The sequence below is a fragment of the Strix uralensis genome, chromosome 27, assembly GCF_047716275.1.
Source record: "Strix uralensis isolate ZFMK-TIS-50842 chromosome 27, bStrUra1, whole genome shotgun sequence".
In the NCBI taxonomy this organism is placed as follows: domain Eukaryota; kingdom Metazoa; phylum Chordata; class Aves; order Strigiformes; family Strigidae; genus Strix; species Strix uralensis.
Window position 1 is genome coordinate 4,969,963 of NC_133998.1, and position 226,540 is coordinate 5,196,502.

Here is a 226,540-nt window from a genome sequence, read left to right on the forward strand (position 1 = left end):
GAGATACAAACCGGCATTTTAAGATGTTTTGGAGTTGCCTCTTCTGGCACAGGCTCATTCTCTGGGGATCCTAAAATGTAAAATTAATCAAAGCCACAAACTTGAACTTGCTGTCACGGGAGGTTTGCTGCCTGCTGGGCTCTCTGGGATGCTGCGGAGAGGCTGCGGAGGCTCGGTGCCGTTATCCCTCATCGCTCTCCCAGGCAGCCTGCGCGGCTCCGCTTCGGTGACCCCCAAACCGTGTCAGACACTGGGCAGGAGGAGCAGTTCTCATCCTCATTCAGGCTGGGGACAACTCACCATCCCATCAGCTGGAGCAGCTGCCTGGTATTTAGGAGCAGCCCTGATCTCTGATACTAATCAAGCTCTTGTGGACTTCAGAGAAATTAAACCTTAATTCCTCTTTGCTCTTGTGGTTTCCTGGAGCACGGGGTAATTGCTATTCCAAGTGCTGCCAAAGCTGCGGTCTCTGAGTAATTGGAGTGTGAGCGGATCTTGTTCCGATTAGGGCTTGGCTGGGGCTGGCGTGTGCTCAGGGCAGTGGGATGAGGAGCCTGCGCTGGGGCTTGTTGGGAAGGAGCAAACGGCTGTGCTGAAAAACCTGAGCCCGGGCCGTGCCGGGGGCTCTGCCTGCGAGGGCGGGGCAGGGGCATCACCCCGCTCACCTGCACGGATGACTGTGGCCAGCACAGGCAGTTCTGTGCTTTGCTATCGCTTCACCCCGTGTACGGCTGAGACCTGCTGGGCTTTGGAGGCCTCTGCTGCTGCCCAAGGTCAACCCACGGCAGCAAAGACAAAGGACTCGTTAGCAGGAGCCCTGTGCGAGGCCTCGCTGCCCCTGGCAGGAGGCTGATGGCCGATGGTGCAACGAGCCCGCGGGCTCAGCCCGTGTGTGCCAGGCTCTCACAGCACACACCGAGCGGTTTTTCTCTGAACGGAACAGGAAGCAGTTTGCGGCAGTTGCTGTCCTTGCAGCCATCGCTGGTTCAGTGGCTCTCCGGGCCCCTGCACCGGGCACTTCGGGGTGCAAACCCCGCCCTGGGCGATTCTGCTGGAGCATCCCAGAGCCCCAACCCCCCCCAGGGTGGGAACAAGCGTTGGGGCAGCACCGGGGCCGCTGTCGAAGGAACTGCAGCATGGGAGAGGCAGGTTTGTTTGTGCCATCGGAAAGGGGAAGCGGTGAGATGGTTGAGCCAGAGGCCCCCGTGAGCAAATCAGCCGCACGGCTGCTGCTTCCCCGATGAGTCTCCGCTTCTTGCTTTGCTCCAGCAGCTGGAGAAGCAGCCGGGGCTGTCAGGTGCGAGCGTGCACGGGGAACCCGCCAGAGATGCCTCCAGCCCTCAGGGTAAGTCGCTCTCCACACAAGCTCCATCCGGTGACAACGGGGTTGTCGCTCATCTTCCTCAGGGCCTTGTGAGGAAGCAGCTTGTCTTGAAGCCAAAAGTCCAAGTACTGGGTTTCGTTCAGCCTCCCCCCTGCACGCGCTTGAAGGCAACACGTGGGCTGGGGACCCTCAGCCCACACGGAGCTTCGCTCTGCTGTGAGTGAAGAGGAGGAGATGAGGTCCCCGTGGCTGGCTCCGGGGCAGTGCTGGGGTGGCTGAACACCCTCCGGGCGCTGCCTCTGGCTCCTGCTGCTGCTGCGCCACAGCTGAAGGTTTGCAAGGACACCTTGGCACTGCCCACAGCTGGCTTGGTCCCCCAAATCCCCCCCCAAAGTGCCCACTTCAGGGCTGGGCACCCATGTTATCAGGGAGATCGCAGCAGAGGGGATGTGGGGAGGGTTGTGTTGGGCCAGATGATGCTTTGGGGTTTGCGGCCAGGCGAGGGAAATGTTCTTTGCCATCTGCTGTTGCATAACACCAGCCCAGTGTGGGCTCCATGCCGTGGAGATGCCTGTGGCCATGCCCAAACTGGCTGGGCTCTGCTCAGCGAGGCCGCAAGTGTGAGCTGAACAGCGGGGACAAGGTTCAGTCTGGCTCAGGAGCCCAGCGGCTGCACAGGGGTAAAACTCAGCTTCTTCAGCCTAATCGAGGGGTTGGGAGCAAAGCGTGGAGCCAGTCTGGTCTGCGGGGCTGGTGCCAGTCAGGAGCAGCGGGCTTGGAGACCTCAGGGTGGGGAGTTTGGTCTCCTGGGGCAGGCTGGAGACAGCTGAGACAGCTCCCACCTGCCTCCCTGCGTGGGAGAGCTGAGAAGGGCTTGGAGAAAGGTCCTTGCTGGGGGATGAGACCTGCTGCGAGCTGCACGATGATGCTGATGTTGCAGACAGGGTGTCGCGCCTTCCCTTGCGGAGGCTCTGCCACGGCACTTGAAAACGGTGCCAAAGGTGCAAATAACAAGCCTGTGGTCTTAGCTCTTACCCAGGTGACTCTTACCCAGGTGAAGGTTCTGCCCCTGCAGAACTGCCTTGAAGGTGGCGGTTGTCAGGCTGACAGCTGATAGTCATGAATGGAGCAGGGAGGCTTTGGCAGGGAGGGGAAGGGGGTTATGATGTGTTGCTTTCTGTTTCTATCTGCAAGCCTCCAGCAGCGTTCAGGGGCTGTGTGTGCTGCGGGGCCACTAATCCCTGGGCCCTGCTGTAGGAAGTCACTGACCCGTCACACAGGTGGGAACGCCAGAGACCAGGAATTTCTCTCTGGCTACAACTTCCATCAGCTGATACTTCTGACAAAACACTTGGCTTCTCCACTCCCCCCTTGGCAGCCCCTGGGCTGCAGCCTGCAGTGCTGCCTTAGAGCGCGCTGAGCTCTGCTGTGCTCCAGGCTGTCTCCTGCTTGGGGTTGTACCTCGCACGGGGCTCGCAGAGCTCCCCAATGTCAGACTCGCTGCTCAACCACTCCTGGCCATCATTTTCGAAGCGCTGGAAGAAGAGATGGTCCTTTAAGCGAGGTAACGAACGGCCTCGCGTGTGGGGTGAGCGGCCGGACCGTGTGTGGGGAGCTGGGCTGCTGCGGGGCGGTCGGGAGAGCCCGTCCCGGACGAGCAGGTAGCGAAGAACATTGGGGTCCCCGGGCAGGGCTTGGTGTTGGGTGCACCCCACTCCTCTCTGCAGGGAAAACAGCCTAAGTGTTGGTTAACGCTTTTCCTTCTGTTTCGTCTTCTTTGCAAGGCACATAAATGCTTTTCAGAGCTGGGTAATGGGTTAAATATCAGCCTTCTGGTTTTGTAATAAATTTGTTTCATTGCTGGCAGTGAGCTGGAGGTCCCGGTGTTTGCAGACAGCTGTCTCTGCGCGGCTGCCCGCCGAGGGCTGAGCCTTATGTCGAGAGTTTGGTGTTTGAGCAGATGCTGGGGAAAAGATTCCTCCAGTCTTTCAGAGAGGGCTGACGAGCAGAGCCCCCATGTTCAGAGCACAGTCGGAGCCGTGGCGGTTTGTGTGGCACCGTCTGGGCTTCACAGTGTCCAGCACCAGGGATGGAAAATGCCAGCAGTTGTGTGAACTGGCCTCATTCCTGCAGGCAGTGCCGTGACTTGGAAGGAGGGAAGTGAGAGCCCTGGGAAGCAGGACATTTGCTTCCCGGAGGAGCCAGACACTGCTGTCCTTGCCTGCAAACACTCTTCAGGCTGTTGCTTTTGGGTACCTTTATCTGTGGCATTAGAGCTCTTGATACTTTTTCTCCCTCATTAATCCCTCACCCACCCAGTTCTCTTGTGATGTGGATGTGCAGGAGACCAAGATCCGAACTGAACGGTCAAAGGAAGGTTAATTCAGAGCAGGAGGCAGGGTCACACAGGCTCTGATCTGTGGTGAGCCCCAAGCAGCTTCCCCGAGCCCCAGCTAGGACACTCCACTCCAGCCTCCCCAGTGCCATGCCTGCCGGGGTGGTTATGGGCTCACTGGGAAGGCTCAGGTGGGCTAATTTCTCTAATAAATCAATCAGCCTCACAGTGCTCACAAGCACTGACTGCCTTGGAGAGTGTCTCAATGCAGCCCTCTGCCCCCAGCACGTGCTTGCACAGCAGTTTGTCCCGCTGGGGCTTGTGCTGTGGGCACAAAACATTCGGGTCTCGCTCAGCTCCTCTCCTGGCACCGGCTTCCTGCACCGTGGCACTCGCTGGCCCGCGTGGGACCTTCCCTCGGCGCCCGGCAGTCGCCGGGGGAAGCTGCACAGTGGCTCCTTCTTGTGACTGGGAGAGTATCAGAGGGCTGCAAATCCCTCTCCGCCCCACCGAGACCCCTCAGCTGAGGGCGAGCTGCGGAGTGTGCTGGCTCCCTACTCCTCTGGCTCTTCATGCCCAAAACCCAGGCCCCAAACGCAGCGATAAGACAGCAGCTCGCTGTACAGTACGTTACAGTGTTGGACAGCTTATCTTCTCCCCTCCTCCAGCCTGAGCCAATCCCCACCGCTGCCAGCGGCCGACGATGTGGGGCCCAGACCAGGCGAAGGACTGCGCTTCATCCGATTTTAGCACAGCGAGTTTAGCACTTGCTTTACAGAGGTTTTACCCTATAGCTCTGGCCATCCCGCCCGGCGGTACGTAAAGGGCAGCTGGTGCAGAGCCAGGAGGAGATAGAATAATTTTTGTTTCTTGTCCGTGCTGCTCTCTGTGGTTTCCCAACAGTCTCTACCCGTGATTGCTGGGAAATGCCCAGGCACTCTGGTCTTTCCTTCCTCCTGGGATTGTTTCACTTTGCAGAACTGACCGGTGCCTTTGTCCCACCGCACTTGCTGTGGCCTTTCCCCGGTGGAAATGCAGAGAGTGTTTCGATGCTTGGAGGATGTGATCTGCATGGCGAGAGCTCGCAGCTCTCTGAGGTTTCCCCCGCCAGCACCAGCCCGGTTCCAGGGTCACTCGGGGACCTGCAGCGTCCTGCGCCGAGCAGCGGGGCAGGCTGGCAGAGCTCGCTCCAGCGTTGGCTGCGCGCGTGTTCTCTCCCGCTGGGACACTTGCGGGTGCGTCTCCAGTGACCGGCCCGTCCGAGGGGAATCAGCAAAGGCAGTTGCAGGAGGGAAGTTTTGACTGTAGGCCTGATTTGGAAGTATTAAAATCTTTGTTGGGCTCCCAGCAGCCTTGCCCACAGTTACAGCAGCACGGAGTTTTCTTTCTTGAGACAAACCGGCTCCGCTGGCTGATCCCACTGTCCCCATGGCATCAAAACCCCTGAGACTGTCCCAGACTGTCACATGCACTGGACGCCTGTCACTACTTCCTTCCTCCCCACACAGAAGCCTGGAGTCGTCGTGTTTTGCCTGCCAGGAAGCTCTGGCAAAGTGCAGCAGAGCCCCGCTCGTGTGCAGGGACCTGCCCAGCCCAGCCAGCGATGCTTCCTCACCAGCTCTGCCCTGGGAATTCCTCTGATGAGGCTGCTCCCCTCAGCAGTAACCTTTTATGGTTCCCGGCCAGAGGCAAATTAAGCAACTGCACGACCTAATCTGCTTAATGTTCTCCTAAAGCAAACAGCGTATGTTCTTGAAAGTGTCATTTTGTCATCCCATTTCCAGCTCCAGCCGAGTAAAGGTGAACGCTGCTGTCTGCCAGCGCCTGGGGATCCAAGATGCCCCATCCCCTTACACCACGCCGCAGCTAGACGGAGCACGGGTCCTTCCAAACAGGCTCAAGCCCAGAGTCCAGGAGCCTCGAGGGGCTCCAGAGTCGGCCGTGTTTGCTGATATCTGGGTGACTACCTCAATTGTGGATATAGGGATGTTCACAGCCCCCCAGAACAGTCTCCCTCCTGTGCATGCTCCCCACTGGTCCTTCCTTGCTCACCACACCAGAATGTGGTGCCTGAAAGCGTTTTTCCCCCCGTAAGCCCCTCCAGCAGCCCCCCCTTGCCCAAGTTATCTGCACAGCTCGGCTCTGTACGTGGTGCCAGCCCAGCATCAGCCGACGGAGGCGTTCGATGCGGGGAGCCCTGAATTGTCGTGCCCAGTGCTCACACATTGCCTAAAATGGTCTCCCCGTCGCCGCAGCCCCTCGTGCGCCATGTGCTGCCACCGAGTTCACCAGAGGCTGGCTGCAAACCTGATTTATCGCGTGTTGAACAGCAGCGTCTGAAGTCTCCGAGGAGGATATAAGTCGTTTGGGTGGGCCTGGAGAGGGTCTGTTGACTGCAGCCTATGTCTTGGCCAAATCCTGAGCCCTGCATGGCACAGGCAGAGCACAGGGAATATTTTCCAGGCCTCCAAGGAGCTGACTCTGTTCCAGGGATCCACTTCAGAGCTGCAGCCTGGAGCCTGGTGCAGGCCCAGAGTAGCCTTGGCAGGACGGCCAGACCCTGCTTGGGAGGAAAAAACCTCTTTGTTTTAGCTAAACCTGCCGGCCAGGGTTCAGTCTCCATCAGGCCACAGCGTCATCAGCTCCTGCAGCCACATCCCTGCTGCCTCTCAGGGCTTTGCCGCTTTCCCCGAGGGCAGTTCACTGCTGCAAGAGATGGCAAGAGCAGGGAATCTCCTTTTTTCTTCCTTCCTTGGACTTCTATGAGGGGAAGAACCATTTGTCCTGGTCCCCCATGGCCCTTCCCCACAACCTGATTGCTCCCCTTGGGTCTGTTCTACCTTAGCCTTCATCCCAGCCTGTTTTGGAGGTTTAATGGCTTTTACTGCCCACTGACATCTTTGGTTGCTGTTTCTTACAAACTCACACCAAAACCTGCACTGGTTCAAATGCGTTTTCACTTCAAAAGGCTGATTTTGGATTACAAGCTGAATAGAGGCACTCCAGGTGCATCTGAGGAAAGCAAAAGGTGATGTTCAAGAGCTCACTAAACCTCTGCCAGTTTTACAGGTAGAGCATTATAGATGTGGCTCAAGGACATCCTGGGCAGGAATTTGTCTATTAATTAAAAATATCTTGTGAAGTAAATTCTACAACTTCGCTAGAAAGCCTGTTTCAAATTTTCCCTGCTCTTATAGTTAGAAAACCCTTAATTAAAATAGTGCCTTCACAGAATGCTTTCTTTCTATATTATTTGTAGACCGCCATTTGAAATTACCACACACATTTAAACACACCAAACACTCCTTAAAACAGAAAATCTGGCATTTGCAGTGTGCAGCGGGATCCAAGGAACAAACCTCCAAACTCTCCCTCCCATTCGCTGCCTTTTTCTAGTCGGCATCCCGCAATTTCTGGCTGCATCATGTAGCATTAAAACTCACAGCAGGATGCGAGGTCTCCAAGAGTGTGTTTTTGAACAATATCTTCCTCATATGAATGTTTTTATACTTGGCTCTCCTGGAGTAGGATGGGTTTCTAGCAGTTTCTTGCCATTTTTTCCCATTGGATAGATACGGCCGCTTAGAGTCTCTTGCTATTGTTCTCTTCAGAGATCTTCAGAGATCCACCATGGTGTTTCGGCCAACAGCCTGGCTTTTTTCCATTCTCCTCAGCTGTATGTATCTCAAAGGAATAAAAGACCTCCGTGAGTCATGCGATGGTTTAGAGATCATGGCTAACGTTTACAGTGTGTCTCGTTACATAGGAATGTGCTTCAGTCAGCTGGACGATCTGTTGTACCGTGAAGCTCGTCCAGACTGTGTTTTTGTTTCTCAGTGAGTTATTGGATGGTGTACACACACTCAGGTTCACACTCACTTAGCACTTCTGCGTGGGGAAAATCCACACGAGACACCTGGCACCGGGAGAATTACGTGCTCCCGCTATTGCTCTGCATATTCAGTGTTGTCTGGAGTCACTAACATGCCTCCAATTTGGCCTCCCAGTGGCATCCTTTATTCCCTACGGATGAAAATAAAATCACTGTCAGTATTTTTATTCATGGATTTTTGCTTTAAAGGTCCATAATGTCAATAACAGCCATCAAAATGTGTTTAACTCTTCTGCTTTACTGTGGAAACAGCCTCTGCAGCATAGGGCATCCTACGAGGGTCTGGCTGGGACGGGGCAAGCCTGGTCTCTGCCCTTGCACATGCTGTGGCTCGAGGGATGAGGTTTCTGCTGTTAGGGAATCCCTGCAGCAGGTTCCCACAGGATCAAGGCTGCCGAGGTCCCAAGACTGCCTGGCAGTGCTTGTCTGCAAGGGGTGAGGGAGCAGAGGGCCCCGTGGAGCATTTTGGTGCTGCCTAATGTCACCTGTCTGTGTGTGGCGGATTTTCCATCCCTCCTGGCCATCTGGTTACCTGCTGTGACCTTCTCTGTCTTGCAGGCTCCGACTGCAAGCCCTGCTTACGGGAATTCACTGACCACAGCACCCCTGCTTTGGAGTACCCCGACCCCAAAAGCTTCCTCCCATCCCTGATCGCTGAGGATGACACCTTCTGCACCAGCATGGCTGAAGAAAAGGCAAGTGTCCTCTTTCCTTCTGCTACCACCGTGTGAGGCAGCAGCCAGCATCAGCAAACCGGGTGGTCAGCACCATGTTCAGAGGGTTCTGTGGTGGAATAAGAATGGGGAAAGGGGTACCAATCCAGATTATCAAGGAATACAAGGTTATATTGCTTCTGCTGCTGGGAAAAATCACACCTATGTGTTTGTATTGTTGTTAGGGGGAATAAGGCACGGGGAGGTCTCAGGGACTGGAGACAACCTCCACGGGCCCCTTAGCAAGCCAAGCTTTGGGGCTGGGGCTGGTCTGGCCCCTTAGCAAGCCGAGCTTTGGGGCTGGGGCTCGTCTGGCCCCTTAGCAAGCCGAGCTTTGGGGCTGGGGCTGGTCTGGCCCCTTAGCAAGCCGAGCTTTGGGGCTGGGGCTGGTCTGGCCCCTTACCAAGCCGAGCTTTGGGGCTGGGGCCGGTCTGGCTGCGAGGTGCAGTAAGAGAGCACGACTATTAGAAAGTCTGGTTTGAGAAACCCAGCTGCAGACCTGGTCCTGCTGGATGCAGGTGGGCTGTTTGCCATGAGAAGGGAAAGAACAGCAGCTCCGGCTCTGCACGGGAGGTGTCCCCTTCGCAGGATGGGTGCAAAGCCCTTGGACAGGATTTGTGCGCTCAGGCTAAGCTGTCGCTGCTGTTGCAGGAGGACTCATCTTCCACAGAGCTGGATGTCCCCGCGGCGGACTCGCACAGCAGCACGGAGGATCTCCTCTCAGACTCTGCTCTCCACGGCACGGAGTATTACAGGGATCTGGGACTCCTGAGCCCGCCAATTACCAAAGCAGCACCAGAGACGGCAGCGCAGCCAGAACAAGCAACCCAGGCTGTGTCTGCCATTTGCTTATTGGAAGAGAGACCGGGGGCTCTGAGCAAAATGTCTGTGGATGTTGCTTTTTCCAATCCTGTTTCCTGCTCGGTACGTTACGGCAAGGCCGACTGCTGTTTTCTGAACAAAGGCCCCATTTGCTCCTGTGCAGCAGTGCCAGAAGGTGGTACCAGCACTTCTGAGTGTCCTGCAGAGGCAGACAAAGAGCTGGACCTGCAGGAAGCCAAGGAGTCCTTCCCCACACTGGTGAGATCTATGTCCACCTCTCGGAGGCACAGCTGGGAGAGCCCTTTATCACCCGTGGACTGCAAGCGCAGGTACAGCAGGACTGTGAGCAATATTTGATATATTCAGTGCAATGATGGTGAGGCCGGAGTGATCACGCTGCCCTGAGCTCTAGCTGCTGCTGGGTGGTCTCCCTCCCGCGTCAGCATCTGCCAAAGCAGCTGGACACCCACTGCTCATGTTGGGTGGGATGTGGAGGAACAGATGCTAGGACAGCAAGAGGCTTTAATGTCTCCTTGGCAGTAGGAAGACCCTCTTCTCCCAATCTTGGAGCCAGGAAGAGGAGCTCTCATCCAGGGAGAGCTCGTTTCTGTCTAGAGGAAACCTTGAAACGTATCAGCTGCCCTAATGGCCTCCACACTCTGGCTCAAAGGGAACTTTGCCCACCCCAGAGGGATTGAGAGAGCTCTGTCAAATCCTTTTTCTTCTTGCCTAAGAGTCGGCTTGGTAGGGCCTGTGTCCTCCAGCCCTCTGTCCTCCCCGTGGCTGCGGAGAGCGTATTTTCTAGCACGATGCTGAGCTCTGGCTGGGAGGGGTTTCCAGGCCTGGAATTCCTGTCCTCCTGTGCTCCTGCCACATGGATGCCTTGGGCTCCAGGTTCCTACACGCATGCTTTCCCTGCTGACAAATGTATTGATCTCCCGGATGACGGGGAGTGAGATGTAAGCCAGCAAGGACTATTTTTATCTCTCCTCCTTATAAGGTACCCTAAAATTATCTCAGCCTGAAATCTTGGCAGTTCTTTATCAAGCCCAGACTTTGGTTCTCAGACCTATTGTTGTTCCACGGGCCGGGGATCATTCACAGTTTATGCTGTGTAACAGGCACATGAGCAGCAGCGGCGCAGAGCGGCTGTCAGTGGCAGGGGCTCGATCAGTCCCTCGCTGGGTGATTAAACATGTGCGAGCGCGGGGCCAGGGAAGGGGAATACGCCCCGCTGTCCCCTAAGCAAATGCTTCCTGAAGCCTGTCTCTGGCAGCAGGAATGAAGTGACAGTGATCTGTAGACAGAACCCATGCAGAGAGTAAGATTTTCCACTGAGCCCTATCCATCATTTTGCTCCTATGTTGTTGGCACTGCAACAGTACTTGGTGTTCAGGAAACTCTGGGGCACTGGGGGAGCTGGTCAGCACTGGGAGAGCTGGTCCATCCCTCAGTTCTCAGAAGAGGATTTCTTTTTCCTTCCTCGAAGCTGGGGCCCAGTGGGAGCAGGATTTATGACATGATGCCACAGTGATGATTCGATAAATGACAACAACTGCCATTTCTAAATGCCCAGAGGGACCTTCCTGGCACTGCAGCTAACAGGGCAGCAGCTCTCACGCCGGCGAGGCAGGCTGCTGTCTGGGTGGCTGCTCAGTCTCAGGGGTTGCTAAAAGACCAGTGAGAGCCATCTGGCACTAAACACCCCGGGTGACCAAGGAGCTCGTGAACTCGCTGATGGCAGCCAGAGAAGCTGTTTTTAACAAGCTCAGGACTTGGTGTCCAGGCTGATGTTTCCTGGCATTTCCTTTTCCATGTGCCTGCTGTGGTCACCCTCCTTGTCCCAGTTGCATGAGCTCTTTAGGACTGTCCGCCCAAGGCCAGGACATTGCAGGGGCTGTGCCGTGCCTGGCACAATGGGACGGGTCTGCTAAACCAAACCAGCTTGTTCCTCTTCCTTGAATTAGGTTCAGCCTGGATGCCACAGAGATGGGCAGCGACCCAGAGCAGGAGGATGTGGAGAAGGGGAGCCAGGCCTGCCCGCAGCCTCGCGTGGCCCTTCAGCTGCCCAAAGGGGAACTGGAAACCTGGAGCGGCGGTGGGGGTGGCATGGTGATCAAAGTGGAGATAGAGCCGTTGTGCCCGAGCCTCACAGTCAGCCCTGGCTTGGAGGAGGCGGTGAGTGTGCGAGGGCTGCGTGCATATGGGCAGCAGGGCAAGCAGGGGCGCGGGAGGCAGCACTCGTGGTGTCAGCTGCAGGCTGGGCTCCTTCGAGGCCAGCGTTGAACCAGTGTCACGTCCCAGTTTCTCGGGACAATGACTCAGATTCGCCGATTCCCAGGTCAGGATTAAGCTGAAACAACACTAAGGATTCTCCAATTCGCACAACTCAATTTTTATTTGCTCACAACAGATAATTGGCATGAAACTTTGTCAGTAATCTTTGCATCCTCTGCAACAGGCATTAAATTTACACTGACTAGTGGCAGATCGTATACCATACCCCAACAAGCCTTAAACAGGCCCAAACAAGCCTTAAACAGGCCCAAAAAAGCCTTGCCTTATATGCGGGCATACAGAATAAGAATGGGAGAGAAAAGGGGAGAGAAGAAAAGAGAGAAAGACAGACAAAAATGAAGATTTCACCAGTCCTGGTTCCATCGTTCGTCCAGCCAGCCCAGGGGTCCAGTTCCACAGAAGCGCAGCCACCCCGGGCTTTGACTTGTGTCCTTTTATAATTCCTTGCCCCTCTTCCGGGTGGACACTTGGACTCGTTAGGCTAATTAGGCATCACACGCGGTTTATGCTTCTACAATTCTCCTTGCTTTTGGTACATGCGCAGTTTGTACCTTCAGATTCTTCTGGAAAATGAGTCGGTGGGCGCGGGGTCGGTGGGGATTTACTCCCTCCTCCCTGCAGGTGTGACCATTGTTTGACCTTTTATGAAAACACCTTCGCTATGGGCTCTTCACAGAGTCACTCAAGATAGGGAAGTTCAGCCTCCAAAAAGTGTGGTCCCACCTCCGCAGGACCCCCTCCTCTTGCCGCACCTCCCTGCCATTACCCGCACAGCCCTGGTGTTCCCGTAAAAACCATTTCCTTTGCCAAAGCTCTTTACCGGATGGTTGAGACATTAACTGTGGTTTCATCAGACCATTGCAACCAGGTACACCAGGAGGTCTGCAGGGATCTCAGCAAGGATGGGCTTTTTCTGCTCCAGGACATGCAGGATAAAGGCCCTGGGAGCTGGCTGATGCACAACCCTCTTTTCCCATACATCTAGCTGGAATTTCCCTTGCTGCAACCTGTGCCTGTTGCCTCTTCTCTTGTCACTGTGCACCTCTGAGAAGAGTCTGGCTCCATCTTCTCTCTACTCCTCTGTCAGGTGGTTGAAGACAGCAGCATCACCCCCCCTTTCACAGTGCTTTCCTTTGGGGAATATCTTTGGATTCAATTAATATTAAAAGAACAATTCCATCACAGTGCTATGCATCCCATAAAAGTGAGAAGTGCCTAAGAAGGTTTCAGCCACAAGTGTCATTTGCTCCCAGCTCCCTGGAGCCTACACCTGAAGCCAACAAACAGCTGGGCCTTATGGTGTCCTGTCATCATAACCCTGACAAAACAAGAGAGGGAAAGGGTGAGGAGTCAGCCTGTTCCCAGTGATATCTTGGGTCTTGATCTAATCCTGTGGTCCAAAATACCACAGGTATCAAACCACGCAGCAAGGGAATGTGCCCTGGGGCTCCCAGGGTGGGCACGCAGGGTAGGTGGCTGCGGGAAGGCAGGGGTGATCACTGGCACTAAAGTGGAAATTCCCTGCCTTACACCTTGCCAGCCACGCTGTGCCCCGACGGAGGCTCCCCTCGGGCACAAAGGACCAAAGATGTCCACGACTTTTTACTTCTCCAGGAATGTGGCAGCAACGGGAAGAGACTGAGGTCAAAGTCTGTCCCATCAGCCTGTGAGACGGTTGCCTCCTCTCAGATACCTTTCAGTTTCGACACTTCTCTTCCAGCCATGGAAGGTTGGTATAGACTATATATGGCACTAAACGAGTTCAAGGTCTTTGTGATTAAGAAGAAAAAAAGCTGGAGATGTAGCCTCTGCAAGTCTAGACATCCTCTGCCCTTCCCTTCTACATGGTCCCAGGAGCTCCTAAAATGAAGTCAAGCTGACTTTGAGTCTGATCCTGGCTAACAGTGTAGTCTAAGCTCAGCCATGCCCATCCCCAGTGACACATTGCCATAGAACCTCTCTGTGACTGTTGCACTAGTCAGTCCCTACTCACAAAAAACAAAGGTGGTTTCACAGGAACAAAGGGCACTGCTTCATCTGACTGGGCAAAAATGTGTCCCTTCTCCTGCACCCCAAAGAATGGGGCAAATATGTGCCTGTGGGCAGGCCCCTTCTGACAGCAATGCCTGTAATAAACCCACCGTGCATACCGGTAAGAGAGCAGGCTCCAGGACAAGGCTATCACGTTCTGGTTTCTGCACTGAAAGCCAAAAAACCTTATAAAAACAGAAGCACCCTAGCTCCTGTAAACTTAATTTTGGCCTTCACTGTGCTGCTGGAATCCATTAACCTCTCTCACCTGTGAGGACAGCCCCAGAGCAAACTGTAGAGACTTCTTAAGAGCACAGCCTAGGAAGCCAAGAAGAAGCTGGCTGTCATGGGAAGGGTCTCTGGGTTGGTATCAGCTCCTACCCTCTAGCTGCAAGCAGGATCTTCAGAAGTTAATGTAATGCAGACTGGGGAATGGAGGGGTAACACAGAAAAGCGATGGAGCGTCCGCCTCCATCACAGAAATGCAATGCAGCCTTTCCCTCCCTAACTGCTCCCAGCACTTCTCCCTCCCCACTAAAGTCAGAGTGGGGGCCCAGCAAGATTAATGGGGTCCAGTTGTGTAGTTTGCAAATGGTGCTCTGCAAAGGCAAACCAGGATCCCTGCTGAGAGTGTCTTGTGTTGCAGATGTTGAACCCCCTGCTCTGGAGATGCTGGAGAAGGACCACGTGTCCCCAGACCACGTGTAAGTATTGTCAGTCCTGGATGGTTTGAGATGCTGGAGATTCTTGAGTGTATCTGAGCTACTAGAGATGCAATAGTAAAGGACATCCCACTCCATGTTGGGGCACAGCTGAGTAGCTGGTCGTAAACCAGCGCCAGATGTTTTGTGGGGTGCAGAATGTCTTTGCAAGGACATTTTCTAATCTCTCACTTTTCTTTTGCCCCATCCCTGGTAGGCTAATTGTCCAGCAGGTACTTCATGAGCTGAAACACTATCATGGGTAAGTGTGTCTGGGAGAGGGATGTGGGTGGGGAGGTCATGGCTCTGCCTAGGACCCACGTGGCAAATGACACTTGGTCCCTGAGGGTCAAAGCCCCAGGCTACCAGAACCACAGTATTCTTCCAGTGAAACTCAGGTAGAATTGCAAGAAGTAGCATTTCATATGCCTCTTCTGTAACCCGAAACCTGTTCCTGCCCTGTCTCCAAAGATGAGCCTTTCTGCTGGCCCAAAAGTTCTGCTCCTGTGTTCTTTGCTGTGTGTCTGATGTCTTCTCCCTGTGCAGGGCAAAGCAGAGAGCTTGTGTGCAAGAAGGCGACGATTCCTCCCAGCAAAACCTCACCTGGTTTGAGTTCCTGTCTAATACGTAAGTGAGACAGAGACTAACCCACACACTTTGTGTTCCCAGAGCAGATTGATTTCAAGCCCTGCTCCATCTAAGCTGGACACTGGTATCTGCAGTGGTTCAGCCAGGATCGGGGCCTCGTTGTGCATGGAACTGAACAAAACCAGAGACAGTCAGAACTCACACAAATAATTTGAAAATTCAGCCCCTTATTTTGCAAATGTCCCATTAATGAATTACATGACTGATGCTGAGCCAGATCCTCGAGGAGATGGAAAGCTCAGAGATGGGGTTGTAAAGAGCTTCAGAGGAACTTCATCAGTGATCTCCCTGAACTGTGCTTGGCCAGTTAACTTCCCCTTAGTTAAGATGGTTTTGGTCTTGTTTCAGAAATGAGGACAGTGGAAAAAGCGATAAAGCAGAGAAAGGCACAAAAGTGATGCGACGTCTGAGTTCCCTGCGGAGCCGTGTCACCGGGTCCTGGCAGAAGGATAAGGTGAGGGAGAGATGCTGAATTTTGGAAGGAATTGTTGAATTCTTCAAGAAGAAAAGGGGATCTGACCCCAGTTAGTTGGATTGCTTTTGGGTGGCTGGGGCCTCTATATCGATCAGCAGATGCACTGTGACCTCTAATAGCATGCACTGGGCAGTGACCCCAACTTTCAGCCTGCCTTCAGAATCACAGAATCACAGAATCATCTCGGCTGGAAGCTCCTCCAGTCCAACCATGAACCTCACACTGACCATTCCCAACTCCCTGCCCTGGGCAGCCCATTCCAACGCCCAACAACCCCTTCTGGACAGAAATCCTTCCTAAGAGCCAGTCTGACCCTGCCCTGGCGCAGCTTGAGGCCATTCCCTCTTGTCCTGGCGCTGGGTCCTTGGCTCAAGAGACTCATCCCCCCTCTCTGCACCCTCCTTTCAGGGAGTTGCAGAGGGCCATGAGGTCTCCCCTCAGCCTCCTCTTCTCCAGACTAAACCCCCCCAGTTCCCTCAGCCGCTCCCCATCAGACCTGTGCTCCAGACCCTGCACCAGCTCCGTTGCCCTTCTCTGGACACGCTCGAGTCATTCAACGGCCTTTTTGGAGTGAGGGGCCCAAAACTGAACCCACTCATCGAGGGGCGGCCTCAGCAGTGCCGAGCCCAGCGGTAGGATCCCTTCCCTGTCCCTGCTGGCCACGCTATTTCTGAGCCTTGCTCCAGGGCACGTTCTGGCTGCTCTCATGCTCTCTTGACATGAGTTATGCATGCCCAGAGAGAAGTGCTTTGCCTGGGTGACTGCCTGGATCACCCACAGTGGCACGGAGAGCCGGCAGAGGCACAGACACGTGCTGCAGCGTGGTGTCCTGCCCTTCATCACACACAGACCTAGCCCAGAGGGACTGGGCCAAGCCTTAGGAAGGCATTTGGGAAAAGCCCTACCATCCCAAAGGTTCGGGCACAAAGGTGCCTGCTGGACTTGCTGCGCACCAGCTTTCCACATGCTCGTTTTTACCAGCGGGGAAAGGAATGTGTGGGCAGTGCGAGGCCTGTAACAGAGCTGCGTTTTTCTCTCCTTCCAGGGTAAGAACAAAGAGCAGCCAAAAGAGAAAGAGAAGGAGAAAGAGACAAAGGAGCCAAAAGAGAGGTGGAAAGAGATCAATGGGCACCAGCTTGTGCCAGGGGCTTTCTCCAGTTGCACCAGCTGCTCACTGTGTGCCAAGCCTCTTGGAAATAAAAGTGGTCTGCAGTGCCTGAGTGAGTATGGCTGTCGCTGCCTGGCCCTGACCCAGCCTGGCTGCAACCCGCTCCCCAGCCTCCTCTCCGGCCCCGGAGGCTGTTCCCCTGCTTAAATCAGCCTCATGGATTGCTTCACTTCTCTGCCTGGCTTGACTGTACCCCACTGCCCTGCTTGGCCTGGCTTGGCTGTTTCTCCAGAGAGTCTAAATGATCCCTAAATCCTGCCTGGCAATAGTTCATCCTCATTTTCTTTGGCCACTTGGCCATTTCCTGCCCCTTTCCCTCAAGGAGGGTTCTAGGTCAACTCTTCCTTTAATATTTTTTTTTCTTCACAAAGTTCTGCTTTGCCCAAGCAAATATCCCTGCTGCCTGAGTGAAGCTGGATCTTTTAGGCTGTTTTTCACAGCTGCAGTGATGTATCAGCCCAGAATCTGCCCTATGCCTGCGCACAGGGATTTCTAGAGCATCCAAAACTTTATTAACTAACACAAATGGTGCCTCCCAGGACCTGCATGGGTGAGATTGTTGCTTTTCAGATGTAAGTAGTGCACAGGAATGGCAAACAGCACGCGTGGGACTCTGTCCTTCTACTGCATTCCCTGTGGCACTGCTGCATGGCTTTGGCTGATGGACAACCCTGTCCCTCCTCTTTGGGGCAGGTACTCAGGGCACTGAAGAACACTTTAATTCCCAAGGGACTGTCTGTGGGCAGAGAAAATCTTCTGGAAATGAGAGAATTGCTCTCTTTCTCTACCCTGTATCCTCAAGCAATGCTCGCTCTCCGGTAAGGGTCTCTCAGAGGCTCTTAAGGTCAGTAAAACCTTCCTGGGGCATAAACAAACTGGCTGCCCTTGGATATGTGCTGTGAGAAGCGTATTTTCCCTTCAGGGCAGCTGAAGGGAAATTGAAAAGGACCACAGGCCCGGCTATTAGTGAACATATTTCAGGTGTCACAGCAAAAAATAGGAAGCAGGGAGCTGAGTAAGAGCAAGTGCTTTGTGGGTATTTAGAGAGAACCCAAATGTTACGGGAGGAGGCAGAGTTATGCCTTGTCATTCCTGTCTGAGGAGCCTTCTAGCAGAGGCTCTGTTTGCAGTCCTGCACTCTGCTTTACAAAAAATATCTGAACCTGAGAGGATACAGACAGTCCTTGATCCCCAGTGCACCAAGAGCTTGGAGCCATGCTCTGTAAGGTCTTGGGGACTCTGAGGTCATTGCTGGTGTGAGTGATTCTTCTCCAGACAACGGCTACGGAGATCTGTGATCTGGAGTGCAAGGAGTTGGAGCTAGCTGTTGACATGGGAGTATGTATCGGCCATCATAAACGCGCAGGGATTGGACATGAGTTATAGTAACTTTTACCTTGTTTCTCAGCCCTTTGGTGAGGAATTTGTGTTCCTGAGTCTTGCTAACATTCAGGAGAAAAACTCTGAGGTGGCTGAGGAACTGGTTTGTGTTTGGGACTCTGTGGTTTTCTGGGTTTCTCAGGGATACACTGCCCAGGCTAACGTGCTCATATCTGCGTGTTCTCTTTGCGGTGGCTTGCACTGAGGCTGAACAATCGGGCAGGGTTCTGAGATGTTCACTAAAATTAATGGCCTGTCTGTGGTCAGATCTGGATTGGGACTTGTTTTGTGACAGCTGTTAGTCTGAGAGTGCCTATATTTGGATTATGCTGGGCTGAAACCTTTGCAAACTGCTTCTGGGCGGCAGAGTTGATAGTTGATATCACTAATTCCTGTTATTGCAGCTAGGAGCAGTGTGTGGTCTCCTGACAAGTCACTGATAGGGCTCTTGAAAAGCAAGCTTCGGGCCACGGTGTAGCCAGAGTGGCAAGCCTGCTTTTCAGAAGCGCGAGCTGCTCTGTCAGGGCTCAGTCTGAGCTGTAGCTGCTGCCAGGATCTGAGGATATTTGGCTGCTCCTCTTGTTTTCTCATCATGAACTCACACTTCACCATCTATACGCTTGGCCCTCGGCCAGCTCTCAGTCCATCTCATGGTCAGGTGCTGCTGTTTGTGTTCTCGCCGTGGTATTTTTAACGGCAGCACCACCACGTGGTAGGAGACAAAACAGGCTCAGAGAAAGAAAAGACAAGAAAAGATGGTGGTTAAAGAAAAGGGTGAGCTGAAGCCGGGGAGAGGAAGGATGGGGAAATGATTAGACAGCCTGATGTCTTTTCACTGTCCAGTAGACACGAAGTCTGGTGGCTTCCATGGCTGTGATGAAATAGAGGAGTGAGAGCTCTTCTTATTAAAGAAAGTAACAGCAGGAGGAATTCTGCTTTTAATTCAGAACAAGGAATCATCATTCTGCTAGAAACATGCACGTGAAGAGCGTAGGCAGCCCGGCTGGCCCTGCAGATGGTAACTTGTTTCCCTCTCCCGCCTGGTTCCTCCCATCTATCCTGGCACCACGCGGCACAAAGTCTCCCGGGGAAGGAGGCTGTGGTGTGTGTCAGGAGTTACAGATGCAGGAGAGTTGCTGCAGCTCCAGTTTCAGAGTCCCACAGATGTGATGTTAGAAGCCTGGCAGGGATGAAAAACAAAGAGGAACGGTTGCAGTCGCTGGGATCTCAACAACAGTGGCCACCCAAACTTCACTGTTACATAAACTTGGAGCTGTGAGTCTCTAGGTTTATTGTTCACCTGGAAATGGAGAAAGCTCCTTTTGAGCCTGTGCTGTCAAGGGTGGAGAAGGTTCTGTGCCTAAATTAATCCTCTCTTATAAACATGCTTCCAGAGTTTATGCAATAAGAGTTAGATGAGTCCCAGGAAAGCCCTGACAGGAGGAGAGCTCTCCAAGCAGGCTGTGCCATGGAGGCGAGCCAAGGATATGCCGTGGAATACGGATGGCAGGAGGACTGCTTCCCTCCTAGCGACTGAGCTTGAGCACTGGGGTAGAGGTGGGTCTTCTACATCTTCTTTAGTTGAGAGTTACATCCCTACTACTTCACGGAAGAGACAGAGCCCTGGCCCCCATAGGCAGGTCAGATCCACCATCCTCTTTGGAAGGAAAAGCTGCAACCAAAGGTTTGGTAGGCTTCAGGCAAAATCCCCTTCTTTAAGAGAAGGTGCTCAGTTGAATGAATCTTCCTGAATAACACAGGCTGTGCTGGACTCCAGACTGCCCACTTGTCCTAGGCTGCTGTAACATGACGACAATGATAAATGGACTGGGAGTCCCACTTGGAGTAAATGATTACTGACAGGAGTCCAAATAAAACAGGCGAAACCAGAGCGACTGCGATAGGCTGTGGGTTAATGTGGTTATAAACCAATGAAGCAGGATCTAAAGCAAATGTGAAAGTGGTCTGCAGTGCTGGTTTCAGAGGAAACACTGACTGAGCTATGAGTCTGCTGACATAGAGCTGGCTCAGCCAAACTCTAGAGGTTTTAGAAAAGGAAGCTGAAGAATATACTATTCTCAGTGCTTCTCCCTTTCACTTTCTTTTTACGTCTAGGCAATATTGCCTTCATCTGGAACATCTCCAGGGTGCTGCTCCTTGCATTCCCCGATAAGACCTCAGGATCTTGTACACTTGGCCTGACAAGTGCATGACAGTAATCTACCTGCAACTCATTCAATAAGAAATCTTTTGTTATTATAGAATTACACAGGATTAGAAAGTTGGTGCTATTCTCTTCTTCGCAATCCAAACCTTAGCTCTAAGCTACAGAGTCTTTCAGCTGGTTGCTGTGCCAGATTTTGCAGATTTTGTGGAGATGCCCTGAGGCCAGCCGCACAAGCACAGCTCGTTCTCTCCGTGACAGCTGTAGTTGGGCAATCTGCAATGCTTTACTTTTATATTAGAGCAAAGCACAAAGTTTTAAATGTCTAAGGATTAATCTGTCACCAAGTGACAACCAGCTGTTTACCCCCAAACCGCTTTATTTAATGATTATTTCCCTGTAGTGCTGAGAGGCCCCAATAAACAATTGGGACCTTATTGTACTTAGTCTTGTACAGAGGCAGCACAAAAGGGAACATTTCTGAAAAGCTTACAACTATAAGATGAAGAGAAAAATAAAATCGATTAAACAGGTTGCAGTGTGGAAACCAGAGACAATATTGGTCCCGTGGTAGTCTAGAATTTCAGCACATTTCCAGCCCAAACGGTGGCAGGTTCTTTCAAAGCAGCGTGGGAAAGCTGCGGGGTGGATTTTGAGAGGGAAGTTTGTTTTGTAATTGCGTTATGTTGCATTTTCGAGTTCAGCAGGCGACTTGCATATGCATGATTTAAAGTATGACAAAAACTTGCGACAGAGATCACTATTGTAAATCCTTAAGTGTGAATCATAGATCAGGAGGTAAGGTTAGGTCATGAGCTCTTCTAAGTCTCCCTCCCTGCAGAGTACTTCAGCAGCCCAGTGCTAGTACTAAGTCTGGTACTTACTGATGTCAGGGAAAAGGTGGATTTTCCAGCAGTTTAGTTCTACCAGTCAGTGAAGGTAATTCCCCTTTGCTTTCGCTGTGTATGTGCACAGGGGTCATTGCAAAGGCCTGGGCAGGCGCTTGCAGTCCCGGGGCGGGTAAGGAAGCGTCACCCCAGCCTGGCCTTGTCAGGAGCGGCCACAAACACTTCAGCACCTTTTGAACGGCAAACCCCGCCAGGCTTTTAATAACGAATTATATATTTATAGCAAGTCCTGGGCGCTGCGCAAACACACGACCTAGCACGTTAAAGCTGTCACTCGGGATGTTACATCCCATCCGTTAAGGGCCTGTTTGGTCTTTGTTCCCGCCGCAGCCAGGCGCTGATGGAAGGCAGGTCCCCGGCAGCTCCGCGGCGGGGCGGGGGGTTCACATCCGCCGGCTGGGGCTGGGGAGAGGCCGCGGCGGTTCGCAGGGTCGGGGCGGGCGGCCGGGGACCCTCGGCAGAGAGAGGCCTGGTGGCTCTCGGCTCCGGCCGCCTCCCCCGACCGAGAGCGGGCTGAGGGGAAAGAGCGGCCGGGGAGGGTGATCGCGGCCTCCCTGAGGGGAGAACGCGGGCGGGAAAGTGATCGCGGCCTCCCTGAGGGGACAGCGCGGGCCGGGGGGGTGATCGCGGCCTCCCTGAGGGGACAGCGCGGGCCGGGGGCGGCCGTGCCCTCCCTGCGAGTCTCGGACCCTCCCCTCGGCCGGGCCATGGCGCGCAGGCGCGTCCCTTCGTCTCCCTTTTGCTTCCGGGACATGGGGGCGTTTCCTGTTGCTGTGGCGGCGGCTCCCGGGACCGAGAGTGCAACCGGCGGTTCCCCGGGGAGTCCGGTAAGAGACCGGGGTGTCAGCGCGCCCCCCGGCGCCCCGAGCCTCGGCCCCCGGCTCCCCGCCGCGCCATCCCCTCCCGGCCTTAGCGAGGCCTCCCGGCCCCGGGACCCCCCCTCCCCAGGGCAGCGGGAGGCCGCGGCCCGGTGACCGGCCGCCCCCGGCCCCTGTGGCGGGGCAGCGCGGCGCTGCTGCCGGGGCCTCGCAGTGCGGGCGCTGAGGGGGCTTCAGCGGGGAGCCGGGGGGGAACCTGCCCGCCGGCCGCTGCCGCCCAGCAACGTCCCGCAGCGGGCAGTTACACAAGGCCGGCCTGCGGCACCGCGGAGAGAGCCAGAGTTTGACCGGGGCAGCGGGTTTATTTTCTTTTTCTTGACAAATCCTGCAGCGTTTATAGCCGTCCCGGCGTTAGCAGCTCAAGGCTTAATCTGCGGGGCCGAATGTAGCTTGTGAAGATCCAGTCTTTATCGTTTAGAGGCTAAAAAAGGAGCTGAAATATTTCTGTGTGCGTTAGGGAGGTGAGCTGATGTAGCCGGTGTGAAACTGGTTCAGTTTATGCCACAGCTTGAGTCTGAGCATCCTTATGATAATGAAATCCCGCGCCTCATCTTCTTGGTTGCTTACACACATAGTACTGGTGCTGCAGCAGTGAGAAAAGCCTGGGATGTAGCTAAAAAGACCTTAAATGTGCTAGGGGAAAAAAAAAAAAAAAAAGGTGAAAACTTCTTGTCCGCGCTTGTGATGACTGACCCATTTTAAATATACCACAGTCCTGGCGTATTACGGAGAAGAGCAGGAGATAACATCGGTTTGTAGGCTTAGCTTGTATGTGCTGGAAGGGAAACCTGGGTAGGAGCTAGGAGCAGTGATGGATTTTGGAGGAGGTGGAGGGAAACAGGGAGTGATTCAAACAAATAACTTCCTGAATGTTTCTGGTACTGTATTTGGTTTTGCTGCTCTAATAAATAAGCAAAACTTCTGAATACTGTTTGAAGATTTTGTGCTGTGGCTTCGTTACTGTAGTATCTGTGTCTTCCGTGTAAAAGCAAGAGAAGAAATGACTGCTTCTCTGTTCCTTCTCACTCCCCTCTGAAGAGAGTTTTGTAGGTGGCTTTTTTATTTGGCACTTTTTTAAAAATTTTAAGTTACAAGGCTATAGTTTCTCTCTGGTGTGGTTAAAAAAAATAAACCCATGAAATATGGCTGTCAGACAGGAGCCATCAGACATTGTGTGTTGTAGTTCCACCTAATGTTTACCTATGAAATATTTTAAATACCTTTTATGATTGTCATAGTTGCTGCTTTGGTTCCCGTAGAATGGGGGAAGGGTTCGGCGTCAGAGAATTGAAATGGTACTCATATTTCTTTTAGGATAATATGCTAATTTTACTTTGCACTGTTTAAAAACCAGACGCATCAGTTGTTCGTTTGTTCGGTTTGGGTTTCTGCGCTTAAAGAAAACCCTGAGGCCACCAGAACTTGTAGTGCTGGGAATGACATAACCCCACCCCTCCATCTGTCTATCTGATATTTTGGCAATAAAACCAGATACAGTGAGAAAGTAATTATAGGTTGGTTTTGGAGACAAAGAGGAATGCTTTAACAGGGAAGCTGAAACTTGATAATTTAGCATTGGTGCTGTCTCGTGTGGACTGTCTCTCTTTCAGAATGTGAAGTATCTCATCGTGTTTTTGGTTTCTGCCTCTGCGTAATTAGGCAAGTTAGAAAAACAAGTAAACACCTGTCACCAAAGCCACTAGGACAAAGTTAAATCTGCCCTGAGTTCCTGAGGATACCTGACCTGGATTTACCCAATACAGAAACTTCTTCATGTTCCACTGAAACTCCTCCTCTTTCCTGAGGAGATTTATCACAAAGTCACTCTGCTTTTTCTGGAATGCTGTAGTTGCTTTAAATGCTTCTCAGCTGTTGTGTTTTGTGTATCTATGTATAAATTCAGATTTTATATGCTGTATTAATCACTTATATGCAAGTTGTTTCCTTTGTGAGTTCAAGAGAGAGGAATTACCTTGTATGGTGTAAGGGGGAAGAGATTCTCTTTGATCCTTGAAGCATTGGACATTTGTAAACAAAAGTTACTAATTTCCCAAGAAAACTATTCTGTCCACGGCTGTCTTCTGCTGGTTGGATTTAAGAGGTGGTGAATATATCCCTAGCATTAAAATAGTGCTTGAACTCCTTGATCATTAGAATCACTGTTAAAAGGTGTCCCTGCCTGAACTTAGCTGTTTTTTTTTTTTAATCTGTCATTTAAAAAACACCAAAAAACCATATGCTTAAGGAAAAAAAAGGCAGTAGTTCAATTTTAGATTAATCACAGCATGTTAGTTGTAGTTGTTTGCAAATGGCCTTTTAAGAGTTATTTTATTGGGCAGTACCGTTCCAGACCAAAGGTCAGGGTCATAATACTCATAATATCTGGTGAGTCATAGATTTGTTCTGGAATCCAATTCTGGAAGACATTTATAGGACACTGTCAGTGTCTGATCCACTGGAAGGTACTCCAGCTGGGGAGAAGGGGTGTTCACCTGCCCTTTTTCAGCTGGTTTCATTGCCCTCTTGCACACTGTGAATCAGTGTTAGGCTTTTGGGCATTGTAATGTGTTTACCAATAAAATGCTCTTAAATTGTAAATTGGTTTCTGTGCCTTTGGGAAAGCATCTCATTAATAAGGGAAGGTGTTTTTTTTTATTGTACCAGATGCAATTTCATTACCCTCAGTCGTGAACACGATCTTTTATGATGTTAATGAGCTCTTAAATATTTCTTTGCTGGACGTGGCCCCTGTTTCAGTTAATCAATGAGCAATAGGGCATCGCTGGCACTAGCCCACGCAAAATGCTTCAGCGGCAGTGACAGTCCCTGTAGTAAGCAGATGTAGGATAATGTGATGCGCCCAAAATTCTCAGTCTTAATTCCAAAACTGTTGATTTAAGCCCAGAAACAATCATGGTGGGTTTGCTTATTTCTATGCTGTGTGTGGCATCAATTGCTGTTGTACCTTTAGCTCTAGTGGTGGTGGTCCTGTCCCCCTCCAGTCACGGGGACCCAGATCCTTGGACCTTCTAGGTGTGTTGGCAGTTTAACTGGTGTTCTGAGCACCAGCCAGAGCTACGGCCCTTCTGCGTAGTCAGCGTTGAAATGAAATCCTCTGGAGGATCTGTTTTGCCCTGCCAAATCTTCTTGCAGTTCCAGTGAGTGATTGAGGGAGAAGATGGGGAAGAGGAAGGGAAGAGCCTGGGTGGCAGTCCTCTGAGTTTTTAGCTCTGTCTTTCTCAGGAATACCTTCTGTGCCTCTCCAGTTTGAGAAGAGCCAACATAACTGTCCATTTTGGTTTTGTAGCTTCTCAAATTCTTGATCTGAGTAAGACCACATGCTACCAGTTATTGATGGTACATGCAAAAATACTTCTCTCTCAGTTTTGAGTTTACCAGTGCTCCTTTTCTTTGGCTGGCTGTTTTTTCTAAGGTTAGATTCTATATTACTTCTGTACACCTATAACAACCCTTCATGTGTATCTCTGCTCTTCAATATCAGTCTCAATGTGTGCAGGTTCCTACCACGTCTTCACTGTCCTCTGTCCCTCTTGCTTCTCTTTGCTGTTTTCTTGACCCCTGCAGTTCTCTCTTACCCTATTCTGAGAGGCTGTGCAGAATAATAAAGGCGGCAAACAGATCTTACATGCAGAAAAAGGAAATCGAATTTACTAGTATTCAAATGTTTTGTTCTCGTCCTTAATTGGGGTGTACTTGGTTCAGCACTGTCTGAGCCAAGTTCAGACAGATCTTTCCCTATTGAATAGGGAAAGCTGGAGCATATTTTATAAAGTGAAGTACGCTTATAAACCAGTCTGATTCCTCTGCCAGTTTTCAAAATTCTCTTATGTGGGCAAAAATAATGCCCCTTGGAAATCACTAAGTTAATTGCATTTCAGATAGTCTCCTAGAGAGTCAAATCCTTGGATCCAACTGCAGTTTTCTGAGGCTTTTCTGTAGCATTTTCCTGTTTTCTAGTATGTTCTCTCCTGTTGTATAAAGAATCTTTCAGCAGCATAGGAAACTAATAGACAGCACTACTAGATGTGTCAGCTGATTAAGTGAAAAATACCTACTGAGAGTGATATCAGCTGTTATCTTTAACAGAGCAAGTGCATGATTTCAAAATTGAAATACATTTTTAAGTTAATATCCCTTTTACAGTTAGCTTAACAAGGTACCGAGGCTTTTGAAGTAGAATTGATCCTAATAATTAATAGGAAAATAATTATCGAACGTAATCACTGAAGATGCATAAATGTCAGGGAATATGAATGTCTAGTTAAAGTTTAACAAAATGTTTATAGATGACTACATTACACAATTCTAGATGAATGAAGTGGATTTCAAGAGCAGATGGCGCAGGGCCGTGTGGGAGGGCAGTGGCTGCATGAACACATCCCTCCACCAGTGTCCCTGAAGGGAACCTGTCTGGAGGCTAAACTTGAATCCAACCCAGCTTGACATCATGGAGAATTTGTTCTATTTCCTTTGGGGGGGATTTTTGTCCTACAGTTTGCTCCATTGTCTCAGGAGGAAAGGGGTTTCCATTGTCAACTCATTGTTTGTTGTTTTGGCATGTCTTGTTAAAATAAGCTCTTCATTTTCTGATGATAGGTGGACCCTTATCAATGCTGAAATAGCTAATGGTATTGTTATTCTCTACGTAGTTTTAGCAAGAATAATTTTGATACATTTTTATCATACATTCGCAGAGGTACATTTGAAACTAGATACAGGGCCTTTTGTTCTGTTGCATGGGGTGCAGTATTAGTAGAAATAATATCACAAATAAGAGAGAAGTTATGAGAGGTGATTATGGATTTATTTTTTTTTTCTGTGGCAGGCACTCAAATATGATTGTTTTTGTGGATTTTTTTTTTGTGTGTGTGTGGCAGGCACTCACAGTGCAGTATTCTGCTCTTCCCCACACTTGTGGAAGTTGCATAACATGTAAGCATCTTTTGGGTCTGTGCACTCAGTCTTTCTCTCAGTCTTGTTTTTACATCTTTATTAATTTAATTGTGTTTAAGGCCAAGTAAACATTTTGCTCCTGTTCTCAGAGTTTTACTGTAATTATGGAAAACATTTATAAGTGAGCATTTCTCTACGCTAGCCAGGAACCTTAAAGCAGATCACCAGTCTTGGCGCCAGGCGCGGGTGATAGTTCTGTTTGGGTGAAGAGACCTTAAATAGTTTGTCCTCTGAGCTTTGAACATAAACAGGCTTTTCCCTAGCAGATACAGTGTTCATCTTCCCAGTGTTGTTCTATTTGTCTCTTAACAGGCATGCCTGAAATACATGGGAAGAAACAAACCCTGGTTTCCTTTACTGAGTTGCTGGTGTCCTGCTTCTGCTTTTGATAAAGGAACTTATTTTGTAGATGGGCAGAAAGCCTGTAGAAAATATTTGACACTGCCAGTTGTCATCCTGTTTTCTCAAGCAGTAATTATTATAAGGAAAAAAAGAGATTGGATTTTACTATGCTATTAATTTTTATTTTATGCCTTTTGGGTGAGAGAGGGCTGCTGCAGATCCTTTATCTGGAAACAGTTCCTTTGTGAAGGTAGAAAAGTGGTCATGCTCTGCTGGTGGTAACACTCTGATGCTTCTGTGGTGCGATTTGAACTTTCTGTAGTTCCTTCAGCCCCTTCTGATACTCTGTGCAGAAAGGCAGCTGTTCCTCTGGAGCCAATAAATTGCTGCCGCCTTGAATGGTATCAATGTTGAATTGTGAGGCATGGAAATAACCTTTGCAGATATGAGGAAAGCAGCGCTGTGGTTGAGCGGGGATGAGGCAGAACACTGTTAGTGCATTCAGTAGTGTCTGTGTGAATTGCATTATCAGTGATTCTGAGTCTTGTTCAAAACACTTGAGTATTTGGTGTAAAATCAAGAACAGAACATGCACAAGAATGCTCGCTGAAACACCTGAGCTTACTCGGCATCTCTTCCAAAATTAATGTGTCACTCTTTCTTTCCCTAGATATTCCCAAGAATAATTTAACATTTTTTGGTGTGTGTTTCAGATTGTGCAGTGAATGTCCATAAGAACTGTAAGAGTTTACTGGCTGAATGCAGCAGCATCAGACCCAAGGTGGGTTTTAAAATTTGTTCTTCTTCTATAACAACAGTGCTTGACATAGTAAGTTTAATTTAGTGTGAGTATTTTAATTTACATCAGTACAGAATCTTGCCCTACGTCTTCAAGACATCGAATAGTTATTAACTTGTTGTTATAGTAATTTATGACAATATATGTAGGGAAAATAAAGTGAAATGTTTTATTGCTGTACTGAAATTACCACTGCTTGTGTCTGTCAGAACTGTGACTAACCCTTATAAGAATGCTCAAACCTGACACTTTTTTTGGGAACGTAATTGAATTATATGGTACCTCTGAATTTTATGCCCCTGTATTTTAATAGGTTGTGCCATCTTAAAGCTGATGGAAGTGTGAGAGAGCTGGAGGGGAATTTGGTTATAACAGTTGCATGTTATTTATAAGCTGAGCAATGCAGAATAAATTCTTTCATTTTTGAACTGTGATGAACTTTATATCTTGCTAAGCTATTCATTTTTTATCTGTGTCATCATGGTGCCTGCAATTTCATGTAAGGTCACAGGTTGGTTTCAGATAGCTGTCTATCTGTCGTTTTTTTCTTCTGGTATTGGTTTTGGAAATCATTTCCTCCTCCTTATAACTAATTATACTTGAGGGAGTTTTAGTTTGTTTTAACCTGCACGTGTTGATGATTTCAGAGACTGATAGCAGGTTAGGGAGTACTGTGAGGGGGAAAAGAGAGCAGAACAGCTCAAAGCTGGGCAATTAGAGGTTAGAGGAAGTGCTTTCAGCCATTGGTGATTTAAAATGTAACTCTTTTGAGGGCAGAAATGTTCTTGTGGGGTTTTTGATATATACTTTCAAACTTCTCCTTTTAAACCAAAACATTCACTTGCTGTGATGCTTTCATTTCTATTCTTTACCATCTCCCAAACTTTCGTGGTTGAATCAGCCCTGACAAACCTCTCCTGCGGAGAGAAAAGAGGGAGCGATGGCACAAAATAGTATGAGGAGTGAAGTCAGAAATGAGATCCTCAAAGTGAAGCAAGACTCCGAAAAAGCCATTTGTTACAGACTATATTACTTATTTAATTTCTTTGCACCTTCGATAAAGTCTATCTCAATGAATTGTAATATCCTAGCGTTGTAAGAACGCAAAAGTTGTACAGGTTACCAAAGATGCAATTTTAAATAGGCAGTCTAATTTTTTGTTAGCTGGCTGGGTTAGTTTATTATTTATTATCATAGCTTTAATTCAGCTGTAACTTCTGTTCTGGTTCTATTTCAGTCTGATTTATACTTGATAGGATTTTTATACAGAGTGTTGATGTCGATATGCCATTCTGGAATGTGAAAAAATCAAAATTGTTACTATGTGAAATCTTTTATATTTTCAGTGTACAGCTTCACTTACAGTTAGTGCTGTATGATAGGAGAAACATGATTCATTTTGAACTGAAAGTTTGGTCTGTGTGTGTAAGAATATTGTATTTTTTCCTATAGCAGAAAGATTTGCAGCACAGACCTTCTGGATCTCCACAAAGTTCGCCCCAGTGCATTTCCCCAGGTTTGTACTAAAGAATGATTTCTGTGCTCAAGGCTTATCTGTTCGATTGTATTTTTTTCTTTAATATGTTTTAAAGGCTATACACAGTGTGTTATTGAAGTATAGAAAAGGTCTCTTTTAATAAGATGGCTTCATTTTTTTTTCTATTGGGAATGGCTTAGAGGCTCCTAGCAATCTCCTGTGTGTTTTTATCTTTTTATCTTTTTATTTTTCTTTATACCTTCTTGCTGTGTAACCTCAAAATATCATGGTGAAAAGGGATCAATAAGCTAGTTTTTCATTGATTGTCTATTCTCTGGCCTCTGAAAAGACTAGAACTGTGAACTTTGTTTTACATCAGATTTTCATAATTGTCTATTTAAAACTTGCCTGCAGCTAGTGGTTGCTAGAAATCTCTAAGACAAGCTAGCACTAATGGTCTGAACATAAATCTTTTTTGCAACAAAGTGGGAAAAGGGATCTGGGAGGAAAAAAAAAAAACCAAGAAGAAAGAAGAGCTCTATTGCAGCATAGGGTTTGAAATAGCCTTTTGCTGCTGGAAAAGACCATCACGGCCACAGGTGTGTAATTTAAATGGCATTTTAATTTGTAGATGTTACAAGGTCTGCATTAACAGAACAGGCTTCTTGGCTCTCAGGTGGCTGATGGTAACTAGAGCAGAATTATCTTCTGCCTTGCAGTTGCTTTGGCTGTAAGAAACACAGCTGACAGGAATGTCCAAGTATTCTGTGTGTATTTCCTATGTTCTTGTATTGTTTGACTTGCATTGCAAGGTGTATTTATTTATGAAACAGTTCTTACCAAGAGGTAATGCAAAAGGAATAATTGTTTTAAGAAGATAAGTGGCTGTTTGTGTTATCGAGAATGGTTTTGTGCATTTAGGGGAAAGTGCAGAGGCTAAAATAGGAAACAATAAGGGATAATGAAAATAGGAAAAGTTGGCTGTAGGGCTTGTCGTTGAAACAGCTCTGTGGTACACAGTCTGGTCTGGTGTGATAGGTTAACAACGATCGATAGGGACTCTCAGCAGTGTGCAGGCAGTGCTAATTGAACTCAGAAAATGGCTTTTTGTTGGTGCAGACTCTGCTAGGCAGCCAGTACTTATTTTCCATAGTCAAAAGCAGAAGCTGGAAGTTAAAGGAACAGCTAATAGCATGGGCACTGGTTGTCTTTACCCACAGTATGGCACTGCAGGCTGCAGTGCCCAGCAAAAAAAGCCAAGGGTATTGTATCAATGTAAGAGAAATACCTTTTAAGAAAGGTATAAATAGTGGTGTTTGCGTCCCCTCCATCCCTCTCCCCGTGTTTTGCCTCTGGAGATTTTTAGATTTGGCCTAACGTTGTGAACCAGAACTTTATGTTCTTGACTTGTGGAGTACAGAAGAACTTCATGGCAGATGATTTCAATACTTCTCCAAATGGAAATGGGAGGACATTTATTATTAAACCTTTGTTTAAGAAATCCACCTTTACAAATCTTGCTAATACCTAATTAGTCTCCTCCTTCAGACCAGTGGGCTTGGAGCTCATCACTTGGAGATGATGGAAGAGGACTCAGTTTACCCAGTTTATTGTAGACTGAGAATGTGTTCCCTGTGTAGCCAGCAGATTTCAAACCCAAACAGGTTTTGGGAAAGGTATTTCCAGCAGGAAAAGATGTGGTGATATAATTTCTGTTAAATGTCATTGATGAAACCTCCCCTGCAGCCCTAATGTGATTCTAGTCAACTGTTTCAAGGAAGATGAAACGAGAGACAAGCAGATGTCTAGAGTATGGGATATTGAGAAATGTGGAAAAACCTGTTTCATAAGAAGAAACATGAATACCTTGATTTAGCTGTTTGGTTGAGAAAGGCAGAAGTGGAGGGAGAGATAATTGTTAGTGGAGGTACGGACTAAGAAAGGGGAACTTTTGGGGATGGGTAGACACCAGTGGTTTTACAAGAAAAGTTGTAAATTAGCAATGCATAAACCTTGGCTGGGAACTGGAGACCCTCTTGAACTGCTGCAACAGCGTGGTCCTGAAGCAGCCTCCCAGACACAGTGCTGGAAGAGGAGTTCGGTCTGGGTGGAAGACAAAGCTTGCGTGCAGTGGAGGGTCCTGGGTTCAAGGATCCATGAGATCTCGTCCACTCCCATGTCCTTAAAAGCACTTTGAAAAAAGGGCAGCTGCAGACCTTGTCAGTGATAAGTTTTAAAGATCGTATGGCTGATTCTTCATCTTTGACTTCCCCCAAGTTCCTTTTTTAAAAGGAATTATTTTGTCTCCTGTTCCTTATCATTCATTACAGACATTAGTGCTAAATAATTGTATCCATTTTTTATAAGTCTATTACAGGCTTCCATGTATTGTGTAATAGCGATTAAAGTTTTAAATATCTTTCCAGTTCACAGTCTGTCTAGATTTAAAAAGCATTTAAAAGCTGCTGTATTAAAATTAAATTTAGCTCTGGTATCTATTATGTTCAGTGTGTGTGCATGCAGATATAAATCACTGTGTAGCAATAAGCATTGCAAAGAACTTGTGGTTTTTATGTGATCTCAGATTTTTCTTGTTTGCCATGAAATGTTCTGTGCCCTTATACGGTAGGGTGTGAATAATTGTGTGTAGGTTCTGGTGTTTTACTAAAGGAGAAGATACTTTGCAATTTCCACACTAAATGGGCACAGTAGGGACCAATTTCCTGCACTTCAGACCTGCTGATTTAGCCAATACAGTAAGTTAAGTGGCAGCTTTACATTTCTAGAAGGATCACAGGTAGTATAAAAACAGTGCATCTCTGGGGCCACTTTACTGTGCCAAGTCTGAGGGCAGCCAGTAGTGAGCATGGGGAATACAAATTCAAAAAGCAGCGGCAGAAGCAACACAATTCCAGCTCATCCTGAGCTGTCTTTTTGTGGTTCCTTTTCAAGAAAATGGAATGAGAATGTTTTTTTGGACAATGAGCTCTTGACATCCAAGATCCTGTCTGTTCTCCGTCCGCATTCAGAGAGAGGTTTGAGAGCAGGCGATCTGCAGTGTACGCCTCATTTTCTGAGTACCAATTCAATTTTTGCCTCTCTAGCCGCTTCTTTGAAGGAGCAGCCCCAAAGTCTTCTCCTGGGACCGGATGGCACCCCAGTACTATCACGGAATCTCGGTATGACTATCGCCCAAAGAGGAAAATCTCAGTCTTCATTGAATACTCCTGGAGCTGTTAATAAATTTGGGTAAGCAAATTGCTTCTCTTCTAATTCACTAGCTTCTGCTGCCACCCCCCCCCCCCCCCTCCACCCCTCCAGTGTGAAAAGAAAAACAATTACAGAACTAAAGCAAGAAATCACATGGGTTTTCAAGCTCAAAAGAGATTTATTGAGCTTTTAACGCTGAAATTCATTTCCCTGAACAGTAAGCTTTTTTTTTTTGTTTAAATCACCTTGTCTTTAGTCCCTCTATACTATGTCACAAAAGATATCCTATGAAATAGGGCAGTACTGGAGTATCTCTGTCTAGGTTGTGCTTTTCGTGGGTATATTTGTCTTCAGACTTGTTGAAATTCAGTAATCTCTTCTGAGTTCAGCTATTCTAGGTTGTGCTAGTTCTGACTAGTGTAGGAGGCAGCAGTGTTTTAAATTGCAGGATACCTTGATTAAAATAGTAGACAAATTCAAAGCTCTCTGCTGTTTGAAGTAGTTGTTTACTTTTTATGTGCTACAGTTATGCTTCCTTCTCGGTGAAAGTGCCCTTTGTACTCTGAACCGGCTGTGGCTTGTCACCAGGCGATGTCTTTTTAAAATGTCATACCAGAAGTTGCATACTTACTCATGCTGCTCTAATTAAAACTGTAATATTTCAGTGATGGAGTTGCTAAATTGGTTTGACGGTTTTAAAGTTGGAGTGCAAGGACAGCTTTTATATATTTATTTTAAGTTAATTGCACTAGAGTTTAGGAAAGATGCTTGTTAAAGTAGTTGGATTTTTATTTTTTTTTTGTCAAGCAACTCAAAAAATGTTAATGTTCTGGTTTGGTCCCTTGGTCTAATTTCTTTGACCATTTAGACTAATTTCAGGAGACATGGATGAAGGGGATTCAGGCTTTATAAAATTTAAGCAGACTTCAGATGACGTTGTCGTGCTTGCGCCTTCAACAGCAGACTCCATTTTTCTGGAAGGTATGGAATTTCTATGCTTTTCAGGATTTTTATGCAATTTCTTACAGTCTTAAAGCAGCACTGAGATGATTTTACTGTTGTTGTTGTTCATTATGGTAATGAGGGATATGGTGGGAAACAATTTAACAATAATTGAAATTGAATGTGCTTTTGGTCTAGATGCATATTATGTATCCCTCCGAAGTGAAATAGAAACAGATGCTCATGAGTTTGAGGCAGAGTCTTGGAGTGTTGCAGTGGAACAGTCTTATGCAAAAAGACAAAAGAAAGATGTTATAAAAAGGCAAGATGTCATTTATGGTAAGAATATTTTTTGTTCTTCTATTTCAGTGTCACTGTTTTGAAACAAAGCAGAAATTTTTTTTGGCTCCCATTTTGACTCGTGCTTGAAAACTAAAATTGGGTGATGATTTTCAAGTCTGTTACCTGTCTTAGTGTGCCTAAGTCCTCCTATTAATGATTTTAAGCAACCTGTAGTTTTCAGTATGCCTGTGTTAGCAGCAAAGCCCAGCTATACAATTAGGGAATAGCTCCACTGCAACTGGGAGCTGTCATTAAATAAGCAGGGTCAGTCACTGTTTGGTTGAGAGATAAACAGGGCAGATTTAGGAGCTTCACATCAGTGATGCTAAGATTGTGGTGAAGAAGGTGGTGGCTTTCGGAGCCTGCTCTTTTATATCTCACTAGTCATATAAATTACTTTTGATTTATATCTCACTAGCATATAAATGACTTTTGATTTATTTTTTCATTTCCCTTTGCCCAGAACTAATGCAGACTGAAATGCACCATGTTAGGACACTGAAAATAATGCTGAAGGTATACTCCAAAGCCATGAGAGAGGAACTGCAGTTCCCAAATGCAGTCATCAACAAGCTTTTCCCCTGTGTGGATGAGCTGCTGGTGGTGCACGGGCAATTTCTGCTCCAATTAAAGGAGCGACGAAAGGAATCCTTGGAAGAAGGCAGTGACCGAAATTACATAATCCAGAACATTGGAGACCTCTTGGTAAAACAGGTGTGAATTAAACTCTACCAATATTGTTGACACTGTTAAATTTCTAAAAAGCTAACTGTAAGGTTAAAGTTATGTTACGTAAAGATTGATTTAGTACTGGGTTTAAGATTATCTTTCCAGTGTGATGTGTGAGCATGACTCCCAGGAACATATCTGGTCACGAATAATATGAAATGTTCATTGAATGTTCTTTGGGCATGTGTGTACGTATGTTGTGGGATATGCCACTGCAGATGGTTTGGTTCTGTTTTTCCTCTGTTCCAGAAGTAACATATTCCTGGTGTCCATCCCAAATAAAGCTCTCCTGCATTTAATGCTGAGCTTCTTGGTTCTGACCTTTTAAAAATGCAGTAAAGAGCCTTTGAACTCATTACAGCTTTAGCACCAGTATTGGTATGGAGTGGATGCAACGATTGCTTTCATACATCGTGACCATTTTTTGCCCTTCACCTTTTACAAGTCCTCACTCTTTTTAAGTGCAGAGGCCCAGAGATCCTTTAAAAAATTCTCGTAATGATAACCATCACTTAATATTTGGTTATCTTGTGGTATTCCAGATGTCACACTGTGTGAATCTCTCATTTGTGGTACAGAAGAAAATGAAATATTGAAGAAATGTCTCAAAAATCAGTTACCATAAAACCATGTTAAACCTGGGTCTTGCAGTGGAGATAGGTTTACTCTTAATGATTCATGTCTTTCATTCTTGTATTTCCAATTAGTTTTCAGGTGAAAATGGAGAGAGAATGAAAGAAAAATACGGTGTGTTCTGCTGTGGACACAATGAAGCTGTTACTCACTATAAAGACCTGCTCCAAAGCAATAAGAAGTTCCAAAACTTAGTAAAGGTAAACAACAACCAGAAGCCTCCCATTCTGACTGTGCAAAATATACTTAACTGCTTTAGGTTTTGTTTTGTACTTGAAGATCTCTTAAATTTGAATGAGCAGGGTCAAAGCCATATTCTCGTTATTTGACAGACTGTTAGCTTCTTGCATTTTAGATGTTTTGATCATTTGGACACGGAGCCACAATTAGCAGGGGTTAAATTTGAGGCAAGATCTTGAGAGCACATAGGACTGGGGAATAGAGTATTTGTTTTATTCATAGCTCTGTCACTGACTGCCCTGCTGTGTCACCATCTCTGTAAATTGGCTTGATAATAAATTAAATCAATGATAAATGCTGTTGATGAACCACTATAGGAAAGGCAGGTACTCTTAGTCAAGTTTTGTCCACTACATCATCTTTCCAAAACTAGAAGATTGGCTCCAGGGTGGTTTGTTTATCTGCTGTACACTCTGATGTGCAATTAATAGGAAGGGCTGAAGGGACACGGCCAGAGTGGAAGCCTGTAACCTGAATCTCCGATGGCATTGCACAGTCCTAAGTATTCTCATTTTCCAGTCATCAGTAAGTGATACTGTGTGAACTTTCCAGCATAGCTCTATACTTACAGCTCTTCTCAGCAAAGTGTCTTTAAAAGTGAGAACCTTTTACTTTCAAGGAACTAAATAAGTGACCAGAGTTTGAAAATATATAACCCCAGTCCTTGTAAAGAAGGATCTTGGTGCTGTATTCTGGTGCCAGGATTGTGCTGTACCTGCAGTCAGACTAACCAGTGGGATTCTCATGCCTTACAGTCTTCCCTTCCTAAACAGAAATGTGTTTCTGTAGATGGGCTTACTGGTGAACATAGAGTGGTAAAATAAACACTTAGTTTATTTGTTATTGACCCAATTTGTCTGTTAGGTGGTTGAGTCTGGTTTTATAAATACAGTACTTTTCTATGTATTTAAGGACTGGTCCTATTATAAAAGGCAATCAGTTAGCAAATAAGCAGACAAACAGTTCAGATTTGGAACTTTCTCTGCTTGGCTCCAGATTTAGTTAGCAGTAGTTGAAAGTAATACCTAAAATATTTTCCAGTAATAAAAGCAATTTTTTCAATGTTACCAGGAGTTTTGCTTTTTACTAGAAGAGTGCAACTAATTTAGTGGGGCTGTCCCTAACTGTAGAAAAATGTTTTGAGACAGAAAATGTGTGAATGGAGAGGCGAGGGAGTTGAAGAGCACTATGTACAATGGATGCGATGGGTCTGTCTTGTTTTCTAGAAAATCGGCAGCTGTTCCATTGTGAGGAGACTTGGTGTTCAGGAGTGTATCCTCCTAGTCACGCAGCGCATCACCAAATACCCAGTCTTGGTGGAACGCATAACTCAGAATACAGAAGGTGGGTTGTTTACCCTTTCCTAGAGGCCTCACAGTTGTCTGATCCTTTTTCTCCTGTGTTTTGCATGTTCTTTCTTCAGACAAGGAGGGACAGGCTGGTACTGCCTTACACCTGCTTTCTCGCTTCTTCATTAGCTGAAGATGCCGTTTTAGATGCAGATCCAGATCAGTCTCACCTCATCAGAGGGTCAGGAGCAGCCTTCAGTTTCATGTCTGCAACCACAAAGCCATAGTAGTTAAGCATGTCAGCTCATGAGAGATTTAGAGCTTTAGGATATTTTATTTTATTTTAAAAATTAAGCTCTTGAGAAATACTGTTAGATGTTCAGTATTGAACCTTCACATCATGTTTGGATGGCTCATATCTTCTAATCCAGAGTTGAAAATGTGTCTGACTGCTACTCTTTTTCTCTTAGCCGGAACTAGAGATTATGAAGAGCTGACCCAGGCCCTTAGTTTAATTAAGGACACCATCACTCATGTAGATGCCATGGTAAATGAGTATGAGAAGGGACAGCGCCTTAAAGAGATTATGCATAAAATGGAGCTAAAATCATCTGGGAAATGCAAAAATGGGCTTTTCTTCCGGAAGGATGACATGGGACAGAGGCGGCTTCTACTGGATGGGATGCTGTACTGGAAAGCTGCATCAGGGCGACTCAAAGGTAAAAGTACAACTAGGAACAAGATTTATTTTTTTTTTAGTAACTGTTTATTACTGATCGATTGAGTATAAAATAAGATGACAATAACCTGCTTGTTTAATAGGATATTGGAGGAAATAGCACTTGTTCTATTCTTGGCTTGTCCAATAAGCATCTCTGTAATGGTGCATGATAAGTTCCTTATGCTGCTTGCTTATTATCTGTCTGATCTGCTTTCCAATTCAAGAGGGAGGTCTTTAGATAGATGACAAAGCTTTGAGTCATACTGACTTAGTCTCCTGTGGAAAGGCATTATCTTGTGCGAGGTCGGGTTCACACTTTAAAAGATCGTGTCGTGTTAACCCCATGACACCTTCATTCTGCATAATGTCTGTTTTGCCAGAAAATCAAAAGTGTCCATTAGTGAATATTTCAACAGCTTCATTGCTCAAGTGTTCAGAGAAGCTTCAGTGGCCCATAAAATGCAGCCAAGAGTAGGTGGTACTGTGAACAGCTGCAGTTCCAGAAGAATCTGCTGTTGAGGGAGACATGTTCCCTCATGATGTCGATGTGTAGGATGCCTGTGGAGGAGTTTTCAAGTTTTAAATCAGCTCTGTTTGTATTGTGCTGGTTCTGCACGACTCCAAGCTGTCTGTGGACAACCCAAGTAAAGGCAGTAGCAGACCCAATACTGCAAATGTTGACGTGCTATTCCCTGACCCGCAGGAAATTTAAGTCAAGTGATTTTTTTTTCAGTCTGTACCAGTCTTTCTGCTTTAAATTTTTTTTTTTTTCTTGTCTGTTGTTACTGTAGATATTCTGGCAGTCCTGTTAACTGATGTGCTGTTGCTCTTACAAGAAAAGGACCAAAAATACACATTTGCATCAGTGGTAGGTATTTTTCTCCTTTTTTAATATGTTCACTTAGAGTATTTCTGAAAGTGACAGTAACAACAGAAGAAATACACTTAGAGATGTTAGATACTTGTTATGGTAGGTTCAGAAGGAAAATGAAGTTAATAAACCTATAATAGCTAATAAGCTATTAGAGAGTCACTTTTTCTGAAGCAGTTCTGGTACTTGTTGAATGCCTCCCACTGTCTCTAAGTGCAGAATAGTGTTGCCGTGCCTCAGCCAGTTGAGCTGCCACATCTGTGGTTTTCTGACGCCTTGACTTTGTTCTGACATTCACTATTTCTTTTCTTGTGCTGTGACTTTCCCTTTCACTGAACTTTGTTAGGCTGCTGTTTTATACAAGTCGTAGATGTTAAACATGCTAGAACTGTGCTTGGAAAGACACTCACAGGTAAGGTCTGCGGCTGTCTGTTAATGGACAGGGAAAGAATCTTCCATTTCGGTTAGGGATGTGGTAATCGGGTTCATAGTAGTCTTTACTGGGGGCAGAGAACTTTCCTGAAGTAAATGTAATAAGCCCTAAATGCAAATGTAATTACTGCAGCACTCTAGAACACTCAGTGGGTTTGCTTGCTTTTCTAGGGCATTTCCACAGGTGTCCTCAGAGCGGTTAATTGTGTACATTTTGTCCTGATCTAGTTCAGTTATGGCTGTAAGAGAACCCGTAACAGAGAAACTATTTTATGTAATTATTTTCTTGGGTGTATTTTTTTCAAGACATTAACATTAGAGCTGAATTCTAATGGCAAAAGCTATTTTGGTGACCTCAGGGCTGTAAAAGCAACTGCTTTTCAAATTACCCTTCCTCTAATGCACAGAATGGGGATACTTTCACAAATCAGGATGGTTGGAAGTTGTTTCCTCTTGAACAGCATTAGGTGAATCTTTGAACATTAATTTATTTTATGACATTGACTCTGATAGACTAATTCTGCCCTGTTTTCCAAAAATGCATCTGAGCTATGAGCAGAAGAGCAAATTCACAGAGGGGAAGAACATACTGTGTGTGTACGGTGTCTAGGCTGTTGTGACAGTTTTCCGTATGACTGCCGTTGCTTTGAGAGAAATGTGAGTAGCTCACATCGAGGCTAAAACATTGTTCCCAAGAAATAAGAGCATGCACGTGTGTTCTTAGTCAGTATAGCTGTTCCACTGCAAGGTGGAACGTATAAGCCCTGGTTTGTATGTCCCCTAGTAACTTTTCTGTGAGCACATACCATACAGTTGCTTATGACAGTCCCTAAAAGCTGATCTGGTTTTTTTTTCCCCTCCAGTAAAATGCTCTACAGTTGTAGATTTAGCAATTTTTTGCATCTTTGTATGTATACAGTTTATTTGAAATGTAGATATCACTCTCCATACATAAATCAAGCAATAGGAGCAGATGGATCTTCTCGGTGATTCTGTTTTTCCAGTGACCTCTGTCGATGGCTTAAATTGCAGTACAGTGGCTCAGAGCAGTTGGCATAACCTGGTGTTCCTGATGTTTGTTTCACAGCTTGGTCTTCTTATCATCACTAGATTATGCTGTGAAGGTTCAGCAGTTAAAAAGAGCTTTTTTTTTTTTTTTCTGGGGAGGATCTTTCTAGGTCGCATATATTGGACCTATGCTATGTGAAGCATAGATAGGTTTTTAGTAACTAATATCCCTCCTGTAAATTTATTTTCATTGCAAAGACTGACAGCTAATCCAGTTAATCCTTAGTTAGACAATACTATCTGTCACCTTGTTTTATTATTCACAGGGCCTGATGGCACACTGTAACACCCCTCTGTCAAGTTTTTGTTTCTACTTAGAACTTCTAACACTTCCTTCTGTTCTTTTCTTTCACTTGTGTCATTGAGGTTTTTGTTTTCTTTTTCAAATTTTGGTTTTGAGCCTGTTCTTGACTTCTGGGACCTAGTGGGAATCCTCAGGTCCTTAAATTGATAGATGCTTTAATATTCAATCAGGTACTGAGACCTCTTGTTTTTGAAACGTACCTTCTTCATTCCATGTTTTAGCTGTGGTTGATGATGACAGTGTCAAAAGTGTCATGTGAAGAGGCCACAGCAATAAAGTTACAGTGTCGTGATGTTATGGCTCATGGTGGCCTTGTATAAGTAGGAGGACGGGGAGCTAGGGAGCACAAACCCTAAAGAATGTGTATAACGTAGTGCAATAAATTCTATTTTGTTTTACAGGACTCTAAACCACCAGTTATCTCATTGCAAAAGTTGATTGTAAGAGAAGTAGCTAATGAGGAAAAGGCAATGTTCTTAATTAGCGCTTCCTTAAAAGGACCAGAAATGTATGAAATTCACACAAGTTCAAAAGAGGAGAGGAATTCCTGGATGACACATATCCGCAGAGCTGTAGAAAGGTAAATGATGAGTGAACGCGGGAGGGTTTGATTTCTTGCTCATCTGTGTCTCTTCGTAAGACTCATAGGTGTAAATTTATTGTAAAAGTCCATTTGACTATCCCTAAACTTTCTTCATAAGACCAAAGTGTGTGATTCTGTGTTCGTTGGGAAGAAGCCACTCATAAAGATGCAAAAAAAAAAAAAAAAAGGCAGCCAAAGACTTTATTCTGCTTTATTTTTAAAAATAAACAAAAAAATTGATTCACTGATGTCAAATGCCATAGGGCTTTGGATAAGGGAGGAAGATTGACACACAAGATAAACCACATCCTAGGCAAAAGCTTCAGGTTGAATCCTGAGATGGTTTTAAGTTCTCTAATGTGCAAATCAAACCTGTATCTGTCTCCCACTTTGCACAGCTGTCCTGATGAAGAAGGAGGAACATTTAATGAACCTGAAGCAGAGAAGAGGCTGGCTGAAGCAAGAGCTGCTAAGTTGAAAGATTTTCAGGGTAATGACTTAGTTATATATTCCCTGAACTGCTCCTCAGCATCATTTGTGATTTATGCCTGTCTTATTCTTTTATCACACGATCAAGTTTCTCCTTCATAAGTCTTTCAAGGTAGTGCAAGATTATAATGCAATAGTTAAGTTAAATAAGTCTAATAAGCTTTGTATGCTCCATGAGTTTTCCCCTTAACTGTTAATTATATCTTTGCATTTGATGCTCTGAAATGAATAATAATCTTCCAAATTGAACATTACACTCTGACAGTGATTAGGAAGGCAGAACTGAGTTTGTTTCTTCCTTTAGAGCGTTTGAACATGAAAGACGACCTGATTATGCAAAGTCTAACTGAGAAGCAACAGATTTATCTAGAAATGTCTGAAATGAATGGGTTTGAAGACCATTCCCAAGGCTCTCGATCTAAGCTACTTCTTCGGGGGGATATCTCAGAAAATCTGCAAGGAGAGGTGATCTTGAAGTCCGCAGTGACAGAAGGTAAATGCACTGTGGGAATGCGTTCCCTCAGGTGCAGGGGTGGGGATAAGCACGTAGGATCTAAGTACAGGTCCTGAAAACCATCCTGTAGTAACATAATACTTTTATGTAACACTGTTCAGACTTCCTTATTTTCAGAACCAATCTGCAAGATAGGTAAAGTGCACCGGTGTTTTTAGGTAGAGGACCTTCTCACCTTGGATTTTTATATTTTTAAGGACCAACCGGTGGAGTCTTAGGACGAGTCTATTCAGAGGAGTAACTGAGTGCTCTAATAATACACCAGTCCTGAAATATAATATTGTATGAGGGTTATATATTAAAATAGCCTATCTAAAGATAGTATATTTTAAAAGAAAATAAGCACAAACATAGTTTTTATTTTGGAAAAAAACCCTAAACACTCAAGGCTCAATAATCTAACTTGCAATCAAGGAAGAGGTCATCTTTATATGTGCAGTACGCAGAGCCTGTCGTAAAGAGCTAGTCATGAAGGGAAATTCATCTGTACTGCAGGAAACCTCTCAAATTGTCCGATCTTTCAATGTACTTGATGGTTGAATTTTTTTTTTTAACTTGTTTGCATGATGCACTTGGCTCACTGCACAGACATGGCTGTTTACATGACATGTTCTGCTCTTTTCTAGCTGAAAATCTCCAGAACCTTATCTTCACTCACTTAGGCAGTGGATCCTGTCAGCCTGAGGATTGCTCTGGGTTGGGACTCCCCAGGAGAGCAGAGACCTTTGGAGGATATGACAGCAGTCCCTCAATTTCAAATAAATGTAAGAAAGGGAAGATTCGGCATTTTTCTGAGCTGCTTAGCTCTTCACTGTGTTTCAGAGAATGAGATAAGAACAATGAATTAAGTGAGGCTCTGGTGTAAGGAAGCTTCACCAGGCTCTGAAAGGAGGACAAGAGCATATTTCTAGTGTGTATTAGCCTGTTGTATCTTTTGCTTCTGATACCAACACTAGAGAGCAGAGTAGGGCTCTCAGTGTTATGCTAAGAGCATTACATTAACCCATACTTCCTAATTATCACAATTCCACACAGAATTTTAATTTTGTTGAAAAAAATAAGCTTGACCTAAAAACCTAGGAAACTTAAATTCAGCTGCCTGCTTTTATTATTGAATCTTGAAACTTTTTTCCACTTTCTTTTGAATCTGCACAGTCACTAAAGGGTTGCTGAATCCTTAGATAATATAAATTGTCCTTTTGGCACAGATGATTTATCAGTTAATTAATGAAGTGAGTGGAAATACTAGATACTATTTATCTCCATTTTCGCTTTATGCATTTATTGAGAAATGGTCTTTATTTCACTGGTTGTTAATCTCTAGAATACCTTCTGTTGTCTCTGAAAGGCTATATGTCTGTCATACTACAGGCGTGTCATGCGGTATGGTTTCCATCTCTACCTCCTTCCACACTTACAGTGGTGCTGCTTTGAATAGAATTTTTCTACTGACAAGTATTCCATATTACAAGCTTGCAATTCTGGTAGCCACAGACGATCGTTTTCATGCACACACTGTGGTTGCTTCACTTAAAAATAGTATAACGTAATTTGAACTTACTCTCCCTGTTTATCTTAACCCACTCTCCTCAAGTTTTTATACTTTTTTGAGCAGTGCTACTCGTCAGTGTTGTCTGCTCTTCCACTTGGAATCAGCATGGAGAAGCCATGCAGTTGCATATTGGTTCTAACTTCAAAGTCGCAATTTTTTTCTGTTTGCTCTGTTAATACAATGAGTTTTCACAGGCCTGGTGCCGGTGTGAGCTACTCATACTTCACTCCTCTTTCAGCTGGTAGCTTTAGGAAGAACAGTGGTGGTGACCAGAGACAGTGGGACTGGAGAGGCCCTGCAGTAAGTTCAGATATGCAACTCCACGACCTCCCTTCTGATGCAGAAGAAGGATCTCAAACCGTATGTTTGCCTTATGCGTGATATAAATGCATTTCCTCATGTTCCTCTTCATACTAATGTTGACAGAACAAATCTCACAAAGTTAAAGTCATAATAGCTGGTAGGGCTAGGCTGTAACAGAGGTCTGTCAAATTACTCCACTCAGCTGAGGATGTTTTATGGGGCAAGCTGATAGCTTAGCACTTGAGATGCATGATAATTTGGTTTTATATCTGTTCATTTGCTGCTGTACCATTAACACTAGCTTTATCACCATGCATCTGTATCAGCCTGGCCTCTGATTTAACTATTTTTGATACGTGTCCTTCAGTGTATGGGAGCAATCTCTGCTCCAGCCGTAAACGCTGTTCCCTGATGAGATGAACCTTCCCACCTTGTTCTGGCAGCACTTCCAATGCCCAACAAGTGTCTCTAGCGCAGGTGTTGGTTTTGTCTTTTTTAGTGTGATGTGACAAGGTCGGATGACAGCAGTGGTCTTCAGCTCACCATAGAGTCTCAGGTATGTTATTTCTGCTGGTAGGAAATCTAATGGCAAATAGCTATATTATAATAATAACATGCAAAACCAAAACGAACAAACCCACCGAAAAGCTCAGTATTTTTGTCTGTGGAACCACAAGCACATTAACAGCCTGTACCTTATGACTCAAACACATTACGAATGCAGAGATAAAAGTGCCATTAGAAAACAAAGATGGGTTCTGGGTATGTAGATACACGTGTCAAAGCTGGTTGACTGCTTCTCCTGCGTCTTTGGAGGGATCGTGTGGTCTCAGCTCACTGACAGAACCGGCCTCTGAATCTTCCGTGAGTGCTGTACCTGTGTAGTGGTTCAGTGCTGGAGCATGGGAAGAAGTGATCATGTGAAGAAAACATGATGAAGATTTGCTCCCTGGCATCCCACTGAGATTTGCTGGGCGCTGATTTACATCACTGCAAGGACTAATATACCAAAATTCATCATGCCAGCCTATTGCTTTATTGGCTGTTACTGTGTTAGAGTACTCTTGTAGCCGTGCTTCTGTTGTGTGTGTTTTTGTATAGATACCATTGATTATGTTCACTGTTTAAAAAGAAAAAAAAAGTCTTAATGCATCAAAACAGAGCTCTGTTCAAGTGTCTAATGTCTTTTTTCTCTCTCTCTGCCTCCCCTCCTCTTCAGCTTGTCCAAAGGATACAAACGCTGTTACAGTTGCTCTCCAGTCTTCAGGTAAACCACTATTTACATCCAAGCGGTTTGTTAGGCATTAAATGTAATAAAATTTATGCAAGTGTGGAGATGAGCTACCTTGAAAATATCCCCTAAAGCTAGAGTGAAGTACAGAATTTAAGACCTGAGACTCCAGGAAACAAACACTGTGTCTGGTATTTTGAAGGAAGTGTTAGATCTCTTGTCTTAAGTAATTGTTTCCTTTTTCCTGCTCACTTAAATGCAATTCTTCTGCTACTTTGAGCTCTGTCTGCTCTCCATGCTCACTTCCTCTTAAAACTGTTGTTGATATACACGTGTGTGTATGTATTACTTGTTTTTACTGTAACCTTGCAATTGGCAATATTTGGACTGATTGGATTCAGAGTAATAATTCTAGGTGCAAGAAATGTTAATTTTGCCATATGGAAGCATAATTTATTTGCTCAGCCATCTTCAGTATCGTGTCGGTCGTGATGGGCGGTACAAGCTGGCAGTTAGATCTACTCTTGAAGGTAGAAGTCTCTGCGATTTAATCTGGTAGATGCTGTTGTCTTTTGTTTAACTGTGCATGTTTTTTGAACCCATGTGTTTCATGCTGAAATTCTTACCTCCCCTCCAGGCAGTGATATCTCAGCAGGACAGCTACATCGAGATGCAACGAGCCACCATGGTAGACCGGGAGAAGCAATACCGGCTGCAGTCTACCCGAGGCAATCTGCTGCTAGAGCAGGAGAAACAGCGGAACTTCGAAAAACAGAGAGAAGAACTGATGAATGTACAGAAACTCCAGAGCCAGCTGAAGCTGGAGCAGCAACACCTGGAACGGGAGAGGAGTCGGCAGCAGAGGGAATTTGAAAGCACGGAAGCTCAACTGCAGGAACGTGAAGAGGAGACTCGGCAGCTGAGAGAGAAGTTGAATCAGGAGAGGGAAGAGCTCGAGAGGCAGCGAGAGGCCTATCAGCATGACCTAGAGAGGCTGCGGGAAGCTCAGAGAGCAGTTGAGAAAGAGAAGGAGCGTCTAGATCAGCTCAGGAAGCTGAAGAAGCAGAACACAGTGTCAGGCACATTCTCCCCGGAAATGGGACAGGTGAGGAATTCATTTTCTTGGAGTTTTATTTCTGTTAACCTGCTTGCCCCTTTCTGCAGCACTAACCCATGTTTGCTTTTCACTGGGCTCCTTGAACTGTCATCTGAAATAGCTGGTGACGGCTACTGTCAGAGCCCAGAGCTTGGCAGTTCCCCGCTCTCTGTGAAATTCCACCCAGACGTTTGGTAATGAGAAATTTTTTTAGAAAGATAGCAACAGAGAATAAGTTATTTTTGAACGTGACTGGCTGAGGATTTTTTTAAGTACAGGAACTGCCCTATGGCAGGCAGGTGATTGCAGGGGTGCTGCCTTGATAGAATTTTGTACAGTTGATTCTAAAAACGTTTCTTGTGTTTTAAAATGTGAAGGTTGGGGTCTGAATAAACGGGCTCATTTGTTACTGTCTTAAAGTCCTGCTTTCTGTCTGTCCTTCCATCACCTAATGCAGTGTGCTTCTGCGTTCCTTTGCTGGGTGCAATATTAAGCAGTCTGGAGCTGCTGAGGCTCTTTTCAGTGTTCAAGGGCTTGTAATCTTGCTCTTCCATTTGCCAGCACGCTTTGGGCTTCGTCTGACCTGTTGCATTTTCCACTAGAAAGTGCTTTATGTTTTCAGACCCGAGGGTGGTCTCTCCTCATTTTATCCAAGAGAGTAAAAATACCCGTTTGACTTAGAATGCCTTTTTCCTCACGTAGAACCAGATGCTAAGTCATTCTGTTAGCTTCAATGGAGAAGGGGTGGAACCATCTGTACCCGTCCTGAAAGCCTCTGTGCGAGTGAGCGTCTCCGGGATGGATTACCTGGAACGGCCGGACTTGGTTCGCAGGGACAGCACCACCCTGGAGAATCGCCCCGTTCTTGCGCTGAAGAATGAAGTGCCAATACATCTCCTGAGTGCAACTAATCAAATACAGAAGCCAGCTGCAGTTCAGCAGCAGATTCCTACTAAATTGGCCACTTTTACAAAAGGAAGCAAAGAGAAAGGTGGGAAGAACAAAGCATCTCATAGGACAGACAGTTCAGGTAAGTGCATTTAAATGCATTTCTGATCTCTGCCAGCATCACAGGGAGGCAGAACACTGCAGCTTAAACCTCTGGCTACCCACGTGGAACCCAGAAATGAATATGCTCCAAATTGTTAGTGTGCTTACTGCAGTTAGTAGGCTCTTAAAATCCTAAGTTAGGAGTTACATGTGTCTACTATTTAACTTGAAAATACAGCCCAAAGGCATAATGTTGAAAATGGAGTTCTGTAATCCAGCGGGACAGAATGATGGTGAGAGGTTGTAAACCTGGATGTAAAATCTTCTCACCTAAGTGTAGTGTTAAGGGAAAATAGAGGAAAAAAAAAAAGGCTTGTTCTGCATGGGTGAAATGTTTTGAGGCTGGCTTAACCTTTTCTCACTCTCTGTCCAGAGTTATAACGACATTGAATGCTCTATCTTTCTTAGCACGAGTCAGTCATTAAATACAGATTTCCTGGCCAGAATTGAGATGCTGTGTGTGTTGTAGAATTGAAAGGGCCTAATTTTGTCAGAAATAGAAGCAAGCAAAAATAAAGTCACCCTGTCATAGTGTAATTTCTGCTGCTAACTGCTGAGTACTAAAGTAGTGATGTTTGCCAATGACAGACACAGGAAAAACCACTTTTTCTCTACTGCTTAAAATAGCCTTACTGCCAGCTTAGGAGAATGACCTATAATTTTAAGTTACAAAATTATCTTTTTTAGCTTTGTGTAGGATTCAGACTTGGCAAGCTTACCCATCACTTGGGCCTGTGCTACTATAGTGGACTCGGGGCCAAACCTGTCTAGGGAGGGGAAGGGGAAGGTCTTTTGCTCACTGTAGAAAAGTCTGTCTCTGTTGTGTCTAAAGTTTAGTACAATTGCAAACTTGCTTATGTTTTTGCACATAAATGAAGCCTAATATCCTCTTACCCTGAATACCAAATGCTGGTAAATGGGAAAATAAAGCTCTAATACCACATCTCCCCAGGTTTCTTTTTAATAGCTCTTACATAATGCTCTCTGCCGTGGAAATGTACTTAATGGTGTTTTATACCTTTCATATAAATTCCAGAAAAAACACAAATATATTGGTCTCTATTCTCTCATGAGCATTAGTGGGATGCATGCTTGTTATGCCCACATGTAGATCTTGGAATAAAATGGAACAAGACTTTCTGTACCAGAGGCAAAATACTGTGTATTGAATTTGGGTTTTGTGACGTGTAAGGAATGTGCACTGAGAGTAGTTCTTTGGATCCAGAGTAACAGTTTCATGAATTGCTTTTATTGTTGAAATTAAGCAACTGACGGGCTGTAACACCAGAATCAATGGACTCTGCTGCTGAGCAGCTGCGAGACAGATGGAGAGCAGAGACAAAAGTTCATCACGGTTCTGCGTGTTAAAAGTAGCACAAATAGCCATTGCTATTTGAATGCAAAGGACAAAGATTTTTTTCTTCTCTGCTGGGCTGTATAATACTAGATTTTAAGTCTGTGGTTGTCAGGGGCTGCTAGTAACCGAATTAAAGCCCTCAAGGAAGAGGAGAGAGAAAGTATTCGTGGTCTAAACAGCTGAAGAGAAGATTTAAGTAACTTGCGACAGAAGCACCGGCTCTTTGTGGTACAGCAGCTTCCTTGGATGGGCAAAGGTGTCAGTACTGGGGGCCCAGCGTGAAACAGTGAAATCTGTGAAGCACTGCTAGCCTCAAATACTAATTTGTAAAATATTTTCTTTAGCATCTGTTGATCAGAAGCAGCTGCTACCCCCCAGGCTTGTTGGACGAGAGGAGGGTGTCCTGAGGGGCAGACGATCAGCAAGTCCAGTCCTTCCCAGCAGCCAGACCGCTGTGTTCCAGCCAGGTATGTCTTCACCAACTTGCATGTCCATGGAAATGCATCAGGCTCTCTGTGCTGTGTCATGAATATGTTGTCTTCCATTTTTTTCTGTAGAATTGTATGGCCCTACAGATGCTCAGCCGGAAGCACTTTCCTCTGCCTCAGTGAACCTATTCAAGCCCAATAATGGTCACGTTCAGACCCCGGTGACCTCTCAGCCGAGTCTGCTAAATGTGCAAGATGATACCAGCAAAGAAGATGTCATTTTCTTCTAATTGTTTCCATTTAAAGATTAATCTTCTAACATACTGTTTTAAGAACTCAGGCTTCAGTATTCAACGTGACAGAAACATGACATGGATGTCTCTTCATCTCCACCCCATTCCTACTAGCAAGTACCAGACCAGGATTACTGTTCTACTTTGTTGGCTTCTCTGCCAGCAGCTCAGAATGAGGGCGTAGTAGTAATATTTTGCTTTTAAATTCTCCAAACATGGAAATGTATTGACATATGGCATAGATACATAAATTCAGAGCATATTAAAATGTTGCCATTTGTTGTAATGTGTTCTTTTTGGAGAATGTACACTCTTTGTGGGCACCATCTTGTAAATTGTTATGGTTGATGTTGAACCGCCTGGATTTTTATGTAAAAAGTTTTAGTAGTGTGCCTCAAAATGGCTGCGAATTTTTAAATCCTTTTTCACAGGTACATGGTCAGGAATGGATTATGCTAACAGTGTGTTGATAACTAGTTGACTAGGAAGCCGGTCTCCTTACAGCCAGGTGTGACAGACATTGTGATACCCGCTCAGAGGAGCCAGAGCAGCGTCTCTGTTTTAGTGAATTCAGTGGAGCACGTGCTCAGTGCCAGGTACGGTGGAAGAGAAGGTAAGCTGCTTAAGGGAGTCTTCAGGGGGTCAGGAGCTCCACCTGCTTGGGCATGAGAAGGGTTGGACATGTCAGGATGTACAATGGTAACGAAGAGCTGGACTAAATGCACATTTCACTGGCCGTCAGCTTGCAGCGGGATACCTGTCTCCTTGGACACGTTGGGTAGCTCTCCATGCTAGTGAGAGCAGCGCAGGTTCCTGAGCAAAACTCATGAGTTGGTTCAGAATGAACTTAGAGACTTGGATTTTGTTCTTTGCTGAAGACGTGTATAAGAAGCGTTTGAATGCAGTAATTTATTGTCTTGTTTAATCCTAAATTTTCTGCATCTTTTGTTTGTCTGTTAACTTGTTGGGACTTTACTCCAAGTACCAGAAGATATCAAAGCTGCTGTTACTGCAGAGGCTTCTCTGCAGCACTGTGTCAGGAATGAAGGGAATAAGAACTGTTTGGTTTTAAAATAAAAAAAAAAAATTAGCTAAACCTGTGTTGGTTAGCTGCTTACAGCTAAACCAGCTTTGATACCTCTTGTTAAATGGGTCAGTTCTTAATCATGAAATGGTGGTGACATATTAAGTGTTCTGCTCAAAAGGCATTATTTCCCTTTGTAGTAATTTGCACAGTCATTTTGTTGTATTGTATTACTTCACTCTGTGTCTCTGTTCTTCGTTACACACATCCCCTACGGATGTGTATTCCAGTGTATGCTGAATGTGAGCAGTCAGATATATTGTGCAGCAGAGAGATTGTTTAGAGGGTATTACAGAATTAAAGAAATCAGTATCTCAGAGCTTAAAAACTTGGGTTAATACCTTTCAGAACATGAATGATAATAGTTTTTTCATACGTTTAACTCTGGCTTAAAGTGATTTTTAGCACCAGTGGATGGAATGCCTGGTCAGTTCTCCATCCAGCCGTCTGGCAACGGCATCGAATGGCAATTTCTCAGTCTCCTCAAGTCCTGCTGTCTCAGTGGTTAGGCCCTATGCGATGTTAGTAATGTTCTCTAAGACTGTAACTTCGCTTTGCTTGAAAGTTCTAAAATTATTTCAGTAGTTACAGTGCAAGCAACGTTATAAATTTTCAGCAGAAGATACAGTGATGATAATCTGGGTTATTGTCTTCAGACAAGAAACTGAAAAATCCAAATTTACTGGTCAGTGTGAGAGGGGAAAGATACGCTACAAAATACTGAATTGGTCTTAGGGAGCAAGCACTCCTTGCTGCAATGCTTCTTGGATTTAAGGGTCTTTTCTTTGCTAAATGATAGTGGTATAAACCTGAAGCAATGGCACTGAGTTCGGTGAGAGGAAACGCCAAACCGTCTGGCTTGTTACCAGACTGGCGATGCTCCCCCAGCCCCAAGAGATTATTACTGTGAAATTGGACACACTTCACTAATACCAAAGGGCTGCTTGGTAAATCATCAGCATTGCAGAACTGACAGAGATTATCAGTGGTGAGATTGGCAGAAAACAGAATGGGGAACATAGTGATTTTTGCATTGTTGTGATACAATGTTGATGGTTAGAACCTAGTTCTACATTATACTCATTTTGTGCATTCCTAAAAGCTAGGTTGGAATGGAGGAGAATTCTTCTTAAAATCAATGTAACTTCTGATCAAGCCAGCGTGTGAGATCCAGCAGCTCTTTAGGACGGATTTTTCAGTCGGCTGATGCGGAGACTCCAGTCATCTCTGATGGCCGTGTAATTTCTCCTGTAAACATACAGTGAAGCAGCAAGAATGCACAGTATGGTCACTCCTTCGTGCTGTGCTTTGGGCCACTCCTAGTGAAAACTCTATGCCCCCATTGCCTTAAAGTACCAGGTTTTTAGGAGTTTTAGCCTAAAGTGAGGTTACATCAGTGGAATAAACCACCTCACACCCCTCTTTGGTTGTCTGGGTATTTGAAAACAACTTCTGGAAACATTTATTTGGTTTAATTGTGTGCCTGCCCTAAAGTACAGGACAGAGTGTTCTATGGACTGAAGGTGTTCATTTGACTACTTTCTTCTGTGCAATGAAGGAACTCAGATATAGAACAGTGACAGCTAGAAAATAAAGTCTGCAGTGAGGTCTCATTTCTTTGAATGTCTTAACTTAAACATACCTGTTTTCATACTCGTTGCCAGCAGTGCTTTGGATAAGTTCTGGCTGTTAGCAAATGGACCCAGGACTGTTACAAGCTAGGCTGTTGGTTCAGCACCCCAGAAGCTCTGTGGAATATGGGTCTTCAATCTGTAACTGAGAAATTACCTTAAAAGTCATTATCTGTCCTCAGTACACGTGTCTAGCTGCAGCTAGCTTTATGAAAACTGTTTTCGCCCTGAATAGGGACTGCAGCTCCTTTCCCTTGGGTCAGAATTTAAGTGCCATACCAGGTATTCATGTGGCTTCCTGTTAGTTCCGTACCCAGCTTGGAGAAGGTTTCAGAATTAGCAAATGCTTGATCGTGTCCTTGCTAGTGCAGAGTTTACCGTACCAGAGTATGATAAAATTATCTGTAGAAGGCTGAGGGAAGCAAGTGAAAGATTTCCTTTAAATGGATAATGGGTCATCCTTTCACTTCCGCAAAACTGAATCTGTGAAATTGTTATCAAATCACTCCAGTTGAGTGAACTAGTTTTGGACTCTTTACTCAAGTCTCGTTCCTAGAAAAGTAACTTTTCTGGGCAAATTAGATTGCAAAATACTGCTGTGTCCTGGGCTAAGTAACCTGCTGTTGATTCTGAGTAATATCCTTTCCATTTGACTTTTTGATTACTTCAGATAAATGTTTCCTTTTAAGTGGTATCTGAGGACTAGACAGTTCAAAATTCTGTGCCTCCCAGGTGCCTTTTGGCTTCTTTCTGAGCTGGGGTGTGGAGGAAATTACAGCACGAGCTTTGAACTGCCTTCTTTGCTCTGTGTCTCAGCCTTAAAATGATTGTCATGTTTGTCCTTTAATATTGTGATGTTGCAATGTAGAGGCTGTTTCTATGGTTCTGATTTTCAATTTTAACTCTGGTGTACAGGATGCTTCCTCTTTCCCTTCCCATCTGGAATACGGTCGTTTTGTGTTCCAGACTGAGGATCCCTCCACGTTCACTAGCGCTGAGCACATCTGCCCTGTGTGTGCTGTAAATGCTTTCCTAGTTTTGAGCTGTGCTGTCTGTGGATTGTAGTTGTGGCATGTCCCACAAATTGAGATCGCTAATCATTTCTCAATGTGAGGCAGAAGAATTGGTATTTCTAGAGATGCTTGCTCATCAAGGTAATAGCATTCCTGCAAAGGTAGGAGTAATTCTAAATAATTTGCGGACAGCTTTGTCTTTCTGAGTAATAGTCAGATGATCCTGCATACATGGAACTTGGTGTTTGTCATTTGCATTTCCAATGGAAGTTGAAACTTAAACTAGGAAAGGGTTAAAAATACATATTTCGTTTCACTTCTACGTTCAACTCTGCAGAATAGGAGCTGAGGCTCCGCGGTGCTGCTCGGTGGAGTCCCTGTGTGTTGTGCCCCTGTGCAAGGGAATAGGGAGCGTTTTGTTGTCTTCCCCAGCAGTTCTCGCATTTACAAGAAGAAAAAAGTCTTCTTAACGCCAGGTTACGCATGTGCTATCCTTGCCTGACCCTCTTGCTGAATAGGTAAAAGAAAACCCTTTTCCCCTGCTCTCTTTCGAGGCCAGACCCAACATCTTTGTAACCACTGGCGGCTCTTTATCATTTACCATCTGCATGTTATTCATCAGATACCATTTGTGTGAGCTCTGGTTCATACCATTTGTGCCATGTTTATAAATCAGTTTTTTATATTTTTGTACTGAAAGAAATTGGAGCACTTTAGAAAAGTTTATTTCAAATTCCATTTCTGTTTGTACCTTGGAAGGAAATCTCTCATGAAAGTAGATCCTGTTGGCATAACTGCGTGCATCTCACTCAGAGCTGTGAACTCTCTTGATGCTCTTTAGTCTTAGGTCTGGTTTCTAGGCCCACCTTGCACTGTAAAGATTTAATAAATAATCATGGTCCATGGTTAAATTGACCATTTTGTTGGGGAAGCATTTGGTTTTGTTTTTTGTTAGGCTGTAAACATTGTAAATAATTCCTTTACTGTTGATACTGCAGTAGCAGCATCTTTGTAGTCTATTTTATTTGTAAAGTTGATGGTTAAATGTTAATATTCTGTTGAATTGTGCACTCTTGATTAATTGTAAACTTGATCTTAGCACACCAAATGATTTTTACAATGATTGCAATGTTTCTCCACTGAAGGATTTCAGAGCTGCAATAGGACTGAAACCGACTTCTAGCAATAAAAAAAAACATTTAAAAACTGACTGCCTTTATATATATATATAATTATTTATTATTTTCTATTTGAACTGAAGATCAAAGCAGCAGCCACTTCCCACGTGCTTCTCATTTTCTACCCTGGACAGAAATAACGTGCCGTAGGAACAAAACTCTGCCCGTTTTCCAGAGGAGGGATCGGAGCGCAGGAGGTGTTGGGTGGAGGACACCAGTAGCTGCAGACCTTGCCCGTGAGGTGAGCGCCCGAGGAACAAACCAGCGGGTCTCAAAATGTCTGAACTCAGCACACTACTGAGAGAGGGAGCTTAAAGTTGCTTCTGTTAGCCTGTAGGTACTTTGCACGGTGCCAGTGTGAGACATGCCTGGCTCTGTCCCAGACAGTATCGGTTCCCATTTGGAACAAGTATAACAAAAATAGAAACTTTCTCCCTAGTGCTTGTGCCAATTTGGCAGCCCTTGCTCCCAGCACCATCCCATAGCCTCTGGCTGGTGCAGTGCTTCCCAGCTCCGCAGTCAGCAACTTGTGTTTCCTGGTGAAATCCCCACTTGTGGCACACTGGCAAGCTAGCCCAAAAGCTGTAGCCTCGAATAATTTCTAGAGATTAGAACAGATGCAAAACTGGGGGGAGAGTGGGAGAACTGGGACTTGGATCAGTGCTCTCGGAGGAAGACGTATGATTTTTATCATCGGAATCCTGCGCTGTAGCCAGCGTTGAGGAAAACCCTCGGCCAGTTCTGGGTGTGACAGCACCAGTGGCGCGGTCTGGGAATCGCTTTGCGCCGCGCTACGTCTTTGTGTCCATCAAAGCACCTCTGGAGGACCCAGGCTCTTTCTGTCCAGGAGTTGGTAGAATGCAGTCTGCGTTTTTCAGTCTCTGAAGTGCGGTTGACATCTGGGTTGCGGCACAAACTGGAACTCAATTGGAAAAACACAAGTTTTTCTACTTTTTTCCAACATATGTAAATAATCAAAAACCTCTACGCACACCAGTGTTTAAAATACTTGATCTTTATGGGAAGTTACGAACTGACGTGTTAGCAGATGAAGTTTTAAAGTGTGTGTGTGTGTATAAGCTTTTGCTTGTACTTCCTTTAAGAGAGTATTTCTTGCATCTGCTTCTGCTCTGCTCAGCTCCCAGGGAGCGGAGCCGCAGTGGCCGCTGGAGGTCACTGCCTCTGTGCGCTTTCCAACCTCACCGGCTTTGTCACAGGGCGAGTAACTTCACGTCCATTTCTAAATACTTCTCAGCAGCAAGAGGTGGAATCAAAGTGATTTCATGGGGGACAACTGAGAGGGACAGTCTAGGACCGAAGTTACAAGGAGCTGCTTCCACAGCAGTGGGTGTAATTTTTATTTTCTAATTGCACTGTACTTTCCTGCAGCCGTAACATGTGTCAGACCCGTAGGAATTGTTTCTACAGGGACAGAAGAGCCAGGATCAGGGAGATCCCAGGTTAACGTGGCCAAGAGGGATTCCTGCAGCACAGATTCCCACCGGCTGCAGCAGCCCAGAGCTCAGCGGGGGCAAGTTTAAATCTTGGGCAGAATTTGCATCTGTTGGAAGTTGGGTGCTGCTGCTGCCATCGGTGTTCAAAGGAGTGGGGGTGTTTCTGTGTTACACTCCGGTTCTTGCCGCAGCAGCAGGGCAGACGTTCCTTCGGTGATGGCAAACACCTTGACTGACAGCGTCACTGATAACGCTGTGGCTCCTCTGTGAGACGCGTTCTCCTCCCTTCACAAGAAGGGTGTGATTTCAGGAGAGGGTGTGATTTCAGGACGGGTGGCGGTGCCTTCAGAGCTGTTAACTTGCTCATACCAGTATTCCAGCAGCTCCGCCCTGCCTTGTCTCTCTTTAAAATCTGTAGCTAATTAACCCGAAACCCAAACTACATTCTTTCTATTTGGATGAATCACTCGGAGGCCATAGGCAATGACCAGCTTTATGCTAAACCTTCCTCTTTCATGTGGGTGAGACAGGACTGATGGTTCCCATACATGCATCTGAGATTCATCGGCAAACCAGATGCTTGAGGACAAACATGCACAAAGGATATTGGCTCCGCAGCGTGCTCCAACAGTGGGAATGTGCTGGTTTCTGCCTCTCCCTTTCCTCACCCCTGTGACTCGAATCCGGTTTAATTTCTCATCCCAGCGATGGGGCCAGCCCAAGGCTCCACAGACAGGGGCTGTGGGGCCTGGCCTTGTTTGCTGCTTCTGGGCCCGTGGGATCTGGCAGAGGATAAAAGCCAAACCCTCTCGGAGCTGGCAGTGCTGCAGTGTGCGACGCACGGTCCCTGGCTCTGGGACGGTGTCGCACGCACAGGAGAGGCTCAAACAGGGCCGGGATCGCTTCGTTACGGAGCTCCAGTACACGGGGAGCACGAGAAATCCTCACTGCAACGTGACTGTGCCTCGCCCATGGCAGAGCAGCAGTCGGTGCCTTTTTCACTGTATGGGGCACAGCGTTGCCAGACCTGAAGCCATCCCAGAGGACTGATTAATTGTTATAAGATAGTTACTAATTTAATCAGGAAGGACAGTTTGCGCCATTTCAGCGAAGCAGCCATATCTTGGAAGGTACTTAAGAAAACTCTCAGAACTAGATGAGTAATCAAGAACTGTAACACACAGAACTAACGACCGCCAAAGACCCCATGGAAGCCCATTGGAGACCCAAGTGTAATGACTGTGTAGATATGATAATTAGTTCTGGGAAATTTAATGCATACGTATGTTAACAGAGTGATCCAAGCTTTGGCTGAGGCAACAGACGGTGGACAGGTTAGGTGGAACAATTCCCTCATGTCCCTGGCTGAATAAAGTAATGCCTGCTCGTTACTGCGAAACCCAGCGTTGAGGAGTTTTATTCCCGATTTCAGTGACACAATATGCAGCTCTTTCAGGGGATTTCAGACAGCTGGATGTGTAATGTCCTTTTTTCCCTTCTAGAACACCTGAAGTCACGGACAAAAATCACACCGTGTGTCGTTAGTGCTTTGTTTTTCCTGGGCTGCCATGTAACGGCAGCGTGGACTCCAGTTCCTCGCTAGATGTGTGCTGGGGGCACTGCAGAACATTTGAATGGTCAGTATCGATCTCAGCCAGAAAAGGGAATTTCTCAGTTAATGCTGTGCTGTTTTTTTGTGATTGACAATCACTGGCCATCCACAGGGGCTGCTGAGCACCTACGAACGCGAGAAGCGGTATCGCTCACTTAAAATCAACGCTGGCTGGCTGTCCTGTGGCCAGGGGGGAGGGGGGGTCAGGCTGAGGTTGTATTTCTCTGGCTGTGGTGGTTTGTGGGCTTTGTGTGAGAAGAGGAGCATCGCCTGGGAGAGCGACGGCACACAGATTGTTTTGGCTTTGAGCCTAACGATGCCCGTATGTGGTGCCTCTTCCAGCTGTGGGCTGGGGTCCAGCTCCTGCAGCTGGAGGGGTGCAGCCACAAAGTGGGGTTCTGGGCTAGGAGGAGAGGCCTAGGTTTGAGCTGGGTCAAGATTCTAAGTGAATTCTATTAATTCAGGAGGATTTCTCTCCTGGTAACCAAATTAACACCTAAAGCAACTTCACCTGCAGCCCAGTTGGACTAAATCTTCTGGCCCGGGTGCTGAAGCAGCGAGTGGATCGATGCGTGGAAATGTCAAACTGGGAAAACAGGTCTGTTGGGACGAAGTCAAGCACGCAAGAGTAAAAGGTGTCTAACTTTGCCCAGGGGTGCTCCCCGCTGTGCCGGGAGCTGGTTCCTGCCAGGAGGAGGTGGAGCTGGAGGGACAGCACGGGGCTTTCTGCCAGATGAAGGAGGATGAAGGCGATGAAATGCAGCTCTGGCTGTCTTTGTTGCCAGCAGTGGGGAGCCACCGTGGAGCAGCCAAGCCCAGGTGTGCTTGAAGTGCTGGTTTTCCCTGAGAGCTCTAAGCGGAGTTTGAAATGAGGAAACAATTCACAGACGCTCACAAAGGCTTCAGCAGCAGGGCTGCTCGCTCCCCGGGCTGAAAAGGCCGTGAGCGTGGCTCAGATAACATCCCAGCGCCGGGAGCAGGGGGCAGACAGAGACCCACGTTGCTAGAAGCAACTTTGTCCCTGGTGCAAAAGGCGGATGTGGCTGGGAGCCAACCTCGATTGCTTGGCAGCATAAATAAAACAGCTGCTGCTCAAACGGCCATGAATGAAACCTCCGCTCCTCGGACTTGCTGAGCAAAGCTGGACTTTGTCCGACCCTCGGGAATAGCTGTAGCTATGATAAAGGTGAAGCAGCTCCGTGCTCGCTGTCGGGGAGGGAGATGCTTCCTGCTGGCTTCTAGTCCCGGCTGTGTCCTGTGCTGTGACTTTCCCCTGGGCTGCAGACTCACCTGCCTGCCTGCACTCGCGTGTGCGAGTGTGGCCAACCTGGGAGCTGACCCACGCTCCAGATGCTGCTGCCCATGGTGCTCCGGGCCGGCTTTGCAGGGCCCTGTGGTGCTCCAGTCCGGCTTTGCAGAGCCCTGTGGTGCTCCGGGTTGGATTTGGGCTCGTGTCCCTGCACCCTGGTGCACAAGCCTCCCCTTGGGCTCAGCAAGCGATGGAGAGTCAGCACAAGGGTAAATGAAAAAAGGCCCAGCCTGGGGGCTGAAAATGGCAAAGGATCAGAAAACAGGATGGAAATGAAGTCAGTTTATCTGCTTCAGCCACCAGCAGCAGGGCAGCTTGCTTCCTTCCAGTCTTGCCAGTTCTTGCCTATACTAGCAGCTAGGAAGGGTTGTGACATTGATTTATTTAATTCTGAAATTGAATAATGGATCACACCCAAACCATGCTTCTGTGGTGAGACAGTTGGTTGCACCTTCGATGCCTGTTTCCTCTGACCATGCCGATTCCTGTCTCGCACCTCCCACCCCCAACACCTTTTCCTTCCCAACCGCTGCCCCCACCACCACCTGCAGCAGGGCCCGGAGCACACAGCCCTCGGGGAGAGATGTGGCAGCACTTTCCTCCATTCTTTTCTGCAGTGAGGAAACCCAGCTCTGCAAAAATGACCAGGGTAAGGGCAGAGAATAGCTTAATTTTTGAGTTTTAAATAGATTTGCGTGTCCTTCAAAGCTGGAAGGCAGTACAGGACCTGAGCTTTCCTAAGTCCCGTGTTACAAAGCTATGGGAAGATCTGAGCCCTCTCCAGCTGATGAAGGTTTGGACTCATAAAATTGCTCTTTGCTGTTTTGCTAAATATTAGTCCAGGTGTGGGCTGGGAAAACTTGCAGCTTAAGCACACAGAACAGGCAAGGGACACGGTGGATTTTATTCAGATTTATTGAAGCAGCTCCAGGCTGAGTAATAAACACACACAACTCCTGTATTAAAAAAAAAAAAAATAATAATATACAGAACCAGCCCATGGGCAAAGTACTGTCACGTGTTAAGGCATTTCAGGCAACTGCCTCTGGTGCTGCCGGCATTCCAAGTCACAGCAGACAGCAGCACAGTCCAGAGCCTGCTGCTGGTTACTTAGGAGCTTCCTTTGTCCTTTCTAGTAAATATCACTTAAAACAAAATATTCAATCAAAGAAGTAAAAAATATTCCTCTGGTTCCTGCTCTGAGATCACACGAGTTAGGAGAAAACATGGAAACCTTTTACCATCTCAAGGGACAGCACAAGCTGCCAGCCCAAGGAGGTCCCTCCACGCCCGTCCCCGCCCTGGTCTGAACGAAGGGGATTTACAGAAGCAGTTTGAAGCCAAAGCCGTGGTGCCGTGGGCCCTGCTGATGCTAACGAGCACCAGGGCTGGCACCCAGTTCACAGGCTCCCGCGGTGGGAGGAGGCTCTCCTTCTGCCCGTGTCTTCGGTCGGGGTCCTCAGTGAGGTGAGACACTGACAAGATCAGGTGTGCAGCCTGTAATGCAGAAGGAGGTACTGTGAGATCAGGGCTCAGCAAACCCGAGAACACTCCCCAGGCCTCGAAACCCCCAACGCTCTTATCATGGAGTGACTGCTGCGTGTTTTCCCCTACAGCAGGAATTTTCTATAGGTATTGCAGGATATTTTATTACATTAAACAAGCCCATTTGGGTAGTGTATCTCTTGTAAGGGGAAAAGAAAAAACCTGCAGGGATCTGTAATTCAGTGGCATCTTTTCTGCCAAAAGCCTTTAAAAAGGTTTCATTCCAGCTGCAAATTTTTAAAAAGTTAATTGCTGTGTAGCAGGAAAGAAATGGCATGAAAGGGACACCAGAGAATAGTTAGAAGCGGAGAAACCCTGTGTTTATATGTAGACAGGGCTTGTCTTACAAATGCAATTACCAACCATTCTAGGACTAAATCCCAGCTGTAATCCTGTCCTGGCACCAGCTCACATCCCTCACATCCCACAAGACATTTGGGTGCCACAAGCAGATTAGTGGTGGCACCAGGAGGAGGCGGCTGCGCTAAAAGCAGCAGCCAGTCCCCCATGGCACGGCGGGGTCTCCCCCAGCTCCTGCAGCCAGTCTCCCTCTTAACATAATGACCGACTCCACGCTCTTTCTGTACCAGGGACGACACCCAATCCCCCTCGCAGAAAGCATTCCCCAAAATCTTTGCATAGGCCAAGGCTCCGTGGAGGGGCTCGGATGCCACGTTAAGTGTCTCGTTATTTATACTAATCTTCTCCCCGCAGCATTTCAGCACCTAAGGAGACGATCCCTCTCTCCTGCAGGGTTTTAGCTCCCAAACTACCAGCCTGGAAGCACATTTCTGGACCTGGTGCTCACTAGGACAACTCCAGATCCACGCGCCCCTCGGGGTTTAACCCTTGTGCAGCGCAAAGTTACGTAGAGGAGCTCTGGGTTGATCCGCAACTATTTACCTTCCAGTTTCTTCGCCACACCGTGACTCAGGCAGAGAGGTACTTCCAGGTGCTGACGAAGGCGGTGGGGATGAGGGAATAAGGCACCGTCGTGACGCTGCTCCAGGTGTCGGATGATGGGTCGTAACAGTCCAGCGTTTTGCAGCGCTGAGCCCCGCAGTAGCCCCCCACCACGTACAGTCTGTTACCCGACGTAACAGCGCGGCAGCTGATGCGCTTCGCGGTGACGTCCCCAAATTTGGACCACTGGAAGGTGTCACTGTGGAAGCGGTAAGCGGAGCTGGCGGAGAACTCCGTGTCCCCGCCGATGACAATGATGTGGCTGCCCACCACGGCGGCGGCCGTGTATCGCCAGGGCTGGGGGCAGCTGGCGGGCACCGTCCAGCGGTTCTGGCAGGGGTCGAAGCACTGCACCTTGGGCAGCTTCTCCTGGTTGGCGCTGGTGCCACCGAAAACAAAGAGCTTCATCTTGGCTCCCACCACGGCGGCGTTGCTTACGCCTTCTCGGAGAGGAGCCACCAAGGACCATTTGTCCAGCTGCGGGTCGTAGTGTTCGACTTGCTTCAGAGAGACGGAGGGAGAGGCCGGGAAGGCGCCGCTCACGGCGGTGTGACCCCCCACCACGTACAGACAGTGGTCCAGCTCAGCGGAGCCGTGGCCAAACCGTGCCACCAGCATGGGAGCAGCTTTCGCCCACTCGTCGTGGAGGGTGTCGTAAACCCAGACGTCTTTGGAAGCGCCGTTCTCGGAGCCTTTGCCGCCGGTGATGTACACTTTGCACCCGATGGCGCAGGCGCTGCACTCTTTACGAGGGCTCGGGATGTCGGCACGAGGGATGATCTCGCTGGTTTTGTGATCCAGCATGTAAATCTTGTCACACATGAAGGTCTGGCCACCGAGCAGCAGCAGGGCCTGGCTGACCTTGCGGGGTCGGGCACAGCACCCCGTCACCAGGCCATCGTTTTGCAGGATCTTCATTTTGCATCGTACGGCGTCGGCCACGATCTCCTCCCCCAGCTTGTGGCTGGTCACCAGCTTCTCGCAGGCCACTTGCTTCCGCAGGTAGGACTCGGGCAGAAGGGCCAGGCGGACGGAGCGCAGCAGCTCGGGCAGAACTTCGTGGCGTCGGGGCAAATCGTACCGGATCCAACCTATAACAGCTTCGTAGACCAACGTCTCATCCTCTACCTCCAGCTCTTCGCTCTCCACCAGCTCCAGCAGCTTGTCTTTGGGCAGGCGGAGGAAATCTTCGGTCTTGCAGAGCGAAGTGAAGTTGGCCAACGCCATCCTCCAGGACAGCTCCAGCAGCCGCTCGCAGCAGTGGGCATCGGACAGCAGCAGCATGTTCAAACAATTCCCAGGGTAGAGATTCTTCTCCAGAAAGTCGGCCGAAGCATCCCGAATGTCCTGAAACTGCAGCATGTCCCCAGCCTCCAGCAAAGACTCCGCGTTCTCCTCGTTAATCAGCACCCGGGCCGAGTAGGCGTAATCCAGCAGCAGCTCCAGCACCTCGGGGTGGAGGGAGTCGTGGAAGTTGACTTCGGCGTCTCTGCTCTCCTTCAGGCCCCCGCTGAACATGGCGTCGAAGTACCGGCTGCAGGAGGCCAGGACGGCGCGGTGGCAGTGGAAGGTCTGGTTCCCCGCCCGCAGCACGGCGTCGGTGAAGAGGTGCCGCTTGCGGAGCAGGTTGAGGTGGGTGAGGAGGCTGTCGGCGTGGCCCGGTTTGTGAAAAAGGTGGATGTTCATGGAGCCGGAGCTCGAGCGAGATTTCCGGTTCTCGTGGCTGCTGACCGACATGGTGCTGAGCCTGCTCGCCAAGGGAAAAGCGGAAAGGCAGCACGGAGAGCCCGGCAGCGCGCTCACCGGGGACCGGGACGGGCGGGGGTGCGCTGGGAGCACGGTGCCCGACCGACGGCGAAGGGAAGCTCGGAGGGGGCGTCCCGCAGCGGCGGGGCTCGCCCAGCGAACACCGAAACGGGGCTGCGGGCGGTCCCGGCCCAAACGCCGGTGCGAGGGCAGGGCGCGGCCCCGCCGGGCCCCGGTCAGGACCGGGGGAAGGGTGCGGGGGGGTCGCTGTGCGCTGCCGGCGCTGCCCGCGCTGCCCCGCTCCGCCGCCGCGCCCCGCCGCGTGGCCCCTGCGCCGCCGGCCCCGCCCCCCCGCGGCCGAGCAGCCAATCAGCGCGCTCCTCCCGGCTTTGTGAATGGGAGCCGCGGCCTGGCAGCGCGCGTGCGCCGCCGCTTAACCCCTTCCTGCCCGGCGGCAGCGGGGCCCTGTCCCCCCCCCTCCCCTCCCTGAGGCAGCTCCCGGGGCTGGAACCGCGTTCCCTCCCGCAGCGAGGCCTCGGCAGCCGAAAAGAGGACGGCAAAGTCATAAAGCCCGGCTGGAGCTTTGGCCGTGGAGCCGCCCCGCCATAAAGGGGCCGTAAAAGCAGGAACGGGGGGTCTGGGCTGGAATCAGCAGCTCAGCTGATCCCGGCTTGCTGACAAAGGGAGGTCACGGCCCCAACAAACCATCCCTGCTCAGCAAATGTTTCCTGCGTGGGGTAAAGCAGGAGCTGAGTTAGCCTGATGGCCGCAGCAGAAAAGAGAAAAAAAAAACCAACAACAACAACCAAAAAAAAGGAGGTTTTGGGAGGATGGGGTCTGCCTGCGCAGGGTGTTGCGCTAAAAAAGAGCGAGTGCTGCCCTGGAGGGTCAGCAGCCACCGTCGGTGTGTCAGCAGGGACCAAAACGACTCCACAGAAAAATTTCGGAAATTCTGAATTACCAGATTTTGCTTTATCTTTGTGCGTCTCAGTTTGTGCTGAGCTTCGCTGGCTGTGATTTAAATTAAATCGCTCGATGAGGAAAGGCAGGAAGCGGACGCGCTTAGATCAGTTTACAGCGTCCTTTCTCTACGTTAAAAGTGTGGGTTAGAGTTTTAATAATTTGGCAGCAGAGCTGCGTGTATTTGCTTTTTAAAATATATATATATTTTTTTAAATATATATAGTTACACCTTGTCCCACGCTGTGCAGGAGAGAGTGATCTGAAGGAATGGTTTAACGAGGTTAAGAATACAAAGAGATAAATCCGATTTCTTCTTAAAAACCACTAAATTGCAGTGATAGGGCTGGGCAGTGGCGACAGTTCAGGCACAAGACCTGCAGCAGGAGGAAAAACAAGAGCCTCTTCCAGATAACACCTGCCTACGCTCCGAGTTGTACCAAAACCTGTAAATCTGACACCAAATTCTGAGCGCAGTCAGGGAGGCGTCTTCTGGGGCCCTTTGCGGGGTGAAGGTCCAGATAAACAGCAAGGACAGGGCGAAGGATAAAGAGTATCAAGACCTCGCGCTGCTCTTTGACCACAGGCAGGAGATAGTTTCCCCTGTCAGCGCCAAAAACAACAACAAAAAAAAAAGGTCAAACCTCCCGGAAAGGCGGTGTGCGGCGTACTGCGCTGCAGGGAGCACGAGCACCGCGCAGACTAAGCAGAACCGTTTTCAAAAGAAGCATTTCCATGACAGTTAGTCAGGTGCTCTGAATTATTTCAGGAGAAGGAAGGCTGGTAACAGATGGGGAGCTGCAGCTAACGCAGCACAAAGGTTTTCTGTCGCCTCTGCGCTGTTTGGAGCTTTCTGGAAGCAGATAAAGAACATTTGCCCAGTGATCAGAAGGAATGATTGCTCAAGGCCACCTTTGAAGCATTCACCTCGTTTATTCTTGGCACTGCCTAGAAATACAACCATAAAACTCATCATGGCATTGGTTTGATTGCTCCTTTGAAAAGTGATTAATAAATTTGCTTTTTAAAAAAAAAAAAAAAAAAAAAAAGTGCGTTGGCTGCTGCCAGAGCCTGGTGGAAGAGCTCCACCCGGTGGCTTTCTGTAAAGGCACAGCTGGAGGGTCAGTGCTGCTTCTCATTTACCCGGGAAGTCTCAAATTTCGAGTATTTCTCCTTAAAACGAGCAACACAGACTAGAAGAGAGCCTCGCGAGGCACTGCTGACAGTTGCTATTTCCTCCCCCTCTCGCCTCCAAAAGAAACACAACCATCACAAACAAAATAACCGTTTGCTCCTCTTTGCACTTGGGTATCTGCTCCGGGCTCAAACACCAAAATATCTGATGGAGAAGTTTCCACGATACCGGTCACCTCCCTGGTTCAGGTGAGGCACGAAGAGTGGAGCCCGGAGCTCAGAGTCACAGGATCCATCCCTCGGGAGTTTTGTGTGACAGAACTGTGGCCGTTTCTCCACCTAATGCTGACTTTGTGCTCTTTTAAGTGACAGTGAACACCGGAGGATTGCGTTTGTCTTTTGGGACAGCAGAAGGAAGGATGGAAGTGACTTTTTTCCCCTCTATTTTACCAATCCTAGAAGATTTCTTGATTTTCAGAGGATTCGCCTGAAAGATTTCTCTGATGAAGAGTGATAAAAATTGTTAACTCAAACAATCCTCTCTGTAATAGACATCTTGACTACAGTCCCAATTACAGGATGCGTGAAATTACAACCATCGACACCCAGGAAAGTTAAAATACACCCTGCCTCACTAAAGGTATTTTTGCCATGTAAAAATTTGGCTCTTGAAGCTTAATTATGTTTTATACAGCTTCAGAATTTCCTCTTCTAGATGCTTGGTAGATACCAATCAGGGAAGATATGGTCCCCAGGAGACCTACTAACCATGGAGGAAAGCGGCCAGCCCAAAGAAATCCCGGAGGCAGCCAGTGGATTGCGTTGGCGAGATCTGCCGCGTCTGTGAGGACGCTCAAGACTTCAGCCTTCACTTGGGCTTTCATTTCCTGTTGACTCTGAGGAGATGATGTACTGTTGGAAGCAAAAGTAACATTAGCAATAGCCCATAATGGAATAATAATCAGCAATAGCTCACAAATGAGAACAGATATATTTGGGTTAAATTAGCTGTATAGCCAAGGAGGGAAGTCACAGAATCATTCAGGTTGGAAAAGACCCTTGGGATCATCGAGTCCAACCATCAGCCCGACTCTACAAAGTTCTCCCCTACACCACATCCCCCAGTCATACCGCTTGTGCTGCCTCAGCTTTCTTCTTAACTGGAACAAGATTCTCAGGGATCTGAAAACAAGACAACAGAGTTATTTCTCCTGTAGCATCAAGGGGGAGGTTTTTTATGTCTAGCATTAACTGCATCCATGAGGAAAAGCACCCTTCTGCAGCTGAGAGGATCCTTCATTTTAGCCCGATTACAGGGAATTCCTTCCCTGCCCATCTCCTTCCCACCGCAGATTGCGGCACCCCAGCCAGCCTTACCGCAGGATGCCCAGGAGCAGGGACACGGCCCAGAGCGCCGTGCTCAGAGTCCACCACTTCCGAGAGCCGACAGGGATGATGCCGGCGTCAGCCGCCCACGCAACGTGCTCACAGGGGTAGTAGAGCTGGCTGGCCAGGTTGCAGAGCACCGACAGCCCCCGCACCAGGCTGTCCTCATCCTGCGGGGAGCACGGGGGACACGCCTTGGCGCCTGCGGCGTGGCCGGGGAGGCTGCCGGTGCTCCCCGTGCCCCACGCTCACCTTGGGGCCCAGCCCGTAGCCGCAGCTGTAGCTGAGCATGGCGAAGTCGTCGAAGAGCCGCAGGGCCGTGCGGCAGGCGCTCAGCTGGGCCGACACAGCCAGGAGGCTCCCGGGCAGCCCGGATGGCGGGGCCTGCGGCCCGGCCAGCGCCCCGCCCGCCAGCTGACAGCCATAGCAGAGCGCACGGACCTGCGGAGGCACAGCCCGGTGAGGGCCCGGCCGTACTGGCAGGACAGGGCCCCGCCGGGCCGCTCCCGCCACTCACCACCCGGTCGCGGCCGCGGTAGGTCTCCAGCACCGCGACCAGGCCGCTGAGGGCGCCCGCCGCCATGGCAACGCTTCCCGGATGTGACGTCAGGTGGAGGGGAGGGGCTCGCGGCTCGCCTGGAGCGGGCGCGGGGCTCGCCGGGAAGGTGGCGGAGCCGTCGCCATGGCGACGCGGCCCGGTGGCTGCCGAAGCCCGGCCGCGGCCTCCCGCCGCCTCGGCGATGGCGACCAGCGCGGTGCCGGCGATCCCGGCCCCCCTGACGGGCCTTCCCTTCCTAAAGGCCTCCCACTTCCAGCTGGCGGCTGCGCGCCGGGAAGCGCCCGTCAGCCATTTTCTCACACCCAGTTCTCCCCTTTCTGGGGGGTTTACAGGTCGGCGCCGGCCCCGCCACGGGCAGGGGCTGGGCTCGGCTGGGGGTGATGGTGGGGACACCTCCTCGGAAACTCGCCTGGCGTTTCCAGAGAGGCCTCTGCAACCGGTGGCCCCAGTTGTTCCCCCAGAGTCGCATGTCCACGTGTGCACAGACCCCTGCATCCGTGTCCTCAGCGACGCGGGAGAGCTTCCCCTGTCCCCACACCCCCCTTCAGAGACCCCCCTGCCCACAGCCAAGAAGTGGAAGGATAACATTCCATGTGGCGACAGAGAGAAAATAAGGCTCCCTCCATCCATCTACACCTTCTTGTACCCGACACGGGAGACCCAGCCTGCTACCAGACCACGGCACTCGCACAGGGGTGAGCTGTTTTACAGACCCGCCCGTCCCCAACAGACCTTCCCCACAGTCCAGGGGGTTCAGTGGCTTGGCTCAGAGTCATGATGCGAGCAATTAAAGCTGTTAGAACTATTTGGATATTTTGCTTTCCCTTTTTATAGCTGAGTCAATCAATCTGATGCTCACAGAACAGGTTAATAGCACTAAGAAGAGCCACTCGCTAGCCAAGCTTTTGCTGCGCACCCTTTCCAGCTGCCTTTACACTCTCTGTATCCCCAGATGCTGCCGTTTTCACGCTTCTGATGCACCTCATCCGTGTTCTGCAGTGTTGCAGCTCACCTTATCGCAATCTGGTGTAAACTGCTTTGCCATTTCATTACATGAAATGTATCAGAACATACATGTATCAGCCATAGCGTGGCCAGCAGGGACAGGGAAGGGATCTTACCCCTGTGCTCGGCACTGGTGACCTGCCCCTCGATGAGTGGGTTCAGTTTTGGGCCCCTCACTCCAAAAAGGTCATTGAATGACTCGAGCGTGTCCAGAGAAGGGCAACGGAGCTGGTGCAGGGTCTGGAGCACAGGTCTGATGGGGAGCGGCTGAGGGAACTGGGGGGGTTTAGTCTGGAGAAGAGGAGGCTGAGGGGAGACCTCATGGCCCTCTACAACTCCCTGACAGGAGGGTGCAGAGAGGGGGGAGGAGTCTCTTGAGCCAAGTAATAAGTGATAGGACAAGAGGGAATGGCCTCAAGCTGCGCCAGGGAAGGTTTAGACTGGCTCTTAGGAAGTATTTCTTTGCAGAAGGGATTGTTGGGCATTGGAATGGGCTGCCCAGGGAGGTGGTGAGTCCCCATCCCTGGAGGTGTTCAAGAGGCGGGCTGACATAGCACTGAGGGATCTGGTGTAGTTGGGATCTGTCAGTGCTGGGTTAACGGTTGGACTAGATGATCTTCAAGGTCCCTTCCTACCTAGATGATTCTGTGATTCTATGAAATAGATTCAGTAGTACTAAAATGCTAAAAGAGCAGCTGCCTCAAGATTGCAGCTTCAATATCATTAATATTTCCTTTCAAGGGTAAATAGAGCGTATTTAGAAATAACACCATTCACTTCCCCTTCTGGCTGTTTGGCAGGATGTCTTCCTACTATTAAAGGGGATGGACAGTCCTATTACCACACTTCTTATCAAGCGCAGTTTAAGGGTGAACGGAGTGCACCCGCAAAGCCAAGTGAAAAGGTAACAGCATGATTTTGGGGAGGACCAAGACACAGTTAAAGGGCAGCACGTTCTCATGTTGAATTCTGTCCTGAAAAGGGCGGGATCTGTGCCAGTGAAAACCAGATGGATGGAAAGACACAGAGGGGAAACAAAGGGATTATGCTTTAAGTGGCTGTTCTGTAGCTCTCCTGGCTTCCCTTCAGCACACGTCTCCTATTAAATTTGGGGATCCTAGAAGCAGTGGATCTTTGTGCGAGCAGAAACGTGCCTACAGTGCGCCAGGACACCAGGTATCAGCAGGAGACCCTGATGGGCATCCCCAGGAACTGCTCTTTCTGAGGAACACTGCTAGTTCAGCAGCTCCTACCTGGTATCTTGCAGAGTCTATGACAAGGAACGTGCTGCCTCCCAGATCCACCGAACGAACATGCAGCTGGGGGATGGTTGCACCAGATTCTCCACCTCGACATCAGAGCTCTTCCCAGGGCACGATCTGGGTAGGGGAAGTCTGTGACACAGAGGCAACGTGTACACACCACTACTGAGGTTTATAACAAGCTGAGCAGTAGGTTTTATCACTTGGTTTTAGTGATGTAATTATAGATAAAGATATAACGCATTCATATGATATGTATATAATTTTATATTTTGAATGTTTTATAGTTTTTACATACTCAGCATCAGTGTCATCACCGTGAGGCCCAGTTTCATCCTCGCTCCCCTTCCCTGGCAGGATAAATCGCTGTATTCATTCCTGTGCTCTACTGCAGGAGGAGAAGCTGCTGTAGCTATAGGTTGTTCAGAGACCGGAGTGCTCTGACATCCTTCACTTTTGCTTTCACCAGAGCCTGTAACTATTGTTCATCCCAACAAATATGCCTCATCCATGCCCAGAGGCGATGAAGACCCTGAGAGAAATCAAGCGTTGGTAAGAACCACGACTACACAGCTCTCCTACCCAGAGGTCTGTTCCCAGCTTTGCTGTGCGGATGTTTCTCTGGTGGGGACCCTCTTTTCTTTTACTTATGCTGCTCTGGCACCTACAGCCGATGTCGTTGTCCCTTCTCCCCTCCCCACAGCATGTGGCAGTGCTGGACTCGGGGCTGTGCAGGCTGTGATGTGCAGTAGGGCGCCTTTCCCAGCTACCGCCTGTTTCTGTTACACCAGCTCTCCTGTTCTCCAGACTGACAGGTGGAACCTCACACCGAAGCCTGACTTGCTACTTCAGAAACATCAAAGCAACGTCTGCCTGGGAGATGAGTGTTCAGGCTCCCATTTCTTCAGCGCAACACAGCAGGCAGCCTATCAGCCGCCCTGCCAGAGCCAGAGGGTGATGGCAGACAGCAGGAGCCACCGCGAGAGCCACATCCCCTTCCACTACCACAGTAAGGCCGCGTTGCTCAGGCCCTTGGGGTGCCCGCCGAGGTTCTCCTGGCTCTGGGTGAGGGGCAGCAGTGCCCAGGGCTCTGGGAAAGGAGGCAGCGCAGACATCGCAGTTTGGAGATGGCAGGAAGGCACCGGCGCAGCATCAGGTCTCCAGTAAATGGTGACTGTTACCCCAAAACCAGGCAGGACAGCTGTGCTCAGCCCCATGCCTGCTGCTGCTGGTTCCCACAGCGGCTCCTAATCTCAGGAGAGATTTCACCTCCCCAAATGCCATCTCACCAGCCACATCGATGCCTGTGCCAGCCATAGACACTCACTGCCATCACGCAGCAATGTTCAGCATGTTCAGGCGACATGAAAGATTTCTGGGATGTGAACCAGTGGCTCAATCTTCCTCCCTTGCTACATTTGTTTTTAGAAGTTGTTTTGCATTTGTATTTGGGAGGAAGGAGAGGATTTCGATCAAAAGCTGTGCTTATGCAACCTCAGGAAGGGATGTGGTTAGAGCTGGTCATGGAAGGCATTAAGAAAATCCTCCTCTGACGTTGTCTCCTGTTTCTGATGGCCAGTACTCTGCAGCTCAGAGAGAGGTCCCTTCATGCCATGTATCTGTTTCTAAGCCATTTGTTTTACTAAATGTGGAACAGATCATAGCTGAATCGATCCTTTCCTTGGCCCCAAACTTCTGGACCAGCTCCAGAACTAGCATATGGAGTGATATTCCTGTAACTGCCATGTGAGTTTCTTCATTTGCCTCCTCACCCTGAGAATTGTTTTCTGTCTGGGCAAAGGTTTTCAGCAAAGTGCTGATGGCAAAGCCTGTCTTTTCCTCTCGTTAATGGAAATGCATGCAGCTCTGTGACTGCAAGTCAAACTGCAAAGCTTTTCTGATGTTGCCTCCTAATTTGCTGACTTGAATTTAATTTTTATTTCAATTCCACCTGTCAGCAGATGAAAGTTCTGTCACAACCACGCAGGCCATGCTGGTCCCACACAGACAGCAGAAACAACTACTCTCCGAAGACATGCTACAGCAGGTGCAGCCTTAATAGGCTTGGATTTACCATGGGGCGGCTTGGGGAAGCAGGATTATACCAAGCGAAGCTGTAGCCTCCCCATTAACATCATCGGTTTTAGTGTGTGCTCTTGAGCTACTTGAGACAAGACAGCCATGTGTCAGATCCTGTCTGCCTCCAGTCTCAAGTAAATGCTCTGTGGGGAGCAGAGTCGTAGCTGAGAAAAATCTTTGAAGGGAGAGGAAGGACAGGGAACCAAATCCCTAAGCCAAGGAACATTGCAGGGAGCGGGAAGGTGATTCTGGTCCCTCACAGAGGGTCAAAGAGGAAGACTGGCGTGCCTAGAGGTGTCCAGCCAGGGTAAACATCTCTTTGCACCACCAGCGGAGAAGGCTGCGCATCTGCCAGAGAGAGAGAGGATGCAGGCTGGCACAGACTGCACCTGCCCGGGGGGGTGACCCCTCAGATGTAGGGGCTGCCAGGTTCCACATTACCACCTGCCTCTTCCCTGGCTCCATGTGCTGAAAGCTTTTCTCTGTCCTCAGATCAAATGCTCACACCTGGGGCTACCCTGGAGGGCGCAGAACCTCTTCAGGACCCAGCAGAAAGAGGAGTTCACGCCCAAGTCCAGAGGCCCAGCGGAAATCCAAACGGCAAACTCCCCAGTGAGCCGTATCCCCCTGGGGACCCTGAAAAGATACTGTCCCCAGAGGAAGGTGAGAAAAGATACTGTCCCCAGAGGAAGGTGACCTTCACACCGTGATGTTCTCCCTTCTTTGGTGACCGCCCAGACCTTGCTACCCAACCTACGCCTCGTGTTACCTGTTAGCAGTCCTGGTGCCCTGCTCTTGGCCCAACTGTGTGTTATTACAGGGAATGTTTCTTTCTCAGATTGAATGAGGACACAAGAAGGTGTTGTGACAGCAAGAATAAACACTGGGAGATTAGCCTGGAGATGTGGGTGACACATCTCTCCGGATTGCGAGACCCACTGAGTGCTTCTAGGCAGGCGCTGGGGCAGGAGGAAGCAGATGGGGTAGGGGGAAGCTCAGAGAAAGGGCAAGAGATCAGAAGCAAAGTGAGAGGCACTGTCAGGGCTGTGTGTGGGCTGGCATATTCCCTTATTATCTGTTTGGATTTTGGTGTCAAGGCCTGAAAGCAAAGGTCAGTGAACAGTAGGGCAGAGAGGTAGCTCTCCCCAGCTTATGATGAGTGGGCTGTTTTCCTAGAGGTGAGCTGTGTATTTTTGTTGAGTTGATAACACATGTGGGTTTCCAGAATGCTGAGCTTGCACTATCTCTGTTTGGGAAGTAGGTATTTTAAAGAGGGATCAGTGCGGGCTGGGCTGCCCCGTCGCCTTGGGAGGCCGAGTGAGCAGGGTCAGCTGCCGCCTTGTCACAGCTGCCACTTCACAAGCTCTTCTCAGCCTTTCGATGCAGATGGGCTTGATTCACATGTGCCCTGAGCCAGCACCAGAGCGTCTGAGCACAGGTTACTAAACCATTTCCAATTGCCGCAGTTTGTGTGTGAGCTGGGCCCACGAGCCCTCGTGCTCTCTTCTTGGGATTGGACTCTATGTCTCTTGGGAAAGGGACAGTCTTCGCTCCAGCCACGTACTCACGTCTTGCAAATGCGGTATCTTCCGCCGGCGCGTTGCAAACACCTCGATTCAAACACCTAGATTGCATCATTTGGTGTAGTAACAGGGTCTTGCATCTGCTACAAGTCTGTCCCATCACTTTGACATGACCCTGAGGTGGCATTGCCACCTGTGTGACCGCAGAAACAGCCACGGTTCACTGGGGATAAGTGATGGACGTCACCCTTTTGGTGGAACCAGCTGGTTGGGGAGCTGTCGCTGGGAGGACCCTGTGGTTATTCACTTTCTTTTTCATGTGGATTTTGGTGCAACTTCAGACACAGAAAGTAAACTGGCTTCTGAAAGCAAGGGTCTTTGCTTTCTAAACTCGTCTCCCACCCCTTCCAGCAATGCCCCAGGAATGCCTGAACTGGGAAGGCCAAACAACCTTTCTTCGTTCCCCCAGCTTTGTGAAATCTGCCAGCACGGTTGGTGGTGTGTGACACCCCTCCCTGCCGACGGAGCCACCAGCACGTACCAGTTGCACGTCGACAGTGTCTGTGACTCAGAGATAAGATGAAGTCACGTTATTTCTCGATTGGTTTAAAAACACGTCGCTTGTCTCTGCGGCCCCAGCCTTGGCACAGCATCAACCTCACGCACGTGAGGTCAACGCCAAAACATCGCTGCAAAACAGGGTCTCAGTCCAACCCTGGGGAAGATTAAGTCTGCAGGGTTGGGCCAGTTAGGGGCAGGGATAAATTAGGGGCTTTCGGTGTAGCCTTTGCTCTTTCCTCCCCTCCCTGGAGGGCTGCGCAGCCGCCTGTCCCGCTCACCTCAGCCCAGGCAGCGACCAGCCTCCTGGAGCTGCCGGAGCGCCGGGGCCACCAGCGATGCAGCCCCCGGGGCGCGTGCGGAGCTTGGCGGTGGAGCTGGAGGGTGGGCAAGTGTGCGGCGCCTACGGCAGCGGGGAGCTGCTACACGGCCGGGTGCGGCTGGAGCTACGCGGGGCGCTGCGCCTGCGGGCGCTGGAGGTCTACGCTCGCGGACGCGCCCTCGCGCACTGGCTGGAGAACCACAGCGTGGGGCTCAACGTCGTCTACCATGACTACACGGCCTCCCAGACCTTCCTGAACCGCCGCTGCCAGCTCATCCCTGGTAAGGCTGGGGCATGGGGCTGGTTCTCTGCTCCAGGGCGTGGGGTTGGGACCCCCCTTAGGCTGCAGGTACCCCCACGTGGGTGCTTGTCAACCCAAGCAGGGTTGTCCCTCTTGGACACCCTCTTCTCACCTTTGGTTTCTCTGCTGCTGGTTTCTAGGAGGCTGCCTGCAAACTCGGGCCGGGTGAGCATGAAAGTTGTGGCTTTTGGTCTGTTTGTGCAGGGAAGTGCAAATAGAAGTGTCTGTTCGCAAGTGTGGAAAGAGCACTTAGTAGTTCAGTAAATATTTATTTTCAGTTTCCTGATGCTGGGACTGCATGCCCAGCTGGCACATTGCTTAGATCTAGTGCAAGAGGACATGTCACTCGAATTCTTTGTGTAGTTGGGGTGAAATGATCCAGAGCCAAGGGGTATGGGACATCTCAGCTGTCCATCCTCTCACTAACTCTGTCTTTTCTTAGGAAAGTGCATGTCTTTTATCCTCCCCTCCAGTGATAGCGTTACAGTCATGGCTCTGTGGCTTTTTTCCCCCCTTTCCCTGCTTCTGATGGCCTTAGTGTTGCCTGGGACACAGTGCTATGTGCTGCCCAGCCCTGGAGATGGCCGTAGGACTTCTGACTCCTGCTGAGGGCATTTAATTGTGTCAGTGGCCAAGTGCAACAGAAAATGGTGCCAGCCCTAGCTGGCAAATGTGGAGGTTGCAGGAAGAAACTGGATTGATGGAAAGAGGATGTGAGCTGCCTTCCTGGAGGTGTTCTTGTCCCTGGACCGCAGTGGGAGGTCATACTCTCTATTTCTGGATGTCTGTCCCTTGCCATCTGCTCCAAACACCTGCATTACTCCGGAGTTTCTGTCTTTTGGCAGTGTCTCTGCCGTGCTGCGCCTAAAGATGGCCCCTCTGCAGCTGCAACTGTGCTAAGTGCCCCGATTACAATTAAGGACATGGGAGAAGCCCTTGCCCTGAACTCCAGCAGAGAAGGAGCTGAGCACTTGGTCGCCGCAGTGTTTGGATGGTGGCCGCGTTAGCTGTGAGGTTACAGGATGAGTTTTATTCCCCGTGATCCCCGCAGTGAATGTCTGTAGGGAAGCCACGAGCTGCTGCGAGCATGTTTGGATTTTTCTGCTGGGATTGTGTACAATAGAAGCCCCTGGAGCCACCTGGAGAAGGGCTCTTGGCCAGGGGCTGGAGGAATTGCACGAGCTGCTCGGCCTCGCCAGCACCCTGCACTCCTGTAGCTCAGAGCTGATGGTTTCTGGCCCTCGCCTGCTGCACGGGGAGAGTTGAACTGGGCTCCTTGGGGAGCAGAGAGCCTCGCCAGAACTTGTGGGCTGGGATTTTATTGTCTCTGTCTATATGCAGATTCCTTTCTGCTTTGTGAGAGGGACACGGGCATGTGATCACACGAGGTGGAAGCTGCGGGCTGGGGAGAAGTGCTGTTCTGCAGCCAAAATCGCTTCCTTTGGATCCTGCTGGGTCCTGCTCTGTCCCACTGTCCCCAACGGCAGCGTCAGGACCTTCCTGATGTCAGCTGGCGAGAAGCTGCTGAAAACGTGCCATCATCTGAAGGTCCCTGTGACTGCTCCCTTCTTGTTGCTTCTTGGTGAGATCAACTGTGTCTGCGTGGTGTTTAAAAAATGCAGGTTTTGTCATGGTAACAAGGCAGTGCAGAGGAGGGAAGCTAGGCAGAGATAAGAGCCCTCCCTTCTGCTCTCTCCTGAGGTGTGAGTTTATCTGCAGTTTCCTGGCAGGGTGGTGAGCGCTGGCACTGGGGTGCTGTGCTTTGAGACAAGAAAAAGGGTGAAAGAAGGATGTTCAGACTGTGTGGCAGGGCCATTAAATGTATATTGTGTGATCCATTTAGATCAGGAGCAGGAAGAGAGGAAAAGATAGGGGTTTAATGGGCAAAGACAAGGCAAGGAAGGCCCTGGACTCTTCTGCATGAGGTGATGTGAGAGCCCTAGGAAACAGAACTGCTTTTTGTGCAGTGATCCCTTCTGTCCGAGGGTCCCGCAGCACTTCCCAGAGGTGTAGGTCCTGCCCTGGCGAGAGGCAAACATCTAGAAGCCATTTTATTTTCATGGAGACATCCAGGAGAGTTATGGCACATGGGTTCAGAGCACGTCAGGCTCCTGTTCCATTGTGGGGTGGCCCTCGATCAGCACCTGAATCCTCGTACATACGCAACACTCGCAAATCCGGCAGGGACGGAGCTTATTCCTCAAGCCGGGAGCATGCGCTTGTGCAAGGCCCCGTGTTGTCCCATCTTGTCCCCATATTAGGTCGGGGTAGAGCTGCTGACTCGATTTTTTTACCTGCTGCATCCCCCTCTCTCTGGCTTTCCAGGGACCCTTGTGCTGCTCCAGGGTCAGTGGGAGAAGCCACCAGGTCCCAGCAGCGGGTCAGGGAAGGAGAAGCCCCTTCTGAGCTGGGCAAGGTGTCAGCTCCTGTTGGGACCAGCTTAAGCCTGGCCAGACTCTAGGTGGGGCTGAAGGGTTGGAGATCTCTCCTGCACCGAGCCTGGCCTGGGTTTCAGTTGGGTTTGGGCGCCCAGGAGCATTCTTGAGTGGAAAGCCCTTGGCTGTGGCCACACAGCCCCTGCACCTGGAAACCCAGGAGAGAGGAGAGACCCTCTCCCAGCGCTGGGGTCCCAAAGAGGTCAGAGAGGGGCTTCCCACCCCCCGTGGAGGCACCGAGGGGTAGCTGTGGACATCTCGTGCAGCTGACATGGGAGGGAGGTTTGCAGAGATTCTCATCCCGTGGGTGAAGGCTGAGTCACGGGCTGAGGGGTGTGTGCTGACAGGCGGGAGGAGGGAGATGCCAAGCGCAGGATGAAGCTGCCTCAGCCCAGCTGAGGCTCCGGCCCCTCTCGAGAGCCCCACCACCTCTAATGTCACCGTGCATGGCCACGGGGACACCAGGCACCTTCCCAGAGCTGGCGTCACCCGTTAACTCGTGCTGTGACATGCCTCCTTTCCTTCTTTCCCTCTCCCATTGCTGCTGAGCTCCCTTTACAGCCTTTGCTATGATTCATGTTTGCTTGTGGCAGCAAATGGTCGTGCCCATAAAATAAAACACGGTCCCCTTCCCTTGGGGAGGGAGAGAGACAATTCCAGTTAGCCTTTGGAGACAGCTAAAGCTTTGCAAGGCTTCAGCCCAGCTCATTTTCGGTGGCTGAGATCAACCCAATTCAGCACAGCAGGTCCTGCCCAGCACAGCTGGGAGCAACTCAAAAATCCTCAAAACTTTGGTGGCCAAGTGCTGAGTAACATTTTTAAGGCCTGTTTTGTCTTATCCCCAGCCCGTACCCAGGGTGGAGAGCTCTGGTGCTCTGCAAATGTGACAATTGTGATTAGAGTGGAAATTTCTAAAGCTGTGTTAACCCTTTTGGGGGGGGCGTAGACCCCTCTCTCCTCCCTTTTACAACATTTCGGGGTGCTGCTAATGGTGATGTCTGCCCTGAGAATCACCAATTCCCAGTTTTCATGCTTTTACCCCAACTGGGCACCGGCAGCAGCAGATGCTGCCGACAGAGCGAGTCCCCACGCCGTGCCTGCCCACGCAGGTGTCATTTATCGCTGGGTTTTGAAGCAGCACCCCGCAAACCCCACCACGAGCTGGTAGCAAAGCAGCGCTCGCCTGGTTAAAAAGCGCAGGGAGGATGTATTGCTCCCGCTGTAATTGCACAAGCTGAACGGGAGCCAGTTCTTGATTTCTTAGAAATAAGTGAAGCGATGTCCCAGACCAGTTTTCCCTTCGTCGCCAGCTGGCCCGGCCGCTCCGCGTGAGGAGCCCAAATCCAGTCGCAGCCTGTTCCGACCCCTGGGAATGGCTCTTGGGAAAGGCGGGATGTGGATCCGCACGCGGCCTTCGGCCTGCGGGAGCTGGAAGGGGAAGGGGCTGCTGCTCCCAGGGACAAGTCGGCCGCTGGCGGGGACCCTGGGAACGCAGATTTTGGCCGGTGCCGAGTCCAGGCCGTTGATGGGACGGGACCGCGGGGTGGGAGCCGGAGACGGGTTTTGGGGGGCACTGAGCAACACCGTAACAGAGCGGGGGTTACCCACGGTGGGGCTGGCAGCACACAGCCCCGGGAACCGACCCACTCCCGGCCACGTTCCCGTGGGCCGCCACGGTCCAGACACCCATCGGGATGTCGCGGGGCTGCCCGAGGAGCTGGGGAGCCACGGGCCGATCCCCCCCAACCCCACGGAGCCGGGAAGAGGAGGGGGGGGGGGGGGGGGGGGGCCGGCCTGCACATGCTCGCTGCCTTGTTTTGCAGCGCCCGGCGGGGCCGCCCCGTCCCGTCCCGTCCCGCCCCACCGGGGCCGCCCCCGGGCGCGCCGGGCACTTAAAGCGCGGCGGGCGGCAGCGGGGCCGGGCTGCGCCGCGCGCCGCGCTCTCGCCATGATCTTCGATCGCCTCAAACGGTTCTTGATCGTGCTGGAAGGGACGGAGCGGGACTCCCCGGCCGCCTTCAGCCCCGGGCAGGCGGTGTCGGGCCGGGTGGTGCTGGAGCTGGCGGCGGCGGCGCGGCTCGGAGCCCTGAGGCTGCGGGCGATGGGCGCTGCCCGCGTTCACTGGACCGAGTCCCGCAGCGCCGGCTCCAGCACCGCCTACACGCAGAGCTACAGCGACCAGGTGGAGTTTCTCAGCCACCGCGACACGCTGTTGGCACCCCCAGGTAGGGCACCCCAATACCCGCCCCCCCCCCCAACACCCCCCCACCCCAGTGCAGCATCCCCGAGGTGCTCTGAGAGTGGGGGTGAGGGTGTCCTGGGAGACCCCAGGGGCCCAAATAGTGCATGTGTGGGGCAGCCAGGGGCACCCCGGCTGCTAGGTGTGTGACACCCCAACCACCTGAAATCTGGGTGCATGGGGCAGCCTGGGACACCCCGGCTGCTGGGTGCTCCAGACCCCCCAACCAGCTGGAATCTGGGTGCTTGGGATACCCCCGCTGCTGGGTGCATGACACCCCAACTGGCTGGAATCTGGGTGCATGGGGGATTCCCTGGCTGCTGGGTGCATGACACTCCAACTGGCTAAAATCTGGGTGCATGAGGTGCCTTAAGGTCTGGGGACTGGGTGCACAGGCCCCCCTCGACACCTCAAATGCTTGAGTGCACCCTGAGGGTCCTGGGGTGTGCAGCTGGACTCTGCTGCTGTGCAGGACACCCTGGTTGGGGACTGGTCACACACAAGGCTCCCCTTTTGCTGTGGGTGCTCCCTGGCATGGACGGAGTGCTGGAAAACTCCTGCGGAGGTTCAGGAGCTTTTTTTGAACAGGGGGGTTGGACCAGATGATCCCCAGATGTCCCCTCCAACTCCAGCCACTCTGTGTAATGCGGGCAGGATGGGGGTGCACACCCAGGGGGAACTTGGCTGGCCTCCTTCCCAGAGCTGCTTCGGGCTTGGCCGGGCATCTCCAAGCTCCTTCTCCCGAGCCACAGTGCAGGGTGGCTGCAGGAGGAAGCAGAGCCCCCCCCCGCCGGGGAAGCTGCCCCCGGGTCCTGCGTGCCTGGAGACATGTGGAAAGCAGAAAGTGCCCATCGCCCACGGGACTTGTCTTGTCACAGCTGTGTGATGGCTGCTGCAGTTTAACCCTGGCAAAAATATTCCCCCTGCCATCGTGCTGCTCTTTTGCCATCTATTGTACATCTCCGCCACCAGTTTGCCCAGAGAGGAAGTTCTGCAGGAGAGAGATAATAGTCTTAAATCTGTTTTGCCCGCAGACAATGGTGAGGTCACCGTCCTGCAGGCAGGAAGGCACGAGTTCCCCTTCACCTTCCAGCTCCCCGAGTAAGTTGACGTTTTTTTGTTGGCTTAATGCAAAGTGGGAGAGGAGCCGCTTGGTGTGTGACATAGGTCCTGGGAGGGGGGACAGGGCACCTCGAAAATGAGATTCTTCCAGCAAATCCTTTCTAAACTGCTCGTTGCTTATACACAGGACTCTGGCTACCTCCTTCGAGGGAAAGCACGGCAGCGTGCGCTACTGGGTGAAGGCCAAACTGCACAGACCCTGGTCGACAGTGAAGAAAGTGAAGAAGGAGTTCACAGTGATTGAACCCATCGACATCAACACGCCTGCGCTGCTGGTGAGCTGCCCCCTGCTCCGCCTTGGGGAAGCGGCACCCAAAACTTCCCCGGGAAGCCCCTGGGGAAGGTCTCTGCCTCCCCTCTGGCATTACAAAGCAGGCCTGATTTCCAGAGGGAATATTTGTCCCGTCCCCCCCCCCCCCCCCCCCGTAACTTGTGCCCTCCAGCGTTACCTGGACCGGGCAGAGGTCATCTGTGCCTGTTTAGTTTTTGAAAACTTTAACACATTGCGACAGCATCTTGCATCAGGTACCTAAGAAGTTGCTGATGCTACCTGACAGGCTCTCAGTGCCAGGGAGGTGCTTGCTTTGAGTTTGATCCTTTCTTTACTAAACAGCTTAAATATTTCCCTTTCTCCAGGCTCCCCAGGCAGGTGCTAAGGAGAAACTTGCTCGTGCCTGGTACTGCAATCGTGGCCAGGTTTCTGTGACTGCCAAGATTGACCGAAAAGGTTACACCCCAGGTGAGACAACGTGCTGGTGCCCTTGAACCTCTGCGGGCCCTGGGGTAGACCCCAACGGGAGGGGATTTGGGGTCACTGGGAGCTGGGCTCTTGATTTCTGTCAGGAAATCAGTCAGAGAGCTTTAGTGAGTGCACCTGATGTGTGCAGACTCTTCAGGACGAGTTTAAACCTTGTGTCTGCAGTGCCAGACAGCCTGAGCAACCCTCGGTGATCCTATGCAGAATTTCTTGAGGCAGGACCGGGCTCCATCTCCCTTCCTCTGACATGTGCGTCTGTTTTGGTAGGTGAGGTCATCCCTATCTTTGCTGAGATCGACAACTGCACAACCCGAGCAGTGGTGCCCAAGGCGGCCATCATCCAGACTCAGACCTTCATCGCTCGGGGCACTAAGAAGCAGAAGAAGTCGGTAGTGACCAGCATCGTCGGTGACTCCATCGCAGCGGGGAAGCGGGAAGTGTGGCACGGGCGGGCGCTGAAGATCCCACCAGTGGGTCCGTCCATCCTCCAGTGCCGCATCATCCAGGTGGAATACTCCCTGAAGGTGAGGGACCCCCCAGGTGGCCCAGCTTGGTGCTGAGTGTTCTCCTTCTCACCAGAGCTGTGCTCATCGTGCTTTGGGCTAGTGCAGAGATTTTTGGGGGCTGGTGATTTGTATGAGGCCTTGGGTTCTCCCTGTTGCCCCTCATGCACAGCACAAGGGCTCGTGCAGGAATGTTCTCATCCCCCTTTGCACCCCGCTGCAAGAATTCCCTCCTGGCCAGCTTGAGCCAGTGCTCTGGGGAGATATCTGCCCCTCTGGACTGGGAAAACGCCAACAGCTGAGCTTCCCTGCTGTCTCCTGTCTCTGAAGGTTTGTGTGGATATTCCTGGGACGTCCAAGCTGCTCCTTGAACTGCCGCTTGTCATCGGAACCATCCCGCTGCATCCCTTCGGGAGCCGCACGTCCAGCGTCAGCAGCCAGTACAGCGTCAACCTGGACTGGCTGAGCAGCATCCCGGAGCAGCCGGAGGGTGAGCGTCTCCCTGGGGCCTGTCTGGGTGCTGCAAAACCCCCTGCTCAACCCGCTCTGGATAGCGAGGCTCAGAGCAAGTTCTTAACTGTGCCTTTTACTCCAGGACCAGCTTTTGGTGCTTTACTTAATTTTTTTAATTTTTTTTTTTCTGGTTATGGTGTTGCATCTCCTGAGTTCCTTCCCCAGGGAACTGGGAGGGTTTGGGAAATAGTGGCTTTGAAGCCCTTTTACCTGCGTGTCTCCTGTTAATGGAGAGTGTTTCCTATTCCTTGATGAATCTCTTCTTCTCTTCAGCTCCCCCTGAATACTCAGCGGTTGTGTCCAGCCCAGAGGCCGAGCAGAGCCTGGCTCCGCCGTGCCGCAGCGAACTCGGCGGCATCCTGGAAGGTCCCTTCTTCGCCTACATCCAGGAGTTTCGCTTCCGACCACCTCCGCTCTACTCGGAGGTAACAAATCCCCCTGGGCTGGGAGGGCTGGTGGAGATGGCCGCGCTGTACCCACTGCTGAGGTTTTTGACTCTAAACTTGACTTTGCAGATTGATCCGAACCCCCCTTCAGACAACATCCGTCCACGCTGCATGACCTGTTGAGAGAAGCGCATCGGACGCGGTTGGCAGCGTGGCAATCCCTTGGGATGAAAGCTTGTACCCTCGCAGCACTGGGGTCTGGAAACGGAGACGTGGCGGCCGTGAGACCAGAGCTCCTGCAGCGCCGAGACCCCGGCTCCGCTCACTGCCCTCAACTACTCCTGTCGTGACTGTCCTACGGACCGACACCGAGCGCCGTGTCGCGGGCTCGCGCGTGGGAGGAGAACACGTGAGACCCTGCGCTGTGGAGCGGCTCCACGTGTGCTTGGGCAGGACGCCGAGGGTTAATAACTGCCCCAGGATTTTGGGGTTCAAAGTGGGGGGATATTTGCTCTCCCCTTGCCTGCAGTGGTCGTGCTCTGACAACTCCTGTTGTGGAAAACAGGAGCTTGGAGGTATTTCTCAGGATTACTAGAGAATATTTTATTGTTGCTGGGGTTTGAGTCCTATGGCGATGCAGGCACAGCCCTTCTCCTGCAGTAGCTCACCACAATTGCAGTTCCTGGTGAAAGTTAAAGGCCTTTTTTTGGCCGTATGAAGCAGAGACTTCATCCACTGCTGATAATCTTTGCCACAGCCTGGTGATGCCTGCAGGGAGAATGGTTTGAGCTAAATACTGAAGCTGGAAAAGCTTCCATGGGCTGTTACCAGGGCAGAGGACTCAGGGGCTGATTCTGTGATCTGTGGCAGTGTTTTGGTGCCCTTTACCAAGAACAGGAAAGCTGCTTCTTGTGTGTCAGAGCCAAACCTGCACCGTATGCTGATGCCTCCCCTGTGATGGGGCTGGAACCAACCCCCAAACTGCCGTACTGCCACGGGGGTGCTCGAGCCGTGGCTCTGGCATCTCCCGGGAGGCCGAGGAGAGGAGAAGGAAGCCCGGTCCAAGGCTGGTGACAGCCACAAATGCTGATGGAGTTGAAATGAGTCCCTCAGGGCCACGGGTCCTGCTCAGGATGGGCTCAATCCTGCACCCGTAGAGGGGTCGGTGGCCCCGGCGCGGTGAGGACGCAGCAGCGACCTGCGCTCGCCGGTGTGGGAACCGGAGAGCCGGGTGTTGTAGCGGGAACCGCTTGAGCGCACACGTCGGGGGCTGACCCCGCTCGCTCTGGCGTGACCTGAGCAGAGTTTGGGTGCTGAGGACCTTTGCATTCCCTCGCTGAGACAATCCTGCCCGCGGGGCTGCTCGCTTCCCCGCGCACAGCCAGGGCCGAGCGTGCCTCAGCCTCCGCGCTGCGGCCGCGCTCCGCTCGCTCGGGATTGCTCAGGCGACTTTTTGTATCTGTGAACACTTTTGTAATGACCACCCTTGTCTCTGTTCTTTTTGTACAACTTTTTGTTGGGGAATTTTTGTTTGAAATAAATTCTTTAAACCCAGATGTTGCCTGGATTTTATTTTTTTTCATTTTCTTTCTGCTTCCCATTGCCCCGAGCTGTGTAGTCACGTGGCTGTTGGGATTTGGGAGTGCTCCCTCCCCTCCCCTCATCACCCTACAGGCACCCAGCTCCACCCTGTACCCAATCCCACTCTGCACTGGGATTAACTGGGTCGCTCAGCCAGTGCTGCTCCCCAGCAGGATTGGCCCCCCTGTGCTCTGCTCCCCCCTGCTCTGCCTGGATGTCGGGCAGTGCTGAGCGCGATGCTCCGGGCCGTGCCCTCGGCTCCTCCACCTCAGTGCAGGTTTGACCCTTTTCCCATCACCAATTTAGCAGGGCCACGAGCCATCCTGGTGTATTTTTCCACACTCCCTACTTGTGTCCGGGCTGTTGGAGGACAGACACACGCTCTCAGCCTGGCAGGGAGCAGCAGGTCCAGCTGGGAGCTGGGACAGTGCCGTGGTGGCTCAGCCATTCCCGAGGAGGGTTGGGCTCAGCACCACGCTGTGCTGGCTGGGAATGGAGCAGGAAAGCTCCTTCACCTGCTTCCGTGGCCTGGGATTTGGTTTTTAACGGCATTTCAGTGCTCCACATCTCTGCTGAGCGCAGCAAATCTGGCAGGGCTTGAGTCGGGGCTTTAGTTATGTCTTCCATAGATTGTGCTAGTTAAAAATATTGCCGCTGGAATGTGATTATTTTTTTTTTTGGCCCCCCCTTTTTTTTTTTTCCCTGTTGTTTAATGAGTTGCTCAGGGTCGCGGCTGTGCTGGAGCACGTGCTCCCATGGTGGGCCAGGCCCTTGGCAGCAGCCCAGCGAGATGACTCGTCCCCATGTTTGCCTGCAAGAGCCTGGTGCTCATACAGCCTTTATTCAAATCTGATTTTTATTTGGCATCCCTGGCTACACCAAGTAACCTTCCTCGGAAGAGGATTAAGTTGCCTCGCAGTGAATTTGTTTGCGTCCTTGTTCGGGGAGGTGCGTGCCCAGATCTGCCGCTCGTGGTAGCAGCGACTGGTGCTGCGTGGCCTCGCGGTTTGGCCACGCTGGGGCTTTTTGGTGACATCAAAGAGGACACGAACCGCAGCGCTGCAACCCCCCCTGCTTAAAGATGCCTCTGAAGGAAACCCTGTGATCAGCCCCCCCCAGCCACCCCCTGCCACGCTGCGACAGGGCACAAGGGAGCCATTCTGTGCCGGCAAACGCCGCGTGGCAGAGATGGCCGGGGGCTGCGGATCAGACCCCGATCATCTGCCCCGGCCGCACAAGGGGATGCTTATTCCCACGGCCAGAGGCAGGGGAGAGCCGCTGAGCACCCCGTCCGTCTGACTGCACCTTTCTGGGAAAGCACGTCACACCATGACGGGGACAGCCACGGGGACAGGCCATGCCAGGCTGGGGAACCCAACGCCGGCGGGCACCGCTCCCGGTCCCCACGTGGGAGGGATCTTTCCAGCAGGAATTCTTGTAAATGCCTCCAGGTTTTTCTTGTAAAGCCAGACAGTAGCTCAGCAAGGCGGGGGGAGGCACGGCCGGGGGAGGCACGGCCGGTCTGGGTCTCTTGCCAGCAAAAGGCTGCGCTCCTGAGTCCCAGAGGGACTAAAAATACCTCGTCTGGATATTGGGAGCTGAGGCGAGGCACGGACCCCCCCAGGCAGCACTTTCACAACCGCTGGCAGTGCCGCCGGTGCTCCCTCCAACCTTCTGCTGTTTATCTTCCCCAGCTCCAAAGTCCTTATTGAGCAGCCCAGGGCTGTTCTCCTCTTTATTGGCATGGGGGGGGGGTTGGGACATGAGGGGGCTTCCTGGGGGTCTGCTGAGCCAGGACGGCCCCGTGGCCTGTGCAGCGCTGCTGGTTGCGGCACAGAGACCCGATGCTGGGCAGGAGGTGTGTTACACAATTACAGTGCCGGGAGTATTTATAGCTCTTGGCCCCGCGCGTTGGAAAATGCTTCCCAGACCACCCAGCAAAATCCGCTCCTCGCAAGGGGCACGGAAACTCACCCCCACCCCCACCCCGCCTCTGCTCCTCTCTCTTTTCCTTTTTGCCCTTCAGTCCCAAAAATGTGGGAGCCCTCTGCCCAAGGCACTGTGGGGCCAGGACCCCCCCACTGCACCTCACGGCTCTGCGGGGTGCTGGGACTCCCACTCTGCAGCTCAGGGCCCTGCAGCCCCTTTCTGCAGCGTGTCAGGGACTGCTCCTTCCCCCTGGCTCTCCCTGTCCCCGGAGGATGCTCAGTCCCCGCACAGTGGCCGTGGCCTTCACTTGAGGCTGTTGTCCTCTGGCAGACGGTCAGTGGCCGGGGCCCAGCACGGCCATGCTGTGGGGTGGGTGACATGCGAATCTCGCGGCCGTCCCGGTGCTGGCAGGGACAGAATGTGCCGGCGCCGGCGCAGCCTTGCGAGGGCCGGGGATTAGCTGCGCGGCTGCCGCCTCCCTGCCCGGGCACCCGTCCAGCTCCCAAAACAAGCGCTGCCTTCCCCCATCCCAGCTGGGCTGAGCCTCATGGGGTGCAGCTCACCCCAAAACACCCACCCCAGGGGCACCAGGGACTGGTCTGCTTGCAGGTGGGGGGTGGTCAGTGATGATAAATCTGAGTTTTGCCCGAATGGGTGTTCCCCATTCTGTCCCCGTGATGGGGACGGGGTCGATGCACTGCCCAAATTCAGCATCTTTGTGGCTGGTGGGACGCTGGGCTCATCCCCCAGGGAGCAGCGAGTCGGCGCTGATGGGTGCTCAGGAGCACGGGGACCTGCTCATCCCTGGATTATGGGATGTGCTGTGCTAGCGAGTCCCTGAGCACCCTGGGGACACACACACGGTCCCCAGCAGCCCTGGGCCTTGCTTTGGTTTTGCTCCAACCCCCAGTGCTGCGAACAGCACAGCCTGGCCGCGGCAGCATCTCCGGGGGACCCCCTTTGCACAGCGCTGGCAGAGCTCTCCCGGGGTGCCGGGAAGCAGCCGTGCACCCCGACATGTCGGGGCGGCATCGCGGCCGTCCTCCGCTCGCTGACTCAGCCGCCTCTTTGCAGGAGCCGCTCCCACCCACGAAAACCACAGGCAAAGTCCCCGCATCCTGCGCTGGGGCTTTCCCCGCCAGCTCGACAGGAATCGCAGCTTTTTTTCCTGGAGCAGCGGCTGGGCCGGTGCAGGCAGCAAACGCCTCTGGGCGCAGGGGAAAAATCTGGAGAAAGCGGGGTTGGTTTATGCCAAAAACCGGGGTCTGAAGATGTTGCACGTGCCACATGTCCCATCCCCTCGGAGCATCGTGCCAGTGCTCACCAAGACACCCCACAAGCCCCGATGGTGGCGGGTGCTACCGGTGCTGGGTTTGCCGCAGGCTGCCGGGAGCAAACCGCTGCCTTTATTCACTATATCAAACCCAACCCCTTGTTTTTCTGGGGCCAAACCCCCCCATTTGGGGTCCCTTGCTGTGCGGCTGCCCGGCTCCTCACGTGGTCACTGCTCCCTCCCTTGGGCAATGGAAAATTTTTATGACTTTTTGACTTTTATTCTGTTGTTTGGGAGCGAGGAAGGGGCTGGGCACCGCGCACAAACATGTCTATGTATAAACAGAGGGGACTGTGCGGGGGGATGGAGCCGCCGGCACCAGGTGCCAGCGAGGACCATCCCCACCGAGCCGGGTGTCCCCTCTCCCGCCGGGATCCCAGTGCAGCATCCCAGGCTCAGCAACCCAGAGCTGTCCCCACGGGGACGCAAATATTTTGGCTTTGTTCAAAAAAACAACAACACTAAAAAAAACCTCCCCCCCTCCCGAGCCGTCCGACGGCAGCGCATGATGTGTTGGCACACAAACAGGGCGCGTGGGGCCGGCGCTCGCCCAGCCGGGGCCGTGGCACGGCTCCCACGCCGTGGGATCTGCGGTGACACGGCCGTGCCCCGTGCCAGGGACGTGGCACGATGGGACTTTGCTCCTCACCCCGGCCATGTTTGCCATCACTCCCGGCTGCTGCTTCACAAGTTGTGCCAAAACCCTCGTCCGGAACGGGGTGCTCGTCCTGTGCCACATTTCGGGTGACGTGGCACGGTGGCATCTCCCTGACCACTGCATCTCCCCGCAGCTAAAACCTTGCTCGCGCAGGACGTTCGGCACCGGGGAGGACGTGAGCGGCACCGCTGGCCTTGCCGGTGGGGACGCAGCCGTCCCCAGCTGAGAGGCGAGGAGTGGGGGGCTGTCACCCCTGCTGCTCCCTGTCCCCTGCCATCTCGGCCCCGCTCCCAGGGCAGCTCCTGCGACGGGTCACCCTTGGCAAACCCCACGGGTCCAATCCCTCCTCTCACTCCCCAATCTCAAACTCTCAAAACCAGGGTTGTGCACCATTTTTTCTTCCCCTTTCCCTCCCACCTATCTGTCAAGAAGCAGCAATTTTGAGCTGGTTTCAGCAAAAAACCTTGGGCCAAGCCCAGTTTGGGGAAGAAAAATGATCTGAGCCAACTTGCAGGGATGCTCCTGCATCACCAAGGCGCTTGCAATTAACCCCCCCTCCCCGGGCCAGGGATGCTGCACCCTCCTCCCCATTTACTGACCTCATTAGCAAGCCTGCACCCAATTACTTTTAAATGCAAGGGTTTATGTGGAGCAGGGAGAGGGCTTTTCATGCTGAGCAGCTGTGTAAATGCCACCATATCCCGGCCCAGCGATGCCGGCAGCGATAGCCGGGGGGGCCCAGCTGGTTGGAGGTGGCTGTGTCGGGCAGCGCCGGCGGGGAGGGCGGCTGCGACACGGTCGGACAGTCCCGGGGGGCCCCGAGCCGGTTTGCTCCGCTTTCCCCATGGTTTTGTGTGTGAAAAAATGAGGGAGAGTCAATCTGCTTGCAAGGGGCTGGTAAACACTGGGAGAGCAGATCCGGGGAGGGGGGGGTTTGCTCTTGGTCCTGTATTTATTGCTGCAAAGCTCAGCTGGTTGTTTGCTCCAGGATCAGCCCTTTCCCTGCATGCACGGATGGGGTTTTGCTGCAAAAATGAACTTTTGGGGGGGTTCTCTGGTTCCTCCCCAGCCGGCTATCCTTAGCTCAACCCCAGCCGCCCACTGGAGCAAAATATGTTTACGCCGCAAACCTCCGGACGGCTCCGCTGCCAAGCGGGCAGGGGAATGTGTGTGCCGATAAGGGCGCCGCGTCCTTTCCTTCCAGATCACCCGATAGCCGGGGAAGCACATGGAGGCAGCCGCCTGGCTCTCAGTGTCCTTGTTTTATGATTTCTTTTATTATTATTATAAAGTTTCGGTTGAAAAAAAAAAATATTCAATAGCTGTGGCTTTGACCCACCAGGCTGCTGCCAAAGCCTGGAAAGCTTCAGCTGTGCCAGAGGCTGAGCTGCCCCGGGGCTGCTGGCCCTGAGAGCAGCCATCTGAAAACATTAAAACTGCAGAAAGAAAATATTTCCTGCCATCGCCCGGGCGTTTCTCACGTGGCAGAGGGAGAAGATGGTTTCTAACCGCTTCTCCCAGCTCGCATGCTGGGGCACGCAGCATCCCGGTGGGATTTTACATCCAGTGCAGCCCCGCAGGGGATGGGGCAGCTCCGAGCCGCTCTCAGTGGAGAAAAAAACGTTAAATATTCAGTTTTGCTGCTGCTTCAAGTCATTTTCCATTCTCGGGTTTGGAAATAACTCTCGCCCTGGTGAAGCTGTTGCAGCAGGCGAGCTCAGCCTGACGTGAGCAGGAAAGAGCCGGGGGTGCTGGGCGGCCACGGGCCCTGTTTGCAAAGTAAAACTGCAGTTGTTGTTGTTGTTGTGATACTGTACGGTTGCGAAACGCCGGCACTGAAATACCCGTGACTTTCAAAACAAGCTGAGCCCAGCTGTGGCCGGCGTCCCTCTGTCCAGCTGTGGCCGTCTGTCCAGCTGTGGCCCCTGCAGCCCCTTTCCCACTGCATGGGCATAGCTGGGATGCCTGTGCCAGCAATGCCTGGGGGGTTTTTTGGGGGGGAAAGAAGCCCAAAAGCTTTTCCCAGGGAGGAAAAGCAAAAATTCCTCACTTGCAGAGGTTTTTTTACCCCGAAGATCTGTTGTTTGCAGTGCCAGCGGGGGTGGTGGATGAGCCATCTGCCCCTGGGTAAGATGCAGCCCTTGAATTCTGCTTAAAGACTAATAAAAAAAAAAATCCTAGGGATCAGTTTGTTTGCTTAGAGATTAAGTCAAAGCAGCTCCTGAATGGTCACCTAATCCCCCCGGGAGCGGGTGGCATTGTGTAGGTGGTGGCAGCGGTGGCTTTTTGCCCGGCAAATAATCCACCTCCCCGCCACGGCTCGTGGTCAGGCTGGGCTCGAGAACCTCGCTGGCGTTGGCTTTTCTCTGGGCTGGGGCTCAGGGAGGGAGAAAGGGTGCTGGGGGAGGGAGAAAGGGTGCTGGGTGCAAGGAAAGGGCTGGGGGGGGGACAGACGGACAAGGGGCTGCAAGAAGGGCAGACGAGGGAAGGGCTTGTAGGGTCGCAGCCTTCGCTGCCGCCCAGTCTGAAACCAGGCTGGTGCTCCCCAAGGCTGGGAAACAGGTTAAACTCCTCAATCTGGGAGCAAAATCCCAGCCCAGACCCTGTGGGATGGGCCTCGCCTTCCCCAGGGCCTCAGAGGACCCCCCAGGAGCTGATGTTTGTGGGGCCGTAGCAAACCCCTCCAGTTATTTCATGGTTTTCCTCTGGTGCCAGCCTGAGCTTGCCCCCCCCCAAAATCAGGGACCCCAAAGCGAACCCCCAGGCTCCCAACATCTTCCCGCAGCTCCACCGGCTGCACCAGGATGCGGCGCTGAATTTTTCCGCTGAGCAGGAGCAGCGGAGGCGGCGCGGGCTCAATCCACCCCTGCGTGGCCCCGGTGCCATTTTGGGGACACATCGCTGGGACCCTGTGGGAATAGGGAGGGAAGAGGGGGAGGTTTTTCCCCCTTCAGGACAGGGATGCTCAGCCCTGGCAAACGGCACCTTCACCCCCGGCGTTCGGGCAGCGCTGGCGCCGGCGGGTGTAAACAGCCGTACAGAAATAGTCGGCATATCAGGCAATATCAAACGGCATCACAGGACATAATCAGATGTTCTCCTCTAAAAATAAAAGGCAGCGTGGTCTTAAATTAGCAGCTTGTAAAGGTGTCGGGGTATGGGTGTGCAAATGTCTGGGGCTGCCCTGGGAAGACCCCAAAGTCAGAGGGACCCCACGGCTCGGGGGTCAATGCCGATCCGGCCGCGCTCCCGCCATCCCCCTGCGCTGGGCCGAGCGTTTTTCCCCCCCCGCCGCCATTGCGATGGCATTTTGCTGCTTACCCCTGAGCTGTCCTAGAAGGAGTCCCCCCGGTCAGTGTAACGAGTTGTCTGTTCTCAGGCTGCGGCTCTCACCGGGCGTCACCGATGCCCTGAGGCGCGTCCGGGTCCCGCGCGGGGTCGGGTGCGGCCGGAGGAGCGGGAAGGTCACGTCCTGGCTGCAGAAACCGGCCCGGCGGCCGTCCCCAGGTCGCTGCGCTCAGAGCGGCTCCGGGAGACTCATTTGGAAAAGAGTCCTGTGAAATTTAAACTAATTAGAAAGTCCTGAGCTGCTCGCTCGCACTAATTGGCACGGCCGGATTAATTAGTTTTCCCCGGCACGTTGCCCGTGGGCTCTGTGTTCCCAGCAGAGCACCAGCCAACTCGGGACACGTGTGGAAAAGGATGCGTGGGGCTGTTGGTGGGGACAACGGGACTGTCCTCGAAGTCATCGGGGGGGGACACGAGTGGCATCGCAGGTGGGATGGATCCCGGGAGGGTGACCCCGCGGGGGCGATGGGGGGGTCTCCCGTCCCCCCTCTCTCCCCAGAGTGTTTTTTAATGTATCACTAAGGACTGACTGTCCCGGCACGAACTTGTTCCGTGAACAGGAATGATTAACCGGCCGCGGCGCTGGCCCCGCGCCGGGCAGTGTGTTTACCAGCGCCGCCCAACCGTGCCGAGCCGTGACCCCAGCGCCGCTTCCTCCGCCGCTCCGGCCCCAAAAACGGGCTGTAAACAGGGGCCGGGGCTGAAACCCGAGTGCGCGCTCGCGCCCCGCTGGTAACCGAATACTTCCTCCACACGTGGCTGGCCCAGTGTGCTCCGGCGAGCCCAGCATTGCCCAAATCCCAATAAAATCCCTAAATCTGATCTCTCTGGCTGGGTTTCTGGGGCCGGGAGGATGCCAGATCCCCGGCCTCCAGCCGATCCGCAGGGATTTGGGGTGCTGGGGAGGCAGGGGGGAGGCTGTCTGCCACGCAGGGGCCTGCGGGGTGATGCGTGGCGGGGAGGGAAGGATGGATTTGTTCTGCTGGGAGGTGGGGAAGCACCGCGGGGACGCGGGGCTGGTGCCACCTCGTGGCTTCGCCGGCAGCGGAGACGCCCTGGATGTGCGGTGCCGGACACGGGTGGGCACGGTGGCCGTTGGGCACGGCGGTGGGGGGGGGGGTCCAGCATCCAGCCAGGCAGCCGGGACCCCCCGCCATGGGAATGACGCCATCGCCGCCATCCCCATCCCCGGCGCACTGGGAAGAGCCATAAATCCCGACCCACCCCCGGCTGGTGGAGGTCACGCCGGGGAGGGGGACAAGGGGACACGGGCCGAAACGCAGCCACGTGCTCCCCAGGGCGTTATCTCCGGTCGGCATCCGCGCGGTTTCCGCCCGCGCGTGCCGGTGCTGCGAGTGTATTTTTGGTGAAATCCCTCGCAAAACACAACTGGGGCTAAAAGCAGCAGCGAGGAGGCCGAGCCGTACGCCGGCAACTGTAGCAGAGGCACCGCGGCTGTGCTGGCGCTGCCTTTCCCTGGACTTCCCCGTGCTACTAACCCCATTTTTTTTTTCCTTTTTATTTTTCGCACTCTCAGCAAGTAAACGCTGACTCCTCTGGCCCCTGTGCGCAGGGCAGACGAAACCACAAACCGCTCTTCATCTTCAGCAGCATCTCCAGTTCTGCCCCAGATAAGGCCCGAGGCGGTGGCACGGCCCCATGTGGGGGTGCTGGGGGGGGGGGACTCTGCCTGCCCTGGGTCACCCCCAGTCCAGGCCTCGCTGCCTGGCTGCGTCCTCCGCAGCGCCAGGGATTGCCCTCGGCTCTAAATCCTTGCTGCTGTCTGCCCACATCAGGCAGGGGAAGCCATCTCAGCCCTGCTGCTTCGTGCATTTATTTTAATTTTTTTAAATTTTTTTAAATTTTTGCATTTCTGTATTTTTGCACTTTTTTATTTTTTGCGTATTTTTAAATTTTGGCGCTTTTTAAATTTTTTTCATATTTTTTTATTTGTTGCCAGTAGCCAGTGTTTGGGGCTGGGGCTGTTTGTGCCCCCATCCCGCCGGGGCGATGCCAGCAGGAGGGCAGGAGGCAGCCGGCCGGGGTGAAGCGCTGCCTCTCCCCCTGATCTGGCCAAGGAAACACCCTCAGCCCCAGCCAGACTCTGCCACCACCTTCCCTTGTTATTTATCACCCACGAAAAGTTGAGGCTGGGAAGTGCGTGGCCCAATCCTGGCCCCGTGCAACGCTGCATCTGGAGGCATCTCCTTCTGTCTCCTGGAAACCAGAAAACCCCCTGAAAGTGCTGATGTGGCCATGGACCCATGGGTGGGTGCTCAGCATCCCGCGTGGGTGCTCAGCATCCCATGGGACCCCCTGCCTTGTCCATCCCCGCTGCCCCAGCCTGGTGATGGCTACAGCACCAACTTCTCCGGCGATGGGTCCCATCCTTCCTCATCCCTGATGATGACAGGTTTGTCGGAGATGAGCAGGGGAATGGGGACCAGCGGCTGGCACAGCCCCTGCCGTCCCCCCTCTTTGTCTTCCTCTTTTTCCTCCTCCTTCTCCTCCTCCTCCTCCTCGCCAGGCAGTGGAAATCCCACCGGGCTCAGCACGTCCTGCCTGCGGTAGGTGAACGGCAGCTCCTTCTCGCAGCCCGGCGGGCACATCACCACCGGTTCTTTGGCCACGGGGCCGGGCTGCGGCGTGCCGGGCCATGTGCCAGCCTCGGTCATCTCCTTGCTGGGATTCGGCTCCAGCAGCAGCAGCTCAGCCAGGCTGAACCTCTCTGAGGGCTCCAGGAATCCTGGCCAGGGCTGGCCCTGAGGGTCAGATGTGTTTGGGGTGGGAGCATCCCATGGCACGGCCATGAGCAGGACCCTGCTGGGGTGCAGGATCTGGCCCCTCCTGCACTTTGCATCTCACCTGGGTCATTTCGCCGGTGGAGAACTGGATGGCTTTGCTGCCCACGGGCCTGGGCAGGGGTGGGAAGAGGAGGCGGCGAGCCCTGGGGAAGGGGGTGCCTGGTGAGGGGGTGGGTAATGAAGGGGAGGTGAGGGGGAAGGTGCCATTGTCACCTCTTTTTGCTCATCTGGTAGATGGCGGCCACAGCAGGGAGAGCGAGCGAGATGCCCAAGTACTTCAGGTTGGATTTCCACGCTGCTCCCTGGGGACCTGGGGACAGGCACAGCTGGGTGGTGGCATTTCTGCCCCCAGAACCCCGCGTGGGACACGGGAGCCGTTTCAGGGTGAGGGTGAGCACCCCACGGAGAGCACCCCACAGGAACTGGGGAGGGGACAGTCTCCAGCCATTACCCAGCGCCTTGGTCTGGAAATGCCACGAAGTGCCACAGGTCCCCCTGCTCTCTGCTGTCACCTCCCAAATGCCCACCCTGTAGGCTGTGCCAGGCCGTAGGTTCTGGAGGGTGTAGTGCGATGCCGCAGCATCCACTTCAGCGTCTGGGCAAACGATAACGAGCAGGCGGTAGCCTGGCAGTTGCCCTCCTCCTGCCCCATGGGGATGGGGGGGGGGGGCCACTCACAAGTCATGTTGTCCCCCTCGGCCACGTGGCAGATGAGATACTTGCTCAGCACCCCTGGACAGGCGGCACGGGGGGACGGGCTCCACCAGAGGACAACGGCAGCATCCCCGACGCTGGCGTTGGTGTGGATGGGCACGGCCAGCGAGGCTGCATGTGTTGGTGATGGGGCGCAAAAAAAATGGGGGAGCGTTTCAGGAGCCCCCTCTTTTTGTGGATAAAGTGGGCACGGATGCTCTGTGTTCCCACACGTACCGTTGCTGGCGTAGTGGTGCCGCAGGGCGAAGGTGGACCAGCCCCGCGCCGGGGCCCAGCCGTGCACGGCGAGGCGGTAACACGCCGGCGCTTCCAGTGCTCCTGGGGAAGGAACCGGGGATGCTGGTTAAACCCCTGCCAGGATCCGGGGACAGGCGGGGGGCTCGGGGCGCTCCCTTGCCTCTCTCCACATGGATGCTCTTGGCAGGGAAATCACGTCGGATGCAAATGCCCCGTTTCGGGGCTCCTGGCAGCGGCTGCTGCTCGAAGCAGTAAACAAAGCCAGGGCTCGGTGCTTCCCACCGCGCCGTCACGGTGCCACCGGCCACGCTGACGTCTTTGAAGCCAAAATCTGGGATGAAACAGGGGGTGCGAGGGATGGCTGGGAAAATAACTCCCTCGAGGCTGCCTGGGAGCTCGGGCCTTCCATGGGGCAGGTACCTGCGCGCTGCTCTGCTGGCACACGGAGCTGCTGTGCCGGCCCCGTCCCGGCGGTGTTGGCCGCCGTCAGCAGGATTTCGTACTCAGCCCCAGAAAGGGTGAGGTTGTGCCCTGTCACCTCCCTCCCCAGCACCACCGTGTCCTCCTCGGCCGGCTCGGCACAGCGGCACGCTGGCATGTGGGCGCGCAGCATGTAGGTGACGTCCCCTTGCTCCTCGGGGGCTCGCTGCGGGAGGGAGAGGGGGATGAAATGGGGGGAACACACACACCCAGGAGGGTCCCGGGGATGCCGCCGTACCTGCCAGCCCAGCCTCAGCACCCGCTGCCCGTCTCGCCCCAGTTTTCCCAGGTGGTAGCTCAGCGCCGGGCTCACCAGGATTTCTGCAAGAGGAACGAGCCCGGCTGGGCTGTCAGTGTTTTTGGGAGCCATTAGGATCCCACCTGCCTCCTCTCCTCTTCCTCACCCTCGGGAACGAAGATGGAGCTGCTCCAGTCGCTCCAGTAGCTGCTCCAGTGGGGGGGCTTGTGCCGGAGCTGGACCTCGAAGGCGCCGTGTCCCCCCAGGGCACAGGTCACTAGAGGAGGGTGGCAGGGTCAGGCGAGAGGTGACTCCCCCTTTTTCCCCAGCTTTTTGGCCATCACAGGGTGCTGGGGGGCCAGGGGGGAGCACAGGGCAGAGCCCCCTGCAGGGACCTGGGGGCACCCCTGGGAGATGTTTGTCCCCCACGTCCCCGCAGGCTAAACCGACCTGAGTCATCCTCATCTGTCACCGTCTCGCACATCACCTGCAGAGACAATCAGGAACGGAGGCACCCGCCCAGTAAAACCAGTTTGTTACTGGGACATGAAAGAAGATGCTGCCCTGTGTCCCCTGAACATCCCAGGGGCTGGGACAACCAAACGGGGTGCAGGGGATGTGGTGGCCAGGAGGGTCCCCTCGGCCCTGGGACCCCTCGGCAGCAATCGAGAGGGGTGGGGTGTCCCTGGCTGCGGGGGTTTCGCTGGGGACAAGCATCTGGATTTCATCCGTCATCATCATTAGTATAATCCGGGGTTTTGCCTGTGTAATCCCTGCAAATCGTGGCCTGATCCTGTTACGGACGGCAGCGGGATCCTGTGGGCGGGAGGACGGGGCAGAGCCGATAACGCCAGAAACCAGGTGGGACATGGATGGGTTTGGGGGGGACAGTGGCGTCGTCGAGCCCCCACACTCCCCGGGCTGCCTGGGCTGCCACGATGCTACTGACTGTCCCATCGGTCACCGCCAGCCCAGAAAAATGACATTTTTACCTGCGTCCAGCCGTGGTTGCCCGTCCTCCGGAAGCGAGCCTCCCGCTGCGGTGGCTGGCCCCCACGGTGGCACGGTAGCCATGGCATCTGCAGCTGCAGCCGGCCACCGCTCTTGGTGAAGGGCATCCCAGCAGGGGGTGGATCCGGCTTGACTGTAAAGATGGGGTGGTCTCGGGGTTACCGGCACCAATGCTGGTGCCCAGCCCGGCCCCGCCGGCGCTTACCGGCCTCGTTGAGGTAGAGCGTGAGGTTGGCGGTCCTGTGGACGTGGTCCCCCCATCGTGCCTCCACCCAGGCCGTGGTGTTGGTGAGGACGTAGACGTGGTGATGCTTCAGGGTGTACGTGGTCCTGGCGCCCGCCTCGAACCGCCGGCACAGCCGGGGTGTCGTGTAGCTGCGGGGGGAGCGGGCACGAGGTCGGATCCGGATGGGGCGACGCTCGCCCTCCGGGTGGGTTTGGGATGCAGCAGGCACACGTCCCCCTGTGCCCCCGCGTGTCCCCGTGTGTCCCGACTCACCAGAGCGTCAGGAGGTAGGAGGTGTTGCCAGGGGGGCCGCGGGGTGGCCAGGAGCAGAGGAACCAGCGGGACCCGCAGTGTTTCCAGCACGAGAGGCCGGGCGCCGCGGCGGTGCCTGCGGGAGAGGGCAGCGGCTGGGGGGTTCCCGCACCCCAAACCCCAGCATGTCGGGCGAGGCCGGCACGTGGCGGAGCAGCGGCGGAGCTGGAGTCACCATGTTGCTCAGCCGGGGGATTGGAGCAGCTGCACTGGTGATTCTCACCCAAAAAAACACCATTTCCCCCCTCCCTGGCTAGATGCCGCTCGCCGGCGGGGATTCACCCAATTTTTCTCTGTCCCTGTGGTTTCAGGCGAGCGTCTCCATCGCGGCGACAGCTCCCCGGGCCTTATCGCCCCCAAATCGTTCATTGAAAGTTTTCTGAAGTTATCTCTCATCTCCCGGCGCCGCAGGAGCACTTACCACCCCGCGCCAGCGCCGCCAGCGCCGCCAGCAGCCACCCCACCACCATCAGCCACCCGGGATGTCCCACGCCGGATCCGTGACTCCGCTGCCCTTCCTGGCTGCCCAATCCCCCAGCACCCAGTGGGTGCCCCCCCTCCCCAGCTCGGCGGCAGCCCCGGCGCTTGGCGCAGCTCCCCGCACCCGGTGTTTCCTCTTCTGCTAAAAATTTGCCGAAGGGCGGACGGTCCCAGGCAGGGCAGAGCATGCGGCGTGATTGCATGCCTCACTTTTGGTAAAAACAAAAGAGAAAGCAACCAAAATATCCCCCTTTTTGTGCCGGTGCGCCTGGTGGGACTCGGCCAAACCCTGCCCCGGCTGCGCCGCGTGCTCGGGCCCGACGAGAAGCGCAAGGTAAGCAAAAGCGGTGTCTTGGGGTTTTTGGGGTTTGGGGCTTTTTTTCTTTTTTTTTTTTTTTCGCAAACATCACAGTGTGTTTTTGAGCCCATAGCCGGGTGAATCTCAAGCGGCTGCTCCAAGGTTTGAGGGGGGGGGTGTGGGGGGTGTACACACGCGTGTGAGCGCGGCCGTCCCCAAAACCGGGCTCCTTGTGCCCACCCCCGGCACGACTTGTCCCCCGACGGCGGCGAACAAAGCCCCAGTGAGGCGGGAGAGCGCGGTGGCACCGGGACACGCCGGCAGCCGCGTGATGTGGTGGGGGGGTGACCCCGGGATGGCGGAGCCGGGTGGCACCCAGGGCCGTGCACAGAGTCCCCTTGTTCCCGCAGAAAGTGTCCCCTTGTGTGGCTTTTCCTCAGGGCCAGAGGGCAGCGGTGGCGGCAGCGTCCCTGTGCCAGGACGGTGCTGCCGGGACCCCTCCATCCCGCTGCTGTGGGCATGGCCGGGGTCGGGGCACTGAGGGTCCCCTGGCACCTCCTGCCTCCCTGTGTGCCCCCTCCTGCCCGCCCGGGTCAGGGTACACACCAAGTTGTGCTGGGCCAGGCCAAACTGGGCCATGCTGGGCTCCCACAGCAGAACTGGGCTGGACTGGGCTGTGCCATGCTGTGCTAAACCAAGCCAGGCCATGCTGGACCGTGCCACGCCAGGCTGGGCCGTGCCGTGCCATGCTGGGCTGTACTGGGCAGTGCTGGGCTGTGCCAGGCTATGTGGACTGGGTTGTGCCGGGCTGTGCCGTGCCAGCTGTGGGACAGACCCGGGCTGGATCACAGTGAACTGGGGGGGCTGTTCCCACCCTGTGTCCTGCCGTGCCAGCCCCAGGCCGTGCTGTGCTGGGCTGTACCGAGCCAGGCAGACTGTGCCTATCCTGGGCTGTCCCGTTCTGTGCTGTGCCAGCCCCATGTCGTGCCATCCTGTGCTTGTGCCATGCTGTGCCGTGCCACGCTGTGCTGTGCCGTGCCAGACCCTGCAATGCTGGGCTGTGCCGAGCCAGGCAGATCGTGCCAGCCCTGCGCCAGCCCCGTGCCATGCCGTGCTGTGCCAGCCCCGTGCTGTGCCGTGCCGTGCCAGACCCTGCCATGCTGGGCTGTTCCAAGACAGGCAGATCGTGCCATCCCCATGACATGCTGTGTCGTGCCAGCTCCATGCCATGCCATGCCGTGCTGTGCCAGACTCTGCCTCGCAGGGCTATTTCGAGCCAGGCAGATTGTGCCAGCCCCATGCCAGCTCCGTGCCATGCCATGCCGTGCCATGCCATGCCATGCTGAGCCAGCCCCGTGCCAGCCCCATGCCGTGCCATGCCGTGCTGTGCCAGCCCCATGCCAGCCCCATGCTGTGCCGTGCCGTGCTGTGCCAGCTCCGTGCCGTGCCGTGCCAGACCCTGCCACGCAGGGCTATTTCGAGCCAGGTAGATTGTGCCAGCCCCATGCCAGCTCCATGCCGTGCCATGCCGTGCTGTGCCAGCCCCATGCCAGCCCCATGCTGTGCCGTGCCGTGTCAGCCCCTGCCGTGCTGGGCTGTTCCAAGCCAGGCAGCCTGTGCCATCCCCGTGCCATGCCGTGCCGTGCTATGCCATGCCATGCCGTGCCAGCCCCGTGCCAGCCCCGTGCCGTGCCGTGCCAGCCCCGGGCTCGGTGCTGATGCGCGTCCGGTGACGCGGCGGGGCCGCTGGGCGGCGCACCGGGCGCACCGGGCGGCGGCGGCGGGGCGGACCGGGCGCACCGGGCGGAGCGGGCGCAGCGGGAGGCGGCGGCGGGCGCGGCGGGATGGACGAGCCCAGCATCCTGCGGCGCCGGGGCCTCCAGGTGAGCACCGGGCACCGGGGCAGCGGCGGGAGGGAGCCGGGGGGGCAACCCAGCCATGGTGAACCGGGAGTGAGGTGGGTGCTGTGGGTGCTGCGGGGGTGGGGAGGGTGCTGGGAGTGAGAGGTGGGTGCTCTGGGTGCGTGTAGGGTGCTGGGAGTGAGAGGTGGGTGCTCTGGGTGCGTGTGAGCTGGGTGCTGCGTGTGCAAGAGGTGGGTGCAGTGGGTGAGAAGTGGGTGCTCCGAGTGCGTGTGCGAGAAGTGGGTGCTGCATGTAGGAGTTGGGTGCTCTGGGTGGGTGTGTGCAAGAGGTGGGTGCTGCGGGCGAGAGGTGGGTGCTCAGGGTGGGTGCTCTGGGCGAGAGGGGGGTGCTGCATGTGCAAGAGGTGGGTGCTGCAGGTGAGAGGTGGGTGCTCTGTGTGTGTGTGTGTGTGTGTGTGCGCGCGCGCAAGAAGTGGGTGCTGCATCTGAGGTGGGTGCTCTGGGCGCGTGTGTGCATGGGAGGTGGGTGCTGTGTGTGAGAGGTGTGTGCTGCGTGTGCAAGAGGTGGGGGCTGCGTGTGAGCAGCATGTGATGGGGAAGGACAGGACCTGAGCACCCAGTGCCCGGAGCAGGGCAGGGTACAAGTCCCAGCCATGCTGTGGGGTGCTGTGGAGGGGGGCACCCACCTCTGCAGGGACTGGGGGCTCCCGTGGGGGCACCGTGGTCCCCCCAGCCCAGCTCTGTGCCAAACCGCTGTGCCAGCACCGATTTGCCCCCCCCGAGCAGCCACCCCCTCCATCACCCCGTGTTCCTGCTCCGGCCAGGCCGAGGGGCACCCATCCTCCCCACAGGACCCCCAGCACCCACAGCTGTGCTTGGAGGGGTGCTGACCACAGCCCCTGGGGCGCAGAGCTGAGCGCTGAACCCCATTTTCCGGGTGACTTCACGCCTCCGTCCCCACCCGCAGAACGGAGCCGCAGTAACCGGGGGGCCCAGAGCTGTCTGGGCGGGTGGAGGGTGGCACGGTGCTGCCTTCATCTGAGCTGGCAGCTCCGCGGGGCCCAGCACCCCCACCCGGGAAGGAGCCCTGCGTGGGAGCCGCCTCCCCATGGATGCGGGCGAACAGAGCCACGGCCGTGGGCTTCGGAGCTTGTGGCCGTGGGTGTCATTCCTGGCAATCCCTGGGGAGAGCAGAGCCCCGGGGCCCTGGCTGTGTGCCCACATCCCCGCGGCAGGAGGGGTGGGAGGGGGCTCCCGCCATGGAGCTGATCCCAAAGCGCTGGGTGGCGATGACATCCCCAATATTGTCCCCAAAGCCATCCCCAACGCCGTCCCCGCAGGGATCAGCTGATGGTTAATCCTGACTCCCACCAGCACCTGCTGATGGGAGACACACTGTGCTGGATGGGCACATCGAGCACCCCGTGGGTGCTGGCCCTGTGGAGTTGCCCCACGCGGGTCCCCAGGGCCCTTGGGGGATGCTCTGGCTGTCCCCAGCGGTGTTCTGGATGTCCTGGGGGTGCTCTGGCTGTCCCCAAGGGATGCTCTGGCTGTCCCTGGGGATGCAGCGTGGCCAGAGAGCCCCCGGCAATGAGGGGTGTTGGGTGCCACAGGACCACTCTGCACCCTTGCACCCACAGGTGGGTGGGGAGGCTGTGCTGTGGGGTGGGGGTGTGGGGGACAACGGTCTCTGTCCTCTGTCCCACTGTCACTTGGCTGAGCCCTAAAACCCTCGGTGTGACCCTCTCTCGTCGTCTGCTCAGGGCTGGTGGCCGGCGGCACGGCCCCGGCTGTGGGTGCGGATCCGGGCTGGGTGATGGCAGGGCTGGGTGAGGGTGCTGGGGGGCTCCTGCTCCACGCAGGGACCCTGCACCCCCTTCCCCAGCCCAGGCCTGGGGTCACCCAGTGCTGCTGGGTGCGCTGGGACACCCACACCCACCCCGATCACCCACCTCCTGCACCCACACCCGCCCCCCCAGCACCCACGCTACCCTGGGGGCAGACACACACCCGTGGGCCCCGGGGCTGCCGAGTCCCTGTGCGCCCAGGCATGATGTCACCCGTTGCCATGGCAATGCTGCTGCATCACTGCGTTGCAGCGCACCCCAAACTCGGGGATTTCCGCAGGGGCTGCGTGGCGTGGGCAGCGGGACGGGGCGTGGGCACCCCGGGGGGGGGTGTGGGGTGCCATGGGTGCTGCCGTCTGTCCCCGCAGGGGTGGCAGCAGCCCCCACCCGTGGGGAGCTCCCTGCCCGTGTCAGGATTGTGGTTAAGCTGCTTAGGGGTACGGGGCCAGCGCGCACCAGCGGTGGGCACATGGTAGCCAGCATCTCACAGCATGCCAGGGCACGCACTGGCCCGGTCACACCGTGCCCCTTGCAGTGTGCCACCAGGACCTGTGTCACCCCCCGTGGCATGCCCGGTGACACTGGGCCCGTGCTGGAGCCAGCCCGGTGCCTGCCACAGCGGGAGGATGGCGTGGGCCAGCGTTCCTGCCTGCACAGTTGCCCTTTGCCCTGTTGCACCACCTGCGAGCAAACAGCTCTTGCAAGAAATATTCCCAGCGGCTGGAAAAATAAACACTGCGGGGGCTGCCAGCTGCTGCCCGCGCCCGGGGTCAGGGGGACGGGGTAGGGGACAGGGCGCAGCCACCACCCCGGGGCCACGCTCCGGCCGGGTGTCTGGGTGCTGCTCCCGCTCCGCCACCCTCATGGCCTCGCTCCCAGGGCCTGGCCACGGGGCCACCAGCCCTGGGGACTTTGGGAGGGGATGTCCCCTTGCGCTGCCCCTGGGCGGGTGATTTGGCACCCTCACCCCGCGTGGCAGAGCCGGGGCACCCTGGGCACGGTGAGTGGGGGGCCCAATCCTGCGGTGACAGCCCCGCTGCTGGGGTGCAGCTGGGGGCAGTGGGGATGCTGCCGGGTGCGTGGCCGTGGCTGGCAGGAGGTGGGGGGCCGGCGGGTGGGCACCCCACAATTCCCGGGCACCCCACAACACTCTGACCCTGATTCTCACTTTTCTCGTTGCAGAAGGAGCTGAGCCTGCCGCGCAGAGGGAGAGCGTAAGTCCCCGAGCTGGGCCACCCCAGGGCGCGGGACAGGGTGTCACCGGGAGGGACAAGTGGGGGGACATGGGTGCTGGCACCGTGGGGGCAGCGGGGATGGGTGTTAGATGGCGCCGGGGCTTGTTGGGCCCAAATCCGGGGTGACATCGCTATGTCCTCCGATACTGGAGGGACCTGACTGAGCGTGTGTTGGGGTGTACTGGGATATACTGGGGTGTGCTGTGTCCTGCTGCAGGTGTACTGGGGTGTGTTGGGATGCGTTGGGGTGTTCTAAGCAGTATTGGGGTGTACTGGGATGTACTGGGGTGTGCTGTGTCCTGCTGCAGGTGTACTGGGGTGTGTTGGGGTGTTCTAAGCAGTATTGGGGTATACTGGGATGTACTGGGGTGCGCTGTGCTCTGCTGCAGGTGTACTGGGGTGTGTTGGGATGTGTTGGGGTGTTCTAAGCGGTATTGAGGTGTACTGGGATGTGGTAGGAGGCTGTTGCGAAGCTGCACTGGTTTGCGTTCTGGGGTGTGTTGGGGTGTACTGGGGCTGTTCTGGGGTGTTCTGGGGTGTCGCAGAGGTGATGACACAGGGGGTCTTGGTGCTGGGCTGGGGCTGTCAGGGGGTCACGGGGCTGTACTGGGGGGACACCGGAGGGATGCTGGGGCCGTGCTGGAGCTGTGTTAGAGATGCACTGGGGGGGCACTGGGGCTGTGTTTGGGATGTGCTGGGGCTGTACTGGGGCTGTGCTGGGGCTGTGCTGGGGCTGTACTGGGGCTGTGCTGGGGCTGTGCTGGGTGTCTTAACATCCGGGGAACGGTACGGATCGGGGCTGCCGCTGGACCGGGCCGGGCTGAGTCGGGTGCGCCGGGGGCTCTGTGCCGAGCCGAGCCGAGCCGAGCCCAGCCGAGCCCAGCCGAGCCCAGCCGAGCCTAGCCCAGCCGTGCCGCAGGGGCGGGCCCGGGCCCGGCGGGCCGAGCAGGGAGCCCCGGCGGGGCCGCCGCTGCCGCCCGCCCGCGGGAGCCGCCCAGCGCGGGGGCAGCCGGTGCGGCGGCGGCGGGCAGCGGGCAGCGGCATGAAGTCGCGGCGGGACCGGCTGAAGATCCCCTCGCTGACCTTGGAGTGAGTCGGGACCGGGGCGGGGCGCACCGGTACCGGCCCCGGGGGCGGGCGGGCGGCGGGGCCCTGGGGCATCCCCGTCCCGGAGCATCCCCGTCCCCGCTCTATCCCCACCCCCGGACCGCAGGTCCCAGCCCTTCCTCCTACATCCACACCCCCGGTGACCCCCCCGGTGACTCCCCCCCACCTTCCCCGGCAGCACCAGCCCACCCGGTGTTTTCCCCCCCCGCAGCCCTAGACCCCGCTGCTCCCCCTCCAGCTCTTCCCTCCCTCCGTGTCTGACCCCCCCCAAGCTCTTGGCCCCTGCCCCCCCCCGGACCCCCCAGCACCCACCGACACCTCTTGCCTTGCAGTTTGTCTCCGAGCAGCCAGAGCCCGACGCTGCTGAGCCCCTGCAGCCCCTGCAGCCCCTGCAGCCCCTTACTAACCCTGCACCCCTGGAGGTAAGACCCCCCCAAACCCCTCCCCGGGGCACCGCAGCCACCAGCTCCGCAGAAGCAGAGGGGGAAGAAATAGAGATGGGGGCTGCAAGGTGGGTCCCCCCCACCAGGGATGCCCGGGGGGGACCCTGAAAGCTCTGGCTTCTGCAGGGCACGTGGGGTGACATGGCTGGGGCCACCCCCAGCCCCATGCACCCCAAAAGCGGCCTGGCCATCCCAGTGGGCTCCATCTCTGCTACGGACTGGTCCGTTTTGGGGAGCCCGGATGGAAACACCATCATTGGTGGGTCAAGCTCAGGCTCCGAGAATCCTTTTTTTGAGGGGAGGGGTCACCTCAAAATCAGACCAGGGCAGGGTGCCACGATGGGTGCAGGGTGGGAGTGGGGATGGCGCCTTCACCCCACCCAGGAAACCTCCCTCGCCACCTTTTCTGCTCCGCCGTGGGGGAAAGGGAGCGGGGGCTGCTCTGGGGGGATGGGTGCCCCCCCACCCAAAATGCCACAAACCCCTTGCGGTGCCCCGCCGGGTGCTGCCATCGCGGAGGCGGGTGGCCAGATCCTGTGGCATATGCCGGCTGTGCTCTGCCCCCGGGGACAAGGTGCAGCGGGTGACGTCCCGGCCATGTGGCACCCACAGGGCAGAGCTGTGGCCTGCCCAGCACCCATGGGTGACACCGGGTGCCTCCATCCGTCTGCCAGGGAGAGCGGCTGGCACCAGGCGAGAGGGAACCGGCGGGGAGCTCTGCTGCTGCTCAGCAACAGGCAGAGCCATTTGTTGCAGGCAGGAGCCAGGGTGCTGCCTGCGCTCTGCCTGCACGCGGGGGTCCCTGCCTGCTGCGCTAGCCCTGGCTGGCCACCCCTTGCCCGCAATGACTGCGGCATGGGGAAAAACAAGCACGGCTCTGCCGTTGCTCAGCCGAGGCCTTGGGGAGGGTGTTTTTTGGGATGCTCACGGTGGGGATGGGGATGAGCAGTCTGGCAGCACCCTTGGGTGCCTCCACACGCTGGTGTCTCGCGGCTGCTGGGCAGGAGGCGAGGGGAAGCCGGTGCTGCCAGGCTCGGTGCTGCCAGGCTCGGTGTTGCCCTTCCACCATGCCGAAATCCTGCCCAAAACCCACCGGCGTTGGGATTTGTGGCCGTGGCACTGGCTGGTTGCCACCGGGCAAGTGTGGCGATGCCACCCCACGCAGCTCAGGAGGCTGCCCCGGCCCCGGCGTGTCGCCGCATGGGGTTTGGTCACCGGCACGGAGGAGGGTGGGTGTCACTGGGGCTTTGCTCGGGATTAACCGTGAAATCCGGCGTGGGAGGGAGGCTGTGGGGTGGCGGGGTGCTTGCCGGGCGAGTCCCCTCCAAGCACGTTGTCCCCCCGAGGGAGACTCAGGCTTTGGGGCGGCCCCTGCTGACTTGAGGGAGGGGATTTGTGCCCCTCAAATGCATCAGCAGTGGATGCTGCATCTCCATGGTAACCCTGACCCCATTTTGGGGTGCTGCCCCGTCTCTATGGCAATCTTGAACCCCATTTTGGGGTGCTGCCCTGTCTCTATGGTAACTCCAAGCCTCCATTTTGGGGTGATGTCCCATCTTTATAGTAACCCTGACCCCATTTTGGGGTGCTGCCCCATCTCTGCAGCAACCTTGACCCCATTTTGGGGTGATGCCCCATCTCTATGGCAACCCTGAACCCCTTTTGGGGTGATGCCCTGTCTCTATGTTAACCCTGACCCCATTTTGGGGCGCTGCCTCGTCTCTATGGTAACCCCAAGCCCCCATTTTGGGGTGATGCCCCATCTCTATGGTAACCCTCCCCCAATTCTGGGGTGATGCCCCCTCTCTAGTTAACCCAGACCCCGGTTTTGGGGTGCTGCCCCATGTCGATGGTAACCCCGACCCCATATCGGGGCGCTGCCACGTTTCTATGGTAACACACCCCCCTATTTCCCCCCCTCCGTCCCCTCCTTTTTGGGGGTGCTCCCCCCCCCCCCCCCGTCTCCATGGAAACCCCGACCCCGTTTCGGGGCGCTGCCCGTCTCCATGGTAACCCCGCCGCCGCCGGGCGGGAAGGGGCGGGCGGCGGGAGCCCGGCCCGGCCCCGGTCCCAGCCCCCGCCGCGGTCCCGGCGCCGCGCGCCCCCGGTGGCGCCGCTCGGCCGTACCGGTGGATGCGGCCGGGCCCCGGGGGCACCGAACCGCCCGCCATGTCGGACCCCAGCTGCTGGGGAGCCGCCCCCCCCGGTTACCGGGGCCAGCGGGCCGCCGGCGCCCTGCTCCAGCGCTCCAAGAGGTACCGGGCGGCGGGGGGGGGGGGGGCAGGCGGGGGAGGGGCCCAACCGAGGTGTATGAGCTGGGGGGCTTTGCACCGAGGTGCGTTGTTTTGGGGGGGGTCTATGCACCGGAATGCGGGGGGGGGGGGTGTGGATACGACAATGTGTGTCATGGTTTGGGAGGGGGGGTGTGCACCAGGGGGGCACATGGGGGTTTGGGGGGGTCTTTGCACCAAGGGGTGCACCCTGAGGTGAATGGTTTGGGGGGGGGGTCTGGGCACTGGGGGGGTGCACACCGAGGTGTGTGGTTTGAGGGGGGCCTGTGCACCGTAGGTGCATCTTTTTGGGGGGTGCTGTGAACTGAGGGTGCATCCTCAGAGCCCCGAGGTTGCCGGGGTGGGGGGGACTGTGCATCGGGGGGTGCCTTGTTGGGACCCCAGTGCCATGGGGGGGGGTGTTCAGTGTTTAGGATCCCGGGGCATTAGGGGATGCACGTTTTGGGGTGCTGTGCGCCAATCCTGGGGGGGATGGGGGCTCTTTGCAGCAGGGTGCATGTGTGGGGGGGGGTCCTTGCATGCACAAAGGAGGAAATTACCCCTGTGAGCCCCCGCGCCGAGGTGGGCACCGCGCTGATGGGACGTGTCCCATGCGGTGACATGTCCTGAGCCACGGTGGGGGTCCCCAGGGTGCCGGGGGGGGGGGCTGGGAAGAGGCCAGTCCCTTGGAGCCATCCATGGGCAGGGCTGCAGGGGCGCAAAGCGGGGGGCAAAGAGCTCACACACCCTTCAGCAGTGGGGCTGGGGCAGCGCTGGGGGCTGCTGCATAAACGGGGTGCAAGGGGGGGGCTACCCCAGGTCTCCAGCTGCAACGCCAGGCTTGACCCAGGCAGGTAGGTGGGACATGTCCCCAAAGAGGGGGACAAGCAGCGCTGCCAGCCCCGGGAGAGGTGCAGTGAGCACCCACTGAGCCCCCCCAGGTGTGGGTGGTGGAGGCTGGCACCTCCATCCAGCAGATTTGGGGTGCTGTAGCCATCCCAGGCATCAAACCCTTCCACAGCTTTGTATAAAAAAGGTGGTTAAGACAGTGCGGAGGCAGAGGGGAGATATTCCCATTGTGAATGTCTTTTAATGTTACTGTGGGCTGGCACAAAGCAACACGGTTGCTTAGCAAATGAATCCATCCAGCACCGATCCCATCCCGGGAAGGCGCCCGCTTCACCTGGGCGGCGGAATTACTGCGGCCGGCGCGTGAGGACGGGCAAGGGGGACCCTTAATAAATAAGAAAAGGCGTTGGATGGGATTTTCCAACCTGGAGTGGCCGAACTGGGGGGGCCCTGGGAGAGATGTGTAATTGGAGAGATGATCTAGGCAGTGATCCGTTTCCAGCTGAGCATGATGAGGCTGTAATTCTCATGAAGGGCAGAGGATTTGCTCCTCTCATTGGTATTCCTAGAATCCACGTCGAGAACCGGCCTGGCCTATTTTGCAGTGGGCAGAAAGCATATGACGTTATTTAGCGGGATTAAGAGGGCTGAGGGATCCTCATTTCCTGCGGGGGGATGCTGAGATGGTCAGCGCGGGGCAGGACAGCCGGTGGTTCGATGGCTGACGGGGCTCTTCTTCTCCGTGGATGCTGCCCGTGGCTGTTCACACCTCGCACACTGCAGAAAAACGTGCCAGCAGACGTAACAGGTACCATTTCCTACCCACTGACGGGAAACTGCAGCACAGGGATGTGCAGGGATGCGTCCCAGGGTGCGGGGCAGTTTCTTTAGGTTGTTTTCTTGCAGTGCGAAGAAATAAATAAGTCTGTACCAACTCGTTACCCCGCGATTCCCTGCGAGGGTTTGGGATTTGGCTCTTGGGAGGTGCCCGGCGCGTTGCTCTGGGGTGGGTTAATAAGAGCATCCGCAGCGCCAGGCTTTTGGCTGGGGTGGGGCGAGGGGCCAGAGCGGCTCCCCAGAGCGATGCCGGGTGTCTGGTGGGGTTGTGAAGATGTGCTGGGGTTGTGCATGGCCTGGGCCAGGCAGCGTGTTGCGTTTTACCATCCAAACCCCCGTCCCCAGGCTTCCCCAGCCCAGGCTCCCCCAGCCCAGCCTCCATCCCCGGAGGCAGCCGAGTTCAGCGCCGTCACAACTCACGGAGGAGAAATGTCATGGAGAAACTCGGGATGTGGCTGCTTGGTTTGGCAGGTTTTGACATTAAACACAAACTTATCCCACTGGAAACTGATTTTTCCAGGATGTGGTGATCCACGGCACTTCCCCGAATCTCTCCTTCTGGGGAATATGGAGGAAAAATATTCTCTGCAGCCATGCAAAGAAGGGAGCCGGGAGCACTGACCCGTGTTCTTCATCACGCAGCCGAGAGCGGAGCCGCCCGCTTGCCCTTTGAGACGGCGCCCGCTGCCTTATCCCTTGGAAGGGTTATCAAGCCTGGAACAGGCTGCCCGGGGAAGGGGTTGAGTCACCCTCACAGCAGGGATTTAAAAGACGTGTAGACGTGGCGCTTAGGGACACAGTTTAGTGGTGAACTTGGCAGCGTGAGGTTTACAGTTGGACTCGGTCTTAAAGGTCTTTTCCAAGCTACATGATTCTGTGATTATCAGCCTGCCCCTGCCCTCGCACCCTGCACCTGCTTTGCCCCAAACCACCGGCTTTCTGCGTCGTGTTCACCCGCCGGCGGTGCCCAGCGCCGGGCTGGCATCTGACACGCGATGTTCTACCACCCCGGGAAGTTTTAGGGGTCGGATCCTGTGGGAGAGGATTGGGATGCTGCAGCCCCCTCCGTGTGTTTCCCGGTGGTGGCCCTGCCTACGCTCGGGTGGTTTAGCGTGGCTGGTGTGGCACGGTGCTGACTCCTTGCCACCTGATGCCGCTCGCCCAGATCCTGGCGGAGCCATTTCCCGATTAGAGACATCAGCGTTGTGCTGCGCAGCCAGATCCTGCCTTTCCCACAGCTCTGGGAAGCCGCCAGATTTTGCTGTCTCCTGCCTGCGGACACCCCGGCCACGCCGTGCCAAGGCTGGGTGCCGGTGTGGGTGCTGGCAGGCGGTGGGAGGTGCTGGTTCCTCCTCGCAAGCAGCCTCGGGGATGGGTGACACATTATTTTGCTCCAGGATTTGGGGTCACACCAGCTGTCACACACTTTCCACATCCTTTGAAATAAGTGCTGGATGGCAACGGCAGCGCCGAGGCCGCGGCTGCCTCAGCGTGAGCAGCACGGGAGATGCTGACGGCGATTTTCCACTCCATTTTTGGTACCAAATGTGCAATTAGGTGATGGCGGCAGAGAGGGAAACAAGCCCCAGCTCCTGCCTTCAGGGCTCGGTAGCTTGTCTGTACCCCGAGGCTGGTTTCTAGCCCGAGGTTTCCGTGCTGAGAAGGATGGGAACCAGCTGTCGATGATGCATCAGGAGAAGGGGGGTTAAAGTGGCGCAAGATGGTTGCGGAGCCGAGGGTGGAGCGCGCGGAAACAGGAAACGTCGGCCTCCCTCTGTGTCACCATTACTGGAACTTGCTACGTTAAAGGTTTGTTTTCACTTCCAAAATGAAGCCGAGCAAGCAGGGGCGAGCCCCTCGTCCCCGGGGATGTCCCCTCCTGCAAGACCCAGATGCCGTGCACCCCGCGGCGGGACCGAATGGCGAAGCAACGCCAAAGCTGGCTGCTCTCTGCAGCCCTCCTGGTTAATAAACCTCTGCGGGTGCCACTCCGGAGGGGCAGCGGGTTCGCTTGCAGGGCCTCGGTTTCCCATCCTGCGCGCGGAGCCGGCGGCAGCGAGAGGCTGCGGTTTGCTCTTGCTCCAGGGGTGGGTGCTGGGCTGTGAGTTTGCAGCTGTGGGTGCTGCAATTGGTGTTCCAGCCTGTGTTTAAGTAAGAGAAGCAAATGGAGGGGCTGGGCAGGGATGGGAGGGGGTGAATGGTTGACATGGCGGGGGGGAAGGTTTCTGCCTCCTCCGCCCCGGCCTGGGCATCACGGCTCAGCTCTGGCACTGAGCAGGAGGCTCCAAGCCCTCTGAAGCCACGGCAGCTCCGGGTGAGCTCAGGGTGGTCGGGGGTGAGTGTCCTGGGGGGCACCCAGGGACCCTCATCCTGGCTACAGGGAGGGTGCAGCCAGCAGAGAGGGTTTTGGGGGGGGCCCCAAAGCAGCCTCCCTGGTCGCTGTCTTGGCCGAGACCTTCAGTCTCGAGCAGAAGAGTTGGGGGTTCTGGTTTTAGGGTGGGAGCAGGAGGAGTTCCTTGGGGGGGAGATGCCAGCGGGAGGTGATGGGGTGCTGGACGTCACGTGTGGGGCTCTGACCACATGTCCAGGGCTCTGACCATGCATATGGAGCTCTGACCACGTGTCCAGGGCTCTGACCACATGTGCGGGGCTCTGACCACACGTGTGGAGCTCTGACCACGTGTCCAGGGCTCTCACCATGCATATGGAGCTCTGACCACGTGTCCAGGGCTCTGACCACATGTGCGGGGCTCTGACCACACGTGTGGAGCTCTGACCATGTGTCCAGGGCTCTGGCCACGCATGTGGAGCTCTGACTGCATGTCCAAGCGCTCTGACCACGTGTACGGGGCTCTGATCACGCATGTGGAGCTCTGACCACGTGTCCAGGGCTCTGGCCATGTGTCTGGCGCTCTGGCCATGCGTGCAGAGCTCTGGTCCCATATCCAGGACTCTGGCCACGTGTGCGGAGCTCTGACCCACTTGTGGAGCTCTGACCACACTTGTGGAGCTCTGACCACATGGCACCCGCGTTGGCTGTGCGTCGGTGTTGGGTACATCTGTCTGGAGGGACGGCATGTTGCAAAACGTCCTCCTTTGCACCCCGGATACCACATCTGCCGTTCACTTCTCATTTTGGGATCCGGGGAGAATCCCTTTGCTCCAGGCTCAGCCTCTTGATTTTGCAGGTGTATCTGGCCGCGGTGTGATGTTAAACAGTGTCGTTTAATTAGTGGCATCCATGTTGGTTCCCGTTCCCAGCCTGGCAAGGAAATTCAACGTCGCCTTTGCAGAATTTGCAGCCTGAGGAAGTGCAGACAGAGGAAGGGGAAGGTTGTCCTCGTGCTTGAACTTCTGCTCTGTGCTGTGGCTGTCTGCAGTTTCCTCTTGGCAGAGTGAAAGAGAACTTAGATGAGCTGATCATATTTTAAACAGGGTTGAAATGGGCTGCGTATGGTGGCAGTGGGGCTGCAGCATCCCTGCTGGGCCTGCTGTCGAGGCTGGGCCATACTTGCAAGGTAGCCTTGGGCTCGGGGCTTGGAGAAGGGCTGAAAGGAGAGGAAAAAGGAAATTCCTGCAAGAAGGATTGAAATCTTGTGAGTTGGGAGGGTGGAAATGGAGATGGTGATATGGAGACCTGACACTTGTGGACGTGGCCTTCCAGTTGTTTCAGAGAAGCTCTGCAGGATGCTGGGATGTGGCACCAGGATGGGAGTTTTGGGGTGTCTGGAGTGTCGAGGTGCCAGCACCGCCAGCATGGACCTGCGCGTGGTGCTGCTTTTCACCCGGCGCCAGCACACGTGGCTTCCCCCTGCTGCCCGCCGGGGCGCGGTCGAGCCGGGCCTCTGCCGCGACATCGCAAACGCCCAGCGGCGCCGCAAAGTCTCAGGGGGTCGGGGACCAACCGTCCTCCCCGCTTTTCAGTGGTGGAGTCCCCATCCCTGGAGGGGTTGAAGAGTCGGGTTGACCCAGCGCTGAGGGATCTGGTGGAGTTGGGAACGGTCAGGGTGAGGTTCATGGTTGGACTGGAGGAGCTTCAAGGGCTTTTCCGACCCAGATGATTCTGGGATTCTGTGACGTGGGGACCACCAAGTGTAGGGAGGTTTATAGGAACTGGGGGGGCATCTTCCACACGATGGAGCAGGTCAGGTTGTGGCCGCTTGGCATTTCCATCACTTCCTCCTTTTAGATCCCTTTTTCTGTTCCTGCCCTCAGCCCGTTGCCCAAGGGGCTGCCTGCCTCTGCCCTCCCTAGCGAGCCAAAACCAGGAGTGGGACCTCGATGAGACAGTTTGTTGTTAAAAATAACCCCGTCGGTACGTCTTCAGCAGTCTTGAACCGGGGACAGATCTTCCCTGTGGCAGGAGATCCATAATCGATGGGGTGACAGCACCCGTGTCCCCTGGCGCAGGGCATCATGCTCAAGCGGACCCATGTGTGCTCGAGCCCATCCAGCCCCGTCTCTCTTTCACTTCCCCAAATTAATTCCCTCTTTTTCTTCCCTAGTTGCCGAAGCAGCAATAGGAAGAGCTTAGTGGTGGGCACCCCCTCTCCAACCCTCTCACGACCTCTCTCCCCGCTCTCCGTGCCGACAGGTAAGGGATATCCCAGGGGATGGGTAGAGAATCTCCCAAAATTACCTGAATGTTTTGGAGGGGCAGTGGGGGACCCTTCTGCTTCTGCAGCACCTTGTTAGCAGCAGCAGGCTGGCTCCTGGCCACGGGTGCCTTTTCCAGGAGGGAATAGCTTGGGAAGCAATTTACCCCCTTTCCCCTGAAGGAACAGCCGGCGGCACCCTGGGGTGGGTACCGGCGTGACTTTTCCCCCTTTCTCCCCACAGCCGGGAGCAGCCCCTTGGACAGCCCACGCAACTTCTCCGCCAGCACCTCCATCAACTTCCCCTTCGCTCGCAGGTGAGCTCCCAGCCTCCCTCCCAGACCATTAATATTCATTAATAATTATAATTCACCACCTGGGACTGTTCTGTTGATCTCAAGTGATTTGTTTTGATTTTTTTTTTCCGGCTTTTTTTCTCCCTGATTTTTGGTCTGGTGTTGTCTGCTCTGCCATGACCGGTGCCTCCCACCACCCCAGCCATGCTCCTCGGACTGACAGGTGAGTAGGGGGACGGGCTGGGGCTGCGTTCCAGGGAGATGTCTGCTCCGCATCGGCACGGCCCTTCTTTGTGTGCATCCCTGGGCGGGAGATTTTGCTCTGGGACCGGGTTCCCTGCAGCTCCGGGAGCGCAAATATCCCTGTTCCCACCCCACCGTCCCCAGCCACAAGCTCAGCCCCAGCTCAGGCCCGCTCCAGGCGCTCCTGACGGATGCTCAGCAGATGTCTGGGGATGGATGCTCGGCTGAGTCCCCACGGAGACACACCTCGCTGCATCCCCTCCCCAGCCCGCACTGCTCAAGACGCAAAATCCTGTTTAACGAATTAATTAATTGCACACATGGGGGCGGACGGCTGATTTAAAACCATTGATCATCACATGGAAAAAAGCTGGAGGCTTTCGGATGGTTTTCACGCTTGTGACAGAATGAAAACCCAAACTGCGTGGCCGGGGCTTTGTGAGTCTGCCGGCAGCGAGGGCACGCGGCGGTGCTGGGTCCGGCACCCTGCCAGTTCCCACCGTCCTTGGCCCCGCACGGGAAACGGCGGCGGGAGGTGAAGGGCCTCATCTTGACGTGGACGTTGCCCCATCCATTAGAAACGTCTCCAAGAGGAAGCATTCGCCTACGTATGAGCAGTTGTCTTCCTGTTTATAACCGGGCTCTGCGCCGCGGCGCCTGTTGTCTCAGGATGGGTCTTTAAGAATCTCAATTTCTCACAGAACAAAGTCTCAGAAGGCTGAATTTTGCTCTAATCAGATTCTCACAGGGTTGGGTTTTTTTTCCCATCTGAAACGGATTCACCACCCAACCAAGCCCCAGCGCAGTCCCTTCGTGGGGACCCTGCTTGCTGTCACTGTGCCCTGCACACCAGGGTTGCAGAACAGCCCACCTCACCTGCAAATGCCTCTCATCTCACCCAATTTCAGTCCTCTCTGAAAAGAGGTTTCAGGGCTTTATTATTCAAGCCAAACCTGCGTCCTCTTCCCCATCCTTATCATTCTGACGTTATTTATTTGCATTTAGATGTTGGGTTTTTTTCCCGTATGTGATCGGCATGTTTGCACTCGCAGGGCTGATGGCAGAAGGTGGTCACTGGCTTCGCTACCCTCCTCTGGCTATGGGACCAACACGCCCAGCTCCACTGTTTCGGTAACGTTTGCTTTCTCATGGCAGCAGGCGAGGAGAACCCAAAACCCTTGATTTTTGGTGAAACGCCTCCTGAGCCCTGCGGCGTCAGTTCCTAGGGCCCCTCCATTCCCAGAGGACTGTATGCTTTAACTGCATCGTGCTTTCCAAATGTGCTTTTAAGAAAGCTGTAGAGCTCAGCTAATGGCTTACAGCATCCCCGGGCGTTACAGCATCCCCGAGCGTTACAGCATCCCCGAGCGTTACAGCATCCCTGGGCGTTACAGCATCCCTGAGCGTTACAGCATCCCCGGGCGTTACAGCATCCCCGAGCGTTACAGCATCCCCGAGCGTTACAGCATCCCCGGGCGTTACAGCATCCCCGAGCGTTACAGCATCCCTGAGCGTTACAGCATCCCTGGGCGTTACAGCATCCCCGAGCGTTACAGCATCCCTGGGCATTACAGCATCCCCGAGCGTTACAGCATCCCCGAGCGTTACAGCATCCCTGCGTGTCGCGGGCAGGAGCCACCCGGGATGCTGCGGGTACAAGGGAAGGGGCTCAGCAGAGCTGGATTGAGTGGGAGAGCAGGGGAGGGTTTGGGATGGGAATGGCCAGCGCAGCCCTCCCCGGGCTGGCCTTGCTGTCTGTATTTCATGTTTCTGAGTGCAGAGTGTGCTGCCCGTCGATGTTTTCAGCCTCCTAAGAGGCTCTGAGGAATATTTTCCTCATGGGCTTGCTGGTTTCCACCCCGGTGCCCAGAAGCATGGAGCCATCTCCTGATCCCCTGCGTCTCTCTTTTCTTTCCAGTCGTCTTCGTCCTCCCAGGAGCGCCTGCACCAGCTGCCGTACCAGCCCACCCCCGATGAGCTGCATTTCCTTTCTAAGCATTTCCGCAGTACGGAGAGCGTCACGGACGAGGAGGGGCGGCACTCGCCCTGCCTGCGCCCACGATCCAGGAGCCTCAGGTACGGCACCCGCTGTGGGGAGCACCCACAGCGTTGCCGGGATGATGCGCCGCGTGCTGGCACATCCAGCGCATCCTCTGCCCTCTCGTGAGCTGTTCCTGGGATGTTCTGGTCCTGCTGAGCCCATCCCGAGGTGTTGACCCCAATATGGGGACAACATGTAGGGGAGCAGAGAAGTTATGGCCTGAGGTTGTAGATGCCCCATCCCTGGAAACATTCAAGGTCAGGCTGGACGGGGCTCTCAGCAACCTGATCTAGAGGAAGATGTCCCTGCTCCTGGCAGGGGGGGTTGGACTAGATGACCTTTACAGGTCCCTTCCAACCCAAACCATTCCATGAGTCTAAGATTTGATGATCCTAAGCTCCATGATTTTGGACGTTAGGGTTGGTTCTCAGCATCTTCTCGGCTGTTGGGATGCGGCGTTGCTCTCCTGGCAGCAGATGACACCTGAGAGCGAGTTTTCCTGGGGCTGAAGCTGGAGAAAGTGGGATTTGTTCCAAAATAGTTGGTTTGCAGCTTCTTGCTCAATTGTCTCAAAGGTTTTGGTGGAGAGAAGGGGACCGCCAAGCAGAAGTCCAAGTAGTGGCCGTCCTTGCAGGGCACAGCTGGGAGGCCACTGGCCTGACCTGCCATTAAAAGGTTAAAAATCACATTTCTGTGCTTGGATTGGGAAATATCACCTGTGTTTGCTGGGACTGAGCATCAGCCTGGCCTTTGCTTCTGCAAAAAATAAGGAGTGCACGTGGACGGGCATTTGTGGGCTGGAGAAAGGAAAAATTGGAGACAGCATCAAGCCGGTGGCCGTAGCATCGTGTAAGCTGACCCTACGGACCTGCTGAGCTCCACGTTGCTGCTCCAAGACCATGTCCTGCTCAAGGAGCTGGTCACGTTTCTGCTTGTCCAGCACCAGGAGCTTGTGCTTTTTACAGGGGATGTTTTGGTTAAATCCTCTTTTCCTACTGAAAAAGGTCCCGACCCTCTTTGCACCGGAGGCAGAGCCATAGCGCTGCATGTTGCCAGCTGAAATTTCATTAAAGTCAGATTAATTATCTGGTAGGGTTTTGTAGGTGGCAAACTCTTCACCAAGGAGATGCCATCTCTGCGGTCGGCACGGCAAAGGCTGAGCTGGGGCTGGGCTGGGGCTGGCAGCGAGCGGCTTGGATCTGGTTTTAATCACCTCATTTATTATACAGTGGTTAATGAGTTGCTGGCTGCTCCTGTGACTTGCTTTGCATAATGGGATCACCAGACAGGGGCCCGAGAGAGGCAATGTTGGGTGAGGGTAAGAGAGAAGCCTTGTTTAATGATGGTCCCTGCATCCACCACGGGGTTGGGTTGAGTTATTTTTGCTGGCGAGCTGCAAAAAGGGCAACGATGGTGAGAAACTGTGGGATGCAGAGGAACGAAAGGGTGAGCTCGCTCCTCAAAGCCAGGTTGACCGATGCACCAAACTCTTAGCTCTGGATTTTCAAGTGACTTGAGTTTGGCGGACTCAAGTTGAGGACCCAGGGACCTCCAGATCCACGCATGGTGGAGAGTTGCTGCTGGAAGTGCTGGCCCAAGGCTGATGGCTCCACTTGGATGGGCTTTAACCGCTTGGGATAGGGAGTTAGGAGGAGTGAACAAATTGCTCTCCAGGGTTAATAGCTATTTGCATAGATGTAAATCACTTGGACCTCGTGGCACAACTGGTTTTCTCCCTCTGCAGCCCTGGGCGGACGAGTGGAACGTTTGATAATGAGGTTGTGATGATGAACCATGTCTACAAGGAGCGGTTCCCCAAGGTAACTGCTGGGACTGGGAAGGACAAGCACGTTCGTGCCTCCATGGCATCCTGACAGCATCTTCTCCAGAACAACCTCTTCTCCGTGCTGGAATATAGAATGCATGGGTAGATATACCAGGGGGTGTTGGAGGACACTGGAGACGTGGTCATGAATGGGGGAGGCAGGGACCTGTGGGTCTGTGTCATCAGACATACAGGCAGAGGTCACTAGAGACTTTGGTGGAGCTTCTCCAGCCTGCTGGAATCTGGGTCCCAAGGTGTGCATGTGGATATTGGAGCTGTGGGAGGTGGTAGCATGAGATCCTGGCAGGCCAAACCCAACGCAGGAGGTGGTCAAATGAGATCTGGCTGGCCAGACCCAACGCAGGAGGTGGTAGCATGAGATCTGGGCTGGCCAGACCCAACACATGGTGTGGGGGCATGTGTTCCTGGGCATCACCATCCATTCTGCCTTGCAGGCCACAGCCCAAATGGAAGAGCGTCTGCAGGACACCATCAGAAACTTCTCTCCAAGCAGCACTCTGCCACTGGCAGACGGGGTCCTGGGCTTCATCCACCACCAGATCATCGAGCTGGCCCGTGACTGCCTGGCAAAGTCCCAGGGAGCTCTCATCACCTCCCGCTACTTCATGGAGCTGCAGGAGAAACTCGAGAAGATGCTCCGAGATGTGAGTACAGGGCAGTTCACTGCCTGGTGCCATCTCCCGAGGCCACCGATAGACACCTGGCTTCTGTCTCCTCTCCCGCAGGCTCAGGAGCGTTCAGAGAGTGAGGAGGTGAAGTTCATTGACCAACTGGTGAGGAAGCTGCTGATCATCATCTCCCGTCCTGCTCGCCTTCTGGAGTGCCTGGTAAGACATGGCAGCTCCTGATGTATCTTGTCTTTCATGAGGCTTTGCCTCCTCTCTGGGCAGGCGTGGACCATGAAAGACAAGGCATCTTCTCACCACCTTGCATGGTTCACCATGGGAATCGCTGTTCCTCACCATCCTGGCCAGGCTGTAGCAAGGAGCTAAGACTATTTCTAGCATTAAAGCCATTTCTCAGAGAGGAGAAGCTGCTTTGTCCTAGCGGAGTAGGGAGATGTGAACTTCTTTGTAAGTTTTCTCATCCATTTTTAGGTGTTTTTTTAGCTGTTGTGCTGAATTCCTAAAGCACTCGCCTTTGTGCTGTGGTTCCTGCAGCTGAAAGAAGGAGCCACGATGAAGCGTGCTGCTGGTGTGCTCTCCTTGATTTCTCCTCCAAGGCCAACTCATGGGGCCACATTTTTTTTCCATCAAGCCTTTACTTGGGGAATGATGCAGGAACAATGCTAGGAACAGGATTGGAGGGTTTAGCTTTCTTCTGCAAGCGTCCAGAGCCTGTCCCCAATTACAGGTGTCACCTGCAAGGCTTAGAGGAAAGGTTTAACTGTGTGAAGTCTTGTTCTTCAGCTGTGCCTGGTTTTCCCCATCCAGGAGTTTGACCCGGAGGAGTTTTACCATCTCCTGGAAGCTGCAGAAGGCCACGCCAAAGTTGGCCAGGGAATAAAGACCGATATTCCCCGATACATCATCAGCCAACTGGGGCTTGTCAAGGACCCGCTGGAGGGTAGGGAAGAGTTTGGATTGGTGGCCCTGAGGTCTGCAGTGGGATGTAGACTCACAGTTTGGCCATTGGCAAGTGTGAACAAGCACTGGGAGGTGGCAGGGGGACCAGCAGGGCTGAGTTGGTGTCATGAGGTGGGTCACAGCAGGACCAGGATGGTGCCCAAGTCTCCAGGCCAGCCCCACATCCCTCGTTATTGCTCCCAACACATTCAGCAAAGCAGCTTAAGCTCAAGAACACTTAATCCATAGGAAACCGCGGCCCTGGGGGGGGAACCATAATCCCCAAAGAACACGGGAATGACTATGGAAAAAAGAGAATTATATAAATGCTTAACCTCAGGTTGAACCTCTTAACGCCATGACCTGAATTTCTCCATATGATAACTCGAGCAAAGTGTGTGGCTAAATCCCCACCGGATCTCCGAGTTTAGAGGGCGAGTGGTTGGTGGGGGGTTGTTTTGGTGGGGGTTGAGCATGAAGAAGGTGAAAACCATCCCTGTCTTCTGCAGAAATGGTCCAGCTGGATCACTTTGACAGCGGGAACACCATCACACCGGAGAACGATGATGCCTGTGAGGTGAGTGTGGCCCTACCTGCGTCTCCCACCTGCTGCCTCCAGCTTCGTCCTGCCTCACCCCACACCGAAGCTCCTTGAAGCAGCCTCTCTGCTGTCTTAGGCTGGGAGACGTTAATTTGGGTTGTCCCCAAGGGTGACTGGTGTATTCAGGTGTAATATCTCACAGTCCTTCATCTGGCTTCTTGAGTGGATAGAGATGAGTGAGCTCTTGATCTGCAGAGCATCTCGGTCTTCTGGTTTGGGGTTTGTGGCTGGAGAGGGCTCAGGGAGGGATGTCCTCTGGCAGCAAGGAGCATTTGGAGGTGATATCTGATGGTGGTCAGTGAATTCCTGCCGGCACTCAGAGCGCCGGCACACCAGTAAACGATAAAAACCTTCTGTGTCTTCTTCAGAGCCAGCCTTTGGCCACCGCTCCTCGGAGGAAGCCCTGTGAGGGAGACTTTGAGACCATCAAGCTGATCAGCAACGGGGCTTATGGGTGAGTTGGGAAGTTCCTAACACTTGTCTCTGTCTGTAAACATCTCCAAAGTCCTCCCTGTCCATGTGGTTGGTCCCGGTGGTTGGAGGACACGTCTTGAGGTCCAGCTGTTTCACTGTCTCCTAGGGCCGTGTACCTGGTGAGGCACAGGGAGACACGGCAGCGCTTTGCCTTGAAGAAAATCAACAAGCAGAACCTCATCCTGAGGAACCAGATCCAGCAGGTGTTCGTGGAGAGGGACATCCTCACCTTTGCGGAGAACCCCTTCGTGGTCAGCATGTTCTGCTCCTTCGAGACGAAGCGACACCTCTGCATGGTGATGGAGTACGTGGAAGGTGAGGACGGGATTCAGGGCTGGATGGTGCATGAGGAGGGGAGGATATCAATGTCTGAGCATCGAGGGCACCACCCAGACATCTTCTGCCCTGCTTTGCTCCAGGGAGCAGGGGGAAGCACAAGGAGATGCTTTTGTGATCCTGAGTCTCATGTTGATGAAGGTGGTGGCCATGCTCACCTAGGAGGGCGTTTGTGCCCTGTGCCCAGGGATCAGTGCTGCTCTGAGGAGGGACAGGAGGGTCTGGCTGGGAGCCTGCTTGGCAGGAGAGGCAGCCTAGCTCTGCCTGCTGACCTCCCTGCCTTCTCTGAGCTCCCTGTGTCCCCGCAGGGGGGGATTGTGCCACGTTGCTGAAGAACATGGGCCCACTGCCCGTCGACATGGCGAAGATGTACTTTGCTGAGACCGTTCTCGCACTGGAGTATCTCCACAACTACGGCATCGTCCACCGGGACCTCAAACCTGACAAGTGAGGATGTGGGTCAGGTCTAAGCAAGGATGAGGCTGGGTTCGGGTGGTGAAGGGAAAGGGACTGATCCAAACCAAGAGGGTAAGGCAAATGAGGTCATGGGTTTTGGTGCCCAAAGACCTGGTTCTGTGCTGTTGCACCAGGACCAGAGGTCCTGGGGTCCAGCTGGTCCTGCTCAGGTCTGCCCAGAAGCAAACAGCATCGTTGTGGGGTGTCCGTTTTCTCTTGCAGTTTGCTCATCACCTCCATGGGCCACATAAAGCTGACAGACTTCGGTCTGTCAAAGATCGGCTTGATGAACATGACCACGAACCTCTACGAAGGGCATATGGAGAAGGACACTCGGGAGTTCATGGACAAGCAGGTACAAGGTCTTGCTCCGTTTGGCCAATCTGCCATCACCAGGGACCAGGATCACCTCAGGACCTGTTGCAAAGGTCATTGCAGAGGTGTCAGCCGCTGCTTCCCACGCAGGTGTGTGGCACTCCAGAGTACATCGCCCCAGAAGTCATCCTCATACAGGGCTACGGGAAGCCCGTTGACTGGTGGGCCATGGGCATCATCCTCTACGAATTCCTGGTGGGCTGCGTCCCCTTCTTTGGAGACACCCCTGAGGAGCTCTTCGGGCAGGTCATCAGCGGTGAGTCTCGGTGGCAACTTTGCTCCTTGGTTCACCCTTCCTGGCAATCACGGCTCATCCTTAAGCCGTGGAGAGCTTCATTCCTTCACTTCATACTCAGTTGGATGGTGAGGAGGCTCCTCGAGCTTTGATTTCCCAGTTTGTGAGGATCTGCTGCAGCTCCTGAGGGACTTTTCTCTTGCCCAGAAGTGGCTTCTCCTTCAACCTTGCATCTTCGCAGCTCACACCGTGTCCAAACTCTTCCAGCTGCTCCGAACTCCTTTTCCTTTTTCCTTGCAGATGAAATTATGTGGCCAGAAGGAGACGAGGCTCTTCCCGCGGACGCCCAGGACCTGATCATGCGGTTGCTGAGGCAGTGTCCCCTCGAGCGCTTGGGCACCGGTACGCGTGACAGCCCCCACGCAAGCGCTCGGGGGGTGACCTGACACCCCAATTCAGATCAAGCTTGCGTGGTGCTGAAACCAAAGTGTGTCCTGCCGCGTTGAGGATGCTCGGAGGAGATCCCCTGCTCGGGGTTCACCCCGGGAAGGCAGCGCAGGGCTCCGGTCCCTCTTGTTTTAAGCCATTTGCTCTGCATGGAGGAGAGACCGTGCTGCCGTTCGGGAGCACCCCGGGGCCTGCCCCGTCCCCCTGACGTGGGTTTCTCTGCCTGGCAGGGGGTGCGCACGAGGTGAAGCACCATTCCTTCTTCCTCCACCTGGACTGGAACGGGTTGCTGCGGCAGAAGGCTGAGTTCATCCCCCAGCTGGAGTCGGAGGACGACACCAGCTACTTCGACAGTGAGGCCAAACCCATCCCCTTTCCCCCCCAACACCACCAACCCGTTATCCCGGCTGCCGGTCGGATGCTCCCACGGGAGATGAAAATCTCCTGGGTGAAGTTGGTCGCTTTACAACCAAAGTCACAAAACAGATGCAATCCTGTTTCCAGGCTGCTCAGCCTTACCTAAAGCCTTACTTTCTCACCCCAAAACTCTCCTGGGATTTGGGACCAGGCTGGCAGCCGCAGTACAGCTCCCCACGGGCGCAGGTCCCACCACGGGCAGGCGGGACACGGTGTGTTGCAGGCAGGGTGACAGCCCTGCCTGCTCTGGCTCTTGCTTTCAGCTCGCTCAGAGAGGTACCGCCACTTGGATTCGGAGGATGAAGAGACCAACGATGAGGAATCATCCGTGGAGATCGGGCAGTTCTCTTCCTGCTCCCATCGCTTCAGCAAGGTGCTCCAATCCCTCCTCCAGCAGCCGAAACAACGGGCACTGTGGCGGTTGTGCCAGGCTTCGGTGTCCTGGCTGACACTGGAGCACCTGGGGATGCCCAAATTTCTGCTCCTTGCTGATGGCTCGTCTCCTTCTCAGGTGTACAGCAGCTCCGAATTCCTGGCGGCTAACTCCAACCTCAGCCTCTCGTCCTCCGATCGGAGTCACAGCGAGGACAAAGAGGAGCGATGGGACAGGCACTCGGGAGACGAGGACAGGAGCCGGCTGGCGGGCACAGAGCCCCGGTGCGTGCTGAGACAGGGGGTGCAACGCTGATGTGGGTTTGTGCCAGGACCGAGGGTTTGTGCCAGCACCGAGGGTTTGTGCCGGCATCAAAGGTTTGTGCTGGCACCAAGGGTTTGCAGAGGCATTGGTGGGACATGTCTGAGGGTGCTGCAGCGGGTCGGTGCCACCCCCCTCACCCCTCTGTGGTTGTCCCGAGCCCTCCTGCTCTCTCCACACAGGCTCCGCTCCTGGACGTCCTGCAGCTCCACGCCGTACACCTCCCGGCACGAGCGAAGCCGCAGCCCCGCCGCGCTGCCCAGCACCTACAGCCTGGACACCATGCCCAAGTTTGCCTTCTCCTCGGAGGATGAAAGCCCTTGTGTGGCGTCCTCCAAGCCGGAGAGACCCAAGTTTGTGCTGGGAGACCCTGACGCCGGGACCGGCGGCGCGGTGAAGCCAGCGGCGCTATCCGGTGCGTAGGCTGTGGGTGCCGGTGTGGATGCTCCGGGACCAGCCAGGCTCCCGCATGACATGGGGTGGCTTCTCCACGTCCCCAAATTCTCCCTCCTTCCCTCTGTGCAGCCGATCTCGTCAGCCTGAACCGCATCCGCCTCCGGAGCAACAGCACTGGCACCAAAAATTCAACTCCCCGGGGCCTGGAGCCGGGCGGGAGCCGTCGGCTGAGCAGCCAGAAGGATGTGCCAGACAGGCAGAGAGCCTCGCCGGGCAGCCGCGTCCCCAAATCCGCCTCCGTCTCAGCGCTCTCCCTCATCATCACATCAGGTCCGCGTGCCGCGCGGTTTATCCTGCCGGATGGCGGTTGCTGCGTGATTCTTCCGGGCTGAACCGGCTTCTCCTGCTTGCAGATGACTTCGGTGGCGGCGCCCTGATGAGCCCCATCTCCCCCCACTCCCTCTCGTCCAACCCCTCTTCCCGTGACTCCTCCCCAAGCCGAGACTCATCCCTCGCCATCGCCAGCCTGCGGCCCCCCATCATCATCCACAGCTCGGGCAAGAAGTACGGCTTCACCCTGCGAGCCATCCGCGTCTACATGGGGGACAGCGACGTCTATACCGTTCACCATATGGTCTGGGTACGTGTCGGGGAGGGACCGGTGGTGCCAGACGCTGCGTTTCCCGATGGGAAAACCCCAGGAGGAAACTTAGAGCCAAAGAAAATCTTGGATTTTTTGATTGCAGAGCGTGGAAGAGGGGAGCCCTGCGCAGGAAGCGGGGCTGAGAGCGGGCGATCTCATCACACACGTGAACGGCGAGTCAGTGCTGGGTTTAGTTCACCGGGACGTCGTGGAGCTGCTGTTGAAGGTGGGTGATCGGAGCCGCTCTGCTCGCCCAGCACCGGCCCATCAATCCAGCGGCTCCCCGGCATCGCTGAGGCGGGAGCCAGTTCCGATCTGGTGCTTGGGCTGCAGGGACTCATTTTCCACCCCCTCAGAGTGGGAATAAAGTGGCCCTGCGGACCACCGCCCTGGAGAACACCTCCATTAAAATCGGCCCCGCTCGGAAAAACAGCTCCAAGACGAGGATGGCGCGGAGGAGTAAGAAGAGCAGGAAAAGGGACAGCCAGGACAGGTGGGTACAACCCGGGCGGGATAAAATGGCTTTTGTCCTGGGGTGTCCTTGGAGCTGGGGGAAGATGCTCCAGCTCTGCCATCCGGGGGATCCAGTGGGGTCCTGCTGGCACCGGCTTGGCAGACTGGTGGCCACCAGCTTTAAGGAGAAGCTGAAGCTCTTCGTGTTGCCACCACCTTTGTCCTTGCCCCCCCAACCCCCCCAGGAGAAAATCCCTTTTCAAGAAGATCTCCAAGCAGTCGTCGGTCCTGCACACCAGCCGCAGCTTCTCCTCCGGTCTCCATCACTCGCTGTCCTCCAGCGAGAGCCTCCCGGAGTCCCCCACGCACAGCCTGTCCCCGGGTCCCACGACACCCTGCCGCAGCCCCGCTCCCGACCTGCCCCCAGGTACCCCAACCCGCACCGGGGCTGGGGGGGGGGGATATTTGCTCAGGCCACGGCGGGGGGATGCCGTGTCCCTCCATCCCTCGCGGTGACCTGTTTCTCTTTGTGCGGCAGATGCTGTGTCCCCGCAGAGCACCTCTCCCTCCTCCAGCACCCCGACGTCACCCGCCGGCCACGTGCGCCCCAGCTCCCTGCACGGGCTGGCCCCCAAACTGGGTGGGCAACGCTACAAAGTGGGACGTCGCAAATCCACCAGCAGCATCCCCCCCTCACCCCTCGCCTGCACCCCTTCCTCCGCCCAGCGCCCACCTTCTCCCCAACGCTCCCCATCCCCGCTCCCCGGATACCCCAAAACCCCCCATTCCTTCCAGGGCAAGACCCTGTCCCCCCCCACCATCGTCCGGCAGAGCTCACGACCCCGCAGCGCCGACTGTCCCCGTTCCCCCCTCCTCAAACGCGTCCAGTCGGCTGAGAAAATCGTCACCATCCTGGCGGAGAAGAAAACCGGCGGCAGCCGCAAGCTGGGGCTGGAGATGCCTGCGATGGATGGGGAGGCCATCGGGGAGGGCGAAGCGCTGGCGTACCCCGGGGACCACGGTTATCACCCCGCCAGCTCCCGGCTAGGGGAGAGGCACGACCGGGACCAGGAGATGGTGGTCATGCGGCGCTTGAACCTCTCCGAGCGCCGGGACTCCTTCAAGAAACAAGAAGCGGTTCAAGAAGTGAGTTTCGATGAGCCGGAGCCGGCGCCGGCAAGCGAAGAGGGCGGCAAGAGCGAAGCCAGGCAGGGCGTAGCTCTCCAGGGCGGCGGCACGGCCGGCGTGGAGCCGAAGCCCAAGGCCAGCCCGGTCCCGCAAATCGCGGTGCAGGGCTCCGAGAGCGACGAGCAGGAGCCGGCGGCGGCCGAGTGGGAGTGCCAGGGCTCCTACCCCATCGGCAGCGCCGAGCGGCCAGACGCCAGCATCTCCTTGTCGTGGCAGGATGGATGCGAGCATCAGGACCGCGGCTCCCGGCAGCACCGGAACTGCAGGGAGAGAGCAACCAGCCACCGGCAACCACCGCGGGTGCCGCCGGTGCTGCCGGCACGGGGCCAGGAGCTGGGGGGTGCTCAGCTCCCAGCACCCCGGGGCAGCGCATGGAGCGGGGTCAAGCACCCCTGAGCCCCACGCCAGCACCCCGGGGATGGTTCAGGCTCCCCACGGCATGCCATCGCCTCCCCAAAAAACCCGTCCTGCGTGGCACATCCATGAGAGAAACGTCCCAGGAGCCCTTTTGGACGGCGGCGCTGGCCGGGCTGGCTGCGCCCCGACACTTCGCCTCCCCCAAAGGCTTTTTGTACTCCCTGAAAGATGCTCATATTTTTATAGAGATGCAGGAGCTTTTCCGGTGGCGGCATTTCCCCGGCAGGGCCCCAACCTTTGTGTATAGAAAGGACTCGATGCAAATATTCGTTAATTAATTTATTACTTTTTATAAGCTAATTGGGCAGTGCAGGACCGTTGCAGGGTCCGACCTGGCCCCGGGGGGGGGGGTCCCAGGCTTTTTCGTGCGTCTCCCAGCCCGATGACACGCTGTTTTCTTAACCTTGCAAAGACCCACTCGCTTTTCCCCACATTTTAACTTCAGTTTTAGCTGAAAACACCCCAAATCTTAAGAAACCCCCATCGGGGGATTAATTGTAATATTTAAAATTAAAAAAAAAAAACCAAACAAACCCCACAGCAACATCCCCCAAACGCTGGCAGCCCAAGCTGGGATGCATGTGGGTGATTTTATATGCAGATGGTTCATCGTCGGATGATGCATATGGTTCATTTTATAAACGTCGAGCGGATGTAAAGCGCTTAATTTTTTTTTTATTTGGAGCCGTTTGGAGCCACCCAGCTCCACTGGCCCTTCCAGGCGGGAAAAGCAGAGACCCCCCCCCATGGGGTCAGCAATCAGATGCGAATATTAACAGGAATTTTAGGGTCAGGTTTTGCTCTTTGCCTTTCTTCTGCCACCACGTTCCACGGTGTTCGTCAGTAGGTGCGTAAAGACATCCGTAAAAAGCCAATTTTTTTTCTTTTTTTTAACCCAGCGTGTGCCTGTGCTGCTGCTTCTTCATTTGTAATTTGGAAATTTCACCCCCCCCCTCTTTCCCCCCGTTGCTTTTTATCCAACAAACTACAGCTCAACCTGGCATTTCTCTCCCGTTTCTACTGTTTTCTAGGATAGAAACGTTTCCATTTGATAATGCATGTACCGGCTTCACCCCGCTCCGCTGCGGTTGCCGCCCCGGTGCTTTGAGCACCGTGCCGGTGATGGGGGGGGGGGGTCTGTCCCCGGTTCGCCGACCCCCCCACCCGCCATTGGGCATCACCGTCGACGGGCACATTTCCTACCCCGAAGCGACCGGCGGATTTTTCGGCTGCGTGTTGGACTATTTTGTGCGTGTGCGGTTTGTGCCAGGCTCTGTATCCTGCTTCTGCCCCCCCCCGCCGTTAAACCGGTGCCGTTTAACCCCCCCCAAAACGAGCAGAGCCAGAGCTGCTCGACGTTTCCTTTGCTTCTTTCGCCGTCTCTATGAAGGTCTCGGGGAGGCAGCGGGGTTTGGGGGAGACACCGAGCACCCCTGCCCGCCAGCAGCGCGGGGAAGCGGGGCTCAGCCACGCACCGGGAGCGTGGAGAGGGCGGGAAAAGGAATTTTTTTTTAATGGAAAATGTCTTAAAAGCCCGAGGGACCGTGTCTGCCTGCCCAGCGCTCGGCTCTGTTCTTACCTTCGGGAAGTTTTCGGATGTATTAAACTTGTTCCTCGCCAAGCGCCGCGGCGTGGTGTCTGCGGCCGAGGGGTGGGTTCGGCACTGCCGGTACCGGAGCACCCGCTGCCGGGGGCGATGGTGGGGGGTAACGGGGGGGTGGTGGGTGCCAGGGCTGCCCCAGCTCCGGCGGGGAGGGCTGGGGGAACGCGGCCCCGCCAGCCTGGCACCCGGCCTGGCTCCGGCCGGGGCCTGGATTGTGGGTGCCCGGTGTGGTGCCCAGTGCCCGGTGCGGTACCCGGTGCTCGGTGCAGTGCCCGGCGCAGCACACAAGGCCGTGCCCCGTGTCCACAGCACCCACTGCCCAGTGCAGTGTCCGGTGCCCGGTGTCCGGTGCAGTGACCAGTGCAGTGCCCCATGCCCGGTGCAGTCCCAGTGTCCGGTGCCCAGTGCAGTGTCCAGTGCCCAGTGCAGTGCCGGTGCCCGGTGCAGTCCCGGTGCCCGGTGCACTCCCGGTGCAGTCCCGGTGCCCGATGCCCGGTGCAGTCCCGGTGTAGTCCCGGTGCCCGGTGCCCGGTGCAGTCCCGGTGCTCGGTGCAGTCCCGGTGCCCGGTGCCCGATGCCCGATGCCCGGTGCAGTCCCAATTCCCGGTGCCCGGTGCAGTCCCGGTGCAGTCCTGGTGCCCGGTGCCCAATGCCCGGTGCTCGGTGCAGTCCCGATGCCCGGTGCCCGATGCCCGGTGCAGTCCCAATGCCCGATGCCCGGTGCAGTCCCGGTGCAGTCCCGGTGCTCGATGCAGTCCCGGTGCAGTCCCGGTGCCCGGTGCCCAATGCCCGGTGCAGTCCCGGTGCCCAGTGCCCGGTGCAGTCCCGGTGCCCGGTGCCCGACCCGCGGTCCTGACCGGCCGCCAGGGGGCGCCGCCCGCTCTCCCGCGGTGCCTCGCGCCGTTTGGCGCCGGGGACCCTTCGGCTCCTTCCGGAGCGGCTCGGGCGGGGGCGGGGCCCCGATGGCGGGGAAGGGGCGGGGCCGCCGGCGCTTCGGGCGGGTTCGTGTCTCTCCGGCAGCTGTCGGCTCTTTCCGGGGCGGGTTCGGGCCGTTCCGGCGGCGTTCGGGCCTTTTCCCAGGCTGCCGCCGGGCTGGGAGGCAGGAGCGGGCTGGAGCCGAGCGGCGGCGGATGGGGCCGGCGGAGAGGTGGGACGGGGCCGGGGGAGGGAGCGGCCGGGGCCGGGGGAGAGGGAGGCCGCGATCGGGAGCGGAGGCAGCGCCGGGCGGGCCGGCGCCGGGACCCGCGGGGAGCGCGGCCCCCTCAGCGTGAGGCGCCCCGGGGGCCCTGGGTGGGAGCAGCCCGCCGGGCCCCCCCGCGCCGAGCCTCTGTCCCTTTCCCGGGGACAGCACCGGGGATGTCCCCGTTCCCCTCCCGGTGGTGCGAGCGCAGGGTGCCCCGCTGCCAGGGCAGTGTCACCCCCCCGCCCCGGGCCGTGCCACCCCCGCGCTGGCCCTGTCGCCCCCGCCCCGAGGTGCCAGGGCAGGTCCCCTGTGTCAGCGCTGGGTGTCCCCCGCCCCGAGGTGCCAGGGCTGTCCCTGTCCCCTCGCTGTGCAAAGGCTGCACCCCCCCGCCCCGCTCCCCCCAGGCTATCTCTATCCCCAGCACGGGCACCTCTGCGCCATTCCCCCTGCAGCGGGGCCGGTGCAGGGACCCCGCCACCCTTGGCAGGGTGCAGCCCCCCCTGCCGGGGGTCCTGGGCACCCTCACTGGGGGGCAGAGCTGGAGGGAAGCGGCCTGTCAGGGCTGTACGGCTCCAGCCTGGGCTGGGGGCTCAGCCCCATCGCCATGGCCCCTTGCCCTGCCGCGGCTTGGCCCCACCACGTTTCTGCCCCAGCAGACCCCGGGCTGGGGCTGAGTGGCCCAAGGATGCCCCCGTCCCTCTGGATGTGTCGGAGTCCGAGCTTTGCCATCTCTAGACACAGTTGCCCCCAAACCCTGGCTCTGGGACGGTGGCCAGCCCCCCCTCTTCCCAGTGAGGTTTGTGCTCTGTGTCTCTTCCAATCCTGGGGACGTTTATCGGCCCCTTGAAGAAGCAGCTTCCCATGGTCACGTACCTCCCCAACTGAGGGTCTGCGTCCAACGGGCAATAAAACCTGGGGGAAAACCTGTCTAAAATGAGCTCTGCGGGAGCCGCGAAGAGCTGGAGCAGCACCAGCATCGCGCCTTTCGGCACCCAGCGCGGCGGAGGAATGGCTGCCTCTCCTCCCCATTAATGCACGGCTTTTATTTCCCGAGTAGCTCTTAAAGCCACTGGGGAACTGGCCCTGTGACTTTCTCTGTGAGAGCAGAGAATGGAGACAGCTGAGTAAATATAGCCTAAATCACTGCTTTCCTGGCCATTCCCCCGCCCTTCCCTAACATGCGAAGGGCTGGTGTGTCCCCGAGGCTGGGTTGGCCTCTGCTCTAGTCATCGACTCTTCCATGATGTGGGAAAGTCCAAGCCATGGTTTGGTTTCTTTGGTGACTCTCTCCTCTGACGTGGGCAGATCGTGCTTCAGTCCGTCTGTGCGGTTCGCGGCAAGGCTTCGGTCCTCCTAAAGGTGATCGCTGCCCCAAACCCTCGTTTTTTTAACTCGCTATAACAAGGTTTTAAGCACACAGGAAAATCCTTTCTGCCCGCAGTTGGGTCTCGCTGGATAAAAGCTCTGGGTTGGAAGAGAAACCGCGGCTCAGCTGGAATGTGGTGAGGAGCAGAGTGGTTTGCGGAGCCAGTTTGGAGCCATGTCAGAGCTCCGGCACTTTGCTCCGAGTGCTGGGGTGTGTTTACAATGAAAAAGAGTATTTATAATATCGAGGGCTCTTTTAATTCCTCTGGGAATATCTGGAGCCGCAGCTTGGAGCTAAAGGAACCGAGTAATGGAAGATAAAAAGCAAACAGAGGAAGGGACAGTGGATTTCTCAAGTTGGAAGGTCTCAAGCCGAATAAAGCTGGCCTGCTAACGTGGTTACTTCTCACCTTGTAGGCTACTTCATGCGATTGCCGTGCTGTGCGGAGCTGCTAATAAATTGTCGTATAAATTCCAAATACCCCAGGGAATGTGATTTTAAGCAGATAAGTTAGCAAGAGCAGTTGGATTTTTTTTTTCTTTTTTTATGTACTCAGTTTTTTTAGAACTGTAATTTTTGAGGGAAGTAGCCAAAGTACAGCTCCTGGGTTTATTTCTGAAAAAAGTCCCTAAACTCAGCCCCGTGAATGCTCCTAAAATGGAAGTAGTGTGTTCTTGCTGCTTGGGGGCTGGTGTAAAGGGAGCCTGGAGTGAGGCGATGGTGCTGGTACAGGGTGCATGTAAAAGTCTCTGGCCAAGTAAAAGGCTCTTGCAGGGAGGAGGAGAAAGCTTCTGAGGTGGGTAAGACAGGACGAGCTTCAACTGTAGCAACAAAGTCTGACATCAGGAGAAGCCTCCAGACAGTGAGAGAAGTCTCGGAGTAGAGTTGCAGATTTCCTGAGGTGTTCTCAGACTGTCCAGCCTTTGAGGAGGAGGTTGCTGAGACCTCCAGTTGTTTCTCAAAAATGAGGAAGGTATCGGTCATCCAAGGCAGGGATTTATTAGGCTACTCGGGTCCCTGCTAACTGTAACATTTACTTTTTCAGTGAAATGTTTCAGATATTCCTTCACTTCCTTGGGCTTCAGCGAATAAAGCAAAATATTTAATATTTAAAGCAGTAAATGCTCTGTACCCCTGGCAAAGGGCAGCTGGTGGCCGTGGGCAGGATGCTGCTACTCCTTGGGCTTTGTTGCCAGCTGCATGGGAGACATTTCTTGGTGAGAAAAGAGGTGAAAATGGCCTCAGCTGCCCGGTGCCTCTGCCCTGGTGCAGTCGCTCTCAGGACAGCAGGCCTGGCTTAGGCTCAGCTCACGGCATAACTCGCCTCCCCTGTTGCTTTTCCCTGTTTGGAGGGAAATACCAGCCGGCTTGGCAGCGCCGTGGCCATCGCCAGCCCGGGAGCATGAGCCCCCGGCACGGCTCCGGCTCTCCCCGCTCCTCCGGCCGCTTCCCCGGGGGAGCGTGTCCAGCTCCGCTTCCCGCCCGCGCCAGCTCCCCGCGGGCTCGCCTGGCTCGTTCCTCCGCAGCTCGTCGTGGCGTTGCCGGCTCCGCCACGGCCTCGCTCGTGGCTCAAGCCTTGCGAGTCGTCCTTCGGCCTCTTCGGCAGGGCCGGGGAGGGAGCCGGCTCAGGAAGCTGCCCGGGAGCGCAGGGGATTGCTGTGCTCTTTGTCCCAAATTATAAACCAGGGGTTGCCAAGCTCTCGCCCTCTCTGCCCCGGTGCTGCCCGTGGGCACAGCGTGACCCACAGCGTGCTCGGCACCGCCGGCTCCTGCCGCTCCGGCGGGGTGTGAGGCCGCCAGAGCTGCCCCGGCTGCGCAAGACTCGGTGCAGCGGCAGTTGTCACGCTAGGGCTCGATGTGGCAGGCGGTCCCGTGTCCGTTTTTATTTCCATCCCTGGTTGCATTGTCCTATTTTCTGCCTTTAATAAAGGAAAGGTTTGTTCTCATTGTTTGTCATCCACTAACATGTAGCATTCTGCTGTTCAAAACTTGATTTGTTGGTTTTTTGCTCGCTAAGGATCCGATGTAACTTGGAAAGACTTGAGCTGTGTAGATCGTTGTAAGCATATTCTTCTCTTAAATATTTTTATGCATTCTTTTGCCTCACTGGAGGGAAAGTAGTGCTCAGTCTCGCTTCAAGTCAAGCTGCACTTTGAACTGCATTTGGAACTGGGTTAAAAAGCACAGGAACCACATTTAAAACGTTAAGATGCTTTTATTTATGTGCTGGGCACACACAAAAAGACTTGTAATGTGTTTTTTGTTTCAAACCCATGTATTAAACAAAGAAAGTATTGACAGCAGTTAATGAATCGGGGGATTGTTTCTGGGCACTGAGAGATTTACCAAAGGTATTTAGATGTCTGATGCATGGGATTTTCAGAGCAGCCTAAGCAAGTGCTCGCCAGCGCGGACACACGAGGTTCCTCTCCGCGAGCTGAGCGAACCTGGAGCCGGGCCCAGCTGAAATCTTTTGGCAAGCTGCTCCCTCTCTCCTGCGCACGCAGAGCCCCAGCTCCGTGTGCTTCCAGCCAACAGGCTCGTGCGTGTCCCGGGCTCTCAGCGCTGCCTTCCCCAACTCGCCTTCCCTCCAAAGAGCTGTTCCAGGGCTCGGGGGAAATGTGTGTTCCCTCTCCCCAGAGACACGCCAGTTCGGTCAGCTGCTCTCTGTGGGGCGCAGAGCTTTCCTGACCGCGTCCCGCACGCACAGCTCAGCCCGGGAAGCCGCTCGGCGCGTCCGTGGCAGGACAGAGGACGAGTGTTTCCCTTGGAGAGGACAGCACCGGCGTTAACCATGTGGATTTGGGTTTCCTGGGGGCCTCCTCGCCCCAGTTTGGGGGTACTTGATCCCCATAGGGGCTGAGCGCAGGGAAGGCAGGTGAGGCTGCTCCAGGACCGGGCTGATTCTAAGTTATTTGTGGGGTTTTTTTATGTGCCCAGTGACCCACTGGGACGCGGAGAACAGGGTGACACAGAGCTGCGTCTCTGCGTTCCCACCGCAGGGAAGGAGGCTGGAAGGAGTTGACAGAGCAGGAGCTGCGGGACCTGCTCTTTGGAGAGACTCAGTGCTCCAGAACGACTCTCCTCTTCCCACCCCTCCACGCAGGTCTGCTTTTAAAAGCTACTGAACGAGTTTGCCAGGGCTGAGCGTTCTGTCCTTCCAGCCTCTTCAGCTGCACCGGCTTGTCTGAGGCGCCTGGAGTCGGGGCTGGGATCTGCGGGTGGAAGCTGGGGAGGTGCCTTCAGGGGAGCATCGACCCCGCTGGGTTTGGGCTCTGCTGTCTCTGGGTACGTTATGGGGTCTGTCCGCTCCGGGAGGAGCAGGAGCTGCCGGCGTCTTTCCCAGCAGGCAGCGGCCGCGCGGGCCCTTGGCAGTCAGGCAGTGCCCCCGGCGCTGTCGACTCGGTTCCATCGGACCCTGACAGGCAGCATTCAGAGGGGCGAGGGCAGGCAGTGAGCCTGGTCATAAATCTCTCTTTATGCTCTGGATTATGAAGTAATATTTTCCTGGCTGGGGCTGGTTGGACTGGAGAAACGCGGGCTCCGCTGCGAGTTCCCTGCGGCCGCCATCCCGGCATGGTGGGAGCTCGCACAGCGGCTCTGCTGGGATGTGCTGCTCCTCCTGCAAACCCCCCCTGTCCCCAAGGTTTCTCTGGGAGTTCTGCGGCCTGATGTTGCTTCTGGAGTTCTGGAGAAGCTCTCCAGCAACCCAGATCAGGCTCAATCCTGTTCCCCACCCACCGGAGCCTGGCTGCAAGTGTCTTACCTCCCCAAGGGCAGCGCCTGCTCATTCATGGCGAAGACAGCCCAGCTGGGACACTTGCCCGAGCTCAGGCAACTAGCGCAGGCCCTGGCTGCTGTGCAGGTTTTATGTGCCATGGCCTTTTTGTGCCTTTCCTCTTTGTCAAGGGAAGGAGCCCGCAGCGTGGGGCTGGGCTGGAGAGCCTGGCTGTGGAGAGGCAAAGCTGGCTTCTCTCGGGCGACTCGCACCCATCTCAGACTTTCTGGTAGCATGCAGGGGTGGTAGCCCGTGCGGGAGGGAAGAAGGGTTTGTAGCTGATGTGAACTGTTAACGTGTTGCTGGCCCGAAAGGGTTATTCTGAAATACTGCAGATCACCAACAATTAGTGCCTCTCTCAGAGTCCAACCAGCGGTCGGAGCAGCCTTGGCTCCGTGCCGTGCTTGGTTGTGTGTTGACCCCGCTGGGAAGGGTGCCCTGGCTCCCTTCGCCTCCTCGCCTCCCTCCGCAGAGGCTCCCGCAGCCCTGAAAAGCGCCTTCCTGCTCGCTAATAGTTTTCAGATGAGACTCAAGAGTTTGAGCTGGGTTTGGTGGTTTCTGGGCCAAAACAGCTCAAGCTGTTAATAGGACCTGCAGCGTTTCAACAGGCCTTCCCTGGGAAGGCTGGTTTCTGGCTGTCCCGGTGCCTTGTAGGTCTGGTCCTTGGTTGCAGCCGTGGCTGCGGGAACCAGGACGCTGGGATTTGCCTGGGGGAGGTGGAAAACTGGCCTGTGCAGCCGGGAGGGGATGGGAAAAGAGAACGTGCTGGGCTGGTGGGAATGCCCCAGCTCATACATCCCTTCAACAACATGTTATAACCCAGGTTTATTCTTTTTGGTGGAATTCTGGGCAGGAGAGGCAGCATATTCTTCAATTTCTCTCTGAATAGCTGAAAGGCAGTTAGCAGCTCTCAGCAGACTTGAAGGCTTCTAAAGATTATTTTAACTCCTCTCACCTCCATCTCTGCAAAAAGAACCCGTGCCCGCACTTGATGCTGTTGCTGCTTTTGAAAAGTTCAAAAATTTACTTTGCTCAGAGCAAAGCTTTGAAGTGCTGCTCTGTGGGAATGGCAAAGCATCTCGAAAGCCTTTCGCTGAAAGCTTGGTTAACCTACATTTGTGGGCAGCTACCTTCAGAAAATGACTTTGTGGGGGATTGCACGGCGAGATGTAAAGGTGAACTGTGAAATTTAATCAATTTAATGAGAAGAGGTTAAATCTGTTTGTTTTGCTCCTATTCAGGGCCTCCAGCTGGTGGTTGCAGGGTCACCCTTTTCTGTATGCAAAAGTTCCTGCATAAAGGCTGTTTTGTCCCACTTGTTGTCTTCTTGTTTGCATAAGTGCTGCGAGGAGGGTAAGCTGAAGAAGCAGGAGTGAACCTCTTTAAGATGCAGAGCTGGTGCCTGACTGTAGCAGAGAGGAGGTGGCATTTCTGCCCGCAGCCGCTGGCTCCTCTCTGGCTTTTGGGAGTGTAAATTGGTATTAGCATGTCCTGGTTGGATCCAGGGCTCAGCATTAGCTGGTAGGTAGGAGAGAAACGAGTCCTGCCTCTCTCAGCTGCTCAAATGAACCCCTAGTTTGAATGTTGGCGTCTCGGGAGGGTGTGGGGTGCCTGGCTGTGCAGTGACAAGTCTTTTTCTCTTTGCAGGCACTGGGAAGGGAGACGTAGCATGCCACGCCGTTCTGGGCTGGAAGCGCACCGTGCTTTTGCCCCCCGGACTCCAAGAAACCTGCTTCTTTTTTGGTGAAGCAGACCCTGATCTCCCGTTTCTTTGCTGCATGCCCGCTCACCAGTGCTGGATTATGTTTGTCTCCTTCTCCCTTTGCTCCATAATTTGGTTGAATCGTGGTTTCAAGCTAAGGAAAAGGGGCTGCACCTAAGCGCGCCGGGGCACCCCGGACCAGGCTGCCTGGCTGCTGGTTCACGCAGAGACATTTAGAGTGCTGATGGGGGAGAGCTGCCTCTGAGATCCCTCTTCTCCCGCCCGAAAGACGCTGCCTCGCTGTTCAGAGCCGTTCTCCCCTCAGCAGAGAGAATGGGCAGCACCGATGGGTTCCAGTACCGCGCACTCTACCCCTACCGCAAGGAGCGCGAGGAGGACATTGATCTGCTGCCTGGGGACATCCTGGTGGTGAGCAAGGGGGCCCTGCAAGCCTTGGGCTTCAAAGACGGGGATGAGCAGACCCCCAATCAGATCGGGTGGATCCTGGGCGTCAACGAGCGAACCAAGCAGAAGGGCGACTTTCCCGGCACCTACGTGGAGTACGTGGGGCCCGTGAAGATCTCCGTCCCTTCGCACCGGCCCCGAGTGCAGAGACCCCTGCCCGCAACGCCGGGGGCCAGCGGCTGCCGGCTGCAGGAGGCTCTGGAGCAAGGTAAAGCCGCGCTGCCTGCCGGTTGCTGCGAGACACCTCTGCGCGGCGTGTGGCAGATGGGGGGGGGTGAGTGGCTTGGCAGGACAGCGGTGAAGCCCTCGGCTTGGCAGCACCGGATTGCCCTGCCAGCAGCAGCACGGTCGAGTTGCCTGGGGATTGTGGGCTCACGCTCAGTCCTGGCCGAGAGAAAAGGATGTTGTTCCTCCAGCTTATCCATCTGCTCAGCAGAGATTCTTGGGGCGAGCCTTGTCCCGCTTTTACCTCTCCAAGATCTTTCTTCCTCTCTGGCCTGCAATCAGCCAGGACCCCTGTGGTCCTTAGTCCCTCTCCCTGCTCTGCTGAGGGTTTTGCCCCACTCCCTCCCTTTAGGAAAAGTCCTGACCTCTCCCAGCCACCTCCCTGCCTCTGATTCTGGAGTGCCCGGGGCACTGCTCCCTGCCAAGAGCCGCTCAGCCCTGCTGAGACACACAGTTACTTGTCTCTGGGCAAGAGGAGAAAAGTCAGGGTCTAAAAGAGTATTTCCGAGAACTGGAGCTAATTGCTTGTCTGCCTGGCACCCGTCCCTCGCTGCGGATCGCGGAGCTCTCGCTGGGGCTGGGCGGCCGCCCTCGGGCAGGGCATGAGCCGTCCTGCACCTGCGGCTGCCTCCCAGCCGGCGCTGGGCTTGGCACGGACCCGCTCTGGGAGCTGGGAGAGCCCCGTGCCTCAGCGCTGCCTGTAGAGCTGCGGCAGCTGCCTTCTCTTTGCCTATTTTTTTTGTTTTTGCTCCTGGGCACTAAACCCTGTGGCAAGGGGCTCAGCAGCCCCCAGGTGCTCGGAGATGGCAAATAGGGGTGATAGCCACGCTTTGCCTTCTCATGCCTCGCAGAACTCGTGCTGGTGCACACAGGAGGTGTAGGGTCAGCAGCAGGAGCTGGTGGGCATCAGAGCACGCTCCCGGCTGGCCGTCCTGCGTCCTCCCCATCCCTCCCTGCCTGGGAAGCCACGGCTATCCCATCAGATGCTTCTAGCTGTGTGAAACACCTCTGGGGTCTTAAAGAATGGAAAGGACCCCCCATCTCAGAAACCAGGGTGGTGGGGGCTGATGCAGCTTCCCACAGCTGCCTCCCATTCTCCTGGAGCCGGAGGGGCGGCCCCGGGAATCGTCTCCGCAGGGTGGGAACGCGGCCGGGCCATGCGTTTGGGTTGGCAGCAAGAGCTGCTGACCTGAGTCATCCCACTTCCAACCTGCCTTTCCAAGAAAGCAGCTCCCCTTGGGAGCCTGGGACATGCTCTGCGGTGGATGCGTCGGCCTTGCCTGCATCCAGCCCTGTGCTCCCTCGGGTGCTGTATTTATGCCTTCGTGGGCTCTCTGCTCTTCTTCTCAAGCGGGGCTTGCTGGAGGCGTGTCTGGGTGGTCAAAGCTGCTGCCCTGCGCGAGGGGTGTGGGGATCTTTGGGATGTGGAAGAAGATACGTGCCAAAGCTCCTGCCACACAGAAAAGACACGGTTGGGAAAGAAACCAAAAGCCAGCCTGTCTGCGACCTGCCCGGGCATCGGGTGCCGGGGCACGCGGGGAGGGTCCAGCCCTGTCCCCAGCGGGTGCATCCCCACGGCCAGCCTCCACCTTGGGCGCAGCCGGGGCCTGCAGCGTGGCAACTCAAACGCCCGAGGCCATTTTACACGCAGCCTGCTGGGATGTTGGTGGGGAGACACATTTTTGCAACTGAGAAACTGTATTTAAGCCAAGCCCGTGTTATTTCTTCGTGGTCTGCGCTTTGGGAGGTGCAGAGAAATCTCCTGGCTGCCCCACGAGGCTCACAGCCGGCAGCGTTTCTGCCCTGTTTCCTGGGTCCTGTCCAGGGATCCCTGAGCCCCCCCCAGTGTCACACGTGGAGCAGGGCCAGTGCCACGGCCATCACGCACGACCGGCCTCGCAGACCCAGCTCTTTCTACCGGTGAATTTACGAGCTGCTGGTGTTTGCCTTCCGCAGAGAACGCAAGCGGAAAATGCGGCTCGGAAATATTTCCGCAGCTGCCCCGGCCGTGCTGTGAGCAGCCTTGTTCACGGCAGCCCAGCCTGGAGGCCCGGCAGGCTCAGGAGCTGCTGCTGGCTCCGGCACAGGCTGCCTGATAAAAAAAGGCAAGCTGCTGCCTGCTGAAGCAGCACATTCCGGGCCAGGCCACGTGGGCAGCACCAGTATTTACTCTCCCTTCAGCCCTTCCCAAGGGTCAGGCTTGGAGCTGCCAGCCTGGCAGCTTGCCTCAAGCTTCCCCACCCCGACCAGCACCACGCTGGGCCCCTTCCCGTGCCCAGGGGCTCTCTCTGGTGGGGGGTTGCCCCCGCCCTGCCTCCCCAGCAGCACAGGCCCTTGCTGGGTGCCTGCCCCATTTGCTCCCCTTTCTGCAGCTGCACCGACACGAGCTGCTTCGTCTCCCCTCCGCGCCATGGCTGCAGGAGGCTCAGCCCGGTGCAGAGTTTCAGCTTGTTGCGCCTCGTGGTGAGACCACACCGGGCGAGTTCGGGTCAGATCCGCGATAACAGAGTCGTGTTTCGCAACGGGGAGCTGCCTTTTGGCTCTGCCTTCCCCAGAGCGGAGCGTGCTGAGTGTCCTCACCCACCGTGGGCTCCCCACAGGGGCTGCCCGGTGCTCTGGACCAGCCCGGAGGAGCCTCCTGCACCGGCTGGTGCTCAGTTGGAAGCGAGACGGGGCCTGGCACCGCTCGTCCTTCGGCAAATCTCCCGCTGGCAGCTGCCCGGCCGGGCCTGCGTGCTCCTGCCCCGGCATGCGTCACCCCTCCAGCGCAGGGGAACAGGGGTGCCCGGAGCCAGAACCTCAAGATTTTCTGGAACTGGCAGTGAAATGCCACCCAATGTGGGGCCGTAGATTCCCCCCCCACCCAGGAAGGGGGGGACCCCAGTCCCGTGCCACTGGCTGTCTGCGCCCTGTTCCAGCTTGCGCAGAGGCTGTGGGCTCGCGGGGAGGGGGAGGCAGAGGGCTGGTTTCCATGTTAAACGAGCAATCAAGGGCAGGAATTTGCTGACATGGCGTTCTGTCTGAATCGCTGGATTAATCACAGCTCACCACCGCGAGTGAGCTCCCTGGCCGTTCTCCACCAGCCCTGCGCAGCCCCCGGGCCGGGCAGGGACCAAACCCAGCCTGAGCTTTGGGAGCCCTGGTCACCCCTGCGCAGGGGTGCCGGGGGTCCCCACGGAGATAGGTGCTGCCTCTCAGCCTCTGCAGGGAGCAGTGGGGATCCCCTGTGCACACCCCGGGGCAGGGGCTCAGGGCAAGGCTGGGCTCAAAAAAGCGCCGTGCCAGTTTGTGGGCCAGCTCGTGGGTTCCCTGCAGCCTCCGTGCTGGGTTTGCGTGGGCCGTGGCCTCGCAGCAGTGGCCACGGTTTGCCTCGCCCTCAGACGCTGCCGTTGGGAGCAGCGTTGGTTTTGCCCCAGCCCGGCTCTGCTGCAGAGCGTCTGCTGGGGGCTGAGCTGGGGCTGACCCCTTCTCTCCCCGCCAGGGTCTCCTCTCCCAGACTTGCAGGAGCAGTTCAGCCCTCCGGAGATTGCACCGCCGCTGCTGGTGAAGCTGGTGGAAGCTATTGAGAAGAAAGGTAAGGGGGGATGCTGAGCACTGCGGGGCTGATACCCCCCAAAACCCCCCAGTGAGGGCAGAGGGGGAGGCAGCTGTCTTTAAAAGCTGTTGGCGTTGGACCGAGCTCCGTGGGACGTGCAGGACGCAGCTGCCTGCAGGAGGGGAGGCCCTCCTGCTCCTCCCTGGCTTAAGCTGGGCTTGAGCCGGGCTTGACCCCGCTGCGCCGTCCTGCGCAGAGGCCTGGGGTGAGGGCGCTGGGCCTGCACGCAGGACGCCTGCGCGCCCCGCGTGGGTGCTGGGGTTTGGGAAGCGCTTCCAGCTGGGATTTGTGCCGTGGGGCCGCTGAACTGGGAGTCCTGGGGGCCGAGGGCGTTGGGCTGGACCCCATCCAGGCCTGGTTAACCGTGCCGCAGCCATCGGCCCGCCGGGCTGGCAGCGAAACGGTGCGTGCGCTGGGAGCGGCAGAGCTCGCAGCTCAGAGCAGCGTCCCCGCTTCCGCAGGGTTAGACGGCGAGATGTTGTACAGGACATCTGGCTCCGAACTGCGGCAAGCACTGAGAACCGGTAAGAACCAGCTCGGCGTGGTGAGGAGGCGAATCGGCTCAGATGGAGGAGATTAGTGGATGTGACAGCGCCAGCAGTAATGCAATCCAGGCCAGGCTCGCCTGTCCCCGGCAGTTCCTGACTCCCGGCAGGCTGCCTGTGGGGCTGGGCTGTCCCCGTCCCGACACGTCCCCGTCCCGCGTGGAAGGGATGGGAAAAAGGGGGGGACACTCCTGCCACCATCCCTGGGCTGGAGCAAAGGGACGTGGCACCAGCTCGGAGACTCGCAGGCCAACGAGTGACCCCTGGGCTCGCCTCCTGCTGTCTCTTCGGGGTGTCCTGCTCTCGGGGTGCCCTGCTGACGGGCTGGCGGAGGCTTCTCTGCTCTGTCACGCCACTAATAAGCAGGGGAGGATCTTTCAGCTCAGCTTGGTGGCTGGAGCCTTGGCTCTGCTGTGCCAGCAGCTGATGGCTCTGCCGGGGAGCCTGCGGAGCTGTCTGCCTCTCGGCTGGGCTTGGGCCTCATCCAGCCCTGTGCTGGCTTGTCCCCTTCCGCAGATGTTCTTGCAAACCCCAACTATGCGGTGCTGTCACCTCTGGCCGCGCTGCGTTCGGGACAGGCTTTACGTGCTGCCCCCACAGCCTGCGCCTTGGTTCAAGGGAGACCTTTTCCCTGCTGGGTTCAGCTTGTGGCTGCTCAGCCTGTGCTTGTCTCTACAACACAGGGAATAAAACTCTCCCCGAGTCATGCATGTCCAGGATTCCTGTGGCAGGGCTCGGGGTGTGGGCACCCAAAATGACCTCTACCCCCTCCCAGGGTGGGGGGACCTGTCTGAATTCCCAGAGCCAGCTTGTTTCTGGGGTGCAGGGGGCAATTCCAGGCACCCTCTGTCCTGTGAGCTCCCTCGTGGTGCCGTGTCCCGGGGTAGCTGGCTGGGTGGTGTGTGATGGGCTCCGGGCCGGGTGCTGGAGCTGCTGGCTGGGTGCCCCCGTGCCATGGGAAATCTGTGCCCCGGCAGATTGGACCCTGGGCGACCTGGAGCCCTTCGACGTGCACTCCCTGGGCGAGGCGCTGCGAGGTTACCTGCAGGACCTGCCCTCCCCCGTGGTGCCGGTGTCGGTGCACGGAGACATCCTTCGTGTCCTGCAGGGTAAGGGCCTCCCCTGGAAACGGGCGGCTGGGCGGGACGGACGCGTTTTGGCGTATTAAAATAAATCCTGTCCCTATGGGGTCTGGCCCACGGCCCCCGCTGCTGACAGCGCTCCCACGCTGTGACACGGCCGGAGTGTGGAGAGTGGTGTCGGCTGTCCCAGCCCTTCCATCGTGTCTTGTTCTCTCCCCAGAGATCCCCCAGCCGGAGAATTGCCGGAAGCAGCTGCTGCTGGCCCTGGAGTCGCCTGCGGTCCCACTCCAGAACACGCTCACCCTGCAGTTCCTGCTCCGGCATCTGGGGAAGGTATCGCAGCAGGCCGAGAGCAACAGCCTCCACCCTCGCGCCCTGGGAGAGATCTTTGGTCCCCTTCTCCTCCGGCTGCCTGGCGCCAGGTACGTGAGGCTTTCGGGTTCCAGCCGTGTACCGAGCGTCGGCCGCTGTGCCTGCCAGGACGAGGAGTCCAGCCTGTAACAGCAGGTCTGCCCGCAGCCCCTGCCTCGCTGCCCGTGGGATTAAAGTGCTGGCAGCACACAGAGGTGGGACTCAAAGCCGCGGCAGAGCTCTTGCTTCTGTGTCAGCCTGGGATCTGGCAGCTGGGCTGAACCAGCTGACCGCGGCTGCCCCTTTCCCCGCGGGCACGGGAGCAGTGCCAAGTTCTCCCCCACAACCACTGCTCTTATTTGGCTCCTCTCTCCCCGCAGCCCAGAGCTGAGCCCTGACTTCTCCGCGCTGTTTTTGGAGATGCTTCTGCAGACGAAGGAGCTGGAGCCGGAACAGTTGCCTCCAGGTACTGAGATGCCCCTTCCTTGGCGCCCGAAGCGCTGGCGTTTGTGCTCTGTGGTTGTGGAGTCTCTGCCCCCATGAGTGGGTCGCTGAGAGCGTTTCTGTAGCCCAGCTGTGCCTGGAGGCCGGCTCGAGACGCTCATCTCAAGACCCCCAGCAGCTACCGGCTTGGGGAGGAGTGGCTGGAAAGCTGCCAGTCAGAGAGGGACCTGGGGGGGTTGATTGATAATGAGCCAGCAGTGTACTCAGGTGGCCAAGAAGGCCAATGGCATCCTGGCTTGTATCAGCCGTAGCGTGGCCAGCAGGGACAGGGAAGGGATCTGACCCCTGTGCTCGGCACTGGTGAGGCCGCCCCTCGATGAGTGGGTTCAGTTTTGGGCCCCTCACTCCAAAAAGGCCATTGAATGACTCGAGCGTGTCCAGAGAAGGGCAACGGAGCTGGTGCAGGGTCTGGAGCACAGGTCTGATGGGGAGCGGCTGAGGGAACTGGGGGGGTTTAGTCTGGAGAAGAGGAGGCTGAGGGGAGACCTCATGGCCCTCTACAGCTACCTGAAAGGAGGGTGCAGAGAGGGGGGATGAGTCTCTTGAGCCAAGGACCCAGCGCCAGGACAAGAGGGAATGGCCTCAAGCTGCGCCAGGGCAGGGTCAGACTGGCTCTTAGGAAGGATTTCTTTGCAGAAGGGGCTGTTGGGCGTTGGAATGGGCTGCCCAGGGCAGGGGGGGAGTCCCCATCCCTGGAGGGGTTGAAGAGTCGGGTTGACCCAGCGCTGAGGGATCTGGTGGAGTTGGGAACGGTCAGGGTGAGGTTCATGGTTGGACTGGAGGAGCTTCAAGGGCTTTTCCAACCAAGAGGATTCTGTGATTCTGTGATCTGCTGCCGTAGATGTGCCTGGAGCAGCTCCTGGCAGTGTGGCAGCCAAGGGGGCTTCCCCGGAGAGTCACAGCAGGGAGGGGGCCCCAACATTCCAAGGGATTACCTGTGGGGAGCTGGGACTCAGACCCACCCTGCTTCAACCCTCCTTCCCTTCCAGCTTTGCCTCCAAAACCGCCTAAGCCAAAGCCCAGTGCAGCCAGTTTGGCCAACGGGAACAGCGTGCCCTTGCAGGACGCCGAGTGGTACTGGGGTGACATTTCTCGGTAAGGTGGGGGCTGGCAGCTCACGTCCTGGGTGCCCTGTCCATGGAGTTATTACCTAGGGGAGCTCTGATTGCACCTCCCAGGCCGTGACGATCCTGTTCCTTGCAGGGAGGAGGTGAATGAGAAGCTACGGGACACGCCAGATGGGACCTTCCTGGTGCGCGATGCCTCCAGCAAGATCCAGGGGGAGTACACGCTGACGCTCAGGTAGGGCGCTGGCGTCCCCCGAGAGCTCCGGGCGGGGGGGTCTGTGCGTGTCCCCGCACTTGGGGCTGCTGTCGGGTGCTGGGGTGGTTAAGTGCCCTCTCCTCTGCCCTCCCCACTGCAGGAAGGGAGGCAATAACAAGCTGATCAAGATCTTTCACCGGGAAGGGAAGTATGGCTTCTCAGAGCCCCTGACTTTCGGCTCGGTGGTGGAGCTCATCACCCATTACCGGCACGAGTCGCTCGCCCAGTACAACGCGAAGCTGGACACCAGGCTGCTCTACCCCATCTCCAAGTACCAGCAGGTGAGGCCTGTGCTGCAGGGACGCAGCTGCAGCCGGAACCAGGGCAGTTTCCTCATCCATTCCTGGCCCTTTGGTAGACAACAACGTCCACCCCCCCTCCTTTCCTGTTGCTTTGTGGGGTGACTGCCAGACCTCCTGCAGGGCTGGTGGGGTTTTGTGGGACCAGCTGCTCTAGGGCAGGAGCAGGTCCTGACTGAGGCTGTGCCTCTGGCAGGACCAAGTGGTGAAAGAGGACAGCGTGGAAGCCGTCGGGGAGCAGCTGAAGGTTTATCACCAGCAGTACCAAGACAAGAGCTGGGAGTACGACCTGCTGTACGAGGAGTACACGCGCACCTCCCAGGTACACGGGTGCTGCCTTCCCCTTCACAGCATCACAGAATGATCCAGGTTGGAAAAGCCCTTGAAGCTCCTCCAGTCCAACCATGAACCTCACCCTGACCGTTCCCAACTCCACCAGATCCCTCAGCACTGGGTCAACCCGACTCTTCAACCCCTCCAGGGATGGGGACTCCCCCCCTGCCCTGGGCAGCCCATTCCAACGCCCAACAACCCCTTCTGCAAAGAAATCCTTCCTAAGAGCCAGTCTGACCCTGCCCTGGCGCAGCTTGAGGCCATTCCCTCTTGTCCTGGTGCTGGTTCCTTGGCTCAAGAGACTCCTCCCCCCTCTCTGCACCCTCCTTTCAGGGAGTTGTAGAGGGCCATGAGGTCTCCCCTCAGCCTCCTCTTCTCCACACTAAACCCCCCCAGTTCCCTCAGCCGCTCCCCATCAGACCTGTGCTCCAGACCCTGCACCAGCTCCGTTGCCCTTCTCTGGACACGCTCGAGTCATCCAATGGCCTTTTTGGAGTGAGGGGCCCAAAACTGAACACAGTTGGGAGCAGAGGCCCCACGGGCTGCCTCAACATCCCCTGATCGCTGGCAGCCGGCAGCTGCTGCGCGCAGAGAGCAGAGATCGGGCACCCGCTGCCCCCTTTGTCTGCTCCTGGACTTGAGGGGACTTCCCCAGAGAAGGGGCTTTGAAGAGGGGGATATTTTGGCTGCAGCAAGGACAGTGCTGCTTTGGAGAGGGGCAAAAAGGGGATGCAAATGGGCAGAAACCTTCCTCAGCTCTCCCCTCCCTTTTCAGGAGCTGCAGATGAAGAGGACAGCGATCGAGGCCTTCAACGAGACGATCAAGATCTTTGAGGAGCAGTGTCAGACGCAGGAGAAATGCAGCAAGGAGTACATCGAGCGCTTCCGACGGGAGGGCAACGAGAAGGAGGTGCAACGGTGAGGACGGGGGGGTAGTGGTGACCTGTCCTGCCCGGGGAAGGGCTCTGAGGGCTGGAAGGATCATCCTGGCCCAGCGCAGAGCTGAGGCATGCGCGATCCTTGTCTCTCCAGCAGCGTGCTGTGGGCTGGAGCTGGCAGGCTGCCTCCTCTGCCTCCCCCGCTCTGGCTCACAGCCTAAACTCCCCCCCCCGCCTCTTTCTCCCAGGATCCTCATGAACTCGGAGAAGCTCAAGTCTCGGATCACTGAAATCCACGACAGCAAGATGAAGCTGGAGCAGGACCTGAAGAAACAAGCCTCGGAGAACCGGGAGATCGACAAGCGCATGAACAGCCTCAAGCCAGACCTCATGCAGCTGCGCAAACTGCGGGACCAGTATTTGGTGTACGTGGTGCCTGCCCCCGCAGAGGGCTGGGACTGGGGCCCTGCTGCCCCCCCCCCAGCCTGGCCTGGGAGCCAACTGGCTCCTTGAGGGCTTTGGGGCTTGTTGGACCGGCTTGTGGGCTGCTGGGTGCAGGAGAGAGCCCCGCAGTGCAGCCTCGGGGCACGGCGGTTTCTTCGAGGGGACGGCTGCTGCCCTCTGGTGATCTCATGAGGAGCAGCTGAGGGAACTGGGGGGGGTTTAGTCTGGAGGAGGCTGAGGGGAGACCTCATGGCCCTCTACAGCTACCTGAAAGGAGGGTGCAGAGAGGGGGGATGAGTCTCTTGAGCCAAGGAACCAGCGCCAGGACAAGAGGGAATGGCCTCAAGCTGCGCCAGGGCAGGGTCAGACTGGCTCTTAGGAAGGATTTCTTTGCAGAAGGGGCTGTTGGGCGTTGGAATGGGCTGCCCAGGGCAGGGGGGGAGTCCCCATCCCTGGAGGGGTTGAAGAGTCGGGTTGACCCAGCGCTGAGGGATCTGGTGGAGTTGGGAACGGTCAGGGTGAGGTTCATGGTTGGACTGGAGGAGCTTCAAGGGCTTTCCCAACCTGGCTGATTCTGGGATTCTGTCATTGCTGCACGAGTGGGGTCTGGCCCGGCCGCCACAGGCCAGACACGCTGCCTGCGCTGAGCTCTGCCTCTCCTTCCCCAGGTGGCTGACGCAAAAGGGTGCCCGGCAGAAGAAAATCAACGAGTGGCTGGGCATCAAGAACGAGACGGAGGAGTGAGTGTCCCTGCTCGCGCGTTGTGGGATGGGGGGAGCTGCAGGAGCGTGGGACGCGCGGCTGGTTTTGCTGCGGGGCTGCAGGCAAGTCCTGTCTCCCTGCCCGGGAGCTGAGGACATCTTCCCTGCTGGAAGGGGTGATGAGGGTGGGAAAGGAGGTGTGGAGTCCACGTGCCCAAACCGAGGGGATCTGAGCCTGCCTCTGCTCGTTTGCAGCCAGTACTCCATGATGGATGACGAGGAGGAGCTGCCCCACCACGAGGAACGCACGTGGTACGTGGGGAAGATCAACCGCTTGCAGGCAGAAGAGATGCTGTGCGGCAAGCGGGACGGCACCTTCCTGATCCGCGAGAGCAGCCAGAAGGGATGCTACGCCTGCTCCGTGGTGTGAGTACCCCCAGGCAGAGCTGGCGGGGTGAGGGTGGCGCGGGCCGTGGTCCCGCCTCCCTCTGCCCTTCTCCAGTTTTGCTGGAGCCTGGCAGAGGTATCCCCAAGGTCTCCCGTCCTCCTCAGCTCCTCCTGCCAGGGCCAGGTGTATTTCTGGGCTGCTTCGGTGATGTCCCCAGCCTGCTGCTGACCCCCTTGTCTCCCCGGCAGGGTGGACGGTGACACCAAGCACTGCGTGATCTACAAAACGGCGACCGGCTACGGCTTCGCTGAACCCTACAACCTCTACGCCTCCCTCAAGGACCTGGTCTTGCACTACAAGCACACGTCCCTGGTGCAGCACAACGACTCCCTGAATGTCACGCTGGCTCACCCGGTCCTTTCCCAGCCACCAGCCAGATGAGCAGCCCATGCACAGCACAACAGCTGCCTTCAGCTTCTCCCCAGGGCGCTGCTTTCTGGCTCTGGACTCTTGCACCCTGTATAGTTGAGTCTCTGTGCTCCTGCCCCTCCAGAGCCTCTGAGATGTCTGTGACCGTTCCTGGTGTCCCTTTTGGTCAGTAGCTGAAACCCGTGTCTTGCTGATGGGACAAAAAGGCTGGGCTGTTGATTCCCAGTGGGCTCCAGCCTCTAGGAGGTGGGATCCAGTTGTGATTGAATTGCTGGGGGTGAGCACAGCCCCCTCCCCTTCCCCGATAAGCAGGTCAGAGCCCCCTTCTTGCTGGCAGGTCGCCCCACTACGCATCACTGTAGAGCTTGGTTCCCGAGTCCTCGGTCACCGCCCCGGCCGAGCTCTGCTCTGAGCAAGGGGCTCCCTGCCTGGATGCCAGAGGGAGGCAGAGGAGGAGGAGGCTCCGCTGAGCAGTTGAGCTTGTGCATCCTCCACTCTCGCTTCCCTCGGTGATCTCGCAGGCTGCGGTGGTGTCTGGTACGAGGGGTGCTGCTTTTCCGGTGCAGAGACTTGCTTAAAAAAGAGAAACCCCGTCCTCCGTGGGGCTTCTCGGCTGAGGTCTCCGCTCCGTGCCGTGCCCCACCTCACCGTTTTGTTCCCTAATGTTGTAACCACCTCTCGAGTGTTGCTGTCTGGGGAGGGAGGATCTGGTTAGCGATGAATCTCTCGCCTTCGTTGTGCCAACTAAGCTGTGAAATCCGTGTTGGTACCCGTGTTTTTTTCCCGGCAGAATCTATGGGATGCACAGCTCGTTGTTTCTGGCTGTCTTCAGTGAATCTCTGCAAACGTAACCTGTTGAAGCTAACTGTAGCTCTGTAAATATGGTTCTTTTCGTAATCGGCTGCTTACCTAGTACTGGTGTTTGCTGAACTCCCACTACGATATGCAAGCGCGTGGGCAGCAGCCGGCCAGGCTGTTGCAGACTCGGGTCCTACCGGCTGAAGCAGGAGGGAGCTGGAGTCCGACGCACGCTACGAGCCCTACGCAAAATGAAGGACCTGTCTGCTGCAGGAGGACGGTATCTCCGCTGGGCCAAGGGCCTTAGTGCATAGAAACGTATATGCATGATGTCGAACTATGTATGCAAAGCACTTATAATCACGAGTACTGTACGGGGACTTGGGGTGAAAGAGCTGGTGGTTGCGGTCGTGCTGCCCGTCGTGGCTGGCTGGCGCGGGCAGGGATTTGGTGTGTCTGAGTTCCGAGGGCTCGAGGGCAGCGGAGGTGGCCCTGGAAGAGCTTTAAAAGCCGGACCTGGGCTGAGAATTGAGGTCGTGGTGGCATTTTCTTGACTGGGTTATCCCGTCTGCCTGGCTTGAAGAAAGCATTAATTGTCCTCTTGATTTGCCGGAGAGGCTCCTTCCCTTCTGGAGGCTGCGTCCTCAGGACGGGCTGGTGGATGCTGTAGGTTTTGCCGCTTCTGTTTTGTGTTGCGACTCGCAGTTCTGCAGGGTGCTGTGTGCTCCTGCTCTGCCTGCATCCTGCCCTCGACGTGCCATCGGCGTCGGGGACGGTGCCATCCCTCCTCCTCCCCCGCTCAGCTTTGCTCCTCACCTCGCTCCGGGCCGCTCCCCGGATCCTTTTGGATCTGGGATTGCTGGAGCAAACGTCCCATTCCCGTTGCTTGTGGCAGCTCTGCTGTGCTCGACTGTACAGACCCCGTTCCCTGCTCTGCATGCCTCCTCCAGGCTGTGGGTTTTTTTGGTTCTGGTTTGTCAGTGTTTGGTGCTCTGGGTGCTGAACTGCCGCGGAAGGGGCAGGCGATGGGTCAGGGGAGCCGCGGAGAGGCTGCGTTTGACTTTGGGGATCACTTGAGAAAAGCTGTCAGGGATAATTAAGGGAATAATTTGGGCTTGGACACGTGAGGTGAGAGCACGTGGCAGTGGGGCAGGGAGGCCTGGGGCTCAGAGCTCTCTCTGCAGAGACCCCCCCCAGGGTTTGTGGGGTGACCCTGGGGGTCGCACCAACACCCCAAAGCTTTCTGCCAGGCTCCCACGCGGGTCATGGCGGCACATTTTCAGCCTGGGGACTCTGCACTGGTCCTGCCTTGGTCCTGTGCTCGGCCCTGCGCCGCGGGGCAGGCTGCAGGCAGGTGGGATCCTCCAGCCCCTCGCCCCACAGAGTCCACGTCCTCCCCCCACCACCCCACCAGCGTGAGCTCGGGGCTGGTCCTGCCTGGGGCGGGGGGGGGGGGGTTGCTCCTGGCTCGCTCCCAGCCCCGTCGAGCATCGGGGAGAGTCTCGGCTTCAAGCCGTCACCTGTCAACAGTTCGCTTGGTGCTCACCCCAGCTCCGCTGGCCGGGGAAATTCCAGCTTCTCTTGACAGCGGGTTTTTTTTATCCTTTTGGCTGAATTTCTGCTCTTCTCCCCGCGCTGTCCCTTCCTGCCGCCCACTCGGAGCCTCTTCCTCCGCAGGAGCATGGGCAGCTCAGCGTGAGCACGGCGGGGGGGTCATGGTCACCCCTCTGCTTCTCCCAGCACTGCCCGTTCCTGCCCGTTCCTGCCTGCCAGCACCCATCACCGCGGCCCGGCCCCGGCAGGGCTCTGCTCGAGGGTCCTGCGGACAACGAGGAGGAAAATGCCCTTCCCCAGCGCTGCCTTTCCCTGACGGTGCTTGTCTTGGCTCCCTGAAACGCAGCTTTTCCCCCGTCTCCCCCAGAGGTGGAAACCCAAGCCCTGAGCTCCCTGCCTGCAGCGCAGCTCCCCCCCTGCCCCCCGCTGCCCCCCGAATAAGCTGGTTGTGATTTGTCCTTTGATGCTTTCGCTCGCGCTTCGTGTTCACGCCGCCGGGTGAACCCGGTAACGATGTGTTTCGAGGCTCTGGGCTCTGCTTTGCTGCTTGTGACCCCCCCCCAATTCCCCGTGAGCCCCCAACCGAGCTGCGCACCCGCATCCCGTGGCCGTTCCTGCTCTTGTCCCGCCATGTCCCGGCTCGGGATGCTCCACGTAAACCCCCCCCCCCGAGAGCTCTCGTGTCACCGGAGGCTTTGTGCTCGGAGAGGATGCGGCGGCTGCGTAATTTTAGTTCCTAGGTATATGCAATAATAAGTAACTCGCCACTTCAGCTGTTTGTTACCAGCAGTAGTTCTCTCTATGCTCTTTCTGTTGATGTTTACTAATGTAAACCCAGTATTTGTTACTGTAAGAGGATTTTTGTACGGTACTTCAAAAAAACCCACAAAAACAAACAAACAAAAAAAAAGAAATAAACAGAATTAATTGAAACGGCTGTGGGGATTTCTGTGGGAGGGGTGTCACGCTGGGGGAGCGGAGGCGGGAGGCTCTTGGGGCTGTGCCCCAGCTCCTGGGCTGGGTGCAGGATGTGACCCATCGCCCGGCTGGTGCGGGGCTGGGCCAGGACGCTGCAGGGCTGGGGCCAGCCCCGGGCTCACCGGCTGGGCAAGCGAGGAGGCGGCAGCCGAGCCCAAAGCGGCAAGAAACAGCCGGAAACAGCAGCTATAAACAGCGGGGGAAGTACGAGGTTCCTCCATGAAATGAGCCTGGGGGGTGTTTTGGGCAGCACCCCCTGCCCGCACCTGGAGCTGCCAGTCTGGGGGGGCTTCGGCACCAGCACCCAGCCCCGGGGGGCTCCGCGGGGGCTCAGCGGGGAGCGGGAGACGCCAAGCGTGAGCTGCTCAGGGTTGGGTTTCTGTCCCCGACCTGTCACAACCTGTGGGGAAGCAGCAGACGCTGGCGGGACTGGGGCGAGGGACTGTGACCACAAAGCCCCGATTCGGGGCTGCGGCCCCCGGCAGGACAACGGGGCCGAGGTGGCCGGAGCCAGGCGGCCCCGCGTGAGTCAGCAGCGTCGGCGTCACATGAGGAGGCCGGTTGAACGGGGCAGGAAGGGCGCGCGGAGGCGGGCGCAGCCGGGCTTTAAAAGTCCTCGCGCGGACGGGTTCGCCTCCACGCCACCCCACCATCCCCATGGCGGTGCCGCTGGCTCTCCTGGCGCTGGTGGCCCTGCTGGCCCCGGGGCTCGGGGTGGCCTTCCCCAGCTGTGACTACCCGGTCCACCAATGGTGCAGCTCGCGGGAGATCGCCGTCGCCTGCCAGGTCAGAGCCGCCGGTGCCAGGGCTGCGCTGCCACCCGCCCGCGCTGGCAGCCAACACAGGGCACAGCCACCCCCGGCCTGCGGGGACACGTCCCGCCAAAACGGCACACACGTGGGGCTGGGGGCTTGCCCGGCCAACGGGGATGGGGGATGCAGGGGACGGTGTCGCGGCATCACCCGGCCGCGGTACCCGGTGCCAGCGCGGGCTCTGAGCATCCCTGCGGCGCAGGCTGGTGTGTTGTGGGGATGCTCAGAGCCCCCGTGCCACGCTGGCACCACAGCGCTCCCCGGCATCCCCGAGGGAAGCACCATGCTGCAGCCGGACCCCAACCCTTCCCCAGGCGCTGCTGACACTTCTGCTTTTTCAGCATAAAACAGCTTTTTGGCTTATTCCGCCCTGAACATCCCTGGACAGTGACACGGCTGCAACGGCGGGTCCGGCTGCAGCCACCACTTGGTGGTGGGTGCTGGGCTGTACCCCCCACCCAGGCACATCCTGCCCTTGCCGGAGATGTTTTCCCCCGAAATATTTTGGGGAAGTTCCCGTGGAAAGCCCCAATTCTGCATGCTGACAGCGCACAGGATCCTGCAGCTGCAGGAGGCCCCTGGCAGCTCTCACTTCCCCCCTGGCCCCACACACCCCCTCATCTCCCTCCTGCCCCACAATCCCAGGAGCTTTGCCCCATCCCCTGCTAATATGGCGGGGGGGGGGGATCTGCATCCACACCCCCCCACCTCTGTGCCCCGAAACCTTCCCGCGTGCAGGCAGAGAGCCTCTGTGCCAACCTCTCGCGCCCGACGGCCGCTCCCGTGGAGGTGAGCCTGTTCTATGAGAGCCTGTGCCCGGCGTGTCGCGGGTTCCTGGTCCAGGAGCTCTTCACCGCCTGGCTGGTGCTGCCCGACGAGGCCCTGAGCGTCACCCTGGTGCCTTACGGCAACGCCAAGGTAGGAACCGGGCCGAGCTGGTGCCGCGGGCGCTCGCCCCGGTGCCACCGGCCCCGCTCAGACCGGTTGTTCCTGCCAGGAGAAGAATGTCAGTGGGAAGTGGAACTTCCAGTGCCAGCACGGCCCCGAGGAGTGTTTGGGCAACATGATCGAGGTGACGGTGACAGTCCCCGTCCCCACAGTGCCACACAGGGTGGGGGTGTGTCTGGCAGCCCCTCACCGCCCACCTTGTCCCCATAGACCTGCCTGATGCACGAAGCCAAGAACTTCAGCACCTACTTCCCCGTCATCTTCTGCCTGGAGTCAGGCAGCTCCGTCACCAAGAACCTGGAGGCCGTATGTCCCCATCCCCCGCGCCCCGCCGTGGGGATGTCCCTGTCCCCCTGACCTCCCCGCATGTCCCTGCCCCCCCCCTTCTCCCCGCAGTGCCTGCAGGTCTACGCCCCGCAGCTGGACGGGGGCCGCATCGCCGCCTGCGTGCAGGGGGACACGGGGGCCGCCCTGATGCACCGTAACGCCCAGCTGACCGAGGCGCTCGACCCCCCGCACCAATACGTGCCCTGGATCGTCATCAACGGGGTATGGCAGGCGGGGGGGACATGACACTGGGGGTGCCGGGTAGGACCGAGGGGACGCCCCTGACCCGCCCCATCTCTCTTCCCCCCCCCCAACAGAAGCACACGGACGAGCTGCAGGCGCAGGCCGAGGCCTCGCTGCTGGGGCTGATCTGCCGCCTCTACCAGGTGGGATTTGGGGACGGGGTGGGGCTGGGGGACACGTCCCTGTCCCCGTCCCTGTCCCTGCCGGGGCTCTACCGGCTGCTCTCTGGCAGGGGGAGAAGCCCGAAGCTTGTGGTGGCTCGGGGGCCCCAAAGGCCCCAAAGGCCCCGAAGGCCCCGAAGGCCCTGGCCCGCTGCAGGCGCTGAGGGACGGCGTGGGAGAACCGAGCAAGCAGTGAATAAAAAGGATGGTTTTAGCGGAAAAACAAGAGGCTCCGGAGTGGTGTGTGGAGTGGGGGGAGCGGGGAGCGGGCGGCCTGTGCCCCGCAGGAGGCCGCCGGGAGCTGGGGCCCCGCGGTAACGCTGCTGCCTCGGTAGGTGTCATGGCGGCCGCCTGCGCCTCGGTAGGTGTCATGGCGTCCTCCTGTGCCTCGGTAGATGTCATGGCGGCCGCCTGCGCCACGGTAGATGTCATGGCGGCCGCTGGAAGCGGAAGTCGCTCCGTCACGTGACGCGGCCCCTCTTCCGCGTGCCGGTGGCGGAAGCGCGCGGCGGTGAGCGGGGGGATGGGCACGGGGGGGGGGGGCGGTGGTGAGGGGAGAGGGTCAGCGGGTGGGACTGGGAGGACTGGGAGCACAGCAGAGGGGACTGGGGGGCACGGGGGAGTGAATGGGGAGGGGCAGGAATAACTGGAGTGACTGGGGGCGTCCCGCAGGGGAACTGGGGGGACTGGGGGTGTAAGGGGGACTGGGAGGCACTGGCGCGACAGGGGGGACGGGGGGCACAGCAGGAGTAATGGGGCACTGGGGAAACTGAGGGGCACAGCATGGGTGAGTGAGGGGCACAGGGAACTGGGCGGCACGGCAGTGCTAACTGGGGGAACTGGGGGACACAGCATGGGGGAACTGGGGGGCACAGCATGGGGAACTGGGGGGCAGAGGGGAACTGGGGGCACAGCATGGGGGAACTGGGGGCAACAGGGAACTGGGGGGCAGAGGGGAACTGGGGGCACAGCATGGGGGAACTGGGGGACAGAGGGGAACTGGGGGCAGCGGGGAACTGGGGGGCACAGCATGGGGGAACTGGGGGTCAGAGGGGAACTGGGGACAGAGGGGAACTGGGGGCACAGCATGGGGAAACTGGGGGGCAGAGGGGAACTGGGGACAGAGGGGAACTGGGGGCACAGCAGTGCTAACTGGGGAAACTGGGAAACACAGCATGGATAACTGGGGGACACATGGGGCACACAGCAGTGCTAACTGAGGACTGCAGCATGGGGAACTGGGGGGCACTGGGGCACCTGGGGGGTCCAGCAGCACAAACTGGGGGTACAGTATGAATAACAGGGGGGACACAGGAGTGACTGGGGGGCACGGGGTGATGGGGGGGTGTTATGTGTAACGGGGGGGGGCGGGGGGTCCATCCCCACTGACCCCAGTGGCAGGGGGGGGGCAGGGGGGGGCCAGGGGGGGTGTGTGTCTGCCCACAGGATGCTGACATGGGGCCAGCGGCTCCTGCGCTGTTGGAAGCCGCTTTTCACCGGCCGCCTGCTGCTGCTGACCAACACGGCGAGCTGCGGCGCGCTGCTGGCCACCGGTGACATGCTGCAGCAGGCCTGGCACCGCCGGCGGCACCCGGACACCGAGCTCCAGGTGGCCCGCACAGGTGACAACCAAGGGAGGGGGCGCAGCACAGCCTGACACGTTGTTTAATTCCTTGTTTAATTCCTGCTCGTTAAGTGGCTGGAAAGCTGCAGGTCAGCGAGGGACCGGAAAGGGGGGGTTCGTTGCCAGCTGGCTGAACAGGAGCCAGCAGTGTGCCCAGGTGGCCAAGAAGGCCAATGGCATCCTGGCTTGTATCAGCACTAGCGTGGCCAGCAGGGACAGGGAAGGGATCTTACCCCTGTGCTCAGCACTGGTGAGGTCGCCCCTCGATGAGTGGGTTCAGTTTTGGGCCCCTCACTCCAAAAACGCCATTGAATGACTCGAGCGTGTCCAGAGAAGGGCAACGGAGCTGGTGCAGGGTCTGGAGCACAGGTCTGATGGGGAGCGGCTGAGGGAACTGGGGGGGTTTAGTCTGGAGAAGAGGAGGCTGAGGGGAGACCTCATGGCCCTCTACAACTCCCTGAAAGGAGGGTGCAGAGAGGGGGGAGGAGTCTCTTGAGCCAAGTAATAAGTGATAGGACAAGAGGGAATGGCCTCAAGCTGCGTCAGGGAAGGTTCAGACTGGCTCTTAGGAAGGATTTCTTTGCAGAAGGGGCTGTTGGGCGTTGGAATGGGCTGCCCAGGGCAGGGGGGGAGTCCCCATTCCTGGAGGGGGTGAAGAGTCGGGTTGACCCAGCGCTGGGGGATCTGGTGGAGTTGGGAACGGTCAGGGTGAGGTTCATGGTTGGACTGGAGGAGCTTCAAGGGCTTTTCCAACCCGGATGATTCTGGGATTCTGTTATCACAGAGCAGGGAATTGGGGTCCAGCTCCCCGGCACCACACAAAACCACACTCCCTTTGTGCCTTCTGCAGAGCTGGATCTGCTTTCGGGGAGCGGGGCGGGGGGGGGGAGCGTCCCATAAATAATTCATCGCTTGCGGGGCGGTGTTGTGTTGCAGGACGCATGTTTGCCGTTGGCTGCAGCATGGGCCCGCTGATGCACTACTGGTACCTCTGGCTGGACTCTGCCTTCCCGGCACGGGGCGTGCGGGGGTTAAAAACCGTCCTGAAGAAAGTCCTGATCGACCAGCTGGTGTCATCGCCCGCCCTGGGCGCCTGGTACTTCCTCGGTACGCGGCGGCACCCGCCTTGTCTCAATGTCACTGAAGATTGAGCGTGGCCCACGCTGCCAGTGACGTGTTTCGGTGTGTGGGTGCTGGCATGATGCCCGTCACCCTCCCTTGGTGGGGCGGACATGGGTTTCCCGGAGCTCCCTCCCTCTGGCAGGTGCTGGCGTTGCCCTTCCCTCCCACGGTGGCATTTTTTGGGGCATTTTTCAGTGTCCGGCACAGCTGAGATGGTAATTCCTGCCTTGTGAGTGCTCCCATCCCCACTGACATCCGTCTGTCCCCGCAGGCATGGGCACACTGGAGGGCCAGTCTCTAGAGGAGAGCTGGGAGGAGCTGAAGGAGAAATTTTGGGAGTTTTACAAGGTAAATACACCCCCCTCGAGCTCTCCTGCCCGCCCCCAGAGTGGACCAGGCTCTAGCGGGGACCTCCATGCTGCTCTTTGCTCTCGACAGGCTGACTGGTGCGTCTGGCCAACGGCTCAGCTCATGAATTTCCTCTTCGTCCCGCCCAAGTACCGGGTGGTTTACGTCAACGTGATCGCGCTGGGCTGGGACACCTACCTCTCCTACCTCAAACACAGGGTGAGCGCTGGCACCATGGTGCCACGGAGCTGTGCCTCGCCACCGCGAATGAGGAGATGCCATTTCTCCCTTATTTTCCAGCCTGGCAGCCCCCCAGCACCATTTCTCCCTTATTTTCCAACCTGGCAGCCCCCCCAGCACCATTTCTCCCTTATTTTCCAACCTGGCACCCCCCTCAGCACCATTTCTCCCTTATTTTCCAGCCTGGCATCCCCCCGAGCACCATTTCTCCCTTAGTTTCCAACCTGGCAGCCCCCTCAGCACCATTTCTACTTATTTTCCAACCTGGCACCCCCCCGAGCACCATTTTTCCCTTATTTTCCAGCCTGGCAGCCCCTCAGCACCATTTCTCCCTTATTTTCCAACCTGGCAGCCCCCCAGCACCATTTCTCCCTTATTTTCCAACCTGGCACCCCCCTCAGCACCATTTCTCCCTTACTTTCCAGCCTGGCAGCCCCCCCAGCACCGAGCACGACTCGCCACGTGAGAGCCGGCGCGGGGTCGGGATGTGAAGATGCAGCTGCTCTCGGCGACTGCGACGTTTTCGGAGGCTCCTGCGAGCGGTTTTCCGCGGCCTCGCGGCAGACGCGGCTCGATCCACCCAACGAAAGCCACGGCCGGAGACCACCGCTGGCTGCAGCTTGGGCAACTCTTGCTGATTAACTCATCTACTAATTGCGGTGATGGGTTTGGGTATTTTTAACCAATCTTGTGTCGCAGGCTAGCCTGTAAAACGGTTTCTTTTTGTATTCTTCCAGAGCCTGTGCTCGAGGAGCTGCCACAGCTCCACTTTGTCTCCAGTACCCCAGGGAAGGTCCCTGGCGCTCTCCCCTCTGCTGTAGCCACATTTTTTTTTCCCTTTTTCAGGGGAGGGCTGGCCCCTTGCTCCCCTCCACCACCCTCCTCTGCAGAGCCAGTAACTCGGATCCTTGCCCTTCGGCTGCTTGGCAGGGGGCCGCTGCCCCTCGGCTCTCAGCACGGCTCCGCAGCCCTTTCCCTGCTGCTTTTTTGCCTTTGAGCTGAAGGGAGAAGTCACTCAGCTCCCCCCCACCCGCTGCCTCGGCTCCTTTTCATTCCACCTTGCCCCCACCTCCCCGCCACCGTGCGTGGGCTCGGCTGGGCTGGGCTGCAGCCACCCAATTTTTATAAAAATAGCGGCGCGATCGCTGCCGCCCGCTCGCCGTCAGCGGCAGAGTCGACACGGAGGCGGTTGGGGGTTTTTTAAGGCAAACTTTTTGCAGGATTTGGACCACAGCTCCCCTCTCATCCCAGCTCCGCAGCGAAGCTGGACACTCGCTCTATAACCTGGAAACTTCCTTATTCCCAGCATCGCTGAAAACTGCCTAAATGTGCTTTTTCTAAAGCTTAAAGCTGTGCCTTGCCTACTGCTCTGTCCTCATCCCTCCTGCCACACCCCCCCAGGGGCACACCAGCCCCCCCACCGCAGCTGCTGAGCCACGGCAGGAGCCATTTGGTGAATGCTAATTAAGAAACCAGATCGGTTTTTGCTTCTCTCCGGCAACGAGCTCAACGGCGCGAGGCCGAGGAGAGCCGAGGTTATCGACACCGAGCAGAGGGACCATCCTGCTGCCCCCTCTCCGCCTGCAATGACCCCGAGGAACCGGTGATCAGCATTGATTTATTTCTTCACAACATTTCTTTAATACAGTGATTTTTAGGAAATTGTACTCTTTTGACACTTTTGACATTTGTACAGTACAGTGTAACTCGTCCATAAGTAAACTTCACAAAAAATAGGAAAGTGGGGGGAGGATGGTACCGGGATCTGGGAAGGGGGAAAAAAATCTGTAAAATAAAGACACAGCGCTCCAAGAAAAATAAATAAGAGGGCAGCAAGACCTCCGGGTCTGTCATCGCTACAGGAATATCCACTTATTCACAGTCTCCACAGAAGCACGGTACTACAGGAACACACGAGGAGCCGAACGCCCTGGAGCAAACTAGCGACGCTCCTCCGAGCCCCGCTCGCCCCCCCACGAGCCAAATTCGGGGGCTCCGCAAAGGTCCCCATCCCCGAACCGGGGCTAATTTGCTACAGCTTGCTTGGCTAGCCTCACTCATGTATTTTTTTTCTTTTTTTTTTTTTTTTTTTTTAAACCTTTAAATAATAGAGTTTTTAAAAGTGATATTCACAAGCAAGGTTACCACACTAAGAAAAAAAAAAATAAATGCACCAACACGGCCACAGCACAGCAGGTCACGCGCACAGCGTCACTTCCTACACCTATTTACAAGGAGTTTTTCTTATGTACAAGGAGGAAGACGGCGGGAGCATAAATTAGCATCTATTTATACAAATAAACAAGAGTTAGGAAATATCCATTCATCTGCGGAGGGGGGACGAGGAGAGCTGGGCACAAAGAGCCCCCAGGAGCTCTTTGGGCAGGTGGGACCACTGCCAGGCTGGGGAGGGGGGACATGGGGAGTCCCAGCTGGGACAGGAGGTTTTGGGGTCCCATCGTAGTCCCCCCCCGCCCCGGCCAGGGTAGGGGGGAGCCGTCCCTGCTCCCCAGGGAAGGACAGGACCGGGGGTGATGGGAGCTGGCGGTGGCGAGCACAGAGAAAATAGTGTTTCTTGGAGAGTGGGGCTCATGGAACAATTAAAAGCAGAATGGGGGGAGTTTTCTACCAGCCCAGGCTTAAAAATAAATTAAGGGGCGGGGGGGCACAGCCTAACTGAATTGGGGAGGGGAGGCTCCTAGAGGGGCTGCAGCCCTTTCGGAGGAATCAGCAGCAAAAGCCCCCGTGGGACCCCCAAGAAGAGGAGCTTGGGGGCGGGGGGGGGGGTGGCAGGGGTAGGGGGGGATGCACTGACCGATTTTTGGGGGGTCTTGGGGGATGTGGGGCTGGCCCTAGCAGGCGCAGTCCTGGTGCGGGGGGGCCTGCTGGTCCGTGAGCTGGGGGCCCTGCTTGGCGCCGGTGACCGCTGGGTCGGCCGTGTCCAGCGACTCCGACATCTTCTCGCAGATGATGTCCACCAGCCGCTCGAAGGTCTGCTTGACGTTGATGTTGTCCTTGGCGCTGGCCTCAAAAAACTCAAAACCTAGAGGGGAGGAAGGGGTGGGGAACATGGAGGAAGGGGCGGGGGGACACACACACACACACCCCATCAATGCTGCAAACCCCCACCCCGCTACCGCCCCGCATCCACCCGCCCAAAAACCTCGCACAGCTCCTCCTCCCCTCGTTAAATATTGAAGGGCTGCGTGTGCCGGACCACCCGCCTGCAACCTGCCCCTGCACCCACCCGGGGGGGCACCCCATTCCCCCCCCCCGGCAATTCTCAGCAAGCTGGCGGCAGGTTTATGGCACTGTAATAGAAACCGCCATCACATCCCGGCGCTCGCGGCTTAATTACACCTTTTTTTTTTTTTTTGTTAGGTGACAAGTCACCGCTGCTATCGGAGCAGAAGAATTACAGTGAGGGAATTAAGCCCCTAATTAAATTATTTGCGGGAAGATGGCTGCGCTGGTGGGGGGGGGGGCACTCACCCAGGTGCTCGGCGAGCTGGCGGCCCTTCTCCGAGGAGACAACGCGCTCGTCCTCCATGTCACATTTGTTCCCCACCAGCAGGACCTGGGCGTTGTCCCAAGAGTAGGTCTTGATCTGGGTGGACCTTTGGGGAAAGCAAAGAGGGAAATCACGCGAGGAGGGGGCAGAGCAGGGCGCTGGCGGGGGGTGCCTGTGAAGTGGGGGGATGGAGATGGTTTGGGGGGGTCCCCAGAGTCAACCCCGGCGCTCACCAGTCCTGCACGGCGTTGAAGGACTCCTCGTTGGTGATGTCGTACATCAGGATGAAGCCCATGGCGCCGCGGTAGTAGGCGGTGGTGATGGTGCGGTACCGCTCCTGGCCGGCTGTGTCCTGGAGTTTTTTGGGGGGGGGGCGGACAGCGTGGTATGTCAGACCCCAGGGGATGTGGGGACACCCGGCAGCTTGCAGCAGGGACAGCGGGGTCCCCAGGGACACGTCCCGCCCTCCCAGCATCACTCCCAGCGTCACCCTCGACGCTTCCAGCGCCGGCAAATGGCGGAGCAGCCCCACGCCACCCAACATCCCCCCCACGCCACGCACCCCCCCTGCTCCGTGGGGACCAGCAGGGACACCCCGGGGGGTCTCACCCAAATCTGCAGCTTGATGCGCTTGTCGTTCCGATAGATGGTCTTGACCTTGAAGTCGATGCCGACGGTGCTGACGAAGGCGGGTGTGAAGGAGTCGTCGGCGTACCGGAAGAGGAAGGAGGTTTTCCCCACGCTGCTGTTGCCGATGATCAGGATTTTGAACATGTAGTCGAAGTTCTGGTCCGAGGATTCCTTCTGCCCATAGCGGGAGTCGGTAGCGGACGCCATCTGCAAGGCGGAGGAGAGGCCGTGACGGGGACGGCCGGGGTGGTGGTTACAAACTCAGGCGACACCGGGCCCCCGCCTGGCACCGGTGCCGCCGTCCCGAGCCGTTTCCCAACGGTTAATTTTGATTTGGGATGGGCGAGCATCACCGAGGGCGAGGGGAGGCGCTCGGCCCCGAAGGGCTCTGCCAGGCCGGGTCCTGGTCTCCCCCAAAGCAGGGACCCCAAAAAGACGCCTGCAGCAGAAGTGGGGTGCACGGATGCTTGGCGGCACGGGGAGGGGGGGGGGACACCCCATGACCCTGGCAGGGGCGTGCTGCAGCTCCTCCTGCATCTTCCCCCGCAAAATGGCACCTTGCGGCGGTGGCCCCACACGCCGGGCGGCGCGGTGGGTGCTGCGGGGGGGGTCTGTGGGGGGTGCGTAATGCCGGGCAGGGGTGCACAGAGGTGGGTGCTCGCCCGGGGATGCCGGATTGTGGGTGCTGCGGGGTGCAGGGTGCTGCTGGAGGGGGTGGGGGGGGGGGTGTGCGGGGAGGGGCGCGGGGATGCGCAGGGTGCTGCAGGGTGCGGGGGGGGGCACAGCAGGGTTCTGCAGCGAGGAGGTGCTGCAGGGAGGGGGCTCAGCCCCTGCCCCTCCCCGCAGGCCCGGCCCCGGTGCACCCAGCCGGTCCCCGGTGCACCGAGACACACCCCCCCCCCCTCCATATCTCCTACAGCGGGGGAGCGCAGCCCCCCCGCCCCCCCCCCCGCCCCCCCGCGACGCTGCAGCCGCCATCCCCGCCACCTGCCGCGCCCCCCCGCCTCGCTTCCTCCCTCGGTGCGGTGCAGCCGCCGCCGCCCCGGTGCCGGGGGGTTGCCCGAAGGTGCGGGGGGGGCGGGGGGGGCGCGGGGGCGCGCTCACCTCCAGCCCCGCGCTCTCGCCGCCGCCGCCTCCTCCTGCAGCAACTGCAGCAGCGGCGCCCCGGCGGTTGCAGAGCCCGGATGACGTCGCCGCGGGGGGGGGGAGGATGAGGGAGGGGGAGGGGGGGGGGGGGGGGGGGTGATGTATGGGAGGGGCGAAGCATGTAAATGACAGCGCGACGTCAGCGGTTGGGCCCCAAGGGAGAGCGATGATTGGTCGGCAGCGCTGTGATGGACAGGCTGAGAGGGGCGGGGAGGGAGGGGGGTGGGAGGAGACTCCCCCTCCCGGCGCGGTGGTGGGCGCCGCCCCCCCCCCCTTGCAGGGCAAAGTGGTGCGGCCCGGCGGCGCCCCGCGGGCGGGGGCTGAACCATCCCCGCAGCGGGCGGGGGGCGGGGGGCGGAACCATTCCCGTCCCGGGGTGGGGCGAGACATCGCCGCTCAAAGGGGGGGGCGAGCCCTCACGGCCTCCCCTGTCACGACATGACCCCTTGTTCTATTGATACTCGGAAGTATTTCTTCCAGAAGGGGCTGTTGGGCGTTGGAATGGGCTGCCCAGGGCAGGGGGGGAGTCCCCATCCCTGGAGGGGTTGAAGAGTCGGGTTGACCCAGCGCTGAGGGATCTGGTGGAGTTGGGAACGGTCAGGGTGAGGTTCATGGTTGGACTGGGGGAGCTTCAAGGGCTTTTCCAACCCGGATGATTCTGGGATTCTGTGACCAGCACAGCCCCCCTCAGGCCTGCAGCCTGACCCCATCCCCTGACCGGGGCAGCTGGCTCTGAGGTGAGGCCCAGTGCTCCCAGTGCTCCCAGTCCTGGCCCAGCTGGGGCAGGAGGGTGCTGGTGGGTGGCCATGTCCTCCCCGGGCCCCTGTGTCCTCCCTCACCCTGAGGCAATCAGTGGGGATTAGGGGGTGGCAGCATATGGCGGCCCTGCAGGAGGGTGGCAGAGGCCCCGCCAGGGGCTCCGCAGGCCCCGGGGCACCGACGCTCCCCTCCCCGCTGGCCTTGCCCTCGCCTGGGCCTGCCAAAGCCCTGCCCAAAGCCCAGCAGGTCCTGGGAGCCTCCTAGGCCGGCCCTGCCCTGCCCTGCCCTGCCTGTGGCAACATGTCGGACGCTGGGGACTCGAGGGCCTTTGCCCCAGTGCGGCTCCTCCTCACCGCAGGGACTCACTGGTGGTGCCATGGCCCAGGGGACGACGGATCCGGACACCGCTGGCTGTCTGGGGCTCTGCCTGGAGCCCACCAGCCACAGGTGGCCACCATCTGGGTGGACCCTGGAGCCACCCAGCGGCAGCAGCATCCAGAGCAGGGACACAGCCCGGGGCCCCCGGAGGCAGCAGGACTGCACAGACGGTCGGGTCACCGCACGCCAGGGAGGCAGGGATGGATCCAGCAGGGATGGATCCAGCAGGGATGGATCCATGGCAGGGATGGATCCAAGGCAGGGATGGATCCAAGGCAGGGACGGATCCAGCAAGGATGGATCCAGAAGGGATGGATCCATGGCAGGGATTGATCCAGCAGGGATGGATCCGAGGCAGGGATGGGTCCGGCAGGGATGGATCCATCCCTGATGGATCCAAGGCAGGGATGGATCCAAGGCAGGGATGGATCTGAGGCAGGGATGGATCCAGCAGGGATGGATCCAAGGCAGGGATGGATCCGAGTCAGGGATGGATCCAAGGCAGGGATGGATCCAGCAGGGATGGCAGGCATGGAGGCACCCCTCCATGGTGCATGGCTGCTGCAGCCCCTCAGCCAAGCAAAGGGTGAAAAAGGCTTTTTCAAGCAGCTCCCAGCCCTGCGGAGAGCATGGAGCCGTTCAGAGAGCACCGGGAGCGCGGAGCCTTATCGGGCCCCTACCAACCTGCCGGCGCACGGCCCTGCTCCAGCGGGAGAGACGGGGGGATGCCAGCACCCACCCGCCAGCCCGCGGCAACTCCCAGCCAAGCCCTGGAAACGAGCTGGGCTGGGAAAGGAGCATCTGGCCCCCGTGGCCCCGGTACCGATGGGGGAGCACAGGCCGGGCAGAGGGTGAGAGCCGGCGGGGCCCCGCGTGCCAGGGCAGTGCCAGGGGTGGGGACGTGTTTGCAGATATAAATCACCGTTGGGAGCAATGCGGAAGAGCCGGGGAACGGGCTCTGCGCAGCGCCAAGCCGGCGATTAAATATTTACCTTAGCCAGTTGTGTTTGCCAGTGATGGATCGACATTTCCAGGGAGGAGCTCGCTTTTGTTCAAACACGAGCAGGGCCCTCCCCGGTGCCCGGCGGGAGACGGGGCCACCAACCACGCCAGTCCCTGGGGACATTGACCTGACGGGCACAACCACGGCTCCCGTGGCAGCAACACGGTAAAGAGGCGCTTACAAGGCTCATATTTTGGGTGGGTGGGGAACAAACCAGGTTTAATTTCTGGAAGGTGAAGGAAGAAACTGAAAAAGGACCCTGGGGGCTGCCCCGAGGGTTGCAGCGCCCGTCAGGGCCTGAAGTGCAAAGTACAAACGCAGCATTTCAAGTGTTGTCACAGAGCAGAAACGTGTCTTTCTGCCCCAGGAACGCGTGTGAGTGCGCCGAGGTGAGGCTTGTATTAAAAAGTGAGCTACAAAAGGCTTTAAAAAGTGAACCTGTCCCCAAATAAATAAACCACTGACTCGTGCCTGTGCCGTGCCCCGGTGGCTGGCCGTGCCGAGGTCCCTCGTGGTGGGGGCTGTCACCAGCACCCTTCGCCCACCGCGCCGTCCCACCGTGGGGCTGCTGTTCTGTGCGGGGACACCTGGAGAGACGCCAAAATGCTTTTGGCTGTGCCTGGCCCCATGGGAAACCTCTTCCCGGAGGCCTCTGGGGCATGGTGTCCCCAGGACTGGGATGGGGCAGGAGCACAGTGTCCCCAAGCCCTGTCCGAAGGGACAGGAATATTTCCCAGCAGCTCTACACGGGGCCGCAGGGTGGGAGCAGGGGACAGTCGCTGGGAGAGGGAAAGCAGCGTCCTCGTGCCCATCAGGACCTGCCCAGCTCCTGCATGGGGACACGCTTTTGGGTCACTCCGCGTCCCAGCAGTGCTGGTGGTCTCCACTGCCAGCCCCCTGCCAGCTCTCCGCTGCCCCCAGCACTTGCCGGGCAGCACCCAGCCCCCTGTCCCCGCGGCAGCGAGGGGACCCACCAGCCAGTGCCACTACGTGCCATGGGGCAGGAATGTGACGTTGCCCTCCGTGTCCAGGCACAGCCCCTGGCTGTCCTCGGGCCCCGGCACCGAGCAACCGCCACCACCCCTGTCCTTTGGCAGCGTCCCCTCCAGCACCCGTCGGTTGTCCATGTCCCTGGGGTGGGTGACAGGGGAGTCCCGGTCCCCAGGGTCAGGTGACAGGTGCTCAGTGTCGGCCAACTCCGAGTCATCTGTGGCTGGTGTCTTGGAGCCGCTGTTGTCCTCATCCAAGGGGCTCTCGGCCCCCTCCGGCTCCGTGTCCAACTCACCCTCCTCCTCCTCCTCCAGCGTCAGCTCAAACTGGAACTTGTCGGTGGTGCCAGGGGACACTGCGGGTCCCTCGGGCGGTGGGGACGGGCTGCGCGGGATCATGCTCTGGTACCATTCCCGGTTGTCCTCCAGCGTGTCCAGGATCTCCTGGGCATCGGGGTGCACCAGGTCTGCCCACGTCTCCCACAGCGGGTGGGCGATGAAGTCGATGAAGCCCACCTGGGGAAAGGCAGAGCTGAGCCCCCCGCCCGGCCCTGTGGCCCCCCTTCCCTCCCTGGCCCCACGCCGCTGCCCCACCTGCGACTTCTCCACGGAGGCAGTGTGCTTGTCGCACATGGGGCTGATCTCCATCCCCTTCTCCCGCTCCCGGTCACCTTGGCGGAAGAACTCCACCATGATGCGGTCGGTCCATTGCCGGTAGAGCTCCAGCGGCTTCGTGGGGTTGCTGAGGTCAGCGCAGTGCACCATGTTCTGCAGAACCTGCGGACACAGTCACAGCGTCGCTTACCCAAGCCCTTTGTCCCCCAGGGCCACCACCCCTGTGCCAGGAACCCCCTTGGCCGTGGCCAACTGGGGTTGGGAGGGGTGGTGGCACCAAACAGGACATCCCGGCAGCCCTGGCCGGAGCCAGGACCAACGCCGGCCGTGCCAGGAAGGTTTCCCCACCCGTGTCCCCGTGCCCACCTGGATCCGATCAGAGTAGTTGTCCAGCAGCAGCACCCCCAGGCTGGTCACCTTCTTGGTCTCCACCATAGTTTTCAAATCCGCCAGCAGATTCATGTGCTTGGACATGTCCGTGGCCAGCACCTGGGCAGGGCAAGCCAGGAACGGGGCTCAGCCTGACCCCACCACAAAGCCCCCCAGCCCAGACCCCCCACCCTGGGTAGGTCCAGGCCCCCCCCTCCCCGTACCATGTCAATGGCCATTTTACGGAGTGACTGCCTCTGCTTCTTGCTCAGGTTTTGGAAGATGTCGCAGTTCTCCTCCTGGAGAAGCTTGAAGCCCACGGCCAGGTGGTGGTTCTCCAGCACCGAGGCGTCATTGTACATCAACGCCAGCTCCGAGTCTGCGAGACAGTACCGGTCACCCCAGGGCCCCCCACGCACCTCCCCCAACTCCATCCCCGCACCCCAGCTCACTGGTGTTGATGAGGAACTGGTTGGAGACACCGGGGTGGTCAACATCATGGATGGCGCTGGCGAAGATGGCAGCCATGATCTCCAGATCTGTGAAGACAGCCTAGAAATGGTGGAAAAAGGAATTGCAGATGTGTTATGGCCCCACCAGACACACTTGGTGGCCTCGGTGGCCTTGGGCAACCAGGGCTCACCTCCAGCGCGGGCGTGGAGAGGAGGACGTGGGTGGACTGAGCCACGTCGGCGGCGTGGATGTTGTTGTGGTAGGCCATGTCGGTGTGGTAGTGGTCCTCCAGCGTCAGCATGTAGGTGATGAAGGTGTTGACAGGGATGCGGAAGGTCTTCATCAGGTCACGCTCCTGTGGGGAGGCGGGAGGTGGCTTGTCCCCATCCAGGCATGGGAACGGGGACATCCCCTCAGGATGCTCACCTGGAAGATGCTGTACATGATGACCGTCAGCGGGCGGTTGCCCGAGTACTCGGCGACTTTAAACACATTGAGTCCCCACTTGTTGGTGTCCTCCAGCTCCTGGGGACCAGAGGGACAGAGGTCCATGCTGGGGGTCAGCACTGGGAACCCCACGGCTGGCCGGGTCACCCGCACAGGGCCCACCTTGGCCAGCAGCTCCTCCTGGTCCGTCCGCACCCCGAAGCGGGGGATGCCGGCGGCGGCGAGGCTGGAGCCATGCGTGAGCTTCCTGACGCCGCTGATCTGGGACATGGGGCGCTTCCTCCGCTCCTTCTCCTTGTCCTTGGCCAGCGCCGAGGGGATCTCCACCTCATGCTGCTTGTCTGGGCCAGCACGGGGAGGGGGGGGGGACGTGAGCAGGGTGGGAGCCTGATCCACCCCCCCAGCATCCCCCCGGCCACCCCAATGCACGGATAACACTGTGACGCCATGGCAACGGTGGGGGCCGCATAGGGGGGACGCCCAGTGTTTTCCCTCACCCCCCCTGCACAGGGCCACCCATCCCCTGCCCTGGGCACCCTCCCAACAGCCCCAGTATGCACCAGTATGCACCAGTATACACCAGCGCTCCCAACCAGGACAAAGGCTGTGACACCCCCAAGGCAGCAAATCCCAGGGAGACACCTGAGAAATCTCCCCCCCACTCCTTGCTCCCCCCACTTAATTTATTTGCAAGAAGCCAGTGGGACCCACTGCTGGCACTGTCCCCGTGGGCACCCAATGGCAGGATTCGTGCCCTGGTCCCTGCGGGAACGAAGCCCACCCTGCTGCTGGCAGAGAGGTGACACCAGGCAGTGTCCCCGGGAAAGGAGGGGGGGGTTTGTCCTCACCCAGGAAGGTTCTGGAGATGTACTCGGAGACCTGGTTCCCCGAGCGGCTGGTCTCCGAGAGGTGCGTCAGCTCCCGGTTCAGCATCCTTCTGAACTGCAGGCAGAGCTCAGCAGGGCGGGGGGCAGGCAGGACCCCCGGCTGCCCGTCCTAGGTGCAGGGGTCTCCATGCCCCACAGAAAAATGAGGGGGGTCCGTGCTGGGGACCCTTACCTTGTTGGAGGCCATCTCGCTGACCGAGTGCCTGGTCTGCAGCGTCTCCAACTGGTCCAGGCACCAGTCCAGCTCCTCCAGGGTCTCCCGCGAGAGCTTCTGGTGGGCATCTTCTGCCAGGGGCACCCGTTGGCTTGACAAGGGACCTGCCGACGGCACGGGGGCACGCGCAGGGTCCCGGCCGCGGCGCCCCAAGTTCCAGCAAGTGGCTGTGCCTCACCGAGCCTGGGGTCTCACCAGCTTGGCTGCTCACATCACCCCCTGAGCGGGGCGGTGGGGGGCACAGGGGGATGCGGGGGACCGGCCAAGGCCGGGGACCGGGATCGAGCATCCCCAGGCAGAGGGGCTCAGCCCCGTCACACCATCCCCGTCGCACGGCAGCCCCGGCACACGGCGTGCCATGTCGTCCCCGTGGGGTGACGGCCAGCCCCGGGGCAGCCGGGCTCCCGCGGGGCCCCGCTTACTGCCGGGGTTTTATTAATGGAAGGTTTGACGTCAACGGGAGCCTTTCCACCGCCGCCGCGGCGCGAAGGGCAGCCAGGCGGGAGGAGCTGCCGAAAACCAGACATGGATCCCAAAGGGCAAAGCCACAGCTCTGCCCTGGCTTGGGGGGGCCTTGCTGCACCCCCCAGGGCCCAGTGGAACCCGTCCCTGGGGACAGAGGGACAGCCAGCACCCCCCCATCTTCCCCCCCAGCACTTACCGGTGAGACTGGCCTTGCTCCCAGAGGGCAGGCTGCTGCTCGACGCTCGCCTGTGAAATGTGGGGGGGGGGCTGAGCGGCTGGGACCCCCAGGGTGCTGTGTGTGTGTGTGTGTCCCCGCTTGCCATGGATCACAGCCCCCCCACCCAGGTGAGCCCCTCGCTTGTCCCACGACCGACTCACTTGATGCCAGCACGGTCCTGGAGGTGGGTCAGGTTGCTCCGGACGGTGCGGAGGCTGGCCAGGACCTGGGGGGGGGTGAGAGGGGGCTGGGGCCGGGCAGACCCCCCCGGGACACCCACCCCAGCACTGGGTGCAGGCCTGTGTCTCCTCCTCACCGGGGCACGGGGCTGGCACCTACCTGGGCGAACGGCGTGACGATCATGTCTTCTCCATGTCTGCGGGAGCAAACGGAGCGTGAACCTCAGGGAGGGGACCAGGGGTCCCAGGGGACTCGGGGCAGAGTGGGGGGGGACACTCACAGGTCGCTGGCGATGGAGGAGTTGCGGGACATGGCTTTTGGGGACAGGTCATAGTCGCTGTCGGAGCGGTAGAGGAAGGACTCGCGGCGCTGGCCATGGGTGAAGGTGCCTTGAAGGACCAACCCCGCGCCCGGGCTGGCCTGGGGGTCCAGCGCGCCCCGGCCCACGGGGCCATTCTCCAGGTCAAAGCTGCGAGGGGAGAGGGGACAAGGGTGGCGCGGGGTGGGTGGCCCGGGGACATCAGCCCACGGGTGCAGGGGCACGGCCTGGGGGATGCTGCCAGGTTTGTGGGGTTCTCCGTGCCACCGTCCTGCTCAGCCCAGCGCACCCCAGCTCGGTGGCCTCTGTGGTGACACCGGCCACCGCCCAGCCTGGCCCCACCAGCTCCTTCACCCCAGTGCTGAGAACAGGCACAACTCGGTGCACGTGGACCCCGTCAGCACCCTGCCAGCACAGCGGGGTCTGGGACTGCGGACACTGGCTAGTGAAGGCGCCTTGTCCCATGTCACCCAGGTGGGACAGGACCCCCTACCCTGAAGTCCCCAGAGACCCCAGGAAGAGCCAGGTCCTGCCCGTCCCGTCCCCTCCCTGTCCCCAGCACCGTGGTCCCCGATTGCCCCAAGTCCTCGAAAGCCCCAAAGCCTCCATCAACCCTGGCTTGGGGTGCCATGTCCCCTGGGGGGGGACAGCGTCCCGGCCACAACACAGAGCCAGGGGACATCGAAGGACAGAAACCGCCGGGGAAGCCCAGCCCTGGCCCTTGGGGACACACTGGTGGCAGCCTGGGGACACCCCAACCAGAGTCACCGTGTGGGTCCATGGGGGGACAGGGGACGTGGGGACAGGGATGGTGACCCCACGGTGTCCCCGTGGTGGCTGCAGCTGCCTCACCCCCCTCCTGCTCTGCTGACCCTGGGGTCATGGGAAAGGCTGCGAGCAGGGACGCGGCGAGGGCCACCCAGTGCCTGTCCCCTCCCGCAGCCACTGATGGGGACAAGCCACGCCAGAGCACTGGGTGAACTGGGAAAGCGTGGGTGCCACTGGGGCCACCCTGTCCCCATCGCGCTACCAGGAGCGCAGCACCTACCCGATGCAGGAGTGCCTCCGGGACGGGCACCGGCTGCCCGGCAGCATCTCCCGGCTCCGGCAGTGTCACCGGCAGCCCCGGTCCCTCCGGCGTGGCCGTCCCCGGTGGCGGCAGCGCTGGCCAGGCACCGCGTCACGCTGTCCCCCAGCCCCTTGTTTTCCTGCCTCTGCTTCGTGTCCCCGATGGTACCGGGGACACAAAGCCGCATTGTGGCTCCGACGGCCCCACGGGTGATGCCCGTGTCTGTTCCCGGCCCTGTGCCACCACCTCTGACCCTGCTGCCACCCCAGGGGACAGCCCCGAGTCCCCAGGGTAGGCTGGGGGGGGGGGAACGACAACACACGAGCTCCCGCCAAGGGGCTGGTGCCGAATTAACCCCCCTCGTTTCAGCGAAGGGCTGTCAGCATTAATAACCGCCAAACGGTGCCGGATGGCGGGGGGGGGCCGGGGGGCCGCTATAAATAGATGCTGTTGCTGGTGAGGAGGGATCTGCTGATCCCCACGGCGCCCACACAGGTGGGGCTGGCACCCACTGGCACAGCGGGGTGTGGGCAGGGGGGGCACCCCAAAACAAACCCTATATAGCTCCGATGAGGGTCTGGGGGGGGCAGCGAGGTGCCCGGCTGTGCTGCGGAGGGTGGTTTGGTGTCTTGTTGTGCCAGGAAAAGCCCCTCGCCCTCCCCATCACAGCCCCCCCCCCGCCCCCCTGCCGTGGGGCACCTGCCTGGCCATCACTGCAATGAGCGCGCCCGTGCTCAGCCACGCTCAGCCGGCGGCTCCCCCCTGCCCGGCTCAGCCCTCAGCTGCGTGGTGACCCCCGCTGTCCCCTGCTTGTCCCCACAGCCCTGGGGACATGCCACAACATCATGGGGGGGGTCCACACTGACCCCATCGCGGCAGCGCAGCCCGGAGCCTCCTCCCGCCCACCCCGGGGCCGAGCTCGGCCCTGGGACGGGGACCCGCCAGCGTCCCCCCCTTACCAGAGGGGATGCGCCACGGTGAAGCGCCGCTGCAGGCGGATGCTCTGGTTCATCAGGAGCTTCCTGAAGAGGACGGGGGAATTGCGGGGGGACGCCGCCGGCGAAGCCCCCGGTGAGTGGTGCGGGGTGGGCAGCATGGCGTGGCTCAGGGACCCCCGGTGCGGGCGGTGAGGCCACGCTGCCCGCCGGTGCGGAGCAGGAAGCGCGCGGCTGTCCCAGCCCCGGCCCCGGGAAACTTTCCATCCCCCTCCCGCCCGCGCCTGGGAAATTAAACAACTGTCTGGCTCCAGCAGTCGGCACATGGAGCGGGTCACCCCCCCACCCCCCCGCCACCCCAAGGCTGCGCTGGCCCGGTGTGCGCTCGGCTGCCCGGACACATGGCCCCTCACTGGCCCTGTGCCACCGGCCACCCTGCTGTCCCTGAGGCGGCAGCTGCTCCCAAAAGGGCAGGGGTGCTCTGCCCAGACACACAGCAAAATGCCACGCTGAGCCCCGAGACACCCGGACACACGGTGTGGCCGTGCCACAGTGCCATGGGGGGGACGTGGCTGAGCCTGGAACATCCCAGACACATGGTGGGGACACGTCAAGGTGCCACAGAGGGACATGGCTGAGTCTGGAGCATCCCTGACACACGGTGTGGCCATGCCACGGTGCCACGGAGGGACACGGCTGAGCCTAGAACATCCCAGACACATGGTGGGGACACGCCACAGTGCCACAGAGGGACGTGACTGAGCCTGGAACATCCCAGATACAGTGTGGACACACCACGGTGCCACGGAGGGACGTGGCTGAGCTTGGAGCATCCCTGACACACAGTGGGGACACACCACGATGCCACAGGGGTACACGGCTGAGTCAGGAGCATCCCAGATACACGGTGTGGCCGTGCCATGGTGCCACAGAGGGACACGGCTGAGCCTAGAACATCCCAGACACATGGTGGGGACACACCACGGTGCCACGGAGAGACATGTCTGAGCCTGGAGCATCCTGGACACACCACAGTGACCATGCCACGGTGCCACGGAGGGACCCATCAGAGCCAAACTGGCCCCAGGACTCCTCACATGGCGCCCCCGGCCCCTCCTTGCTGCGGTGCTGAGCCCCTCCTGGGGCCGTGCCCGACAGGGCTGGGGAGCAGCAGGATGAGGCCCGGCCGGTGGCAGTGGCACCCGCGGGCCCGGCCGTGGGAGCTGGCGCCCACCCAGCCTGGGTGGGTACCTGCTGTTCCCGACGGCCACAAAAATATCCAGCAGCTGGCGGGGACCCAGGAGGGACGGCAACGGGGCCCCCCTGCCATGGCAGCACCTGCAGGGACCCCAAAGCCCTCCGGATAGGGGTCCTGGGGGGGGGGGGCCCTTCACTTCCAAGGGGCTGCAAGCACGGTCATGTTTGGGACATCAGGGCAGAGGGACGCCGGGACAGAGGGACATCAGGGGACAGTGGGGCGGGAGCAGAGCCCCCCCCCGGGCCGCAGGACAGCCAGTCCCCGTCCCCAGAACAGCCGGTCCCTGTCCCCGCTGGACACGTGTCTGTACAAGGGGTGGACAGCGAGTGACACCGGAGCCAGGTCCCTCGGCCGTGCCAGCCCTGTGCTGTCCCCACGAGCCGGGCTGGGACAAGCACGGGGGTGCGGGGGGGGGGGCGAATGGCCCAAAAATAACCCTGCAGCAGCGCAGCTGGGGCCGAGCCACAGCGGGAGGGACTGAGGTCACCTCTGGGCAGGGCCAGGCCAGCCCTGCGGTGGCACCCGGCTGGGACAGGGGATGGGGACAAGGAGGGGGAGGACGGGGATGGGGGCAGGGTGATGGGGACAAGGAGGGGGTGAGGAGGGTGAGGACAGGGGATGGGGACAGGGATGGGGTGAGGGGGACGGGGGGACAGGGATGGGGGTGAGGGGGATGGGGAGGGTGGGGACAGGGATAGGGATGACAGAGATGGGGTGACAGCGATGGGGATGGGGTGATGGGGACTGGGGGACAGGGACAAAGGGGACAGGGGGACAGGGATGGTGTGATGGGGATGGGGGTGATGGGGATTGGGGGGACACGGATGGGGGGGACAGGGACAGGGTGACAGCAATGAGGACAGGGGGACAGGCGTGATGAGGATGGGGGTGACGGGGACAACCAGTGAGTGGGAGGGACATCCCGGGGCCGGTGACAGAGGGGTTTGTCCCAAGCCCGGCGGTGCCGCTGGCACCGGGTGCTCTACCGGTGCCGGTGCCGGTGCCCCGGGGCCGCTCCCCGGTGCCGCTGTCCGCCCGCCGGTGCTGAAACCGGGAGCGGCACCGACGGCAGCACCTTGTCCGGTAACGCCATCCCGGTGCGACCGGGGCGAGCAAACACCTCCGCCCCCCGCTTCCCGTTCCGCTCTTACCGGGGGGGCTCGGACTCGTCGCCGCTGCTGGGGCCGCTCTCCTCGATGGTGAAGACCACCCGGGCGGCCTCGGGCTCGGGGCCCCGGGCCGCCTCCGCCAACCGGCAGCCCAGCGGCGGCAGCAACGGGCTCCCGGAGAAACGTCGGCGGACGGCGCCCAGCGCCGCTCCCGGTCCCGGTCCCGACGGGGCGGCTTCAACGGCGTCGCGGCAGCGCTGAGGGAAAACGGGGAGGCGGTGAGGGACGCCGGTACCGGTACCGGGGAGCTCTGCAGGGTGCTGCTCCCGGGGCGCTGCCCGGTGTCCCTGTGTGTGTTCCCACAGCACCGGGGGGGCGCGGTGGGGGGGATGTCTCCCCCCTCCCCATCACCGGGCGCCGGTAGCGCGCGGGCGCCCCCTGCCGGGCACGGTGCCGCTCTGCACCCCGGGGGTACCGGGGCGGGTGGGGGGAGCACCGGGGAAAGGGGGGGGGAGGGGGGGGCATGGGGTCAAGGGCACAGCCGGTGCACCGGGAGCGGCTCGGTCCGCGGCGCACAGAGCCCCCGGAACGCCCCCCTCCCGCCGCCACCGGAGGGGACGCCCCCGCCCCCTCCGTCTCCCCCCGGGACCCCCCCGGAAAATCTCCCGGAGCCGGCGCGCAATTACGCAGAGGTGAATAATAATTAACCGCCCATTAAGAGGATAATTAACTCCCGCTGAGCGTCGCCATCTCGGTTATTGCTGCCTGGGGGCCCCGCGCTGGGACGCCCGTACCGGGGACACCCCCACCCCGGGGACACCCTCACCCCGGGGACCCCCCCGAGCCCCCCCCCCGGTGCCGGTGCCGGTCTCACCTCCGCGCCGAGGAAGGGCAGCGCCGTCCGGCTCCGTCTCATCGCGGTCCCTGCCGGGGGGAGCTCCGGGAGCCGCAGCCGGTGGGGGCTCAGCGGCGGGACCCCCCCCCCTCTCCGGGCCGGGACACGCGGGTTCCTCCCACCCGTGATTTACGGGTGCCGGGTCTCGGCCGTGGCTGCTGCCCGGGCTCAGCCCTCCCCTCCAGTTTCAGGGTCACACACCGCCCCCCCCCCCCCCCCCCCCCATCCCCTTCCCGGTACCCCCGAGGACTGGACAAGGACGGGCCACCCGGGGGACACAGGCCCGAGGCCACGGGGATGGCCCCTGTCCCGCAGCACCCACCACCAGGCCGTGAACCCACCGGTGCCACGTTAATAATCAACCACGGGCACCCCGTTACCCACCGTCCCCGGGGAACCGGGGCACACCGGGGGGTGGCTCAGCCGGTTGCACCCACAGAGCCCCCGTATCCCCCAGGGCTGAGCTCCCCCAACACACACACCCCCCCCAACCGGTACCGGGAGCAGCCTCAGCCCCATCCCGGGGGATACTGAGCCCCGGCATGGGGGTCCCCGGTGCCGCCAGCCCCCCGCCCTCGCCCGCAGCCCCTTACCGGTGCCCGGTCCTCGCCGCGTGCCGCGGCCCCGGCCGAGTGCAATGGAGCAGAAGGAAGGCGACGTGCGTGCCTGGCTGCGCGCTCCCTCCCATCCCACCCCGCCGGGGGGGCTGCGTGGCCCCCATCACCCTACACACCCCCCGCACCGCACCCCGCACCCACCCTGGGCACCCCAGGGCCTCCAGGCCGCTATGGGGGACCCCAAAAGCGGTCGGGGCCTCCCCCGGGAGCGGGGGTTTTCCCCGGGCAGGGTGCAGAGCGCACGGCAGACGGGAAACCAGCGCCCAGGCAGCAGCTTCTTTATTCAGCAGCGTGGGGAGCCCGGGAGGGGGGGAGCCGCGGCGGGGGGGGTCACCTGGGTGCATGGTGGGTGACGGGGGACCCCTCCATCACCTTGCTCTGGGGAAGAAAGAGAGAAAGCGAGGTGAGCGTCCACAGCCCGGCCCTGCAGCCCCCCTCCCTGCCGACCCCCGGCCCCCCCCACACACCATGGGCACCTCATCCAGGTGGCGGAAGCGGGGGGTCCTGCGCTGGCACAGACACACCAGCAGCACCGCTGCGCCCCCCACCAGCACGCAGACGCAGAGGCAGATAACGACAACCACACCGGGGTCGAGCTTGATGGGGGGCTGAGCTGCGGGGGGGAAAAGGGCACCCTGTTACCCTCCCTGGCACCGCCAAGCCTCCTCCCGGCCTCCGAGCACCGCAGCAGCTCTTGGGGTGAGAGGGGGCTCAAGAGTGGCTTCAGCTCCCCGCCCATCACCATCCCACCCCCCACAGACCCAGCACCCCATTCCCATGTCGCCTCCACCTGCGGGGACCAGCCTCGGGCCCTCCCACCCTCCCCGGCTGGGGTCCCCTGACGCAGAGGCTGGGGGAGAAAGGGGGAGCTCTCAAATCCCCCCCCCCAAGGTGGATGAGGGGCTCAGGGAACACCCAGGGACCCACACCCCAGAACCCCCTGCCCCATCCTGTAAGCGCAGCCCCTGAGTTGGGCGTCTGGAGGGGGACCCAGGGCTGCAGCCATGCCTGTGGCCACAGGCAGGTCTGGGGGCTCCCTGCCTGCGCGGTGCCCCCCCAGTCTGGCTCTCACCTGAGCTGCCAGCTGCGGGGCTGGTGCCGATGGCCAGTGTCGTCCTGGAGCTGGTGGCCAAGGTGCTGTTGAGAGAGGGGGTCACTGTGGGTGCTGGCAAGGTGGGAGAAGGAGGGGACCTGGGGAGCCCGGGTGAGGATGGGGCAGGCGCTGCTGTCGAGCTGGATGGGTGCTCTGTGGCCGGGGAGCTGGGCACAGCTGGGTGGGACGAGGACAGTGCTGTGGTCGTGTTGGATGGAGATGTTGGAGGTTCCACTGAGGCCGGTGTCCTGGATGGAGATGGCACCGTGGTCACGTTGGATGGAGATGTTGGAGGTGCCACTGGGGCCGGTGTCCTGGACGGAGACAGCGCCGTGGTCACGTTGGATGGAGATGTTGGAGGTGCCACTGGGGCCGGTGTCCTGGACGGAGACAGCGCCGTGGTCACGTTGGATGGAGATGTTGGAGGTGCCACTGGGGCCGGTGTCCTGGATAAAGATGGCGCCGTGGTCACACTGGCTGGAGATGTTGGAGGTGCCACTGGGGCCGGTGTCCTGGATGGAGATGGTGTCGTGGTCACGTTGGATGGAGATGTTGGAGGTGCCACTGGGGCCGGTGTCCTGGACGGAGACGGCGCCGTGGTCACGTTGGATGGAGATGTTGGAGGTGCCACTGGGGCCGGTGTCCTGGATGGAGATGGTGTCGTGGTCACGTTGGATGCAGATGTTGGAGGTGCCACTGAGGCCGGTGTCCTGGATGGAGACGGTGTCGTGGTCACGTTGGATGGAGATGTTGGAGGTGCCACTGGGGCCGGTGTCCTGGGTGGAGACGGCGCCGTGGTCACATTGGATGGAGATGCTGGTGGTGCCGCTGCGCTCGCTTTGCTGGATGGAGACGGTGCCGTGGCCGGGCTGGGCAGAGTTTTGGCCATTCCTGAGTCAGAGCCCGATGGAGACACATTGCGTGTCCCCGAGCTGGCGGCTGCGGCCGAGCTGGATGGAGACGGTGCCACGGCTGTCCCTGAGCTGCTTAGAGACACTGCGCTGCTGCCATCAACACCCGGCCCTGTCCCTAAGGCGTGGGGGAGAGACCTGGTCAGCAAGGACACGGCAGGGCCCTGGCAGGGGCAGGCAGGGCCCGGGGAAGGGCAGCGGCGCGGGCCCCGGCTCCCAGCCTGGCGGGGTTCATTTTCCAGGGGGTGTCACCAAACACAGAGAACCAGAAAAACAGGATTTAGCCAAAATCGGATCCCAGAAGTCCAGGGTCAGGAAGAGGCTCCCAAGCTGTCGTGGCACGGGGACAAGCAGAGCAGCGCGGTCACGGGGACATGTGCCAGCCCGGCCCTCGCGGCACCCACCAGACACCCTCGGGGCTGGCCCGTGAGGGGGGCTCTGCCGTGGCCACGCGGGACGTGGCAGTGTTTGCCGGGCAGCGCTGGCCCTTACCTGCCAAAGTCCTGTTTGCACAAGAGGAGGAGCAGGTCCAGCCTGGCACCACGGGGGACATGGGGGTGAAATGCCCCATGGCAGAGCTGGCACCCAGCGCCCCGTGGGACTGGTGTGGCTGGGTGCTGGGGGCCGGGGCCACTGAAAAGGGCCGTTCGCGATGGTGGTGAACCCAGGGCCCAGCACCCAGCGTTGGGTGCCAGCTTCTGTGCCGAGACAGGCGAGCTGAGGCACCTCGGGGTGCAGGGGGGGGGCTGCTGGGGGCCCGGGCTGGAAATAGGGGGGACCACGGCACAGCACAGCCCACAGCAACCCAGGTATGGGGGGCCCTGTGCCCCCAGGGTGCCAAGGCAGTGCCGGAGCACCCATGCCAGCGCGGAGCACCCACACCACCACGAGCACCAGCCGGCCCAGCCAGTTTGGCAGCACCGGGGCTGCGTCCTGTCCCCCGGTGCTGGCCTCCAGCCTGGTGAACCCCCGGGGGGGACAGTCCCCAACCCCTGGGACCCCCAGGGAGGGGGTGCAGCCCACCCCTATGCCACAAGTCCCCGGCTGCCCCAGGCAGGGCTGGATCCAGCCCCGCTGCAACCCCCAGGGTCGGGCTGAGCGGGGCAGAGCCCCCCTCCGGTCCCCCCCCACTCAGTGCCCGGTGGCCCCGGAGCCCGTCAGAGCGTGGGGGAGCACACGGACACCCCCCACCCCGCCCCGTACCTCCCCGGTGCCCCGTGCTGCAGGGCTGGGCGAGGCCACAGACCCAGCCCGGTGCCCCCCATCCCCCGGTGTGTCGTGTGTGTCGTGTCCCCCCCTCCCCGGTGCCCCGGTACCTGCAGCGAGCAGGGCAGAGGCGCAGCAGAGCAGCAGGCGCAGCGCGCCCCGGGCCATGCCGCCGCCCCGGGCCCGGCCCCGGCTCCGCCGCCGCCTTTATCCGCCCCGGGGGAGGCGGGGGCGACCCCGCCCGCGGCGCTCCCTGACGGCCCCGGGCCCCGCCGCAGCCCCGGGACCCCGCAGACACCGGGGGGATCATCCTCCCCCGCCCCGTGCCTCAGTGTCCCCCGGATTGTGAGAGCACCCCGGGCACCGGCAGCCCCCACCCCTGCCTGCACCAGGAGGACAAGGGGCCGGGTGGGGACACGTGGGGACATGGGAGGTGGGGGGACAAAAGGGACTGGGGACACAGAGGTGGGGGCACTTGGGGACACAGGGATCTGGGGACATGGAGACACGGGGGTGTGGGGACTTGGGGATGTGGGGACGCAGGGACTTGGGGACAAAAGCATCTGGGAACATGGAGGCATGGGGACGTGGGGACATGGAGATGTGGGGACTTGGGGATGTTGGGACACAGGGACTTGGGGACAATAGGATCTGGGAACATGGAGACATCAGGATGTGGGGATTTGGGGACAAAGGGATCTGGGGACATGGAGACATGGGGAAACAGGACACAGATGTGTGGACTTGGGGACAAAAGGATCTGGGGACACAGAGACATCAGGATGTGAGGATTTGGGGATGCTGGGACACAGGGGACAAAGGGACTGAGGACACGGACTTGGGGACAAAGGGATCTGGGGACATGGAGGTGCGGGGACTTTGGGATGTTGGGACACAGGGACTTGGGGTCAAAAGGTTCTGGAGACATGGAGACATCAGGATGTGAGGATTTGGGGACTTCGGGACATGAGGACTTCGGGACATGAGGACAAAGGGATCTGAGGACACAGGGACTTGGGGACACGGGCAAGTGGGGACAGGGGCATTTGGGGACTTGGGGACAAAAGGATTTGGGAACATGGAGACATCAGGATGTGTGGACACAGAGACCTGAGGACAACAGGATCTGCTGCTGGAGGCAGCCGTGGGGAGCAGGGGACGCCCCGTCTGTCCCCGTGGCAGAGCAGCACATCCGGGGCGCAGCACGGCCGCGCTGGGACGGGGCCGCTTCCGCACAGCAGAGAAGGGCGCTTCCTCCCGACAAACCGCAGCCGGCCCGGCACCGTGCCGGGTCCCCGGGGTGGCCACGCTCCCCCCGCCACCACCCACGGCAGGGCCCCAGCGTGCTGGGCTCCCCGCCAGCGAGGCGATCCTCGGTGTTGGCACGGTATGGCACGGCTCGGCTGGAACAGGCCAGGGCTACCCAGCGGCAACCAGGCCAACCCCCCTGTCACCGGTGCCACCGTCCCCAAACGCTCCAGGGAGAAAGGGTCCGTCCCTCGGGTGCTGCTCCGGGGGATGGAGCAGGGACCAGGCCTCGCAGGTGGGGGACACGGAGGAGGAGCGATGGTGGTGCCGGGAAGCGAAGGCCGGTTGCTGAAGTCCGGGGAGGAGCCACCACGGAGGCCCAGCCTCGCCGGGGCCCAATGGGGTGACCCCGGGGTGCCAGGGCAGTGGGGTGGGTGTTGGTGAACCCCCCAACCATGGAGGGACCAGCTGCCCCAGGGGTCTGGCAGAACAGCAGCCCCACAGGCAGCCGGGTTCCCTCCCCACCTGTGGGGACACCCCACGCCCGCCCCCCCCCAGCCCCAGGGGAGCCCCAGTAACCCCAGACACCCCCCAGACAAAAGAGCCCCAGTAACCCCAAACACACCCCCAAGGGAGCCCCATTAACCCCAGAGCACCCCCCCCAGCCCAAAGGAACCCCCCAACATCCAAACCCTCCACTTATCACCCGACAAAATCCACCCCCCCCAACCCCCAAAGGACCCCCCTCGCCCTCCCCCCAGGGACTCCCAGAGCCCCTCTCCCCTCCCTCACCAGCCGCGGGGGTAACCCCCCTTTCCCACCAGCACCCCACATCCCTCCCTTCGCACCCCAGACCCCCCCAGCCGCCCTCCCCGTCCCGTCCCCCCCCCGCCATCCCAAGATGGCAGCCGGCCGCGCCGCTTCCTGCCCGCGCCGCCGCGCCAGGCCCCGCCGGGCCCATCCACCCCCCCGCCGCCGCCATCCCCGTCCCCTCCCCGGCGCAGCAGACAGCGAGAGGCGGGTCTCGGTGTGGCGGGGTTTTACTGGGGCCTGACTGGAATGTCTGGGGCGCGGGGGCCCGCGAGTCCCGGCGGGGGGCGGCCCGGGCTCCCCCTCAGTCCATTTGCGGGGCGGGCGGCCCCTCGCCCCCCCCCTCCCTCCCTTCCCTCCCCCCCTTCCCCTTTTCACCGTCCTCCCCCTCCCCTCACCCCCGCGGGGCCCCTCAAGTCCGTGCGCCCGGGGCGGGAAGCGGGGGGGTGGGGTGTGGGGGGGAGCCCCCCGCGGTCCCCCGGGGGTCAGTACGCCGGCACCTGGTGCTGGTGCTGCGGCAGGAGCTGGCAGCCGCTGTTGACGTGGCTGAGGACCTTCTGCTTGAGCTGGGCGACCTGCTCGCGGAGCAAACTGGCCGTGGAGGCCAACTCCGTGTTCTGGCTCTTGAGGCTCTTCACCTTCTCCTCCAGGCGGGAGATCCGCTCCAGCTTCCTCTTGCGGCACTTGGAGGCGGCGATGCGGTTCCTCAGCCGCTTTCGTTCCGCCTTGATACGCTCCTGCGTGTCCATGTCGATGGGGGAGAGCGGGGGGCTCTCCCCGAAACTCGGCACCTCCGGGACGATCTGCGGTTCGTCCTTTAAAGGGGGGGGCGGAGGCGGCGGGGGGAGCCGCGGCGGCGGCGCCGCGAAGGGACCGGGGTCGGCGGCGTAGCTCACCGCCGGGTAGCTGCTGAGGTTGGCGTAGACCGGCGGCTCCGGGGCCAGGCCGGCGGCGGGCAGCTCGCCCGCTGCGCTGCCTCCTCCTCCACCTCCTCCTCCTCCTCCTCCAGCACCGCCGCCGCCGCCTCCTCCTCCGCCGCCGCTCCCCGCCGCGCCGCCGCCCAGCTGGTTTTGCTTGTGCAAGTCCTCCAGGGCTTTCACGAACCCCTCGGCGAACTCCTGCTCCTCGGAGGCGGCCGCTTTGGGGTAGAGGAACTGCCCGCTGGTGGGGGTGGTGGTCACCAGCCCGTTGGACTGGATGATGAGCCGCTCCAGCTCGGGGGACGCCAGCTTCAGCAGCCCCAGCTCGGCCGAGCCCAGCAGCCCCGCCGCTTCGCCGCTCGGGGCTTTCAAAGCCGCCGCCACCTGTTCCGGTAACGCCATCCCGAGCGCGTCTTTCTTCATCATGCTGCCGCCGGGGAAGGGCAGGAGGAGCCCGTTGCTACCGGAGGACGGGGCGAAGCCGCTGCCGAGGCCGCTCAACACATCATCATGGTAGAAGGGTGTTTCCATCCTCCTCCCCCGCCCGGCTGCGGGGGAACGGGGCCGGGGCGGGGGGGAGAGAAAGGAAAAAAAAAAATTTAAAAAATTACAAAAAAAAAAAAGACGGGAACGGGGCGAGCGCTGCGCCCCGGGGTGGGGAGGGGGGGGGAAGGGGAGGGCGGGGGAAGGCGCCGGTAGCACCGGCCGCGGCCCGGCTCCTGCGCGCGCGCACACACGCGTCTGCCGCCGCCGCGGCCCCCGCGCCGCTTTAAATAGGCGGCGCCGCCGCGGTGACGTCACCGCGCCGCGCTCCCATTGGCTGCAGATGACGTCCTCGCCCGCCTTCTTTTGCATAAAGGGGCGTGGCCTCAGCTCGGCGGGGAGGGGGCGGCGCCACGCCCACTCGTGGCCCCGCGCTGTCGCCGGGGCAACCGGCGGGTAAACGGGACAAACAGCGCGAGGGCCCCTGGGCTGACGTCAGGGCCGAGGGGGGGGGGGGGCGGTCACGTGGCCCCGCGCCGCGCGCGCGCGCCCCGCCGGGGCTGATGGGGTACAAAAGGGAGGGGAGGGGCGGGGACCGGGCCCGGGCACCGGGGGCTCGTCTGGGGAAGGGACGAACAAATGCATGATTAATTAATTAATTAATTAATAATTAAACACAACCGGGCGGGGCCTCAGGACCCTCCGGCCAGGCCGTGGGGCTGAACCGGCGCTTTACACCGGCAGCGGGGCCGGACGGTGCCCCGGTCACACCGGGACCTGCCCGCTCGCTCTCCGCCCCCCCCCCGTGGGACGGGGCCGCCCCGGCGCGCGTGGCCCCGGCACCTCCCAAGTCACCGCCTGTCCCCGTGTCGTGTGTCCCCAACCCCCCCTTCCCCCCCTGGGCACCGCAGCCCCGGTGTGTCCCGGTGGGTCAACCGGGCCTGGCCCCCCCTTCCCCGGACCGGCAGCGGGGAAGGAGTTAAGCGGCGGCGGTGGCGACAGACGTCACGGCCGGCCAAGCCCGCGGGCGGCTGAGGGGGTGGATCGGCGTCAGCAGCTGACGTCACCGACGATAACACCCCCCCACCCCCCGGCAGGATGCGGCCCCCGCCGTGCAGACCGAGGGGTCCCGGTACCGCTCACCGGGGACACCGGGGTGACGCTGAGCCGCCCCTAATTGCGGCCAGATGGGTCCGTGCTAATGAGATAAATGAGCGGTGTCAGCCCTGGGGGGACCCGGGGGGACCCGGTGCCGGTGGTGCTGCGCTGGCCCCGTGCCCTCCCGGGCAGCGAGGAGGCCCGGCCCAGTCCTGCCCGCCCGACCGCGGCCAACCGGCCCGGGGTGACATGGGACGTGGGGCACAGCACGACACCGGGTGTGGGGACACGGCCCGGCTCAGCCCACGCCACAGGGGACACGGGTGACAACCGGGACAGGGCTGGGGCGGCACTGGGGGAAACCGAGGCACGAGGAGGGGGCTGGGAGCAACAGCGGCCTACCCTCCCCCTACAGCTGTAGTTAATTAAATCCCCAATAAACCCAGCTGATTAAACGTCACGTAAACCAGAGCGTGGCCGAGCCCCGTGCCCGTGGCCCCCACTGTCCCGAGCCGGGGAGGGTGGCGGTGCCGGTGTCCCCCGGGGGGGCTCGGGGCTCCCAGGTGAAGCCGCCGGCCGTGTTTCTGCCACCAACCCGTCATTAGGGGCGCGGCGGCGGCGGCCGGACCGGCAGGTTCAGACTTTCCGTCCTGATGAAACCCGGCTGGCGAGGGACAGGGATGGGGACAGGGACCCGGGGAGGAGCAGGGAGGGGGGAGGCAGCTCCCCCCAGCCCCGGCCCTGTGACCCCCTGGCTTGGGACGCACCCCTGGACGTGGCTGCCTGCGCCCCTGCGTGTGTCCCCCCCTCGCCGCCGTCGCAATCCGGGCTGCGGCGGGACAAAATGAGAACCAGCTTTGGCTGTAGGTGCTTTAATCAGTTGCAGGGAGGAACAAACCGGCCCCGGGGCCTCCCTGGAAGAGCGGCTGGCCGGCGGCCAGGGATGCGAGCCGCGAGCCACGAGCCACGCTCCGGCCGGGCCCAGCCGCCGGCTGGCACCCACCAGCAAAACCCCGTCACCCATTGTCCCTCCCCGAGGGTCACAGCACCCCACAGCTCATCCTGCTGTGTCCCCCCCCCAACCCACCATGTGCTCCCACCACTGGTGCTCATCCCACGTGTCCCTCGTCCCCACACCGGAGACACCGCAGGTTGTCTCGCCGGTGGCAGCCCGATGCCCGCGGCGAGCCGGCAGCTTCATTTTCTTAATGATCATTTAATGAGGGTCATGATTCAGCTGCCCCTTCCGCCTCTCAAGGAGGGCAGGCCCGTGGGGAACGCGAGCGGGGCGGTCCCCGTCGCTGGTGGCAGTGCCACCGTCACCTCGGCTGGGGGACGAAGCTGCTATTCCCGGAGGCGTCGGAGCCCGGCTCGGCCCCGCGAGCGCCCACTGAGTCACGCTGCGCTTTGCCACCTGCCAGCCGGGCTATATTTACCCCGGAGCTGGCAACGAGGATTTCAGTTGAACCCACGTCGCCGCCGGACCTCGGCGAGGCACGACGAGCCTCGAGCGGGGCCACCTTCACCAGAGCATCCTCACTGCTCCGAGCGCAGCTCCTGCTCTCCGCGTTCCCCCCCCAAGCTCCATTACACCGGTGGTGCCTGATCTCGCTCCGGCCATGAGCCGGGACAAGGTGCCGTGTCGCCTCTCGGCTCCCACCAACAGGCTGGACCCAAAACAAGGTGCCCACGAGCATCCCTCTGCCCTCCCGGTGTGCCGAGAAGTTCCCCAAAAAGGGAACGAGCAGGAGAGCGTTTGCCGCCCCGGGATCTGCACCGCGGGCACTGGGCGCACAGGGGAAGCCGCCCCTTAGTCATCACCACAGGGAGGGAGAGAGGAACCGAGCCGGGAAAACAAGAAGTCGTCGGCCGCCAGCGCATGCCCCCAAACCCGCTGCCGGTCCCTGAGGGGCTGTATGGGCCTCCAACAATCAAAAAAACAAGAATTAACAAAAAAAAAAAAAAATCAGAAAGAAAGAAAGAAAACATGTTTTAAAAGGCAAAAAAGAGGAGGAGGGTTTGACGTGTATTTTTAGTTGCTTAGCGCAGCCCTGAAATATTTCGGCAGCCACTCCCTCCGCGTCGCAGGCGGCTGGTGTGTAACTATTCCTGTGCTGCCTCCCCGGCGAGGCACACAAGTTATGAGTCACTGCGGGGCGGCCGGCAGCGTCGTGCCGCAGCACCAGCGCCGTGGCTGCCGGACCTGCCACCGGCTCGGCCACCACGAAAATGTCACGAGAAGGGAGCGGGGAGGGTTTCCACAGTGGCCTTTGCTTGGTGTGTGTGTGCCCCCCCCCCCCACCCCGCTGCCAACCCAGCCCGTCTTTCCGGCCGGGACGTGTTTGCCCTGCCAGGCTGCGCACACCCACCCACGCCGGCAGCAAGGCTCAGACCTTTTTCCTCTTCTCTGCTTGTTGCTTTTATCTCGCTCCTCCCTGTTTTGGTTTTCTTTTTTTTTTTTTTTTCCCCCCTCTCATTTCAGCCATGCCTCACCTCCCTGCACCCCTCCCCACGCTGCCACGGGCAGGATTGGAGCACACAACAGCCCCAGACACCCATTTTTGGGGCAAAAAGGCCCAAAGCCACAGCTGAGCGTTGCACTCGATGCCATCTTCCACCCAACCTGCTGCCCCATGGGGCCAGTTGCCCTTACAGGGGCTGTGCCAGGGCTCAGGACAAAAATATTCCTACAGAGGTGGAAAAAGGAAGGGGAGAGGCAAGCAGGGAAGGCTGCTAAAGGCCGTGGTTGTAATTAAACGAAAGCAGAACTTAACGAGCTCCAACGCCTGACCCCAGAGCTTCGCCAGGAGATAAGGCGTACTCAGAGGACTCTACCCTGAGCCGAAGCCAAAGGTCCCATTGTTGCGGTGAAGATTTATCTGGCCAGAACAGACCTTAAAATCCAGACAGCGCTGCAGCCGTTTCCTTTTTCACCAAGGCAGCTGTAACACACGGAGTTTCTGTGGCTGGAGGGACACGAAAGGGAGGGAGCAGGTTGGGAAGGGAAAGTCTGACACAGGGCTCAGCCTGGGCTTTGTTAAAATGCCACACGGGTGTTTATGTCGAGACCGAGTTTCCAGGAGGGAGGACACGTGTGCCCTGTTCCCATCGCCTGGAATCGGCTCCTTGGCAGAAGCCGGCTCGCCCGGGATGGGGCTCGAGCGCTGGCGCTGCTGGTGAACGCCTCGCCGAGGCAAGGCGGCCACAGAGAACACGTGGCTGCTGTTAGAAACCAAAGGTTTAACCCGTCTGCTTGGGGATTTATTACTTAGACCAGGCCTTGAGCAAGGGTTTAGGCAAGAAGCCGGTCGGCTGCGGGAGCGCGCGCGGGGTCAGGCAGAGCTCAGCGCCGTGGCAGACAGAGAGGGAGTCGTTTGGTAGAGGTCGGTGATTTATTCCTACTCACCACTGCGCACAAGTTCTATAAACATTAAAAAAATAAGTATATATAAAAGCATGTTCTTTACTCATTTTCAATACAGTGGTGCTGGCAAAGAGTAGGCTTCAGTATGGGAATCGGTTGTAAAAAAACCAAAAACAAACCAAAAAAAACCTCTTCAGAACAAGTCACAATATCAGCTTTTCCCCTAAAATTAAGCCGTTTCATCCATTCGGGGGGGTCGAGGCACAGCCAGAGCCTCTTTCCCCCCCCGTGCCCCCATGCAGACGTTCAATTCAGATCAGCCAGGATATTTTGTGGGTGCATTTTGCTCAGGGGACCCTGCACCCCGGGGAATGGAAGACTGGAGCAACCCGACCTGGGAATTCACAGGAGCTTTCTTAACCTACACGCTCCCCACGCTGGTCTGTGTCCCCAAGGAAAGATAATCAGTGACCAGAAAAGGACGTGACAAGTAGGTGTAGTGAAGTCAATCACTACAGAAGGAATAAGCTTGAGAAATGTTGTCAGAGTTCAGGATTTTGTCACAGGCATGAGGGGGAGTTTTCAAAGTGGAGGGAAAAATAAATCAACAGCTTGGTTGCTTTTCAGAAAATAAAAACACCCATGAAAAGTAAGGGGCACACCAGCCTCCCGCAAGAACACACAGAAAACCCTTTCCTTTAAAGGAAACTTCTAATCTGAAGTCAAATTAGTAATACACTAATTGGGAAACCCTCATTTATCACAAAGCTCTCTTGGAAACAACCCCTGAAGGCCAATGCAATGTTCATTCCAATCTCTCCTTTAAGCCATAGGAGAGAGACAGAACTGACTGGCCAGAAATAGAACATAAGCAACAGCTTAAAAGTTTGTTGTTTTTGAAAAACCCCAAACCCTTAAGACTAATCATGTAAAGATACAATATCCTCAAGTTCAGTGTTTTTAAACCAAAACACTCGCATCTGTTTACAAATGCAACAAGTTTCCCAAGTTTCAAGTATTAAAAAAAAAAAAAAAAATCCGAACAATCCAGAAAGTGTTTGCCTTCGTTCTTGTACCACTGTACAGGATAATCTTTTTAAATTAAACCTGGTGACCCTGAAAAATTAAATAGTGCTTTCACTCTCAGGAGAAGGCAGAACCTAGGTCCTTACCCATGAATGTTTTTTTTTTTTTTTTAAATATTTCCAATCATTTGCTGACTACAAGGAGCGAATAACTCCACTTTACCAGATTAAATTGCGAGGGGCTTCCAAACTACACGATTCGGGCACTGATCAACTGACGGAAGAGTAGGAAGGGAACGTTTTTGAACACATGGCAATCCTGAGGTGATAAAAACCAACCGGCACCGCAGCACTGTCCCCGGCCAGGGCGCAGACAGCCTCTCATTGCTTTGCTGATTGTCTGCCTGGCTTTTTTTCCTGCTGGCCTCTTCCACTGCCGGGTATTCCTCGGCCACGGCCACCAAACACACCTACGGGGCAGAAAGGAAGAGCATGGATGGAGCAGCATCACCGTAAGCCCACAACATCTCCCAGCCACTCAGAGCTTTACAGTTATTTGTGCTTTACCCAAGCGCACGCTTACTTTCTAGTCTTAGAAGCAAACCCAGGACTTTTAGCTCTCTCCCTTGTCAGTTCCAGACCCTGTATTTACAAGGTGCATAAATTTATCCCCGCTTCGAGCAAGTTCAGTGATACCTCCCCGGTGTGCTGAGCCCTCTAGCTAGCTGTGCTATCACAGGAAATCGAAGTTAACTTCTGAAAAATGGAACCAAGGAAGCGATGTTTTAAACCCGCTGGGATGAGCGGGTTATACTGTGTCCCCCCGAGAGCTGTAAGGGCAAACCAAAAGCAACGAAGAGGGTGACTCGCTTTGAAGACCGCTCAGCTACAAAATGGGAAAAATACATCCCTCTGTCACCACCTCGCTGCTGGACAGAGCGATCCGCCGGCCCGGAGAAGGCACCGGGCACAGCGCGCTGCCAGCCAGGCAGCAGGATCCGGAGGCTGCGGTGAGACCCGCTGCAGACGTACGAGCGTCCTCGTACCCGAGAGCTGCGTCCATCTTTGTCGTGGGAGCAGCTGAGCCCACCCCCGCCCTCCCCTCCCTGCTCAGATTCACCCCAAACAGCTGTTCTAGGCAGTAATTTTTATCTTGGCATCGCGCAAGCGATAAAGGGACCGTGGATCCACCCTGCCCAGCCACCTTCTCACAAAAGGCAGAACCCAAAGGACACCCAGTCTGGGCACCAGGCAGAAAAGCTTCTCTAGAGCCCTCTGCTCTGGTTGCTTCATCGAGGAGACGTGCCTAAACCAGAGGCAAAAACCAAATTGCTCCTAACCCCGCAGTCTTTGGGATGCTCACAGGGCTCCGGCTGCTCCCAGAGCAAAGGCTGCTGTACTTCTGAATTTGGCAAGCCGAGAAGTCAAAGACGAAGGATTACCAGTGTCAGAAACAATAATCCTTTCAACTGTGTGCACAATTATAGCTTTACTTCTGCCTGCCGGCCTCTCAACAAAATTGTCCTGCCCTTTTTTTTTTTTTTCCCCTCCTCCCTTCATGTCTCAGTAATGAGAGCCAAACCTTTTAACTAATTAGCAAATGCCGAAGCTTCCCTTTAAAATATTCCATCAGCGAATTCAAGCTGCACATCAAAACAGCAGGGAACTCCACCTCAAACAGAGCTCAGCTCTGCTCTCCACAAGGTGGATATTTCCACAGCAGAGAAAATATTTCAGCTAAAATGTTTGTCCAAACGACCATATCCAAAAAAGCTGTTATGCCAAGGGCTTTGGACACTGAAAGGGAAGGAGGAAAAATAAAGGAGCCTTCAGATTTGTAAAGGTCATTTTTGCAAGCTCGGAGCTTCCAGGAGGTAGCAAGGGAAGCAGAAATTAAAGGGGTTTTTCCTCCAGAAGTCCCCGAGAGTCGGAGACGCTGCACATGGCATGTCCCGGCGTGGCGTGATGGCCCCAGGTAGATCCCGGCCGTCCGACCAGGATTCCTCACGTAGTCAAAACGCGGGCAGCTCGTTAAGGCCGCTCCGCAGAGAGGCTTTGCCTGTCGGTGTCTCACTCCCCAGGGCTCTTTCTAAAACCCAAGATCTCCCAGGCCAAACCCAATTTGGCTGTAGCAAGCGAGCACACTCGGGATTTTAAGCTCCTACTGCAGGCTAAGGCTGTCCTGAGAGCAACCCCGGGGCCGAGCGAGGTGACCACAAAGTGAATCGCAAAGACGTGGCAGGAGGGGTCAGCAGGAAAGGAGAGAAATGGCCCCTGGGCTTCCAGCAGGACACTTCGGGGAGAAAAGAGCAAATATATCCCCAAGTGCTCTGAGATCACCTAACCGTGTGAAGTGGGGCAGGGAAGGAAGAGTTGTTTTGGTGACCTATTTCTTCATAAGTGGCAACCTCCCATTTTATCAGAAACATGAATTATTCATGTTGAGCAGGAAGGACACCAACCCTCAGATATTTTTAAAAAAATAAACCAACAAGTCAGGAGATCAAAAGCCCCATTATAATGGGAGAAAAGATGATGTTTTTCTCTCATTACCATGGTCAGAGCCCAGTCTATTTTCAAACAGAATAGCCATTTGTTTCCCTCCCAGACTTGCTAAGCTAACAGACACCAGTTCTGTAGGGCCACGCTCCCGAACTAGCCAGGAGGGGTAGAAACAGTCAAGTTCAGACTCTCTTAGGCTCCTGCCCAACCCCAGTAATGAGGGAGGCACATCCCTGGCACAAATCCGTTCTATTCTTTGGCAGAGGCTGCCTTACAGGCGAGGCAACACACTCGCTCAGCTAGATCTGGCACAGGAGCGGCTCCAGCTTCCCCCAGTCCTGGGATTAAAGCTGAGAAGCAAGAGCTGTTCCTTACACAAGAGGTGAAATTTAAAGGCAGGGATCCCGCTCACCCCTCTCCGAGCTGAAAAGCAAACAGGATCGTTACCTCGTCCAGCACCTCCAACACCACGGCCCTTCTGTTGCTTCTGCTGTTGCATCCCACCACGGCCTCTGCCCTTGGACACCACCTCTTCTTTCACCATGTCAATTATTTCATCGGGGATACGCAGGTATTTAATCGTGCTGCCACGAATGTAGCACTCTGGCATTCTCCAGAACTTGTCTCCATCCTATTGGGGAGCAACGTGTTAGGCTACGAACAAAACCTGGTGTTTTTGTATCACTTCTGAGGCATTTGAATATTTCTATCCCTTCTGGAGAGCGCGCCAGCTCCGCCAATCTTTTCTGAAAGCATTAATCTGCAACTAACTGCAAAAAAGGGTGGTTTTTTTCCCCTCCAAAACACGTAGCCCTACAACCTGGGCGGAGGGCACTCAGCCACGAGCAACTGTAGTTTCAATCTGTTCCACAACTGCCTCCAACACTCGCAGAAAATAAAGGAAGAGGCGGCTGAGGAAACAAGCACCTTCCCTTCTCATGTAAGAAGGGAATCGAAAGTGGGATCAGAGAGGCGAGGGGTGTTAGTTACACACAACAGCAACGAACAACCAACTCTGGCAAGAAAAACTCAGCTGCGGCAAAGGCGTCCGCACAGCTGGGTTTCTTCTCCAGCCGCTTCAGCTGGGAGTCACCTCGCTCCTTCGCTCCTCTGGGGTGTGGACGGAGCAGAGAGGCAGGTCTGGAGCCAGCTGGCTGCGGGGTGTGTGCCACCAGAGCACAGTAACTGCAGCTGTGGAAAATAAGGAGCTTACAGATTATATATCTATATTGAAAAAGTCTCCAGGTGGCCAGTTACGGAGCAGCCACCTCTAGATGTTGTTTGTTAGTTGTTTAATGCAGTTTCAGGGCTTTTCTAGGACGCAACCTATCAGGGCTTCACTTCCCGCATACCGAGGGCGGCTGTGGGAATAGGAATCGAGCGAAGCTGAACAACAACTCAGCTGCCCATGATGTAACTGGGAGGAGGGACGGGGACCCACCTCGCCCCGTTCCGCCACCACAGCCCCGGCTCGGCAGCGGCTCCGTCAGGGTTTGGCTGCAGATGGGATCGCTCGAGCCCAGCGATTCTCAAATGGCAGCATGTGGACGAGGCATCTGTCATGTCCCAGAAGAGTAGGCTAAACAAGAACGCCTCGTTCCTTCTCTCCTGGGAGAAAATAGTCAGTTCCCCCCACCCCAGGAGTTATTTGGGGCAACTCTGCCTGTACAGGCAAGTCCTTCGCACACAAGACAAGACAGAGCGAAACAGTCCTCTTCCAAAAGACACCCAGCAAACCCCGCCCTGCCTTGGATCTGCCTGGCTGCTCCTTGGCTCGGGATGCAGGAAGGGATGGAGCCAGGCTCCCTCGCTTCCTCGTTCCGGCCTCCCTGGAGTAAACAACCGCCTCCCGAGCCGGGGCTACCCGTCCGCCGCCGCTCCGTGCCATCTAGTGGCCAGTCCCCACCAGTACCACCCCGGCAGTGGCTCCAGCGCCGCTTTCACTCGGGCTTTGGAGCTTTGTGTTTTGTTTTTTTAAGGCACAACTGATGAGCCTGGCTGCTATCCTGTGTGACGGGATCCCTCTAGATCACTCAGAGGGGACAAAAGATGAGCTACTGCTCTTCCACAGCAGAGCACTCAGCCATAGGATGCGGTTTCTCAAGGAGAAGGACAACATCACCCGTGTCGTGGGCCTCCTCTTAGTCCCCCTCCTGCTAAATTCAACAGCAGTTCCCTCCCAGTTTGTCCCACCACAACCCACAAATTTCTAACCCCACTGCTCTGCCCCAAAGGTCCCTCCTCAAACCTCGCTCAGGGCGTTTACTCTGTCATGCTGACGCACAAACGTGCCTCCATGTCCCGGCAATACCGCTCAGAACTTTCCTGTTGTGGAGACAACAGGTACTGGGGGGTTTGCAGAGAGATTTTTCAGAGGAACGAGGATTTCTGCCAGTGTCTCCCACAGAGCTCTGATGTTTCGGGGCAGGGAAAGAGCAGCAACAGCCGACATTCATCCGGCTGCTGCTTCCCACAGTGCACAGCTGGCAGGGACAAGACCAGACATTTCTGACTGAGGTCAAAGCCCAAAACACAGATCACAATCTTCTGGAGCACCTTTGGCCACGGGCAAAAGTACCAGACGGCGCAGAGCCTCGGCATGGGTAAACAACAGGCTCCTCCGTTTTGATGTGGAGAGTTAGAGGGTGAGAAAGAAGCAAGTTAATAAAAGTCAGCGTGGCGTTTGAAGCAGCTCTCACTTCTCGGACAGCGTGTGACAGATGAAGGCTCCGTTCTTGGGAAACCCAGCTCAGCATCACAGCACGGGCTACCGTGCCCCATCCTGCGGCCCCCCCGCCTCACACCGGGAACCCTCTTGGAGGGGAAACACTCACACAGCCCCTCTGTGCTGCGCAGAAACCCACCCCGCTCGAGAGCGCACGCGTGTTCCTTTGTTACAGATATTATAAATAACTGTATTAAATTTGCATTTGCATTCCACAGGAGCGATGGCCTCTGAGTTACAGCAGAGCCAGCCCAGCGCCCTCAGGGACGCTCCCCGGGGGCACGGAGGGTGGGTGACCCCAGCCCGGGGCGGGGAGCTCCGGCCTTACCCGGGACGTGCAGATGACCTCCCGCAGGTTGATGTTCATCCAGTTGTCGCAGCTCACCAGGTGCCCGTTGTACGTCTCCCCATTCTTCAGCTCCACCAGCTGCAAGAGACGGGAGTCACGGGGCGCCGGCCTAGCCCCGGTACAGGAACCTGCCCCGGTGTCACCCGCACGCACCGGCAAGCCCAAGGCCGGGGTGGCCTGTGGGGACCGGGGCTGGGCCGCGCTACCGGTACTCACCATGGGGTGGTTCTGCGCCGTCTTCAGCAGGGACAGAGGCAGCTACGAGAGGAAGAGAGGAAAGAGGCCTCAGGCACCGCCGGGAACCGAGACACCGACCGCGACACCGGGTACGCCGCCCCCGGCGGCGGAGAGAGGCGAGCCAGGCCCTCCCCACGGCTCCAGCCCTGACACCCCCGGGCCGGCCCCGCCGCCACTCACCATCGTGCCGGAGCCGCGGAGCCACCGCCGCGCCGGGCGCTGCCGCTCAAACCGCCCCCGGCCCCGCGCGGGGCCAATCAGAGCGCGGCGCGGCCCCGGCGGAGCCAATCAGAGCTCGGAATACGGCCTCGGCCGTAAAGCAACGCCGCGGCGCCCGGTCCGCGCCTTTACGACAGCGCCGCAAACGGAAGAGCGGGGCGGGAAGCGGGGCGCACCCACAGTGCCCCGCGGTGCACGCGCCGGCGTCCCAGAGGCCCCTCCCGGTACCCGCGGATCCAGGCCCCGGTTCGTGCTCTCCCCACCCCCCGCCCTTCCCGGGGGGGACGGAGAACGCCGCGCGTGGACCAGGCTGAGCGTTTTGTAACGGTTTAACCGATTCCCACCGGGGCCCGCGCTGAGGCGGCCGGGCCGGAGCCCCTTACAGACTCCCCCCGAGGCCCAGAGCGGGCCGCTCTACGGTGAAGCGGCTCCGGGCCCCGGCGCCGCCCGGCCCCTCCCGGTGAGCGACTTCCGCCCCGGCGGCGGAAGCGGCGGGCATGGGCCGCTCTAGGCGGCTGGGCGGAGCGCGCTTTGTGGCCGCGCGGGGGCCGCTCTAGGCGGCGGGGCGGAGCGCGCTCGGTGGTGGCGGGGGGGCCGCTCTAGGCGGCGGGGCGGAGCGCGCTCGGTGGCGGGGCGGGGCCGCGCGCTCAGTGCGGGGCGGCGGCGGCGGGACGGAGCCGCGATGGAGAAGCCGCGGCGGGCGGTGGTGGTGACGGGTACGGGGCGGCGGCGGCGGGGGGAGCTGTTGCGGGCCGGTGAGGGGGTGAATGGAGGGGGCTGAGGGTGAGGTAGGGGGGGGACCCCTTCCCTGAGGTGAGGGGCGCTGGATGCCAGGAGCTGCGGGGAGGGGGTTGCTGTCCTGTCGGGAGTGACTAAGGAGGGGATGGATGGGGGGGCTGTACCCTGGGGGGCTGTTTTGGAGGGGCTGTGCCCTGTGTGGGGTGATAAGCGGGAGGTCTGGGGATGGAGGGCGAGATCTGGGGGACACGGGGACGGGGCTGCTGTGGGTGAGGGGTATCAGGAGCTGGGGGGGTGCACGCTGTTCCGTGAGGGGCTTTGCAGCGGCTTGGCCACACAGAGGGGGCTTTGGGATCCCCCTTTTCCATCCCGCATCCTCCCCAGGGGTTTGCTTGTTGGGGAAGGAAGGGGAGCGAATCTCCCAAGGAGCGGGAGAAACAATTGGGGTGCAGGTGGGGGCGGGGGGGGGGGCATTTGCTGGCTGACCACCCCATCCTGAGCCGTCAAGGTGTCGAAGCTGTTACCAAAATCACCCACGCAGCACTGGCAGAAGCGCCTCGGGGAAGAATAAGGGAGGGAATGAAAAGGCCCCGGCATCGCAGGCGAGAGCTTGTCAGGCTCCTTTCCCTGGGGTACAAAGGCCGGCCGGCTTGATTTGTGGGGAAGGCAGTTCTGTGACAAATGGGGAACTTGGTGAAACTATTCAGATCTCCCCCCCACCACCACCACCCCCAGCAGCTGAAGTTGAGGCCGTTTGAATAGCGAGCGTGGGGGCGAGGGGTTTGTTGTCGTCGATGCGCTGGAGCGGTTTTAATTGGAGGCAAGTGTCTTTGCAGAGAGCAGTTGCAGAGAGCGAAGAAGCAGGTGGCAGCAAATTCTGGCTTTCCCAAACCTGTGTCTAGTGCCGAGCGGCCGCACTTGGCGGTGACTAAACAGAAAACTTGCGTCAGTAAATACTCTGCCGCTTGCAATACTTCTCTCTCTTTTTTCTTCTGTTTTCAGGGAAGTCTGTTTCTAAAACGCAGTGGTTATCAGGTCTACCCTTATTTGACAATCTGTAGTCGATGTCACACTGAATTCCTTTTTAAAACTAGCAGTGGCGTTGTGTTCCCGTTCAGTTCCGAGCATGTGCTCGCTGAGGATAAGTATTATTTGTGTGCAATTTTAGAACTGTTTAAGGAGATAATCCCATAAAGATCTCTGCAGCTGGTTTACTGCTAATGAGCCTTGGAGGGCCCTATTGTGGATGCGGAGGAACTCCTGGGCATGCTCGGTGGAGTTTCATGCTGTCGACAAAGTTGCTTATCTTCTGCGAAAGAGATAACTCGAGGGATCTATATAGGAGATGAGTCAGAGGAGCAATAGCCCACAGTTGTATTTGTGCCAGTTTGCGTTTGGCTTCAGAGTGAGAGGGTTACGTTACATGCGTGGGCACCTGTAGAATTTCAGCCTTCCAGCGGCTGAATTGTTAAAAAGAAATAGATTTTATTTCTTTTGTAAGACTACTGTGATTTCTTTAGGAATTCAACCTAGCAGGTCACGATTGTTTGTTTCTGGAGAGTTGTGTAGGGCATCCCTGACTGGCAGAAACTACTGAAAAGGCGTTTGATATTCGAGTCGTTCCCCGGTGCTGCGGTCGCAGCTTGCCTTGGTAACATTGGAGGCTTGCTCGCAGGAAAACACACCTACATTTTGATTTTGTGGAGACCTTTGGAAGATTTATTCTGCGGAGATATCGACGTTGGTTAGGCTGTAGGAGATCCATCGGTGCGGACGAGCCCATGCTGTGCAAATTCCTTACGTCGTCATGTGCAGTGTAACCTCAGACTTACTGTTGATAGCAAATAGAATGTTTCCATTAACGTGTCATGTAATATTTGTAGTCCCTCTCAAATGCTTTCACGAGTTAGACAAAATTTATGTCTCTTAATTGCATTAGGCTCATAGGGTAACTCTGACATTTTAAATTAAAGCATATTGACGTTGCACCCAGATAAATGGCCTAACCTTTGTGTGCTTGCTCAGGAAAAGATGTTATGGATTACTAGTTAACTCTAAGTTACTCATTAGGAAATGTAGACGTGGTGGGTAAGTATTTTTGATAATGCTATCATAACCTTTGCTGCTTGGCCTAGGTGGGTTGTTAGCAGCATTTTGTTTTATTTCCTCGTAAGGCATAACTAATGCTAACGGAGATGTTGGTGAAGTCCTGAGCAGAGAGGAAATATTTGAGACAGGCTTGTCCGCATTTGTGGGCTAAAACAATCAGGAGTAGAAAATCCAATCATGATTCTCATGCCGTGACATCGGTCAACTTATCTGTTAATAACAAGTTTTTCTAACCTGGTCAGGAAGAAAAAAATGTGCTTCCCCAGTGTCTGCTGGGAGAAGAGAGTTTCTTTTGAGGCAAGCTATTGTTTTCCTTCACAGTAAAAGGTGCGTGGTTCAAACATTTCTGCGAAGGTCTCTTTATTTAGTACTTGGATGTAAAGTTAATAAGGGTTGGGCATTAGAAGAAGTGGGTTTTCTTTCAGGGTATATAAACCAGGAAAGCGCCGACCGCTTTGCAATTTTAAGTTTAGTCAAACCTGTAAGGATGACCTCATCACTGTGGATTTTTACTTCTCTTCCAGGGTTTGGTCCGTTCGGAGAGCACGCCGTTAACGCCAGTTGGATTGCAGTTCAGGTAACGCTATAACTTCGTTCTTCGTGAGTTAAAACAGAGCGCCGTGCTGATAACGTATCTGACCAATTTTGGTTTGCAGCTCTTTTGTAACTTCTCTTCCCAGTTTATTAACTGAGACCAGCTCGCTCCAGATATCCAGATGGTCAGCTGGATAATGTTTTATTCACTTCTCAGAAAACAATCCCTTAGCTCTAGAATTTAATGAGACTGAGTTAATGTAGCTGAAGCAAGTAAGGAATTCATAGGCTAACTTCCTAGATTTGAAAGATGTTAAATGGGGCAGGGAGTCTGGAATCTTCCTCTGCCGTAGAGAATTCAAAATAAATAAACAAACCAACCCTGAAGAATTTTCATGTTTTTCTCTCAGCTCTAGCTTGGATCTGGGCAAGTTGGTTAACCTTTAAGCCAAGTCTCATCCCTAATGAGACTCCCACCTGGTAGTTTTGTGGACTCGAGCACACTGCAGCGTCGTCCAACGTGGGTCTGACTGTCAGGACCCCGACTCCAAAGCAAAGCAGCCGCCGCTGCCTCCTTTCTCCCCTCGGTTCCTTCTGCGGCCGCCTGCTTTCGGCGGCGGAGCAGGAGGCGTCGGGGGGTCAGGCAGTGTTTGTGGCTCCGGAGCAGGTGGTGCTCGATGGACCTTGCTGGAGACAGGGGCGCTCGCGGAGGATCGTTGCTCGAGCAGATTGTACGCGCTCAAACAAATCAAGTTTATGCCACTTGTAGCTGCGTATCTGCGTGAGCGTGCTCATCTTAACGCTGATATATTCACAAACGAGGCCAGAAGAAGAAATCAAACTCTTGCTAGGTGCCCTAACCCAGCCGAGGAATTAAGGTTGCTGGTTGTAAAAGCGTTAGCTAGGGACAGTGCTGCCACGTTATCCTGTTTATTTGTCACTTCTGAATGTGGTTTATGACAAAGCTACTGGGAATTCAAGGGTACCTTTTAGTACAGTTGCCCAGGGAATTAAATCTATTTTTCTCCCCAACACATCTCTCCTTCCCTTCAGAGCTCTGAGATTAATATCTTCTTTAGAATGCTTTTAAATTAAATCACAAACTCTAATCAATTACGGTCAACTAATGTCCAGATGTCTAATGTGTTGGCTGCTATGAGAAGACAAAACCTTTGCCTCCAAGAGCCTTTTGGAAATTAATATGTTTGAGTTGGGGTTTGCTTTGTATAGGTTTGGGGAAAAATGCAAGCTGTGTATGTGGGGAAAAAAACCCCAACATGTTACTGAAATGTAGTAGTGAGGCTAATTGATTTGGTTTGTTCTTGTGTAATGTCAGTTGTTGTAAACAAGCTACTTTTATTCTAGAGGAGATAGACAAAAGGGTATTGTGCTTCTGGGACAGGAAGAGTGGTGGGTGTTCGGATGTTGCTTACAAAACCAAACCTGATGTATAATTCCTGTAAAGAGAAATGGCGTGTCATTCCTTCAGCCCAGCAGCTCGAGGCTGCTCAGCTGTGTGGCTGATAGATGAAGTAATCACGTGCATTTTAAATTCATTTTATGGGCTTGGGGGTGTTTGGAGAGTATAAAACTACAGTTGGTGGTGTGCGATCTGCTGCGTCGGAGCCGGTCTTCCTCCGAGTCCCATTGAACAGCTCATGCTAGCTTCTAACTAAAAACATCAACTTTCAGGCAGCGGGGAGGATTTGCCTTTCCTTACCCCGTCTCAGCCCTGAGAGGCCCAGACAAAAAGGAACAGCATGTCTTTGAGCACATGCGAGTTGGGCATTGTGCAAGTTTCAGACAGGGGACTTCATGGAGCTGAGTGGACACAAAGGCGTGTCTGAGTTTCTGAATCCCAGACGGTGTGATCTGCATTTTAATAGAAGAAAAATCAATTAAACAATCTTTGTAAGTCCTTCCTAGCTTTAGGGCTAAGCTAGTTCTGGTTTATTACATCTTTTATTATTCTGCATCCCGAGGATAAAATTCTCTGCTTTTCTTTCCAGTCCTCTTTTTGGTTTTATTTGGCTTGTATAGAACTCGGATACGGTGTGTCTGTCCCCCAGACTGCAGTGAATTTCTAGTATAGCTGTTCGGTTTTGAAAGCTGAACGACTTTTACACGTGGGTACCTTAACTAGTGGCAGTAGCAATCTAATAATGGTAAGATGAAATGTTTGGGGATTTTTTACTCATGGGGAAGAGATTTCCTATAAATTCAGAGGGAAGAATAACTTCTTTCCGCTTTCTTTTTTGAGGCTTACGGTAAAAATACTCGGTGTTAACGTGGATTTGCCAATCCGTGTTTTCATTGTTTTAATATTTCCTTTGAGGAGTTTTTTCAGCTGCAATTTTTGCTTGGGAGAGACCTTTCTTTCAAGAAGTTGTTACTGAAACGGGCTTTCTCAGTGCGTTTTCTGGCCTCCCCGGTGTGACTTAGGTGCAGACACAGGTGTGCCCCGTGGACTGTGAAGCTAATGGGCTCCTGCCCTCATCCCCCCGAAGTGCTTCTGGCTGAGCCGGAGGAGGAGGAGAGAGGTCAGAGTGCGTTTTGACATTACTAAGGACAATTGCTGTCAGGGTGTCTAGACAGACCTGATAAGGATATTAAAGGCTCACAAAGACGACCATTGTTGAGGGGTCAGGGAATCGGTCAAACATGTTCGTTTTTCTATATTTGTCAGGTATACAAGGCTGCGGGTAATAAGTTGTCTGGGGGCCAGCGTACATCTTTATTATTGAATGGAAGCGCCCGAACGCTGTGTTTGGTTAAAAGAAAGTTGTGAATTTGTAAAGCTACAGTTTAGTGTGTCTGCCTTTGGAGAAGGTAGCTGTCACTGAGACGGTGCAGCCCACACGGCCCGAGGTTTGATGCTCGTTCTGCTCAGCCGGTAAAACTTTCTGCCATCAAATTCCTCTTTAGGAGCTGTTTCACGCTCTTTAGAGAAGTGATGATGAATTCCTACCAATTAACGCTCTGCAGATCTTCCTAAAGAGACTGACTTGTATTTGAATACGCTCATTTGTAAACTACTTACTTTATTAACGCACCACATAAACCAGCTAACGTTTTGAAGGCAGATTTGTGTAAAGAAGATGTGATGAAACATCACTTAGCATCCATCTCTGGTAATGAATGTCTGTGTGTGCCAGACACTAATCAATACAGCAAGCCTTTAATATCAGCCTTGCCCTCAGAGCCAGAGTAAGTGATTTATCATTGTTGTTGCTCATATCTGCTGGTCCGTGAAAGTCTTACTCTTGCCTTTAGTTATCTTAAATCTTGTTGCACTGTCTGTGGTCTGTCCATGCAAGTGTCAACGTTTGGTTTTTTTCTCAGTAAAGAAACAACTCCTGCTGATAACTGCAGAAAAAAAAAGATACTGATACGGCTCATGTTTATACAGAGGAGGTGGGATTGGAGGAGTCCAAAAACCTCAGCTTGTCCTCTCCTTTTAACTGTCTTTAATTTGGAAGACTTTTAAACTTAGGGAAATACAAGATTTGAAATGGAGTAAGCTTCGCCGAAAATAGCTAATCCCTGAAGTTTGCAAGTATAATTTCTGTGTGCAGGAAAAGAAAGCCTAAGAATTGCATGAAAGAGCAGCTCTTGGCTCTGAGCACTGAATCCGAACCTGAAATAGAGATAACTCAATCATTCAAGAGTATTTTGAAAAGCCCTTTGATAGTCTGATGACGTCTTACATTGGTGTTTCTACCTCTGATCCATGCTGCAGCGGTTTGTGAGCGTGAGTTGCAGGTTATTTTCTTGCTGCGCCTGCAGCCCCGCTGCTGTTAGCACGAGTAACCATTTTGAGCTTTTGGCACGGGTAAGCTTGCGTTTTTCAACCGACACATATCTCGGAGGAGAGCAGCACCAGATGACGCGCTTCTGCTGCGTATTAACTTGTGAAAAGCTGGAGTTGGTTCTTGTAACTGAAACACAGGCCTGGCGATAGAGATGCAAGAGCACACGGCTCCTTCTGCCTTCAGAGACAAGGATGCGCTTGCAGCTCCTTTCCAGAGGACTCAGACGAAGGCTGTTAGCTTTGTGGCATGTACAGTCACTTAACAGTCTTGAAAAGCAGCTGTAAAGTTTTTCAGAGTGCCAAAAAATGTTGTCTTCATCAGAGGGAAACTTGATCCGAGTGAGATGCTGTTGGAACTAATTAAACACGATAGCTGAAGTCGCTTCAGCCGCTGGAAAAGTGCCTCCTGGTGTAGACTTGCACAAGGCTCCTAGGTTTGAGCTCAGCTGATAGTTTTAAGAATATTTTTTTCAAAGGCTTCAGACCATGTGGGTGTATCCTTTCCTTGAATTCTTGAAAGTTTGGGTTTGATGGCTCTGAAAGGTTTCACTTCTGATGAAGTCCTGTTCTGGGCTAGACTGGTAAAGTCTGAAGTACCAAATGAGCAAGGCTCAAACCGAAGCCTTACTGGTGAGACTGGAGTGTGCTGGAACGGAGACCAAAGCAGAGCAACGGGGAAGTGTCCAGGACCGTGGGCTGCGTGTAGAGGGAACTCAGAGCGTTGGGGTGAAACTGTGTGCTTTCCAGTCAGGTATACGGGGGGGGGGGGGGGAAGAAAAAATCCTTCCCCTTCCCTCTGGTTTTAAAGAAGTCTGCAAGGTATTTAACTGACACTCTGTTTTAAAATGTTTAAAGGAAACTGGCTAAGTTGATTGCCTGGATATTTGGGATGTTTTCAAGGCATGGCTTTAGTTAATGTTTTAGAGGGAAAAATAATTTACTGCGTTAGTTGAATCGCTACAATGGTAACAGCTCATGTTGCAAAATTAAGTACAATATATTAGGTATAGGTGAAGCCAGCGATGGAGACCTGCTTTACATTTTGGAAACAGGCTGTACCGTATGCCAGATTCTGCCAAAATAAAAGTGAGACAAATATGTTGAGGAGGGTGTGCCAGTGTTGCTTCGGTTTCTGATACAAGAAGTGTTTGCTGATATTTGTGGGGACTCACAGCCACAGAACGGAGCCTGGTAGCACCGTCACCTAATCCTGAGAGCTCTTTATCTGCAAACAGATAGGAATTTGCTCTCCGGGCCAGGAGTCCTGAGCAAGGACAAATTAGACGATGAATATAATCCTCCCGATTCTACTTTCTCTGCATAATACCTAGTTCTTTCAAGAAGTGAATATGACTATAAATAATGTAGCCAACCTTTCTTTTGAGTGTGGGTGTTGCTGATAACTATTGTCAGTTAAATGTTGGTTTCTTTGTTACACACACATCAGAGCAAAACAAACGGTCCTGTCGAAGACTGTTAACACAGGTGGAGAGATGTCTTTGTTTTCCCCCTTATGTCTGGGTTTGGTTTTTTTTCACAGTGCTGTTTACAAGGTTATACAGCCTGCGGTGTGAGTTAATGTTAGTCCCTCACAGCAGACTCACTCTGCCCTTAAACCTTCCTGAAGCGTATCCTCTGCTGAGTATATCCTCCTCCTCGTGTCTGACCATCTTGGCTTTGTTTCCTTACGTTCTTAGGAGTTGGAGAAGCTAGGACTGCGAGATGACGTGGATCTGCATGTCTATGAAGTCCCAGTTGAATACCAGACAGTGCAAAGACTCATTCCTGCATTATGGAAAAAGCACAGTCCGCAAGTGAGTGAGTGCAGGCAGGAGGAGAAGAGACAGGGCACACGGTTGAAATCTGTCCTGCTTACAGCAACGAACGTAATGTGAAGTCCCATTTTTAATGTATGTTCAGCCTGGTAGCCCCTCGCTAGGTCTTTCCCTCTTTTCTTGCGAGAACATGTGAATTTGTAGAATTTTACAGCTCAGCTTAGAGTGCTCCAATTAACGGGAGCAGTCGGTGCGAAGAGGCTGCTGCTAAGGGCTGTCTAGACAGCTGGCGGTTAGTCTGTGCCACCTGGGCTCTTCAGCGGTGGGCTCGGCTCTGAACCTGCCAACCTGCATTTTGACCCGGATTAAATTACACTTTAGGCCAGGAGGGGGTGAAACAAGAATTGTTCTGTACTGGACCCACGAGTTCATTGATAAAATGACTTATTACTGTGATATTCATGCAGGAACTCCTGTAACAACTCCATCAGTCTCTAACTGGGAATAGCAGGCTGTTGATTTTCCACCGTTTGTCCGCTGGTTGATCTAAAGTGTTTCTTTTCTCTTGTAGCTGGTGGTTCATGTAGGTGTTTCGGGTATGGCTACGACTGTAACTCTGGAGAAGTGTGGCCATAACGTAGGTTATAAAGGCTTAGACAACTGCCGTTTCTGCCCGGGCTCTCAGTGTTGCGTCGAAGGTGGCCCAGAATGCATCGATTCCATTATCGACATGGACACCGTTTGCAAGAGAGTCTCAGCGCTGGGGCTGGATGTGACCGTCACCATATCTAAGGACGCCGGCAGGTACGGGGACACCAGCCATCGGTGGGGACAACAGACTCATCCCGCAGTGCCTGTTCCCTTTGGGCTCAGCTCCTGAGCCCCGTACGATTCATAGGCTTTTCACTTCCCACGGGCCTGGCACGGGAAAACAGTCTGAAACGTACAGACCCAGAATTGGAGACTTCAAAAAGGAAAATTCCACTTCTAGAAATTAACATTTTTTTGTCAAATGTGTGCGTTTCAGCCTAGATTCAAAAAATCTCTTCTTTAAAACACCATCTTATTTTTCAGTGGTCGCCCAATCTTCAGGAGGGAAAAAAAAAAAAAAAAAAAAGAGATCTTTACATTTCTTTGTCCTAAATTTGATTAAAGCCATCGCACGGACTCGCTTGTGTTCCACTCTCCATTGCAGGATGTTGCTGCAGTGCTGAACGATAAGAATACGCAGTCCCTCCCGTCCTGCAGTTTGCACGCTGCGTTTGTCACTTGTTGCTAAATAAGCTCTATTCTTGTGTTTCAGATACCTCTGTGACTTCACTTACTACACTTCCTTATACCAGAGCCGCGGGAGGTCAGCTTTTGTTCATGTGCCTCCGCTGGGAAAACCATATACTGCAGAACAGCTGGGTCGGGCACTACAGGCTATAATAGAAGAAATGCTTGATGTTTTGGAGCATTCCGAAGACAAAATCAATTGTCAGCATGAACACTGAAAGTGGGCAGAAGCTATCCTAGTATTGCACTTCCAAAATTTTCCCTGAAGTACTGGGGAAAACGGTCTGAAATGTACAGACCCAGAATTGGAGACTTCAAAAAGGAAAATTCCACTTCTAGAAATTGACGTTTTCTGTCAGATGTGTGCGTTTCAGCCTAGGCAACAAAGGATTCAAAAATCTCTTCGTTAAAACACCTGCAACTACTCATTTCTGAAGTGACTGAAGTGTGTGTGCTGTGCTTTATCCAGAGCTTATCTGTCAGCCAAGTGACAGCTACTGACCAGTCTAAGACAGCGCAGATGGAAAATTTCTCATCTGGACTTGGTGTTCAGGTGCAGGGAATTGATAACCCAGTCTTCTAATGACTAGTTCTTAAGTTGAAAGGTTTGCTTTCGTTTTGTTTTGGTTTTTTTCCCTCTTTGACCCAAATTATAGGTTACAGTGTAAAAGTACAACTGACAAGAGTTGGAATGGTGTGGGTTTGTCTGTCGTAAAACGGCGCTTGGTGGAGACGAGGAGTCTTTGAAATTGCTTTGCTGAAATGGAAAAATATTTTAGGCACTGATTTCTCACCCCACGTTGTCCAGATATTCGTCGGGTCCTCTGTTATGTACTGGTTAACTGGTAGCTGCAGATAGAAGGGATGTGTTTTGGGTTCCTTTTGTTGTGGAGCAGGAGATACCTTTTTTTTTTTTTTTTTGTACACAGTATGAGCCGAACTTGCGCCAAATATTTCCAAATGTCTTTTTTTATTACGCTCTCGATGCCACCTTCCTCACTCAAGTCAACCATATACCTCCTGTACAAAACACATTGTTTCATATGTGTATAAAACAAATCATTAGCGGTTAAATAGCTTTGCTAAAGGCCACTTTCTCCGCAGGAGATCTTTATCCTAGACTCTTGGTGCTAGCTGTTATTTTTAAGGTGAAGGTTGAGTAATTTATAACTTCCTTAGTTATAAATTTTCATTCTTGTTAAAGGTTAGAAGAGTAATGTTTAACTTAAATTCCAAGTTGCCACCTTGATTTATTATAGGCATAAATATGCAAACGTGCGGATTCAAAGACATTCTGCCAAATCAAATCTAAAATCTTAAGCCTATTCCCACTGTCTGTAATTAGGCAATTATTTGAAAACTAGGAATTTTGCTTAGAACGAGTATTCCGGGCTGTTTATTAGTGTCCCCCTCCCAATGGGAGGGTACAAAGTTCTGCTTCTTGTGTGAACTTTCCCAGTAATTAGCGTGGGGAAGCGTACGTGCAGGTTCTAAGCAGGACTTTAAAAGTGGTTGACGCTAGTCGCGCGCGTGGGTTTGCTTCTAAATTACAAGACTTCAGCAAAAGACAGAGGGTGTTACGGTGGGAACAGACACAAAATTCATAATCGATGACCAGTAGGTCTCATTGAGGGGCCATTTAAATGAAGAGGTCTGCGATTTGGTTCTGATACTTTTACGAATATATATATCTCTATAAAAAACACGACATTTTGAACTGTTTTGAAATACCATTATTTAAATTTTTCTAATGATGAATGATTCTGCTATAGTATCTCTCAGTGAGAGCTGCCATTAACTTGCTGTTTTCCAGTAGAAGTCTAGTGACAAAGGAAATACCACTTCTGGTGACCCTCGAGAGAGAGGACGAAGACTTCTGCAGTTGTAGTAACTTTGCTGAGGGGACCTGTTTATGAAGATGTTTGGATAGACTTCCGGTTTACCGAGGAAACTGCCGCTGTATTTACTCTACAGGCTTTCCTGATCAAAAGAGTTTGCCTTCAAAGTAAATATTCTCTTTTGCATTCAGATACGAAGTAGCACTTGTCAGATCGTCAGCAGGCAGGCGGGCTTTCTGATTAGTAATTTATTATATTTAATATTTTGTTTAAATATTCGTGGTTTGACACATTTCTGCAAATAGTTGAGCTACCTGTAGGTTTATTCCTTTCTCTGGTAAGTTTTTGTCATCAGTGTATCTTAGCTGCTAAAAGAGGAGTAATTCATGTATTCTGCTAAGTTCAGCAATTGATTTAAGTAATTTTCAGTAACGCTATTTAATTTACGTGTAACGTAGTTGTGGATACAATGGGAGTGGAGGATCAACAGTTTAGTGAGGCGATAACAAAATAAACGATGGTGGCGTGAAAACGGCTGTGGGAGGGGCTGGTGGGAGCCATGGGTGCCGTGGGGAGGGTCTGTCTGTGGGTGCCGTGGGTGCCGTGGGGAGGGTCTGTCTGTGGGTGCCGTGGGTGCTGTGGGGAGGGTCTGTCTGTGGCAGCCGTGGGTGTTATGGGGAGGGTCTGTCTGTGGCAGCCGTGGGTGCCGTGGGGAGGGTCTGTCTGTGGCAGCTGTGGGTGTTATGGGGAGGGTCGGTCTGTGGGTGCCATGGGTGCTGTGGGGAGGGTCTGTCTGTGGCAGCCGTGGGTGCCGTGGGGAGGGTCTGTCTGTGGCAGCTGTGGGTGTTATGGGGAGGGTCGGTCTGTGGGTGCCATGGGTGCCGTGGGGAGGGTCTGTCTGTGGCAGCCGTGGGTGCCGTGGGGAGGGTCTGTCTGTGGCAGCCGTGGGTGCCGTGGGGAGGGTCTGTCTGTGGCAGCCGTGGGTGCTGTGGGGAGGGTCTGTCTGTGGCAGCCGTGGGTGCTGTGGGGAGGGTCTGTCTGTGGCAGCTGTGGGTGCCATGGGGAGGGTCTGTCCGTGGGTGCCATGGGGAGGGTCTGTCCGTGGGTGCCGTGGGGAGGGTCTGTCCGTGGCCGTCCCTCGCCTGGAGCAGAGCGGGTGGAGCAGGTCGCTGCCCGGGCTCTGTTAGTGAGAAAGGCCCCAGCGAGACGTGCCCTGTCCGTCCCTCTCTGTCGAATGTTTGTGCTTCCTCTGAGCAGAGGGGCAGCCATGGAGATGCCCCCGATGTGCCTCCAAATCCCCCGGCAGGGAGGGCAGACAGCGGCGGTGGCGCGGCGAGAGCGGTTTTCCACGCTGGTTTATTCAGCCTGGGGAGTTCTGTCCTGTTGGACACCTCGAGGTGTTTGTTCTTGGGTGCTCTCTGCTGCCCAAGGGGTAAATCTGGAGCCAATTTCCATGCCTGCTGTTTGTCTAAGACCTTCTCCGTGTCAGTGTGGAAAATCTAATTTTTGGGAATACTTTGCTTTTGGGCGTCGCTTTGAGCTGTGCGTTTCCTCATAATCTGTTTTTGTGAAGCTTCCGTGTGATCAGTTTCTTAGAAAACATAATTTATTTTATAACTTTTCGGGGTTTTTGAGAATTAGTCCTCAGAGCTTGTATTTGTAAAGGGTGTCTTGGTGGTAGAGAAATTTTGTATAGTGAAACTTTAAAAAAAATGGCATTAAACTAATTTTATTTAATCTGACCTAAATTAAATACTTTTGGTTTTTTGAAAGTTTTTTTTGTTAAATCCATTCATTCATAATGCCTTTCCTATAGGTGCATATTTTCTTTGGAAATATGACGTCAGACTAATGCAGAGCTTCAAAAAGCTGATGTTTTGTGTAATGCTTACTATTTGCTTTCTCTTCCAGATCATCAATAAATAGAATTTGCTAATTTGCACTGACTGGGAGACCTGTTGCCAACCACAAAAAATTTTGTGCTAGTGAGTAAGTGTAGGAAGTTCAGGTTTAGCGTTAATTACTGTGCCTGCAACTTGTAAAATGTAAAAGCTGGTAAAGTTTTTAGAATCCTGTGATTGCAGAATTGTCTCTGGGGATATGCTTCACGGGGAAACGGGGGTAAGAATATTTTGTGTGGAAGAGAGAATTAGGGAGGTTCCACTGTGTCGGGTCTGATGTCATTTTAGCGACTTGCCAGCAGCTTGGGGTAGGAGCTGGCTAACGTGTTGGTGGAGTTTGGTGATGACAATTTAATTGTTTCAGTTATTAAATGCTGCGGAGGATTTTGAGGAACTCCAGGTACTCGTGAACTCCTTCATAATTGGATGACACTGATGTCGGGAGATATTTCCTTTGAATTAAGCATGGTAATTACTGTAGAAAACACGGCAAAAAGAAACTGTGAGCTTGACAGTTTCTTTACCTTAAAGACTTGTGAGGGACTCGATGATCCTTGTGGGTTCCCTTTGAACTTGAGATATTCTATGGTGTGGTTGGAGGTAAAGAAGCTGTTTGTACTTTTTTGGCAGCTTTTGGAAAGGATGTCAAAACCCGTAAGATGGTAGGGGAGCAGTTCACGCTTACCTGGAGTGTTCCCCAACCTGATTGCTTCCTCCTAAACGTGGTAGTAGTGGGAAAGGATGAAAAGGTCATGAAGATGGTCAGAGGTGTTGAGTGTGGTTGTGACATGAGACTGCAGCCAAGAACTGCTGAGCTTCAGGAGTCCTTCCAGGGGGGACCTGACTGAGGGTGTTCCAAAGTTTAAGACTTCATGAAAACTAACCAGTTGCTCTGCTTTCACCCCGAAGAGGAGGGAAGTTCAAAGACAAGGCATCTAGAGTAAATTTGAGATAAACGCTTCCCGGCTGACTCCTCGCAGAAATCGAGAAGGCGTTTGCGTGCGGCGTCGCGTTGTAGAGCGTAGCCTGATGCGTTGGGTCCTGCCTGCTGCCCGCAGCAGAAAAACAGACTCATCGAACCAGGGCTCTGATCTAACACGTCAACTTCTCTTTGTCTCCGTAGGGTTTGTACTGCACGTACTGTGGTAAGTCAGGTAGGAAACTGTACTATTTATATTTACTTACCTAGCCAGTCACGCTGAGATGTAGCATTCAGGCTCCGGTGTGTCTCTCACTGTTCTGCCGGTTGTGCAGGCAATATTTAACCTTTTAGTGCCTCAGTCAGCTGGCAAAGGGGATTATTCCAGGCCACTGTCACGCAGTGCCGTGCCTGGGATAAAAGTCCAGGAGCTTCCAGGCCTGCAGACTCGCAAACGGACAGCACAGACTCCCAGTGTTGTTATTTTTGTTAATGGAGAAGTCTAAAAAAGTTATAATCCACTTGGAAGTTTCTTCTAAAACTCAAATAACCTTCGTTTGATTGAGTGTGTGATTCGTTGACCTCGCACGCGGGCTTTCTGATGAAATGTGTAACAGGAATTGCAGTAGGAGGAGCTTCTTAAAACCAAAAATGGGAAAACCACGTAAATAAATGAGTTGGACTGGTAATTCCCCGCTAACACAAGAGCTGGCGCTGGGCTAAAGCAGCAGTTATGGTCTGACCATGTTATTTCACGGGTTAACTCGTGACTCGGGCATCTTTTCTAACTTCTAGTGTGTTTCTAACTCTCTAACCGCGCAGCTGATGCTCAGACACTAAAACTACTTTAAGAGTGAGTGGTGGTGTTTGACAGCTGGCTGGAAACCTGTATGTTTAGAAGTAGAAAGTACACTTGTGGGGGGTTTGGTTTTGGGTTTTTTTTTTTAATTATGATTTTCAGATTTCATCCCGCAGTGCAGATAATAAAATTGTCAGCAATTAATTTGTACATACTTCCATAAAGTAACTTTGCTCCTCTTGTCTCCTTTACTTCAGTATGCTATCCGATCATATTTTAACGAGAGAAATTTCAGAGTTGTGAAGGCTTTCTTTCAAACTGCATCTGTTGGCTTGGATAAAATACCCCTAGTTGATACCATAACTACACATCTTGACGTAGATGGATTTGTTATTTTTGCACCAGAAACCCTGATGTTTTGCAGTAAAAAGTGCACTTTTTCTTAAAAAAAAAATTTGTATTCATGTCTGATTAGTGTCTTATGTGATGAAAGTGATATTCTGCCAAACCTCCAAAGCTGAGGATATTGTTAATTCTTCATCGTATTAATAGAAACCTGAGATCCGCTTCTGCTCAGTCTATTTTAAGACAAAGTAGAGAAGAAAACGCTTCCCCATAGATAGGAATTAAATATAGGAAATGAAACTATACACTGCCCTTAAATAAAACTCTGTGCTACTTAAATACACGTTCAGGTTTTCTATTGCACCAGCTTCTTAAATCGCAAATGTTTACTTTGATTAAACAGGGAGTGCCTTGTCCTGTGCTGGGCTCACGTTTGGAAGGCAGAGTGGTGGTGATGGGGACAGATGAGCCCTTTGCACATAAGGTGGGTGGAAAGTCGGGGCTTTCGGCACTGGGAGAAACTGCTGAACTTGTTCGGTGTCCCCTTTATCCAAGATGCTCTTCAGAAACTGCACTGAATTGAGTTCTCGAGGTTTTCTGACACACACTCAGACCTGACAAAGGAAAAAAAAAAACCAGTGTTTGCTGCTTCGTTGTCACTCTCGGTTAGGTTGGCCGAATTCGTGAAGGTTTTTCTGTCTCTTCTGTAAGGTCAGGTGTTTCGTTGGGACTCTGTTATGCATGTTACAGCATCACTCAGCCTCTCGGGTCCTCCGTTCGTTAACTGTGGTGAAATAAACAGTTGTCTGTCTGGGTATCTCAGGTGTTGCCAATCTCATGCTTATCAGGACTTGGAGCTACAATTCTAAATCTGTTGGGGCTTCTGTTTTTCTCAGTGTGTTCTTGCAGTGCCTTGTAAAACCAAACAATCTAGTGTGTCACAAAAGGGCTGTGTAATAAAGAACCGTTAACATACTTTCAGCTTGCTATTGCTAGACTGGACTTTGTAACTGAAAATTTAAACTGATGTTTCAAAGTAAATAAAGAGTTTAACTCTGACTCGTGGTGCTCTTTAACAGTTGCCTGTTTGTAAAGATGCCTTTTGTAGAGTGGTAATTACATACCAGTGATCGCAGACTGACCAGATAGCAGCGGGTTTGGTTTTAGACCATCCCCTAAGCGCTCTGCCCTGTCCCACGTGGCTGTTTTTTGGAATGAGAACTGATGCTCTTAAGCCTCGTTCTCTTAGACCTCAGCTGCGTATCTTGGATGTTTGTGTCATTTTATTCAGAAGAATATTTGGAAGTTTTATCTTGCCATCATCTATTATGTATGTGTGTTTCTTTCATCTGTTATGTTCTCTCTTTGTACTTTGAGGTAAATTTTCCAGCCCTCGCTTAGACCACGTAGCCTAACGGAGCGACAGCCACCCTTCTAAACCGAGTGCTGCGCTGAAATATTTATACAAAATTTGTTCAGCATCGCTGGTATTAAGATACAGAGGCCCGGGGAGCGGGTCCGGCCCCTGACTCGATGAAGACTCTTCGAAGCACGTGGCAGCACGGTCAGTTCTCGAGAGCCCGTAATCCTGAAAGCTTTGGGGAGCAAAAACTACTTAAGTTTGTGAGTTTGAGACCCATTTCACTCCGAGCTGGATAATTCCAGGAGACAGTGGTGAAGGGCTCTGATTAGTAACCCCCCTTGTACGTTTCCCACATCAAAAACACCAGTTCTACTCAGATTTTTTGATGTTTATTCACAAGGAAAGGCTTGATAGAAGCTCCCTCTGGGTCTCGGAGAGCAGAGTTTGGAGCCGTAGTCCTCAGTGATTGGAGTTGCCTCTGTGCACCCTGAGCTGGGATCGGGACAAGACTAACTCTGGTCTTACCTCACCCATGGCATTAAACAAACAAAACCATAACTCTTCTTTGTTCTTGGATGAGGGATGCGTACAGCCCGGTCTGCACTTGTTAGTGCCTCTGGGACCCGCAGTGGCTGGAGCGCGAGCGGTGAGAGGATGTTCTGCGCATCGGTAACGAGCGAGGCTGAGCGGGATGTGGGACTTGCAGTCGCTTTCCTTGGGGGAAAAGTGGTAAAACTGGGGCGTGCCGATGTCCGAGGCACGAGGAGCTGGTGATCACAGCTCATCCGATTGACTTGGGTTTCCTTTTTCGCTTGAGTTTCGCAGCCATGTCCTGCCCGGTGAACCCTAAATCTTGTCAGTCTTTTCCAGATCTGTCAGTTAATAAAGCATTTCTGCTTTACACACCCTTTCCTGTTCTCACGTGGGCTGAAACGGCAGCAGCAGTTCCCTGTCTCTCCGTGGACTTAGTCTGGGCCAAAGAGGGTTTCAGCAACGCAGCCTTGTGGGATGCAGCAGGTGACCCGCTGGCAGCAGAAGCTGCTGCAATTCCAAAGCTGGCTTGGATCCACGGGCTGCAAATCCCTCGCAGGCTTCCTAAGCCACTTGGGAACCCACTGTAAGGCATTTTCTAGCCAGATTTCTTCTGCCACGCTCCTTTTCCGGAGGAAGAGCTCTCTCGAGGATCGTGGGAAGATGAGCAGCATGTCTGGAAGCTGCTGAGGTGCGTCGAGCTCGAGCGCTGTTGCGTGCTGCCTTCCGTGAGAGCGAGTTGTTAACCCTGGAGCTCCTCCTCTCTTCCAACAGCATCTTTTTACCGTGCCGAGCTGCTTCATCGCTGTCGGCTGAGTGCTGCTGGAGGCCGGCTGCCACGGCGGCTGCTCCTCTGAGGACAGGCACAAATCATGGAAACACAGAATCCTCTTGGTTGGAAAAGCCCTTGAAGCTCCTCCAGTCCAACCATGAACCTCACACTGACCGTTCCCAACTCCACCAGATCCCTCAGCGCTGGGTCAACCCGACTCTTCAACCCCTCCAGGGATGGGGACTCCCCCCCTGCCCTGGGCAGCCCATTCCAACGCCCAACAGCCCCTTCTGCAAAGAAATCCTTCCTAAGAGCCAGTCTGACCCTGCCCTGGCGCAGCTTGAGGCCATTCCCTCTTGGCCTGGTGCTGGTTCCTCGGCTCAAGAGACTCCTCCCCCCTCTCTGCACCCTCCTTTCAGGTAGCTGTAGAGGGCCATGAGGTCTCCCCTCAGCCTCCTCTTCTCCAGACTAAACCCCCCCAGTTCCCTCAGCCGCTCCCCATCAGACCTGTGCTCCAGACCCTGCACCAGCTCCGTTGCCCTTCTCTGGACACGCTCGAGTCATTCAATGGCCTTTTTGGAGTGAGGGGCCCAAAACTGAACCCACTCATCGAGGGGCGACCTCACCAGTGCCGAGCACATACAAGCCAGGATACCATTGGCCTTCTTGGCCACCTGGGCACACTGCTGGCTCCTGTTCAGCCGGCTGGCAACCAACCCCTGAGGTCCCGCTCTGACTCACAGCTCTCCAGCCACTCCTCCCCAAGCCAAAACACAAGTCCTGTGTTGGCTGCTTCCAGGCTGCTACCCTGTTCCTGCTGCCACTGGTCCTGACTGGGAGCAAACTGGGGCGATGGGGAGGACTGGTGCCACCAGATGGTGCTGCCATACAGCCAGAGCATGCACAGCGTCGAGCCTGGCCCGGGACAGCCTGGCACAGGTACAACACTTCGACAGCTCCAGCTTGGTCCTGGGGGCTTCTCGTGGTCCCGACTTCCCCCACCTCCGGTGCTGCTGGGATGGGAGGAGCGGAGGCGTCACCGGTGAAGGAGCAGCAACACGAGCGGCGATTGCGCCGAGGATGTTGGAGATTCAGCGTTTGCCTCTCACCAGCTGCTCTGTGGAGCAGGTTGGATGTCGAATTTATTACCTCAAGGCACGGCTTTGCTAAGACCGAGGGCTAAGCTAAGCAAAGCTAAAGCCTGCCCTGGTAAAGCCCAGAGCCAGCCCAGCGCAGCGAGGTGGGACAGGGCTCGGGGGGGTCACGCTGTGGTCCTTGCCCAAAAGCTGGCCCCTGCTCTGGAGAGTTAACGGTGCTTTTTGACTGGAGGGGTGATCAGAAAGGAAAACTCGATGGTTCTGTTTGAATCTCTGCTTTTCCTGTCTTTTTTCGATGTCCTAGCTCTGGGAACAGTTTTTTTTCCTGAGCTGCCATGAGTTCTCCAGCCTTGTCTTCAGAGCTGGAGCACTGTGGTGTTCTGCTTTCGTTACACTCGCTGATACCCAGCGTGCGACGGGCACCGGGGAGCTTCGAGATCTTCCTCAAACGTGAGCCAGGACGTGCTCTCCCCGGAGAGAACACAGGCTCTCCCATGAGCCAGCCCCCGATGAAATCACTCTTGTTTTAATTTGCTTTATAAGGTGATAAGCTTTTCCTGCAAGGCGGTGTTTCCAGAGTGATGTCATGCTGTTGGGTAAAGCCCCGTGTCAGTGAGGTCGTTCTGCAACCGGAACTCTCCGGAGGGAGAGATCGAAGGTTTCGCTGGTCGGTGGTGAGGAAGCTCATCACAGAGCATCCTGCTTGGGTTTCTTGGATGCAGATCCAGAGAACTGGGGAGGAGATCTCTGCTGGACTGGCTCCTTATACATCTTAATTTTTTCTTGGAACAGCCTGCTCTATTCCCCCTCTTTTCTTCCTCCCCTACTCCTCCGGCCCTCCAAACCCTTAGTAAATGAGGTGGGATTTTTGGGCCACCTCCATCTGGCAGGCTGCTTGCCCTCCACGTTTTCCCAGCTTACAAATCAAAGCTGACCTCAAGCGAAGGTGCTGGAGAGCCCACCCTCCCTTACAGCCGCTGCCGAAGGGCTCCCCAGAGCTTCAGTCGCGAACTCGCAGCTGCGGATCTGGTGCAGGGGAATGGCTGGAATTTCCTGCCCGCTCGGAGCAGCCCGCGCTGCCTTCGGTGGAGGCATGTGCGGGCAGGTCCCGGGTCAGGGTTTGCTGCCTCTTGCACCCTGGGCTGGGCGGCTGGGGATGGACACGCTCCCAGTGCAGCGCAGAATTCCCAGGATGAGGTTTCCATGCCAGGGGTGATGCTCCAGCCGAGTATTTCCCCGTGTCGGGGCTCCTCACCGTGGCATTTCAGCCACGTTTTTCTTCCTCTGCTGCTTGGAGGTACCTCGTGGTCTGGCTCCAGCATTCCGTGGAGATATAAATGAATATTCACCACCTACCTCTGCTACGGGCTGGGGTTTTCTTGATCACTTCCCAACCAGCATCACGGCTCAGGCCTGGGGGAAAGTCTCTTTTTGCTGCTTCCTGGTGACTAATTCCCTCCTGATGGACACAGAAGTCTGATCCATGCCCGGGTTCACAAATAAATTTATTTCTGTTGGAGGTTAGACTAACAGCAACCTCGCTTAATTCTGCAGCAGCTTTCATTCTCAGCCCTCATCCAAAATTGTGCCTTGCACTTAAAAAAAACCATCCAGACTTTTAACATCCTACAGTTTTAAGGAGCTTTCGGGGTTGTCCTTCCCTTGTGGCATCTCCTGAGGCTTTCCTTGGTAACTGATGCTGCTCTGGGCTGCGCCTAGGTTGGATTTGGTTTCCTTCATCTATTTTCCACCCTGTATTGGAAAGCTTTTTGGAGGGAGGATTTAGAGCTCATCTGAGTCCCTCCTGAGCGTGGCTCGGAGCCTGCGTGAAGGCAGGTCCCCGGTTAGAGCTGCAGCTTTCGCTCTGTCGCTGCCTTGTGCCTCGCTCCTGGGCTCAGCGCCACCGTCCGAGGGAGCACGATGCTCCCGAAAGCCTCAGCCTGGGGCTTCCACACTAAAAATGGAGGTGAAGGGCTGTTTCAGCATGTCAGAGGGGTGAGACGTGTCCCTCTTTGAACAGAAAGAGGCTCCCACCGTGGAAAAGCTTCTTTTTTAAAGCTGCTTCTCAACAACCATCACTTCTATCCAGCCCAGGCTGAGCCTGTTGCTCGTGCAGATGATGCTCTCGAGGCGTTACACCGAAGCAGAAGCACCACTGCAGGCTGTCAAGCATCCTAGAGGCCAGAGCCAACCTGTAAATCTGTCTGTCCAGGGAGCCCCTTTCAGGAAAGGTGCTCGTTGCGAGCGGAGAACTTCCTCACGCCGAAAGCGTGGCTGTAAGGTGGTTGAGGCAGCGGGTGAGGGTCTCTCAAGTGAGGTTTCCATTTTTGGCCGTTATTGGAGTGATTTCCTGGCTGCCCGGGCTGAGGGGGCTGGGAATTCGAGTTAATCATTGACCACGGGTGCAGTCGAGGCAGAAATGTCTTTGTCCAAGTGGAGCAGAAGTCTCATTTTTGGTAGATGCTGTAAACTTGCAGCAGAGGAAGAAAAATGTGATTCCAACTGTGACAGGGCAAAATCTGCTTTTTGCCCACCTGACCCATCCTGTTTGTTTTTTATTTAGAAACGTCTAAAGGTCAAGACAGCTTCCACTCTGCCGATTCATCCTGACACTGGCCAGCACTGGGGAAACACGGGATGAGCTTCCCAAACATCCCCCGCTGGCAGTGCAGGGAGAGCCCTCATCCCCCATCCCGCTGCGCCCATTCCCAGACCTGAAATGAGACGGGATGGAGCAAACCTTGTCCGTGACGTGACCGATGGGTCGCCTCAGAGGCCAGCTGGGTTTTTCCCCTTCACTGAGGGTTTTCTCACCCTGAATTACTCCTGGAAGTGCTGAAGCTGCCTCCAGCCACCAACTTCCCTAGAGACCAAGCCCTGACGGCTGCTCGGAGCTTCACGTGGTGGCAGCAGATATGGGAAGCTGCGCTGCTCTTCCCTTCTTAGCCCTTGGCTGAAAAATACACCGTGGGAAAGTATTATCTACCTCGCTTGCAGTAGTTTGCAGGAAATACCCCCCTCCAACATCCGATTTGCTCAACCCAAGTAGTTTCGGGGAGCACGGGAGGTCCCGTAGCTCATGGGGAGCACCCGGCCTTGCAGCATGATGACGGTGGGGTGCTGTAACCTCGCTCTGTCGGTCCCGGGGCTGATGTGCGCCCGCTCTTGGGGGGTTTTGGCTTTTGTCAGAGGCTCTCGGTGCCTTTTCAGGAGCCACTTGCTCAACGGCCACGAAGAACTGATAGACCTAAAATCTGGAGGGCAGCACTTCCCCTCTTGTCGCTTGCGATAACGGACGCTGCAAAAATAAATGAGGTTTCTGCACGCGCCTGTGGGCGAGCAGCCGCGGGGAAGTTTTGTGCTTTTTTGGGGAATCGAAGCCCTCCGGAGCCCCCTCGTCTGCTCTTGCCCCCATCAGTGTCCCACCACCCGGGCTGGGGGGAGCTGCTGGGGGAGCAGAGTGGGGCTGACTCCCCAGCCACGATCGCTTCAAGCAATTTCATGCGAGGAGCCACGAAGCTCCGGTTGCACGTGGCCGGTTTGGGGCTCGTCCTGCAGCCCAGCGCGGTGCCGGGAGCTTCTCCGGTCCCGCTCCGAGCCCTCCGCAAGTTGGTTCAAGCTCAGGGCTGCAGCCAGCCTGCATTTCATGGGGAAGTGACTAATGTTCACGTTCCCCTTCTTGTTTCTTTTGGTGTTTAATCTCAGCATTTGCAACGTGGCTTTTTTCCCCGGTGCTGGCTCAGCTGGGAGCCACGGGTGGCTCTGGGGATGGCAGCGAGCACCTGCCACATCCCCCACCATGCTCCCAGGCGATCACCTCTTGTCTGGAGATGGAGAGAAGGCGAAAAGATTATTTACATCTTTCCAGGCTCAGGTTTTCCTGGACTTTCTAGCAGCCTTTCCAGCCACTGGCCCCCATGTGATGCTTTAAACCCCAAAACTCCCAGTTTCTCTCCTGCTCGCTGCGTGCGGAGGAGTGACAGCACCAGGGCATCAGCTCCTCCTCACCCTCAGCCCCTGGCTCATCCCCCCCAAGGTCTGGGAGTCCCCGGCCACCAGCAATCCTGTGGCCAAGCGCTCCTGTGAATCGCTGCTCTAGATCCAGGTAGGTGAGGGCTGCGCTGCGGTTGTACCTTGCCGAGGGATGCACGTCGGATGCGTTAACTGGAGAGGAACCTGCATCCCCCTGGGAAATCGGATAAATCGGCCCTTCTGATGCAACAGGACCAGAGGAAACGTGGGATGCTGTTTACGCGCGGGGCCGAGGTCGTGCAATCGCATCTTGCAGGCTGGTGAGGACACGCTGGGACGTTTCATAACAGGCCGCTCGGCCTCCACAACCGCTGCTCTTAAAACACAAGTTTTATGGCTGTTGCTGGACTGTAAATCTCCGACTTCCACGGCTGGCGCCTTTCGGGGGGAAAACATCCGGCTTCGGCAAACTTTGATGGTGTCTGAGCGCGAGCCACCATGCGTCACTCGTGGATGGGGCTCGTACCACGCAACGTGCCCACGGTTAGAAAATTCATTGCAAAAGCAGAACTTCAGGATTTAGGGGTTTGCTGGGTCTTGCTCAAGGGCCGGGCAGTGGGTCGGGGCCTCTTCCTGCACCCGGACAGGCTGCACGGCTCTGATTCGGCTTCGGACGAGCATGTTTGGCACCTTGCAGGTGGTGGAGGGTGCTGGTGGCCGGGCTAGTGCCTGCCAGGGGCCTGGAGATGTTCGGGGCAGGGGTGGTGGTGTGACAGTTCTGCCTCAGGGTGTTTCCTGGAGGTTTGAGGTCCTCCTGGGGTGATGCTCCCTCTCACTTCTTCCTTGGATTGGGGGGGGCTGAAGGGTTGTGCAGCCATCCCAGCTGATAAAATCCCCAGGAGAGGGGATCCCAGGAGGGCTTGGTTGATCCCCGGAACTCCCCAAGGATCCCACAGCTCTGACTGGAATGAAATCACCCACTGAGGAGCCAGCGCCTGGACCAGCTCCCTGCGGGAAGATGCTCCGGGTGGGGCTCATCCGGGGTGGGGGGGCTCATCCCAGCTGCTGGAGGGACGGGTGACATGCCGCCTGTGACAGCAGCAGGACGGTGCCCAACTCCACATGGGATGAAGCACCCGAGATAAACCTGGCCCTGAGGTTTCACATGAGCACACGTGGGGTTTCTTCCCAAGCTGGAGGCTCTGGGTGGATAAAAGCAGCATGAAATGGTGCGAGGTCTCTTGGTGGGCTCCTCCTGCCCCCTCCTCCTCCATCCCTCTGCAAGGACGGATCAGAGCCGGGCACAGGAGCTGGACGCGGGGCGATCCCCTCCACGTGACGCTGCCCGTGCTGACAAACTTCTCCATTCACGTGTTTTAGGGTGAAACGTTTAGTCTCGGTTTTGCCTCAGGCAACCCCTTGAGAAACTGGGTGAGAAAGGCAGGAGTAACGCTGGAGCCGGGCTCCCGAGGAGGAGCAGAGGATAAACAGCCATAAATCACGGGATTACTGTGAGCACGTTCATCCCGTGGTGGGAGCACGGTTAAAGACCAGGCGCTTGTCTCAACGTCAGGACATTTGGGAACGGCCTCGCCTGCCCCAGCCAGCGCCGGGGTGGACCTGTCCGTTGCCTCATCCGACCCAGGATTTCTCATCCCTCTGCCCACATTTTTTTGGTCAAAGCATCCCTTAGGAGAAGGCGAGACACGGGTGGTCCCACACCGGCCTCGGTGGCTTGTTCCCACCGTGGGTTTTCTCGTCCCCGGCGCACGGGCAGCCCCGGGCTGGCACGGCGCTTCCTACCACTGGATCCGTGCCACCCCGGCCTGCCCGGCGCCATCCCAACCACCTTCGGGCTGCCCAGGGATGATGTAACCCCGGCTGACATTACTTCAGGAGGGACTAAACCCAGGGCAGAGCCATCCCCCAGCCGCACCAGCTGCACAGAGGAGCCGTTGCCACCAGCTGGGCTGTGACTGGTTTGGTGGGACAAGGTCCAACGTTGATCCACTCCCTCCTCGGTGCATGTGCTGGCACGAGCCAGGCTGCCCGGCCGCCGCTTCCCGGCTCCGCTTCTGCTTCCGAGAGGGGTTTTAGGGAACGGGCTGAGTCCCTGGCGCAGCCCCACGCAATAACGGGGACCCGTGGGCCAACGGGGACTGGCACGAGGCGAGGGACAGAGAAAGCAGCCAAGGATGCAGGGATGGACAAGGCGTGACACCGCCTGCCCGCACATCGTCCTCTCTCCATCACCCCCTGCCACCAGCTCTGCCACCGCCGAGGCCGTCGGACGTTGCCCGTGGCCGCTTGCCCCTTGCCAAGGGAGCAGGGGAGGTGAGGGGGATCCCTCGGGCCACGAGCCGGCATGGTGATCCCTGGGGACAACGGGAGGTGGAGGGGAAATGTTTGCGTCTGAGAAAAAGTATGACATGTTTTTCATCTCCACAGCTGCAATCCAGCTTGCAAATCACTGTTAGAGCTCCCGTATGAAGTCCCAGGCGGCGAGGATTGATTCCTGCTGGGTGTTTACTCCGGCGTCACCCGCCAGCAGCCTGGGACTGGGAGGGGGGATGGAGGGCGGGCAAAGTTCGGCTCCTATAAAGTCAGGTCTGGTCCACTTCATTCATTCCCCTGGCAGCATCGCCGGGAGCGGCACGTCCAGCCTTTGCACAAGAGATTTTGCAAATAAATCCTCCTCCCCCCCACCGGGACCGCCGGCTGCCTGCGCGATGCCGAGGGTGCTGCGGGACGTCAGGGCCGCCCTCACCTGCCTCCTGCTCCTGCTGCTTCTCGCCAGCGTGGAGCTGAGACCCCCCCCGTGGGACGAGGACAGGCTCCAGCTGGAAGCCATCAAAAAGGGGATCCTGGAGCGGTTGGGGATGCCGGCTCCCCCCGTCATCCAGCACCGCCTGGACCAGGAGAGCATCCGGCGGGCGCAGCAGCTGTACCAGCAGAAAGTGGCTGAGCTGACGGGGAACCGGAGCCGGGAGGAGGAGGAGGAGGAGGGAGCCATGCCCAGGACCAGGCACCTGCATCACCTGACCCCCACATGTAAGTGGCGGCGGCTCCACGCGCATCCCGGGACCCTCGTCCCCCCCCCGGAACACACACACGTGTGTGTCCCCCAACGTGTCCCCGCTCGGACACGACAACCCGGCTGCCTCGGCGTGTGCCGGGACATGACCGGGCATGAATCCTGGCGGCCTCCCTCATCCTTATCCCGGCTGCTTCCCTTGCCCGGGCAGCGGGGAGGAGCCACTGTTCGAGCTGTTTGGCTTAAAAACACAAAACCCAGGAAATTTGGGATGAAAGCTTTGATTGGCTGCACAGCGGCAGCTGTGGGTGCCCGGAGTGGGGTTTGAGATGTTTCGGGGGGCGAGGGGAGGGGAAGCGGGGAGGTGCAAGTCCTTGAGCCCCAGCTTGAGCCCCAGTTTGGGGTTTTATCTGGATCTGGGGGGATTTAGGGAAATATTCAGCTCCTGCTGCCTAGGAGGCGAGGGGGGGTGTATGGGGTGGGGGTTGCACTGACAGGTCCTGGGGCACCTGCTCCGGCACCAGCTGCCACCCCTCAGCGAGATCCCCAGGGGGTCCCTGGGAGATGGTGGGTCCTGAGTGATCCGAGGATGAGGATGGGGCCGAATCTCCCTCGGCCTCAGCATCCCTCAGGATTTGGGTGATTCCCCGGAGGCGGCGCTTTGGCTGCCCACAGGAGCTGGTCACAAGCCTTGGCTGGCAGGATGGATCAACTGTCCCCTCTGTCCCCACAGTGCTGCGCTGGCCAGACACCCCCCAGGGACACCAGGACCCCCCAGGAGACCGGGACCCCCCGGGAGACCAGGACCCCCGTGCTCCCTACCGCTACCATCTTCTCCTCTCCCGCACCGAGACTTTCCATCGGCAGCTCCGGGTGGTGCAGGCGGAGCTGAAGCTCTTCAAGCAGTCGCTGGCATCCCCTGGCATGTCCCCGTTCGATGCCTCAGTGTCCCCCCGGGTCAGCATCTACACGCTGCGGGGGGCTCACGGGACCCCCCAGCTCCTGCGTAGCCAAGAGCTGGACCGTGATGCCCTGAGCCTGGACCTCACGGCGGCCGTCCAGCCTTGGGCTACTGGTCCCGAGGACACGCTGCGCCTGGAGCTGGCCTTCACGGCCAACATCTCAGCCTTGCTGGCCACCTCGGGGGGCGAGACGCTGGTGCTGGAGGTGGAAACTCATGAGACCACGGGCCGGGGGGCCAGGAGAGCGCGGGGTCTGGAGGAGGAGTGTGGGAAGAGCGATGGGAAGTGTTGCCTCAAGTCGCTCAAGGTCTCCTTCCAGGACATCGGCTGGTCAGACTGGGTCATCGCCCCCAACAGCTACTACATGAGGTTCTGCGAAGGTTCCTGTCCCCACAACTACAAGCCGGCCAGCATGCACGCCCAGATCAAGGCCCGCATGCACTCCCTCTCCAAAGCCACCCCGCCGCCCTGCTGCGTCCCCGCCGGCTACGACCCCATGGTGCTGATGCACTACGACGGCGAGGGCAGGCTGGTCTCCACCCTCTTCGAGGACATGCTGGTCACCAAGTGCCACTGTGCCTGATGGCATCGCCCCCAGCTCCGACTGGAACCTGTCACCGCCCGCATGGGGCAGAGCCTGCCCACCTGCCGGCAGCTCCAGCACCCCAAAAACCAGACCCCGTGGCATAAAATGCCTCCACGCCGGCCCTGGCTCCACTGTCCGGCTCAGCCGCAGGGTCTCTGGTTGTGAACCCCCCCCTCCACAGGCCACAATAACTTATTCCCCCTCTCTTCCCTTATTTAAACCCGTATTTTATTTGGTAGCTGGATCCTTCCCACCCCAGAGAGCCCAAATGGGCTGGGGGGGTCTGTCCCTGGGGTGGCCACAGCCCACCCTGTGTCTGAGCATCATCTCTTCTCTGCTTAGAGACTTATTTATACAACCCTTTTATTTATTGCTAACTTATTGCATTTTACAGCAAAATACCTTTTGGGGAAAGGAGTTTTTTTTGTGTATTTGTATTTTATATATGTCTATAAAGCAGAAATAATGTAATAATGTAAATGAATAAAGTGATGGGGACAGGGCTGCTGCCTGCTCCTCCTGCACAACTCCAGGGGTCTCCGACCGAAGCCCCGCAGCAGGTCACCTTCAGGGGGGGTCCCACCACTCCCCAGGGAGCTGACTCCATCCGCATTTGCCGGTAAATCCTTACGGCTCCCCAGGCCCAGGCCGGCCCATCCCCGCCCTGCCAGCGGGTGAGTAATGCCTGGGCGATGCTCCCAGGGACCTTTGAGTTGTTTGTGTCCTTGAGCTGGGTGCTGGGTGCAGCCTTGACCCCCCCACCCCCCCCGGGCGGGACGTTCAGCTGGGACGCGGCTGCTGCCCAATTTCCAGGGACGTGGAACCCCCCCTGGGCACCAAGGGGTGGGGGAAACCCCAGCTCCCTCGGGCTCTGCCACTGCGGAGGTTGGTGACATGCACCGTGTCCCCGAGGGACTTGGCACAGCTGGATGGGGTGACTCTGCTGGTCTCAGGTCCTCTCTGGCCTGTCCCCTCTGCCAGCACCTCACAGGAGTGTCCTGGGCTGCTCCGGCCCCTTGGCAGCTCCCGGTGGGGACCTGGGCTTGAGGAATGTGGGATAAGGAGATGTCCACTCTGGGGATGGGGTCTTTGGGGACCAGGGCTTGGGGGACATGGAATATGGGGACCTCCAGCCTGGGGATGGGGTCTTTGGGGACCAGGGCTTGGGGGACACAAGCTATGGGGACATCCACTCTGGGCACGTGGACTTGAGGGACCTGAGCTTCAGCGACCTCCACCCTGGGGACCTGGGCCAAAGTGACATGGGACCTGTTCTTGAGGGTCCTGGGCTCTTGGGACCCCTGTTCTGCAGCCACAGGCTCTGGGGACCTATCCTTGAGTGTCCTGGTCCACTGGGACCCCTACTTTGGGGACATGGACTCTGGGGACCTGTCCTTGAGGGTCTTGGTCCCTTGGGACCTCTACTCTGGGGACACGGGCTCTGGGGACCTGACTTTGAGGGACTCTTGGGACCCCTGCTCTGGGGACATGGGCTCTGAGAGCTCCAGGGACTTTCCCCAGGGCCCTCTGGCCTCCCACAGCTCCTTTGGGTTCAAGTTTACAGCCACCCCTGTGCTGGGGCGTCCCTTATCGGGGCTGTCAGGTCATTAACAGATAACGAACGGTGGCTCCGCTCCACTGGTGTCACCCCGCTGCTGCCCGAGGGATGGATCCAGCCCAGGAACGGCACCGGCCACCCCGTGTCCTGCCCTGGGGCTCCCAGCAGACACGAGCTACACAAGTAATTTAAGATAATTAAGCCATTTAATGGGGCACGGTGGAGCATCACAAGGGCTGGAGCTCAGCAGATCCACACAGAGCTGGGGGGGGACACCCAGACAAGCCGTGGGGTCCCCATGTCCCCAGGCTGCTGGTCCCCTCAGGGTGCACAACCTGGCAGCTCAGGGATCTTGCCCGGAATATTAAAAAAAAAGGGGGGGTTGCTCTGTTCCCCAAAGTGGCAGATTTAGCAGGAAAAGGGGGGGTGGGGGGGGGGAGGCAACAGCGGGGTTGGTCCCCATGCCCGGATGTCCCCAACCGCCAACATGTCCCCAGGCGCACGTGCACCCTGACACTCTCCGCCGGCAGCCGAAGGGGAAGAGGAACCGTGCGCCGCGGTCACCCCACGGCCCCCTGCTCTGCCAGATGGACCCGGGGGGGGCCCCACGCGTGTCCCCGGCCGGGAAGGCTCCGGCGTGCCGGATGCTGCGCTGAGGCGTCCCTGTGGTCGGTGGCCGGGGAGGAAGCGTCAGCCCTCGCCCCGCGGTGGGAACTGGGGCGAAGGAGGGGGCGCGGGGGGGGTGGATTAAAAATACACCCCCCCCTGAGAAAGGCGTCTCTGGCAGGAGGTGTGCGTGGGAACCACGCGTGTCCCCGTCCCAGCCGTGGGAAGACCCACGGAGCCCTCATCCATGCGGAGCGCCCATCCCCGTCCCCTCTGGGCTGGGGGGGTGACCAGGGAAAAGTCCTGGGGAGAAGCGTCGGTGGGAGACAGAGCTTCACCCCCGCCCCCCCCCCGGCCCCTCACTGGTTGGGGATGACGTAGACATTGTCCTCGGTGGGGCTCTGTGTGTTGGCGTAGATGGGCTGGTCCCCGGGGGCGGCCTCGCTCTCCAGGAAATAATCGTCATCCACCGGGACCTGGGGGCTGCGGGGGGACAGAGGGGTGGCACCCCCGCACCGTGCCCAGGCCATGGGGCAGGTTGGGGGGGGCTGGTCCCTGGTGGGGGAGTGAGTGACACGGGACGGCTCTGGGTGTGTGGGTGGGGGGGAAAAGGGCTCAGCCCCGGCGAGAGCCTGGGCCGTGGGGATGGTGGGATGGGACAGCACGGGACGGCACGGGTGGCACTGTGTGGGGTGACATGGGGTGGCGTGGGAGGGCATGGGGTGACATGGGGTGACATGGGGTAGTGTGGGGTGACATGGAGTGGTGTGGGGTGGCATGGGATGGTGTGGGCTGACATGGGGTGATGTGGGATGGTGTGGGCTGACATGGGGTGACATGGGTCGGCATGCATGGGACTGGATAGCATGGCACCAGGCAGCATGACACGGGATGGATGGGATGGGATGGGATGGGATGGGATGGGATGGGATGGGATGGGATGGGATGGGATGGGAGGGGAGGGGATGGGATGGAGTGGGGAAGGGGATGGGATAGGATGGGATGGGATGCGATGGGATGCGATGGGATGCGATGGGATGCGATGGGATGCGATGGTGGGATGGGATGGGATGGGATGCGATGGGGTGGGATGGGATGGGATGGGATGGGATGGGATGGGATGGGATGGGATGGGATGGGATGGGGTGGGATGACACGGCACAGCAGGGAGGGGCCGGGCCATGCCCTGAGCAGGCAGCCCCCGCGCCGGAGCCTCACCTGAACCGCTCCTCCGGCCATCCCGGTGTCCAGCCCCGCGCAGCAGCCGGGGCGGTGCAGGGGCTGACGAAGACGTTCTCATAGTCGGGTGCAGCACCGGCGGCGCCGACCTCACCGGCCCGGCTGATGTAGCGGGGCTGCCCGTGGGCCGCAGCGGACTCCCACTTGCCTGACCCCGCGCCACCAACGCCAGCGGCCGCTTTCCTCCGCCGGTAGCAAACCACGGCGGTGACCACCAGCAGCACGGCCATGCTGGCAGCCACCCCAGCGGCCACCCCAGCCACCAGCCCCACATTGCCATGGCATTCACGGGCGTGGAAATCGGTGACGTTGAAGGAGTCGTCGTGGGCCGTGAGGCAGCGGCACTGAGGCCCCGAGCACCCAGGCTGGGAGCAGGCGCAGGGTGCCAGGACGCTGCCCACCACGTCGCAGCGGCACGGCACGGCCAGGAGCCGCAGGCTGGCCTGGAAGGCGGTGGGGGGCACGGCGGGCAGGGGGTTGCCCTCCAGTCGAAGGCTTTGCAGAGCCGTGGCGTTGGTAAAGAAACCGTCCGGCAGCTCCCGCAGGCGGTTGTGCTGCAGCTGGAGGTGCCGCAGCCCCCGCGCGCGGCTCAGGAAGGCGGGTGGCAGCTCCCGCAGCCGGTTCCACGACAGGTCCAGCTCCTGCAGCCCCGGCCCGACGCGGGATGAGGGGCTCAGGGCGGCGATGCCGTTCCGGCTCAGCCACAGCCGGCTCTGCTGCTGGAAGGGGCCCCAGTCCAGCTCGGCACATTGGTGGCTACTGTTGGCCAAATCCAGCTCGGCCGGGGCACCCGGAGGCACGTCGAAGCAGGGGGGCGAGGGGGCCGCGGGGTGCAGCAGCAGCAGCAGCATGAGGGGGGCTGCAGGGTGCCCCATGGCCCCTCCACTGCGCCGGGCGCCTGGGTGGGAAACAGGGGGGTCAGCAACACCCGCCTGAGCAGACCCCCCCCCCATTCCCGCTGAGCCTCCCAGTGCAAACCAGTGTGGCCCAGTCTGGCACCCACCCTGCTCCCTCTCTCCCCAGGCAGGGCAGCACCCGGGGGTCCCAGTGGGTGGTTTTCTGCTCCCCCCCCACCCCAGCACCCCAACTTGCCTGCGCTCCGGCCGCCTCTCTGCCTGGTGCAGGCGGGGGTGCGGGAAGAGGAACAGGCGGGTCCTGCTGTCTCATGTCACCCCGCCAGGGCGTAGCCGGCCCCGGGGGGGGGCAGGGGGGCAGCACCCCCACTTCAGACACTGCCAGACCCCCCTGGCCCTTTCCTGGGGTGCTGCAGCGGTGCTGCCCCCCACCTGAGGGCCTGGGGGGAGCCCTGGGGAGGGGAGGGGGGGATGTCAGGGCTGGGGGAGGCCCCCACAGCCTCACGTGTCCTCCAACAACCCCCCCCCCCCCCGGGCACACATGTGGGCACATGCAGACATGCACACGCTGCTGCACACGCATGTAGGTGCACACACACACACACACACACACCCCCCCCCACGTACACTCACGGGCACTTGTGTGCACACGCACGGCCGGACACGCGTGTACTGACACATGCACATGTGTGTACTGCCACGCACACATGTGTACTGCCACACGCACACGCGTGCACAATCGTGGTGCCCAGTGAAGGGGGTTGGAGCAGGGACCGGGGGGGGGTGTGTGTGTGTGTGTCAGGGTCTTAATGTTGTTGTCGGTGCCATTAACGCGGCCTGGGGAGGGCTCGTGGGCAGGATCGGGCCCTCCCTGGGGTCTCAGCACCCACGGGGGCTCTGCTCAGGGCCCCCCCCCCCCACACCCCGTGGAGGACCCCCTCCCTATGCTGGTAAGGGGACCCCAGGGCTGTGGCGGGAGGGCTCCATGCGGGGTGTGTGGCCGTGTCCCCATCCCGGTGTTCCCCGTGTCCCCATCCCCCCGTGTCCGTGTCCCCCCCGTGTGCCCGTGCCTTCCACTCACGTCAGTGTCCTCTGTCCCCCCCCAACCCACCACGTCTGTGTCCATCCCCCCGTGCCCGAGGCCCCTCTCATGGTCCCTCCGTGCCACCGTGTCCCCCGTCGTGTCCGTGTCCCTCCGTGTCCACCCTCTCACACCCATGTCCGTGTGTCCGCCGTGTCTGTGTCCATCCCCTCGTGTCCGTGTCCACGCACGTCCACCCCTCGCATCCATGTCCCTCCGTGTGCCCCCCTCGCGTCCGTGTCCCTCCGCATCCACCGTTTTCCGTGTCCCTCCCCTCGTGTCAGCGCCCCTCTACACCCACCCCCTCGTGTCCGTGTCCCTCCGTGTCCCCCCCTCCGTGCCCACCCCCCAGCCTCCTCCTCCCTCCGTGCCCACCCCTCGCGTCTGTCTCCACCCTCTCGTGTCCGCGTCTCTCCGTGTCCATGCCCACCCC

At 56.3% G+C, this 226,540-nt stretch overlaps 16 protein-coding genes and 2 long non-coding RNA genes across 40 annotated transcripts; 8 read left to right on the forward strand and 10 right to left on the reverse strand.

Annotated features, from left to right (window-relative positions):
* The first annotated feature begins 806 nt into the window (after positions 1–806).
* Positions 807–53,944, forward strand: ARHGEF18 (Rho/Rac guanine nucleotide exchange factor 18). Of its 4 annotated transcripts, none has more exons than XM_074851287.1 (31): positions 807–1,345; positions 8,110–8,246; positions 8,916–9,415; positions 11,054–11,264; positions 12,999–13,113; positions 14,062–14,119; positions 14,334–14,378; positions 14,663–14,743; positions 15,113–15,218; positions 16,285–16,459; positions 27,767–27,834; positions 29,305–29,368; positions 32,434–32,578; positions 33,408–33,520; positions 33,680–33,820; positions 34,287–34,537; positions 35,260–35,385; positions 36,652–36,769; positions 37,185–37,433; positions 38,227–38,303; positions 40,512–40,690; positions 41,092–41,183; positions 41,487–41,675; positions 42,323–42,460; positions 43,487–43,608; positions 44,051–44,107; positions 44,771–44,818; positions 45,420–45,887; positions 46,581–46,908; positions 48,630–48,752; positions 48,843–53,944. In XM_074851287.1, exons 2-31 carry the CDS (start codon positions 8,232–8,234, stop codon positions 49,001–49,003), a joined length of 4,563 nt encoding a protein of 1,520 aa, XP_074707388.1. In that variant the 5' UTR covers positions 807–1,345; positions 8,110–8,231; the 3' UTR covers positions 49,004–53,944. The 4 variants fall into 4 exon arrangements, with proteins under 4 accessions (XP_074707388.1, XP_074707387.1, XP_074707386.1 ...); XM_074851286.1 differs by lacking the exon at positions 807–1,345 and adding an exon at positions 2,538–2,888 and having other exon boundaries at positions 29,308–29,368; XM_074851285.1 differs by lacking the exon at positions 807–1,345 and adding an exon at positions 2,539–2,888.
* Positions 53,945–59,186: 5,242 nt separating this feature from the next.
* Positions 59,187–66,614, reverse strand: LOC141935389 (ectoderm-neural cortex protein 1-like). 2 transcript variants are annotated; one of them, XM_074851525.1, is made up of 7 exons: positions 66,539–66,614; positions 66,274–66,462; positions 66,013–66,191; positions 65,767–65,817; positions 65,404–65,547; positions 60,736–62,542; positions 59,187–59,784 (listed from the first exon to the last, which is right to left on the reverse strand). In XM_074851525.1, the coding sequence occupies exons 1-6, from the start codon at positions 66,602–66,604 to the stop codon at positions 60,763–60,765; spliced, it is 2,409 nt and encodes an 802-aa protein (XP_074707626.1). In that variant the 5' UTR covers positions 66,605–66,614; the 3' UTR covers positions 59,187–59,784; positions 60,736–60,762. The 2 variants fall into 2 exon arrangements, with proteins under 2 accessions (XP_074707626.1, XP_074707627.1); XM_074851526.1 differs by lacking the exons at positions 59,187–59,784; positions 60,736–62,542; positions 66,013–66,191 and having other exon boundaries at positions 65,357–65,547.
* SAXO5 (stabilizer of axonemal microtubules 5) lies at positions 66,603–72,986 on the forward strand. The gene is given in 12 exon segments (XM_074851512.1): positions 66,603–66,631; positions 66,664–66,742; positions 66,744–66,843; positions 66,846–66,927; positions 66,929–67,275; positions 68,386–68,489; positions 68,675–68,761; positions 68,812–68,968; positions 69,317–69,435; positions 69,655–69,856; positions 70,806–70,894; positions 71,419–72,986. Coding segments are annotated over 12 exon segments (1,599 nt in total). The 3' UTR covers positions 71,623–72,986.
* Positions 72,987–73,205: 219 nt separating this feature from the next.
* On the forward strand, positions 73,206–83,139 carry ARRDC2 (arrestin domain containing 2). Of its 5 annotated transcripts, none has more exons than XM_074851939.1 (10): positions 73,474–73,610; positions 73,771–74,391; positions 74,476–78,290; positions 79,339–79,405; positions 79,554–79,701; positions 80,063–80,165; positions 80,451–80,707; positions 81,017–81,176; positions 81,473–81,624; positions 81,715–83,139. In XM_074851939.1, exons 3-10 carry the CDS (start codon positions 77,438–77,440, stop codon positions 81,766–81,768), a joined length of 1,794 nt encoding a protein of 597 aa, XP_074708040.1. In that variant the 5' UTR covers positions 73,474–73,610; positions 73,771–74,391; positions 74,476–77,437; the 3' UTR covers positions 81,769–83,139. The 5 variants fall into 5 exon arrangements, with proteins under 5 accessions (XP_074708042.1, XP_074708040.1, XP_074708041.1 ...); XM_074851940.1 differs by having other exon boundaries at positions 73,771–73,795; XM_074851937.1 differs by having other exon boundaries at positions 73,771–78,290.
* Positions 83,140–88,333: 5,194 nt separating this feature from the next.
* On the reverse strand, positions 88,334–91,341 carry LOC141935483 (uncharacterized). Its single transcript, XR_012626559.1, has 2 exons — positions 90,408–91,341; positions 88,334–90,188 (listed from the first exon to the last, which is right to left on the reverse strand). It is a non-coding gene; the product is annotated as an uncharacterized LOC141935483 (long non-coding RNA).
* Positions 91,342–92,049: 708 nt separating this feature from the next.
* IL12RB1 (interleukin 12 receptor subunit beta 1) lies at positions 92,050–97,139 on the reverse strand. Of its 2 annotated transcripts, none has more exons than XM_074851756.1 (16): positions 96,878–97,139; positions 96,418–96,532; positions 96,124–96,293; positions 95,900–96,051; positions 95,358–95,394; positions 95,074–95,184; positions 94,908–94,990; positions 94,610–94,835; positions 94,350–94,505; positions 94,169–94,270; positions 93,917–94,063; positions 93,690–93,833; positions 93,452–93,548; positions 93,300–93,381; positions 92,802–93,196; positions 92,050–92,651 (listed from the first exon to the last, which is right to left on the reverse strand). In XM_074851756.1, the coding sequence occupies exons 1-16, from the start codon at positions 97,137–97,139 to the stop codon at positions 92,558–92,560; spliced, it is 2,373 nt and encodes a 790-aa protein (XP_074707857.1). In that variant the 3' UTR covers positions 92,050–92,557. The 2 variants fall into 2 exon arrangements, with proteins under 2 accessions (XP_074707857.1, XP_074707856.1); XM_074851755.1 differs by having other exon boundaries at positions 94,350–94,520.
* A 1,912-nt stretch (positions 97,140–99,051) lies between these two features.
* MAST3 (microtubule associated serine/threonine kinase 3) lies at positions 99,052–127,022 on the forward strand. 4 transcript variants are annotated; one of them, XM_074851730.1, is made up of 28 exons: positions 99,052–99,117; positions 102,125–102,156; positions 112,189–112,277; positions 112,523–112,595; positions 112,777–112,797; positions 113,870–113,948; positions 114,736–114,893; positions 116,603–116,678; positions 117,139–117,348; positions 117,430–117,531; positions 118,138–118,270; positions 118,779–118,846; positions 119,239–119,324; positions 119,451–119,659; positions 119,989–120,127; positions 120,359–120,491; positions 120,602–120,767; positions 121,047–121,148; positions 121,424–121,546; positions 121,874–121,983; positions 122,122–122,267; positions 122,487–122,719; positions 122,830–123,030; positions 123,114–123,340; positions 123,447–123,569; positions 123,700–123,836; positions 124,042–124,223; positions 124,335–127,022. In XM_074851730.1, the coding sequence occupies exons 1-28, from the start codon at positions 99,079–99,081 to the stop codon at positions 125,378–125,380; spliced, it is 4,443 nt and encodes a 1,480-aa protein (XP_074707831.1). In that variant the 5' UTR covers positions 99,052–99,078; the 3' UTR covers positions 125,381–127,022. The 4 variants fall into 4 exon arrangements, with proteins under 4 accessions (XP_074707831.1, XP_074707833.1, XP_074707830.1 ...); XM_074851732.1 differs by lacking the exons at positions 99,052–99,117; positions 102,125–102,156 and adding an exon at positions 103,204–103,266; XM_074851729.1 differs by lacking the exons at positions 99,052–99,117; positions 102,125–102,156 and adding an exon at positions 105,795–105,982.
* Positions 127,023–128,043: 1,021 nt separating this feature from the next.
* On the forward strand, positions 128,044–149,880 carry PIK3R2 (phosphoinositide-3-kinase regulatory subunit 2). The gene is made up of 16 exons (XM_074851253.1): positions 128,044–128,151; positions 134,979–135,706; positions 139,205–139,297; positions 139,780–139,842; positions 140,841–140,972; positions 141,166–141,367; positions 141,677–141,762; positions 142,790–142,895; positions 143,004–143,102; positions 143,224–143,404; positions 143,619–143,744; positions 144,531–144,673; positions 144,882–145,058; positions 145,746–145,817; positions 146,034–146,204; positions 146,415–149,880. The coding sequence occupies exons 2-16, from the start codon at positions 135,367–135,369 to the stop codon at positions 146,605–146,607; spliced, it is 2,184 nt and encodes a 727-aa protein (XP_074707354.1). The 5' UTR covers positions 128,044–128,151; positions 134,979–135,366; the 3' UTR covers positions 146,608–149,880.
* Positions 149,881–150,464: 584 nt separating this feature from the next.
* On the forward strand, positions 150,465–152,644 carry IFI30 (IFI30 lysosomal thiol reductase). The gene is made up of 7 exons (XM_074851254.1): positions 150,465–150,711; positions 151,476–151,655; positions 151,735–151,809; positions 151,896–151,991; positions 152,082–152,234; positions 152,330–152,398; positions 152,488–152,644. The coding sequence occupies exons 1-7, from the start codon at positions 150,583–150,585 to the stop codon at positions 152,578–152,580; spliced, it is 795 nt and encodes a 264-aa protein (XP_074707355.1). The 5' UTR covers positions 150,465–150,582; the 3' UTR covers positions 152,581–152,644.
* A 204-nt stretch (positions 152,645–152,848) lies between these two features.
* On the forward strand, positions 152,849–157,417 carry MPV17L2 (MPV17 mitochondrial inner membrane protein like 2). The gene is made up of 6 exons (XM_074851393.1): positions 152,849–152,927; positions 153,840–154,038; positions 154,977–155,147; positions 155,434–155,510; positions 155,601–155,729; positions 156,176–157,417. Exons 2-6 carry the CDS (start codon positions 153,864–153,866, stop codon positions 156,239–156,241), a joined length of 618 nt encoding a protein of 205 aa, XP_074707494.1. The 5' UTR covers positions 152,849–152,927; positions 153,840–153,863; the 3' UTR covers positions 156,242–157,417.
* RAB3A (RAB3A, member RAS oncogene family) lies at positions 157,354–161,117 on the reverse strand. The gene is made up of 5 exons (XM_074851392.1): positions 160,996–161,117; positions 159,871–160,098; positions 159,495–159,613; positions 159,243–159,367; positions 157,354–158,793 (listed from the first exon to the last, which is right to left on the reverse strand). Exons 2-5 carry the CDS (start codon positions 160,096–160,098, stop codon positions 158,603–158,605), a joined length of 663 nt encoding a protein of 220 aa, XP_074707493.1. The 5' UTR covers positions 160,996–161,117; the 3' UTR covers positions 157,354–158,602.
* Positions 161,118–163,368: 2,251 nt separating this feature from the next.
* Positions 163,369–173,790, reverse strand: PDE4C (phosphodiesterase 4C). Of its 4 annotated transcripts, XM_074851471.1 has the most exons (16): positions 173,578–173,790; positions 172,746–172,960; positions 168,294–168,482; positions 168,173–168,209; positions 167,995–168,059; positions 167,813–167,862; positions 167,110–167,255; positions 166,899–166,992; positions 166,213–166,391; positions 166,030–166,128; positions 165,794–165,958; positions 165,603–165,702; positions 165,375–165,529; positions 165,148–165,270; positions 164,761–164,943; positions 163,369–164,682 (listed from the first exon to the last, which is right to left on the reverse strand). In XM_074851471.1, the coding sequence occupies exons 1-16, from the start codon at positions 173,617–173,619 to the stop codon at positions 164,164–164,166; spliced, it is 2,361 nt and encodes a 786-aa protein (XP_074707572.1). In that variant the 5' UTR covers positions 173,620–173,790; the 3' UTR covers positions 163,369–164,163. The 4 variants fall into 4 exon arrangements, with proteins under 4 accessions (XP_074707572.1, XP_074707571.1, XP_074707573.1 ...); XM_074851470.1 differs by lacking the exons at positions 172,746–172,960; positions 173,578–173,790 and adding an exon at positions 170,361–170,689; XM_074851472.1 differs by lacking the exons at positions 172,746–172,960; positions 173,578–173,790 and adding an exon at positions 169,381–170,256.
* A 686-nt stretch (positions 173,791–174,476) lies between these two features.
* Positions 174,477–177,593, reverse strand: LOC141935375 (uncharacterized). Its single transcript, XM_074851513.1, has 7 exons — positions 177,536–177,593; positions 177,102–177,211; positions 176,805–176,981; positions 176,712–176,722; positions 175,288–176,199; positions 174,683–174,828; positions 174,477–174,593 (listed from the first exon to the last, which is right to left on the reverse strand). Exons 1-6 carry the CDS (start codon positions 177,591–177,593, stop codon positions 174,693–174,695), a joined length of 1,404 nt encoding a protein of 467 aa, XP_074707614.1. The 3' UTR covers positions 174,477–174,593; positions 174,683–174,692.
* A 2,104-nt stretch (positions 177,594–179,697) lies between these two features.
* Positions 179,698–181,143, reverse strand: JUND (JunD proto-oncogene, AP-1 transcription factor subunit). The gene has a single exon (XM_074851806.1). It carries the CDS (start codon positions 180,932–180,934, stop codon positions 179,969–179,971), a length of 966 nt encoding a protein of 321 aa, XP_074707907.1. The 5' UTR covers positions 180,935–181,143; the 3' UTR covers positions 179,698–179,968.
* Positions 181,144–185,357: 4,214 nt separating this feature from the next.
* Positions 185,358–192,658, reverse strand: LSM4 (LSM4 homolog, U6 small nuclear RNA and mRNA degradation associated). Its single transcript, XM_074851949.1, has 5 exons — positions 192,367–192,658; positions 192,166–192,207; positions 191,929–192,027; positions 189,323–189,506; positions 185,358–186,843 (listed from the first exon to the last, which is right to left on the reverse strand). The coding sequence occupies exons 1-5, from the start codon at positions 192,367–192,369 to the stop codon at positions 186,755–186,757; spliced, it is 417 nt and encodes a 138-aa protein (XP_074708050.1). The 5' UTR covers positions 192,370–192,658; the 3' UTR covers positions 185,358–186,754.
* On the reverse strand, positions 190,026–191,922 carry LOC141935585 (uncharacterized). Its single transcript, XR_012626583.1, has 2 exons — positions 190,317–191,922; positions 190,026–190,066 (listed from the first exon to the last, which is right to left on the reverse strand). It is a non-coding gene; the product is annotated as an uncharacterized LOC141935585 (long non-coding RNA).
* On the forward strand, positions 192,564–221,271 carry PGPEP1 (pyroglutamyl-peptidase I). Of its 8 annotated transcripts, none has more exons than XR_012626581.1 (6): positions 193,048–193,121; positions 195,777–195,829; positions 201,295–201,411; positions 201,944–202,176; positions 202,676–204,655; positions 206,400–209,511. XR_012626581.1 is itself a non-coding variant. In XM_074851946.1 (5 exons), the coding sequence occupies exons 4-5, from the start codon at positions 201,971–201,973 to the stop codon at positions 202,866–202,868; spliced, it is 399 nt and encodes a 132-aa protein (XP_074708047.1). In that variant the 5' UTR covers positions 192,570–192,651; positions 195,777–195,829; positions 201,295–201,411; positions 201,944–201,970; the 3' UTR covers positions 202,869–204,916. The 8 variants fall into 8 exon arrangements, 6 of the variants coding, with proteins under 6 accessions (XP_074708044.1, XP_074708047.1, XP_074708048.1 ...); XR_012626582.1 differs by lacking the exon at positions 206,400–209,511 and having other exon boundaries at positions 202,676–203,255; positions 204,467–204,916; XM_074851946.1 differs by lacking the exons at positions 193,048–193,121; positions 206,400–209,511 and adding an exon at positions 192,570–192,651 and having other exon boundaries at positions 202,676–204,916.
* A 1,243-nt stretch (positions 221,272–222,514) lies between these two features.
* LRRC25 (leucine rich repeat containing 25) lies at positions 222,515–225,261 on the reverse strand. The gene is made up of 2 exons (XM_074851831.1): positions 224,152–225,261; positions 222,515–223,416 (listed from the first exon to the last, which is right to left on the reverse strand). The coding sequence occupies exons 1-2, from the start codon at positions 225,123–225,125 to the stop codon at positions 223,293–223,295; spliced, it is 1,098 nt and encodes a 365-aa protein (XP_074707932.1). The 5' UTR covers positions 225,126–225,261; the 3' UTR covers positions 222,515–223,292.
* Between the last annotated feature and the right edge of the window lie 1,279 nt (positions 225,262–226,540).

Bases quoted from the DNA above. Each gene is read 5' to 3' on its own strand.
- JUND (XM_074851806.1), bottom strand. From the start codon at position 180,934: ATGGAAACACCCTTCTACCATGATGATGTGTTGAGCGGCCTCGGCAGC.
- LOC141935375 (XM_074851513.1), bottom strand. From the start codon at position 177,593: ATGGCCCGGGGCGCGCTGCGCCTGCTGCTCTGCTGCGCCTCTGCCCTG. The intron at 176,982-177,101 runs GTGTGGGTGCTC...CCCTATTTCCAG, and splicing joins GCCGGCTGGTGCTCGTGGTG to CCCGGGCCCCCAGCAGCCCC. The intron at 174,829-175,287 runs GTGAGAGCCAGA...TCCCCCCCGCAG, and splicing joins CCCCGCAGCTGGCAGCTCAG to CTCAGCCCCCCATCAAGCTC.
- IFI30 (XM_074851254.1), top strand. From the start codon at position 150,583: ATGGCGGTGCCGCTGGCTCTCCTGGCGCTGGTGGCCCTGCTGGCCCCG. The intron at 151,656-151,734 runs GTAGGAACCGGG...TGTTCCTGCCAG, and splicing joins TGCCTTACGGCAACGCCAAG to GAGAAGAATGTCAGTGGGAA. The intron at 152,399-152,487 runs GTGGGATTTGGG...GCTCTCTGGCAG, and splicing joins TGATCTGCCGCCTCTACCAG to GGGGAGAAGCCCGAAGCTTG.
- PDE4C (XM_074851473.1), bottom strand. From the start codon at position 170,662: ATGTGCCGACTGCTGGAGCCAGACAGTTGTTTAATTTCCCAGGCGCGG. The intron at 165,959-166,029 runs GTGAGCATCCTG...GCCTCCCCACAG, and splicing joins TCATGTACAGCATCTTCCAG to GAGCGTGACCTGATGAAGAC. The intron at 165,703-165,793 runs GTGAGCCCTGGT...CACCATTTCTAG, and splicing joins TCTCCACGCCCGCGCTGGAG to GCTGTCTTCACAGATCTGGA.
- ARHGEF18 (XM_074851285.1), top strand. From the start codon at position 2,813: ATGTCAGACTCGCTGCTCAACCACTCCTGGCCATCATTTTCGAAGCGC. The intron at 44,108-44,770 runs GTATGTTATTTC...CCTCCTCTTCAG, and splicing joins AGCTCACCATAGAGTCTCAG to CTTGTCCAAAGGATACAAAC. The intron at 48,753-48,842 runs GTATGTCTTCAC...TTTTTTCTGTAG, and splicing joins GACCGCTGTGTTCCAGCCAG to AATTGTATGGCCCTACAGAT.
- LRRC25 (XM_074851831.1), bottom strand. From the start codon at position 225,125: ATGGGGGGGGGGTCTGCTCAGGCGGGTGTTGCTGACCCCCCTGTTTCC. The intron at 223,417-224,151 runs GTGAGGCTCCGG...GTCCCCCCGCAG, and splicing joins TGGCCGGAGGAGCGGTTCAG to CCCCCAGGTCCCGGTGGATG.
- LOC141935389 (XM_074851525.1), bottom strand. From the start codon at position 66,604: ATGGCGGCGGGCGCCCTCAGCGGCCTGGTCGCGGTGCTGGAGACCTAC. The intron at 66,463-66,538 runs GTGAGTGGCGGG...GTGCCTCCGCAG, and splicing joins ACCGCGGCCGCGACCGGGTG to GTCCGTGCGCTCTGCTATGG. The intron at 65,818-66,012 runs GTAAGGCTGGCT...TCTTGTTTTCAG, and splicing joins CTGCTCCTGGGCATCCTGCG to ATCCCTGAGAATCTTGTTCC.
- MPV17L2 (XM_074851393.1), top strand. From the start codon at position 153,864: ATGCTGACATGGGGCCAGCGGCTCCTGCGCTGTTGGAAGCCGCTTTTC. The intron at 154,039-154,976 runs GTGACAACCAAG...GTTGTGTTGCAG, and splicing joins GCTCCAGGTGGCCCGCACAG to GACGCATGTTTGCCGTTGGC. The intron at 155,148-155,433 runs GTACGCGGCGGC...CTGTCCCCGCAG, and splicing joins GGGCGCCTGGTACTTCCTCG to GCATGGGCACACTGGAGGGC.
- PGPEP1 (XM_074851943.1), top strand. From the start codon at position 218,674: ATGAAGTCCCAGGCGGCGAGGATTGATTCCTGCTGGGTGTTTACTCCG. The intron at 219,239-219,954 runs GTAAGTGGCGGC...CTGTCCCCACAG, and splicing joins GCATCACCTGACCCCCACAT to TGCTGCGCTGGCCAGACACC.
- IL12RB1 (XM_074851755.1), bottom strand. From the start codon at position 97,139: ATGCAATCACGCCGCATGCTCTGCCCTGCCTGGGACCGTCCGCCCTTC. The intron at 94,064-94,168 runs GTACGTGTGGGA...CAACACATGCAG, and splicing joins GCACCACTACGCCAGCAACG to CCTCGCTGGCCGTGCCCATC. The intron at 93,834-93,916 runs GTGAGTGGCCCC...TCGTTTGCCCAG, and splicing joins CGAGGGGGACAACATGACTT to ACGCTGAAGTGGATGCTGCG.
- PIK3R2 (XM_074851253.1), top strand. From the start codon at position 135,367: ATGGGCAGCACCGATGGGTTCCAGTACCGCGCACTCTACCCCTACCGC. The intron at 143,405-143,618 runs GTGAGGCCTGTG...TGCCTCTGGCAG, and splicing joins CCATCTCCAAGTACCAGCAG to GACCAAGTGGTGAAAGAGGA. The intron at 144,674-144,881 runs GTGAGGACGGGG...TCTTTCTCCCAG, and splicing joins AACGAGAAGGAGGTGCAACG to GATCCTCATGAACTCGGAGA.
- MAST3 (XM_074851729.1), top strand. From the start codon at position 105,861: ATGCGGCCGGGCCCCGGGGGCACCGAACCGCCCGCCATGTCGGACCCC. The intron at 112,798-113,869 runs GTGAGTAGGGGG...TTGCACTCGCAG, and splicing joins CATGCTCCTCGGACTGACAG to GGCTGATGGCAGAAGGTGGT. The intron at 118,847-119,238 runs GTGAGTGTGGCC...TGTCTTCTTCAG, and splicing joins AGAACGATGATGCCTGTGAG to AGCCAGCCTTTGGCCACCGC.
- ARRDC2 (XM_074851937.1), top strand. From the start codon at position 77,438: ATGGCTCTTGGGAAAGGCGGGATGTGGATCCGCACGCGGCCTTCGGCC. The intron at 80,708-81,016 runs GTGAGGGACCCC...CTGTCTCTGAAG, and splicing joins AGGTGGAATACTCCCTGAAG to GTTTGTGTGGATATTCCTGG. The intron at 81,177-81,472 runs GTGAGCGTCTCC...TCTTCTCTTCAG, and splicing joins CATCCCGGAGCAGCCGGAGG to CTCCCCCTGAATACTCAGCG.
- LSM4 (XM_074851949.1), bottom strand. The intron at 192,028-192,165 runs GTGAGTACCGGT...CGTCTCTTGCAG, and splicing joins CGGCGCAGAACCACCCCATG to CTGGTGGAGCTGAAGAATGG. The intron at 189,507-191,928 runs GTAAGGCCGGAG...GCTCCCCAATAG, and splicing joins AGGTCATCTGCACGTCCCGG to GATGGAGACAAGTTCTGGAG.
- RAB3A (XM_074851392.1), bottom strand. From the start codon at position 160,098: ATGGCGTCCGCTACCGACTCCCGCTATGGGCAGAAGGAATCCTCGGAC. The intron at 159,614-159,870 runs GTGAGACCCCCC...AAAAAACTCCAG, and splicing joins GCATCAAGCTGCAGATTTGG to GACACAGCCGGCCAGGAGCG. The intron at 159,368-159,494 runs GTGAGCGCCGGG...CTTTCCCCAAAG, and splicing joins TTCAACGCCGTGCAGGACTG to GTCCACCCAGATCAAGACCT.